Source organism: Phacochoerus africanus, chromosome 10 (genome assembly GCF_016906955.1).
Source record: "Phacochoerus africanus isolate WHEZ1 chromosome 10, ROS_Pafr_v1, whole genome shotgun sequence".
Lineage (NCBI taxonomy): Eukaryota > Metazoa > Chordata > Mammalia > Artiodactyla > Suidae > Phacochoerus > Phacochoerus africanus.
Window position 1 is genome coordinate 45691082 of NC_062553.1, and position 288358 is coordinate 45979439.

General features: G+C 38.1%; 2 protein-coding genes and 2 non-coding genes across 7 annotated transcripts in view; 2 read left to right on the top strand and 2 right to left on the bottom strand.

The window, feature by feature from the left end:
- Window positions 1–25602: 25602 nt before the first annotated feature.
- On the bottom strand, window positions 25603–25748 carry LOC125110445 (U12 minor spliceosomal RNA). The gene has a single exon (XR_007130622.1). It is a non-coding gene; the product is annotated as a U12 minor spliceosomal RNA (small nuclear RNA).
- A 61003-nt stretch (window positions 25749–86751) lies between these two features.
- On the top strand, window positions 86752–208125 carry GLRB (glycine receptor beta). Of its 2 annotated transcripts, XM_047798591.1 has the most exons (10): window positions 86752–86811; window positions 88904–89054; window positions 145635–145741; window positions 147671–147738; window positions 173130–173359; window positions 173466–173548; window positions 175409–175549; window positions 181364–181516; window positions 200467–200759; window positions 205661–208125. In XM_047798591.1, the coding sequence occupies exons 2-10, from the start codon at window positions 88933–88935 to the stop codon at window positions 205955–205957; spliced, it is 1494 nt and encodes a 497-aa protein (XP_047654547.1). In that variant the 5' UTR covers window positions 86752–86811; window positions 88904–88932; the 3' UTR covers window positions 205958–208125. The 2 variants fall into 2 exon arrangements, with proteins under 2 accessions (XP_047654547.1, XP_047654548.1); XM_047798592.1 differs by lacking the exon at window positions 86752–86811 and having other exon boundaries at window positions 88903–89054.
- A 14953-nt stretch (window positions 208126–223078) lies between these two features.
- On the bottom strand, window positions 223079–223203 carry LOC125110433 (small nucleolar RNA SNORA11). The gene has a single exon (XR_007130617.1). It is a non-coding gene; the product is annotated as a small nucleolar RNA SNORA11 (small nucleolar RNA).
- A 32316-nt stretch (window positions 223204–255519) lies between these two features.
- The window catches only part of GRIA2 (glutamate ionotropic receptor AMPA type subunit 2), a 160448-nt gene continuing 127609 nt past the window's right edge, over window positions 255520–288358 (top strand). For all 3 annotated transcript variants that reach the window (XM_047799294.1, XM_047799295.1, XM_047799293.1), the window contains exons 1-2: window positions 255520–255960; window positions 256518–256658. In XM_047799294.1, the coding sequence (XP_047655250.1) occupies window positions 255873–255960; window positions 256518–256658 (229 nt within the window). In that variant the 5' untranslated portion in view covers window positions 255520–255872. The remainder of the gene's footprint in view (window positions 255961–256517; window positions 256659–288358) is intronic.

A 288358-nucleotide genomic window follows, 5' to 3' on the forward strand; every position in this document is an offset into this window, starting at 1 on the left:
TTGAAAATCAGCCATCACATTTTAAAAATTGTTTAAAGTCATATGCTTCCTATTTTTCTTCTCAAGGCAAATATAACTAGTTTCAATAATACAGATAAGCTGAGTTTTTAAGAAGAGTAAACCACATCTTTTGTTTTCCTTTAAAATTGCTTACCCATTACTATGTGTATAGGCTCTAGGGATGATCTGATCTGGCTCAAATTGTAGCTCTGTCACTTATTTGATGTTTATTACCATTTGTAACATAAAAGGAATCATCAAGAAGAATGGGAAGACATAATGGATATGGTTAATTTGAGTATGCTAACTGAAGTTCTTTTTAGGATGAGTGGACAGAGAAGTAAATTTATCTTGTAGCATTTACCAATTTAAAGTATCTTTGCTAACGTCTTAGAAAGTTACTCTTTTCCTAATCATGAATCCTCACACTGCATTGATACAGAGGTATCCTGAGCTTTCATTTTCAGTATTATATTTCCTTCCTTTTCCAACAAATATTAACTGTGAGCATCAGGCACTGTGCTAGGTCCTGGGAGACAATGGCAAGTAGCTAAGATCTGCCCTGAGGACCTTCGACCTGCAGACCTTGGATAGAAAAGAGCAGGTGAGGAAAGGGGGAGGTAAGAAAATCGAGTCTTGTGAGATGTAATAAGCACAGGAGATGTTGTCATGAGAGCTGGGGGAAAGGTACTAGTTCACTTGTTAGAGGTAGAGTGTGGCTAAATGGGTAGTGTCTATGGGGAACTAGAGAAAGGACATGTTGGATTTGGGGCCGTGGAGGCTATTGCTGACCCTGATAAAAGCAGTTTTAGTGGTAAGGCAATGACAGTAGCTAGAATGGAATGAGTTGAAGTTTAATAGCTGTTTGTTCTTTAATGTCAAATACTCGTTGTATTATAATTTATGTGTAATTACTTTGTGCATTTTAAGCATATGATTTGGTAAGTTTTGCCCACTGTAGTTACTGACGATACGTCACTGACACGGACACCACAGGAAGGTGCGAAGAAGGCCATCTTTAAGCCAAGGAAACTGTCCTCAAAAGAAGTCTTGAATTTGGACTTCTAATCTCCAGAACTCTGAGAAAATAAATCCCCATAGTCATCCAGACTATGGTATTTTTGGCTAATTACCTGGCTTATGGCAGCCCTTGAAAACTAGTACAAGTGTCTGCTCCCCCACCACCTTGGGCTGCTTGTGAGAGTTCGCTCTATGGTCTAGATATAAGTCTGTTAATCAAGTCCATTAACTCTGTTCCATAGTTAGTTGCTTAATCGTATCTTTCAAAAAGAAAAAATTTAATTTTGATAAAGTCTGACTTCTTATGTGTTTATTTCTGGATCTGTAAATTTTTTTATGCCTTATCTAAGAAATCTTTACCTACTCAGATTTATCAGATTTTCTCCCATGTTTTATGGAATTTGTATATTTTTTGTCTATGATCCATTTCAACCTAATGTTTGGGTATGGAAGAAAGTGAAAAAAATTTATGCTTTCTTCCTTTACTATTAATATCTAATTGTTCCAAAACTATTTGTTGAAAAGATTTTACTTTTACCATTGAATTAACTTGGCACATTTGTTGATAGTTAATTGAGCTTCTGAATTCTTTGTTCAGTTGCTTGGATCTGTGTTTCTGTTTTTCTGCCAGTATCATGCCATCTGAATACTGCAGCTTTATAGTAAGCCTTGGTGTCAAGCAACGTGAGCCCTCTGGGTTTGTCCTTTTCCTTTTTTAAATTGCTTTGACTAGAGATTATTTGAATCAGTTTATTAAATTCTGCCCAAAAATCCTGCTGGAATTTTTACTAGAATGACTTTAAATCTATAGATAAATTGGGGAAAATTGATACCCTAATAATATCAAATCTCGGAAACTTTGAGCATATTCTGTCCCATGTCCTCCATTTATTTAGGTCTTTGGTTATTCAGCAGTGGTTGGTAGTTTTCAGTATATAGATTGTGTTTCTTATTCTGTGAAATTCACACTTAAATATTTCTTGTGTTTAAATTTCATCATAGGAGTTCCCTCTGTGGCACAGTATGTTAAATGATCCAGCATTGCTGCAGCTGTGGCTTGGATTTCATTCCTGGCCTAGGAACTTCCATATGCCATGGGTGTAGCCGTTAAAAAAATTACATTATAGATGGAATTGTGTCTTTTTACTTCTTTTTCCAATTGCCCATTCCTAGTGAATAGAAATAATATCTATTTTTATATATGAGCTTGTATATCTACATGAATTCGTTTAGTAATTCTAATAGATCTCTTGTAGATTGCTTATAATTTTCTATGTACACAATCATGTCCTCTTATTACAGGTTGAATGTATCTTCTCCAATGATATGTTGAAATCCTAACACCCAGTACCTCTGGATGTGACCTTATTTAAAAATAGGGTCTTTGCCGATTTAATTATTAAGAAGCAGTCATTAGGATGGACCTTAATCCAATATTATTGATGACTTTATAGGAAGAGGGCCATGTGAAGATGTAGACACACAAAACCCCCCCTGTGAAGCTTGAAGGACTTCAAGGCCAGGGATAATGGAGATGGACACCTCTACCACAAGACAGGAGGAAAGAGAGGGTGAGCATCCCTCTGAAAGTTTTAGAGGGATCAGGCTCTGCCAAAACCTTGATTTTAGACTTCTAGCCTCCAGAAGTTATTTTCTAGTGTCTAGCTACATTTTCTCTGGTACTTTGTTATGGCAGCCCTAAGAAACTGCAAAGACAGTTTTAATTATTTCTTCCCAAACTCTATGTCTTTGATTTCTTTTTCCTGCCATATTACAATAGCCAGTATGTCCAGTAAACTGTGGGTTAGAAGTGAAGAGAACAAACATCCTTGCCTCAATCCTGATCCCAGAGAATTACAGATTCAGACTTTCACTTTATGTTTGAGGTTGGCTATGGGTTTTTGTTTTGTTTTTGCTTTTTTTTTTTTTAGGGTCGCACCCATGGCATATGGATGTTCCCAGGATAGGGGTCAAATCAGAGCTGTAGCTGCCGGCCTACACCACAGCCACAGCAATGAGGGATCTGAGCTGCATCTGTGACCTACACCATAGCTCACGGCAATGCTGGATCCTTAAGCCACTGAGCGAGGCCAGGGATAGAACCCACAACCTTGTGGTTCCTAGTCAGGTTCATTAACCACTGAGCCACAATGGGAACTCCTGGCTAAGGGTTTTTATCAGGATAAGAAACTTTACTTAGTCATATTCAGTTGACTAATGCTGGATTTTTTTTTTTTAATTTTATTGGAGTACAGTTGACTTACAATGTTGTCTTAGTTTCAGGTGTACAGCAAAGTGAATCAGTTATACATATACATATATCAATTCTTTCTCAGATTCTTTCCCCATATATGTTATTACAGAGTATTGAGTAGATTACCCTGTGCTATATAGTAGGTCCTTGTTAGTTGTCTATTTTATATGTGGTAGGGTGTATATGTGAAACCCAAACCCCTAATTTATCCCTCCCCACCCAGCTTTCCCCTTTGGTAACCATAAGTTTGATTTCAAACTGTTTCTGTTTTGTAAATAAGTTATTTTGTATAATTTTTATTAGATTCCACCTATAAGTGATATCATATGATGTTTGTCTTTCTCTGACTTACTTAGTAGATTTTATCACTTAGTATGATAAAATCTTTGTCCATCCATGTTGCTTCAAATGGCATTATTTCATTCTTTCTTTATGGCTATGTTCCATTGTGTGTGTGTGTGTGTGCACGTGTGCACGCACACTATATATATATACACACACACACACCCCACATCATCTTTATCCATTCATCTGAATGGACATTTAGGTTGCTTCTGTGTTTTGGATATTGCAAATAGTGCTGCTATGAACATTGGGGTGCATGTATAGTTTTCTCCAGATATATGCCCAGGAGTGGGATTCCTGGATCATATGATAGTTCTATTTTTACTTTTTTTAAGTCACCTCCATAATGTTCTCCATAGTGGTTGTACTAATTTACATTCCCACCAGCAATGTAGGAGGGTTCTCATTTCTCTTTCCCCTCTCCAACTTCTTTTTTGTAGACTTTGATGATGGCCATTCTGACTGGTGTGAGATGATACCTCATCATAGTTTTGAGTTGCATTTCTCTAATAATTAGTGATGGTGAGCATCTTTTCATGTGCTTTTTGGCCACCTATCTAACTTTGAAGAAATCTTAACTAATACTTAATTTATTAAAGATTTTTTTTGTATATATGATCTGTAGTTTTCTTTATGTGGAATGTAATTTTATGGATTTGGTTATTAATATAACACCAACCTCATAATATGGTTTACTTGGTAAATGTTTAAATTTGAGAAGAATGTGTATTTTATAGTTATTAGTTAAAATGATTGTGCCATTGAGATTTTCCATATCTTTACTGTTTTTGTTAGTTTTTGTTTTTGTCTAGTTCTTCTAGTAAAAGCTCACTATGTCTGGTTTACTAACATCCTATGAAATATCACCTCAGTTTAAGGGACACTTTTCAAAGTAAGCCAGGTGAAATATGAACATATGGTAATAGAGTCCACTGTATATAGGATGACCTGGAGGCTCTTGGTCTGACAGAATGTCATAATAGCCTCTGGAAGTTCCTGTTGTGGCTCAATGGTTAACAAATCCAACTAGCATCCATGAGGACTCAGGTTGATCCCTGGCCTCGCTCAGTGGGTTAAGGATCTGGGTTGCCATGAGCTGTGCTGCAGATCACAGACTCAGCTCAGATCCCGAGTTGCTGTGGCTCTGGTGTAGGCCAGTGGCTCAAGCTTCAATTTGACCCCTAGCTTGGGAACCTCCATATGCTGCCAGTGTGGCCCTAAATGGCAAAAAAAAAAAAAAAAAAAAAAAAAGAATAGCCTCCTAAAGATGTAACTAAGTATTCAAAATATTTAACCATTTATACAGCACCTAAGTATTGGCCATAATTCTGGAACCAATTAGTGGAAGTTTCATGCTGGGCCAGGAGTTAAGTTTTTTTATTGGATTTTGGAGAGGCCCATAGCCTCCTGGAGGAGCAGAGAGTTGGCCTGGGTGTTTGTGGAGTGGGCTCCAAAGAGTTGGAGGGAAAGGGACAGAGAAAGTAAGCCTTGAAGACACTGTGAACTTTGTGCCTGGAGCAAGACTTTTCAGTCTTTCTTTCCTTCTTTCCTTCCTTCTTTCCTCCTTCCCTCCCTCCCTTGCTTCCTTCCTTCCTTCTTTCTCTTTTTTTGACCTCCCTATGGTACAGAGTTCTGAGGCTGGGGATCAGATCTGAGTCATAGTTGCAACCTAAGCCACACCTGTGGCAATGCCAGATCCTTAACCCACTGTGCCAGACCTGGGATGGAACCTGAGTCCCAGAGCTCCAGAGATGCCGCTGATGTTGTGCCACCACTGGAACGCCTCCTTTCTTCTTATTCCAGTTTGAAATGAGGTTTCCATCACTTTTAAAATAAATCCTTGTAGCTGGTTTATCAACCAAGCTGGAGTCTTAAGAAATCACCCTCGATTTCTGCTTTCTCTCCTTCCTAGCAAAGGTACCGCCAATTTGATGTTTTCAAATGTTCAATTCATCTTCTCCCTCACAGTCCTACTATTATTGTTCTATATAAGGCCTTCATTATCTTCGCCTGAGCTATTATAGCTGCCTGGTAATTGGCCTTGCTGTGTCTGGTCTTATCATTCTCAAATTCGCACTTCTTTTTTCCAGCTGTGACCTTGTCATTCTGCACTTAAAATTATTCAGCTGTTCTCCATCACAATGGATGATGTGGTGTGGTCTTTGAGACCGAGCTGTCATCTCTTGGCCTCTGTCTTTCAACTCTGCTGCTTTGACATTTGGTCCCTGCAAGATCCAACCATACATATTTCCCCCTGCAGCTCGCATTCTTTCCCGCCTTCATTCTTGGACTCACATGTTCTTTTCCCTTTTTCCTCCCTGGCGAATGTCTATGTACCTACGAGGTCACAGTTCTGACACAGTTTCCCTCTGGAAACTTTCTGGAAACCTCTGTGTGGAGTTATGAGACTGCTGGTAACTCCGGGGGAGGGTAGTCATCTCCATCACCCCCCTCGAAACACTGTGTTGTGCATCTAAATTCACCAGTGATCACCACTCACCCTGCTCCCCAGAATCATGAGACAGGAGTTGTGCCCCCAAATCCAGCCCATGGCATATGTTCCTAAAATGTTTGCCAAATAAATATATGCCTATGCAACTGAGCACAATACACAAATATAACATGTTTTAAAAACTATATTCTGAGGGGAGTTCCCCGGTGGTCCAGTGGTTAGGATTTGATTCTTTCACTGCTGCTGTGCCATTTCAATCCCTTGTCTGGAAACTGAGATCCCACATAAAGAGGCTTCACTTCTGAGCCAAAACAAACAAGCAAACAAACAAACAAAAAAACCCCTGTATTTGGAGCAATGTCAGCCCTATTGTTATTGCTGACTGATATCCCAAAGACTTAAGATTACAACATAATTTGGGATTCATGTTGGATAAAGACAAAATTAGCCATATTAATTATAAATATGGTTATATTAGAAGCATAAATTTAAAAGTACATTATCATTATTTTATATCATGAAAGTACTAGAAAAGCCTTTCTTGAAACTGCATGTGACAAGTGTGCAAATTGGGCACTCATGATTTATTGCCTCTTCACTCCCAGATAACTGATGCAAAACTTGCCAAGAGTGGTTTTGTTCACATTGCACTAATTTTTTAACAATGGGTAGGCTCAACTCATAGGAATGGAAGATTAAAAATATGGGTTTTATGAAAAAAAAATGTTTTTTTGGGAGCTTATGGCACCAAGTCAAATGTTAATAGGTCAAGTCTTGCAACAGTATCCAAAATTTAATAAATTCCAGATAGGAAATGTGCACCTTTGAGTCACTGTGCTCTTGTCACCAGATACATGATAATGTACAAAACCTTCCAATATTATTTAATTTTTGATAATGAAAAGATTTTATTTAAAAATATATACTAGGAATTCCCATGTGGCTCAGCTAGTTAAGGAACTGATGCCTCTGTGAGGATGCATGTTCAAACCCTGGCCTCCCTTAGTGGGTTAAGAAGCTGATGTTGCAGTGAGCTAGGTCACAGATGCAGTTCCAATTCAACACCAGGCCTGACAACTCCCATTTACCACAGGTGCAGCCATAAAAAGAGAAAAAAAAAATCAAAGAAAAAATTAAAATATATGCTAATATACCCACAAAAACTTGAAAACATTTTCTTTTTAAGTGTTAATTAAAGATTTATTAATGCTCATTAGGCAAGTATTAAGATACAGTGAATTCATATTTTTAAAAGTGTAATTAATAAGTCCTTTCTCACATCATCTGTCTCTTTTCCTCAATAAAATGTTGTATAAAAGACAAGGTATTGCTAATATCATATAATAAAATTGGTAGACCAAAAGTTAATTCTCTTGTTATATATTTGGCTGAGTGCATCACACGAGTTTAACAAAGTAAAATATGTACTAATGTTGGTTAGCCACTAGAGGGATCACCTTTCTGAAAGGATTATTTTATGTAAGAGGGTCTATCAAACATTAGAAAGCACTTTTGAATGTCTACCATATGGGTGACCCAATACTAAAATGAAGAAAATATGTTGTTTCTCATGTGTTGAAAGTCTCACGGGGGGAACCCACTCATCCCTAAATTTTTGTAATAAAATGTAGAAGTTCTGTAAAAGAGAAGTATACAAAACTTCAGGAACACAGCTGATCAAATGAATCCTGAGATCAAGCTTTAGAAGTTCAAAAATGTTTGTTCTGTTTCAGAAGACAAGAACCTCAGAGTTCCCTGGGGTACAGCAGGTTAAAGACCTGGCAGTGGTGTGGGTTCAGTCCCTGGCCCAGGAACTTCCACATGTGGGGGCATGGCCAAAAAAAAAAAAAAAAAAAAAAAAGGAAGAAAGAAAGAAAGGGAGGAAGGAAGAAAGGAAGAACTTCAATTCTTTTTTTATTTTAATTTATTTTTATTATTGTTGATTTACAGCTGTGTCAATTTCTGCTGTACAGCATAATGACCCATATATATATATACACCTTCTTTTTCTCATACTATCTTCCATCTTGTTCTATCCCAAGAGGTTGGATATAGTCTCCTGAACTGTACAGTAGGATCTCATTGCTCTTCCATTCTAAATGTAATAGTTGGTATCTACTAACCCTTAACACCCAGTCCATCCCATTCCCTCTCCCACCAGTCTGGAGAACCTCAATTCTTGATTTTAGTTTCAAACAGTCAAATGTTTTGTCTTCCAGTAAACTTTAATTTCCAACCATCCCCTCACTCCCTGACAGCTTCCTGAGCGTCTCATTGGTGCCGGGCCTGTGCTAGATACTAAGGACTAACAAGTGACAAAAGGTCCGCATTCACAGAGTCAGAGGGCAGTTGGAACTTGCACAAGCCACTTGGCACAAGGCACCAAATGCTAAGAGAAAGAGAGCAGTTATCTGCAGAGCACAGCAAGGAAACTTCACCTAGATGGTGGGGGATGGGGTGGGGCTAAGGTGGGGAGTGCAGAAATGCTCTCCCGGTGAAGGTCCTTCTATGCAGATATATTGTAGGATATAATTCAGGTAAATGTGTGATGGGAAAAAATTCTAATCAGAAAAAGAAAGGATCACACATTAGACCTCAAAGCATGGCTTCTTGTGGGAACTGGAAGGAAAGAGTCTGATGTCCTTGGCTCTTGAGGACTAAGGAAGAGGGATGGGTCAACACTGAGGGTGGGGAAGGGAACAGGGTTGTCAAGCTGAGCTGGCATTTTGTCCTGGGGCATGAAGGAGGAGGGAGAGTAATTGATTCAAATGGTGTTTTAGGAAGAAACTGCAGCTGCAATGTGCAAACTGAGCTAGAGATGGGTCAGGAAGGACAGCAGGTAGGTGTCTGAGGCTGTTTAACATCCAAAGAAAGCCAGAAGTTTGGGAGGGCTCCAGTTCCCCCCACATTGTTCCCAGGTCCATTTCCAGACGTGAAGCCTCCATTGTAGGAATGTGATTTACCCCAGGTTCTGCCATGATCCCCTCTTTCAACCTCTTTCCCCTCCCCGCATTCCTCAGGTCCTCTGAATCTCACATGAGGGAGAATCCTCTCATGGTTCTCAGCCACCCCACCACCACTCCATGCCCCACCCTCTCAGAGTGGAAGAGGAGGAGGAGGAGCAAAAAAAAGGAGTTAGAATTGAGAATCTCTTGAGATCATCTAGCCTCCAGATGAACGGTTTAAAAGAAAATCAGATCTTAGATGTAAACTTTACCCTCTGGTTAGAACACCTTCTAAAGTGTGTGGTTCCAGGATTATCCTAAATGAGCATCTGTCTCTCCCTTTACTTTCAAAATGTTTCTTTAAATACCCCTTTTATGATACTACTGTTTCCCTCTACTCCCTTGTTTTTGCCCCAGGCTGCCAGGGCATAAAAAGTGGGGTGTCCTTGGTGAAGAATGCAGTCGAGGAGGAGAAAAAAAAATCCTCCAGCTGCACATCAATATAAGAGTTAAACTAATGTCCAAGACTTGTGACATCTTTTTTTTAATTATTATTTTTTTTATAGCCACATCAGGGTTAGGGACTGTATCTCAGCTGCAGCTGAGACCTATACTGAAGCTGTGGCAACACTGGATCCTTTAACCCACTGCCACAGGCTGGTGATTGAATTCAAACTTCGGCAGTGACCGGAGCCACAGCAGGCAGATTCTTTTTTTTTTTTTTTTAGGGCTGAACCTGCAGTCTATGGAAGTTCCCAGGCTAGGGGTCCAGTTGGAGCTGCAATTGCTAGCATATGCTGGCTACAGCAGTAGAAATACCAGATCCAAACCTTGTCTGTGACTGACACCACAGATCATGGCAATGCTGGATCCTTAACCCACTAAATGAGGCCAGGGCTAGAACCTGCATCCTCATGGATACTAGTCAGGTTCCTTACCACTGAGCCACGACGGGAGTGACTGCAGTCAGATTCTTAACCCGCTGTCCCATAGCTGTGGCAACATGGAATCCTTAACCCATTGAGCCAGACCAAGGATTGAAACCACATTCTCACAGAGACAGCGTCAGATCCTTGACCCACTGAGCCAAAATGGGAACTCCATGACATGATATCTTTTAATTCAAAGACATAAAGAGGGAAAACTCAAGTTTACTAATCCATGAAAAGAAGAACTTCTGCAACAGTTTAGATCTATGAGCTCTGGGTTTGCTGGGTGCTACACAGTTCACGTCATAACACGGGCCATTTCATCACCAGATCTACACAGAATTGTGAAGGGTGACCAGGAAAGAGGAGCTTTTGTTTGGACAGGAATGTGCTTTGTGATAATTGAAAACATGTTTAGAGAATTAGCCTTAATTTACATCTTAGATCTTAGTTTACATTTAAGATCTGATGATTGCAAGCTGAGATGACAGTTGTTCTCCCATTTCTGCTGGACAATCCTGGCTTTGGAATATGCTTTCCTGCCTCTGTACAATGCACTGGACAGAAGCCCCAGTTTTCCAGTGCCTTTTGGGTATTAACACCATGTCATTTTCAGTTCTTACAGTGTTGCTTCACTCTAATGTCACAACTTCGGTCTCTCAAAGCCTCTCCCTTGTTCCAGCTCAGACCCAACCCCTGACCTCTGAGCTGTGGCCTGGGGTGGGGGTGGCAGCTTTCTTCACTCTTTACCCAGGTTGTTCCTCCACAAGCCCTCCTCTCTCCAGATTTCTGGCACTCCCAGGATAAGGAAAGAGAGGAAAGGACACAGTCTTTAGGGACTGATGCTCTTGCAATATGCTATATGGGCCTTCTGTCATGGCAAATGGCCAAGCCCTACTTCTCTCCTATTGGACTTGGGAACCATCCCTTCCCGCCTCCACCCCCTTCTCCAACACTGTACGGTTTCCTAACTCAAGTAGTGAATTTTCTGGCTTAACATTTTCCTTAGACTTGCCACTCAACACGCCCCAAGGGTGTTCACTAAGGGAGCAATGGCTGATGTCACATTCTTTCCTCATGAGTCACTCCTGGCTGCCTTCCAGGCTCTGGCTCTGGCTTTGGGAAACATTGCACTTCTCTTGCCCACCAAATTCTTTCAGACCAGCCACTCCCCTGGCAGCTGCAATCTTTGCTCTGCTTGGGATTTTCAAATAAATCTAATCCTAGACTTTTGACTGTCCCAGGGAAAGATCAATCACCACTGTTTCAGCCAACCACTCACCCCTCAGTCCCAGAGATCACAAGCCCCAGGACTTTGCCACTGTGTTTAGGAGCTTGAGTTTCTGCAGCTTTGTGAGCACCCAGCCGAGTACCGAGATACATGTCCCTGGTATTGGAAAGCTGGCAAGCCCTCCATTCTCCATTCAACTGACTGTTTCAATCATTCACATCAAGGGTTCTTATCATACCTTGTTCTCAGCTCTGGGGCCTGAGCTAAAGCTCCAAAGAGGAATCCTCATCTTAACATCCTGCTACAAAAGGATGACTGATGGGAGTTCCCTTTGGGCTCGGCGGTAATGAGCCCAACTAGTATCCATGAGGACTCAGGTTTGATCCTGGGTCTCGCTCAGTGGGTTAAGGATCTGGCATTGCCATGCGCTGTGGTGTACATTGCAGAAGCAGCTCAGATCTGATGTTGTGGTGGCTTTGGTGTGGGCTGGTAGCTATAGCTCCGATTGGACCCCTAGCCTGGGAACTTCCATATGCTGCAGGTGCAGCCCTAAAAAGACTGGGAAAAAAAAAAAAGATGACTCACGGCAACATTAGTAGAGGGTATTTAGGATGGTGCTAGGGTTCTAGGAGATTCAATCCACGTACACGACCAGGAGTGAAGTAAAGCATGGAGTTAGTAACTCTGGATAGAAATCCTCCATGAAACATCCAGTCCAGTTCTGTAATCAATCGTTGAATCAATGGTAAAAGAATCCTATAAGGTTTTGTCGAAACTCTGCTTGAACCCCCTGGAGACAAAGGCATTTCTACAGCTCAAAGCTGACCATACCATTTCTGTCCAGTTCTAAATGTTGGCAAGATTGGATTTACGTTGTGTCAAAATGGCTCTGTGTAAATTTTACCCAGTTTTTCAGATTTATCTTCTGAAAACTCCTAAAATCTGACCAGTCACTATTCTGAGCAGTAGCCCTTTAGGTGTTTTTGGAAATGAGAATCATTTCTCTTTAGATTACTCTTGCCCAACCAAAACTTCCCTCATTTTTTCCCAGGGTTCCTTCTGTGGCAGGTTTCAAAGATTCCCTACTATTTTGGCCACCCTGCTCTTATTGTTTTTCAGTTTATCCAATGTCCTACTTACAACTTGGTAGCCAGAATTTTTCACAACGCCAGAAAGAATGACATAGAAATTCATTTCTGTTAAAGTTAATTTCAAAAAAAGATAAAATCATTAAATCTCACGTGGATGTAGAATGAATACATGTTAAAGATTCATTGAGCTCATGACCAGTGAGGAAGCCAAGCAGGTATTATAAAGAGTTCAAAAGACTCCAAAGATGGACATATCTATAGATCAGAAATATTGAAATGATAATGCAATGAAGGCACAACTGTTCATTCCATAATGGCGGGGGGGTTGTCAATTACACCTCCAGGGACAGGTCAGAGTTTGCATGTATATTGACAAAAATGGTCTTGCATTACTATCCGTTATCTACAATTCACAGAGTCAGTGCAATAGTTTTCAGAGCCTCTAAAGAATCAGAATCAGATCACTCAAAATTGTCCACTGCTCTTTTTCTAGATATTATATTTTTTGAACAAAAATAGTAATGCAACGCAACACTTACATGTTATAAAACTGCCATATTTTTAAGGATTTATGGGGATGAATAAATATATATATATTTATACATAAAATCTTTATTTGTATAGGATATTTATATATATAAATCCTTATATATAGATATTGTTCATCATTTATCAATGAATTAATGGATATATTTATTCAATGATAAACATATATCAATATATATAAGGATTTATAATGATGCATCTTATAGAACCCAACACCTACATTGTTATAAAACTGCCATATTTATAAGGATTTATGAGGATGAATAGGTTATCCCAATAAACACTGAGGTTAGCCTTAACTTACTTATTTAAAAAAAAAAAAGTTGCCAAGGGGGAATGGGGAGGGAGTGGGATGAATTGGGAATTTGGGGTTAGTTGATGCAAACTATTACATTCAGAAGAGATAAGCGATGAGGTCCTACTGTACAGCTCAGAGAAATAAAACCAATATCTTGGGATAGAGCATGATGGAAGATCATATGAGAAAAAGAATATATATATGACTGGGTCACTTTGCTGTACAGCATAAATTGACATAACATTGTAAATTAACTATCCTTTAATAAAAAAAAATTCAAAAAAGTAAAAAGAGGAGGCATGGAAAGCATGCTTGCCCTTCAGTGGGTGTTTCTTAAATGAGGATGATGTCAGTAGTTTGCTAATTGTGCCCCACCCTTCAAGTTTCCCACTTTACAGAGTCTCTGGCTTTATTGTTCCAAATCAGTTAACAAATCAAGTTAGTTCAATAAGTGCCAACTGAATTTACTAACCTGCTATAGGCATGAAAAAAACAATAAGTAAAAGCATAGATTTGTTTGCAGATAAATCATGTTCCAGTTGGACAGGGTAAGGGGAAGACATGTGTAAATAAATTACAGGCAAAATAAAACTTATTTACAGGCCAAAAAATAAGGTATTGAATTTTTTTTTAATGGCCACACCTGTAGCATATGGCATTTCCTAGGGTAGGGGTTGAATTGAAGCTGCAGCTGCAGGCAATGCCAAAAAAATGCCATGCCAAAAAAAAAAATAGAGATATTGAATATGGTTCCCTGTGTTATAAGTAAATCCTTTTTACTTACAGATTTTATATATAGTTTATTCCAAATTCCCAATTAATCCCTTCCTTCCCCTTTCCCCTTGGAACCATAAGTTTGTTTTCTATGCCTGTGATTCTGTTTCTGTTTTGTAAATAAGTTCGTCTGTATCATCTTTTTTTTTTTTTTAGATTCCACATATAAGTGATATCGTATGGTAATTAAGACGTTTTTAAACAAAGATGTACTCTAAGTTAGTGAGGCAAAGAGCCAGAAGCCAGGTTAGAAATAGTTTCCAGGCTCCCCAAACATGTGGCACCCTGACGCGTTGGTAACAAAAAGCTGAGCTTTGGCTTCCTGGGTGAGGAAGAGCCATCTCCACGAAGTTTGTGGAGCAGGGGGAGCAGGAAGGGGGAAACTGATTAACAATGGGGCGGTTGATTTAAGATGGATCCTTAGGGGTACATAAGGATCACACACAACAGTCCAGGAGTGTTGGAAGCAGCAAGGTTAGGATTTTGAGGAGGGGAATTCAAAGATTCTCAGGGCTCAAGCTACGGATGCTTTCCACTGAAAAATGGATGCATCTTTCAGAGAGTTCTTGTAGGAGTTCCCCATGTGGCTCAGCAGACTAAGACCTCAACATAGTGTCCATGAGGACATGGGTTTGATCCCTGACCTCGAGCAGTAGGTTAAGGATCTGGCGTAGCAGCAAGCTGTGGTGTAGTTTGCAGATGCGGCTTGGTTCAAGTGTTGCTGTGGCTGTGGTGTAGGCTGGCAGCTGCAGCTCTGAATTGACCCCCCCGCAACCTGGGAAATTTCATATGCCATAGGTGCTGCCTTAAAAAGCAAGAAAAAAGAAAGAAAGAAAGTTAGTTCTTGTAATGAGCAAGCACATCATTTGCCTGGATAAGAATCTCTGGGAAAATACAGTAAAGGCAGTGAAGGCTAGTGGGTAGCAGCAGATTTTTGACACTGAGGCAGTAAGATGTGGCTCCTGTTCTCAGGGTCCTTTCTGGATGTGAGGGCTGATGGCATACAGCCAGCAGAGAGACCTAGTCTCAGCCAGTGGGTTCATAGCGAAGCTGAAAAGAAGAATAGAGGAATCTGGTTGGACTTCTTGAGGGACAGACCGCAGATGCAAGAGGGGCAACTTTTGTGTGTGTGTATGTGGGGGGGATATTTGCTTTTTAAAAATGATGCCTTTGACTTTGACCAAGAGTTAAAAAGGGATTCTGGGTATATCCAAATTTTGGGACAGAAATAATAAATGTGGAAGGAAATGAAAACAAAATTAATAAATATAAAGCATTAGGAATGTGTGGTTAGATTTAATAATAAACAGAGTGGTTTCCATAAATTGGTATAGTAAATATTACTAAACCCTTCCAATAGCCAAGTTTCTTCCTTCTGAATTGTTGGGAAAACTGTCCTTACCAGCCCTCTTGCAAACAGGGAAAGCCACATGTTTTGTTATGACAAATGCAATGAACAATGAGAAGTAACTTTTGTGTGTCCTTCTGGGCTGAGGCACTGAAAGTCTGTGGTATGATCCTCTAACTTGCCCCTTTCTACCCACTGTGCTCATGAGGCTGTGTACTTAGATTCTGGAGCCACTAGATAGAACATTCTAGATCCATGACTCATTTGAAGGGAGTTGCTCTGGAGAGCCATTGGACTTGCAGAAGACTTTCTGAAGGCAAGAGATACACTCTGTGTGTGTGTGTGTGTCCATTATAGCTCTGGAATTTATTCCAGCAGCAAAGCTTATCTCAAATTCTATACCAAATTGTAAGAGTCGCAGAAATGAACAAGTGATGACAAAGTGGGTAAAAAGAATATAGAATATTGTTGGAAGGATCTGATGATAAGAAAAATGAGGACAAGAGGGGACTTTTCATGGTCTTAAAAGAAATGTACTTTTGGTTATTTTAGTGAACTCTAAAATGTGGATGCTAGAGTGGTATTAAGAAATTCCAAATTAACTTTTTTAGTTTTAGATCATGAAATTAAACCTCTTTCAGCAGATAATGCCACATTTTACCTTCTAAACCTAGTGTTTGGTTGTGAACTCATATCAAAATTCACACATTTGGTGATGTGCCAAGAATCTGACCTCATTGCCAGGAATTTGATCTCGTGGAAACTAAGGGCCTACATTAAATCACCATATTCTTTCCCAAAATATTCTCTGTGACTTGTATGCTCTAGATTATTGAAATATATTTAGATTGCATTGATGTAATAAATACTTTAAATTGTTTTTGATTTATCATACCCTATTTTCTTGGGAAATTATTTTTATACTCCTTCCCCCAATTGCCAGTTCAGTACAACGTGTTCTCATAATTCCAGGAAGTAGTGTTATGGTTGTCAAGATGATGTGTTGCATAATCAGTAACAGTAAATAGGCTAATTCTTTGAAGCTATTCCTGCTGGAAGGTGTATAAGAATATCCACTAGAAGGTGCCAAAGTCTACCTGCCAACAAATGAAACCTAGGAATTGAAAGAGTCGGGGAGATAAATAAGGAAATGTGCTATAACTGTCTTGAAATATTGAAATATTAGGCTGGGAGGTATTATGAAAGTACACAGTGATCTCTTGTTTTACGTGGCAATGTGTTCTGGTAGGGAAAGAAGTGATCTGTCATAAACCCACTTTTGCTGCTGGATTCAGAGAGCATGCTTTGTAAAAATATGTCGGTATAGAAGTAAAGGAATCCTCTACTATTCAGTGTCTGGTGGATGCTGAGTATCCAATACATGTTTGGTAACAAGGGAATGAATGAATGAATGAGTGAAGGTAGTCATTGAGCAATGGTCTAAAAAAACCTATCCTTTTGTAAAATTTAGAAAAGGCTTGAGGAGTTCCTGTTGTGGCTCAGCAGGTTAAGGGCCTGACATAGTGTCTTTGAGCATGTGGGTTTGATCCCTGGCCTCACTCAGTGAGTTAAGGATCCGGCATTGCCACAACCTGAGGCATAGGTCACAGATATCGCTCAGATCTAGTGTTTCAGTGGCTGTTGAGTAAGCTGGCAGCTGTAGCTCCTATTTGACCCCTAGCCTGGGAACTTCCATATGCGGCAGGTGAAACTGTAAAAAGAAAAAGAAAATGAAAAAGGCTTGAAAAACTGGGGTGCCAGTTTGCATTGGAAAGGCTTAGACAGTGAGAGGATAATCTCTCTTCCTGGAAAAGAAGGGAGCCTGAGTGTGAGATTCAGGCTTGAGTAGGGACTAACTGACAGAGCTGGGCTTAAAGATGAGAACTCACTTGACTCAAGGCTTAACTGGCTAAGCCAAGTAGGGGCTGTGGTTTGAGAGGGAGTCATAGGAGGAAGCCAAATTATAAGGAAGGCAGATGGCCAGAAGTTCTCTCCTGACACAGAAAAAATCAGAGCAAGGCAATGGAGCAGAGATCAGGAAAAACTGGAGGGCCAGGAACTAAAAAAATTCTTGGAAATAAAGTATAATAATTGCAATAACTTAGAAAAGGAGGTAAATGTGCTGCTGCAGAGATGACTAGCAGGATCACAATATCTAGTCTTCCTTACTTTCTTAGCACTAACAACCTTGATGGTCAATGAACACATTGCAATCCAGGAAAAAGTATGGAATTCACCATATTTCCTTGCAGCTGATTATGGACAGTTTGGCCAATGAGCTATAGTAAAAATGATGTGCTACTTTTAGAACATCTACTTTAAAGGAGCTGAATAGTCCTTTCCTGGATTTTCCCTCTGTGAAATGCAAATGTGAAGGCTGGTACTTTAGCAGCCATTTTGGACCACAGGCATTGCTCTAGAGAAAGCAAAGTAGAAGCTAAGAATGAGCTTGGGTTGGTAAAGACTTCGTGAACCTGGATCATTCATCCCTGGATTTGTCTTACATGGAAAAGTCTATCTTATTCAAGTCATGATTTTTTTAAGTCTGTGTTACAGCTGATCTAGAGTACAATTGGCCTTAGAAGTTGCAAATATTCCCCTATTTACTGAAAAAGGAGTAATCTTCATATACGCAGTACTATATTTGGAATGGATGAGTAACAAAGGCCTACTGCATAACACAGGGAAATCTGCTCACTATTCTGTAGTGACCTATCTGAGAAAAGAATCTGAAAAAGAATGGATTTTTTTTTTTTTTTTCATTTTAGGGCCACACCCATGGCATATGGAGGTTCCCAGGCTAGGGGTCGAATAGGAGCTACAACTGATAGCCTATGCCATAGCAACTTGGGATCTGAGCTCGATCTATGACACTCACCCCAGCTCACTGCAATGCTGGATCCTTAACCCACAGAGTGAGGCTAGGGATTGAACACGCATTCTTATGGCTCCTAGTCAGAATCATTAACTGCTGAGCCACGAAGGGAACTCCAAGAATGGATATATGTATATGTATAACTGATTCATGTTGCTGTAAACCTGAAATTAACACAAAATTATAAATCAACTATAAGTCAATAAAATTTAATTAATTTAATTTTTACTTTTTGTTTTAAAAAAATTTTATGGCCACACCTGCCGCATATGGAAATTCCTGGGCTGGAGTCAAATCAGAGCTGCACCTGAAACCTACACCACAGCCACAGCAACACAGTATCCGAGCTGCATCTGCAACCTACATGGCAGCTTGAAGCAATACCTTGTTCATTAATCCATTAAACGAGGCCTGGGATTGAACCTTTACCCTTAAGGAGACAACATTATGTCCTTAACCACAACGGGAACTCCTAAAATTTAAGAAAAAAAGCATCATTTTGAATGAATAAAAATTTTTTCTAGCTTGTATTTATAAAAGAGCTTGATAAATACTGATACTGACAGATAATACTATCACTGTCTAAGCTGTTACAATACTTGAAATTTTATTTGGTTTTGTGTCACAGTACAAGGCAGAACATATGTGTAATGATAGTTTTTATATATTCTGGTGAATTGATGGTAATAGTTCTATAATTTTAGTATAGCAAGAAACTTTGGCTAATCTTTTAATTTTTGAGATGGAAAGCAGATTCAATGACTTAACCAAAGGAAAAAAAATGTGCTTATTGTAGAAAGGAGACTAGCAGCTAGCTATCTTGGTTTTCAGTCCAGTATCTTCCTATTCTACTGCAATGCTAGTATTTCAAAAGAGATAATATATTCTTACTTATGTCAAAATGTAATTGCTTAAGAGTTCTCAAAGCCAATAGACACTATTTGGCATATGTATACTCAAAACCTAAGAATTTCCCCTTCAAAAAATTTAAGAAATAATCTTAAAATTTTGAGTTCCATTGCAGTAAGTTTATATCTATTTACATTCCCACAAAAACTATACTCTTATATTGACATCATAAGACACAGACAACACTCTATATATTCTGTATTAATACTGTAAAATGTTTCAAGCTGGTGAATATAGCATTTAGATCATACTGCCTGATATATGCCTGTATCCAATATTTCCTATATGATTTAGATATATAGTCTAATCCACCTCTTGTATGTAATTTTATAATACCATCTTCTTAGAGAGAATAGAGAAATAGTCTATTCTTTTCTATAGCACAGTGGATCAAAATTTATTTCTTCTTCTTCTTCTTTTTTTTTTTTTTTTTTTGAGTCGCACCCACAGCATATGGTGTTTCCCAGGCTAGGGGTCAAATTGGAGCTGTAGTGGCTGGCCTACACCACAACCATAGCAATGCCAGATCTGAGCCATGTCTTTGACCTACACCACAGCTCATGGCAATACCGGATCTTTAACCCACTGAGCAAGGCTAAGGATCGAACCTCCATCCTCATGGATGCTAGTCAAATTCGTTTCCACTGAGCCACTATGGGAACTCCAAAATGTATTTCTTCTTATTATTGGTTTAAAAATGATGGTTTCAGGTTTCCAAGTTGTTGGCTTATGTTGTAAATTTTTAGGACTGTAGTCATATTTAAGAAAATCTCTCTCCAGTTTATTTAAAATATGAGCTGGATTGTTTAGGGCATTTTAAGTGTCCTTGCTTTGTGACTAATCTTAGCAAGAATGTACATTTCACTCATTGTAGGGTCAATACCCTCACTGTAGTGGCATAATATGAATTGCATAATATTATTTTTTTCTTTTTATGGCTGCACCTGTGGCATATGGAAGTTCCTGGGCAAGGGGTCAAATTGAAGCTGCTGCTGCAGGCCTACACCACACTCACTGCAACACAGGGTCTGAGCCACATCTGTGACCTACACTGCAGTTTGTGGCAGTACTGGATTCTTAACCCACTGAGTGAGGCCAGGGATCGAACCTGCATCTTCATGAAGACAATGTTGGGTTCTTAACCAGGTGAGCCGTAATGGGAACTCTTCACTATTACTTTTTGTTGATGTCAGGGTTTCACATTAAATCAGCAAAAAATTAATTAGATCTTAATAGATAAGATACAGGCAAGCACCAAGGCATGGGCTGGCAATAGTAAGGTTCCCAGTTAGAATAAGATGTTGTGTAGGGTTGGGAATCAGCAAGTGATTTACCAAAAATATGTAGAACCAGGTAGGAAGGTAGGTTATAGTATCAGATGCAAATGGCTTAGCAAGGATCAAGTATCCAATGCTAGTATGTCATAGTGGATAGAGTTTAGTACCTGCAAGTTAAGTAATTAAAAGCCCCTAAGAGATCACAAAGATGAAATAAAATAATGCACTAAGATTATGGAAAAGTGAAAAATGGCTCTGCTGGCCATCAATCCGTAATGTTCCCACCCCACGTAAACACTTTCAGGCAGGGAGTTCCCATTATGGATCAGTGAAAACAAATTTGACTAGAATCCATGAGAACGCATGTTTGATCCCTGGCCTCACTCAGTGGGTTAAGGATCTGGCATTGCTGTGAGCTGTGGGGTAGGTGGCAGATGTGGCTCAGATCTAGCTTTGCTGTGGCTGAGGTGTAGGCCAGCGGCTACAGCTCCAATTCCACCCCTAGCCTGGAAACCTCCATATGCCATGGGTGTGGCCTTAAAAAGACAAATTAATTGATTTATTTTTAAAAAAGAAAACAAATTCTCAGGAAGGAAGAGTTTACTCTGCAACATTGAAAGATACTAACCATGCCCCTCCTGACTCCTGATGGTCCATGGCTCAGACCTCCCATGGTAAGAGCAGGAAACTCATGGCCTAGCCATCTCATACTTGTATTCACAGGCAGCCACATTCTCCTTGGGAGGTCCCAGGGAGACTGAATGTGGCAGGGGTCCTAGAGATTCAGCATTCCTGCCTGACGTGGACTCTTCTAATGGAGCATCTGGCTACCTCACTGGCCAGTTCAAGATTTTTCCAGCACAGACTTGCAGTCAGAAGCTCTTCCTTCCAACCCCCTTTTACAAATATCATATCATGGTGGTCTGTAGGCTCTCCCTTCTTTTTCCTGTGTCCTCTTCCTTTTTCTCTTCCCAGGTGTTTCCCCTGATAAATTTCCTGAACTTCTAATTTCTACTGAGCATCTGCTTCCCAGAGAAAAATCTGACATGGTTGGTATGGCTGAGAAGGCAGGAGAAAGAATGAAAAGTAGGAGGAAGGATGAGAAGGCAGAAGGAAGGATGAGAAGCAGGAGGAAGGATGAGTCTGCAGATGCCATCTCTTGTCCCCTGGCTGGCACAGAGGACCAGAGGATACTTCCCCTAGTGGTGTAAGGGTCACAGACACATCTTGGGGGCAAGATGGTGGCCCAGTTGCTGACGTGTTGCCAGTAATGATTTAGGAAAATGTCCTGTTGGAGGAGAATGCCTTTTCCAGTGTGGGGATTCTGACATTCGAAAGGTATAGCGGAACAGAGAGAGCATAGATGAACAGGGATGCAGGAAAATCTTCCCAATGGACGGAGCTTAGCTTTCATGGAAAAAGCAATAGCCTGGGGGAGAAAATGTTCAAACTTCTGGGCAGGGGTCAATGTCCTGGCCATTTGGTCAGGGGCCTAGAAAGGAAAGTACTAAAAAAATAAGAGATAAATAAAACAAGAGCTCCCCATGAGCTTTGGGGGCAGATAAGACCTGAGTTTGAATTTTGGGAATGTTACTTAGAAACCATGTGAACTGAAGCTTTGAAAAACTTATGGTGGGGTTCCCATTGTGACCCAGAGGTAATGAACCTGAGTAGTATCCATGAGGATGTGGGTTTCATCCCTAGCCTCACTCAGTGGGTTAAGAATCTGGCATTGCCATGAGCTGTGGCATAGGTCATAGACTCGGCTTGGATTGCATGTTGCTGTGGCTACGGTGTAAGCCAGAAGCTGTAGCTTTGATTTGACTTCTGGCCTAGAAACTTCAATATGCCATGAGTATGGCCCTAAAAAGACCAAAAAAAGAAAACCTTATGGTTACCAAGGGGGACAGCTTGGGGGGGGGGATTGATTGGGGATTTGGGATTGGCATATGCACACCGAGGAATATGGAATAAATGGCAAATGGGACCTGCTGTATAACAGAGAACTCTACCCAATATCCTGTGATAATCTACATGGGAAAAGAATCTGAATCATTCCACCACCTTACACTTGCCAGAGTGGCCATTATAAAAATCTCTACAAGTGAAAAATGCTGGAGAGGGTGTGGAGAAAAGGGAACTGTCATACAGTGTTGGTGGGAATGTAAATTGGTGCAACCACTGTGGAAAACAGTATTGAGATTCCTCAGAAAACTAAAAATAGAATTATCATTTGATCTGGGCAATCCCACTCCTGGGCATCTATCCAGAGAAAACCATGTCTTGAAAAGATACATGTACTCCCATGTGCATGGCAGTACTATATACAATAGCCAAGACATGGAAATACCCTAAATGCCCATCAACAGAGGAGTGGATAAAGAAGATGTGGTACATATACACAATGGAATATTGCCCAGCCATTAAAATGAACGAAATACTGGCATTTTTAGCAATATGGATGGACCTAGAAATTATCATGCTAAGTGAAGTCAGTCAGGCAATGAGACACCATCATCATATGCTATCAATTACATGTGGAATCTGAAAAAAGGACACAATGAAGTTCTTTGCAGTATAGATACTGACTTACAGACTTTGAAGTAAAACTTAATGGTTTCCAAAAGAGAAAGTTTGTGGGGTGGGGGGATGCGCTGGGGGTGTGGGATGGAAATCCTATGATATTGGATTGTGAGGATCATTGTACAACTATAAATGTAATAAATTCATTGAGTAATAAAAAAATGCCTAGTGTATATGTTGCAAGGGTTTCGTATATTATATGATCATTTTCCTTCCTTCTTTACTAGGTAATTAGCTAATATCACCTTCCTATGATATAAATATTCAGGTTTACTTATATCGATATTCATATTTTGTTAAACACTCAATCTGCCTAAATATTAATAGCCTGTATACTTTTTGGTAAGTAATTTTCCATACGGAGATGATGAGGAAAGTGCTGTATAAATAAAAGGAGATTGTGCAAGAATTGGGATCATGTTAATACAGAATTTGTGTCGTGATTTCTATAGAAATATGAAGAGATTATTTATCGTTTGAGCATGAGTAATTGTATTTTATTTGCAGATTTTTTCCTATTCCTTATTTCAAAACGTATTGCTTTTATGTGCCGTTCCACCAAAACCATAAATATGCCACATTTCACTGGTTATCGTGCCAGTGGAACAATGTTATTATCAGCTCAAAAATAGCCAGGACAATGATCTTCCCTTATTAACTGTTCTTAATCCATTCCATTCTATGGATGAGATTATAAAATTTTGTATCTCTGCTTTAAATAGGCATTTTAACAAGAAAAATGTTCAAGTCTGTAATTAGAAGTTAGAAATCTATAATTTCAGGAAGCAAGAGCTATAAAAAATGTGTTTCCTTTTTGGAAAATAGTATGACATTGTAAATCATAGATAAACTACACAGGGAGCAAAAAATGTTAGTATGAATCAATGACAGTAAGTATTTACTAGCATTCTACAAAATGACATATTTTTGCATTAAAAAAACCCCCAACAAATTAGGAATGCAACCTGATTTTTATGGACTGTCTAAATCAGCATTAAGTATTAGTCTTCTTTGTTTCAGCAAATTTTTAAGAAGCCTACCAAAATCCCAGAATAAAATCAAAATATAAGCTTACATTCATATAGCACATCACCCAACAGTTATTCATCAAAAGACTGTTGTGAAATTGTCTAAATAAAGATTTCAATGTAAGTTTATATTTCAGATTAATGAACAAAACAATATTTTGATATCAAGGGAATCAGCTTAAAGTTAGAAATTACTACTGTAATTCATTACAATTTAAAAAGGATGGCATTCCCTCTGTGGTGTAACATCTTGGGTTTCTGACTCTTTCCAGCTTCATGTTACTCTCCTGCTTGTGTGAATTCTCACAGGGAAACTCAGTCTTTATGTGGCCCCAGTGGCAGCATCAACAACAAAAAGCTAAAGAGAACATCTCTCACTACTTATCCATTCTAAATGTAATAGTTTGCTTCTACCAACCCGAAACTCCCTGTGCATCCCTCCCCCCTCCCCCAGCAATCACAAGTCTCTTCTCTATGTCTGTGAGTCTGTTTCCATTTTGTAGATAGGATCATTTCTGCCATATTTTAGATTCCACACATAAGTGATATCATATGGTATTAATCTTTCTCTTTCTGACTTACTTCACTTAGTATGAGAATCTCTAGTTTCAAATGGCATTATTTTGTTCTTTTTATGGCTAAGTAGTATTCCACTGCATATATGTGCCACATCCTCTTAATCCATCCATTTGTTGATGGACATTTAGGTGGTTTCCATGTTTGGCTATTGTGAATAGTGCTGCTATGAACACAGGGGTGCACATATATTTCTGAATGAAAGTTTGGGAAACTATATACAATCTCCTGGGATAGATCATGATGGAAGATACTATGAGGAAAATAATGCATACATATATATGTGATGGGGTCACCATTCTGTACAGAAGAGATTGGAAAACACTTTAAATCAACTACACCCTAATTTAAAAAATTTAAAAAAGAGAATGGTTTAAAAGGATCACCTATATACTTAAAATTTTCACAAAACATTTTCTTCACATTTCCAGAAATTCCCATCTTTGCTCTGATGCCATTAAACAAAAATGACATAAAAATCTATAATGGAAAGTAATATAAGAAAGGGAATATGTGTGTGTCTGTATCCCATATATAGAATATATATATGGATCACTTTGTTGTACAGCAGAAATTGGCACACCACTGTAAATCAACTATACTCTAATAAAAATTTTTTAAAAATCTGTGATTGAAAGGCTTGTTTATCTATTCATTTATTCATTCATTCACTTTAACAGACTTTTCTAAGGTGACTTTACACCTGGACATGGGAAAAAGAAAAGAGGAATACTTAGAGTAAGAAGAGAGTTTTGCTTTCTGAATGTACACAATCTGGTGGGTCGATAGAGAGAAGAGGATCACAGCAGAATTATGTTTGTGGAAGATTTACAGTGGAGCTGCTGTGATGAAAAATTTCAGGCGGTACCATTCACGCAGATTCACTCAGAATCCAAGACATTCTATTTTTTTTTCCTGTGACTCATGTATCTTTATTTCCTAATCAAGCAGAGAATTAGCTAAAGATCCACATTTTTCAGTCTCTTGGGTAGCAATACTGTTGGCAGATTTTTGAGGTTAGACCACTTAGCTAGTGGAGAACTCAACTGAGGGGGATTAATGCATCTTCATCTCTTGCTAGTGCAGGTGAGACTAGTCTACTCTTTAAATATAAAGGGGGAAGGGCAGATTGTAACTCCTGGGCATCCCGCAAAGTAGGTGGGTCGTCTTAGGGGCAACCTTTTCCTGTTCAAGAATTCATCTCATATTAGCAGCATGGATTCAGGCATTACCCTCTATGATTGCTTTCCCTATAGATTCAAGGCATTATGTGTTCTTTATCTTTGATACCTTTTATGAGAATGGTATCCTGAGGAATTGAGTGATGTTGTGGTCCTAACAGCTTGGACTATCATCTCATTGAAGAAAATACAATGGCTGGATGTTAGTGTTTGGGATGGTAGCAGGCAAAGAAGAGGTGTGAAATGCAACCAGGCATCAGGCATGTTCCATGTTCTGGGTATGACTCAGCATTCTTCCCTACTTCTTTCTATTTGCATTTCTGAACCATGGTAGACAGAGAGCTGAAAACTGCTTCCCAGACCTCCTGGTAGAACAGGTCCGAAGACAAATGAAGTTATGCCAGTTGGATGCTTTGATGAGAGATTTTGGAATGGGGCTCTGTGGTAGGAATCATTTTCTTGCTGCTCTTTTCAGTATAAAAAATTCCAAGAGATGATAGAGTTTAAAGGTAGATGCCAATTGGATGTTTTGATGGGAGATTTGGAATGGGGTTCTGTGGTAGGAATCATTTCTTGCTGCTCTTTTCCATAGCAAAAAAATCCCTAAGAGATAATAGAGTTTCAAAGTAGTTGTAGCAGCAGCTAGACTTAATAGTCTAGTGTCTAGTGGGTCTAAAGTCCAGTGCATAGTGGGTTGGAGTAATTGCAGGAACTGGAATTGGCCCACCTAGGTCTAGTTGTCAGCATCCGGTGTGTCTTTGAAATAATCAATTCCATGAGCAGCCCCGTGACACTTCCTCCTCCAGCCCTTCAGTCATTTCCTAAGTGTTTAATTTCCTGTGTCAAATCCCATCTGCTGGAAATATCTGTTTACTACACTCACATCTAGCTGATACAGCATGTTCAAAGGCAAGGAGATGTGGGAAAACAAAAAAGCAAAAAACATAACAAAACAAAAAAAAACACCTTGTGGTCAGGGAATAACTAGCTGCTAGGCATGTTGGAACCCAGATGGACAGTGGCAGAAAATACAGATGGAAGAGTATGTTTGATAAAGATTATGAACTTTGTAAGTTTCTTTCTTTCTTTCTTTCTTTTTTTTTTTTGTAGGGCTGCACCCTCAGCATATGGAAGTTCCAAGGCTAGGGGTCCAACTGGAGCTACAGCTACTGGCCTACGCCATGGCCACAGCAATGCCAGATCCTCAACCCACTAAGCCAGGCCAGGGATGGAACCCTTGTCCTCATGCATACTAGTCAAGTTTGTCAACCACTGAGCCCTGACGGGAACTCTGACTATATCTTTTAACAGTGTCATCTGGAGGTCATTTGTACTGGTAGTATTACTGCATTTGCTAAAAAACTTGTCCCCAGATTTGTAATGCATGTGGGATATGAGGAAATCCCAAGGTCAAATGCTACATGCCATATCTTGCTAATTCATTCAAAATGGGAAACTTTAAAATACTGGACAAACAGAAAAAGAAGAAAAAGAAAAAATATAATAAAATAAAGTACTCGACACGGGTTGAGAAAATGAAAGTGGAGGGTCACGCAAAAAGGTGCTAAAATACTTGGAGAGCAGTTAAAATGTTCAGGAGCAATCCTCTAATTTGCATTTATTTTTAAGAAATAAGTTGAATTATAAGATTTTTAATTTAAAGTCTTTGGAAATTCCTCCTTTGAATAAAATAGGACTACTTACACACATCACTGCTATGTCACTTACCGTACTGATTATAAATGTTTTCTTATATGTCTGTACGACAGAGAAAATACTACGTTCCATTTTAATCCCTTTTATTCCTTCCTGGCCAAATAGAAAGATGATATTTTGGGGTGTTCCCGTCATGGTGCAATGGAAAACAAACTTGACTAGAAACCATGAGGTTGTGGGTTTAATCCTTGGCCTCCCTCAGTGGGTTAAGGATCTGGTGTTGATGTGAGCTGCAGTGCAGGTGGCAGACATGGCTCTGATCCTGCATTGCTGTGGCTGTGGCTGGCAGCTGTAGCTCCGATTTGACCCCTAGCCTGCGAACCTTCATATGCCCCAGGTGCAGCCCTAAAAAGCAAGAAAAAAAAAAAGATGGTATTTTGAACCCTCATTTATAATTAGATTGGGGCCACGTGATGTATGTAACAGGGAGGCTTATCTGGACAAAAGCTACACAGTCTTCCTCATCCTGGCTTCCTTTTCCCCCTTTACGGTAATTTTTAAAGCTACACCTTGAAGTTGATGAAGCCACTAAGTAAAAAGAGCCTAAATTTCTGAGTCTCTGAGTCACTGTGGTGTACCCACCCCCTCACAACCTCTGCTCCACCTCACAATGGTCCACATTAGACTGATATACACTGGAAATTTACTTGTGTTAGGCTGCTGAGATTTTGACATGTTTATTACAGAACTAAACACACTTGTCTCACTAGCTTGTGTGTGCTCCTTGAACTCAGAGGTCTTGCTTTATTTATCTGTATCTCTTGTTCTACTGAAACATCTGGGACAATGCCCAGCATATAGTAAGGACTCAATACATGTGGAACAAATAAGTGAATGAGTATTCTAGGCAAGAGATAATAGGTACCTTTAACTAAGGTGATGGCAGGAGGCAGTATGAGTAACTATTTAACATACTTTTAAAAATATGTGTTTCTTTAAAAGACACACTGTATTTTAAAAAACACACAGTTTTTTTTGGGGGGGGTCATGCTTGCGGCATGAGGAAGGGATCAGGGACTGAACCCAAGCCGCAGAAGTCACAATGCCAAGTTCTTAACCTCTAGCCACCAGGGAATTCCAAAAGACATATAGCTTTTAACACTTTCCTTAGTGAATACTATTTCAGTATCCACTCTTTATTTATCTTTTTTTCCTGACTATATCTGGGATTATTATGAAATATGAAATAAAAAGTAAAGCACGATGAAATTTATTACTATGTATAACAAGGAATCATTTTGATTATTTTTAACTTATGATGCCATATGTTGTAACTTCATTCCTTTTCCCCACAGCTCTCTTGATCTTAAAATCCTTTTTCTTAAATGAATAGAGTTTAATTTTTTTTTGTCTTTTTTGCCATTTCTTGGGCTGCTCCCACAGCATATGGAGGTTCCCAGGCTAGGGGCTGAACTGGAGCTGCAGCTGCCGGTCTACGCCAGAGCCACAGCAACGTGGGATCTGAGTCATGTCTGTGACCTACACCACAGCTCATGGCTACACCGGATCCTTAACCCACTGAGCAAGGCCAGGGATCCAACCCGCAACCTCATGGTTCCTAGTTGGATACGTTAACCACTGCACCACCACGAGAACTCCTAGAGTTTAATTTTTGAACGGTTTTAGGTTTACAGAAAAAAAGAGCAGAAAGTACAGAGTTTTCATATACTTCTCCCTTTCCCACAGTTTTCCATATTACTAACATCTTGGATTATTGTGCAAGACGTTTAGTGGGAAGAGGTATATAATTATTTGTTATAATTGTGAGCCAATATAAATGCATTATTAATGAGTGAACTCCATAGTTTAGGGTTCACTCCCTGTGTTGTTTTGTAAATGTGTATTGACACGTAAGCACTATTACAGTATCATACAGCATAGTTTCCCTGCCTCCAGTTCTACATGCTCTGTCTATTCACATCCCTCCTCAAGTGCGTCCTTCTAAAGCCCTAGCAACCACTGATTTTTTTCACCGTCTCCACAGATTTTTCTTTTTTTAGAACATCATATAGTTGGAATCCTACATTGTGTATGTAGCCTTTTAAGATTGGCCTCTTTCAGTTAGCAATATGCATTTAAAGTTCCTCCATGTCTTTTCGTGGCTTAACTCATTTCTTTGTATCACTGTAATATTCCATTGTATGGATGTACCAGTTTATTTATCCATTTACCTCTTAAAGGGCATCTTGGTGGCCACCATGTTTTGAAAATGTATAAACGAGGCTGCTTTAAATATTCATGTGCAGATTTTTGTGTGAACATAAGTTATCAACTCATTTGGGTAAATACCAAGGAGCATACTCAATATCAATTGGATCATATTTTGTGAGTATGTTTAATTTTGTAAGAAACTACCAAACTGTCTTCCAAAGTTCCTGCACCATTTTGCATTCCCACTGGCAATGAATGAGAGTTCCTGCTGCTTCACACCCTTGTCAGCATTTGGTGTTGTCAGCTCCTCAGTGCTGAGTCATTTTATTAAGTGCGTGGTGGTTTTTCTTAAACTTTTATTCAGTGGTAATTAATTCTGATGCATGTCTTCAGGCAAAAGTCCTCTTTCTATTACATATGAAAAGCGGAGAAATATAGAAGAGACTGGAGGTTACATCTGAGAATTCAGGCTTAATTTATTGAAATCTTAGATCAGTTGGTTTCTAGACTCAATGCTGATTCATGAACAAGAGGGGATTTCAGCTGAAGAACATGCCTCTAAGAATTGAAATTCTGTGCAATTTACTTTATCCTTTACTTCCCCCAATATTTTCTGGCTCATGCCCCAGAGCAGGTCAGATCACTGTGATGTGGAGATGAATTGACACAATATCCCTGAAAGATGGAGAACTCAGCAACTAATCACACTGTGCTTTGCCTTGAATGTAGTTATACACACCCCTCCTTATAAAGTTGAGCTGATTATCAAATAAACAGGTGGGAAATGGACACTGGCAGCTGGAATAAAATTCCTTTGGAAGTGTTGACTCTTTTATTCCCACGTTTATGAGATGTGATGGATGGATAACTAATGGTCACAGGATGACTGAACATTAGGGCACCTGTACAAAGCTAAGGACACTGATAGAGTGGCTTATTGCAGAGTGCCAGAGATTTGTTAACATTCTGAAAAAGACTGTCAGGTGCTGAGTGAGATAGTTAAAGGTGCTGAGAGTGGATAAGAGACATTCCTGGTCAGAGACGCACACTCTTCATGGTTCATACTTCCCTTTTGGCAGTGAGTTTTGGGATGACTGTTCTAATTCTGACCCTTGTATGTAAATATTATTTGAAGAACAGAGGATAAAAATTCACATAATTCGAAAGAATTCCAAACTTCGCACCACTGAATATTGGGGAGAGGGGAAGGAGAGTGGGTAATGGAAGAAGTTTTACTTTATGCCTGGCTCTGTTACAGGAAAACTTATTTTTCTCATTTTTCAAATGGAAACTAGGGTAAACCTAGCTGCCAGGCAGACTAACAATATTATGATGATACAAAAAGCCAACATATCTGTTGAGTATATTTCAGGGCATTACTCTGGTGATTTAATGATACTGTCATTTGTCCAGAGAGGTGATAAATTCACTTTTATAGGTTTTGATGTTACAAAGAAATTACTGTCATTTCTCACTGTTACTTTAATTATGGGTTGTGCAGTTCCAGATCTAAATGTCATTACTGCATGCTCATTTACTTCAGGATCTGTACAGTGGGAAAATTAGTACACTATTTAAATAAAGCCATTTATAGAGAGGGTAAGGAGGAAATACTATCAAGCTTGATTTCACTAATTACTAGTATATTAAAACTACTCTGCAAAAATGAAAAACATAGATGGTATTTTTGCATTTAGCCATTAGTTTCAAAGTATGAATGCTTGTACCTTGTACCTCCCTTTAATTGGTTTGCATCGGAGTAAGGCCAATAAAGGATTAGTAACTGTGCTAAATTGTATTGTTTGTAAATACTCAATCTTCTCCTCTCTTGCCACTGAGAGAACTGTACATCCCCATCCCATCAATTTTGGTTTTGGTCAAAAAGTCCATAGCTGATGAAATGATATTTCTCAGCGTGGAAGGTGGAGAATCCGGTTCTGCTCCTTAGCATCTCAGTATGGTGATGATGCAGTTCTGTGAAGCTCCTTGGGAAAATACACTCTGCCTTGCTCCAGTTGCTACCCTATAATTTTTTTTTCTAGTTTATCAAAATTTGTAGCCAGACTGCCTAGACTTCAAATGTTGTCTCTACTGCCAACTATTTGTATGACCTTGGACTTTATTATATATTTCTCCAGTGTTCTCTTTTTCCAAACAGGGAGAACTTGTGGTTGAGAAGATGGAGGGAGTTCCCATTGCGTCTCAGTGGTAACAAACCCCACTAGTATCCACGAGGATGTGGGTTCAATTCCTGGCCTCACTCAGTGGGTTAGGGATCCGGCACTGCTGTGAGCTGTGGTGTAAGTTGCAGATGTGGTTCAGAACCCAAGTTGCTGTGGCTGTGGTGTAGGCCAGCAGCTGCAGCTCTGATTCCACCCCTAGCCTGGGAACTTCCCTGTGCTACAGGTGCAGCCCTAAAAAACAAAACAAAACAAAAAAAACCAAACCAAACCAAACCAAACAAAAGATGTAGCTCTGAGATAGATGTGCTTCTATCAATATGGAAATCCGGATCCTTTTGTAACTTGGTGGAATAGAACCCCCGCCAACTTGTGTGGGATATGTGCTATAATGGAAAAATAAACACACAGTATGTTAAACCACTGAGATTTCCCAGAATAGACTTTTTCACACCATCATCTATGCTAATACAATGGGTGTGAATGACCACTAGGCCTTTACCTCCTAAGGAAAAGCTTATATCAAGGGAATGCAATTCTAAACACTTGTTCAAAAATCTGAAAGTATAGAATACTCTGTTTCTAACTTGGGTCTCTGATGCAGGTGCAGTTGATGTCAACTGAGGCTCTGTTCATCTGTTAAGTTCCTCTGGTCTGGGTGTCCAAGAGGGTTCATTCACAAGGCTGGAAACTTATATTGGCTTTAACATGGGAGTTGATTTCTGGCTTTTGATCAGAGTACCAAGATGTGGCCTCTCCATGTGGTTGCATGTGGCCTCTCCAGCTGGGTTCTCAGAGGGAATAATTTCCCCAAAGTAAGCATTTTTAAGAGAGCCGGGGATGAAGACATGGCTGTTTTATGGTCTAGACTTGGAAGTTGCATATCATTACTTCCAATGCATTCTGTCAATCAAATAAATCTCTAAGACAGCCCAGATTAAACTGGAGCGCCCTTCTCAAAGGGAAAAGGGAAACAAATTGCACATGCAGCCATCTTTATTCTCACATATACCCTCCTCTATAACACACATTTCCACTCACCCGCACTGATCGACACCCACATTAAAATTCACTCTCATGCAGTTCTTGTTGTGGCTCAGTGGAAACTCATCTGACTAGCATCCATAAGGACGAAAGTTCTATCCATGGCCTCGCTCAGTGGGTTAGGGATCCGGCATTGCTGTGAGCTGTGCTGTAGGTTGCAGATGCTGCTAGGATCCTCCATTGCTGTGGCTCTGGCGTAGGCCGGCAGCTATGGCTCCGATTTGACCCCTAGCCTGGGAACCTCCATATACTGCAGGAGCGGCCCAAGAAGTGTCAAAAAGACAAATAAATAAATAAATAAATAAATAAATAAATAAATAAATAAAAAGGAACGAAATACTGGCATTTTTTAGCAACATGGATGGACCTAGAGATTATCATGCTAAGTGAAATTAGTCAGACAGTGAGACACCAACATCAAATGCTATCAATTACATGCGGAATCTAAAAAAAGGACACAATGAACTTTGCAGAACAGATACTGACTCACAGACTTTGAAAAACTTATGGTTTCCAATTGAGACAGGTTGTGGGGTGGGGGAAGGGCTGGGGGTCTGGGATGGAAATGGTATAAAATTGTGTTGTGATGATTGTTGTACAACTATAAATGTAATAAAATTCATTGAGTACTAAAAAAAGAAAAAAAAAGAAAAAAGAAAAGGTCTCCTAAGAATTCTTAAGAAAAGAATTATGATTAATATTATTGAGAGTTTAGGAAAAATTTTACCCAAGTTTACTTGGTTTGTTAATACATTGGCTTACTTACTCTTTTGAGTTTGCATCAGTTTTAAAACTGAGGGGGTGTGAAATAGAATTGCCAATATTATGTCTGGATATTCACGCAAACCAAATGAAACGAGTCATGTAATTTGTAACAGGACCAAGGCAAACTAAACATGGTTTTTTCCCTGCTGCTCTGTCACCATGACAGAAGCAGCTGTAGAATGAACTGAAAGAGCTTAAACCTTCTAAACTAAAGTTTTGAGTCATTTTAGAAATTCCATTCCTTTGTATTAATTACATATTTTAGTTGATGCCACATCCAAAATGTAGTTTCATGCAGGAGCCCGAGGACATTATAGTCCAAAGTAGACTTTAGAAGTCTATCCAGAAAAGAAAAATCCTAAAAATGAGCATCTAGAGCAAAACAGGAAGATTCATTTTAAATTTAAAATAATGGAAAAATTTTAAATACTGTTTATAAGACTAGGAGCTTAAAGTGTATCTTTTCAACACAGACTTCAGCACCCCTTTCATTTTTATTCAATTTTATTACAAAATTCCTTGGCTTCACTGCATGAGTGTTACCAGTTGTTTTCTTTGAGGACCTATGTGAAAAATTAAGTATTTCTCTCTTATTTTAGTGGTTATTATTTTTTTATTATAGAGGTTTTCCCTCCTCCAGTGTATTTACTTGTACAATTGAATTTATATTTCAATTATATAGAACAAAATCTCCCCAATTTTCAAGAGAATTGGCTTTTGCTTAAACAATAGTTAAGAAATATATATATATATATATATATATATATATTTCTTTTTAGGGCTGTACTTGTGGCATATGGAAATTCCCAGGCTAGGGGTGGAATGGAGCTTCAGCTGTCAGCCTATAACACAGCCACAGCAATGCAGGATCCAAGGCATATCTGCGACCTACACCACAGCTCAAGACAATGCTGGATCCTTAACCCACTGAACAATGCCAAAAGTAGAATCTAAACCCTCATGGATACTAGTTGGATTCATAACTCACTGAGCCACAACAGGAACTCAGATAGTTAAGATATTTAAATTTGTTAGAACTCAAGCGACATCAACACTCCTTTTGAGCTACTTTGTGAAAACAGACTTTTAAAATTTAATTACTATCTTAGGGTTTTCTATATATAGTATCATATCATCTATACACAGTGACAGTTTTACCTCTTCTCTTCCTATTTGGATGACTCATTTCTTTTGTTTGTCTGATTGCTGTGGCTAGGACTTCCAGTACTACGTTGAATAACAGTGGTGAAAGTGGGCATCCTTGTCTTGTTCCAGATTTTAGTGGGAAGGCTTTCAGATTTTCCCCATTGAGTATTATATTTGCTGTGGGTTTGTCATAAATGGCTTTTATTATGTTAAGGTATGATCCCTCTATACCCACTTTGGTAAGAGTTTTGATTATGAATGGATGTTGTACTTTGTCAAATGCTTTTTCTGCATCTATTGAGATGATCATGTGGTTTTTGACTTTTCTTTTGTTAATGTGGTGTATGATGTTGATTGATTAGTGTATGTTGAACCATCCTTGTGCACCTGGGATGAATCCCACCTGGTCGTGGTGTATGATCTTTTTATATGTTGTTGGATTTGGTTAGCTAAAATTTTGTTGAGAATTTTTGTGTCTAAATTCATCAAAGATATTGGCTGATAGTTTTCTTTTTTTGTGGTATCTTGTCTAGTTTTGGAATTAGGGTGACTGTGGCATCATAGAATGTCTTTGGGCATGTTCCTTGTTCTTCAACCTTTTGAAGAAGTTCAAGGAGGATAGGTATAAGTTCCTCTTTGTATGTTTGGTAGAATTCACCTGTGAAGCCATCTGGTCCTGGACTTTTATTTGTAGGGAGTGTTTTTATGACATATTCAATTTCATTTCTAGTGATTGGTCTGTTCAGTTGATCTATTTCTTCTTGATTCAGTTTTGGAAGGCTGTAAGTCTCTAGAAAGTTGTCCATTTCTTCCGGGTTGTCAAATTTTTTAGCATACAATTGTTCATAGTATTCTCTCATGGTTTTTCATATTTCTGTAGTACCAGTTGTGACTTCTCCCTTTTCATTTCTTATTTTGTTTATTTGGGTTTTTTCTCTCCTCTTCTTGGTGAGTCAGGCCAGAAGTTTGTCAATTTTGTTTACCTTTTCAAAAAAACAGCTCTTGATTTGATTTATTTATTTATTGATTTCCTCTCTGATCTTTATGATTTCCTTCCTTCTGCTGACTTTAGGTTTTGTTTGTTCTTCTTTTTCTAATTCATTTAGGTGTGGGTTAAGTTGTTGATTTGAGACTTTTCTTCTTTTTTGAGGAAGGCCTGTATTGCTATGAATTTCCTTCTGAGCACTGCTTTTGTGGCATCCCATAGATTTTGAGTGTTTGGGTCTTCATTATCATTTGTCTTGAAGTAATTTTTAATTTCCTTCTTGGTTTCCTCATTGACCCATTGGTTTTTTAGTAGCACGTTGTTTAGTCTCCATGTAGTCAGTTTTTTCTCATTTCTTTTCCTGTGGCTGATTTTTAGTTTCATGCCATTGTGGTCACAGAGGATACTTGAAATAATTTCTATGTTAAGAAATACTACAAAGCCATAAAAAAGAACAAAATAATGCCATTTGCAGCAACACGGATGGAACTAGAGACTCTCATACTGAGTGAAGTAAGTCAGAAAGAGAAAGACAAATACCATATGATATCACTTATATCTGGAATCTAACATAGGGCACAAATGAACCTTTCCACAGAAAAGAAAATCATGGACTGGGAGAATAGACTCGTGGTTGCATAGGGGGAGGGGGAGGGAGTGGGATGGAGAGGGAATTTGGGATTAATAGGCACAGATTATTGCCTTTGGAATGGATTAGCAATGAGATCCTGATGTGTAGCACTGAGAACCATGTCTAGTTACTTATGATGGAGAATGATAATGTGAGAAAAAAGAATGTATACATGTATGTGTACCTGGGTCACCATACTGTATTGTAGAAAAAAATTTGTATTGGTGAAATAACAATTAAAAAAATTTAAAAAATTAAAAATAAGATTTAGTTACTATCTTAATTGATATTCCTATGTTAACAAAGAGAGAGAGAGAAATGGAGAATGTTTCTAGTGCAAATGGTCCCTGACTGACTTACTGTGGTTCGCCTTATAATTTTTTTGATTTTTAGAATAGTGAAAAAGCACTAGGCATTCAGTAGAAACCATAATTGGATTTTTTAATTCAATGAATTTTATTATATTTATAATTGTACAACCATCATCACAACCTAATTTTACAACATTTTCATCCCAAACACCTAGTCCCTCCCCCCCACAACATGTCCCATTTGGTAACCATAAGTTTTTCAAAGTCTGTGAGTTTGTTTCTGTTCTACAAATAAGTTCATTGCATCCTTTTTTTTTTTAAGATTCCACATACAATTGATAGCATATGTTTGTCTCTCACTGTTTAACGTCGTTTAGCATGATAATATCTAGGTCTATTCATGTTGTTGTAAGTGCCATTATTTTATTATTTTTTATGGCTGAGTACTATTCCATTCTATATATGTACCTCATTTTTTTTTTATCCACCTCTGTGTTAATGGACACAGTTTGCTTCCATGTCTTGGCTATTGTATATAGTGCTGCAATGAACATTGGAGTACATGTATCTTTTTGAGTCATGGTTTTCTCTGGATAGATGCCTAGGAGTGGGATTGCTAGATCAAAAGGTAATTCTATTTTTAGTTTTTTGAGGCTTCTCCATAATGTTTTCCATAATGGTTGCACCAATTTACATTCCCACCAACAGTGCCATAGGGTTCCTTTTTCTCCACACCCTGTCCAGCACTTATTGTTTGTAGACTTTTTGATGATGGCCACTCTGGCTGGTGTAAGGTAATACCTCATAGTGGTTTTGATTTGCATTTCTTTATTAGTGATGTTGAGCATCTTTTCATGTATTATTTTGGCTATCTGCATGTCTTCTTTGGAGAATTGTCTGTATAGAGCTTCTGCCCATTTTTTGATGGGGTTGTTTGTTTTTTAGATATTGAGCTGCAGGAGGTGTTTATATATTTTGGAGATTAATCCTTTGTTAGTTGCTTCATTTGCAAATATTTTCTCCCATTCTGTGGGTTGTCTTTTCATTTTGTTTAGGGTCTCCATTGCTGTGCAGAAACTTTTAAGTTTAATTAGGTCCCATTTGCTTATTTTTGTTTTTATTGTCATTACTCTAGGAGGTGAATCTGAGAAGATATTGCTGCAGTTTATGTCAGAGGGTGTTTGGCCTCTGTTTTCCTCCAAGAGTTTTATAGTATCTGGTCTTACATTTAGGTCTTTAACCCATTTTGAGTTTATTTTTGTGTATGGTGTTAGGAGGTGTTCTAATTTCATTCTTTTACATGCAGCTGTCCAATTTTCTCAGCACTGCTTGTTGAAGGGACTGTCTTTTCTCTATTGTATTTTCTTGCCTCCTTTGTCATAGATAAGTTGACCATACGTGTGTGGGTTTGTTTCTTGGACTTATATCCTATTCCACTGATCTGTTACTTCTCTCTTTGTGCCAGTACCAATGCAGTTTTAATGACTGTAGCTTTGTAGTATAGTCTGAAGTCAGGGAGCCTGATTCCTCCAGCTCCAGTTTTCTTTCTCAGGATTACTTTGGCTATTCAGGTTTTTTGCAATTCCAAACAAATTTTAAAATATTTTGTTCTTGTTGAGTGAAAAATGCTATTGGTAATTTGATAGGGATTGAATTGATCTGTAGATTGCCTTCAGTGTATAATCATTTTGAAAATATTGATTCTTCCCGTCCAAGAGCATGGTATCTTTTCATTTGATTTGTGTCATCTTTGATTTCTTTCATCAGTGTCTTATAGATTGCAGAGTACAGGTCTTTTGTCTCTTTAGGTAGGTTTATTCCTAGGTATTTTATTCTTTTTGATGTGATGGTAAATGGGATTGTTTCCTTAATTTCTCTTTCTGATCTTTCATTGCTAGTATAAAGAAATTACAGTCAATTCATAATAAGAATTTTGGATTGATCTTTTCCTGGACTAGTGTAGGTGTTAAAATCCTCTCTTGTGATGCTGAGTAGTCAAACAAATGATACAATTACCATTCTAGAATCAGGCAACCATTCTGTTTTTTCACTTTTAGTATTCAACAATTTACATGAGATATTCAAAATTTTATTACAAAATAAACTCTGGGGTTAAATGATTTGCCCAATTTAGGCTACTATTAAGTTTTCTGCGTCTGTTTAAGGCAGGCTAGTTTAAGCTATGATGCTTTATAGGTTAGAGGTATTTTGACTGATAATATTTCCTACTTATAGTGTATCTAACCCCATCATGTCAATAAAAATATGACTTTTCTTCCAGTAATTCAAATAGTGAATTAAAATGATCTCCTCTGCAAGCTACCAAATTATCAAACCACATCTAACTTTACAAAATATTGATTAATATCTAAAATGGTAAATATATCATTTAAATGTCTCCAAAGACTTGATAGTAAATCTGATAACTTTATAATCTTCAAATGCTTTAATTTGAAAAAAAGCAAATTGCATTTATCACATGTTTATTATTATTATGAAAATAATGAGACTAATTTTTATCACCAGAACTAGAAAAGGCAATGGAAGGCACAAGGAAGGGGATTATGTAGGACTTCAGGAAACATTTTTTGTGCCCTGTGTTTATGGGCACATGTGTGTGGAATAAAAGTACTTGCCTGGAGGCACCTAGGAATAATTCTTTGGCATTTTCCACAAGGCCTGCAGGCAGAGTCTTCTGGTGTTTAATGCATTTGCATTTTGTTGTTGTTGTTGTTGTTGTTGCTATTTCTTGGGCCGCTCCCACGGCACATGGAAGTTCCCAGGCTAGGGGTTGAATCGGAGCTGTAGCCACCGGCCTACGCCCAGAGCCACAGCAACGCGGGATCGGAGCCGCGTCTGCAACCTACACCACAGCTCACGGCAACGCCGGATCGTTAACCCACTGAGCAAGGGCAGGAACCGAACCCGCAACCTCATGGTTCCTAGTTGGATTCGTTAACCACTGTGCCACGACGGGAACTCCTGCATTTTTAAGTACTTACTGCAGATAGCATTCTTGTATATATGTGATATAAACTTGGTAGAGTGGTAAATGTAGTGATTTAGAAGAAACTACCATAACATCCCTTGGTTTCTAACATTCCAGAAGGAAAACAGCATAAATCCAACACCAACTAATTCCGACAATTATATCACATCTGAAATATTAAATACATGGAAGTTCACTGGTGGCACAGTTGGTAAAGTATCAAGCATGAATCTGGCCTGGTAAGATTCACATGCCATGGGTGCAGCCAAAAAAAGACAAAAAAACAAAAAACAAAATTAAATAGAGAAAATGTGGTACTATTTAAGGTATATCTTTAAAGTTTTATAAAAGTCTTATTAATTCTCAAAGGCAAAATTGAAGAATTGACCACTAATGAGGATATATATATATTTGGTCATGCCCATGGCATGCAGAAGTTCCTGGGCCAGAGATTGAACTTCTACCACAGCAGCAATTATGCCAGATCTTAACCATTAGGATACCAGGGAACCCCCTTTTTTTTTTCTTTAATTTTCAGAAAAAAATTTGGAATCTCCATACAGTTAGCTAAAGTTGAATAATAAGTAGAATGGAATAATCCCATCTAGCTAGAAGGTTAACCACATACAAAAGCCAAAAATTTTGAATAATACAGGGCTCATCTCCTTTCATATTATGCTGCTCACACCTCCTCTTTCATATCTTTGATGCCATCTTTAGGCACAGTATCTTGCAGGTTTGTGTTATAATATCCCTCATGAGAGCATTTGAAGTCCTGGACATACCAGTATTGCGGAACTGGGGGGCACCTGATTTAAATTAGCCACAAAGTAGCTTACTTAACTTGGCAAGAAAAGCGGTTTCCTGCTGAGGGCAGTTTCCTACAAAGAGCTGTTTAGAAAAATAAAGGAAAACCAGCAGCAAATGCTGGTTGCCGCAAATATTTACTACACAACAAATCTCTCAGTTCTGCATACCTTTCAAATCTCTTGACCACACAGTAGCTTGCTTAACTTGTTGGTTCCTTTCTGTAGATCAAAGAAGTAGAAATGAAGACTAAGTCATTAACAGATGACCAGATCTCTTCCACAGCTTTGCCTTTTATAAATCTCAAGAACAAATTATGTGGACAAACTCTGTAACAAGATAACATCTTGTCTTCAGGAGGATCACTGGGAGTGGCTAAGCCTGCATGCCTGGGGTAAGGTAGTGGGGTGGGGGAGGGGGCTAGTGACAACTCTGACCCCTATCTCAATGATTAAAAGGAGATGACTTCCTTTTTCCCTTAAAAAACTTCCCTGGCTGAGAAGAATCTTCAGAGTTGGTTTTGGGGTACAAGAGTCCACCATCTCCTCAGATTTCCAGTATTCTGATTAAAAGCAACTTTCCTTTCTATTAACACCTGCCTCTCTCAGGGGTTGATTTTTGAGCAGTTAGCCGTTTTGGGATGTGGTCCCATGGTAGAATGTGGATCACATTGTCTTCAGGCATGATTCTCTGTGTATTCACTTGCTGTAACCAAGAATGCTCTCTTTTTCTCCTCTCTTCCCACTCTCCCTACCCCAGTGTCTCTCTAACACACACACACACACACACACGACAATGAGAGGGAAACACCTTATTATCAGATATCAATTTATTAAAATACATAATCTTTGTATATTTTTTCTAGCATTTTCCAAAAGACATAAGAGTAAATGTCTTGAGTAGAAAACGATTGTAAATGAAAAAAAATATTTCACCATTCATCAAGCTTAACCCATTTTCTTCCCCGCCTGTACTGGGCATCAGAACTTGGTAACAAAGATAAGAATTATTTCAATGGGGAGGCCAATAAGCAAGTTTTTCTCCTAAGGCTTCCTATCCTTATCGAATGTTAAACCAGATTCATTATAGAGCCAATGTGATTCCTTCAGGCATACACTAGTTACAGAATGATTCCTGACTTCAGAGAGAGCCACAGCTGTATAGAAAATGAGTGAAACACTTTCTACAAGAGGTCCAGTCAGGTGCAGCATTTGCAAAGTGGTTTATACACGTTTACACCTGAAACACCAAGAATGCCCGTCTCACACCTACTCCTTTAGAATCTACAGAGACTGAGGCCCAGGGACTCACCTGTTTTTATCTTCACTCAGGTGATTCTCAGGCAAACTAGTGAAATTTTGTGGGTAAAAGGTACACTTCTGAAGGAAAACTTAACGGTTGAAATGAAAAGAGAGCCAGTTAATGATACTGGAAAATGCTTTGCATCCTATTTAGGACATTCAAAATTTTCAGGTTGTAATTTTTACATTTTTTAATGCATCATTTTATTTGATAAGTTTAGGATGACAGCACATTCCTCATCCAACGGAGAAGAAAATCATGGCAAATACAAATTATTTTGGAAGCTTTTAAATAGGAGGAGCCCTAGACGTTGATTAAAGTACAGTGCTTCTAAAATTCTAGTTCTTTATACCCTTTAGGTTCCATGCTATTTAAATTCCTTAAGCTTCTTTTTTCTGCAACACCAATCTGTCTCCATGATTCCACAGTGAGGAACAAAATTGGGGCAAATGTTTATCAGACCATCTTAACAAAGTGTCTCCATGCTCTACTTAATTTGACAATGACAACTAGCCCAGCTGTAAAATTTCAGCAGGATATGTAATAAGCACCCAGAACCATGGTTTGGAATGTCTCAACTCAATTGTAGGCTGAAATAAACACTCAAATGTGTACTTTCTAATACCTGGTTTGGTATCTCATTCATATATACCATTATATTGTATTATGTTGTATTGTTTTGTATTATATCATATTTAAATCATAGCTTTCTAATAGGTCTTCCTTTTGCTATACTGTTTGTTTGTTTGTTGTTTTTCTTTTTACAGCTACATCTGTAGCATATGAAAGTTCCCAGGCTAGAGGTCAAATCAGAGCTGCAGCTGCCAGCCTACACCACAGCCACAACACCACCAGATCCAAGCCACATTTGTGAACTTCCCTGCAGCTTGTGGCAATGCTGGATCCGTAACCCAGTGATCGAGGCCAAGGATTGAATGCACATCCTCATGGACTCTATGTTGGGTTCTTAACCCCTGATCCACAAATGAAACTCCAGCTGCTGTACTGCTTGTTTTGGCTGGGGATCCAAGTTTCCTGGTGATGCATCTTACTTTAATTTATTGCTAGAATTTTGCAAAATACCTATGTCTTCCACTCCTTACCTCACTGTAGAACATAATCAACATCAGAGTTATAGTCTAAGCAGGCAGACTAATGCTTACTTACACATTTTCTTCCTTCCTCCCTCCCTCCCTCCCTCTCTCTCTCTTTCTTTCTTTCCTTCTTACATTCTTTCTTTCTTCCTTTCTTTCCTTTTTTGCTGCACCCAGGCAAATCAGAGCTACAGCTGCCAGCCTCTGCCACAGCCACAGCCAACGCGGGATCCAACCTGCCTCTGCGACTTATACTACAGCTCACAGCAACACTGGATCCTTTACCCACTGAACGAGGCCAGGGATGGAAATTGCCTCCTCATGGATACTAGTTGAATTCCTTTCCACTGTGCCACAATAGAAACTCCATAATATACATTTTCAAACTTTGCCTTTCAGCTAGGGCTAGTAGGAACTATTGTGTACTTTACATGCAGAATCACGACAACTGGTATAAATGAATTAGTTAAATAGGTATTAGTAGATGCTGATATTCAACAGAAGTGTTTTGGGTTTAAAGTGTTAGAGATTAGGGAAGATCCTCTATTCTGCCTGGGTGATATAGTCACTGGGATCTTGTCCAAATCTGCCCTTGGAAGAGGCAATTGTAACGCCAACTGTTAGCTTGTTTTGTTTATTCAAAAGGTTGATAAGTGCCATCATAACAAGAGTCATGCAATGCACTGACATCTTTGAACACATTCATTCCTTTGCTTGCTTTTTCTGACTCCATCCAGTCTTTGATGTTGATCATTTTTTTTGGCTCATTAATTCAATTTTTCTTTGTTCAATAAATTCCCCGCATGCTGAGGTCGAATTGCCAAGAATGAGAATACTGATGATAGAAATGGCACCAGAGAAATCACTGCTATTCTTGGCCACAGACATTGCAAATCTGAACAATAGCTGTTTTCTTCATAGCTTTCACCAATGTCATATTTTAAGCATGGATTTTGTGGGCTCAACAAATGCATGGAAAAGTCTGCAAAATATGTAGCAGAAATCTCTCACAGGTAGGCAGGAAGTTTGGAATAGATTATCAGGACAGAAAAGTTATAAAGAGATGTCTAGGTCAAAAGACAGGGTAAAACTGCTGAAGTGTGTGGGAAAGTGTGATGTGGTCAGCAGCCCAGCCGTCCTCTTCACAGCCAAGTCCGAATCCATCACTGGATGAGGAATTAAAGGACGGAGGCCAGAGGACTGGGCTATTTGAAGATTTAGATATGATAAGAATGCAAATTTGATAGGAATAGAGTTATCTTAAGGTATTTTATTTTATAATTTGGTGTTATAAATCTTTTATCTTTTTAAATGATAATTATTTAAACCAAAATTTTCAGATTGCAAACATCCAAATAGAGTCACTTCCATAAGTCAAGGGACATGAATGATGGAGAAGGAGGTAGAATGATGGTAATATGCTCATACTGCTTCTCTTTGCCTTTCTTGGCTTTTCCATTGACGCATGAGTTGGGGGGGTAGCATATGCAAAAAAAGAAAAAAAAAACAATATCTAACTATAAAATAAAATGCAGAGGAATAAGGAGATTTACTGAAAAATACTTGAGACCTAGGGAAATTTCCCAAGTTTATTCAAATATTCTTTATATTTCCATCCCTCCAGAGACCTCAGGAATGATGGCTGCCCCTCCAACACTCCTAATCTTTTCAACAATTCTCTTGTCATTTTATACTATTTTATTTTTTTCACTCTTTCCTTTTTACTTATCTCTATTATGTGAATCAAGATAACCCTTCACAGACTTTCTCCTTTGGATGACTTTCAGCAAATGTGCTTCATTCTGAGAGTTTACCTAAAATCATCAATTTGTTCCTCTAGTTTAGATGTACCTCTTATTAGAAGAAGCTGATTATACTGAGACCTCACATGTATTTGTTGAATTAACTTCTTTCAGTTTTCAGACACTGAGCTGGATGTCTAGGGATAATGTATTAACTCATGCAATCTAGAGCAGCAGGGTTCAACAAGATAGTCACTAGACATATCTGACAATTTGTATTGGAGTTAAGTTTGCTAAAATTAAAAATTCACTCCTACTAACCACATTTTGACAGCTTATTGGCCAACTCCTCCTGGTGTCTATCATATTGGAACATTTTGCAGAAAATTTTGCAGAAAGTTCTACTGGGAACACTGTTCTACAGCCTCCCATTCAAAGTGTGTTCATGGGCCAGTAGTGTCAGCCTCCTGTGGGAGTTTATTAGAAAAGCAGATTCCTGGGCTCCACCCCAGACCTACTGAATCATAACTTGCACTTTTCACAAGGTACCTGGGGTTTCATATGAGGACACATCAGTGCCACCAGGAGGTCATTTCAAAACTTTTTAAAGTTAAAGTATAGCTGATTTACAATGTTGTACCAATTTCTGCTGTACAGCAAAGTGATTCAGTCATACACACACACACACACACACACACACATGCATACATATGTATATATATGTATGACTGGGATGTATATATGTATGATTGGAATGTGTATAAATATATAACATTCCTCTTCTTATATTATCTTCCATCATGGTCTATCCCAAGAGACTGGGTATAGTTCCCTGTGCTATACAATAGGACCTCATTGGTTATCCATTCTAAATGTCATAGTTTGCATTACTAACCTCAAATTCCCACTCCCTTCCCCTTCCTTCTTGGCAACCAAAGTCTGTTCTCTATGTCTGTGAGTCTGTTTCTGTTTTGTAGATAGGTCCACTGTGCCATATTTTAGATTCTACATATGAGTGATATTATAACTGAACTGAGCCCTGTGGAGGTCCTGGGCTCAAAAGCCTTTCTGTGTTCTCATTTCTTATTTTTAGGAAATGAGCCTCATTCAGTCTCCATGGCCTATCCTGAGTTCCAAGGGGCAGTTTCAGATAGCTGTTGATCAGGGAAGGAAGGGGTTGCAAAGACAAAGGAGGAACAGTCAAGCAACAGGAGTACAACCTTGGGGCAGGATCCTGGTTCCCTCTCAAGTGATAATGACATAGGTATTTTATACACCCAAAAGAAAAGTTATATTCCTTATGCTTCTTTTAGAAATGAATACTTTGAAACTGAACAGCTTGGAGTCCTTCCTTGTTCTTCTCCCTTGTTGGATTGTACCCTAAACACAATAACCTGTAGACTAGAGATTATGCATCCTGAGCACAATTGCCAGCGGGTTAAAAATTATTAGCACATGATGTTTTTCAAGAACTTTCCTACTTTGTTCTAATCCCTGATCAATATGCCCTTTTCACAAGTACTGTTATTCTAGGTAATAACCCAGAAGACCACCACCGGCATCATGCTGAGATCTCCTGACACCAGCTTCCATGACTAAGATTCCCCCAAAGAAAGAAGAATGCATGTTTTTCCCATTCCTGATTCTTATCTGAAATCGTGTTTTTCTCCTTTTGGACTATAAAACTTCCTGCAATTCTTCCCCAAGGGAGGGCACAGTCTTTAAGGCTTTAGCCTGCTGTGGCCTCCTCTGCCTGCCAAAGCAATAAAAGCTGTTTTTTTCCTCCTTCATCCAAAACTCTGTCCCCATTTTTCTATTCAGCACTGGAGGACAGAGGCAAAGTTTTGGCAACAATGTCATGTGGTATTTGTCTTTCCCTTTCTGATTCACTTCACTTAGTATGAGAATCTCTAGCTGCATCCATCTTGCTGCAAATGGCATTCCTCTGTTTTTAAAGGCTGAGTAGTATTCCATTCAATATATGTACCACATCTTCTTAATCCATTCATTTGTTGATGGACATTTAGGTTGTTGCCATGTCTTGGCTATTGCGAATAGTGCTACAACTAACATAGGGGTGCATATATCTTTTTGTGTTATAGTTTTGCCCAGATATATGCAAAGGAGTGGCATTGCTGGGTCATATGATAGTTCTATATTTAGTTTTCTGAGGAACCTCCATACCGTTTTCCGTAGTGGTTTTACCAATTTACATTCTCACCAACAATGTAAGAGGGTTTCCTTTTCTCCACACCTTTCCAAGCATTTTTTATTTTAGACTTATTAATAAAGAGGTCCTTTTTGAGTTGGCCTTTAAATATTAACTTCCTTGCAGAGACATCATATTAAAATATGCCTGATTCTGAGATGAAGCAGTCTGTACTCTACCTAAATCTTTCTTATTATGTAATGCCACAACAATTAAGTTCTTATACACTTCTTTTGATAATAGGGATCATTAGGATGTGTTTAAAATTTTCCAGGTTGTCTTCTTCATTAATTGCTTAATAGAAGGTAAATGATCACTATCATTGTTCAAACACACACATCCTTCTGGTCCTTCTGAAACTATGTTGGCTTTATTGGGACCCTTAAGAAAAAAGGAAATCACAGGCGCAGTGCAGCCCATCATGATGTGATATTTTTTGAATCATGAAAATATTTTGGTCAACATGAAAGAGCCAACAGCTAACCCAGGGGGTGGAACTAGTAATTCACACTTTAAGTGCAAAATGCAATAGGTTAACCCAATTTTTAAGACAAAGGTAATAATTAATCTGTATTCACCCTTATGTACAGCAACCAAAAGATATTAAATGTTAATTTAAAATCCTAAACAATTCAATTCTCAAAGTTTCCAAGCCTTTCACCATGGCCTCCACTGAAACTGAGAATATCTTGCTTCGCATACATAGTATATTCCATCACTTTTTCCATTAATGTTAAATTATTTAATGACAATGAAAATTATTAACACGTCAAATATCAGAATTATTACTGCAAGTCTTCTTAGGTAGATCCTTTGAATATAATTATGTTCCAAATATTTCTTCTTGAAAATGAATATCCATTTTTTTTTACTAAATGCCAAGATTCAAAGATAAGAGTTCTTGTAAAGATGTATAGGGCTTCGTTTATGCTCTGAAGATAATTTAAAAGTTTCACAAATGGGCTGGCCCTGAATTCCAACTCTTGAGATAAACTAGGGATCCAAATAAAATAAGCTAATCTGGCTCAAGCTTTAGAAAATCAGGCCAAAATTCCATCTTTAACTGGTTAAAAATACAATATACTTTGTGGTGGCCAAATAAAAAATAATCACATTAATTTATGATGAAGATGAAGGTCCACTTCTTCCTTTGAAGTGAGATTAAATTTGTTTTTTTTCTGGCTCAGCTTCCTCCTGTCAAAGATTACCCTTTGTATACCTGAATTATTGAAGAAATTGTTCAAAGCGAAAGAAAAAATTTCAGACTTCTAAGTTCATAGACACTCACGGAGTTATTTTCTCTCACTCCACTCATTCAGTCTTACAGAGATCTTTCTCTCTTGCTATATTTGATACAACTTTTCAGTGCTGAAAGGCAGGATCTTACCAAGGGTATATATTTATTATAAGAACTCACTTCTCCCTTGATTCTTGCTGGCCTGTTGCACTCATTAAAATTTCTCCATTAGGAATTTATTACTTTATCTCAAATCATACTTTACCTCCAAACATCAGTTGTTTCGTTGTTGTTGTTGCAAAGTCCTGGAGCAGTTTTCTTCTCATTCTAGTGTGTGAATTCTTTTATCACAGTGTTTATCTTCAGCTGTGAAGGGTGGTGTGAGTTTTAAGGAATGTGACAGGGAATAAATGGGTCAGAAGGACAGTACCAGCCAGGCTACTGAGAGGACCATCTGGGCTGCCTGGTGCCTTGGGATGCCCTTGACTGAGAACAAGGTCACAGAGAAGGAAGGGAAGGGAAGAGGCTCAAACTCTATGTCTCACTTTGCCCAGGACTATAACACTGGGAGGCTATTTTAATTAATTAAATTAATTGTTTATTATTTTTATTGACATATTTGATTTACAATGTTGTGTTAGTTTCAAATATACAGCAAAGTGGTTCAGATATATACATATTCTTTTTCAGATTCTTTTCCATTACAAGTTATTATAAAATATTGAATATAGTTCCCTGTGCTCTACAGTAGGTCCTTGTTGTTCATCTATTTTATATACAGTAGTGTATATCTGCCAATTCCGTACACCTAAATTACCCTCCCCAACCGCTTTCCTCCTTTGGTAACCATAATCTTTTTCTTTCTTTCTTCCTTTCTTCCTTCCTTCATTTCTTTTTCCCTTTTTACAGCCACATCCACAACATATGGAAGTTCCCAGGTTAGGGGTCAAATCAGAGCTGCAGCTGCCACTGCCATAGCAACACCAGACATGAGCCACATCTGCAACCTATGCTGCAGCTTGTGACAATGCCAGATCCTTATCCCACTAAGGAGGCTAGATATATTCTTCATGTATCCTCAAGGACACTATGTCGGGTTCTTAACTGGCTGAACCACAGCAGGAATTCCATATAACTTTGTTTTTTATGTCTGTGGTACTCTTTCTATTTAGTTGCATTAGGGCTTCCTTATTCAATCAAGAACCCTATATGTAAAGTCTGAAACTTAGTGAATTTTAAGGACCAAGCTTATTAAACAGATGGAATTTCAATTCAAACGCTGTGCCAAGAAAAGGACACAAAGCAACAAAGACTTTTCATATACTAGTAAAAATAATTCAAATAACCACTCCATTTTTTTTTCTATTTTGGATATTTGTAAAAAAAAAAAAAATCTTTGAAATTTTTGGAATCACCGGATTTACCTGCTCTTAATTCTTTTTTTTTTTTTAAATTCTTTCAAATATCCACTACATTGTCATGAAACTTATGACCCAGAAAAGTGGTTGGATTATAATTTAGATACTTCTGGAACATAATAGGATAGTCACTGTACCTCACTGAAGAAATTATCATACTAAGCTATTTTAATTAAAAAAAAGGATACATTTTAGTAATTAAACATTATAAATTTACATTTTTATGATATTTTTATAGTTTTCCAAGTTGTATAATTAAAGTTAACCACTTGCCATTATTTTCTGGCAAAAAAAAAAATAGTTGCTAGTTCGAGGAAATAGTTTTTCCAAAATCTTAGAGAATAGCATGCATGAATAAATACATAAGAAATAACATAATTGAATAAACATGGAAAGCAGAACTGATAGTTATATAAATTCTAAGAGAAAATAAAATTATTTATAATACAAAATTATTAATAAAACTACACTTGCATGAATCATAAGAACTTACCTAGATAAAATTAACTGCATAAGAAAGACTAACCATCATAATTAAGGCTATATAGAAAGATTCTTGTCTGTGAACTTGCTTTAAAAAATCTAATTCTGGGGAGTTTCCATGGTGGCTCAGCAGAAATGAATCTAACATCCATGAGGAAGCAGTTCAATGGCTGGCTTTGCTCAATGTGTTAAGGATCTGGCATTGCCATGAGCTGTGGTGTAGGTTGCAGATGCTGCTCAGATCCCACATTGCTGTGGCTGTGGCGTAGGCCGCAGCTGAAGCTCTGATTTAACCCCTAGCCTTAGAACTTCCATATGCTGCAGGTATGCCCTAAAAATGAAATTAAAAAAAAAATCTAATTTTTTCTGCTTCTTTATGATATAATGCATTAATATGACGAGAATCACCTTTTGCAAAACGTTAATAACAGTTTTGAAAATAGAAGAATTTTTGTTTTTCTAGAGTAATAGCTAGCATATGCTGTTTATAATTATTATAAATAATTATTTTTAAATTTTGTTGTCTTTTTGCCTTTTCTAGGGCTGCTTCCTGTGGCATATGGAGGTTCCCAGGCTAGGTGTCTAATTGGAGCTGTAGCCACTGGCCTGCACCAGAGCCACAGCAACTTGGGATCCGAGCCGCGTCTGTGACCTACACCACAGCTCACCAGCAACGCTGGATACTTAACCCATTGAGCAAGGCCAGGGATCAAACCCAGAACTTCATGGTTCCTAATCAGATTCATTAACCACTGTGCCATGACGGGAACTCCATAAATAATTTTTTAAAATTATAAGCATTTATTTTTTTCACTCAAGTTACTAAATCCTCCTAGTACTTCTTATAGAATAGATGTGCTCTAGGAAGTATAAGTACATGTATAAGTATTTTTAAGGTATCTTATATTTATAAACAACTAAAACTTGTTAGCTAATGCTAAGCCTCTTGGATTCCAAAACTACAAACTTTCCAAAACTTACCTTTTATTCATAAGGTACAAAATAACATTTTAGTTTCTACATCTTTTTACAATTCTACAAATACCCAACTTGGTTGAATTATATTTTAATTTAAACTAACTATAAAATTTCAACCATAAAGATTCAAAAACAAACAAAATATTACTTTGCAATGGTGCTATTAAATGTATACTGTGCCTTTTATACACACTTCACATAGAATTTTTTTTTTTTTGTCTTTTTGCTATTTCTTGGGCCGCTCCCACGGCATATGGAAGTTCCCAGGCTAGGGGTCCAATCGGAGCTGTAGCTCCCTGCCTGCGCCAGAGCCACAGCAACGCAGGATCCGAGCCGCGTCTGCAACCTACACCACAGCTCACGGCAACGCCGGATCGTTAACCCACTGAGCAAGGGCAGGGACCGAATCCGCAACCTCATGGTTCCTAGTCGGATTCGTTAACCACTGCACCACGATGGAAACTCCGAGAATTTTTTTATTTTTCGTGTTTATTTTTTGATTTTTAGGGCTATACCTACTGTATACAGAAGTTCCCAGGCTAGGGGTTGAATTGGAGCTACAGCTGCCTGCCTATGCCACAGCCACAGCAACCTACACCACAGCTCACAGCTCATGGCAACGCTGGATTCTTAACCCAATGAGAGAGGCCAGAAATTGAACCTGTGCGCTCATGGATACTAGTTGGGTTCGTTACCACTGAGTCGCAAAGGGAACATCTAGATATTTTAAATATTTTACACACAACGAAGTGTACCATACTACTAATTATGGAATGGATGGTCAACAGGGACCTGCTGTGTTCTGTGATAACCTCTATGGGAAAAGAGTCTGAAAAAGAATGGATGTGTGTATATGTATGACTGAATCACTTTGTTGTACAGGAGAAATAATCAAAACATTGCAAATCAACTATACGTTAATAAAACTTAAAAATGCAAAAAAGATAAATAAGGAATAGAAATTAGATATAAGGGGAAAAAAACATTGTTTTCCTCCCTTCCCTGCTACAATAATAAGAATTTTAAAATACCAAAAAAAAAAAGAAAAAGAAAAAGAAAAACGACATATGCCATACCAATGAATTATTAAGGGATTTTCAAGCGTAATTTGATTGAACCCTATTTCTTTTTCTTTTCTTTTCTTTTTTTTCCTTTTTGCTTTTTACCATAGCACCTGTGGCATATGGAAGTTCCCAGGCTAGGGGTAACATTGGAGCCACAGCTGCCAGCCACAGTATCTTGTGATCCGAGCCTAGTCTGTGGCTTAGACTACAGCTCACAGCAACACTGGATCCCTGAACCTCTGAGCGAGGCCAGAGATTGAACCCACATCCTCATGGATACTAGTCAGATTCGTTTCTGCTGCCACCATAACAGGAACTCCAGATTGAACCCTATTTCTTCTTTGCACACTGACTTTAGAATCTAACTCTGGCGTAAGATATGTTATTTCTCATTACTTACTTGTAGAGATTTATTCCAAGGAAGGTAGACATTTAGACTTTAAGTGTTCTAATTTTCTCTTTCTCTCTCATTTTTACTCTCCTTAGTCATAGAGAATTCTGAATTTAATAGAACAAAATTCTAAATAAAGAGAAATGAATGGCAAGTCTTTCTTTTGATGTAGGTAACCTTATTTGTCAGGGATCAGAAGCTTTTAAATAGAGATTTAATATGGGAAGTTTGCTCTCCAGGAGTTGGAGAGTTTAAGAGCAAAGAGAAATTTTAACACCACAAGAAGTACAAGTAGGAAGTAGCTACCCATCTAGATCTGGGGAGTGAAGAGGGAGCTTAGAACACCTGAGTGGAGGGCATGGCCTGGCTGTGGCAGACATCTCTGAGCAGGAACAGGAGGGATGACACCAGCTGACATTTCTGGGGTGATTGTGAGAGGTGCAGGCAGCAAACAATAATAAAGAAGGTCCTCTGCCCATCTCCCTAGCTCCTAATCTTCCTCTAGTTCCTGAAAGCTGCTAATAAAGAAGACTGAGGTGTAATCTGCAGTGTTCCAGGTCCCCTTTCCAGGGCACACTGTAGAAGGATAGATTCAGAATGGAGGTACAATGGGTTTAAAACCAGCAAAAACAGATGAGTGGATAAAGAAGATTTGGTACATACATAAATGGAATTTCACTCAGCCATACAAAAGAACAAAATGAGGAGTTCCCATTGTGGCTGAGTGGGTTTCTAACCCAACTAGTATCCATGAGGATATGGGTTCAATCCATGGCCTTGCTCAATAGGTTAAGGATCCAGTGTTACTGTGAGCTGTGGTGTAGGTTGCAGAAGAGCTTAGATAGGGCACTGCTGTGACTGTGGTGTAGGCTGGCAGCTGCAGTTCCAATTCAACCTATAGCTTGGGAACTTCCATAGGCTGCAGGTGTGGCAAAAAAAAAAAAAAGCAAAAAACAAAACAAAACCAAACCCAAAATGAAATGCCATTTGTAGCAACATGGTTGAAACTGGAGATTATTATACTAAGTGACATAAGTCAGACAGATAAAGATAAATATCATATTACTTAAGTGTGGAATCTAAAAAAAATGGTACAAATGAATTTATTTACTAAACAGAAACAAACTTACAGACATAAAACAAACTTATGGTTACCAAAGGGGGAAGGGAAGGAGAAATAAATTAGGAATTTTGAATTGACAGATATATACTACTATAGACAAAGTACATAAATAACAAGACCTACTGTATAGCACAGGGAATTATATCCAATATCCTGTAATAACCTATAATGCAAAAGATTCTGAAAGAGAATACACATATGTGTGTATGTGTAACTGAGTCACTTTGCTGTACACCTGAAACCAACACAACATTGTAAATCGACTGTACTTCAATAACAACAAAATATAATAATAAAAATAAAATGAAAATAAATGTAAAAAACCCCAGCACACAGGCCAGAATGGCTGTCATCGGACAAAAAATGAATGCTGAAGAGGGTGTGGAGAAAAGAGAACCCTATTAACTGTTGGCGGGAATGTAAATTGGTGCAACCACTGTGGAAAACAGTATTGAGATTCCTCAGAAAACTAAAAATAGAATTATCATTTGATCCGGGCAATCCCACTCCTGGGCATCTATCCAGAGAAAACCATGTCTTGAAAAGATACATGTACTCCCATGTGCATGGCAGCACTATATACAATAGCCAAGACATGGAAACAACCTAAATGTCCATTGATAGAGGAATGGATAAAGAAGGTAAAGAAGATGTGGTACATACACACAGTGGAAAATTACTCAGCCATTACAAGAAAATAAATAATGGCATTTGCAGCAACACTATTGGACCTAGAGATTATCATGCTAAGTGAAGTTAGTCAGACAGATACCAACATCATATGCTATCACTTACATGTGGAATCTTAAAAAAGGACACAATGAACTTTGAAGAACAGATACTGACTCACAGACTTTGAAAAACCTTACGGTTTCTAAAGGAGACAGGTTGGAGGGTAGTGGGGAAGGGCTGGGGGTCTGGGATGGAAATGCTATAAAACTGTGTTGTGATGATTGTTGTACAACTATAAATGTAGTAAAATTCATTGAATAAGTTAAAAAAAAAAAACAAAAAACCCAGCACAATGTAAAAAGACCCAAGCAGTATTTGACAACGTTTATTTATTGTATTCTTCAGAAACACCTATCAAAGTTCATTTAGCTCTAATTACAAACAAAATTTATAACAAATTAATACTAATAAAATGATTTTTCTGTTATAAAGCTACAACTCTTTTACTTAAGCTCATCAACTTAAAACTTCTTTGTATTACTCATATTTAACTCTACATTTCACTGAAAGTTACTGAAATGGCAAATTCAGAAGATGGGGTTATGTAGAGGAAAGAAACAGACTTCTGTAACAGAAAAACTGGCATCTTATACAGTTTTGATCACTAACTACTTGATTTTAGACAAATGCCTGAAATTTCCTGAACCTCACAGTCCTTTTGTGGGGTTTTCTTTGATGATTTCTAATGTCATTTCAAGATTCATGGATTGGAGGGTATTTGATTCAGTGAATTATAGAAGAATAATGCAATAAATTTTGTTGTTTGCTGAGCAGTGTAATGACATGCTGTAGAATTTATACACATGACCTTACCTAAAATAATGGTGCTATAAAGAATATGAAATTATCCTGTCTACCTATTTGCTTCCAGATACATTAGCACATAAAATTAAAATAAAAATGGTTTCTTTAGTAATAGCACTTTATTGAAAGAAACATAATAGAAATGGGTCTTTGTTCGGTATAACATTGTTGCATCATTGCTAAAGTTGGAGAAAATGCAATTATTTGCCATAATCAGAAAGACATTGTGAGTTATTGTCTAAATCATGCTTTTTTAAAAAAACTAAATGTTAAGATATTAGGGACAAAGTACGAAGTAATTATCCTAAAGGTCAATAAATTAAAACTACTGAATAATCAATCTTGTATATATAAAAGGGTTGAAATGTGAAATTACATAGCATTTAGAAATCTTGCCATTTTTCTAAAATGTTAAAATAAGAATCAAAATATTAGCAAAAATATTGATCTCTAAAGCAGGAAAAAATTTAGTAGAAATTCAAAATGGAAAGGACTGACTAGACAAAAATATAAAAGAAAAACATGGAGTCTTCATGCTGAACCCAAGCGGTGAGGATTCTGGAATTTATTAAAAGGAATAATTCATGGGGCATTTGGAAGCAATCTTCCTGCTATATTATGCATTCATGAGCTCTTTATTAGGGTACTGTGGCTACTTTGGGTCACTATACTTTCTAAAAGATGTGGATGAACTGGAAAAGATGAGGGAAAAATGAGGAAAAAGAAGAAAGGGATAGAAAACTGTCACCTGAGGAAAGGTTTAAAGAACTGTATGGCTTAGCAGGGAGGAGAACCCCCAAAAAGGCTGTTGTTGTAATTAGACACATGAGATATTTTCATAAGATTATAACTAATTATTATTTTTTCTCTACACCAGTTTTAGCTAGAACAAAAAAAAGGTGTTTAATTAAAGAGCATTTGATTGTATATATGCCCCCAAGTTAAAAGTGTGTGTCTGCATTTCCACTTCTTTGATCTAGTGAGAGAAGCATTGGAAAGTTACCTCCCTAATCCTTAAGAGGGAACATCTCTCTTGAGATATGAAAATGGATTCCTCTCCTTTTCTGAACAGAGTAACTCCCTTGGTCTAGAAAAGGGGCTACCTAGGTTTCTCTTGTGTTTTGCCTGGTGTTAGTCTCAGGACATGTCATTTAACCATCTTTTCTAAGGTAGGTGATTGAGTTGGAGAGAGGGGACATAGGGGGCCCTCTGAGTTTTGAGAGTTATGAAGGGAAGTCCTCAGAGCATGTTCAGAACCGCAAAGACAGTTTCTGGAAAAATGTGGACACAGTATTCCCTAAATCTGGGATATGGTTGAGGATGACTCAGCGATGAACACTAGTAGCTGGATTATGCACACCCAAGCAGTGAAGATCCTCCTTCCAACCTTTGGACATGCAAGGACTTAGCGGCCTATAGAGGACCAGTTGTCAACAGAGACACCTTGTGGCCGGCAGAAGCAATGACAGTGGGAGAAGAATGAGAAACCTGCCTTTCCCTAGGGAAAGGGATTGACCACAAAGGATGGTTAGGTTTTCCCCCAGTGTGGACTATGAGAGAGGTGCGACTGCATTTACTGCCTGTCTTGAAAAAGTAGCTCCGTGGAGGAACAGCTATGTTAACCGAATATTTTTAAAGATGAAAGAAATAATTAAAAGGTATAAATACAGATAAGTTGAAAACATTTAATTATGCACAAATATTATTTCTTTAAGAAAGTTGTTCCTAGGGGTTCCTGTCATGGCTCAGTGGTTAACAAATCCGACTAGGAACCATGAGGGTGAGGGTTCGATCCCTGGCCTTGCTTAGTGGGTTAAGGATCTGGTGTTGCCATGAGCTGTGCTGCAAGTCTTAGACTCAGCTCGGATCCGGTGTTGCTGTGGCTGTGGTGTAGGCCAGCAGCTACAGCTCCGATTAGACCTCTAGCCTGGGAACCTCCATATGCAACGGGAGTGGCCCTAGAAAAGAGAAATAAAAATAAAAAAATAAAAAAGAAAGTTGTTCCTAATATGCCTAGGGATCAAATCTTCTCATGGTTAACTCTCATGGCACCCTGGGCTTCTATTTAAGTTCATCAAAATTGAAAATTTATGTTTTTTGTTATGTATTTGACAAAGCTCACCTCCCCGTCTAGAGTATACATTCCGCAAAAGGAGGCCATGCATCTCACCTTTGTATTTTCAACACACACTCCATTTAGGCTCACAGGGTTACCACTGTATCATCAACCTCTGTCACAATGGTACATAACATACACTTCATGCATAACTTGGTAGGGAACATAACACTCAATAAATAGAACTTGGATATCATTCTTTAACAGCCTAGAAATTAAAGCTGAATACATCATCTAAAAAACCTTCTCATAGTTAAAAATCCCAGGCCTAGAGTTCCTGCTGTGGTGCAGTGGGTTAAGAACCTCACTACAGCTACTTGGGTTGCTGGATAGGCATGGATTCGATCCCTGGCCTATTGCAGTAGGTTAAAGTAGCCGGTGTTGCTCAGGTGACTGGTAAGTCACAGATGCAGCTCAGATTCAACCCCTGGCCAAGGAACTTCCATATTTCACAGATAAAACCGTAAAAAATAAAAAAATAAGAAAATTCCAGGCCCAGAAAGTTTCATTGGTGTATCTTTCCAAACATTTAAAGAAGAAATGTAAATAAGAAATAATACCAGTCAGACATAAATTCTTCTCAAAAATGGAAAATTGGGACTAGTTCCTAGTTATTTTTATAGTAGTATCCAACCGTTGATTCCAGACCCTGGCAAGGAAATTACAAGAAAGTAACCTTAGAGACTAATAGTGAATGTAGATGCAAATATCCTTAATAAAAGTTAACAATTCCAATTCAGTACATATGTATATGTGTGTGTGTGTGTGTGTGTGTGTGTGTGTATGCTGATATCAAGTGAGGTTTTTCCATATGCAAAGTGAGTTTAACATTGAAAAACCAATCAGTGTAACTTATCACACCAAGAAAAAAATGGGAGTATCTGTCATGGCCCAGTGGTTAACGAACCCGACTAATGTCCATGAGGATTCGGGTTTGATCCCTGGCCTTGCTCAGTGGGTTAAGGATCCAGCATTGCCATGGGCTGTGGTGTAGATTGCAGATGTGTCTTGGATCCTGCATTGTTGTGGCTGTGGCTTAGGCCAGCAGCTCCAGCTCTAGCTTAACCCCTAGCCTGGGAACCTCCATATGTTTTGGGTGCGGCTCTAAAAAGGCAAAGGACAAAAAAAAAAAAAGAAAAAGAAAAAGAAAAAAAATGGGGGAGGGGAGAGAAAAATCACATGATTGTTTTGATAGATTTAGAAAAATCATTTGATAAAATTCAACACTTACTCATGATTAAACACTCTGAGAGGAGTTCCCATTGTGGCTCAGCGGGTTGAGAATCTGACTAGTATCTATGAGGATGTGGGTTTGATCCCTGACCTCCCTCCGTGGGTTAAGGATCCAGTGTTGCCACAAGCTGTGGTGTAGGTTGCAGATGTGGCTTAGACCTGTCATTGCTGTGGCTGTGGTGTGGGCCTCAGCTGCAGCTCTGATTTGACCCCTAGTCCAGGAACTTCCATATGCCACAGATGCCACAATTAAAAGAAAAAAACAAACTCTTAGAATACTAGAAATTTAAGGGAAACACCTTACTCTATAAGTATCTATATCTATAAAAAAAATCTAGTGAAAACATCTTACACAGTGGTGAAATATTGAAAAGATTTTTCTTGAAATTAGGAATGAGAGGATGTTCACAATCAAAGTGTCACTCGACACTGAACTGGAGATTTAGCCAGTAAAATAAGGCAAGAAAAAAAGACATAACAATTGGAAATGAAGAAATAAAACAATCATTATTCAGACATTGTGTGCCTAGAAAATGTAAAGTGTTTAAAACATCACCTTTAGAAGTAATCTGTGAATTTAACAAAGTATTTGCCTGTGTGTTCGATCTACAAAAATCATTTTCATTCCATCTAGGAAATGACAAAAAATGAAATGGAAAAAACTATACCCTTACCACAGCATCAACAAACATCAAATATCTAGGAATAAATTTATCAAAAGATGTTCAAGGCCTTTACACTAGAAACTAAAATCCTTATTAAGATTAAAGGCTAAATAAATGGAGGGATAATTTGTGATGTTTGGAAATACAATGCTAGACACTTCCAAATATCAAGACCTATTATAAAAATGCAGTAATTAAAACAATGTGATATTTGTGCAAAGATAGAGAAGTTGAACAATGGAACAGAATAAAAGCCCAGAAGTGGCCCCCGTGGACTGTCATCCAATGGGGCTGAGTGCTCTGATGTGCAGCCCATGGTTCCCTTAATAAATGAAGAACTTATTCAGTCAGCAGCCGAGAATGCTGGTGGGAGGGAGATGGTTCCCAACTCTCAGCCATTTATGGGGATCACTTTGGCTTTAGGAAACTGGTGGACTAGAGGTCATAGCTACTTCTGGCCAGCAGGGGCGGGGAGGGGGCGTGGTGCTGCATCAAGTGGGCTGAATCCAGCACTCTTTCCCCAACTCCAGTCAACTCTGAAGGGCAATACCAGCACCAGACCTCTCCGTGGAATCCAGGGGGAGCTTTTGGGTAACAACATCACAGCTCAGCTTCTCCCTCTGTCCCATCCTGTTCCCTTTCTGGGGCTTCTACAGTGGTGGGTTCCCAAGAGTGCTCTGTAACAAATGTCTGGCAAAGTCATCTTCATCTCGGCTTCGTAGGAACGCCAAGTCACAGTAGCTGATGCCAGGAGAGTTCAAAAGAGCAGATGCTAAGATGCAATTTCAGAGCTGGCTCGTGTGCTGCCTGGCTGGGGGATGAAGCAGACTACTGGAAAGTCAACCAAGTTCTAAGCCAAGTTGCAGCTGCTGGGCCAGATGTGATTGTCTTTGCTAGAGTAGAATAACAGGTGCATGGGAGATTTCATGAATTTGTTCTTTTTCATTCTTATTAGAAAAGAGGATCTTAAACATTTGGCATTTACCTGGAATTAACAAGATGTTTAGACACATTTAGAGTTTTGTCCCAGGGCACACTGTGTGATGATATGGTACAAGGAGACCTATGCCCTCTGAATGTGGCACAGAGCATCGCATGATATTGATGCCACTATGCTAATTGGACTGGATGAGCCAAAAAGGCTAATAATTTGGAGGATTAGTAAGACTCATGTGTCTAAAGGATGGGAAATAAAATTCATAAAGATCCTAGCATATTGGTGGTGTCCTTTTATCTTCCAGTTTCTCGACTATTATATAGGTCAGGTTGTGTTCATGTCTGCGTGTGTGTGTGTTTCTGTGTGTATGTTCCAAGACTGTAAATCCTTACAATATTGGTAACTTAGCATTTATTGGATATGTAACCTGGAGCATCGTACTTAACTTTCTTGGACCTTATTATTCCCATCTATAAAATAATCTCTTAAATAATAGTCCATAAGAAATGTATACACCAATCGATACAGTTTTCTAGCAGAAGATATTTTGGCAATATTGAATGGTTTATTGAAAATATTACTTTGGGCTAGGTTCTTATCCTTTATGCACCTCAGTCTCCATCTATAAAATGAAAATAATAACAGTATACTGTAAGGGTTTTTGGAGGATTGAATGTGATAATATACAAACTTCCTCAAATACATATTCTTTCTTCTATTTTTTTGCTTTTTTAGGGCCGCACCTGTGACATATGGAGGGTCCCAGGCTAGGGGTCCAATCAGAGCTACAGCTGCTGGCCACAGCCACAGCCACAGCCACAGCAATGCCAGATCCGAACCACATCTGTGACCTACACCACAGCTCATGGCAGCGACAGATCCTTAACCCATGGAGCAAAGCTAGGGATCTAACCAGCAACCTCATGGTTCCTAGTCAGATTCGTTTCCGCTGTGCCATGAGGGGAACTCCTCAAGTACATTTTCAATTCTCTTCTCTCCCTCTCTCTTCTCTTAAGGGTCTCCTATGATGCAAATGTTGGTATGCTTAATGTTTTCCCAGAGCTCTCTTAAAATATTTTTATTTATTTTTTTTAATTGTTCTTTTCTTTCTTTTTCCTGATTGGATGATTTCTATTATTCTATCTTTCAAATCACTTATGTATTCTTCTGTATCACTTAGTCTGCTCTTCATTACCACTACTGCTTTTTTTTTTTTTAATTTCCGCTATTGAAGTCTTTATTTCTGATTGAGTCTTTTGTATTTTCTAGCTCCTTGTTAAAATTTTCACTTTGTACGTCTATTCTTTTTTCTAATTCAGTAAACATTTATGTTTCCAATGCTTTGAATTCTTTACGTGGTAAATAAATTATTTATTTCTCTTTCATTATTTTTTTTCATGGTTTTTCTCTTGCCCTTTCAATTAAGAGCAGATTCTCTGCCTCTTCATTTTGCTTAGCTTTCTCTGCCTCTATGAATTTAGGTGAAAACATTATGTATTGTGGTCTTGAGGTGGTGTTCTCATATGGGAACATGATCACTGTGTGGACTCTGTGTCCATTGCCTTTGGTAGGAGAGCTAGGGTTGACATGGATGCAATCTGTGTCTTTCCTCAGGGTGTGCAGGCAGGCTATGCTCACCTTGGTAGGGGGTGAGGCTGGAGGTAGAGGGGATAGAGCTGGAGTCACGTGTGAGGTAGGATTCCTTTCTGCTCAGTGGCCGTTACTGCCCTCTTGGGATTGGTGTCTGATACCCAGTTTCTAGAACAGAAGCCCTGGGAGTCTTGCCAAGCCGAACCTGTTACCTTGAAGGGCATTATTCCTTTTCCCACAAAGGGACCCTTGCCACCGAAGAGGGGCATGAAGAAGCAAGTGTGGCCCGTGTAGGGTCCTGGCTCATGTCAGCTGCAGACAGGGTTCTGAGCTGTTTCTGATGCTCTGCCTATGTTGGCACCTTCAGTTGTTTCCCTCACTCTGCTCTGATGCAGCCACAGGTACGAGTCCCCTTCATTCCTCTCAACTGATCACTGCCCCCAGCTTCCATAGCACCTGCCCTTTTGTAGAGCCAAATGGTAGGGCAGATGAAGCCTGTGTTGCCTCTTGGCATGTATTGGGGGTGATCTGTGCTGGAACAGTCACTGTCAGAGTTCCGGGATGCTTCTAATGTGATAACAAACAATGGTCACAGCTGCCTCACCTGGGCTCAGCCCCAGAACCAGGTATCCTCTTGGTCCCATGGTCAAGTCTTCTCCCTGCTCATTTCGTGCTGCCCTGTGACATGAGTGAGCAGGACTATAGTGTTCGCTGGACTTGGGCTGGGGTGCACACTGAGGCAGTTGTGGATAACTGCCTGGCAGTGCTCTGGCAGCCACTAGAGCAGATCTTCCCCCTCCCCTGCAGGATCACCAAGGGATAGCCCTGGTTGGGAGTGAGGATGGGTAGGACCTGAGACTGAAATCCCTGCAAAAGCTCCAAGCTTCCAGTACTGAAACCCAGCAGGACCCTGAGGGGCTCCTGGACACAAGCCTTTCTGTGACCCCCCCCCATTTCTTGTTTTTAGGGAAAAAGCTTCAGCCTCCATGACCTTCCCTGAGTTCCAAAGGGCAGGTTCAAACATCTGCTAATCAGGGAAGGGAGGGGATTCAGAAACAAGGGAGGAACAGTCAAGAAACAACGTGCAGCCTTGAGGTAGGGTCTTGGTTCCCCCTCAAGGAATATACATAAAAATATTTTTGAGTTCTTCTGCAGAACTAAAACCCCCAACAAATGAAAACCAGAGAGGAGGGACCACCAGAATCAGTCCTGAAGCCACTAAGCACCACATTTGAAGAAGAATGCCAGCTGCTATCTACCCTGATCCTTATCTGTGGCCCTATTTTCTACTCCCCAAACTCTAAAGCCACTTCCTAATCTCTTCCACAGGAAGGCACAGTCTCTAAGAAGTTAGCCTGTTGTGACCTCCTTTGCCTGACAATGCAATAAAGCTATTTTTTCTCCCTTGCCCAAAATTTCTCCGCATTTCTATTTGGCACTGGTGAACAAAGGCTGAGTTGGTCCACATCAAAGCCATAGCCCATGATAGCCTCACCCCAATCTCCTCAGCAGGCTCTCCTTTCAGACTGCATGGCCTCTTGTGATGGAAGCTGCTCCTTGCAGAATCCCTTGGAAAAGACAGCGTCTTTCAAGATACTGTGATCTGGGAATTCCCTGGTGGTGCAGTGGGTTAAGGACTTGGCATTGTCACTGCTGTGGCTTGGGTCACTGCTGTAGTGTGGGTTCCATCCCTAGCCCTGGAACTTCTGCATGCCTTGGGCATGGCAAAAAACAAACAAACAAAAACCCAAACCCAAAAAACAGTTTATTAAACAAAAAAATTAAGACAGTGTGATCTGCTACTTCCTAAGCTATATCCCTTGACCCCAACCCAAGTTCTCAGAACATACACGCACTCCAGTTGTTGGTGAAATTTGGCCTCTGTCCACCAAATAGAAATTCTATTCTATTTATGAATAGTAACATGGAGGCAGAGTTTTGGGTGAAGGAGAAATAGATAGCTTTATTGTTTTGCCAGGCAAAGGAGACCACAGCAGGCTAGTGCCTTAAAGACTGTGCCCACTTTGGAAGGGATTAGGAGGTGGCTTTTAATTTGGGGAGTGGAAAATAGGGCCACAGATAAGGATCCAGGGTAGAGACAAGATTGCACTGTCTTTGAAGGTGGTATTTATTAGCCCCAGGACTGGTTCTGGTGGTCAGCCTTCTTCCCAGTGTGAAGACTGCTTCATCAAGTGGTTCTTCCATTTGTTGGGGGTTTTAGTTCTGCAGAAAGGCTCAAAGATATTGTTATGTATATTCCTTAAGGAGGAACAAGGACCCTGCCCCAAGGCTGCACCATTGTCTCTATTGCTCCTCCTTAGTCTCTGCATCCCCTCCCTTCCCTGATTAGCAATTGCCCTTTGTTTTCTTTTGTTTTTTGCTTTTTAGGGCTGTGCCCAAGGCATATGGAAGTTCCCAGGCTAGGGATTGAATCGGAGCTACAGCTGCAGGCCTGTGCCACAACCACAGAAACTTGGGATCCAGACCTCTTCTGTGACCTACACCCAGCTCAGGGCAGCGCTGGATCCTTAACATATTGAGCAAGGCCGGGGATCCAAACTGCGTCCTCATGGATACTAGCTGGGTTTGTTAACATTGAGCCACAATGGGAAATCCCAGCAAATGCCCTTTGGAACTCAGGGAAGGTCATGAAGGCTGAGGCTTATTCCCTAAAAACAAGAAATGGAGGACACAGAAAGGCTTGTGTGTCTAGGAGTCTCACAGGGCACTAGCTGGGTTACAAAGTGACTGAAAGTTACTTTAAAAAAAAAGGATTTATTAGTACCATTGGAAGCCATATTTCTAGAATCTTTTGCTGGTTATTAGCTTTTTCCTATCTTCTTGAACAACAAAAATAAGACAAAGCAAACTTTTATGCTGAGTCTGTTAAAATACAGGAATATATGCCTGAAGAAGACCAAAGAATTTTTTAATATCTTGTTCCTTATTAGTAAAAAGAGAGCCTCACATTAGAATGAACTAATGTAAAGAAATAGATCTATATCTTTGTATTAGAAAAATCCTTCAATTATTATTTTGCATCTGGCCAAGCTAAAGCTCTCAAATCAAGAGTTCTCTATTTCTTCACAAAATAATATTATCCTCATAAATTGTAAAAATGAAGAAGCCTATTTCTTGAAATACATTTTGGCCTACTTTGTCAGTGTGGAGATAATGAAATACATTGCTTCAAAAACAATGAGAATAGCATCAAATTTATGGAACTTTGTTCACATTTTAACATTCCAGTGTCTTTTGACCTCCTTAAATTTTGGCATACTTTCTAATCTTGGCTCTCTATATCTTCTGGATCAATTCCCATTTGCAGCCACACATTTGTTAAAAGCAGCATTTAAGTGTTTGTAATGAAAAAAGTGAAACTGTACTAAATGCCACCTATTGTAAAATCTGAAATATATTCTTCCACTAGCCTAATAAAGACTCTTTTGCTTTTAGCAATTCATAGGTAACACTGTACCTTATTTGGCATCTGGAGGAGACATCTCTTGTCTTGGTTTTTTGAATGGAACCAATTAACTCAATCAATTGCTCATATTTTCCCTTGGAATTATACTAACCAAAATGGAATGGCAATAAATGAAGAATTACTTTTGGAATTCCTATATTTCTTTCAAAAACGCACTCAAACACAAACTAAAAAACCACATAATTTTTCCAAGGAGCATAGACTCAAGTCTCAAGTATCATCTTTATCTGTTTTTATATATTTGTCTTCCTAAAGATATATCATTATATTCTACATTAGGAAAAAAGATAATACATATTTTACCCATAAGAAATTTAAATATATGATTCATCTGGAAATTTTCCAAAATCCATGGACAAGAGATTTATATTAAACAGCTAGGAAGTCTGACCCTGCAGTTTGTAATTTCTCCAAAACTTAGGAAGATAAAATCTTTAATTCATAAATCTGGTAGAAAACATTCCCCGGGGTGCTCCAAATTCAGCCTGAGATATAAACGTCTCTCTCTTCTTCCTCTTTAAATGTTCTCAGTGTGAGCCTGTCCACTACATGCATGAACTTGCACTCTGCTTCTGCTCTGGCATAAGCTTCCAGTGCCTCAGAAATTCCAGGTTGTAGTTATGTCAGTACACATGGAAGTTCCTTGAATAATACTGATTTATGTTAGAGCAACTGTTCTTGCCGGTACCATTTTTTAAAAAATTAAGTACAGGTGATTTACAATATTATATTAGTTTCAAGTGTACAGCAAAATAATTCAATTCCACACACACATGTGTATGTATATGTATGTATATGTGTGTGTGTCTGTATGTATATGTATTTTCAGATTATTGTCAACTATGCCAGTATCATTTTTTGCTAAAACTTTTTTTTTAATACAAAATTACTTAACAAATACCATTGAGGTACAGCTAGTTATCACCTGTGGATAGAGATAGGTTGACAGTCAAGTTTTATACAGAACTTGTTAATGGAGAGATTGGAATAATAATAATAAAAAAGATACCATAAATAGCTTCCTAAATCAGTTTTACCACAATTTTAATAAAAAATATACCTAAAAGGAAATAATATCACACAAAATTGAAATGACACTGGTGTGTAATTTTGGAATCACAATTTGTTATTTTGAAAGAGATTTACTCTCAGTGCAAATTCTTTGTACTCTTTGTTTAATATATTTTAATGACATTCTTTAATATTTGGAAACAGTTAAAAATCAGTATGTTCTTGTAAGTTCCCATGTTGTGCTGTGGGTTGAGGATCTGGCACAGGCTACAACTAAGGCACGGGTTCAATCACTGGCCTGAGAACTTCCGCATGCCAGGGGTGTGGACAAAACAAACAAACAAACAAACCCCAAGAGTTCCTTTTGCTAATTATACTTCTTAAATGTAAATCTGGTCATGTTTTATCTCCTAATTAAAGGGCTCTCAGTATAAAATGAAGAGGAAATTTTTTTTCCATTTCTTCAGCATAAAATGAAGAGGAAATTTTTTTTCCATTTCTTTTTCTTTTTACAGCCATGCCTAGGGCATATAGGTTTCTAGGCTAGGGGTTGAATTGCAGGTGCAGCTGCCCTCTGCTACAGTTTGTGGCAATGCCAGATCTTTAGCCCACTGAGCAAGTCCAGGATTGAACCCACATCCTCATGGACACTATGTCAGGTTCTTGATCCACTGAGCCACAGCAGGAACTCCTGAAAATGCACTCTTAAGCATGTTGTTCAGTGTTCCTCATTACCTGGTCTTACCTCTCTGTCTTTATCTTTTTCAATTTTCCTCTGATGCTGAATATAGCCAAGCTGTAGTTCTGCATACCTCAGGTATTCACACTCAATCCGTATGTCCATATACATCCTGGTTTGTCTGTTGAGAAAAAAAAAATCTGTACCAGAGGACTTTTATCCTGCTAAATTCAAATTACTTTACAAGACTCATCCCAGTCATCTCCTTTAGGAAAACTTCATGGTTCCCCTGGGGTCTGGGTTATGTGCTCTCAGACTGCTCTGTACTTATCTATGTGACAACACATAACCATCATTTTATCAATGTCTGTTTCTCTTGCTTCAGATCACTTTAGCATAGTGGTACCATTTTTTACTAGGATGTATGTATGTATGTATTTATTATTTTGTCTTTTTAGGGCTGCACCCGCTGCATATGGAAGTTCCCAGGCTAGGGGTAGAATCAGAGCTGCAGCTGCCGGCCTACACCACAGCAACACTGGATCCTTAACCCACTGAGCAAGGCCAGGGATCAAATCCACATCCTCATGGATACTAGTTGGGTTTGTTACCACTGAGGCACATTAGGAAATCCTTTTTTCTAGGTTTTAAATTTCAGTGGCCTATACAATGTTTGATCCATATTAGATACCCAGAACATGTGTTAGAGAAAAGAAAAAAGAACAATAATGAGCAGTTATATGTTATTTCTTCGCCCTTAATGATGAATTTTATTACTGAAAATAAATAATGTCTGATCTTATTGTTTTAACCCTCTATCATTTCCACCTTCACAGACTTTCAATAACCAGATCAGAGGTTTTAACAGTTTTTAAGGAAAGTATAGGAAACTGAGTTGAATTCATTGGAATTAATAAATAAAAGAAGTTGAATACAATAATAACAGAAGAATCTTTATCAAAAGAGCATGTAATTATTTTGTCTTTGGATAAATAATTTTTACTTGGGATGATCAATTTTGACAAATGAGAATTTCATAAATGCTTATGGAAATCTCATCATTGTAAATCAACTATACTTTAATAAAAAAATTAAAAAAAGAAATCTATTGGCAATTGATGACCTACATATGAGGATGAAAAATGTCCATCTTTGCTTTCTATTAATGTTTTCGGAGTCTATCTATATATATGTGTCTATGTATCTGTGTGGGTATGTATGTATGTATCTGTCATTTATTCTTACCAATTCTATTTTCCTTTAAATACTGTGGATTGACTTCCCATACATTTATTTCAAAATTCTATATAGATGATTAACTATAAATCATTTACATGAAGCTGGGTATGAAAATTAAAAGCTCCAGGTTTCAAACCTGACTCTAGCACATGGGGGAAAAGAAAAAGAAATACGATACCTACCTCCAGTGTTAGTAAAGATGCTATTCATGAAGCTTCTGGTATCACATGATTCATGCATGTTTGGGGTTCCTTTCTTCACACCCCCTCCTCCCATTTCCTTTTGAGCTCCATCTTATTCACTGACAGACTGCAGCCTTAAGCTCTGTTATTTATTCATTTTTTTTTCAAACACTCTCCTTTCTTTGTTTCCATGAATTTTATTTCCTTATCTATTTTAACAATTTTAACTTTATTTTATTTTCTTATCTATTTTAACATCTTTCTTCCTCTAAGTCTACACCTTACCACAGACACAGCTGGACTTCTCTTTTCTGTATTTTCCCATAGTGTATCAGTTGTTATTGTGCCTCATATTACTGCTCCATCCCTGACTTCCTTGTAAGCACTGGTCTGGTCCTGCAATCTCAGGGCCCTGAAACAAAACACTTTGTCTTTCTTCCCACAGCTACACTTCTTCCCTTCTGTACTTCTATAAATACCATATTGGCTACCCACTCATTCAAGTTCAAACACTGTAAGTTGTCTTTGAGTCTTTTCAGTACCCTCCATAGTCAATCGTTTGATAAAGAGAGTGAGTTCTTCTTTTGAAATCTCTCTTGTATACATTCTCCTCTATTAGTTGTGCTTTCAAAGTGCCATCATACGTGTATCTCTCCTGTGCATTCCAGGTTCTATGGCCAGAGTCTAGGTATTCTAGTGGGTGTGAAACATTTCTCTTTACCATCAGAATAAGAGAATAGGGAGTTCCCATTGTGGCTCAGTGGTTTAAGAATCCAAAGTTGGAGTTCCTGTATCCATGAAGATGGGGTTCAATCCCTGGCCCCTCTCAGCAGGTTAAGATCTGACTTTGCTACAAGCTGCAGCATTAGTTGCAGATGCAGCTTGGATCTGATGTTGCTGTGGCTGTGGTGTAGGCCTGCAGCTGTAGCTCTGAGTCGACCCTTGGCCTGGGAACTTCCATATGCCAAATGTGTGGCCATAAGAAAAAAAAAAAAAGAATAAGAGAAAAAATCAATAAACTAATATGTAATAGTCAATAAAATTGTAAAAGTATTCGCTGTGCTCCTCTTTTATATCTGCTTATAATTCTTGTCATGAGCTGAATTATGCCCCCTGCCAAGGCATATGTTAAGGTCCAAACCCCCAGGATCTCTAAATGCAGTCGTATTTGGATGTGAGGTCTTTAAAAAGATGATTAAGTTAAAATGAATTTGTTAAGGAGAAGCCCTTGTCTCATAGGACTGGTGTTCTTGTAAGAAGAGGAGAAGGCACCAAGGACATGCCCAACAGAAAGATGGCTGTGTAAAGAGGCAGCAAGGGGGTGACTGTCTCCCAGACAGGCAGAGAGGCCTCAGAGGAAATTCCACCAGGGTGTTGATCTTGGAGTTCCAGCTCCAGAACTGTGAGAAGATTAATTTCTATTGTTTAAGTCACCTAATCTTTGGAATTTTGTTATGGCAGCCCCAGCAAACTAATACAGCAGTGACCTTGGGTCAAGGACTTTCCAAGCTACAGGCATCTTGATGCTGTTCCTGCTGTACCTAACACAGCTGATTGTGTAAAGAGAGAAAGAAAAGACTTGCAAAAGGAGCAAGTGTAAATGCAGGTGGAAAGCTTCAGAGTCAGGATGCTTTTCCCCACTGCTTTATTTTTCTTTAATATTGAAGTTTGATGTTAATGACTTAGCTTTTAGAAGAATGTTTTTATTTTTAAACATTGGAAAATGTTACATTTAATGATGGAGTCAGTAAAAAGGGTGAGGATAAAGGTAGAGAAAAGGCAGTGGAGAAGGGAGATATTATAGCTCCTGAGTACATAAGGCAGAGTGAGACTGAGAGCAAGGTGATGGAATGGACGGTGGACAGGAGGAGAAAAAGAGAAGAGACATTTTCTTTTAATTGGATGGAAGGAGAAATGTTCTTATCATGACTAGATTTGTTGAATGAAAGTGTATTGAAGAGTTCCCATTGTGGTTCAGAGAGTTAAGAATCTGACTAGTATCTATGAGGATACATATTCAATCCCTGGCCTTGCTCGGTGGGTTTAAGGATCTGGGGCTGCCGCAAGCTGAAGTGTAGGTTACAGATGTGGCTCAGATCTGGTTTTGCTGTGGCTGTGGTGTAGGCCTGCAGCTGCAGCTCTGATTCAACCCCTAGCCTGGGAACTTCCATATGCCACAGGTGCAGCCCTAAAAAGGAAAAAAATGGGGTGGGAGGCAGGAGTTTCTGTTGTGGCTCAGCAGAAATGAACCCGGCCAGTATCCATGAGGATGTGGGTTTGATCCCTGGCCTTGCTCAGTGGGTTAAGGATCTGGAGTTGCTGTGAGCTGTGGTGTAGGTTGCAGACATGGCTTGGATCCCATGCTGCTGTGGCCGGCAGCTGTAGCTCTGATTTGATCCCTAGCCGTACCTGTAGCCCTAAAAAATTAAAAAAAAAAAGGAAGTTGAGTGAATGCTGGCTTCCTTTTCTCATCTGAGAATGAGTAGTGACTAGCATGTTGGAGGTTTGAAGGCAGTGGAGAAGGTATGAACTAACAATGGAAAGCCAGAGCAAACATAGTAAGACTGCTGAGCATATAAACACCCATCCACTATAAATGCCATTCAAACTCTTCTGTTAAGTAATTAATCTGTTCACTCAGTTTTGGAGAAAGCAGGTGGCTGGCTTCATGCAGGAATGGAATTTTGTCAAGGAAACCTAGCAGAAGGACAATGGGCAGGATATTAATAAGAAAGCTCTTCTTTGAAACTGCCCTACAACAGTTCATAATTGCTCTGTCAGCCACTGAAATTAAATCAAACAAACCAAATACACAAGCCAAGAGTAACTACCCCTTTGTGTCTGTTTGAGGCCATTTGCATACTTGGTTCGGCTCCCTACATCCTGTTATGTTCCATTATGAGTCCTCAATGTCTGCTCATCACCAACCCTGGGGATTTTGTTTCATCGATACCTCTCATATTCTCTGGCCTCTTTTTATTTCCTGAGATTCTAATGACTAAAACTTCCTCAGCACTCTCCTGGTTTGGGGTTTGTCTCTCCCATCATTGTCTCCATATGGCTGTTCACATGATCATTCTACAAAACAAATTCAGTTCCATAATTCCCTTAAGACACTTCCCTGCTTGATTTTACATCACTGTAAATGAGGCTCCTACATTGTCTGCTCCATGAACCCCTCCAGCTTTATTCGCTGTCACCGACTCTTTCCCTTGAGTAATGAATTCTTTATGTTCTAGCAAAATAGAACTACAGAAATAGGTATGCACCATGCATTCTATATTGATGTATCCACAAGTGTCTTTTTCTTGGTCTTTCTAGGGCTGCACCCATGTGGAGGTTTCCAGGCTAGAGGGCAAATCAGAGCTGTAGCTGCTGGCCTACACCACAGCCACAGCAATGCCAGATCTGAGCTGTGTCTGTGACCCACACCACAGTTCACTGGCAACACTGGATCCTTAACCCACTGAGCGTGGCCAGGAATCGAACCCACATCCTCAAGGATACTAGTCAGATTTGTTACCACTGAGCTACAACAGGAACTACCACACATGTCTTTCCACTTGATAGGAATTCCTTTTTCTCTTCCGTCCCTTGGGCACAGTGATTTTGCAAAGCCCAACATCATTTCAATGAGAAATGGCCACCTTCTTTCCTGCCTTGAGGCAGGGAACAACTCCCTCCTTGGGGAGCCGTGAATGCCTTGTACGGAATGCTTTTGTTGTCATGATAGGACTTTACAGTTACCCTGCTGGGCCACTACTCTTATATTTCAGCAAATAGTCTCTTCTTAAATAATATATGAGATTATCATACTAAGTGAAATAAGCCAGATAAAGGAAGACAAATATCATATGATATCACTTATATGCGGAATCTTAAAAAAATAATACAAATGAACTTGTATACAAAATAGAAATAGACGCACAGACAGAAAACAAACTTATGGTTACCAAAGGAGAAAGGGGCGATAAATTAAGAGTGTGGGTTAACATATACTCACACTATATATAAAGTAAATGACAAGGACCTACTGCATAGCACAGAGAACTGTACTCAATATTTTGTAATAAGCTGTAAGGGAAAATACCTTATATAAACAGAATCACTTTGCTGTACACCTGAGACTAATACATTGTAAATTAACAGTACTTTAATATACACACTCATATACACGTACAATAAAAAACCCCAAACAGAGAGTTCCCATTGTGGTGCAGTGGAAATGAATTTAACTAGTAACCATGAAATTGCGAATTTGATCCCTGGCCTCGCTCAGTGGGTTAAGGATCTGATGTTGCTGTGAGCTGTGGTGTACGTCACAGATGCAGCTTGGATCCTGCATTGCTGTGGCTGTGGCATAGGCTGGCAGCTAAAGCTCTGATTTGACCCCTAGCCTGTGGCCCTCCATTACTTTCACCATCCCTTTAATCTACTAGGACCTATCCTTACACTGTTTTTGCACAGAGTAGCATTTTCTGAATTATATTTCTTAGAACACTAGGTCTATGGGATATTTAAATATATAGCATAAAAAAAATTCCCTGATCAAACATGTTTTGGGGATACTGGCTTAAATAATGTTGAGATGTTTCATTATGACATAACAAAACATTTAATCTGCCAAAATACCTTATAAATCTTACAAAGAAGATATGATAGAAAATTTCCAAGTTTGTGTAGTCATTTCTTTTTTTTCCATGAGGCATACAGGGCTGGTGTTGCAAAGAACATGCTTTAAGGAATGCTAGAGAACTGCATCCAAACATTTTATTCCAGTCCCATTTTTTCTGGCTCCACCTGATGCTTCATTGATTTTCCTCTTGGCTTCTCTCCCCAGCCACGCCAGCTTCAGAATTGGATCTTTATCTCTCAGCCCTCATTCCCTCTGCTGATGCTACTGCACTAGAAAAAATGTTCTCTTTCTGCACCAGTACTATAAGTACATTCTATGGATAAAGACTTAAAAATTAGGTTAGAGAGCTATCATCTTTAACATCCACAGTGAGCTTATATAGTGACTTAATGATAACATGATTAACTTAATTTGCTTGGTGAGCCTGATTTTAAATCTTATTTTAAAACCAGAATAATTTGATAAATACCATAGTTTTCTTTCTATAACTTACTTTTTAAAATTGAAGTATATAGGAGTTCCTGTTGTGGCTCAGTGGTAACAAACCCAACTAGCATCCATAAGGATGTGGGTTGGATCCCTAGCTCTGCCCAGTGGGTTAAGGATTCGGCATTGAAGTGGCTGTGGTACAGGGCAGCAGTCACAGCTCTGATTGGACCCCTAGCCTTGGAACTTCTATATACAGCCCTAAAAAAAGGCAAAAACAAAGCAAACAAACAAAAAGAACAAAACACACACACACACAAACGTAAAATAAATAAATAAAATTGAAATATAGTTGATTTACAATGTTACTTTCTGCTGCACAGCAAAGTGATTCAGTTATACATTTATATACATTCTTTTTTAATATTAATTTCATTTGATATGATATGACTTATCAGAGGATACTGAATATAGTTCCATGTGTTATATGGTAGGACCTTCTTGTTTAACCATTTTCTATATAATAGCTTATAACTAACTATTTTTCTATACTTACATATTTACTATCTGCTATAACTTACCGTCTTTCTATACTTACATATTTTCTATACTTATAATAACTTACATCTTCCTATAACTTACTTTTTAAGCTTATATTTTTATTATAGTTGATTTACAATGCTGTGCAAATTTTGAGGTACAACAAAGTGACACAGTTGTACATATATATCCCAAAAGACTGGATATATTTCCTAGTGCTGTACAATAGGACCTTGTTGTTTATCCACTTTAAATGTAATAGTTTGTATCTACTAACCCTATAACTTACTTTTAATATTTGTACAAGTCTTACACATTCACTTCTAATTCTAAAAAAAAATTTGCTAAAATAGGATGCCATACAGTGCTATTTTTTTAGAGTAAATATTTTATAAAAGAAGAAAAAAATTAAAAAAAAATAGGATGCCAGTTCTTAGTCATCATCCTCTCATGTCATAGACATAAATTGTAAATGGAGTTTACTGCTGTGGCAAATAGGAAACAAAGACATAGATTTAGAATCCATAATATGTGTTTTTTAAACTTTCAGTTGGTCTAATTTAGTATTAGAAAATCTAGAGGAATAAATCCTTAATATTGACCATAGGTAATGCTTCCTCCAATATTATGTTTACCCAGGTCTTAAAAGAAGGAGATATAACAAGAAAAAAAAATCAACATTGACATTGTTTATAAATTTCTAAAAAACAGGTTTAGGTAGACTTGTTCTTGCCAAGGGGGAGGGGGAGGGGGAGGGAGTAGGATGGGGGAATTTGGTTTGGTAGATGCAAACTATTACATTTAGGTTGGATAAGCAATGAGGTCCTGCTGTACAGCACAGAGGACTGTATCCAGTCTCTTGGAACAGAGCATGATGGAAGACAGCATTAGAAAAAGAATGTGTGTGTGTGTGTGTGTGTGTGTGTGTGTGTGTGTGTGTGTGTGTACATATATTTAAATGACTGGGTCACTTTGCTGTACAGCAAAAACTGGCACAACATTGTAAATCAACTATAATTAAAAGAAAAGACAAGTTTAGGGATTTTTCAGCTGACATGACATAACTGTTCTGGTTACCAGAGGAAGAGAGCCTGTTGTCATGAACACTTAAGACATGAAATCCTGGCTCCTAAAGGAGAACATGACCTTTTCCCAGATGTGCAGCAATGCTGACCTCTGGGCACATTCGAAGTTTGTTAAAGGGGCAACTATAGCTTGGCTCAGACTTGGTAAAGGTGGCAAAGACCTTTGAAGAGATTTCCTTTTATTGGAAGATTTGCATTAGAAGATTTGTGGGCCTGAGTTACTGGTCATTTGCTTCTGCCACAGTAACTGTCATTACAGCTTCAGAGGGCTGCCTGGCTTTGAGCACTCTGGAGTAAGCTGACCTCTCACATGCTAACTTTATTTTATTATTATTATTTTTGATGATAGCTTATTAGGGCCACACTTGTGGCATATGGAAGTTCCCAGGCTAGGGGTCAAATCAGAGCTGCAGCTGCTCGCCTACACCACAGCCACAGCAGTGCCACATCCGAGCTGCGCCTGAGACCTATGCCACAGCTCACGGCAACACCGAATCCCCCACCCACTGAGTGAGGCCAGGGATCAAACGCGCATCTTCATGGATACTAGTTGGGTTTGTTATCACTGATCCACGATGGGAACTCCTCATGTGCTAACTTTAGAACAAAAGAATAAATGCCTCACACAGGCTGATCTGTGGATGACATGCTTCATAATATCTACCTGAATGTGAAGAGCTTTGGCTGATATCAGTGATTTTGATATCATTGATATTGTATTAGCCTTGATCACACTAAAAATTGCTAGTTTTGTTTATTCCTAAGGCACATTCTTTTTTTTTTTTTTCTTTTCTTTTCAATGGCACCCATGGCACATGGAATTTCCAAGGCCAGGGATTGAATCTGCATCTGTGACCTATGCCGCAGCTGCAGCAACACCAGATACTTAACCCAATGTGCTGGGCTGGGATCGAACCACCAATGCCTAAGTGCAGTAATAGTGTCATGTCATTCACAAAAAATCAAGTAACTCTTTCTTTTTTTGCTAAGGACTTAAGACATACATTATAACCAATTTACTTAAAAATTTTATCATACAATGCTGGGGCCTTTACAGTGAATACTCTGACAAGACATTGAAATCTTGATATCCATATACCCCGAATCACAGATAATTCTTCTGTATGGGGGGTAAAGTGGGTGTGCAGAAGTTATAGTGGGCCTTTGATTGTTCTGAACAGTTTCCTCAATTAGATGAAATTAGAATACTATGCTTAAATTCATAAATAGGAATTTCTTACTCATATTTCAACTTTTATCTTCTCAAAATTACATCACAGTCAATGTGTTGTAAAATATGTTTTGATTGTATAATGACATTATTCTGGGTATCATGTGCTATTATTGAGTATACAATTTATAGGCACACCAAAGATATTTTTAGTACCATGTTTTCCAAATCAGACATTTAGGTACACAGCTCTCTCAATCATTTTTTTAGGAAACTTATTAACCACCTTAAGAAAGTTATAAGATGCCTCTTGATCTTTACCTATAAACTGTAATAAGAATAGTAGTGACCTCATAAAAGTATAGAAGAGATAATAAATTTGTGCATCACCTGGAAAATAGTACGCCTTTGATCATGGATGATGATTATTATCATTGCTGTTATGTGTAACAGAAAGAAAAATTAAGTGAAAAACAATTCAAATATTAGTCTTTAGGACCAAACTTAAGTTGGAAGTAAGATTCTGGATTTAGTAGTAGTACAGCCTCTTTGACTTCAATTTCCTAAACTGTAGCCAGAATTCTGTACAAGCTAAGTCTATGTATAAACAATAAGGTGCTTTTAACTCATTTATGTACAACTAAAACTGGAGTTTTAATGTTCTAATAGGACATTAAAAATGAAACAATCCTCTCTCTTCCCCTTCAACTCTATTATCCTGCAGAAGTAAATTCACTTTCTGAGCCTCTGGTTTTTCATAGAAAATAGGAATATTAAAATAACTTGCAACCAGAGTGGAAATAAATGAAATAGAGAACAAAAACAACAAATACACACAAAAAACAAAACAATAGAAAAGATCTGAGAATTCCTATTGTGGCTCAGTGGTAATGAACCTGAGGATATGGGTTTGATCCCTGGCCCCACTCAGTGGGTTAAGGATCTGGTGTTGCTGTGAGCTGTGGTGTAGGTTGCAGCTGCAGCTCAATTCTGGTGTTGCTGTGGCCATGGCATAGGCTTCAACTGCAGCTCGGATTTGATGTCAACCCTGGGAGAACATCCATATGCTGCAGGTGTGGGCCTAAAAAGAAAAGAAAAAAAAATCGGTGAAACTAAGAACTGTTTTTTTTGTTTTTGAAAAGATAAGCAAAATTAAAAAACCTTTAGCCATAGTCACTGAGAAAAAAGAAGACCTGGTAAAATAAATTAAAAATGAATGAGAAGTGACAAATGATAACACAGAAATACAAAGAATCAAATGAATTTTATGAACAGATATATGTCAATAAATTGGATGACCTAGGAGAAATGAATAAATTTCTAAAAACATAAAATCTTCTGAGGCTAAATCAGGAAGAAAAAGAAAAACCTGAACAGAACAATTAGTAATAATGAAATTAAAATAGTAATCAAGAAACTCCAAATAAACAAAAAAAGATGGCTTTACAGTAGAATTCTACCAAATATTTATTTTATTTTATTTTTTAACATTTTAGCCATGCCCATGGCATGTGGAAGTTCCCAGGCCAGAGATCAAACCTGCTGCAATAACAACACAAGATCCTTAACCTGTTGCACCACAAGGGAACTTCCTTACCAAACATTTAAAGATGAGTTAAAACTCATCTTTCTCAATCTATTGCAAAAAATGGAGGAGGAGGGAACACGTCCAAACGTATTCTTAGAGGCCAAAATTACCTTGAAACAAAAACCAGATAAAGATACTACCAAAAAAAAAAAAAAGTAAATAATAAAATTATAGACCAATGTCCCCGATGAAGATAAAGGTAAAAATTTTCAATAAAATATTATCAAATCAAATTCAATCATACATTGAAAGGATCAAATGACAAGATCAAGTGGAATATAGTCCAAGGATGCAAGTATGGTTCAATATCCAGAATTCAATTAATGTGATATACCACATTAACAAAACAAAGACTAAAAATCACATGATCATCTCAATAGATGTAGAAAAAGCTTTTGACAAAATTGAACATCTATTAATGATGAAAACTTTCAACATGATAGGAATAGAAGGAGCATACATAAACATGATAAAGACCATTTATGTCAAACCCACAGTTAGCATTATATTTGAAAAAATAAAAGCTTTCCCTCTAAGATCAGGAACAAGAGAAGAATGCCCATTCTTGCTATTTCTATTTAACAAAGTATTGGAAATCCTAGTCAGAGCTATCAGAAAAAGAAAGGAGGCCAGGGATCAAACCTTCACCTCTGCACAACCCAAACCACTGCAGTCAGATCCTTAACACTCAGCACCACAGCAATGCCGTCATCAAAAAATTAAAACATTGGTCATAGGATTAAAATGGCAGAGTAGAAGGACTGGAGCTCAACTTCTCTCATGAAAACAACAAAATTACAACCAACTGTTGAACAATCTTCAAATAGAGTGCAAACTATCAAAAAAGATATCCTACTCCAGAAGACAAAGAAGAGGCCACATCAAGACAGTAAGAGGGGCTATTACACTATGTAAGCAACCCAATGCCCACTGGTTGGGAGGCCAGTAAAGTAACTGTATCACAGAGACTCACCTATGGGAGTGAGAGTTCTGAGCCCCATGTTAGGTCCTCACTCTTGGGGATCTGGCATTGGGAGAAGGAGCCCCTTGAGCATTTGGCATTGAAGGCCAGTGGAGCTTATATGCAGGAGCTCAATGGGGCTGGGGGAAACAGAGACCCCATTCTTGAAAGGTGCACACAGGCTTTCATGTGCACTGGGTCCCAGGGCAAAGCAGAGACACCATAGGAATCTGGGTTGGACTTGACTGCAGTTCTTGGAGTACCTCCTGGGAAAACAGGGGTTGACTGTGGCTTGTTGTGAGGGAATGACATTGGAGGAAAAGGTCTTTGGAATAATCATCAGCATGTGTTCCTCCAGAGGTGGCCATTTTTGAAAAATCTGGCCCTACCCATCAGCACTGAGAAACCCTGGGCCAAAGAATAATCCAGGTGGGATCACAGCCACACCCATCAGTAAATAGGCATACAGCCACCTCTAATCTTAACCAGAGAAAAAGCCCACCTACCAGAGGGATAAGAATCAGCTCCACCTACCAGTGGGCAGGCACCAGTCACTCCTTCAGGAAGCCTACAGCAAATCCCCTTACCAACTTCAGCCACAAGTGGGGCTGAATATCAGAGGCAAGAGAGGCTACAACTCTATTATCTGCAAAAAGGAGACAACACCAAAAACCTCTATCAAATGAAAAAGCAGTGAATTATGACTCAGATAAGGGAGCAGGAAAAAAACCCAGAAAAACAACTAAGTGATGTGGACATTATCAACCTCCATGAAAAAGACTTTAAATTGATGATAGTGAAGATGATTCAAGATATTGGAAATCAACTGGAGGCAAAGATTGATAAATTACAAGAACCACTGAGCAAAGAAGTACAAGATTTAAGGATTAAGCAAGCAGAGATGCAAAATACAATAACTGAAATAAAAAAAATTCATTAGAAGCAGCCAACAGCAGAATACAGGAAGCAGAAGAACAAATAAGTGAGGTGGGGGACAGACTAGTGGAAATCACTGATGTGGAACAGAAAAGAGAAAAAAGATTGAAAAGAAATGAAGTCAGCCTAAGGAACTCTGGGACAATACTAAACTCACCAATATCCATATTATAGGGGTGCCAGAAGGAGAAGAGAGAGAGAAAGGGATAGAAAAAATATTTGAAGAGATAATAGTTGAAAACTTCCCTAACATGGGAAAGGAATCACTCACTCAAATCCCAGAAGCACAATGAGTACCATATAAAATAGACCCGAGGAGGAACACCCTGAGTCACATATTAATGAAACTGAACAAAATTAAAGACAAAGAGAAAATCTTGACAGCAGCTAGGGAAAAGAAATAACATACAAGGGAACCCTGATAATGTTATTGGCAGATTTTTCAGCAGAAACTCTGCAGGGCAGAAGGGAGTGGCACTATATACTTAAAGTGATGAAAGGAAAAACCTCCAACCAAGATTACTTTACCCAGCAAGATTCTTATTCGGATTTGAAGGAGAAATCAAAAGCTTTATAGACAAGCAAAAGCTAAGTGAATTCAGCAGCACTAAACCAGCTTTACAACAAATACTAAAAGAAATTCTCTAGTTAGAAAAGAAAAGGCCATAACCATAAACAAAAATATTGCAAATGACAAGGCTCACCAGTAAAGGCATAGGTATAGTAAAGATAGGAGATCATCCATACACAAATATTCTACCAAAACCAGAAATCATGAAGAGGAGGGTACAAATGCAGGATACTGGAGATGAACTTACAATTAAGAGACCAACAACTTAAAACAATCTTGTAGATATATAGACTCCTATATCAAAACTACAGGGTAACTCCAAACAAAAAATGTACAGTAGATACACACATGAATAAGAAAAAGCAACTCAAATACAACACAAGAGATAGTCATCAAACCACAAGAGAAGAGAACAAGAGAAGAAGGGAAGAAAAAAGACCAGTAAGAACAAATAAAAAACAGTTAATAAAATGGCAATGAGAACACACATATCAATAGTTACCTTAAATGTACATGGAGTAATTGCCCCAAACAAACGACACAGACTGGTTGAATGGATACAAAAACAAGACCCATATATATGCTGTCTTCGGAAACCCACTTCACTTCTAGGGACACATACAAATTGAAAGTGAGAGGATGGAAGAAAATATTCCATGCAAATGGGAATCAAAAGAAAGCTGGAGTAGCAATACACATATTAGACAAAATAGACCTTAAAGAATATTTTAAGAGACAAAGAAGGATATTACATAATGATCAAAGGATCAATCCAAGAATAAGATATAGCATTGTAAATATATATGCACCCAACATAAGATCACCTCAATATGTAAGACAACTGCTAAAAAAGGAGAAATTGACAATAACACAATAATAGCAGGGGACTTTAATAACCCCGCTTATAGCAATGGACAGATCATCCAGACAGGAAATCAATAAGGGAACACAGGCCCTAAGTGATGCATTAAACCAGATGGACTTAATAGATATTTATAGAACATTCCATTCTTTTCACATTCTTTTCAAGTGCACAGGGAACATCCTCTAGGATTGATTACATTCTGTGCCACAAATCAAGCCTCGGTAACATTAAGAAAATTGAAATCATCTCAAGCATCTTTTCTGACCACAACATTATATGATTAGAAATCAACAATAAGAAAAAAACTGTAAAAAACACAAACACATGGAGACTAAACAACATGCTACTAAACAAGGAATGGATCACTGAAGAAATCAAAGAGGAAATTAAAAAATACCTAGAAGCAAATGACAATGAAGACACAACAATCCAAAAAATATGGGATGTAGCAAAAGCAGTTCCAAGAGGGAAGTTTATAGCAATACAAGACTACCTCAGGAAACAAGAAAAATTTCAAATAAACAAGGTAACTTTAATATAAAGCACCTAGAGAGAGAACAGACAAGACCTAAAGTTAGCGAAGGAAAGAAGTCATAGAGATCAGAGCAGAAATCAAAGAAATAGAAACAAAGAAAACCATAGAAAAAATCGACGAACCGAAAAGCTGGTTCTTTGAAGAGATCAACAAAATTCATAAAACCTTAGCTGGACTCAAGAAAAAAAAGAGAGAGGACTCAAATCAATAAAATTAGAAATGAAAAAGGAAAAGTTACAATGGACATCACAGAAATACATAGGATCATAAGAGAATATTACAAAGAACTATATGCCAATAAAACAGACAACCTAGAAGAACTGGACAAATTATTAGCAAAGTACAATCTTCCAAGACTAAACCAAGATGAAATAGAAAAGATGAGTGGACTAATCACAACTACTGTATTTCAAAATGTGATTAAAAAACTTCCAACAAACAAAAGTCCAGGGCCAGAGAGCTTCACAAGCGAATTCTATCAGATATTTAGAGAAGAGCTAATACCTATACTTCTGAAACTATTCCAAAAAAATTGCAGAGGAAGAAACATTCCCAAACTCTTTCTACGAGGCCACCATCACCCTGATACCAAAACCAGACAAAGATACCACAAAAAAAGAAAACTACATGCCAACATCACTGATGAACATCGATGCAAAAATCCTCAACAAAATACTCGCAAACCAAATCCAACAATATATTAAAAGGATTTTACATCATGATCAAGTGAGATTTATCCCTGTGTTGCAAAGATTCTTTAATATCCACAAGTCAATCCATTTGATATACCACATTACGAACTGAAGAATAAAAACCATATGATTCTCTCAATAGACACAGAAAAGGCTTTTGACAAAATCCAACACCTATTTGTGATTAAAAACCCTTCAGAAAGTGGGCACAGAGGGAATCTACCTCAACATAATAATGGCTATATAAGACAAATCTGTAGCTAACATCATCCTCAATGGTGAAAAGCTGAAAGAATTCCCAATGAGAACAGGAACAAGACAAGGATGCCCACCCTTGACACTACTATTCAACATAGTTTTGGAAGTTCTAGCCACAGCAATCAGAGAAGTAAAAGACATAAAAGGAATCCAAATTGGAAAGGAAGAAGTAAAACTATCACTATTTGCAGATGATATGATACTATACCCAGAGAATCCTAAAGATGCTACCGTAAAACTGTTAGGGCTCATCAATGAATTTGGCAAAGTCGCAGGATACAAAATTAATACATAGAACTCAACGGCATTTCTATATACTAACATCAAAAGATCAGAAAGAGAAATTAGGGAAGCAATCCCGTTTACCATCTCATAAAAAAGAATAAAATACCTAGGAATAAATCTACCTAAAGAGACAAAAGACCTGTACTCTGAAAACTATAAGACGCTGATGAATGAAATCAAAGATTACACAAACAGATGGAAAGACATACCATGCTCTTGTATTGTAAAAATCAGTATTATCAAAATGACTATACTACCCAAGGCAATCTACAGATTCAATGCAATCCCTATCAAATTACCAAGGACATTTTTCACAGAACTGGAACAAAACATGTAAGTTTATTTAGAAGCACAAAAGACTCAGAATAGCCAAAGACATCCTGAAAAAGAAAAATGGAGCTGGAGGAGTCAGGCTCCCTGACTTCAGACTATACTACAAAGCAACAATCATCAAAACCGTATGGTACTGACACAAAGACAGAAATATAGATCAATGGAACAAGATAGAAAGCCTGGAATTTATCCTAAACACCTACAGTCAACTAGTTTATGACAAAGGAGGCAAGAATATACAATGAAGAAAAGACAGTCCCTTCAATAAGTGGTGCTGGGAAACCTGGACAGCCACATGGAAAAGAATGAAATTAGAACACTCCCTAACACCATACGCAAAAATAAACTTCAAATATATTAAAGACCTAAGTATAAGACCAAAAGTATAAAAAAAGTATAAGTATAAGACACTATAAAACTCTTAGAGGAAAACATAGGCTGAACACTCTCTGACATAAACACAGCAGTATCTTCTCAGATCCACCTCCTAGAGTAATGATAATAAAAACAAAAATAAGCAAAAGGGACCTAAATAACCTTTAAAGTTTCTGCATAAACAAAAGGAAAAGGCAACCCAAAGAATGGGAGAAATTATTTGCAAATGAAGCAACTGACAAGGGATTAATCTCCAAAATTTACAAACACCTTTTGCAGCTCAATACCGAAAAAACAAACAACCCCATCAAAAAATGGGCAGAAGATCTAAACAGACAGTTCTCCAAAGACGACATAGAGATGGCCGAGAAACACATGAAAAGATGTTCAACATCACTCATTATTAGAGAAATGCAAATGAATACTACTATGAGGTACCACCTTACACCAGCCAGAATGACCATTATAAAAAACTCTACAAGTGAAAAATGCTGGAGTGGGTGTGGAGAAAAGGGAACCCTATGACACTGTTGGTGGGATTGTAAATTGGTGCAACCACTGTGGAAAACAGTATGGAGATTCCTCAGAAAACTAAAAATAGAACTACCATTTGATCCAGCAATCCCACCCCTGGGCATCTATCCAGAGAAAACCATGACTTGAAAAGACATCTGTACTCTGATGTTCACTGCAGCACTATTTGCAATAGCCAAGACATGGAAACAACCTAAATGTCCATCAACAGAGGAGTGGATCAAGAAGAGGTGGTACATATACACAATAGAATATTGCTCAGCCATTAAAAGGAACGAAATACTGGCATTTTTAGCAACATGGATGGATCTAGAAACTATCATGCTAAGTGAAGTCAGTCATACAATGAGACACCAACATCAAATGCTTTCACTGACATGTGGAATCTGAAAACAGGACAGACTGAACTTCTTTGCAGAACAGATGCTGACTCACAGACATTGAAAAACTTATGGTCTCCTCAGGAGGCATTTTGGGGGTGGGGGTATGTGATTGGGTTATGGGATGGAAATCCTGAGAAATCAGATTGTTATGATCATTATACAGCTACAGATGTGATAAATTCATTTGAATAATAAAAGAAATTTAAAAAAAGTAAATAGTAATAAAGAAATGAAAAAAAAAAAAAGAAAAAAAGAAAAGATACATGTACTCCAGTGTGCATGGCAGCACTATATACAATAGCCAAGACATGGAAACAACCTAAATGCCCATCAACAGAGGAGTGGATAATGAAGATGTGGTACATATACACAATGGAATATTACTCAGCCATTAAAAGGAAGGAAATAATGGCATTTTTAGCAACATGGATGGACCTAGAAATTATCATGCTAAGTGTAGTTAGTCAGACAGTGAGATACCAACATGATATGCTATTGCTTACATGCGGAATCTAAAAAAGGGCTACAATGAACTTATTTGCAGAGCAGACACTGACTCAGACTTTGAAAAACTTATGGTTTCTATAGGAGACAGGTTGGGATGTGGGAGAAGGGCTGGGGGTTTGGGATGTAAATGCTATGAAATAGTGTTGTGATGATCTTTGTACAACCTTAAATGTAACAAAATTCATTGAGTTAAAATAATTCAAACATTTACAGAATTAAGTCTCCATAATCCTGGCAGAGATAATCACTTATGAGTATGCTGCACAGAGCTCCATAATTACTTATATGAATAAAAATTATATATGTAAATAAAAATATTTAAATGATCAAAACAAATCATTTCAGGTTATTTGCTACTTTTAAAAATAACATCAGATTATACATTAAAAAAAGAAAAGAAATGAAAGTCTTGGAAGTTGGAAAGGAAAAAGTAAATCTGTTACTATTTGCAGATGACATTGTATTATATGTAGAAAAACCAAAAGACCCCAACATGAAACTATTAGAACTAATAAATGAATTTAGTAAAGTTGCAGGATAAAACATTAGCATACAGAAATCTGTTGCATTTCTATATGATAATAAGGAAATATCAGAAAGAGAAATCAAGCAAACAATCCCATTTACAATCCATCAAAGAATTAAATATCTAGGAATACCTTCTTTAACCAAGAATGTGGAAGATCTATACTCTGAAAACTCTAGGACATTGCTAAAAGTAATTGAAGACTGTCTAAATAAATAGAAAGACATCCTCTGTTCATAGATTGGAGGAATTAATATTGTTAAAATATATTTTCTATGCAAAGCAATCTAAAGATTCAATGCCATCCCCATCAAAGTACCCATGACATTTTTTCTAGAACTGTAATACTGCTAAAACTTTATGAATCATAACGGATCCAAAATAGCCAAGGCAAGAAGAACAAAGCTGGAGGAGAACAAATCTTGGAGAAGAAGAACAAAGCTGGAGATGCCACACTACTATGCTTGAAAAAAATCCACATTTTTCAAAAACGAAACAAAACGAAACACAACAAAACACACTGATGGGCATCAGAAATAGGAAAAGATGCTCAACATCACTAAGCCTTGGGGAAATGCAAATCAAAACCACTATTAGGTATCATCTCACATCTGTCACAATGGCTATCACAAAAAAGACAAGAAATAACAAGTGTTGGTGAGAATGTGGAGAAAAGGGAACCCTTGTGCCCTGTTGGTGGGAACGTAAACTCCTGTAGCCGCTGTGGAAGAAAGCATGGAGCTATCTCAAAAAATTAAAAATAGTATTACTATATGACCCACAAATTCCACTTTTGGATATTTATTTGAAAAAAATTCAAAAAGATATAGGCACCCCAATGTTCATAGCAGCATTATTTACAATAGCCAAGAGGCTATTGTTTCCATAAACAACCTAAGTGTCCATGTTTTAGTGCTACTTACTGATCAATTTAAGTGCTCTTAGAAAGGCCAGGCTTTTAGAAATTGTATGTAAAACTCTGACATGAAAGTTCCATTCCAGGAGACTATGGGCCAATGATAAAGTTACAGAAAGTGCATGCTGTCTGCTTTGATCTAAAAAGGTCATTTGTTGTTGTATTTTTTTTGCTTCTAGTGGTAAAAAATACACCCTAAATGATTCCAGCTCCTTAAAAGGTTTTTCTTTTCCTTTTGAACCAATCCTGCCCCCGCTCCAAGTCCCCATTGCCTTTACGTCCTGTAGGGACCACATTCCTCAGTTCAGATGCCCCAGGGGACTGGAGATGACGTCCTCACTTGCGTGGCAGGTACACCTCTGCTCTCCCGTCCTGGTACCCTCGTCCCCGTCCCCGCTCCAGGCCCGCGGTCCCGCAGCAGCGCGGACACCACGGCGCAGGCTCCGCGGCCCGAGCAGGCGCGTCAGCTATCGGCGGGGACGCGCGGACCGGGACGCAGCCGCTACTCACCCTCCCGCCCCGCCCCGCACCCGCGTGTCCGGTGCAAGCGCGCGTCCTCCCGGGGCTGCGGGCGGGGCGCCTCGGGTAAGTCGGCTCCAAGAGGGAGGGGCGGCGCGGGGGTCCGATCAAAACATCTCTGCGGAGAGGCTGGGCCTGGGCCAGGGCCGGGGCGCGGGACACTGCGGCAGCAGGAGGAGGAGAAGGAAGCGCATCCCCGGAGGCGGCGAGCGCATCCTGGCGGGTCAGCTGTGCGGGTGCGCTCGGCTGGAGGGATGCGGCGGGCGGAGAGGCTCGGGGACACAGTTGGCGTCCTTTGGTCTGCAGGGATCCCTCATTCCCTGCAGCTGCCGCCTTTGGAAGGTGGGAGGTGGACCCAGAGAGTACAGGGTGGAATTTCCTTTCCCACCCAACAGACCTGCGGGACGGCCTCCGCTTCCCCCAGGGCCGAGGGTGAAGGTGGGAGCAGTACCTGCGGCCATGGGCAAAGGTGTCTGGTCTTGGGGGTGGGGTGGGGGACCGGGATTCCAGTGCTGCGAGTTGACTAAGGGCAGCCTTGGGCCTGATAAGCCCCTCTGTTGTCTTCAAGAGAAAGGATCCAGGGTGGAAGACCATTTGACTTGCTTAGGGGCTGTGAAGGATAAATGTGGGGAAATAAGAATTCCCGGGAGGAAGGCAGGTAAAAAGCATGACATAGGAGAAGCAAAATTATAAGGGGCATCTGGGAAATAAGTTAATGTCGAGGAATAGACCCGTCTCTTACTCCGCAGCAAACAATGAAGGAGAAATAATTTATGGTTTGGAAATGAAGGATGCAGAAGAGGAGATGGTTAGGAGATGCTTAAAGTTTTTGACTGTTTTTGTTTTTTGCTTGCTTTTTTTTAATGCATCAGACTGTTAAGAATGTAATTCTCATTGAAGCATGGAAAATGTTATTAAGATAAGGCTAAGAAGATTATTTAGAGGAATCTGACTGTTTTATTTCCTGTGATGTTTTCTAGAATTTCTGGAGTCAGAAATCATCTTTTTGATGATAAATGTTAATATCATGTGAGTAGGAAAGCCCATTGCTAACTTAAATCAATATCTACCTTTTTTTGGGGTAAAAGATTAAGATTAACTTGCAAATTTAGTGTGTATAAATAAAAACAATTTAGAGAGTGAAACTCTGATAATAAATTTTTATTTATTTTTGCCAGTTCTTTAGTACTTGTCCTTTCCTTTAGAATAGTTTTATTGTTTTTGAAAAATATGCATGCAAAATTCAAAGAACAGAGAGATTAAGAGAAAATAATTTAAGGAGTTCCCATTGTGGCTCAGTGGTAATCATTCCAACTAGTATCCATGAGGACTTGGGTTCGATCCCTGTCTTTGCTCAGTGGGTTAAGGATCCCAGGTTACCCTGAGCTGTGTTGTAGGTTGCAGATGCTGCTTGGATTCTGAGTTGCTGCGGCTGTGGTGTAGGCTAGCAACTATAGCTCCAATTAGACCCCTAGCCTGGGAACTTCCATATTTGGCCCTAAAAAAAGCAAAAAAAAAAATTTTTTTTAAATATTCTAGCATGGGGTAACTGTCTTAACAATGGATTAAACACCCTTCTAGGTGTCTTTCTAAGCATACTTTGGTATACTATGCAACTTAATATCATTTTACAATATCATAAAACTATATAATGTAAATTTTCATATTTACCTTTTGTTCCCCTTGGGGTCTTATTTTCTATGAACTATAATTTAACTAACTTTTACTATGAAACCATCATGAAGTATGTAGTGAAGTATAACCACATAGGTTTAAGCAATGAGAATTTTTTTTAAGGCCAAATAGCATTTATGCAAGTAAAAAATTTCACAAGCACTATCCGTGACTATACATGAATGTACACATATGATTTTTCAACTCTAAAAGTGGACTTCAAGGATGGAACTTGTAGGGTTTTTTCTTCTACAGAGGAGAAAGAAGAGTAGAACACTATAGAGTTTAATATATTTAATAAACTTAAACTATTACAAAATCATAATGTTTGTCCATGTATGGAGAAAAATGTTTGCCAGGAGCAATGAAAATTTGATATGCAGATGCACTTGTCCATTGGCTAGTAATGGTCATATGCCTTAAAAAGAGTCCTATGTTATCATTTGCTTCATAGATGTAATCATTTTCTTCTTCTTTTTTGTAGATCGAGCTTCTGAAATTTAATTTTTCAAGATGAAGTTTTTATTGGCGGTGGCCTTTTTTATTTTAATTTCCTTGTGGGTTGAAGAAGCCTATTCTAAAGAGAAGTCTTCAAAGAAAGGGAAGGGGAAAAAGAAGCAGTACCTGTGCCCATCGTACGTTCTTCATGTCTTATATTCTTTTATGGAGAAATGTTATTGCATTTTTTTTAAATCAGAGTAAGGTGGTCTATTGAAACACATATCAGCAGAGGTTTTCCTATGAGAACATGAGCCCATTTGTTTCATAGGTAGATAAAGGACAGAGCGAAGAGGGCTTTAGAATGTGAAAGCGAATTACCAATATGATGAAGGTAAAGCTTTAAAAAGTTTTATTCATGTCCTGGGCTTATATAATTTTTATATATTTTTTTACAAAAGTAGAAAAAAAGTTACTATTTCTTTCTTCCACTGAATGCAGCACTGTAATTGGATACTGAGGTTCTGTCTTTTGAGCAAATAGTAGTTCAAAAAGTTGACTTAAAAAAAAGCACTCCTAGGACTTCTGTTGAGGCTCAGCGGATTAAGAACCTGACATGGGGATGAGGGTTTGAACCCTGGCCTCACTTGGTGGGTTAAGGATCCAACACTGCCACAAGCTGTGGCATAGGTTGAGGATGTGGCTTGAATTTGGTATGGCTGTGGCATAGGCCCGCTGCTGCGGCTCTGATTCCGCCTTAGCCTGGGAGCTTCCATATGCCAAGGGTGTGGTCCTAAAAAGAAAAAAAAGTCCTAAAAATGAATATTTATTTAAAAAATCAGCTGAGCTATGATTTTGAATTCTATTTAATTCATATTAATGCACGGCTGAAGAAGATTCACAAGGTAGATCAATTTTCTACTTCAATTTATTTTTTTGGTAAGAGATTTATATTAGGAAATTAGGATAGTTCTCCCAAAAATGTGATTAAATTTGAAGTTACTTGTAAAAACAAAATCTAAATCCAAATCACCCAATCCCTGCTCCTTCCCCATCCTGAAAAACAACAACAAAGTTTCAAGGTCTTGGCTCCATTTTTTGAATAATGGTAAATAATGTTCAATGGTTAGAACAATTGAACAGGATATAAATAAATAATTTTCATAAAATTTGTGCTTTTAGGTAATAATGTTACAGTGTATACTGTGATCTGGAGTAAAAATTTATTTGCTGTTATAGGCTATTTGTCACCCCAGCTGTGTCATATGGAAGTTCCTGGACTAGGGGATTGAGTCTCAGCAGCAGCTGCAACCTTTGCAGTAGCTGTGGCAACACCAGATCCTTTAACCCACCGTGCAGGGCCGGGGATCAAACCTGCACCTCCACAGTGACCCCAGCCTCTGAAGTTGGATTCTTAACCTCCTGTGCCACAGAGGGAACTTCTGTTAACAGGCTATTTTTTCAGTAAGATTTAAGTGCCATATTGATTGAGTAATATTATTCAAACACTATCATCATTTAAATGTAGATTATTACAGTTTCATAAATGTTCCATGAGAATTATTAAGGTATATTTTGGGAAGTATATTTTGTAAGAAAAGGGTGTTAGAGTTGTTATTTTGGAATGGGTATTTGAATGAATATGTGAGGCTAGAGGTCTAGTAATAAATAAAGCTTCCTATTAAGAAATACCTCCTTGGATTTCCTGGTGGATCAGTGGATTAAGGATCTGGTGTCAGCACTGCAACAGCTTGGGTCACTGTTGTGGCAAGGGTTTGATCCCTGGCCCAGGAAATTTTGTATGCTGTGGCATAGTCAAAATTTTTTTTCGAAGGAAAAGAAAAAAAAAAAGGAATACTTCCTACTTTTCAGCTTTACTACTCCTCCTGCACAGTCTAATGTAAGGACCAGTCTGGGTGTGACACAATGTCCCCATCTGCCCAATAGAGTATTATGGGGAAGGTTCTGGCACAGACACCACTTGCAACTGTCACTACTCACTGATGGAGTTTTTGTGCTACAACTAGGAGATTAGTTAGCATTTTAGTGACGTGGGTATTGTTAGGCCTTACTCTTTCCAAGGAACTGCACGAATTTTCATGTTTTGGATATTCTCTCTATTAACGCTTGATTTGATAAATGTTGACATATTGACCCAAACTGCTATTTGTTCTATAGTCTTGGATCCTCTGTATAGAGCAAGCCCTCTTTGATCAGTCAGGTTTCTCTCTCTGATGAGATAGGGCTCCTGTCTCCTTCCCTATCCCCCATCGGATGTCATGAATCAGAGTTCAGAGTATGTCAACTGCAAGCCTTATAACTACTGTATATTTTACAAGAGTCTTTTAGAGAGCACCCCATCCCTTCCCAGAACAGTGCTTTTCAATTACCTTATATATAAACTGGCTCTGTACACCTAGGCTGTCTATAGTTAAGATAGATTTTTAAAGTTAATCTGATAGACAAAGAGTGAAACAATGAAAGTTCTCTTTGTGAGTTCCCGTCATGGCTCAGCGGTAACAAAGCTGACTAATATCCATGAGGATGTGATTTCAATTCCTGGCCTTCCCCAGTGGGTTAAGGATCCAGTGAGTTGCCCTAAGCTATAGGCTTGAATCCTGTGTTGTGTCTGTGGTGTAGGCTGGCAGCTGCAGCTCCAATTCGACCCCTAGTCTGGAAACTTCCATATGTCATGGGTGCAGCCCTAAAAAGCAAAAAAAAAAAAAAAAAAGATAGTTCTCTTTGGTACATATGGAAATCTTCAAGTGGAAGGCTCAACATATACCTGCTAAGCCCATATTGCAGTATTTTAGATATGTTGAGAAATTAATTAAAATTTTATCTCTGGAAATATCTACCACAGTCTTAAAATTTGATTGTATTACTTTTTGTAATCATGAGCTTTCTTAACAGTTGCCAAGGCAATGCTGCTCAAAATCCAACTTATTAAAAAATAGATGTCCTTGGGAGAATTAGTTTTGTGTATTTTTTTGTTTGAACATTTTATTAAGAATTTTGATTTATGATCACCGAACTTCTAGAGACTAGGGTTTTCTCTGGCTATTCTTGGATCCATTATATTAAATTTCTTTGAAAATTCAGATTGAGAATCTCAGTTATAATACTGTGTTATAAAAGAATATATGTCTCAGAGGATGATTCAGTTTGCCCATCACGTGTAAGTTGGTTAAGCATAAAACATCTTGATTAAGAGGAATATTTAAGATTACAAAACCCAGAAATTAGTTATAGTAAGAATTTCACCTAATGATGTTTTGATTTATTTAAACTTTTTTTTAATACAGTCGATGAAGCAATGGAGTTGGATGGGTATATGCAGTCAATGTGTTATATATGTAGCAAGCATGCACAAAAACTTCCCCTTTTACTGTTTTAGCATTTTTCCCCAGAGTGCAAATAAGAGGAAAACTGTCTTTAAATGTAGAAAAAATAAAGAACTTAAGACTCTGCATATTCTAAGTCGCTGTTGAGCTTGAATCGTATCACAAACTTTTTCTGGCTCTTTATTATTATTATTTTTAACATTCATTGTTTGCAGAAGCTCAGAAATCATAAATTTATGCTATTATTCATTATTTTCTGCCATGTAGTCAAAGCAGCAGTACCAAGTTGGCAAACTACCTGATAGGTCTGAGTTCACAAATTTTAGAAATTTGGTATATACTGATAAATGTGAAATAAAATTTAAATTAGGGAGTTCCCGTCATGGCGCAGTGGTTGACGAATCCGACTAGGAACCATGAGGTTGTGGGTTCGGTCCCTGCCCTTGCTCAGTGGGTTAAAGATCCGGCGTTGCCGTGAGCTGTGGTGTAGGTTGCAGATGCGGATCGGATCCCGCATTGCTGTGGCTCTGGCTAGGCCAGTGGCTACAGCTCCGATTAGACCCCTAGCCTGGGAACCTCCATATGCCGCGGGAGCGGCCCAAAGAAAGCAAAAAGACCAAAAAAAAAAAATTTAAATTAGAAAATATGTTTTAGATCAAGTCTTTGGAGATAGTTTAGCTTTTTATTATACTTTAATTGTTGATTTTTTAATTTTTAAAAGTTTTATTGGAGTATAGTTGATTTATTGTATATAAGTCTTAAATAAGATAATGCATATAAGGAAAGTAGCTTTTTATTTTATAGTTTGAATTTGACATTGATCTTAATCTATTGGTCTTTCTTCTGATCTTCTAGACATTCTGCCCCAGTGACTTTGTCCAAATCTCTGGCTTAATTACCATCCCCTGTTAACTCCTAAGGCTCTGTAGCCAGCTGAGACATTTTGAAAGAACACCATACTCAGACATCCATTTCTAACTGGTTATCCCATCTTGATCTTCGACTTGATTTAAAATGGGAGAACCAGAGTTCTGAAATCCTCCCCATCTCTCCTAATTCAGTGTTTCACTTAGCAGCAAATGATACCATTGCCTCCTCTGCCCTCCAAGCCTCCATCCTAGGACCTTCTCTCGCTACCTCCACTTCTCAAACCCAGTCATCATCGAGACTCCTAAATGCAGACTCAGCACCATTTTCGGAGAAAGTCCTTCACTCCTACCCCCATGGGGATACTGCTTTCACTCTTCTCATTCTTTTTGGTGAGCTCTCTAATCTTCTCCCTCTTTTTCTCTTCCTCCACCAATGCTGATCCCACACCAACCTGAGAGTGTATTTCCTTCAGTTTATCAAAGTCATTCCAATGCTTAGAGCCCTTCGAGGGATCCATCATCTTCTGGCTAAGATTCTGATTTCTTGGCTTCTAACACAAAACTCTTGCTGAATGGACCTCTGACTCCTTGGGCTGTATCTTTCCAACCTGGGCCATACTCTTACTCAAAGTCTCATACACACTTGCTGTTTCACACTTCTGAAGCATTCTTCTCTTTACCAAAATGCCAGAGGTTTCTTTCTTTTGTTAGTTATCTCCTGCCTCAGTGGTCTTTTTCCAGTCCATTTCTATAAAAACCACTTATTCACGGTTGACTTCCAAATCTGTATGCCTGGCTCAGACTTCTCTGAAGAGCACCATACCCAATACATTCAACATTTGAATCTGATGGTCTTGTGATGAACTCAAACTCAAATTCAAACCTTTGTCTCAGGAGTTCCCATTGTGGCTCCGTGGTAATGAACCCGACTAGGATCCATGAGGATGTAGGTTCAATCCCTGGCCTCTCTCAGTTGGTTAAGTATCCGGCATTGCTGTGGCTGTGGTGTAGGCCAGTAGTTGTAGCTCTGATTCACCCCCTAGCTTGGGAACTTCCATATACCATGGGTGTGGCACTAAAAAGCAAAACAAAAACAAAAACCTTTGTCTCCTTTGGGAAACCTTTCCTAATCCTGACAGTCTGGTTTAGATAACGAAGCTCTGAGCCTCCAGGGTTCCCTGATTGCCTATCCTATTTATAAAGCAGTATGGTGATATCAACTATAATTGTGTGCTTTCCCTACTAGACCCATGCTCCTTGAGGACAGTGTCTGATTGCCTTAGATCAATAAGTCATGATGGCGATCAACATCATCATGCCTGGTACAAAATACACATGGCCATAAGCATTTGTTTAAAGAGTGAATACAAACCTAAATTTCTTTGACCCTTATAAGTCACTATATCTGGATTTTGTTAAAATACTTGAAAATAATGTATGTGATCTCTATGGGCAGTATTTAGACATGTCGTTTCAACATAGGGAAAACTAAGCAGTTAACAACTAGGTAATTAGTAGAGAATCTTCAACCTGGATGATGTTTCCTGGATAAATTTTGGTTAAATACCTTGTCAATGACTAAAATAATACTTTACAGAGGAAACATCCAAATGGAGAATAATGTGATATTGGAACATACAGTGAATATGTGCGACAGAACTAAGATCTAATATGATCTTTAAAGGCTAAAGTGATGGGCTGAATCAAACAAGATTGAAGTATAAATTGCACTCTTTTTCTTTTTATGGCTGCATCTGGGGCATGTGGAAGTTCCTGGGTCAGGAGTCAAATTGGAGCTGCAGCTGAGGCCTAGGCTACAACTATAGCCACTCTGGACTGAGACTCATCTGCAACCTATGCCACAGCTTGTGGCCATGCCCAATCCTTAACCCACAGAATGAGGCCAGGGATTCAACCCTAATCTGCAGAGAGACAATGTCAGGCCCTTAAGCAGCAGAGCCACAATGGGAACTCCTATATTGCATTTTTTTTTATTGCTCAAATTAATTTATCACATCTGTGGTTGTATAATGATCATAACAATCTGATTTCACAGGATTTCCATCACACAGCCCAAGCACATCCCCCCACCCCCCAAACTGTCTCCTCCGGAGACCATAAGTTTTTCAGTGTCTGTGAGTCAGCATCTGTTCTGCAAAGAAGTTCAGTCTGTCCTGTTTTCAGATTCCACATGTCAGTGAAAGCATTTGATGTTGGTGTCTCATTGTATGACTGACTTTACTTAGCATGATAGTTTCTAGGTCCATCCATGTTGCTAAAAATGCTGGTATTTCATTCCTTTTAATGGCTGAGCAATATTCTATTGTGTATATGTACCACCTCTTCTTGATCCACTCCTCTGTCAATGGACATTTAGGTTGCTATATTGCATTTTGATTCTGGAATCACTTGTGTAAGTATAGGATGGGGAAAACAGTTTGGCAGAGCACATTTGGAAAAAAAAATTAAAAATATAATTATGATACAAATGGAATAATAATACAATATAATATGTGATGTATAAGGTGGATACATGATAGTGATGAATAATTATATACTATATCTTTCCATCCCAGCTATATAAGAAAGAAACCAGTCTTTTATTTTTTCTGTGTTGTGCATATTACTTCACTTAAAAGAGTTGTTATTTAAAGCAAGACTTACAGAGATTTCTATACTATGCTAGTCAGTACTTTCAGGGGAGAGAAATAAGAATAGTTGAGGTTGGAGTTCCCGCTGTGGCACAGAAGGTTAAGGATCTGGTGTTGTCTCTGAGGCAACTTGGATTCAATCACATCCCAATGCAGTTGGTTAAGGATCCAGTGTTGCGCCAGCTGTGGCATAGCTCATAGCTGTGGCTTGGATTCAATCCCTCCCCAGTAATTTCATATGCTGAGGGTGTGGCTGAAAAGGGGAAAAAAAAAAAGAATAAAGATAATTAAAGTAATGTCATATTAGGAAGAGCTAAGGAACTGAGATATTTGAAAGTTTTCAATTTTTTTTCTATGTCCTTTAATTTTTTATTTTAACGATTTTTATTTTTTTCCATTATAGCTGGTTTACAGTGTTCTGTCAATTTTCTACTGTACAGCAAGGTGACCCAGTCACATATACATATAAACATTCTTTTTTCTCACATTATCATGTTCCATCATAAGTGACTAGATATTCCCAGTACAATTTTTTTTTTTTTTAAAAGCTGTAATGTAGACGAGAAAAGTAGATTTTACTGCTTGGCACTAATAGATGAAATGAGGACTAATGACTGGAAGCCCCAAGGAGGGATGTTTTTGGTTCCAAATTAGAAAGGCCTTTCCAATAGAGACAAGATTAGATAAAATTACCTGGGAAGAGAGGTAGTGGAGTTTACAGTAACTCAAAGCACTGAGGCATGGGGGATAATTACTTGGCAGCATATTTTATAGAAAGTTTTGAGCTTTGTAAGGGTGATTAGACCAGAAGGTAGTATTGAAGGAGTTTTTAGTTTGTTAGATTTTGAGATTTTAAAGATTCTTTGTTTCTAATATACTGTATTTGATGACAGCCTAATGATATATCCAATAGCAGAATGAGGGAGAGAATCATCTTTTCAAAATTTTATCTCCCTCCAGATTGAAAATAGATCTGCCTTTATTTTTGTTGTGTTGTCTTGGAAAGCTCTATATGTATAAAAATACATATATCTTGGTCTAATAATAAGGATTGCTGTATCCAGCGCTGCAGGGCAATGGGAGATCCCGAAAGAGGGACAGTGTGGTATAACAAAACACACAAGACTCTTTTACATTTAGAAAGTGGGGGACTGGGAGGCACTCTGTTCTGCAGAACGAAGCCACCTAGGTTTTAGCCACATGACTTTTATTAAGGAAGGTGGCATAGTGAGCAAAATCAGGCATAGGTAATGACAAAGCTATCTCTTAGTGAATAACAAAGGAAATTACTAGCAATGAATTTACTGGTGCATACCTTTAGGACACAGCACAGCTGCTTATAGAATATCATGGTTGATGAATAACTCCCTTATCTTGTCTTTGAAAGATACCTTAGAACTCTGCAGCTATGCTTATCTGGCTTTGCCATCATAAGCATTCCTTAGCTTATTGTGCTTTTGCGTATACACCAAGTTTGCCTTCTGCAGAGTTCAGCAGTTCAGTCATCTCCAACATATCCCCCTTATTTATTTATTTATTGCATAAGAATAGTCATAGTAAATTTTGATTGCAGGGCATTCTTTTGGCTTCTATAGTTTAGTCTGATTCTGCAGACTGCACAAAAAAAGAAAAAATACAAATACAGTGATGATTAGAACAATTATAAAAGAAATATTTGGATTCTCAAACCAGGTGTGAGAATCAAAGGCCAGGAATCCTGATATAATACTTTTAATAATTTGATCTTTAGAAGTGTCCAATTACATCGAACTAAATTGCTGAATGTCCTTTTGTAGAGCTGAAATATCTAGTGTAGCATTATGTTGACCCCAGCCTCTCAAGACATGAGCCTTAATTTTTTCCCAATTGTATAGGCTGTTATTATATTTAAGAGGAGTGATACAGTAAGTAGTTATAATGACAAGGGAGGTCCATTTGTGTGTATACTCTCTAATTCTTTGCCCATCCAGAAAATTACATCTTTCAAACTGTTCAATTCATGCCAAAAGGCCAGGTCTGTGGAATGTTGCTCATGCCACAATTGTGACAAATTTTCTGTGAGATTATTAACAAAAGTATGTGTTTGAATTTCCTGAGACAGAGCTATAGCAGATGTAGCTACTGAAGTGATTATTCCAATAATAGTAAATATGGCTCCAATAATCAAACCAATCATTCTTTTTTCTCTGCAGAAGATCTTTTGAAATATACTATGTAAAATATATAATGTGGGGTTTTGTTCCCAAGGTTCAGTAAGATTCACAGGTAACCAGATTGCAGTAGGTTGATACATCATCATAATAGACTGATGTCTGTTATATTTGTTAACACAATGATGTAAATAACAATTTGCACATTGAATGTGATATATCTAAGAACTAGAATTAAAAGAGACTTGTATCTCTTTTCCTACCATAAGCACATAAGGGAAAAAACGCAAGAGCTAGAATGACTAAGGGAGGTATCCAAAGTGTAAACTTAGTTATCATAAGTATAATTTACATCCCACAGGGAAATTCTTTGTAAGGCTGCAGCTAATTTCCATTGATTATTTTGCAGTGGCCCCTTTCCAATTTTTAGTTGTGGGCCAGCTAATCCCAGAGCATGCTGATGTATTTTTGAATTAGAAATTGCTTGAAAGCCTTTATTATGCATATGTACCCTAAGAGTTTTATTATTAGCAGATCTCAGTTCTCCATACTCCCCTCGGCTCCTAGAGTCATTCTTCAGAAGTCACGTGTCAGTTGGTCTTCCTCCATGCCACTATTTTACACACCTGCCAGGAATCCAAAAAGGTGTAGTTGCAGTTTCTGGAAAAACACAAGTGTAACCTCTACCCCAAGTTATTAGAGGATCAGGGCCTTTCCTATGTTTTCCTCAGGTGTTTTCCAGTATACTAATGGGGAGGTACCAGGAATATGCTGGCCATAGTGCTGTTCCATAGGAGTTATTCCTTGATCATTACAGGTGAAAAAATTTCAAATACGCAAAGCTTGTCTTAATAATCTTGCGGGAGTATAGAAACCTTCTTGTCCCCCCCCCCTTTTATTAAGTTGTAGTTTCAATTTATGATGTGCACATTCTACTATAGCTTGTCATTGGGGATTATAAGGGATGCCAGTGACATGTGAAATACTCCAAACTTCACAAAATTCAGCAAAAGCCTTACTAGCATAAGCAGGACCATTACCTGTTTTAGTATGTTGTGGAAGGCCCAGAAGGCAAAAGCTTCTAAAGAATGTTTTTTGACATATCAAAAAGTTTCACTTGTTTGAGCTAAGGTCCAAAGAACAGAGGAATATGTGTCAACAATAACATGAAGAAATTTTATTTTTATTTTTATTTTTTGTCTTTTTAGGGCTGCACCCATGACATATGAAAGTTCCCAGGCTAGGGGTCAGATCAGAGCTACAGCTGCTGGCCTACACCACAGCCACAGCAACACCAGACCCAAGTCGCATCTGTAACCTACACCACAGCTCATGGCAACACTAGATCCTTAACCCACTGAGTGAGGCCAGGAATCAAACCTGCATCCTTATGGATGCTAGTCAGATTCATTTCTGCTGAGCCATGACAGGAACTCCTACATGAACAAATTTTAAATGTCCAAAACTATTAACATGAGTAATATCTGTTTGCAATTTTTCATTACTTTTTAATGCTCTAGGATTGACTCCATCATTGGTAGACACCTGGGCTAAGCTTTGACATGATGGAGAGGATTTAATAATATCTTGGGCAATAGTGTGAGACAGACTAAACTGTGTATGCAGCATTGCTGCAGGCTGATGCAGAAGTACATGTGAAGCACGAGCAGTTTAAAAGATAGAAGTTATAAGCAGGTCCACCTTTTGATTACCATCATGCAAAGGACCTGGTAAAGAAGTATGAGGACATACATGAGTAATGAAAAATGGTGATATTCTTTGTCTAATAATTTAGGTTAAAAAAAAGTTGAAATAACTCTTCATCACTTAATTCTTTCAATTTTGCTGTTTCTAGTTTTTGTACTAATTGTACCACATATAGAGAATCTGAAACAATATTATAAGGACACAAGATTATTTTTAAAACTTGTTGAACAGCCACTATTTCTGCTTTTTGAGCTGAAGTATAAGAAGTTTCTATAATTTTAGTAATATTTGGGCCTTGAATACTGGCTTTACCATTTGGAGTTCCATCTGTAAAATAAGTATGTACTTCAGCAATAGGCTGTGATCTGGTAACTTTTGGAAATATGAAAGGAGTCTCTTGTAGGAATTTTATACGTTTATTTTTGGGTGGATGATTATCAAGTTCCCCTGTATATCCAGCTAAAGCAGTCTGCCATAGCAATGAGTTTTGGAGTAAAGTTTCTCTCATAAATTTGTCTCTATACACAAAACTAGAATATGAATCAAAACAGTCTTTTTCTTTAAAAGTACCCACATTTTTACCAAATAGAGCCAAATTAGGACTGTAGAAAGTATACCCCAAATGGAAAACATGTTTTCTAACCATTTCTTTTTCATTATTGGGTTTGCCAGCGTGCCGGGAAGAACCAAGCAGCCACCTTGGATTTCCTATAGCCCTGACTGTTGAATTCACAGCTATTGTTTACCTACCTTAACTTCTCTGATTTAGGAGCAGACTATTACCATGCACTGCAAGAGCATTAGGATGGCAAAAGTCTGAAAATGAGGGATTAATTCTTTGTGCCATATTTTTCATTTGACAGTGTTTCCCCTGTAATTTATATTTAGGAAGTTTGTAAAAAAAAATTTACAGGGAAAAGTTTAAAAATACCTGGTCAGATAGAATCATAGATTATTGTTTTACATTACTTATTCATTTAACCAAAGTAACCAAGGATTTCAAAAGCAAATACAAATTAAAGGCAAAGAAATTAGTATAATCTGTTATTACAAGCAGCATTTTAAGAAAACCTTCTTTTAACAGACCGAATCCAAAGTCCAGTTTTGCACTAGTTTACTGAAATTTTAAACTTAGTCCTAACCATGTGTAAAATTCTTTTCTCATTGTCCACTTCCCACAAATCTTCCATCACTTTCTGTATCCATATTATTCTGTCCCCTGTCTTTCCATTCAAAATAACAAGCTATAAGGCAGACTTACTTTCTTTTCCTTTAATAAAATGCAATTCCATTCCTCATTCCTTCTTTTTACTGAAAGCACACACATTCTACTTTTCTAAAGGAACCATGGACTGTCTTGTAAAATTTCTAAAATGCCTGTTTTCCTTGTAGAGAACATCTCAGGATGGCACCAAACATACCAATTAATAGTCTTAAATGGCTTTATTTTCTTTGTTTGGTAATTGAAGTCTCAGTATCTTATTTGACTTCTATTAAACATAGGTGCAATAAGGTATTATACTTAATGTTCATAACTCTAAAGACATGCCTGTATCAGTTAGATCAACACACTTTGTTTTTTCTTCTTTTTTTTTGTCTTTTTGTCTTTTCTATGGACACACCTGTGGCACATGGAGGTTCCCAGGCTAGGGGTCTAATTGGAGCTGTAGCCGCTGGCCTATGCCAGAACCACAGCAACTCGGGATCCGAGCCGCATCGATGAGCCGCATCGATGACCTACACCACAGCTCACGGCAACACCAGATCCTTAACCCACTGAGCAAGGCAGGGGATCGAACCCGCAACCTCACGGTTCCTAGTAGGATTCGTTAACCACTGAGCCACGACGGGAATTCCAGATCAACACACTTAAATATTAACATCTGAATATCAAATACTGAATATTTTCCAGTTCACATGAACCAAAAATGAGTTTACTTTATGTATTTTGAGAATTTATGTAATTGCTTAATTTCCTTTAAGCCAATTAAGTAGAGCTCTTTTATGAATTAATTTTGGCAATTCCATACACGCACAAAACACACAAAGACACATACAAACAAGCAAAACAAAGACCTTGTATTTCCCATTTTGAAGTTTCAGCCATGAATAAGGTACATCTATAAAAAAACCTGTCCTTTAGAAGAGAGATTAGATTCAAATTGTGTTTTGGGCAGATGGAACATATCTAGGTGGTTAAACCCCTTTTTACTAATGTTTATAAAAAATACATAGGATTTCTTTTTGTCCCTGAGAATACACCTTCCACCTTATACCCCTTTTCCTGAAATTTGTATTTCAAAAAGATGGTGAGATAAGGGTTTCAGAAGGCCTTATAGAACATCTGCATCTCAAAGACACATGCAAATTCCTTCTAGGATGACTTTGTTCCTTTAAGGCCAGAAGAAATTTCCCTCAATACTTAAAAGCCTCTTCCCTGAGGCCTTAAAGGCCATGTTAAGTAAGACTGGGAATGGAGTTTGTGGGCTCTGTTCTAATTTTTGCAGTTTTTATCTGTCAGGGGAAGCCTGGCTTATGAAATGGCCTGAAAGAATGGTGTGTCCTCTACTGGCCTCAGGATCTGGATTAGTGTATAGCAAGAAGGAGGAGGGAGGGGTTTTTTGAATTTTATCTGGGGTGATGACAAGCCCCTTTTCATTAAGATACATTTTGGTATCTAGGAAGATGTTAAAAGCTTGTTCTGCTGGAGCAGAGAGAGGATATCATCCATGTAATGGATAATATATGCCTCAGGATATTTATATCTAACAGGAGCTAAGGCTCGATCCACAAATTTTTGGCGTATGGTAGGACTATGTTTCATGCTCTGTGGCAGTACCTTCCATTGATATCATTTCATAGGTGATTTGTTATTTAAAGCAAGAACAGAGAAAGCAATTCTACATTTATCCTAAGGGGCTAGTGGTATAGTGAAAAAAACAATCCTTTAAATCTATGACAATTAAGGCCCAATTTAAGGGAATTACAGTAGAAGACAAGCCAGGTTGTAAGGCACCCATGGCATACATTGTCTTATTGATTTCTCTTCGATCATGTAATGATTTCCATTTACTTTTTTTTTTTTTTGGAGTAGTGAAAAACAGGAGTATTCCAAGGGCTATTAGCTTCCTCAACATGACCTGCTTTTAATTGTTGAGCTATTAGCTCATGTATTTTAGTCAATTTCTCCTGAGTTAGGGGCCATTGATCTACCCAAATTGGAGAAAAGGGCCTGTCCCAACCACCATTTCAAAAGTAATCTGAACATTATTTCTTTGATTTAAATGAGCTTGTTCCTGACAGAAGTCTGAAAGACTAGACTTACAAATTATAGAGTCTGTACCATCTGGGGTGGCTTTAGCTATCATATGCCAATCCCATGGGGGAAGCAGAAGTGTACCTATGTTTTCTACAATACTCATAGTAAAGGGAGTTGTAACTCCATTCTCTATCACACTATCACAAAGAGACTTAAGAGCCTTAAAATCAAAAGGGGTATACATATGGATATTTTGTCCTAGAACTTGAGTATCAGGAGCAGTAACTAGAGCGCAGCTAAAAAGGTCCAATCCTCTAGACTAGCAGATTTTAAAGCTGATTGAAGGAGAGTTAGTATTGCCTCCACAGCTAAAGGCTTATTTAAACTCTCATCAAGAAAGGGATTACTCTAGGAGTTCCCATTGTGGTGCAGTGGTTAATGAATCGGACTAGGAACCATGAGGGTGCAAGTTCAATCCCTGCCCTTGCTCAGTGGGTTGGGGATCCGGCGTTGCTGTGAGCTGTGCTGTAGGTCACAGATGCGGCTCGATCCCACATTGCCGTGGCTCTGGCGTAGGCTGGTGGCTATAGTTCCGATTAGACCCCTAGCTTGGGAACCTCCATATGCCATGGGAGTGGCCCTAGGAAAAGGCAAAAGGACAAAAAAAAAAAAGAAAAAGAAAGGGATTGCTCTAATAATCAGTGATGCTGAGCATTTTTTCATGTGTGGGATGGATTGGGAGCTTGGGGTTAATAGATGCAGACTACTGCCTTGGAATGGCTTAGCAGTGAGATCCTGCTGTGTAGCACTGGGAACTATATCTAATCACTTAGGATGGAGCATGCTAATGTGAGAAAAACAATGTATGCATGTATGTGTAACTGGGTCACCATGCTGTACAGTAGAGAAAAAATAATAGAAAAAAAAAGAGTAAAGTAAGGATACATATTAAAAAAATAAATAAATAAATAAAGGGATTAGTTTGAGGGGGAGCAGAAGGCATGGGTTTTTCTTTATGCTTCTGCAAGGGTTCCAAAATATGCCTCACTAACTCCCATGTGGAAAAAACAGAAGTGGAAAGAGAGGCCCCAGACTGATGGGTGTGCTTTAAATTTTCTCTGACATGATCCCAACATTCTGGGTCCACAGTACCCTCACCTGGTTATATTTGACCATGGCTTCTAACAATTCCTCTATCTTAGACTTTGTTACCCAAGCCCCTGACTGTTTTGGCATACATTTAAGCAATTGAATATAGCATTTAGTTTCCTGAGATTTATTCTTCCCCATTGCTATCCTGGTTTAAAATTTCTACTTGCCTACTTACAATCGTGACTCCATCAAGTGCAAGGCTACCATCTCTGCCATCTGTAGTTTCACTTTCTCCACTTGTAGCAGACCTCTTTCTCCTGTTCATAACAGACCTTCTCTTCAGGCCCCACATTGGGTGCCACTCTGCTGTGTCAGTGCTGCACGTCAATGGGAGATCCTGAAAGAGGGACAGTACGGTATAACAAAACACACAAGACTCTTTTACATTTAGAAAGTGCGGGACCAGGAGGCACTCTGTTCCACAGAACAAAGGGCACCTAGGCTTTAGCCCACATGACTTTTTATTTTATTTTATTTATTATTATTTTTTTATCTTTTTGCCTTTTCCTAGGGCTGCTCCTGTGGCACATGGAGGTTTCCAGGCTAGGGGTCCAATTGGAGCTGTAGCCGCCGGCCTATACCAAAGCCACAGCCACGTGGGATCCGAGCCACATCTGCAACCTACACCACAGCTCATGGCAACACCGGATCCTTAACCCACTGAGTGAGCCAGTGATCGAACCCGCAACCTCATGGTTCCTAGTCGGATTCGTTAACCACTGTGCCATGACAGGAACTCCAGTCCACATGACTTTTATCAAGGAAGGTGACATGTAGGTTAGTGAGCAAAATCAAGCATATCTCTTAGTGAATAACAAAGGAAACTACTAGCAATGAATTTACTGGTGCATATCTCTAGGGCATGGTGCAGCTGCTTATAGAATAGCATGGTTAATGCATAACTCCTTTATCTTGTCTTTGAATGATACCTTAGAACTCTGCATCAGCAGATATGCTTATCTGGCTTTGCCATCATAAGCATTCCTTAGCTTTTTGTGCTTTTGCACATACACCAAGTTTGCCTTCCTGCTGCAGAGTTCAGTGGTTCAGTGGTTCAGTGGTCTCCAACAAGGATTTAAAAAGTTTCAGAAGTAGAATTTCTTCTTGAAATTTCAGGACTAACCAGGTTTTTGGAATATCTCTTTCAAACCCAGAAATTTTTTTCCTTTAAAAAAAATTCTTCTTGGAGTTCCCATCAGGGTGCAGTGGAAACAAATCCAACTAGGAACCATGAGGTTGTGGTTTTTGATCCCTGGCCTTGCTAAGTGGGTTAAGGATCTGGTGTTGCCATGAGCTGTGGTGTAGGTTGCAGATGTGGCTCGGATCTGGCATTGCTGTGGCTGTGGCATAGGCCAGTGGCAACAGCTCTGATTAGACCCCTAACCTGGGAACCTCCATATGCCACAGGTGCAGCCCTAAGTAAACAAAAGAGAAAAAAAAATCCTCTTAATTGCTTATTTATTTATTTAGTCTTTTGTCTTTTTAGGGCCGCATCTACAGCATATGGTGGTTATCAGGCTAGGGGTCAAGTCAGAGCTGTTGTTGCCAGCCCATGCCAGAGCCACAGCAATGCCAGATCTGAGCCACGACTGCGACCTACACCATGGTTTATAGCAACGTCAGATCCTCAACCCACTGAGCAAGGCCAGGGATGGAACCCGCAATCTCATGATTCCTAGTCAGATTTGTTTCTGCTGTGCCATGACAGGAACTCCCAAGTACTTCCTTATTTTTTTATTTGGCTGTATCCACAGCATGTGAAAGTTCTTGGGCCAGGAATTGAACCCTGGCCATAGCAGTGACAACACTGGGTCCTTAACCCCCTATGCCACAAGGGAACTAAGAAAATCTGTTTTCTTACCTAAACCAATTGAAAGAAATATGCCAAGCTACTATTAATCTCAAGAAATAATAATTGAGGTATGACAAATATAAATTACCTAATCAATGCCTTCCATAATTTATAAGAAAAAGGCATAGGCTTATGGCTTTGCTTTATATGTCTATTGCATATGAAACCAGCATGTATTAAAAATACTTTTAGATTTCTTGATTGAATAAACATAAGTAAAACAAAACAGAACTATCTCAGCTAAAACCAATGCATTATTTGTCATTTTTATGTGTGCTCACAGCAGACATAATAGCACTTTTTAAGACTGAATTTCGCCATTCTGTAACCTCTTGGCACATATTTGCCATTTTTGCCTTCCCTGAGTTAGGGCACCTTCTACTATTTGTTGAGGACTTTTTGGATTTCAAGCATCTGATTGCTTACAGTAAGTTTAACTATATGCTTACAAGTTCCATTTGAAATCACCCTTCTCCCATTTGTGGGCCCCTAACATATAAAGAAGGTCAAAAAATAACACATAACTGACGCTTGATGAAGGCTGCTAGTATTTATATTAGTGTGTGTTGTGTTTGCATATATTTATCTTCCTAATTATCTTTCCTCCAAACTGTTGGCTCTCTAGCTTTGAAATTATGAGGTAGAGAACTTTTTACTGTTGTTCTCTGAAATGATATGAGTTCTTTATGTTCCTTTGTTCATAACTTAAAACTAGTTGTGTGAGTATAGATGTGTTTCTAGCTATATAAGATTTTTTTTCTCTCTTTCAGAGAGATGCTGTACCATTTAGTGATGGCCTTTGTGTACACCAGTTCTATGTAGTAAGAAGGGTAGGGTTACTGTGAATAATCAAGGCCATCCCATGTTGTGTCTCAATATAATGTTAGCCATATTTTTCCTATTCTGACTTTCTTACCTACTGTTCATTAGTTGAGTGGATTGATTTTAGTTTAGTTCCATTTCTTACTTCCCAGTGGAAATGTTCAAGACCAATACACTGGCCAGAAAATGAAAGACTGATTGGGAAATGATACGGATGGTCAATACAATGGATATAGTAAAAAATCACCTGTATTATTATTATTATCACATATCTAGGTCACATTTTTCATTGATGGGTAGTTATGTATTTTCTTACTACCTATTAAACAATTATAATTTCAGAGTGTGTTATTATTTGCAGTTAATTGAATTAATGATCTTCTCTTTCCTAATAATTTCCCAGGTTTTGAAATCAGCATTCATTATTTTAGTTACTCAGGTATGAAACCTAAATGGAACTGTTTTCTTTTAAAATGATCTCCTATATCTGTCCTGTTCATTGCATCTCCACTTACTGTCATTTTTTATATATCTGTTACAATAGTTTCCTAATTATTTGCCCTGTTTTTCTCTGCTTATGATTATCTATCTTACATATTGTTTCAGTTTTCTTATTGATCTTAGTTCCAGACCCACAATTTCTTCTTATTCCCTCATGGATCCAGGACAGATCTTTACTCTAATTTTTTTTTGTCTTTTTTTTTTTGCCATTTCTTGAGCCACTCCCGCGGCATATGTAAGTTCCCAGGCTAGGGGTCTAATCGGAGCTGAAGCCGCTGGCCTACACCAGGGCCACAGCAACGCTGGATCCGAGCTGCATCTGCAACCTACACCACAGCTCAGGGCAACGCCGGATCGTTAACCCACTGAGTAAGGGCAGGGATTGAACCCGCAACCTCATGGTTTCTAGTCGGATTCGTTAACCATTGCGCCACAACGGGAACTCCCTCTTTACTCTAATTTTTGAAGATGTCTCTGATTTACACACGAAATTTTGCCTGAAATACTCTCTTATTTTAGAAAGTCCTAGTGCCTAACCTGCTATGCCTTATGCATAGACATGTTTACTTTTAGAATGACATCTCCCACTTAATCTGTGTAGGTCTTCCTAGTCCTATGGGGTACATCCCAGATAGTACCTTGCCTTATGGAACTTTTTAAGTGATTAGAACTTTCCATTGAGAATATGATTAATACAAATTAATAGTATGCCATGGCAGTTTAACATGTTGAGGCCTTGGACATTGATAGAAATACAGTGTTTAGACAGAAAAAAAGTGTTAATTTCATGGCAGGTCTGTCTCACCTGGACCACTGTGTTGAATTCTGGTTTGCCACCATTTATGAGGTTTGGAATTACATGGAAGTTTGTTCTGAGAATCATGATTAGAGTTTGCAGGAACATGAAAGTCTGTTGTTTGATATTGTACTATGCATTTGTTTTCTTTAAGAATAGATGTCATCACCTGTTGAGTTTTCATATAAGATGAACTAGACTTTGTATTTAGACCTCAAGTTATAGAACCAAGACTAAAGAGGAACATAGAGGAAGACATTTTGATTTTATAGGTTAGGATATAACAATCTAAAGAACAAATGGAATTCCTTCAGTGATTAACACAGTGGGTAGGGACACTATTCAAATCAAACATCACTGGGAAGTTACAAACTTTGAAAGTTCTTTTTATCCCCAAGATTTCATGAACCTATGATTAGAGCTAAAGTTAAACTCCCTCTTCTTGATTTCTTAGAATCCTTTTTGTCCATCCTGTATATTTTGACACTTGATTACATGTAATATTAGTACTATTTCTATGATATCTTTTATTTTCTAGGTGAAACATATTGCATTAACTCTTTAGCTAAATTATAAATACTTTCTCTTTCTGCTTTCATTATAGTATATGTACTTGTATTTAGTAAACATCAGTGAAGCTCTTATGCAGAGAATTTTGAAACAGGCAGAATATATATATATATATATATATACACACATATATATATACACACACACATACATTTTCATGAATATACACACTTTGATATATATTATATAGATATATCTATATTGATTGTATATATCATCTATTATGTTTATCTATCTATATATAGTTTCATATTCTGCCTACTTTGAAATTATTTGCATCTGAGTTCTATTTATGTTTGCTGGATCCAATGGAGTCAAACAGGTGACTGATTATATAGGAAAATCATAAATTAATCTTTTGATGAGTCAGTGGCTCACCAGAACCATGTTTAGAGGTCACCTATAAATGTGTATGTTTAAAATTGCCTTTGTATGTCTGCTTGGTGTTGATGGATAAAACATTGTAATATGAGAGAAAGGGCACTATAGTATCCCCTTAAGAACTGGCTTTATAACTTCAGGTAAGTCATTTGATATATTTGGGTCTCAATTTTCTCATTTATATGGTGAAAATTTCATCTCAGTAGTCTCCCAATTTCATTCATTCTCTCATTTCCAACTGTCTCTGTTATGATACAGTCCAGTTTTATTTATGATTGTTTTGGCATCTTTATATTCAGCGCTAACTATCTTTGTTTTTGTCATGATTTTTGGTTTTCTAATTTAGAACCAATCAAGCCTAACCCATGGAAAAATAACCTACAAAATTCTGTTTCTTAAGCAAATTTATCACTAAGGGATCTAATTCCAGATTTGACTTATTAAGATGTAATTGTCCTCCCTATTAGAAGAATTGCCTGTGTGGAAGGTGAATTGTCAAAATTTTTAACCCTCTAATTTTTCACAGGAGTTTTTTGTTTTGTTTTGTTTTTTTTAGGGTTGCACCTGTAGCATATAGAAGTTCTTGGGCTAGCAGTCAACTCAGAGCTGCTGCTGCAGGCCTATACCACAGCCACAGCAACACCAGATCCCAGCTACATCTATGACCTACTCTGCAGCTTGTGGCAATTCTGGATCCTTAACCGACTGAATTAGGCCAGGGATCAAAGCTGCATCCTCATGTATACTAGTTGAGTTCATTACCAGTGAGCCTCAATGGGAACTCCCACAAAAGTAGGAATTTTACTAGCAAAAATGTGTTATTTTTTGTTTTTGGGGTTGCAACTGCAGCATATAGAAGTTCCTGGGCTAGGGGTTGAATCAGAGCTGCGGATACAGGCCTACACCACAGCCACAGCAACACCAGATACCAGCTGCCTCTGTGACCTACACTGCGGCTTTTGGAAATACTGGATCCTTAACTCACTGAGCAAGGCCAGGGATGGAACCTGCATCCTCCTGGACACTATGTCAGATTTTTAACCCACTGAACCATGACGGGAACTCTGAAAACATGTGCCTGCTCTTGTTTTTTTGTTTTCTTTTGGAGATGGATCATTTGAATTAAGTGTGTTTGCAGACGTCTCTTGTATTCTTCTGGTACTACTTCCTGAAAAAGGCACATCACTGCTGTGCTCCAGAGAACAGAGAACCCTTTTTAAATGAGTTCCTTTGGCCTCAACATTTTAAGGAAATTTACAGTTAGGATTTATGAAGCAAATTATTCAAATGTATGTACATACAAATAGGTCCTCTGAGACATGCTGTAAATATGAAATTATTTTTTGAAGAGCTCTGATTGGAATAACAGCAAAACACTGATTAAATCACTAATGGGCTGTGTTAAAAAACGTGACCTTTATTAATCCTCCTGTGAGAAAACAGTGGTAGGAATTCATGATTTTTCGAGGGCATTTACGATTCTGATCCCAAGAGTAACCTAAGAGAAAAGGTCCACCTTTAATGAGTAGATCTGTAGTGTTCTTTGCATAATGGTCAGCTCTTAGTTATACCATGGACTTGGCTGATGAGGTAATCCAAAGGTCATGTTGTAACACTCTTTACTATCATCCAATAGGTCTCTATTTATTTGATTGGAACACCTATGTTTTTGGTTTAATTCTACAAATGCTACTTGGAATCTTTTTTTTTTTTTGTCTTTTTGTCTTTTTAGGGCTGCACCCATGGCATATGGAGATTTCCAGGCTAGGGGTCTAATCAGAGTGGTAGCCACCGGCCTTCACTGCAGCCACAGCAATGCCAGATTCGAGCCGCATCTGCAACCTACACCACAGCTCATGGCAATGCTGGATCCTTGACCCACTGAGTGAGGCCCGGGATCAAACCCCCAACCTCATGGTTCCTAGTCGGATCTATTTCCCCTGTGCCACAATGGTAACTCCTTTATTGGCTTTTTTGTGATCTAGCCTTGTCTGGGTCTTCACTGTGGTTCCTCAAACTTTTCCTTGGCCCTTAGTGGCTCCATTTTTCTCTTTCCCTCATAAGGGTTTCAGTCCTTGATCAATACCTCTTTCAGTCTCAGCATACAATACGAACATTTACTTTAAAGAAAAAAGATGGAAGAAGCTCCCCCATCTCCCTCCCTCTTCCCTCCACAGCTTCTATGGCATCATCCTTTCTGTTCTTCCAGGCTCCTGGCTGAGAGGAAGAGGGACACCATCTGCTCAGGCCTGGATCTTGTCTTCCACCCCTTCTGAGACTTCCACCATCACCACACTCTGCTTTTCCATCCTTCAGTCCTCATCTCTTCGTTGGGTCTTTTTTTTTAGAGGCTTAAAAATACACTGAAGTGTTGCCTACCTGAAAAAAAGAGCACACTTTTTTATGTTCCTATTTTATCAAGTTTGATTTTTCCACCTGTGTTCATTGTCATGTTTCTTTTCTTTCTTTTTTTTTTTTTTTGGCTTTTTTGGGCCACACCCATGGCATATGGAGATTCCCAGGCTAGGGGTCCATTCGGAGCTGTTGCTGCCAGCCTACGCCAGAGCTACAGCAATGCCAGATTCGAGCCTTGTCTGTGACCTACACCACAGCTCACAGCAATGCCAAATCTTTAACCCACTGAGGGAGGCCAGAGATCAAACCTGCATCCTCATGGATATTAGTCAGATTCATTTCCACTGAGCCATGATGAGAACTCCTCATTGTCACGTTTCTTTAAAAGACAGCCTACAATGGCCTGTACTTTCCCAGGTATAGTTCACTGCTTTTTTTTTCCTTTTCTTTACTGGGATTCCTTTAAAATTATAAAGAAATAAAATAGGAGTTCCTGTCATGGCCCAGCCGAAACAAATCCGAATAGGAATCATGAAGTTGCAGGTTCAATCCCTGGCCTCGCTCAGTGGATTAAGGATCTGGCATTGCTGTGAGCTGTGGTGTAGGCCGGCAGCAACAGCTCCAAATGGACCCCTAGCCTGGGAACCTACATATAAAGTGCTTCCCTTGTGGTCCAACATACTTGGCACTAAGATAACCCTCACAGTCATATAATAAAGTTAAGTACGTGTGTAATTGAAGAAACTCTTTAAGAGTGGAGACGTGTTCCAGAGCCAGACAGACTCTGAGATTCCCATAGGACACTGGAAGATCCCTTGCCCTTCTCTAGGCCTCCATGTACTCACCTTTAAATTGAAGGTTTAAATGAGGTGACCTCTAAGATCCTCTTCAGCTCACAATCTAGATCTGCCAGATCACCCTGCAGAGCCAAGGCTGCCAGGAAGGCTGGCCACTTAAGCCTCCTCTGGGCTGGGTCCCTTGGGGAACAGCAATCAGCAGAAAGGAGGTGTCTTGCCCTGGAGGCAGCCCACCTCTGAAGTCCCTGAGGTAGGGACACCAAGGCATACAAGTCCCTTTCGAGGAACCAAGGCAGCTCTGAGAGGGCATCCCAGCATCAAAGCTTCCTGGAGCATCAACTAAAGCCTTAGTTGCAACTGCTTCATTCCCGTGCTTGTGCCTGCCTTGCTCAACCCCAAAAACAATCTCTTTCTGCAAGAAAATCTTCATCTCAGATTCTGTCTCTTAGAAAACTCAACCTACAACATTAAATAATAAGATCAAGAACAACAAAAGCTTAACCAGTCATGTAACCACCAATCTGCCGTATTTCTCTTCTGCTTTAGTCATGCCTGACTTCATTTAAGAAAGCTCTTGGGGAGTTCCTGTCGTGGCTCAGTGGTTAAGGAATCCGACTAGGAACCATGAGGTTGTGGGTTTGATCCCTGGCCTTGCACATTGGGTTAAGGATCCGGTGTTGCCCTGAGCTGTGGTGTAGGTTGCAGACATGGCTCAGATCTGACGTTGCTGTGGCTCTGGCGTAGGCCGGCAGCAACTGCTCTGAATGGACCCCTAGCCAGGGAACCTCCATATGCCACAGGAGCGGCCCTAGGATAAGGCAAAAAGACAAAAAAAATAAAATAAATTAAAAATAAATAAATAAATGCATAAAGAACAATCAATAAAATATACATTATTGTAACAAAGGCAACAATACAACCACTTAATTGTCTCCTATTAATACTGACTCCTATCACATTCTTTTTTTGATAAAGACATTTGTTTTATTTATTTTTTACTGCTTTTACTTATTTTATTTTGTTTTTTTGGCTACCCCATGGCATATGGAGTTCCCAGGCCAGAGATCAGATCCAAGCCACAAAAGTGATCTAAGCCATAACTATAGCAACACTGGATCCTTAACCCACTGTGCCAGGCCTGAGATGGAACCTGCATCCCAGTGCTCCCATTGTGCCACAGTAGAAACTCCTATTTTATTTCTTTTATGCAAATTTATTAAATTTTTTTGAGTCCTTAATTATTTGACAAAGGCTAATGATTGTTTTCTATGTCCTGAAACAATCTTCTACTGCGCTGGCTTTATTTGTGCCTTCCAGCTTTTTGCCTATCTCTCTCTGACTACCCCTGATTAGCCACCATTCCTGATGACACCCAAGGCATATGGAAGTTCCTGGGCCAGGGATCAACTCTGAGCTGCACCTGCATCCTACACCACATCTTGTGGTAATGCCAGATCCTTGACCTGCTGTGTCACAGTAGGAATGCCTGAAAATTCCTTTTTTGTCTGTCCTGAAATAGTGGGTTTTACTGATGTTCATATCCTGAGTGTTGCTGGATGTTTGTCCTTGGCCCGTTGAGCTCTTGTCATTTTTCCCCTGAGTAATTTTTCTACTTGTATCTGTGGTTACTTGCATATCCTGTCTCCAGGTGTAGTTACTCTTTGTGAGTTCCAGGTAATTATTTTTAACTTCCTACTGGACCTCAGAGTTAAAATATCGAACCAGCTCTGCCATCTGCCTTCCCCAGCTCTGTACCTAGTCTTCCATGAGAAACTGCTGAAACATCTGTCATCCTTTCATGGAGGTTCACCTTGGTCATCTTATCAGCTACTCATTCTTTTGATGCTATTTCTTGCATCGGCTATGTCACCCCATCTCAACTGGTGTGGTCCTTGTTGGGTTCTAACTATTTCACCTTGAATCTGTTGTCGCTGTGACTTACCTAGACTCCTGAGCTCCATCCTGTCCTCTCTACTTTAGTTCATACTCACAGCAGTGGCTCTCAAACTTCGGACTCAGGACTCTTTTACCATCTGAAACATCTTTGAGGACACGATGAGCTTCAGTTTATAGGGTTGTTATCCATTGATAGTATCTTATTATAAGTTGAAGTAGAAATTTTAAAAATATTTATTAAATTTATTGAAATATACTCATTGCATATTAAATGTCAATAACATTTTAATGAAAATTAACTGTAGTTTCAAATATAAAATTGAGAACAGTGGCATTGTTTTACAGTGTTCCTATCTGTTCTGTTGCTGGCATAATGAAAGGCAGTTGAATTCTCATATCTGCTTCTGCATTCAGTTGTTGTGATATATTGTTTTGGTTGAAGTATGTAAAGAAAATAATTTCATCATTTTTAAGCAACATATTAGGTTTACTGCTAGGCTTTTACTGCAACTTAAGCCTCGTTGAAGTCTTTTCTAAATAACAGAATGTGAATTTCTGAGCCCACAGCTTTAGAATCTTCCTGTTCATAGGTGTGCATTCTACCACATAGGAACTAGCTATGAGTTTGATTAGTAGTATTCAGTTAAGATATTAGTTGCCAGCAGAGTTTTGTAAATAACTCATTTTGTGTTGCTTTTGTCAGTAAATAGTATGTGACTTATTACCTCTCCCTCATGAATGTACTTACATAATAAGATCTACAAAGGGATTTCTATGAAGGAAATGAAATATAAACACATGGTTCTCTGGGTCTGCTTTCAAGAGATAGAAAGCCATAGATTGATTCTTCAGAGATAGAAAATCGAATTATCTTTTAATGACAATAACCCATGCATTTACTATTTCTTATAGAATACTAAAGAGAGATTTTCAGTTTTTAACTAATCCATACTTCTAATAGCATCTTTGGTTGCTTTATATAGTCTCTCTCTTCCTGTATACATGTATGCAAGTATTCGTACCTGTCTGTAAGAATATATACTTACATAATTAAACACAAAAGTTGTTTTTAAATATTTTTGAAGTAAAATTTGCATACAGAAAAGTGCGCTAATCTTAAATATACAATTTAAGTGTTCATCGTTAACCATGTAACCAGCACACAGATCTAGAAATAGAACATTGCTGAAACCTAAGAAGTTACTTCATGTCCTCCTTGAATTACACATTGCCTTCTTGAAGAATACTGTGTGGTATATTGTTTGACTGTTTTTGAACTGAATATAAATGGAATAATCCAGTACATATCTTTGATTGGCCTCTTTTGCTCATTATATCTATACGATTCACCTACAATGTTAAATTTACCAATAGTTCAGCCATTGTCTTTGCTGTCTTTGCTGTATAATATTCCATTATAGAGATCACTTTGCTTTACTTTTCTATTCTACTCTTTGTAGACATCTGTGTTGTTTCCAAACACACACACTTACGCAATACCCCAATAAAGACTTCTATCAAGAACATATAAAGATCTTTTAGAAATTAAGAGGCAGACAGCCTAACTGAATGTGACCAGATGATTGATGGAAGATAAAAGCCAAAATCATATGTAAAGATGATCAACTTCACTACTCATCAAGGAAATGCAGAAATAAAATTGCAATTGGATTGGAGTTCCCCGATGGCTTAGTGGGTTAGGGATCCAGCTTTGCCACTGCTCTCTCTGGCTTGGATCACAGCTGTTGTGCAGGTTGGATAACTGGTTCAGGAATTTCCACATGTCATAAGTGTGACCAAAAAAAAAATTACAGTGGGATACTATTACCCAGCCACCAGAGTGGCTAAAATGGAAATGAAAGGGAAATACTGGGTGTGAATGAACATGTGAACAAGTACTATTCTGATAGATACCCTGCTGGTGAGAATTCAGAGTGGCACCAATATATGGTAAGCTATTTGGCAGTAGCTCCTGAAACTGAGAGTTGATATACCCTATGACCCAGTTCTTCTATTCCTAGGATATATTCAGCAGAAACATGCACGCATGTTTAACAAAATACATAACAGAAATGTTTATAGGAGCACTGTTTGAAATGGCTAAAAATTAATTCATCTTTTTAATCTTGGCTGTGCTTTTTTGATTCAGAATATACAAAGTTTTTCAGACTAATATTTAGCATCACTTAGGTTGGGCAAGTGGAACTTTGGAAGTACTAAGATAGATTGAGTTGGGGAATAAGAGTTGTATGAAAAAGGCAAAAAAATAACATTGAAAGCTGTAATTAAAATATCCGTAAGAACCAACTGCTTTAAGTTATTCCTGGAAATATTGTGCATCTTCTTGCTTATCAAAATTAAGTAGGTCTAGTTAGTTCTTTTTTCTTTTTTTTTTTTCCTTTTTAGGGCCCCACCCATGGCATATGGAAGTTCCCAGGCTAGGAGTTGAATTGGAGAATTGCTGCTGGCCTTTGTCACAGCAACATGGGATCCAAGCCATGTCTGTGACCTATACCACAGCTCACAGCAACGCCAGATTCCCATGGATACTAGTCGGATTTGTTTCTGCTGCGCCACAATGGGTATTCCCTCTAGTCGGTTCTGAATTATCAGTGGCATGGGAGTAGACCCACAGTTAGCTCTAAATAAAGAGATATAAGCATTAGTATTTTGAGTGCATCTATAATAGATCTGGGACTTCACAAACCTTAGGCAAGTTTCCAACTTAGAGAAAATGGAAAATTATCTTTGGATGATTCTTAACTGGGTTACCGTTTCTTATTTCATTAAAAAAAAAGAATCATTTAATTCATTCAGTTACTCTTTATTGAGCATTTGCTATGGGCACCTACTAACCTTGACATTTATTCTATACTAGGAGACAGATTCAAAGCAAAATACTTAAGAGAGGTAAAAATCAAAATCTTCTTGTGACAGAACATTGGCTATGTTTTTCCTAAGCCTTTCTTACAGAGGCATGCAGGAGCTATAAACCCTTCTAGGTTGTAAATGATTGGTATCCTATGCCGTGCAATAGGTAATGGGTATGGTTCCTTGTGTTCTAGAAGATTTGTTTACAGAAATTCAGATTGTTTCTTTTCCATTTATTTATCTGTCATTAGAGTTCTCTTTCTAAGCAATATTGCACAAGTCACATTTCAAAAGTGTGTGACATTTCACCGAAAAGTCTACTTGAGCAGGAATATTAAAATTAAGACTTCCTCATAGATAGCAGATAAAATGTTTATAGTGATCTTCATGGGTAGCAATAGAATTTATAAGATATGAACTATTACTGTCTTTCACATGTTATTCTAAACATGTCACATAAGAAATGAAAATAGTTTTTGAAAGAGTGTGTATTAGCTTTTTATGTAGAAATGATTAATGCCTGAACAGTTACTAATTAGGACAAAGAACTTGTACTTAATTAAAAATCCAAGTTATTAAAATTCTTTCTTTTTTTTTTTTTTTGTCTTTTTAGGGCTGCACCCTTGGCATATGGAGGTTCCCAGGCTAGGGGTTGAATAGGAGCTGAAACTGCCAGCCTACACCACAGCCACAGCAACACAAGATCCAAGCCACGTCTGCAACCTATACCACACCTCATGGCAACAGTGGATCCTTAACCCACTGAGCAAGGCCAGGGATCGAACCTGCGTCCTCATGGATTTGTTTCCACTGAGCCGTAATGGGAACTCCAGGTTATTAAAATTCTAATTGATAATGCTCAGAGTTCTTAAATCCTAGCCCATGTGAAAATTCTAAACTTCTACTTTAAAAAAACTGTTTATGAATATGTTAATTTTATCTGCCTATATTAAATCACAGTCAATTTCTGTGTTTGAAAATCTTTTGTCTTTAGGTTATGTCCTGCCTGAATTCAAAATATGGAAATGATAATTGAGTATTTGATATTATGGACCCTTTAATTACTTATATTTAATTTTAAGTAAATATTAGCATTTACTTACACAACTTATATAAGTAATCTATGATTACGTAAATTTTCTCTTTAAAATGTCCACTGAGGGCAGTTAAAAATTAGTGTATCAGAAGTTTGTCTTAGTATATCTGTTGCAGTTTTGGTTGAGGTCACAAAGACCAAGAGCAAACATGCCCACATAACCCAAGTCAGGAAATAGACCCCTTACAAGTCATGGTCTTGGGCCCTCCAGCTCATCCTCTGCCTCTGTAGCCCAACAGGGTTAAGATGGAAAAGACCTTGTGGGAGAGACTCTTCAGAGGAGGCGGTGGAAGTGTTTTATAGCATTTTTTCATGGTTCGGAGCAGATGGGAGGAAAATGCTTTTCCTTCTTCACCAGCCCAGTGAGAAGCAGAATCATGTGTGTCCCCTGCAGGTTGGGCTCATGCTGGCCGAGGGCCTGGATCCCACAGAGAAGGGAAGTAGGCATGGGCTGCAGGCAGTGGAACAGACCCAAGAAGCTGCAAGTGGAAAATGAGGTAGAAGTTCATTTCTATTTGTCAGAGGAAAGAACGATTGAGTCTTTACTGTGACTCAGATGTGGGTCCCAGGAGAGCAATCAAGAGAAGAGGGGGTGACAGAGTGAGAACAAAAGTGCTGCCATGAAGTTGAGAACAGAGGGAACTGTGCCTGAAGGCCTAGGAGGTGGCGGGAACCTCAGTAGTGGGGGTATAAAATGCAGAGGCTGGGGAGCCCTGTCTACTCCATGGTGATTGAAATAAGAGTTTCTGGAAGAGGGGATTTCAATCCCCCTCTCTTCCCCAAAGATGTTATGAAGAAACAAGGGGAGTGTCTGTCATGGTGCAGTGGAAACGAATCCGACCAGGAACCATGAGGTTGCAGACGCGGCTAGGATCCCGTATTGCTGTGACTGTGGCTGTGGTGTAGGCCAGCAGCTGTGGTTCCGATTGGACCCTTAACCTGGGCACCTCCATGTGCCATGGGTGCGGCCCTAAAAAAACAAACAAACAAAAAGAAACAAGGGGAGGAGAATGGAGCCTGAGCTTTCTCTGTCTGAGGAAGGCCTAGCTGGGGAGAGAGGGGAAAGCTTCACGTTTGAATCAAGGTCAGAGTTTTGCTTATTTCTCAGTGTTACTGTCCAGGGTTCTTGGTCTCCTTAATTAACAGAAATTTATAAGAGGCTGGGCAAAAATTAAGGCAAAGCTTTATAGGGGCCCTTGATGCAGCAGAGGGGAGCAAATACAACAGGTTTCCAGATTTCCTGTCGTGGCTCAGGGGTAATGAACCAGATGAGTACTCGTGAGAATGTGGATTCAATCCCTGGCCTCACTCAGTAGGTTAAGGATCCAGGGTTGCCGTGAGCTGTGGTGTAGGTTGCAGATGAGACTTGGATCCTGTGTTGCTGTTGGCTGTGGTGTAGGCTGGCCCCTACTGCTCCAGTTGAGCCCGTAGCCTGGGAATTCCCATATGCTGCTGGTGTAGCCCTGAGAAGACAAAACGAAACAACCCAACAACAAACAAACAGGTTTCCTTGCTTGCTCACTTGCTGCAGGGGGTGGGTGGGGGTGGCAGGTTGGTTCCTTATATGACGTGAGGGTTGGGGTGGGTCCAGGGGTGAGGCTAGAGGGGTGGCTTAGATGGTCTTCCCACTCCTCTGGTAGTGGTGGTGGTGTGGGAGACCATACATAGTACTCTGCTTTTGCTTCCAACACCCTGCTGTTGCTCTTGGCTCTTCAGAAGTGACAGTTTTTTTGTTGTGTTTTGTTTTTAAGTTTTTTGGATCTTCTTGTCCATAATTTGCCCCAACTGTGTATGCACTCGGTTATTTTTAGTCCCTTCTGGCTTATTTGAATTTTTTTTTTTTTTTTTTTTTTTTGCTCTAGGAGATGACTGTCCAGGTGCAAGCACTGCGGCCACTGCAGCAAAGGGTCTAGGTCCCAGGTCATAACCTGTCTCCTGAGGACTGGGCATCTTTGAAAGTGCCTATTTCAATGGGACTGAAAGTATGGAGGACTTTTTATTGCTGGGAGTGCCTGAACCCTGAACATGTTGTAAGATTTCAGGGGCTTTCATTCTAGGGCAGTGACACACTTCTTGGCTCCCAGGGCAGGTCTGGGTGGGTGTCAGAGGCAACTGAGTTTTTTCTATCACTGAATCTTCCAGATTCTAGCTCATTCAAGAAAAATTACATTGGTTTCCAGTGAATGATTGATGGGAACCCAAAGGCTGATCTTTTCCTGTGCAAAGGCCTCCTGATCATGGTGGAGGGAAGCACTGTATCCCCAGAATGACCTTCCTGCTTGTTGCCTCTTATCTTGCAGCAGGATACTTGTCCAGGACACTCATGATTATGCAGAAATGTGTGCCAGTGGGTATTTTTTAAAAGACTTTCATTTTTTCTATTATAGTTGATTTCTGTCAATTTCTTATGTACAGGAAAGTGACTCAGTTATACCTATACATACTTTCTTTTTCTCACATTATCCTCCATAATGTTCCATCACAAGTGACTAGATATAGTTCCCTGTGCTATACAGCAGGATCTCATTGCTTATTCACTCCACATGCAATAGTTTGCATCTACAAAGCCAAAACTCCAAGTCCATCACATTCTTTCCCTCTTCCCCCCGGCAACCTCAAGTCTATTCTTTATGTCCATGAGTTTGTTTCTTTTCTATAGATAGGTTTGTTTGTGCCATATATTAGATTCCATATAGAAGTGATATCACATGGTATTTGTCTTTCTCTTTCTTCTTGACTTACTTCACTTAGTATGAGAGTCTCTGGTTCCATCCATGTTGCTGCAAATGGCATTATTTTGTTCTTTTTTATGGCTGAGTATTATTCCATTGTATATACCACATCTTCTTAATCCATTCATCTGTTGATGGACATTTAGGTTGTTTCCATGTCTTGGCTATTGCGAATAGTGCCGCAATGAACATAGGGATGCAAGTATCTTTTTCAATGAAAGTTTTGTCTGGATATATGCCTAGGAGTGGGATTTCTGGGTCATATGGTAGCTCTGTGTTTAGTTTTCTGATGTACCTCCACGCTGTTTTCCATAGTGGTTGTACTGCCAGTGGATATTTTAATGAAGATGTAATGCAAAAGAGATGACTCTCTTGTGTCTGTATTACGAACAGTTTTACATGTAAAAAATATTATAGAGAGACTGTGTAGAGAGTGGTGGAAGCGAAACAGGCTCAGTAGTGGTAGTGGTCTTGTAGGAGTTCTACTCAGTTCATTAGCAAGGATAGTAGCACAAGCCCCTTTATAATACACTCTGTCACCTTCTTTGGAGGGACTTACTCTATAAGGCTTTGAAGCTTAAATTATTTGTTTCAGTTCTCAATTTCTGCTCTGGCTCCTCTCTACTTAATATCTTTTTTTTTTTTTTTTAAATACCCCCTTTTGTTGGCTCAGTGCTATATTTTTCAAGGATGTAGTAGCATTAGAATGTTGGAAAATAAGATGCGTGAATTTACAGTCTGTGTATACTATAAGGAGTCAGGATTGTCTACCTATTTGTGTCCCAGACAAAATATTGGTAACTTTCAACTGGTTTATAAACAGTTTACTAGCTGCCTCTTTGCTTTTGTAACCAATTTCTCTGCCTATGACACAAGATAGGCAGAGACTGTGCCTTGTGCTTGTGCCTGTGCATTGATTGATATATAGCATGAAGTATTGTTGCCAAAATTCAGCCTCTGTCCAACAGTGCTGAATAGAAATGAGGAGACAAAGCACTGAGTAAAGGAGATAAAAATAGCTTTTATTGCTTTGCCAGGCAAAGGTGGCCACAGCAGGCTAATGCCCTAAAGACCGTGCCCTCCCTTGGGAGAGATTAGGAGATGGTCTTTTAGTTTTAGGAGTAGACAACTGGGCCACAGATAAGGATCAGGGTAGGTACTAGCTTGCATTCCTCAAAAGTGGTGTTTAGTGGCCCTGGGACTGGTTCTTATGGTCCACCTCCTTTCTGGAATGAAGAATGTCTCAACAAGTAGTTAACATCTTTCATTTGTTGGGGGTTTGAGATTCGCAGAAGAGTTCAAAGATATTGTTATGTATATCCCTTGAGGGAGAACCAAGACCCTTCCCTCAGGCTGCACTGTTTTTTCTGAACTCTTCCTCCTTGGTCTCTGCATCCCCTCCCTTCCCCGATTAGCAACTGTCTGAACCTACCTTTTGTAACTCAGCAAACATCATGGAGGCTGAAGCTCATCCCCTAAAAAACAATGGGGGACACAAAGTCTTTTGTGCCCAGACACCCCCCCAGGCCCTGCCCAGTTTCAGTATTAGGTGCTATTCTCAGCTCTTAAGTTACCTCATTCAATTCTGAAAAAAGGTCTCTTATGAAAGAGTGATTTTCCAGGATTATTAGCCCAGTTTACAAAAGAGCTAGTGGAGGTTAATTGAGGCACAGAGATTAGGTGTCCAGGGCCACACTGCTAGTCAATGGTAAATCAGGGTTCAGACCCAGGTGGCCTGATTCCAGAGGCAGGGTGCTGAGTCATGAATGGTGCCCCTCAGGTCAGGGGTTACATTTTTTTTTTTTCCTGTTAGATGAGAAGGATATCTTGCTTTTTTAATATGTAGTTTCAGAGGGCTCAAAATGATGTAGTGGCTATCTCAAAATCGTTATAAACTATATAGAAAAATATACAACAATGATGTGCAATGAAAAGAGGGATCTCTTGGTTACTAATAATACCTAATCCAGTGTAAATGCTGTGTGAACAGTTGCCAGCACACTGCAGTTTCAAGTTTTGTGTTTCGGAACTTTCTGGGATTTTTTTTTCTTTTTTTTGGATTTTTGCCATTTCTTGGGCTGCTCCCGTGGCATATGGAGGTTCCCAGGCTAGGGGTCTAATCAGAGCTGTAGCTGCCAGCCTACATGCCAGAGCCACAGCAACGCGGGATCCGAGCCGCGTCTGCGACCTATACTACAGCTCACGGCAACGCCAGATCGTTAACCCACTGAGCAAGGGCAGGGATCGAACCTGCAACCTCCTGGTTCCTAGTCGGATTTGTTAACCACTGCGCCACAACGGGAACTCCCTGGGATTTTTTTTTTTTTATCAAATATTTTCCACCCGAGGTTGGTTGAATCATGAATGCAGATATGGCCAGTGACAGCCACAGTCTCTTCTCTCATCTTTGTTATGCATTTTCACTATCTTAAGAGTGTCTGTTGAAGAACTAAAGTACTTAAAAGAAAAAAAATTTGAGGTATCATTGAGTTACAGCGTTGTGTTAGCTCCAAGTGTATAGCAAAGTGATTTAATTATGCACATACATATTCTTTTTCAGATTCTTTTCCTTTATAGTTTAGGACAAGATATTGCATATCATTCCCTATGCTTCACAGTAAAGCCTTGTTGTTTATCTACTTTATATATAATAGTGTGTATTTGTTAATCCCAAACTCCTAATTTAAAGTGCTTATTTTTAATGAAGTCTGATTTATTAATTTCTAGTAATACTTTTGTGTTTTACTTAAGAAATCTTTCTCCACTGCAAGGTCATGAAGTCGTATATTGGTTTTTTCCCTAGAAGCTTTCGTTGTTTCATGTTTGACATTTAGTTCTATAATACACTTCCATTTATTTTGTATGTGTGATATGGTTAGGGCCAAGGTGTGTTTTTATTTTTTTATTTTTTACTTTTTAGGGCCGCATCTGCAGTATATGGAAGTTCCTGGGTTAGGGGTCGAAACAGATCTACAGCTGCAGCTGCAGCCTACACCACAGCCACAGCAACACTGGATCCAAGCTGCATCTGTGGACCCAGGCTGCAGCTTTCAACAAAGCCAGATCTTGAACCCACTGAGTGAGGCCAGGGATTGAACTCATATCCTCAGGAATACTAGTCAGGTTCTTAGCCCACTGAGCCACAATGAGAAGTCCCAAAGCCTGTTTTTTTGTCTTTTTGCTATTTCTTTGGGCCGCTCCTGCGGCATATGGAGGTTCCCAGGCTAGGGGTCTAATCGGAGCTGTAGCTGCCAGCCTATGCCAGAACCACAGCAACGCGGGATCCGAGCCGCGTCTGCAACCTACACCACAGCTCACGGCAACGCCGGATCGTTAACCCACTGAGCAAGGGCAGGGACCGAACCCACAACCTCATGGTTCCTAGTCGGATTAGTTAACCACTGAGCCACGACGGGAACTCCCCAAAGCCTGTTTTTAAAAGAAGCAATCCAGTTAGCATAATGCATTTATGGAAGAGGCTATCCTTGCTCTGCTAACTAGCACTTGCAGATTTACACTACATCATTATTTCATCTCTTTTCCCTCCCACTGGCCTAGGCTGTGACACACCCTCCCATCACAATAGGGGAAAGCCTGCTTGTCCTAGGGTTTATTCTTCTTCTGTATCATCCTAGCCTTTGTTCTGGGCTCTTTTCATTTCCATGTGAATTTTAGAATTAACACATCCATTTTCATACCTATAGATGCAAAAGGCTGGGGTGTTCACTGACTCAATTTGTTTCTCATTTTTAGTCAAACATTAAATTAAAAAGTAAACAAAAAAATGTGGAAAAATAGGCAAAGCAAATTGGGAATGAAGATATGGATTGATATTATTGAGAGATCAGACATGGGAAAGCCACCCTTTCATAAATGTGATTGGACCTGGTCTAGTGGGTATTTGAAAATGATATCATCATCGAACACAAACCTTAGCCCTGAACAGTATTCTTTCTGGACTGGGAATTGGGGACTTTTGGATTCCGCATCTGGTGGCAGTTGCTCCAAATTAGGGCTTGAGCTCCATGTGGGCAGTGTTTCCAAGGCTTAAGGAAATGCCTGGCTATAGTTGGCTCAGTCAAGATGTGTTGACTACTACCTGTGCAGTATATTCAGAATTTTACTTCTATTTAAGTGTGGGTTCTGTGAGGTTGAAATAGTTGCAGTGTTTCCAAATTTTCATTAGAAGAATATCCCTGCCCCCAAAAGAAGTATTCACAAATATAGAAAATTACAGGCCATAGTTTATATTAATCATAATCAGTGAATCATTTGTCGATAGTACTGAATACCATATCATAAGACTTTTAAAACAAATTTCAAGGAGTTCCCATCGCGGCTCAGAGGTAATGAAACTTACCAGTATCCATGAGGACATGGGTTTGATCCCTGGCCTTGCTCAGTGGGTTGGGGATTCAGTGTTTGGGGAGCTGTGGTGTAGGTTGCAGACACAGCTCAGATCCTATGTTGCTGTGGCTGTGGTGTAGGCCTGTATCTACAGCTTCGATGTGACCCCTTGCCTGGGAACTTCCATATGCTGCAGGTATGGCCCTAAAAAAAGACCAGGAAGTTACCATTGTGGCTCAGTGGTTAACGAACCTGACTAACATACATGAGGATGTGGGTTTGATCCCTGGTCTCACTCAGTGGGTTAAGGATCCGGCATTGCTGTGAGCTGTGGTGTAGGTCACAGATGTGGCTCAGATCCTGTGTTGCTGTGGCATAGGCTGGCAGCTGCAACTCTGATTTGACCCCTAGCCTGGGAACCTCCATATGCCATGGGTGCAGCCCTAAAAAGACAAAACAAACAAACAAACAAAAAATTAAAATAAAAATAAAACATAAATTTCAAAATCAGTCCCATTGATATATTTTTCGTTACCTTTGAGGTTTGGAATTGTTTTAAAATACAATTCAGTATATTTCATTTTTTATCTTCTAGGTGCTCATATAATAACTTAATTCTTGGCAGGTAAAGGAGAAATTTGTTCTGGATTGTTAGTGTGAAACTTTTAAGCCTGCTTAAAGGACATGAAATGTATCTGATGCAGTTTTCTCCCACCAGGCATATGACCCTGTTCTCGGGTGGCTGTTGGGTGAGAATGATGAACCCTAACCACTTGATGTAGGTCTCCAGAACTTTTTTTTTTGTCCCCCCTTTTTTTGTTTGCTTGTTTTTTGTCTTTTTCTCTTTTTAGGGCCGCACCCGAGGCATGTCGAGGTTCCCAGGCTAGGGGTCTAATCAGATCTGTAGCTTCCAGCCTACGCCAGGGCCACAGCAATGCCAGATCCGAGCCACATCTGCGACCTGCACCACAGCTCAGGGCAACGCTGGATCCTTAACCCACTGAGCAAGGCCAGGGATCGAACCCACAACCTCATGGTTCCTAGTCGGATTTGTTCCTGCTGCGGCATGATGGGAACTCCAGAACTTTGTCCCTTTGGAGAAAGAATTTGGCAAAGAGACTGGGTGTAGTGAGGCAATTGTATATTTAACGAGAGAAGACAGAGAGAAGACAGGTGCAGAGAAAATAACAAGCACAGGCAGGCTGCTTGTGGGCGGGCAGTGTGGAAAGAGAGAGAGACAGACACAGAGAGAAAAAGCAGGAGAGAAAGAGAGAAACATGTGCTTTGTTCCCCTGTGGGGGAAGTCCTTCGAGGGGCTTCCTCTGGCTAATCATCTTGCTTCGTCCTGTGTTGGCCTCACTTGGGGCCATGCCCTCAGGATGGATTCTAGTACCAAGGTTTCTGGGAAGTTGACAGGATGTACTGTGGTCTGATGTCCCTCCTTTCTTTGGCCCCCAGGAACCTTTCTGCCAGTGTGTAGTTCTGGAGGTCTCCTTGACCTCAAGAATGAGAAATAGATGATATCTCTTTTATCCAGGTAGGAAGCAGCTTTTATCTTGAAGTTATCTGTCCACATGGAACATACTGCAATTGCTCATCCTGGGAGCGGTCTGTCTCCTGCTTCAACCCCACCTGTGTTGTCAACTCCCTTTATTTCTTTCCCTCACAGAGAAGGAACTCCCTTTCTCCCATCCAGTGAATTCTCTCACCATGATTTAGATTCCATTGACCCCTGTTTTGAAATTGGGACTAATTTTTTCAAGTTTTTCCACGCCACTGGATCTTTAATCACATACTCAGATTTTGCATCACAGATGAATGTAAAAAAAAATGACAACTTTAATGAAACCCACACCTGTTTCTCATTATTCTTTCTCCTTTTCTGGAGTCAGTATAGTCAAAAGCTTCTTTGGGGGGTGGTAATAAAAAAAAGTAAGAGTTATTTTATTTTCAGAGTTGAAGTATTTAGAAACTATATCCAATGATGTTTTGTCCTGCTGGTGTTTACGTTTTATCGCTTCATGGGCCAGACTTTCCTTAGAAGAGAGCCAGGAAATTAAATTTGGTTTTCAGATATTAGCTATGGAAATGAGTCAGATAATAAGTCTCTTGGTTTTTTTTTTTTTTAAAGCATACTGATAATTCTGACTTTTTTTAAATTGAATAATAACTCAGTTAAAACATATTGTCTGTATATATACAGTGCGAATTTTCTTTTTTTTGGAGGGAGATGTTGCTGGAAATTGCTTTTTTATTTCAACTTTTTTATTGTAACGAGACACATAATTTGAGATCTACTGGTTTTCACAGATTTTTGTGTGCAATATAGCATGGTTGACTGTAGATACCATGTTGTGCCACAGATTTCTAGAACTTATCTTGCATAACTGAAATTTCATACCTGTTGATTAGCAACTCCAATTTCCCACTTATTCCAACCAATCCCCATTTTTTTTCCCCTTTGCTTCTATGAGGTATTTGAAATACCTCATATAAGTGGAACCATTCAGTATTTGTACTTCTGTTACTGGCTTATCTCAGCATTAATATCCTCCAGGTCCGTCTATGTTGTTGCATATGGGAGGATGTCCTTTTTCAGGGCTGAGTAGTTTTCCATTGCATGTGTACCCCACCTTTTAAAAGATTCATTCATCTGTCAATAGACCTCTGAGTTGTTTCCACATGGCTATTGTACAGAGTGTTACAGGGACCCTAGGGTGCAGATTTAGGGAGGAGCTGCGCCTTATAGCCCAAGTTGTGCACTAAGGGGATGGTGGAACCTTGTTCCAGCCACTGCCTTATTTGCGGTGGTCTCCAGAAGACTGAAGTCTGCTAGCCCCGTCATTGTCCAGAGGCAGATGAGCCAGAAGCCAGTCCCTAATGGGATCCTGGTCTGTCTCTTTCCCTCTTCACTCTGGCTTGTGTAGTATGGTGTTGTATCTGGGAGATGGGGTTTGTAGAGAGATTGTGTCTCCCCCTTTCCCACTGGTTTCATTGTAGCTGGTTTCATAGAAGTCTCTCAGCTAGTTTTTGGATTTTCACAAAGAGCATGGATGTCTGTGCATTGCTATTGAGTTGGTATGTACATGGTGTGGGGAGGCGGGGCAGGAGGGAGAGTCCAGGATTTCCTGTTCCATCTCCAAATTCACTCCCTATCAAACTTTTTCATTCCATTTTTCTCCCTTGTGCCATTCCGTCCACTCCAGTCTGGCTTCTGTCTCTTTCTCAGTGGGAAAACAACTCTCCTATTTGCTAAATCTTGCAAAGAGTTTTGAGTTCTCATGCTACCAACCTCTCAGGGCATTTGGTCCTGTGAACCAGCCCTTCCATCAAATATCCTTTTTTCCTGGAGTTCTGTTGATACTGCATACTCCTGGATTTCCTTCTTCTTGAGCGGCTTATTCTTTAACTGTTGGCTTATCTTCCTCCATCTGCTCATGAAATGTTGGGGCTCCTCCTGTTTCAGTCCCATGTCCTTTTGTCATTGTTAACTTTCTTTTCTAACAAGGGATTTGTCTAACCCTTAAAATCATCCAAGGAGATTTAAAATACCGAGGCCTAGTATTTAATTCCACATTAACTTAGTCCAGAGGTGGGATGAGCGGCCCAGCATCTGTGGTTTGCAGAGCTCCTCAGGTGGATTCAGTGCACAGCCAAAGCTGAGAATCACTGGAGAAATTTATCTGAACCCATATCTTCAAATACCAGTTTTCTATCAGATTAATACACCTGTATGTTTGATTCTTAAATGCATACCCAGCCCATGGCATTGTGAATGCTGAGAGCTTTCTTTCTCTTTTTCAAAATTTTTTTTCTTTTCAGGGATGCACATGAGGCAATTGGAAGTTCCCAGGCCAGGGGTCAAATCAGAGCTGCACACCTACACCATAGCCACAGCCATGGCAACAATGGATCCAAGCTACATCTGTGACGTATGCTGCTGCTTCTGGCAAGGTTGGATCCTTAACTTGCTGAGTGAGGCCAGCGGTTGAACTAGCATCCTCATGGACACTGTGTCAGCTTCTTAACCTGAGGAACCACAATGGGAACTCTCCAAGAGCTTTTTTTTGTCTTTTGTCTTTTCTAGGGCTGCACCTGCAGCATATGGAAGTTCCCTGGCTAGGGGTCTAATCAGAGCAGTTGCTGCCGGCCTACGCCAGAGCCACAGCAACGTCAGATCTGAGCCATGTCTGCAACCTACACCACAGCTCAGGGCAACACCGGATCCTTAACCCAATGTGCAAGGCCAGGGATCGAACCCACAACCTCATGGTTCCTAGTCGGATTCCTTAACCACTGAGCCACGACAGGAACTCCCCAAGAGCTTTCTTAAATGAAGTCAGGCATGACTAAAGCAGAAGAGAAATACGGCAGATTGGTGGTTACATGACTGGTTAAGCTTTTGTTGTTCTTGATCTTATTATTTAATGTTGTAGGTTGAGTTTTCTAAGAGACAGAATCTGAGATGAAGATTTTCTTGCAGAAAGAGATTGTTTTTGGGGTTGAGCAAGGCAGGCACAAGCACGGGAATGAAGCAGTTGCAACTAAGGCTTTAGTTGATGCTCCAGGAAGCTTTGATGCTGGGATGCCCTCTCAGAGCTGCCTTGGTTCCTCGAAAGGGACTTGTATGCCTTGGTGTCCCTACCTCAGGGACTTCAGAGGTGGGCTGCCTCCAGGGCAAGACACCTCCTTTCTGCTGATTGCTGTTCCCCAAGGGACCCAGCCCAGAGGAGGCTTAAGTGGCCAGCCTTCCTGGCAGCCTTGGCTCTGCAGGGTGATCTGGCAGATCTAGATTGTGAGCTGAAGAGGATCTTAGAGGTCACCTCATTTAAACCTTCAATTTAAAGGTGAGTACATGGAGGCCTAGAGAAGGGCAAGGGATCTTCCAGTGTCCTATGGGAATCTCAGAGTCTGTCTGGCTCTGGAACACGTCTCCACTCTTAAAGAGTTTCTTCAATTACACACGTACTTAACTTTATTATATGACTATGAGGGTTATCTTAGTGCCAAGTATGTTGGGCCAAAAGGGAAGCATTTTATATTTATGCTACATATGGAAAAGTTGAAAAGAGATAAGTCCTGTTTCAGTTGCCAGTAATTGGTCTCAGTGTTACAGGTATTACCATGGATTCTAATTTGCTGGGCCAGGATGTAATGCAACTTTTGCATAGTATGGAAAATAATTTTACAGTAAAGATTTTGTTTGGATTGAGGCTGAATTTTAATTCCTTGTGTCATGAGGTTTGTATCAAAAGGACCATAGCCTTTGATAAGTTTTGGAAATCACTAGTATTCAGTATGCAGCCTCTCTCCAAACAGATGTTTCTACTTTGGGAAGAATATTTTTCTAGGGGCCGTGTATGATGTAATTGCAAAATTGAAGATAGATAAGATTTTAAAACTTTTTCATGGGATTCACCAGTTCCTTAAGCCCAAGTGCAGTGATAACTAAAATGATTGTTGTGGAACACTGTTCTTAATTATGGTTCTTGGCCAATTATAACATGGCAGACTTTGCCACACACATACATATATACTCATAAACACCTTCTTTTCAAATAATATAAACCAATTAAAGTCAACTAATAATGTAAAAGATATTCATAATCCTTCTGTTTACAGTTTAATCTGGGAAAATAGAATGGAAAATAAATACAGAAGCTGTCAAGAGAAGTGATACGAAATTATACTATGGTTACACAAATACAAAACAAATAAAAATGCTCTATAATAATCCCACGACTCTCTGGATCCATAAATAACTACTGACCTAATTTGCTAACAGAAAATAGAGAATGTCTTTGTATATCTATCTTACTAAAAGTTCTTCCATATTGATAAAAATGGAGCACTAACTTTTTAGTAAGTTGATAGGTACAAACTTCTAGCACTGGCTTTTCATTAGCCCCTCCCTTAGCATGTGATCAAAATATCAGTTCTGTATGAGTTTGCCTTAAGGCTGTGTATTTTCCAATAAGAAAGTGTGATTGTCTCTCTTAAAGCTTTTAGCTTCTTTCATGTTTTATCTACCTTTACTTTTTGAGAGCCTTTTTATTAAAAAAAAAAAAATATATGTATTTATTTATTTTTGGTGGCACCCATAGCATGCAGAAGTTCCCAGGCCAGGGATCAAAGCTAAGCCACAGCAATGATGATGCTGAATATTTAACCACTAAGCCACCAAGGAAATCATTTTTATTTTTATTTTATTTTATTTTATTTTATTTTATTTTATTTTATTTTATTTTTTTTGTCTTTTTGCCTTTTCTAGGGCTGCTCCTGTGGCATATGGAGGTTCCCAGGCTAGGGGTCTAATCGGAGCTGTAGCCACTGGCCTACACCAGAGCCACAGCAACGCCAGATCCGGGCCACATCTATGACCTATACCACAGCTCATGGCAACGCTGGATCCTCAACCCACTGAGCAAGGCCAGGGATCGAACCCGCAACCTCATGGTTCCTAGTCAGATTTGTTAACAACTGAGCCACGATGGGAACTCCGTCTTTTTAAAAAAACATCTTTAGATTCATAGCAGAATTGAGAGGATGATACAGAGATTTCACCTGTACCCTTTGCCCCTACAGTGGCATAGCCTCCCTCATTATCAACATCCCCACCAGAATGGTACCGTTGTTACAATCAATGAACTTACGTGGTACTCACTGGAAGTTCCTAGGTTTCATGAGGTTCACTTTTGGTGTTGAGCATTCTGTGCATTTGGACAAATCTGTGATGATGTGTATTCATTTTTATTGAATAACGTTGAGAATTTTCACTGCTCTAAAAATCCTCTGTGCCCCTCCTACCCCACCCCATTCATCTCTCCTTCCAACTTCCACCCCCCACCCCGGGGCAACTTTTAGTCTTTTTACTGTCTGTAGTTTTGCCTTTTCCAGAATGTTACATAGTTGTAACTAGAAAACTTCTCGGATTGTCCTCTTTCACTAGGAAATATTCATTTCCATTTCCTCCTTGTATTTTCTTTTCGTTTTTTTTTTTTTTTCCTTTTACAGCTATACCTGTGGATATGGAAGTTCCCGGGATAGGAGCTGAATGATAGCTGCAGATGCCGGTGTGTACCACAGCCATGGCAACACAGGATCTGAGCCACATATACAATCTATGCCTCAGCTTGGGGCAACGCCGGATCCTTAACCCACTGAATGAGGCCAGGGATTGAACCTACATCCTCGTGGACAGTATGTCGGGTTCTTAAGCCACTGAGCCACAATGGGAACTCCCCTCCCTACATTTTCATGGCTTGATAGTTTATTTCTTTTTCGTGTTGAATAATGCTCTACTGTCTGGATGGACCACAGTTTACTCATCTGTACTGAAGGATGTCTTGGTTGCTTCCAGTTTTGGCAAATATGAATAAATCTGCTGAAACATCCATGTGTAGGTTTTTGTGTGGATATGAGTTTCCATCCCCTTTGCATAAATTCCAAGGAGTGCTATTACTGAATTGTATATACTATGAGTAAGTTTCATTTTGTAAAAAAAACTCACCAACCTGTCTCCCAAAATGGCTGCACCATTTTGCTTTTTCACCAGCAATGAATATGAGCTCCTGTTGCTTCATATCCTGGACAGCATTTGGTGTTGTCAGTGTTCTGAGTTTTGGTCATTCTAATAAATGTGCAGTGGTACCTCATTATTGTTTTAATTTGCTCTTCCTTAGTGACATATGATGTGGAACATTCTTTCATAGGCTAATTTGCCATCTTACGTCTTTGGTGAGGTGCTTATTATGGTCTTTTGCCCTCGCCTCACTTTTATTTTTCTTGTCCAAATAAACTTTTTTAAAATTTTAGAACAGTTTTAGATTTATGGAAAATTGTCAAAATGGAATTCTCAATACCGCCGTTATTAAGATCTTATATTAGTTTAGTACATTTATTACAATTAAAGAACCAATATTGATATATTGTTATTAACTAAAATCTATATTTACATCCCTTAGTTGTTTTTTTGTTTGTTTTTTGCTTTTTTTATTTTTTAATTTTTATTTATTTATTTTTTTACGGCCGCATGTGTGGCATATGGAACTTCCCAGACTAGGGGTCAAATCAGAGCTGCAGCTGCCAGCCTACACCACAGCCATAGCAACGTGGGATTTGAGCCTTGAATGCGACCTACCCACAGCTCATGGCAAAGCGGGGTTCTTAACCCACTGAAGGAGCCCAGGGATCAAATCCACATCCTCTTGGATACTAGTCAGGTTTGTTACCACTGAGCTGCAGTTGGAACTCCCTAAATCCCTTAGTTTTACCTAAAGTCCTTTTTCTGTTCCAAGATCCCATTCAGAATACAGACTGCATCTAGTCCTCACATCTTCTTAGGCTCCTCTTACCTGTGACAGTTTCTCAGACTTTGTTTATCGTGACTGTGGCAGTTTTGAGGAGGACTGGTCAGGTAGTTTGTAGAATGTTCCTCCATTGTGATTTGTCTGATATCTATCAGGATTAGATGGAAGTTATGTGCTTTGGGGAGGAAGAACACAGGTTTAGAAATGATACACTCATCGTGGAAGTTAGCGGTAATGAGCCCAACTAGAATCAATGAGGATGCCGGTTTGATCCCTGGCCCTGCTAAGTGGGTTAAGGGTCTGCCTTTGCCATGAGTTATGGTGTAGTTCGCAGATGAGGCTCGGATCCTGCATTGCTGTGGCTGGGGCATTGGCTGGCAGCTGTAGCTCTGTAGTTCCCCTAGCCTGGGAACTTCCATCTGCCATAGGTGCAGCCCTAAAAAGTAAAAATAAATAAATACATACATAAATATAAATAAATAAAAATGACACTCTCATGGCATTGTATAAAGGCACACACAATCAACATGACTCATAACCTGATCAAGAGGTTAAAGTTAAGAGGTGACCCTTAGGCACCTGGCTCAGGTAGGGTTTGTCAGGTTTCTCCACTGTAGAAGTTACTGTTTCTCCCTCTTTCCATGCTGTGCTCTTTGGAAGAATGTCACTGTGTACAGCTAAGCTGAAGAGGGGCAGTTACAGTCCACCAATTTGATAGTAGAGGATCTATGCCAATTTGGAATTCTGCATGGGAGATTTTCCTGTTCTCTACCACTTATTTATTCAACCAGGTGTTTTATTTACAGCTTTATGAATTCATGGATTTTTAGTTCATACTTTGGATTATAATCCAATACAACTTTACTGAATTGTTCACATCATTCTAGTTTTGGCTAGAGAGAACTCTTTTAATTGGCTCTGGTGTCCCTTGGACAAAATCCCATCAGCTTTTAAAAAAATCTCTTATCTCCCTTTAAGTGCGGATAAGAGCATTTGTTTTCTTGAAGAAGGATTTCTTAATCTGTGGGCCACAGTCCAGGAACCCTTAGCATTGCCAACATTGCGAGCATTTTTTAAGGGAAGAACATAGCTTTTATCAGATTCTCAGTGGTGTCTGTAGAGCTAAAAAAAGAGGTAGAGTCACTGCACTAGACCCAGCTGTACTCTGGGATTTATTTTGCTAACCATCATCGAGCAACTGTAAGTGACTGCCATATTAATGATTTAAAGCACTGAGATAGTCTAATTCTAACATAATTAATTATGTTTGTCAGTTATCTTTTTTTTAAATTTTTTAATTTTTTTAGTGCCACACCCATAGCATATGGAGGTTCCTAGGCTAGGGTTGAATCGGCCCTGTAGCTGCTGGCCTGTGCCACGGCCATAGTCATGCAGGATCTGAGCTGCATCTGTGACCTACGCCACAGCTCATGGCAATGCCAGATCCCTAACCCACTGTTCAGGGCCAGGGATGGAACCCACATCCTCAAGGATCCTAGTTGGGTTCGTTAACCACTGAACCATGATGAAAACTCCCTGTCAGTTATCTGTTTGAAATAAATTTGTGTCTGAACAACTTTGAAACTGTTAAAAAAGAAAAAAAAATAAAAAACAAAAAAAGAATCACTGCCCCTAGACTAGAGAGGAGAAATACTATATCCTACACCTTTTCCACACCCATCTTGCTCTTCCCTTGATGCTTGGTGCTTGCTTTAGGCCTTGTTCAGCTGAGAGCTTTGCAGCTCCCACACCGAGATGGCCCCATGCCACCATCAGTTAGTTCTGAGAAGACCTGTAACTGTTGTTGTTGCCTTTATAAATCTTTGGAAAAACAAAACAGTCCTTGAACTCAGATGCCTGGTTTTAGGGAGGAGATTAAGGCCATGTGCTCACACACACCAGTTTGGAAATGGGGCTATGCTGTGTGGTCACTAAAGGGTCCTGTAAAAACAAGAACGTTTGCAGTTAATGGAAAAACGGAGCTTCCCTCTTTGGAAAGAAAATTCTGGATTTTTCCTTTAGTGCTGGAAAACATTACATCATTCAACTCTGCCGCCCGCCCGATGCATTTTCTGCATAACTTTACATATTAGTCAGGACGTCAGTTCAAGTTCAGGCAAGTGAACAAAGGAGGACAGTTGTAAAAAGGCTTTTGATATGACATTATTTTTCTCTAGTCATTGGATCACTTTGTCTGAGTAGACCAAGTTATTTTCTTAAATTAATATCATATTTCCAGAGTAAATCCTGTTTGTAATAATACCAGAATTGTTGATAGATTTCTTGAAATAAAATAAAATGGCCTAGTCAGATGGATCAAACATTGGCCTGAGATTCAGAATGTGAAATCCCTAATAATGAAATTGGGATTAAGTATGTGGCCTAATTAAGATCACTTAACTCTTCTTATTCCTCCTTATTTTGCATAAATAATACTAGCCACTTTACAGATATATAAGGTTATATATGGTAAAATGCAGACACAGGCAAATATGCCAGATGCAAATTGTTTCACTTTTTTGAAGAAAGTAACATAGCTATCTAGACTTTTAAAATATACTTTAATGTGTAGAGACAACTTTAATGCTATTGTAGGATGGACCAAGCTAAAAGAAAATGATTTCTGTTTTTTTTTTTTCTTTTAGGTAGGAAAGAAATCCCCGAATTCATGCATGCGAATATAAACTACATGAGATTTCACTTAAATTTTTTTATTTTTTTATTTTATTTTTATTATTTTGTCTTTTTAGGGCCGCACCCATGGCATATGGAGGTTCTCAGGCTAGGGGTCAAATTGGAGCTGTAGCTGCCGGCCTTTGTCACAGCCACAGCAAGGTGGAATCTGAGCTGTGTCTGCAATCTACCCCATAGCAAGGCAATGCTGGATCCTTAACCCCCTGAGCAAGGCCAGGGATAGAACCCTCGTCCTCATGGATGCTAGTTGGGTTCATTAATTGCTGAGCCACTCCTCACTTAAATTTTTAAATGTTTTTGAATTACTTATATAAGGAAACGTGGGTGAAGTTTATATTAAATATTGATATAAGGTTACTTGCAGCAAAGACATGAAAATATGTGTTGACACAAATATGAATAAAGAAAAAGGGCTATAACATATTTTATATATTCCTCTTTTTAATTTCAAGAGATTTTTGTCAACCAATACTGCACTTGTGCTGTTACTAACAAATAAAATATTTTTAAAAGTTAAACAAATTTGGAGAGAGATCCAAGCATTTGGAGATGGCTTCAATCCTGGCACATTATTGAAAGGCTGGCTTTAGATTTTCTAGGACTAATGATTTTAAAAATTGGTAAGACTAACGTCCTATCTATCCATCCCTCCATCTATAACCTAAAGCAATATATGGATGGATGGTAATAAAGAGAGATAATATTTGCTTTCAATGTGGCAGGCTTGTTGTGAAATGATGGCTAGGAATGGGGGTTAACAGGTTTCATTCTTGACTCTGTCACCTTAGAAAATCTTAACCTTGCTGTGTCCTAGTTTCCATATACTGTCACTCCTACTGCTCACTCTCTACCAGTCTGGTTTTTCTCTTTCTCTTCATTAAAAAACTGTTCTCTGCATGGTTCCTATCTCTCCTCTCCAATCAAGTGCATGTTTGTGATGATCAAGGGAAATAATGTAATGGACATGGCGATTGTTCTCCAGTATCTGTTGCATATAAGATTATTGATCTGAGCCAGTCATGATTGCCTCTCCCTTTTTGCTGGTGGTTTGTTCGACAGTGTCCAGTGCTGAAAAGCTTCTGAGGGGAAAAAAATGTCCTTTCTCCTAAGTGAACATCTCAGGAAGAAATGCTCTTCTCCACCTGGAAATGTTGAGTGGAGCTGCCACCACTCTAGTGCCCGCAGCCATCTTGAGGCAGAAACCAGTCTAGAAGAGCTGGCACATGGAGAGTGCTAGAGGAATGTGTTTTTAATGCTGTACCAGTATAGGGAACTACAAAGCTGTGGAAGCCACGAACCCTTAAGAATCACACTGGATGTGTATTCAGTCTAATGTGTATGGTAATCTACACATAGATATGAAAAAAACCCCTGCAAAATCATAGCTAAACAGTGTATTTATCAGTTTGTATTTATTAGAGTAAGCCAGGATGATCAAGGCAGGATTTTAGAAGGGCAGTATTAAAGATTAGGTTGGTTTTGAATTAGTACAATGACGAGTAGGAGTTATAGTATTCCAAGATGGGGGGCTGATTCTGGAGGAAGGATAAAATTGGGTGGTGATTTAGAAGGGCTAGAAAATGAGTTTGGTTTGAAATCAAAACACTTCTGACTTGAACCCAGCTTAAACTCAGATTGGGACTTGAACTCACTTTTTTTTTTTTTTAAGTTAGAATCACTCATGTAATCTCTTACTGAGGCTCAGTTTCTTTGTGTCTCAGCACAGATGGAATTCAGTGAGAGACAAAGTGATAGGCAAGATGTAGATTTATTAATATGGGATACTCATGAGGGATACAAGCAGGCAGGTGAGGAGGCTATGCCCCAAGGATTAGGTGGGCTACATTTTTATTATCCAAGGAAAATGGAAGGGTGAGGAAAAGACCACCTCTTCCTCATTCTTCAGGTAGGTGTCAGGCTTAAGTCATTAGATCTTCCTTCATATCAGGTAAGAGAGTATTTGACCCTATGAAGTCAAACTAGGGCTTTGTTTTTTTTTTTTTGTCTTTTTTTCTTTTCTAGGGCCACTCCTGTGGCATATGGAGGTTCCCAGGCTAGGGGTCTAATTGGAGCCATAGCTGCTGGCCTACACCAGAGCCACAGCAACGCCAGAACTGAGCCTGCAACCTATACCACAGCTCAGGGCAACGCCAGATCCTTAACCCACTGAGCAAGGCCAGGGATCGAACCTGCAACTCATGGTTCCTAGTCGGATTCATTAACCACTGAGCCATGACGGGCACTCCAGACTAGGGCTGTTATGGTGCATATTCAAATCAGTAGAAGGGGGCAACATATGCTAAAATATGTTGAATCATCTCGGTTTCCATATAATGAGGGTCTCCCACTCTGTAATGTCATCTTTCCCTTAAATTCCTGTCCTTGGTCCTAAGAATTATCTTGCTGAACTTGAATGCAGGCCTCATTTTATTTTTCACTTAATGACCTCAGGCATATCTTGTGCTTTTACTTATAATTTTAGAGTTAAGCAAACCTGCTTCATTCCATGACATTCCAATAGCTTTATTCAATGATTATTAACTTACATTTACCTCCAAAATTCCCTAGGTTCCCCTCTCTATCTATGGTCCCCTACTGGGACTTCTACAACTACTTGTGTGACTGACCATTCCTATCAAGTTGACACAGCTTACAGCTGTAGAGGAGGAAAGTGTTTTGTTTCTCTATCCTCAATAGCTGGGTCTATGAAATAATCTGACAACAGTCATGCTAACAGGATGAAAGGCATGCACATTGATTAACTTGTTAATAATACATGCATCATAGCAAAAAAAAAAAAAAGTAAATTCCAGAAAGAGAGGTGAGATTTGAGAGCTTATTTATATCTTAACAGGGGGAGCAGAAGAGGGATGTGGGCCTCCTGAGGGATAATGAGGTTTTTAGAAAAGAGAATGTTCTTAGAAGAACAGCTGAGGGAGTTCCCATTGTTGCTCAGCAGTAACAACCTTCACTAGTATCTGCGAGGTTTCCTATTTGATCCCTGGCCTCACCCAGTGGGTTAAGAATCTGATGTTGCCATGAACTGTGGCGTAGGTGGCAGATGTGGCTCAGATCCTGTGTTGCTGTGGCTTTGGTGTAGGCTGGCAGTGGAGCTCCAACTCAATTCCTAGCCTGGGAACTTCCCATATGCTGTAGTGCAGTCCTAAAATGAAATAAAGAAAGAAAAAGAAGGACAGCTGAAAGAGCTGTGATAGTTTGCTACCACTTTGGGTGTGGTGTCAAGTTTTGGTCCTCTACTGTGATCAGTGATCTGCCTTAGTTGAAAGAAACTCTTGGGGAGGGGATTTAGGATAAGTGAGTTCCTATTGGAGGGCCTGTCTATAGATAGATAAAGAGAGTTTAGGGAAAGCCTCTCCCTGTATTTGCTGCTTTTAAAGTGCCTCAGAATAATCTTCATGCCCAAGAGGTGTATTTTGTGTCATCTGTCTCCTTTCACATTTGAAGGAAAAAAACAGGCTGGAGGGTTCTCTACTGCAGAAATTGTCAATTGTCTTTCTGTTATCTTGGTCATTCCATTGCTTAGGAGAAATGTACTCATGAAGGATTTTATATCAGGATGTCATAATAGCAGTCCTTAATTGATCTGGTACAAGTGTATTTTGTAATCTACCAATTCCATTTTCCTCTTTTTTTTTTGTGGTCTTTTTGCCTTTTCTGGGGCCGCTCTCACAGCATATGAAGGTTCCCAAGCTAGGGGTCCAATCGGAACTGTGGCCACTAGCCTATGCCAGAGCCACAGCAACTCGGGATCTGAGCTGAGTCTGCGACCTACACCACAGCTCACGGCAACGCTGGATCCTTAACCCACTGAGCAAGGCCAGGGATTGAACCCAAAACCTCTTGGTTCCTAGTTGGATTTGTTAACCACTGAGCCATGACAGGAACTCCCCCCCCCCCACTTTTTTTTCTTTGTTCCCATTTTCCTCTCTTGAATGAGAAAACTTGTGGCTGGATTTGGACACTAATTTGCATCCTAATATCCAATTTTCTCACATAGTCTCGTTCTCTTTGGGGTTTGCTATCTTTCAATTAGGGATGACAGCCGACTCTAAGGAGGTTACCATTTCACCTACAATGAAGTGGAAAAATCTCATTACCTGACCCCATGTCGTGCACCTGGGATTTGACAACTGATAATGCCATGAGAAACAACTTAAATCTATTTAATCTTCTGCACCTTTGGGAGGTTTAACTAGTTGGTTTTCATTTTTTTTCTCCAATGTTTTGGATTCTGTCTGGTACCTCCTTGAAAAGATTGTGCCAACTGGTATTTTTAGGTTTTTCTTATACTTACTAATAACACCTGTTATATTTCACCTGTAGTGGTCATATCTTATCAACACAGTATATAGTAATTAACACAGAACAGGATTTCCTGATAGGTAAGAGCTGGGATTTCAAAACAAAGCCAAGCACATTACATTGTTGGTTTCATATAAATTAATATCATTTAGGAAAGTGACATTTTTACTGTATTGATAGAGAACAAACAGTGCTGGGTGTTCTTAGTTTTAATCTTCCTTGTGATTGTCAGGGACTTTTTTTGTATTGAGAAATGATTATATAAGATTTTATGGGTTATCAATGAACCCAAACAGTAAACAATGGAACATTTTCCACTGGCTTCTAAATAGGGTTTTTAATTTTTTTTTTTTTTTTAAAGTTGCATCCACTGCATATGGAAGTTCCTGGGTCAGGGATTGAATCCCTAGCCTCAGCTGAAACCTATGCCACAGTTGTAGCAATGTAGGATCCCTTAACCCACAGGGCTGGGGATGGAACTTGTGCCTCCACAGCAACCAGAGCTGCTGCAGTTGGGTTCTTAACCCACGGTGCCACAGTGGGAACTCCAGAAAGTGTTTCTTTTTAAGTGCTCCCAAGCAACTACCAATTTATTGAGATTCATTGTTCAAAGGTAATTAAAATAGGAAAATATGGCAGCTTTTGTTTTTTTTCTGTTGATAGCAAATATGTATGTATGAAAGAAAAAGTTGTATCTTAGAACTCTGTATTCCACTTTTTTAACTGGTTTGATAACACTGCAGCCAGTGCTGCAGGTCAACAGGGAGATCCCGGAAGAGGACAGTGTGGCATAATAAAACACACAAGACTCTTTCACATTTAGAAAGCAGTCGACCAGGAGGCACTCTGCTCCACAGAACAAAGGTACCTAGGTTTCAACCCACATGCTTTTTATTAGAGAAAGTGATGTAGGTTGATGAACAAAGTCAGGTGCAGTTAATAAGGCTACCTTAGTGGCTGTGCTTTTGCACATGCACTAAGTTTACCGCATCATTCAGCAGTTTCAGTGGTCTCCGACATGTCCCCCTTTTTTATTTATTTGTTGCATAAGAACAGTCTTAGTAAATTTTGGATTGCAGAGCATTCATCTGATTCTACAGCAGGTCTCCAAGTTGAACGGTCACATTCAGGGGAAGGGGGTCTGTCTCCATCCTCCTGGGAACCCATTTTTCTAGTTTTTTTTTTTTAATGGGATAGGGTGATGATCCTCTCTTCTGTAGCTACTTCCTGCTGGATAGGGGCGATGAGTACTCAGTGGCTGGATATGGTAGATTCCTACTATAGAGATTGGGAAGAAAAGAAAAATTAAGATTAAACAGAGGTTTGGAATTTAGGTTGATACTATTACTGTTGAAAGAATAGTTTTATATAAATAGGTTTTAAAGTTTTTAATGTTTGATGTGGTATTAAGTCATAAAGAATAGGAGCTATTGTTCCTTATACATGTTGTCCTTAGAACAACAGAAAGGAGACACCTTGAAAATGTATTCCTTGAGAATGTAAGGGTGCAGCTGCCAGCTGATGCTGCTTTGACAAGGCACATAAACCCTAAAGTTCTTAGCAATACAAAGACTTGTCTAAAGTTACTTCCATAATATTTCCTAGTATTGGATGTCTGAACCACAGCGACTCTATTCTGCCCTTTTTCTCTACTGGCCAATGCAGATGCCACGGTTAATGATTTCTCTTTTTGTAGATATGAGAAGATGCAAGAATTTGGGTGTATAAAAATCCTTACCTGAAATCTAACTTTCTAAAGGCCTGTTCTGTCAGTTTTCCCAGAGCACAGAGTGTCTCACTTCTGCTCAGGGGGTGCTGAGGGTCAGCAGGCTGCAGTGGTTCACGTTTTACTCCATGTAGAGGCTGACGCCAAGTGCCAAACTTCAGTTCACTGTGTTTCCCCCATGGTCATAACTTCATAAACTTTTGAGAGGCATATCATCATCATTTCATCCCATGGTGCTAGGAATGAACATTCCTAGATCTGGCAAAGATTTCACTAATAAGCAACTCAATATGCTATTACTGAACTAGGCCTTATTAATAGTAACCAAAAAAATCTCTGGACCACCTATCTTTCTAGTCTGTTATGGTCCAGGAAAATATTCCCTCTTGTTCATTTTCCCATATCTAGAAATCACTGACCTCATATGGAGCTGTATATCATTTTATCAGCCTCAGTCACAAATTTGGCAATGGAAGAAATAGCAATCTTGTGAAAACAGTTAATAAAAATATAGCAGTAGTAATAAAAATATGGCAGTATAAGTAAAGTCATAAACAAAAATTTAAGTGAAGCACTTTCACCCTGTTCAGCTGGCTTAGTTGTTTCTTATCTTTAAAGGAAATTATATACTGGCTTTGTCCATTCAGCTTAATTTCCTAGTGTTATTAAGCTGGTTATCCCTAGATGGTTTAATTGTTCCCAACATAAAGGAGTCTTTAGATTTATATTAACATAGCCTGACAAAGTTATAGCCCTTGGCTGAAGTCTCACTTGTTGCTGATTGAGCTTGAATAACATCAGAAGAAAACATTTATGGCCTGGGTCAGAGCAGGTTATTAACTGGCTAGGTGTGGGGGAGTCCCACCTAGTAACATCAATAATGAAAGCCTTGGAGGGGAGAAACCCATCAGGGTAAATCAAAAGTAAAACAAATAACCATATGAATCAGGTTTGACAGTCTTGAGATAGTGGTCTACTTCTGGTGTTGTCTTCTTTTTGTCCAGGCAGTGGTGTTTTTCTTATTAGAACCTTGTTTTAGGGCGAGTTTGAAGTCGCTAATTCTCTCTATAGACCAGTCCAATGTAGAGGCCCTTCTTAAGTGAGAAGTATAAATTTAGGAGTTAACTTTCTTCACTATCTTTGTAAATATGGCACTTAATTCCTGATAAATATCTTAGGCTGAAGATAACCCTTTTTGAAGACAACTCTTTAGATGATACTTTTCCAGAATGTATATTTGTTTCCCCGGTTATCAAGGGATATCTGATATTCGCCCAGAGACAGATTACAGCAATCAGCTTCAGAAAAGGCTTATTTCTCTTAATAACTCAGTTATAAGTTTATAATAATGTAACATAGCAGCAAAGAACTATTTGGGAGGTGAATCCCAGACAGTAAACACTGATCTCAATATACAAAACTAGAATTCAGTCAAAGCGCTCTTTAAAATTACCCTCATTTTTACCAAACATAGCCAAATTAGGACTATAGAAAGTCTTCCCCAAATGGAAAACATGTTTTCTAACCATTTCTTTTTCATTATTGGAATTGCCAGGGAGCTGGGAAGAACCAAGAGGCGTCTTGGATTTCCCATAGTCCTGACTTGAGAAAATCTTTTTTCAATAGAGACCGAATCCAGATTCAAGTTTTGCATTTGCTTACTTTTAAAATTGGTTTACTGAAATTTTAAACTCAGCCTCAGCCATGAACAAAATTCTTATTGTTCATTTTCCAAAAACCTTTCATCACTTTTTGTATCTGTATTATTTTCCCCCTTTTCTATTGAAAGTAACAAGCTATAAGGCAGACTCTATTAATAAAATGCAGTTACATTCCTCCATTAAACCTAGGTACAATAAGGTGTTATACTTACTGTTGATGACTCTATAAAGACATGTCTATATTAGATCAATGAACTTTGATATTAACATCTAATAATATTGAATACTGAATTTTTTGTAGTTCACGTGAACCAAAAATTAATTTACTTTAGGTATTTTGAAAACTTATGTAAGCACTTAATTTCCTTTAAGCCAATTAAGTAGAGCTCTTTTATGAATTTTGGCAATACCATATATGCACAACACACAAAGACACAAAACAAGCAAAACAGAGACCTCATATTTCTCATTTTGAAATTTTAGCGATGAATAATGTACATCTGTGTAAAACCTGTCAGTTACAAGAGCGATTGGATTCAAATTTATGCTCCCCCAAGGGTTCCGAAACGTGTCTTACTAGTTCTTATGTAGAGAAAATAGAAACAGAAAGAGAGGTCCTAGGCTAATGGGCACACTTTAAATTTTCTTCTACAAGATGCCAACACTCCGGGTCCACAGTACCCTCACCTGGAAACCAAGGGTTACAGTTGACGGAGGCTTCTAACAACTCCTCTCTCTTACGAGTCTGTTACCCGAGACCCTGACTGTTTTATCATACATTTAAGTAACTGAATATAATGTTTTAGCATCTTGATTCTTCTCTATTGTTATTCTGGTTTAAAGTTTCTACTTGCCTACTCACAGTCGCGACTCCATTCAGTCCAAGGCTATTGTTTCCGCAGCCGTCTGTAGTTTGTTTCACTTTTTCCTGCTCTGGGCAGACCTTCCTTTTTTTCTCCGCTCATGGTAGACCTTAATTTGTCTTTTCTCCACTCATGGCAGACCTTCTCTTCCAGCCCCATGTTGGGCACCACTGTGGGTGGGCACCACTGTGGGTGGCCAGCACTGCAGGTCAATGGGAGATCCTGGAAGAGGGACAGCATGGTATAACAGAACACACAAAACACTTATATTTAGAAAAGCAGAGGACCAGGAGGCACTCTGTTCCACAGAACAAAGGTGCCTAGGTTTCAGCCCACATGCCTTTTATTAGAGAAAGTGACATAGGTTGATGAGCAAAATCAGGTGCAATTAATGATAAGGCTATCTCTTAGTAGTTGTGCTTTTGCATGTGCGCTAAATTTGTTTACTGCATCATTCAGCAGTTTCAATGGTCTACATCATGATAATAAACTTTTAACAATCCCTTCCCACCCCTAATATGTTGAACTCTAGGAGGAGAACTTCATTGCGTGTTCCGTGGACACTATCGTATTTTATGTGTCATCAGGATTATCTTATGAATTCTAGTGTTGTCTCTCTGGCTGTATCATCCCATAGCATTCACATACTCCTTTTTTTTTTTTTTTTTTTTTCCCATTTTTTCCTTTTATCTCATCAGTCCTCCCTTTGTGCTTATCTAGATTTTTATTCTGTTGCTTCAGGACACGTTAAATGTCTGCTTAATTTTATTTAAAAGAAAGTAGCATGGAATACTTAGGGCACTGTTTCACATATTTGGTAAAATTAACTGCTGAAATACTGTTTTTGTTTGTTTTCATTTCTTATGACAAATATCTTTGTGGCTTCCGGCAATATCTACTACTATTCACCTCTCTTTGGAAAAGCCATGCTGTAGTTATAGATTTGTTTCAAAAAGCAAAATCTTTTCTCTAATGCAAATTACCCATTCCTGTTGATTGCTATCTCCAAATATTGACCAGGGTTTTGTTTTGCTTTTGTTTTTTCTATTTTAGCCAGCAGTCAGCAGAGGACCTTGCCCGAGTACCTGCCAACTCTACCAGCAATATCTTGAATAGGCTATTGGTCAGTTATGATCCCAGGATAAGACCAAATTTCAAAGGTTTGTTTTCTCCCCAAATATCCTCATTCTCTGCAATTTAAAAACTAGTTTTATCTGTATAAATTCATTTATGTATGGTATTAAAACAGGATTATTTTAAATTGACATATAACTATCATGTAATGTGCTCAGGTAAGAGCAATTCAATGCCAAAAATGTTTAAGAATTAGCAAAATATTAGTTCTAATGGTTTTGTATATTCCCCAGGTTAAAAAAAAAGGTATATTGTGAATTAATAGGCTACCTATGTAATGCGTTTTCTAAGTATTTTGCATTCTTAGCTTTAATCATTTACAACTTGGGCTCTGGCTTTCATTCTCAGACACCAAAGTCCTACTTTGAAGGAGAATGGCCATATACTCATTCAGGGAGAGAGAAAGCTCTGATATGCATTTTGATTCTTTTGTAATGTTTTGTTAGCATTTCTTATTGATTAAAAAATTGCCTCTACTCTTTAGTTGAAAAAAGATGGCCATATGGTTTTTAAAAACATGTTAACTTTGTTAATAAAAGTGACTATGTTTTCTACACCTTACTGTTTCTAATCCAACAAAATATGACCACCTATCACATCTTTCAGGAACCAGAACTGTACGTGTGTAAAAGTCATGTGGAAGATTGTATAGTTTGTCTCTTTCTTTCTTTTGTTCTTTCGTTCTTTCTTTCTCCTTCCTTTCTGAGTTAGGAAAAACTATATGAAAATATCTCTGGAAAACTATAAACTATAATCTTTGTTGCTGATTAAGGACAGGTATTAATATAGATCAGATTAATATTATAAAGCTTGATTTTTTCCCCCTTTACAGAAAAAAAGAAAAAAAAAAAGAAAAGCTGCAGCTGCTTCTAGTCAACTGAAGTTATACAACTATGTTGTAAAAACAGGGTTTTTGCTCATTACAGAACCTACTCAGTTACTTTCAACAGCACCATGTCTGGGTTTTCACATGTCTACCATGTATTGATTCAACACCTGTTTTTCATCAGTCAGAGGTTATGTAGCTAAATTCACATTTTCCCTTTGTTAGCCAAAGCAGCAGCCCACAATGAGTGAAAAAAAATATAAAGAAAAGAAAGCAAGAAAGAAATTTGCAACATTATACTTTGGTTCTCCCTCCCTGAACTTTAAAATTATTTTCCAACAGGTCAGGCAAAAACCTTTATAATGATTCTATTATGTGTCTGATTAATTTTGCATTTTCAAGAGTTAAAAATCAAAATATAGTAATTATAAGTAAAACCTATTGAGTTCTGCTTTACCCTTTAAGATGAAAATTTGAAACAATTATAAAAATGCAAAAAAAATTATATTTTTAAAGTGATATTTTTTAAAGAATAAGTCACAGTTTCATAAACTCATCAGCTCAAACATTTTTAAAGGTAAGTGTATTTTTGCAGTTTCTACAATTTAAGGGACAAATATTTCTGTATAAATAACACTATTAAATATGACACAAACATAATTCATTTTTTATTTGTGTGTTGACCCCTATTTAGAAAAATAAGTAAATGGCAATTATCAGCAATTATCAACACAGTAGGTTTTTTTTTTTCTTTTGCTTTTTAGGGCTGTACCCACGGCACATGGAGATTCCCAGGCAAGGGGTTGAATCAGAGCTACAGCTTCCAGCCTCTGCCACAGCCACAGCAATGCTGGATCCAAGCCTTGTCTGCAACCTACACCACAACTCATGGCAACACCGAATCCTTAACCCACTGAGGGAGGCCAGGGATCGAACTTGCAACATCATGGTTACTAGTCAGATTTGTTTCCACTGCACCATAATGGGAACTCCAACATGGTAGGTTTATAACTTACATCCATGTAGATTAAAAAAAATATAAAAATCAACTGTATAAACTATAAAAATATGATGATTCTGACCAAGTTTTTTTATAGCTACTAAATATATCCTTAACTTTTATCGATAGGCATTCCTGTTGATGTGGTAGTCAACATATTTATCAACAGTTTTGGATCTATTCAAGAGACAACCATGGTAAGATTACAGTCAATTTAATATTTTTAATTGTCGGAATTTTAACTTGAGGATAGTGGAAGAAATTAAAACTGAAAAATATGGAGTAACCCTCAGGAAAAAAAAATGCATGCTCTCTCCTAGTGTAAAATATCCAAATTTCAGGGTTTTGTTGAATCAGTGATTTTGATGCCTTTATAATTTTTCAGTTATATTTTAATCCTAATACTGAATGAATACTTACAGAATTGGGAAAATTAACATATTCACTCTGCGCAATTAGTTGGATACCACCTGGGAAAAGGGTTTATGCAATGAATATTCTGGAGCAATATTTTTTTCCTAATATGGGTATATGTATGAGGATTCAAAAATACTTAAGCATTTAGTGTGTTTTATTTATTTATTTATTCATTTGTTTTGTATTTTTAAGGGCCACACCCATGGCATATGGAAGTTCCCAGGCTAGGGCTCAAGTTCGAGCTGTAGCCACTCCCCTACACCACGTCCACAGCAACACTGGATCCTTTAAGTTACTGAGTGAGGCCAGGTATTGAACTCGTGTCCTCACGGATACCAGTCTGGTATGTTACTGCTAAGCCAGGACAGGCACTCTTTTTCTTCTTCCAGTTTCCTGTGGAGAATCTTTGTTTTCTCTTTTGTGCTAATTTTGTGATAGGTGGAGCAGAGAACTGTAAAAAGCAAATTTGATTTTCTTGTATAGAGTAACCGAGTTCCCTGAAATGATTACCTAACACTAAAAAAGGGCTTTGAGAGGCCAAGGAAGAGAAAGAAGGAGGGACAGGCAGGATCCTGCCTTGAAAAAGACAGAAAAGAGAGACTTGGGGAGGGGCTGCAGTCCTGGGTGAGTTGGGCATTAAAGACAAGATGTTTGTGAAGGGTAATTAGTAGATTTCCTGAGTGATATGTGATGTAATTACTCTCAGCTTCTCAAAAGACATCGAGTACAAAGCTTGTTAATGTTTTAGAATATGAGATTTGTACCCTTTTTGAAAAGCCACATGCTGAAATAATACTTCAGGTGGGGGAAAGAAGGCTTAAGGTTTTTTTTTTTTAGTATTTTTTTTTGAGATACTTACATTTTTCTTAATAATATAACGTTTGGATTGAAAGCCTAATAGTAATGGCTGGAGCACAGTTTTTCTCAGGGAATATCTCAGATGAGGGAAAGAATGACTTTTTTTAAAAGACTTAGAAATTTTTAAATTTATTTTTTTGTATTGAAATATAGTAGTTTTACATTGCTATTAGTTTCAAGTGTATAGCAAAGTGATTAAGTATATAGCAAAACAATTCAGTATATATTCTTTTTCAGATTCTTTTCCATTATAGGTTATTACAAAATATTAAATATAGTTTCCCATGCTATATAGTAGATCCTTGTTGTCCTTATTTGTTTTCTATTTTATATATGGTAGTATGTATATGTTAGGGTGAGGGGGTTAGGGTTAGATTTCCTTTTCAAGGAAAGAATGGTTTTAAATATTTATTCCTTTATTCCTAGTAGCAGCATAGCATGTAATAAAGGTGATTGCCTATTGCACTTAAATTATGACACTTATTTTTATACATAACTGTGCCAAGAACTTTATTTATTTATTTATTTATTTGCTTTTTAGGGCCTCACCCATGGCATATGGAGGCTCCCAGGCTAGGGGTCCAATCGGAGCTACAGCTGCTGTCCTACACCACAGTTCACGGCAACTCGGAATCCTTAACCCACTGATCAAGGCCAGGGATCAAATTCGCAACCTCATGATTCCTAGTAGGATTCATTTCCACTGAGCCACAACGGGAGCTCCAAGAATGTTATTTTTAATAGAAGCATGTGTTTAGGCCTGAACAGCTTTTTTTTTTTTTTTTTTTTTTTAAACAGTGCGGAGATATTTTTGGATAATTATTTGAAAGATTTTTAAGTAACGTCCAAACTTCACTTCCAGTGACTTTTTTAAGTTTTCCTGAGATAGACATACAGCATAGCTCACTAGAGGACAGCTATGAAAAAAAATACATTTGACCATATGTCACTCAGGATGGAGACAAGGGTATAGTCATCATTTGAAAATACGACGAGTTTTTCTAAGCACTTCTCTTAACAAGAGTGAGAGATGTCATTTTTCAAGGAGAAACTTCAAGAGGATCTATTTGGTCTCTACACCCTTCTCTGTATCCTGTTTTATCTTTCATGCCACCACTACACTAATCGTAAAACATCACTATTGGGGTGTTACTGCCTATTGGAAACATCTCCACTTTATCTTGCATTTGAGGACAACTGGTGAGAGGATTTTCTTTCTCATTTACATAAAGGCTACACATGCATTCTTGCTCAATATAATTAATGTATCTATTCTGTTTTTGCTTTTTTTTGCCTTTTTTTTTTTTTTTGTCTTTTTGCTATTTCTTTGGGCCGCTCCCTCGGCATATGGAGGTTCCCAGGCTAGGGATCTTATCAGAGCTGTAGCCACCAGCCTACGCCAGAGCCACAGCAACGAGGGATCCGAGCCGCGTCTGCGACCTACACCACAGCTCACGGCAACGCCGGATCGTTAACCCACTGAGCAAGGGCAGGGACCGAATCCGCAACCTCATGGTTCCTAGTCGGATTCTCTCACCACGACGGGAACTCCTTTTTTTTTTTTTTGCCTTTTTTAAGGGCTGCACCCATGGCATATGAGTTCCCAGGCTAAGGGTGGAATCTGAGCTGTAGCTGCCAGCCTACACCACAGCCACATCAACTTGGGATCTGAGCCATGTCTGTGACCTACACCACAGCTCATGGCAATGCTGGATCCCCAACCCACTGAGTGAGGCCAGGGATCAAACCCACATCCTCATGGATGCTAGTTGGATTCCTTTCTGCTGCACCGCAACGGGAACTCCGGTATCTATTCTATTCTTTAATAAATATTTTTTCATTTATATATTTATTTATTTAATATTATTTTTTAATTTCCCCAATACATTTTTTTACCTACTGTACAGCATGGTGACCCAATTACACACACATGTTCTTTAATAAATATTGAAGACTTTCCAAATAGCAGACACTATACTTTTCTCCTGTCAGTAATTACTTGATTGTGTCAAGTTGAAAATACCTGAGGAAAAGGGACATTAGAAAAGGAATAACTTTCTTACCAATTATTTGAGGATTATAGTAAAATATTTAATAATTAATCTCATGATCTTCTCCTGTTCTCCTATATATACACTCTTCACAGTGGTGGACAAAATTCAGCCAATTTTCAACAGAGTTTTTGTCTCCTCTGCCTGTCTTTGACCTCCAGTTTCTGATTCACTTTGTGGTCCCCATTTTTAACCCAGGGTTTTCATTTCTATCATTTGTTTGTTAGTTAAATCTGATGGATTTTTAAACTATAATTCAACTATTTTTGTGTGTTTTCCTTTTAGTCTCAGACTATAAACCTCTCAAAGCCAGGAATAATATATTCTACTTCATTTTCCACAAAATACAGAAGATAATGGGCACTCAATTAGTGAACACATAAATAATGTCATGTTATTAACTAATATTGATTAAATGAAAGGACAAATAAATTCTGCTATTTATCTAGCAAAAAGTGAATCAAGGTAGTCATAAGAGAATTGGCAGAGCAAATTTAAACAATAAACTTATGTTGAACACTTATTTGGTTAAATAACAGTAAATAATGTAACTATTGTAGAATATTAATCTTGTCAATTTGAGAGACCTTTATGCAGAGGAGTCAAATTATTTATATTCACTCTTTCTTTTGATGAAATAACCTACCTGCCTATGTTGTGTAGATACAGCCTAAAGATTCAGGATTGGAATCGTACTCATCAAGTAGATTTATCATCATTTTTGCAATGTTTATTTCATGAAAACTTATAAAACAGTTTAGAGATGGCTGTCATATTTTATAGATTTGCTCAGTCTTTTTTAAAAAAAAAAAAAAAGCCCTAATATCTAGTTTCCTAATAATTAGGAAAAGGACAAGTTCTTATAGAGATGACATTGAGATGTCTTCTAAGAAAAAAAATGTATCCAAAACAAAGCTTGTTCCTCATTACTTGTTACAAACACAAGTCAAAAATAATAGTAACTCAAGAGGGTAACCAAGAAGTATGCATGTGTGTGGAGAGGAGTTATATTATGAGGGGTATTTGTTTCTTTTTCCTTCCAATCAGCCAAGATGGGCTTATTTACTTTCTTCAGCTTTACTGAGGTATCATTAACAGATAAAATTGTGAGATATTTAAAGTATACTGATGATTTGATAGCCCTCTATATTGTGAAAAGTTTTCCCCCATCAAAGTAATTATCACATTCATCACCTCACATGTTCATCTTTTTTTTTTTTTTTCATGAGGGCATTTACGTTCTACTCTTTAAGCAAATTTCAATTATACAGTACAGTGTTATCAACTCTAGTCACCATGTTATACATTACATCCTCAGGCCTTATTCATCTTCTAACTGAATATTTGTATCTTTCACCAACCTTTACCAATTTCCCTCACCCCCAAGTTCCTGGAAATCACTTCCCTACTCTCTGTTTCTATGAATTCTTTTTTTCTTTTGAAGATTCAACACATAAGTGATACCATGGAGTATTTATCTTTGGCTTATTTTACATAGCATAATGCCTTCCAAGTTCATCTATAGTTGCAAATTATGGTATTTCCTTCTTTTTAAAGGCTGAATTATATATATAGTACATACTGCATTTTCCTCATCCATTCATCCATTGATGGGCACTTAAGTTATTTCCATAACTTTGGCTATTATGAGTAATGCTGCCATGAGCATGGGAAGACAACCGTTCCTTCTAGTTATCATGTTTCCTTTGTGTATATACCCACAGGTGGGATTGCTGGATCATGTGGTAGTTCTGTTTTTGCTATTTCTTGACGAATCTTCATACTGATTTCCATACTAACTGTACCAGTTTGCATTTCTACTACTAGTGAACAATATTTCCCTTTTCTCCATATTTTCATCAGAATTTGTTATCTCTTATTTTTAAAAAAAAATTTCTTGAGCTATAGTTCATTCACAGTGTTGTGGTAGATATCATCTTTTTGCTACTAGCCAGAGAGCATGTTTCTTTTTTTGTCTGTTTGTCTTTTTAGGGCTGTACCCTTGGCACATGGAGGTTCCTAGGCTAGGGTCAAATTGGAGCTGTAGCCTCTGGCCTACACCACAGCCACAGCAACTTGGGATCTGAGTTGCATCTTCCACCTACACCAGAGCTCACGGCAATGCCGGATCCTTAACCCACTGAGCGAGGCCAGGAATTGAACCTGCATCCTCATGGATGCTAGCCAGATTCATTTCCGCTGAGCCACAATGGGAACTCCCAGGAGCATATTTCTTAAAAACAAAAGAAAATAAGCAAAAATTCCCCCCCCCCAACCCCAAGAGGTTAGGAAAGTGGAGAGCATTAGATTTGTCTAAATACAAGATATATGTTCATGGAAACAGTAGGATGGACAGTGTGGTGAGTTGTGGTATCAGACAGACTTATGCTAGAATCTCTTTTACACTTGATGTGTTACACCCTTACAAGAGTGAAAAAACTACAGAAATAAAGCAACAGTATTTTCCTGGTATAGTAACTCTCAGGGGTGGTGACCATTTTGGTTGTCTTAGGGATAGTGACCATTTGCATTTGCAAATTAATATATTTCACAATAGAAACTTATCCTGAAGAAAATAAACCACTTAAATGTTAATTAGTAGCCCCACTGTATAGTTGTGTTTGTGTTTATTAATAGCCCCCTAGAAATTTCCCCTACAGAGATCTACTAAAATAAAATCCTAAAATCTGTAAGCTTCAATATTGCCCAGTGCCTTCCTCTCTAGTTCACATCTGACCTCCACTGCAGTTGCTTGTTCTGGAAAGCATAACATAGAACACAGAGCTTGGGGGTGGATATAACACGAAGAGCTGCTAGTCAGATGGCAGCCAGATGTAGGATAGCTCTGAAGGAGGAAGGCAGCCCTTTCCTCCAGTGTATAAAGTCAATTATCAAGCAAAGACTAAATCAAGGTGATAGGCATTACCGTTTTAAGGAAACTTTAGCCAATTCTGTTTGGAAAACATTCCTTCCTGCGTATTTTTCATTGTTGTTGTTTTGTTTTTTAATTCAGATGCTAACTATTGATGGCTAAACTAAAAACAATCCCACATTTACTCACAAACTGTAATTGTGTAGTGGAGGGAAAGCAGTGCCTTATGAATCTTCCCTATGGTCTTCCAACCCGCATGGTTAAATGTTCCTTCAACCTGTTTTATAATATTTTTTTAGCTTTATAGTTCCTATTTCTCATATCTGTGTGTTCATTTGCATTCTACTGCCTTACATTCTTGTAAGGTATCATTATTAATACCAGAAGTGGAATTCACCAATATTATTAGCAGCGTTACCCCCAAATCATCAAATAAATGTAATCATCCTCATTTAAAGTTGATATAAGAATCGCTCTTTTTGTATCTGTCTATTGGCTGATGACAACTGAAATAGGACATTCAAAATAGTGAGAAGAAATGTTTGTTAGAGGCGAGGTGGCAGATGCTCTAAGGTTATGCTTAAAGTATTTCCTGTTTTTTTTTTTGGCTTAAATCAGCAGAATTTTTTAATTGAAAAATGTAAACTATTGCACTCCTGGGGAAAAATTAGGTATTATGGTTTATTATAACAATCTGTACACAGACATTTTACCTCCTCAGAAATACCTTAGAACCCTTTCATGGAAATAAAAGCCTGTTCATACAATCAATTTTCTTTCTTTGGTGTTGGCATGCTTTGTAATTACATTGAGTTATTGTTGCACTGGTATTCATGTTCCTGTCAAACTTTCTCTGCCTTTCTGCTTCATGGCTTTTTGTTTGTTTTAATAATAGACTTCAACTCTTTTTTGAGCAACACAATTGTGACTGTCCAAAAAAATCATATTTGGATCAGCTAAAAGAGCTTAATTCTAGTTCTTGGTAATTACTCATCTTTGTTGTTTTAAAACAATTTTACTTTATATATGTTTTTCTCTATAGACACAAATTTCTTTCCTTACAACTTTATTAATTTACTCTTCTTTATATTTTGTTGCTTTTGTTATTAAGTTTCCAGCATTTTTTAATTGATTATAGACTAACATTAGACATGCTTGCCCCATTTTTCTTTTCTATTTTACGTCATAGATACACAAATCTTAAAATGATATTATATTTATTTTTTCTCATATTATTCATCTTCAGGGTTTTTTACCCTGTGGTAGACTAAACAGTTGTCTCCCCAAAGATGTCCATATCCTAGTCTTTGGAACCTTTGACTGTGTTGTTTTACATAGTAAAAGAGACTTTGCACATGTGATTAAATTAAGAGCTGCAAGAGATTATCCTTATCATCCAAATGGGCCCTTAAGAGAGGGAGGCAGGAGGCTAGGTCAGTAGCTGTAGATGTGATGGAAACAGCATGAAGTGGGGTTGACGTGAGGAAGAGACCATGGCCCATGAGGGTAGGTGGTCTTGAGAAGCTGGCGGAAGCAAGGGATTGGGGCTTCCAAAAGGAACCAGCCCTGGGGAGAGCTGGACCTTAGCTCAGTGAGGCTGAATTTGATGTTCTGAACTCCAGATCTGTAAGGTGATGATTTGTAGGGTTTTAAGCCACTACGTTTTTGGTAAGTTTGTTCCAGCAGCAAGAGAGAACTGATACACATGCTGATGAACACTAGTTTATAATTGTTTTCTCCCAAATCCTGCCGGAGGATTATCTGATTACATTTAACTTTCTCCCTGGAGGGCTACTGGATTATGTATATTACTGTTTCCATATATGGGAATGCCAAAATGACCAGTAGTTTTTTGTTTGGTGATTGCTAAAAATCCTCATTTGTTAAAGTTAATCATAATAAGGACATTGTTTGAAATATTTGAAAGAGAAGCTTCTATTTGAAAGAGAAGCTTTGTTTTTAGTGGTAAACTATGCTGTATTTCTGTCTCTTTTCTTTGTCAAATTACTTTGTAATGTATCTACCTGAAAATGAAGAATAATATCATTTATCAGGGGTACTTTCCTCTTTACCTTATTTCTCCTAGCTAATTTATTCAGAAGTATTGGTGATTAGACATTGTGACTAAGAGTATCATACAGTTGACTCTTGAACAACACGGGCTTGAACCGCACGGGTCCACTTTTATGCAGAACTTTTCCACTGTGGGACTGTGTAAGTACTCCATAAGCTATGGTTGGTTGGTTGAATCCAAGGAGACGGAGGGCTGACGTGGATTTTTTTTCTGCATGGTGGGTCAGTGCTGCTGATAGCATGCCTTGTTCAAGGGTCAATTGTATTAGCATATTAAGGAAGGATGCAAAATGTTCAGGTTTTTTTTTTTTTGTCTTTTTAGGGCCTCACTCATGGCGTATGGAGGTTCCCAGGCTAGGGGTCTAATCGGAGCTATAGCCACCAGCCTATGCCACAGGCATAGCAATGCCAGATCTGAGCCATGTCTGCCACCTACACCACAGCTCACGGCAATGACAGATCCTTAACCCACTGAGTGAGGCCAGGGATCGAACCTGTAACCTCATGGTTCTTAGATTCGTTTCTGCTGCACCATGATGGGAACTCCAAAATGTTCAGTTTTATATCTCTTTCAGTAATTTGTCATTATCAACTGATATAGAAAAATTAAATTAATGGTGGAAAGAATTCTAAGTATATATCCTAATCTGTCAAAATGTCATAAAAATCATTTATTCACTTCTGTATTTAACAGGAATATGGGCACTTTTAATATATCCAGTCCAGCAGACCACTACTCCTATGTAATTTATAGTTTAATGTGGCACCATTGGACTACCTAGTTGACCCTCCATATAAAAATAGTACATTGTCGTAAGTCCAGAGAAGTTTAAATATTCATAAGGTGTTATTAAACAATATTTAAGTGAAAACCTTAGGTTCAAAAATTTTTATTTATTTATTTTTGGCCATGCCTGTGACACACAGAAGTTCTGGAGCCAGGAATTCAGCCTGCACCACAGTAGTGACATTGCCAGATCCTAAACCCCCTGAGCCACTAGGGAACGCCACTAAAAACCTTAAAAATGACATATTGAAAATAATAGATAGAACATAACCTAAGAATTTTTACTGACCTTTTGTTAATTTTCAGTTTTTACATGAAACGTCAACCTCACTAATGACTAAATTTAAATCATTTTTAAACCAGGTTTTACAATAGCTCTGTTGACAGAACTTGCTGGCAGATACTGTGAAAGCAGACTTTTTAAAATTTCTTTGAATGTCATTTTTAAAATCATGATGTAGAGAAAACAGATGAGCAAAGATTGCGTATGTGAGAGTTAGGTAAAAATTACAACTAGGCAGAAGAGCTATCCTAACAACAATACAAAATATAGATACTCAGCTCTTAATAGTAAACTATCATTAATGAAACTAACCACTTTTAATATCTGCTTGTGGAGTGTTTCATTGCCTTGAAGATGTAGTTTAATTTGGGTGTTAATTGGTACTGAAAATTTTGGAGAACATCCATTTTCCAGATAATGACTATTAGTGTGCTCTTTGGAATGAACAATGAGAGTATTTGTCCCCAAGTTCTTTAACAATAATTAAGTAATTTCCCAGTGATAAAAGAAGTCTGTTTCTGTTGGGAATTTGTTCACTGCAAAGTAAATGATAGAGCTCTAATTATAGTGATTGGATAAATGAAAATGAAAATAAATAGGTTTCAAAGTTAATACAGAGAATTTGAAATGCCAGTAACTAGCAATTATTTAGAAATGCTCATAAAACATTAACCAAAGCATAATAACTAATAAGCTTTTATATTTTAATGAATGTTGAGGCAAAGAATTAATTTAAAATGTAACATTTTAAAACAATCTTAAAAGATATATAAGCTTGTTGCAACTTGTATTGAGTATAATACTATGTAGCTACTTAGCTAATAGAAAAGCATCTTGGAAGCACTTTCCTGGTGAGATATTAAGATATGATGACCAAGGATGATACAATGAAGTAAGTGATTTTGAATTTTCCAGTGATACTCCTTCTAATGCAGCTCTGGAGTTCTACTGAGAAATAAAAATTTTATAAAGGATTACAGTAGAGACTTGAAGATTGTGGTATACTGAGTTTACAACCATTGCAGCAGAAAGCAGGAAGAGTTCATTTCAGGAGATATTCAAAGCACTGTTTGAACATTTGTAACCTAGAAATGGACTACTGTCAAGAATAATTACAGGTCAGTTAGTACAGTACAGAGCAAACCAAATGAATTACACTATAGGCAGAATTTTTGTTGAAGCAAAAATCCTATTAACCACTATTACCAATAGGATAAGAAAATAACAAAATGACAAAATAAGAAAATAAAAAAATAAAAAGACAAAATAGTTGTTCAGCACTTAATAGAGCCAGATGAGTTCATGTACTTTACATGTGTTTTCTCATTTATTGCTTACAAAAACCCTGTTTTGTGGGTGTGTTATTATCATCTCCATCTGTGTCCTCTCTTCTCATCTTAGTCCTCTGTCTTCTTGTTTTGACTGGCCACTCTGCTACAAGTGTTTTTGCTGAAATCATCAATGGCTTCCTCATTTGCTGAAAGTATTCAGTTTGATTGTACTTGAACTTCAATGCCACTTGCTGCTGTTGAACTTTTTTTTTTTTTTTTTGCCATTTCTTTGGGCCGCTCCCGCGGCATATGGAGGTTCCCAGGCTAGGGGTCGAATCGAGGCTGTAGCCACTGGCCTACGCCAGAGCCACAGCAACGCGGGATCCAAGCCGCGTCTGCAACCTACACCACAGCTCACAGCAATGCCGGATCGTTAACCCACTGAGCAAGGTCAGGGACCGAACCCGCAACCTCATGGTTCCTAGTCGGATTCGTTAACCACTGCGCCATGACAGGAACTCCATGTTGAACATTTTTAAAGCCTTTGACTATACTTTGGTGAAATCAGGCTTCTCATGGCTTTCTTTTTTTTTTTTCTCAGACCTTTAGCCAGCCCTTTATTTCTTTCTCTTTCTATTTTTGGATGCACCTGCAGCATATTGAAGTTCACAGGCCAGGGATTGAATTCAAGCCACAGCTGCAGCAATACTGGATCCTTAACCCACTGCTCCAGGCTGGGGATTGAACCCATGCTGCAGCCTCAGAGACAATGCTGGATCCTTAACCTGCTGCCTCATGGTGGAAACTCCCTAGCCAGCCCTTTAAATGCTTCTCCTCCTCAGGCTTATTTTTCCCCCCTGCATTTCTACTCTAAGTAATAATATTGGACAAACTCTTCCTTCGTCTTGATTTTTGGGGGTAAAGTTTTCAAAGTTCCTTCATGTTATAACATGTCTCAGAATTTCATTCTTTTTATGGCTGAATACTATTCCATGTGGTACATGTATATATCACACTTTATTTATCCGTTCACCTATTGATGGACACTTTTTTTTTTAACCTTTTGACTATCATGAATAATGCTGCAATTAAAATGGGTGTACAAACATCAGCTGCAGTCTCTGCTTTCAGTTCTTTTGGGCATTTACTTAGTGAAATTGCTGGATCATATGGCATTTCCATGTTTAACTTTTTGAGAATAAAGCATACTTTTTAAAAAAGTTAAAACCATACATATTGTGAAGACATGTCAGTGATTTATTTAACGCATGAATGAGGGAATCAGCAAGATAGTAAAGCTGATTCAGTGGCAAATTCAGGAGACTGGAGTGGCAGTATGCTGCAGTTGGGTTACTAAATTTGATAAACTTGTAAATGTTCATCAGGTCAAGAAAGGCATATCTTTGAGAATATCTTTTCTACCTGTTAGAAATCATTTGCAATTTATCAGTCTTCTTGAAGTTACATAATTGTACAGACTCTGGACCCTAATCCAGAGAAAGTATCAGGTCAAAAAGTTACATTTACCTAGAAAATCATGAAACCTTAGTTGGGCTTGTTGGACAGTGTTTGGTATGATATTGAAAGGCAATCTTTTTACTTGCCTGCAAATTTTGGATAAATTTTTCTTAACTTTTTATTTACTCACTTTCACCTTGTTAATAGTACTTTTTGCATTCCACCCTTTTTTTTTTTTTTAAAGTAGACTTTATATTTTAGATTAGTGTTAGGTTCACAGTAACATAGAATGGAGAGCACAGAGATTTCCCATAAATACCCTGACCCCACATACGCAGAGCATTTCATTGGCCACATTCTCCACCAAAGTGGTACATTTGTTACAACTGATGGATCTGCATTGACACTTAATTACCTAAAATCCGTAATTGACATTAGGGGTTTCTCTTGGTGTAATACATTTGATGCGTCTTGAAGGATTATGTGATGACATGTATCCACCATTATAGTATCGAAGAGAAGAATTTCACTGCCCTAAGAACCCACTGTCTTCTGCCTGTTCTTGCATCTCTCCTCTAATCCCTGGCAACCACTGGCATTTTTACTGTCTCCATAGTTTTGCCTTTTTTGTCATATAGATGAAATTATATTGTATGTGGCCTTTTTAGATTGGTTTCTTTTAATTAGTAATATTCATATCTTTCCCCCCATTATCTTTTCATGGCTTGATGGCTCTTTTATTTAGGGCCACACCCACAGTGTCTGGAAGTTCATAGTCTAGGGGTCAAATCACAGCCACAGCAATGCCAGATCTGGGCCTCATCTGCAACCTACACCACAGCTCACAGCAATGCCAGATCATTTAACCCACTGGGCGAGGCCAGGGATCAAACCCATGTCCTTGTGGATTCTAGTCAGATTTGTTACTGCTGAGCCACGAGGAGAACTCCTTGATGGCTCATTTCTTTTCACCACTGAATAGTATTCCACTGTCTGATGTACTACAGTTTATTAAGCCATCACCCACTGAAGGACATCCTGATTGCTTCTAAGTTCTGTCAGTTGTAATTAAGGCTACAGTAAGTATGCAAGTATAGGTCTTTGTGCGGACATAGTTTTCAGCTTTGGAGGGTAAATACCAAGGAGGGCAATATGGAAAGAGTATGTATAGTGTTATAAGAAATTGACAAATTGTCTCCCAAAGTAGCTGTAGTATTTTGGTTCCCAGCAGCAATGAGTGAGTGTTCCCGTTGTATCACATCCTCACTTCCATATGATGCTGTTAGTTTCTGGATTTTGGCTATTCTAATAAGTGGGTAGCTGTATCTCACTGTTGTTTTAATTTGTAGTTTCTTGACAAGTTAAGATGTGGAACATCTTTTCAAATTATTATTTGACATCTGTATATCTTCTGTGGTAAGATGTCAGTTAAGGTCTTTATCCACTTTTAAAAATTAGGTTGTGTTTTCTTATTTTTGTGTTTTAAGCATCTTAGTATATTTTGTTGTCTTGATTTTAACTCTTACATTTCCATTGATAACTCCAAAACCTCTATCTCTTGCTGTGACCTCTTTTAGTGATGATCTTGATTATTTTAGCCATTTTATGTAGCTGATCTTTAGTGTTTCCTTTGTGTTGTTGATAAAATACCTAGGAAACAGCAACTTTTCGCCTGTGTTTCATCTTGTCCTTTTCTGACATCACCACCTGTGATGACGCCACACTTTGCCCAGTCCTCAAGAACTTCCTCAAATTCACATTCGATATGTCTGTAGTATTTGTTTATTCTCTCAACAGGTATCATCACCCTTAGAGTCCTTAGCAATTATTTCCTTACTTGTTTAAACATCATGTCCTGTGGGTCTGGACCTCAAGGCTTTATCCCCTTCAGACCTTTGAACATCAGAAGCCCGTAATGCATAACTCTTGGATGACTACATATGAAGGACATAGCAAAGAAAAATTGATTGTTAACTGAGTCTCATTTGTAACTGTAAAATTTAGTCCACCACATAATTACAGGTGGATGTTTTGTTAGTCCATCGAACAAGTTGCTATTTATAGTCAATATATCTGAAGTCATTGAAATTTGACAAATAGTCCAGAAATCTCAGCTTTGTGTTCCACACCACAGCTCATGACAATACCAGATCCTTAACCCACTGAGCAAGGCCAGAGATTGAACCTGTGTCCTCATGGATTCTAGTTGGGTTCATTACCACTGAGCCACCATAGGAACACTATCAGCTTTGTGTTCTAATACTGTATTGCATTGATCTCCACATGGCTAACAACTAACATAGTTCTTGACATCTAATACTCAAAAAAAAAAAAAAAAGCTTTTGAAGAATTAATAAAATTAACATTAATTTTACTAGTTAGTTATCAATTAAAACTTCTAGGAGCATCTTCACAGAAATAGGAAAGGAATGCTGTCAATAGTAATTGTTGGCCTTTCCAATGTGATGATTACATATATAATAATAATTATTATTATTATTTTAGTCTTTTCTAGGGCTGCACCTGAGGCATATGGAGGTTCCCAGGCTAGGGGTCTAATTGGAGCTGTAGCTGCTGCCCTACGCCACAGCAACATGGGATCCTAGCCGCATCTGCAACTTATACCACAGCTCATCACAACTCTGGATCCTTAACCCACTGAGTGAGGCCAGGGATTGAACCCACAACCTCATGGTTCCTAGTCAGATTCGTTAACCACTGAGCCAAGATGGGAACTCCAACATATACGATTATAATGTTAATATTACATATAATAAAATTAGCTAACTCTTTTGAATACTCTATTTGTGCCAGGTTTCATGTTTACTTTAGGTACAGCATCTCACTGAATTCTTACAGATAACTGCTTTCATTGAAAAGGAATTTGAGACTCAGAGAGGTTAAATAATTTGCCTCAGGCCACAGAGCAGAGCAGGACATAATTCATATCAGATATATCGAATTTCCATGACTCCCATAGGTGTCATTTCACTCACTTACTTTTAGCTAATCCTCAGAGTCTAGATTAGATGCCCAGTTGCAAATTGTTTCTTTTTACAGACTTTTCCAAATTGTTTTGTACTTAACTGATTGTCAGCATCCCTTACAGTTATTTCTGTGAAGTAAGCAGGTACTCATAGGTATATCCTTAGTACTCAAAGGATGAAAAGGAATAGATGGTTAATAAACAATGTTAGAATTGAATTGAATTTAGAGTTCAATTTGGAATTGAATTGAGCCAAACTTCCGATCACCTAGGGATTGAGGAAGAACTTAAATAAATGTTTTCTGAAAGTGTATCTTATACTCTGTAGCTGGATTCCCATGTATGTAAATTAGAAAGAAAACCAAGTTATTTATATAGCAGGGACAATATTAATCTTTTGCACTGAGTATTATCACATTATGATACTAGTATTCCTTTTTTTAAAAAATAATATTCAGAAACTGAGCTCAGAGAGGTTAAGAAACTTTCTCAGAGTCAAAGCTTTTAAGATTCAGAGATTTGAGTCAGGACCTTTATATTTCCAAAACCAAGCTGACTCCATTATACTAACTAGGCTTTATAATTTGATTAACATAATTAAAAAAATGTTATTTATGATGATATGTTACTGACCCTGGTCCTTGGACCCTTTAATCAGTAGAATTGATAAGAGACCAGATGAGAAATTCAGGCAAGACTTTATTGGGGCTCCTGCTGCAGCAGGAGGGAGTAAAAGCAAGTAACAGGTTCCCTTCCTTGATCCTTAAGGAGGGAAGGCTGATTCCATAAATGAGGTGAGGGTAGGCTCAGATCCAGGGATCAGGCTGGAGGGATGGCATAGGTGGTCTGCCCACCCCCTTGGTGTGCTATGTGCAGGGATCATGTGCAGGACCCTGCTTTGGCTCTGGCACCTCAGAAGTGGCAGTTGCTTTGTGGTCTTTTTGTATCTTATTGTTCATAATCCAAATTCTTTGTAGCCTGTTGCTTTGTGGTCTTTTTGTGTCTTATTGTTCATAATCCAAATTCTTTGTAGCCTGTTGCTTTGTGGTCTTTTTGTATCTTATTGTTCATAATCCAAATTCTTTGTAGCCTGTTGCTCAAGGAGACATTTCTCCAGGTCCCAGCCTATCTCAGATATATAGAATAAAAAGGGGTTTGGCTATAAATTAAAACTTTTTTTTCTTTTGAGGGCCACATCTGGGGCATATGGAAGTTCACAGGCTAGGGTTCAAATTGGAACTGCAGCTGCAGGCCTATACCACAGTCACAGCAGAGTGGGGTATGAGCCATGTTTGTGACCTACACTGTAGCTCACTACAATGCTGGATCCTTAACCCGCCAAGTGAGATCAGGGATCAAAACCCGCATCCTTGTGAATACTAGTCTGGTTCTTAACCCACTGAGCCACAGTGGGGAATCCACAGCAGGGAATTCCATCAAAACGTTCTTATCTCATTCATAATTTTGTAATTTTCCCACAGACAGGCTTTGTTTTGTCAAAGTTTCTGATACTACGTAGGGCTTTCATCAGCTTTTGGCTGATTAAAATGCTTTGAATTTAATAACTGATAAATGACATGAATATACTCTTGGATTGTGTGGAAACATTGATGAGACTTCAAGAATTTAAAAAAAATGAACTTCACGTGGGAAAACACTATTACAATTACCATAAAATTTTTAAAGTAAAATGAATTTTGTTTTATAATTTTAGATGTGTTAACCATACCATTTGGGAAATAAGTGGAACCTTGAATAGTGCTTCCAAAAGAAAGTATGCACATGAGATTTTAAGGGGAATTTGGTATAATCCAGGCTTCATTCCCAAAGTTCCACCCTGAACATTGTAAGATGGCTTCTGTTTTGGTTATGCAAAATATGCTAAAGTTAAAGATTACAGTTGCTTTAATTTCTGTGAAATGCCTTGACTTATAAAATATTGGCATAATGTCTTTAGAAGTAATTATGAAGAAGCAAAATGTAGTTGTTTGGGTCTAGATAAAGAATATCAATGAGATCTACCATGCTATTAATGTAAGAAAAGCTAATATTAAGCTAAAATAAAGCATCCTAATTTTAGAAGCCACACTGGCAGAGTTGCTTGAAAGGTGCACCCAAATAATGCTGAAAAATTATTGTCAAGTATATGGTGATGTCTTGACTGTTATTTTACTTATTTTTCATCCATTCCTATTTCTGGAGAGGATTTGGGGTATGTATTAATAACAGAAATATGGGGAGTTCCTGTTGTGGCACAACATAAACAAATCCGACAAGTATCCATGAGGATTTGGGTTTGATCCCTAGCCTTGCTCAGTATGTCCGGGATCCAGTGCTGCCATGAGCTGCGGTATAGGTCGCAGACATGGCTCAGATCCTGTGTTGCTATGGCTGTGATGTAGGCCAACAGCTGCAGCTCCGATTTGACCCTTAGCCTGGGAATTTCCATATGCTGGAAAGCATAATAAGCAAAATAATAATAATAGTAACAAAAATAAATGAAGCAACTGAAATAGAACTAAATCTGCCATAGTCATGATAGTTATGCCAGGAAAAGAGCTATACATAAATTTGTTTGCTTATAGAGCTTTGCTTTCGGTTCCTTTTAGCTGCTGGACAAAAAGAAAAACATGATGATAAGCTTATATTGTACTTCTCAGTAATAGGAAGCATATATGAGCATTAGGAGAGCATTTTCATAGTATAAACTCTCAAAAGTAAATGTGTTTTGTAAGGCATTTAGACCAAGTATGCCTAGCATGTCATGAATACCTATATAATGATATTATAGTAATATATGTATAAACAAATGAAAAATTAAATAAAGGCAAATTGATTTTTATTATTTTCATGTAATGGTCTTTGATCAAAATAAGGGACCATACTTTTTTTTTTTCTCTTTAGGGCCGCAGGTGCAGCATATGGAAGTTCATAGTCTAGGGGGCAAATTGAAGCTGCAGCCACCAGCCTATGTCACAGCCACAGCAATGTGGGATCTGAGCAACGTCCTCAAACTATACCACAGCTCACGGCAACGCCAGATCCTTAACCTGCTGAGCAGGGCCAGGAATCAAACCCACGTCCTCATGGTTACTGATGGGTTTGTAACCCACTGAGCTAAAATGGGAACTCCTGGGGCCATGCTTTAATAACAAGGTTATAAAAGATACATGGCAACCTCATTTTTTATATGGATCCTTAATTACAAGTTAAGGACATAGTGTTTTATCAGAATACTGTGAATCTGTATTTTATTTTATTATTTTATTATTTATTTATTTATTTAGTCTCTTTAGGGCTGCACCTGTGGCATATGGAGGTTCCCAGGCTAGGAGTCAAATAGGAGCGGTAGCCACCCTCCTACACCACAGCCACAGCAAGTCGGGATCCGAGCTGCATCTGCGACCTACACAACAGCTCATGGCAACGCTGGATCCTTAACCTGCTGAGTGAGGCCAGGAATTGAACCTGCATCCTCATGGATACTAGTTGGGTTTGTTAACCACTGAGTCATGACGGGAACTGCATGAATGTATACTTTAAATACTATGGTGAAAGGGTAAACAAAACTGACAAACCTCTGACCAGAATTACCAAGAAAAAAAACACCTAAATAAACAAAAAAATGAAAAAGGAAACAGAACAAAAAATACACTGAAATGAAAAAAAAATAAACACATAAGGGAATACTATGAACAATTACATGCCAACAAATTTGACAACCTAGAAGAAATGGAAAGTTTGTAGAACTTTGCAAAACTGAATCATATATTTTGAATAGAATGAATTAGAAGTGAAATAGAATCAGTAATTTTAAAACTCCCTACAAAAAAAAAAAAAAAAATCTAGGTCCAGATGGCTTCATAGTTGAATTCTACCAAACATACAAAGAACTTTTACTAATCCTCAAACTCTTTCAAAAAGTTAAAGATGAGGGGAAACTTCCAATGATATTTTATGAAGCTAGCATCACCCTGATACCAAAACCAAAGATACCACCAAAAAGAAAATTCCCCCTCCCCCCCTCCCTGCCTTTGGCTATACCTGAGGCATTTGAAATTTCCTGAGCCAGGGATTGAACTTGAGCCACAAAAGTGATAATGCTGAATCCTCAACTATTAGGACACCAGGGAATTCTCTATCTTTTTTTTTTTTTTTTAAATCCTGTTTTATTTATTTCCTCTCTGATCTTTATTATTTCCTTCCTTCTGCTGACTTTTGTCCAGTTTTGCTTGTTCTTTTTCTAGTTCTTATTTATTTATTTATTTAGTCTCTTTAGGGTTGCACCCTTGGCACATGGAAATTCCTAAGCTAGGAGTTGAATCAGAGCTATAGCTGCCGGCTTACACTACAGCCACAGCAACTTGAGATCCAGGCTGCATCTGTGACTTACACCACAGCTCACAGCAATGTCAGAGCCTCAACCCACTGAGCAAGACCAGGGATTGAACCTGTATCCTCATCGATGCTGGTCAGATTCATTTCCACTGAGCCATGATGGGAATTCCTCTTTCCAGTTCTTTTAAGTTGTAGATTAGGTTGTTTGAGATATTTCTTGTTTTTTGAGGAAGGCCTGTGTAGCTATTAATGTCCCTCTGAGAACTGTTTTTGCTGCATCCCATGTATCTTGTACAGGACAAGGATACTTACTCTCACCTCTTCTATTCACTATAGTATTGAAAGTCCTAGCCACAGCAATCAGCAAAGAAAAAGAAATAAAAGGTGTCCATATTGAATGTGAAGAAGTAAAATTTTTATTATATGCAGATGATATGATACTTAATATAGAAAACCCTAAAGACTCCATACAAAAACTACCAGCTGATAAACAAATTCAGCAGGGTAGTAGGATACAAGATTAGCATACAGAAATCCATTGCATTTTTTTACACTAACAATGAAATATCAGAAGGGGAATGTAGAAACACAATACCTTTTAAAATCACACCCACCAAGATTAAAATACTTAGGAATAAACCTGACCAAGGAGGTTAAAGACTTATATGCTTAGAATAAAACATTAATAAAGAAATGAAAGATGATTTAAGTAATCAGAAATATATCCCATGATCTTCGATTGGAAGTGTGTGTGTGTGTGTGTGTGTATTTTTTTTTTTTTTGGCTTTTTGAGGGCTGCACTTGTGGCACATGGAAGTTCTCAGACTAGGAGTTGTATTGGAGCTGCTGCTGCTGGCCTACACCACAGCCACGGTACTGTAGGATTCAAGCTGTGTCTGCAACCTACACCACAGCTCATGGCAATGTCTGACCACTGAGCAAGGCCAGGGATTGAACCTACATCTTCATGGATACTAGTTGGATTTGTTTCCCCTGAGCCACGACAGGAACTCCCTGAAAGAATTAATATTGTTAAAATGGCATACTACCCAAGGCAATCTACAGATTTAATGCAATCCCTATCAAACTACCTATGATATTTTTCGCAGAACCAGGAAAACTAATTAAAATTTATATGAAAGTATAAAAGACCCAGAATTGTCAAAGCAATCCTGAAGAAAAAAGGAGAAAACAATAGGCATAACCCTTCTAGACTTCAGACAATATTACAAAACAGTGTGGTATTGGTGTAAAAATAGATATATGGATCAATGGGACAGAATAGATAACCCAGAAAAAGCTACATACCTACGGTCAATTAATCTTTGATAAAGGAGGCATGAATATACAATGGGAAAAAGAGATTCTTTTAGCAACTGGTGTTGGGAAAGTTGGACAGCTGCAGGTAATCAGTGAAGTTAGAATATAACTTTTCACTTTATGCAAAAATAAATTCAAAATGGCTCAAAGATTTAAACATAAGACATGAAACCATAAAACTCTTCGAAGGGAACACAGGCAAAACATTCTCTGACATAAACTGTACCAATATTTCCTTAGGTCAGTTTCCCAAGGTAATAGAAATAAAGACAAAAGTAAATGAATGGGACCTAATCAAACTTACAAGCTTTTGTACAGCAAAAGAAACCGTAAACAAAACAAAAAGACAACCTACAGACTGGGGGAAAATTTTTGCAAATGAGAAAACTGACTAGGGCTTAATTTCCAAAATATACAAATAGCTCATACAACTCAACAACAACAACAGAACCACCTAATTGAAAAATGGGAGAAGACATAAATCATAATTTCTCCAAAGAAGACATATAGATGTCCAGTAATGCAATCAAAATGCTCAACACTGCTAATTTTTAGAGAAATGCATGTCAAAACTATAATGAGGTACCACCTCACACTGGTCAGAATGGCCATCATTGAAAAGTCTACAAATAACAAAAGCTGGAAAGTGTGTGGAGAAAAGGGAACCCTCTTATATTGTTTGTGAGAGTGTAATTTGGAAAACAGTATGGAGGTTCCTCAGAAAACTAAGCATAGGGTTACCATATGATCCAGCAATCTCACTCTCGGGCATATCCAGATAAATCTGTAATTCAAAAATAAACATGTACTCCTGTGTTCACAATAGCACTATTCAGAATAGCCAAGACATAGAAGCAGCCTAAATGTCTAGATGAATGGATACAGAAAATGGGGTACATATATACAATGGAATACTACTCAGCCATAAAAAGGAATGAAATAACGCCATTTACATCAACATGGATGGAAATAGAGATTATCATACTAAGTGGAGTAAGTCAGAAAGAGAAAGATATCACCGACAAGTGATATCACCTATATGTGGAATCTAAACTGTGGTACAAATGAAATCATTTACAAGACAGAAATGGACCCATGAACAAGGAGAACAGACATGGTTGCAAGGGCTTCCCTTGAACCTGGGAGTTTGGGGTTAATTGATGTAAATTCTTACACTTAAAATGGATAAGCAATGAGGTCCTACTGTATAGCACAAGAACTATATTCAATGTCCTATGACAAACCATAATGGAAAAGAATATACACATATATAAAGAATGTATATATATGTATAACTGAATCACTTTTCTGTACAGCAGAAATTATGACTCAACTATATTTCAATTTAAAAAGAAGATATAGTACTTTTTTGCTTTTTTAGGGCTGCACCTGTGACGTATGGTAATTCCCAGGCTAGGTGTTGAATTGGAGCTGTAGCTGTTGGCCTATGCCACAGCCACAGCAATGTGGGATCCAAGCCACATCTGCAAACTACACCACAGCTCATGGCAATGCCAGATCCTTAACCCACTGAACAAGGCTAGGAGTTAAACCCTCATTCTCCTGGGTACTAGGTGGGTTCATAACCTGCTGAGCCACAGTGGTAGCTTCCAAAAAAATGTAGTTTTTGATGATTTATCTTGATAAGACATAGTAGTTGTAGGATATAGTAAATTACCTTTTAGCATATATAATTTTTTAATACCAGTCATTTTGGCTGATAATTACAAGGAAGCAAATAATTTGAAATTGAATACTGTTGAGTGCTAGAAGTAATGTCAAGTGGATATCAACCACGTGCTTTGGCTAAGCCAGCATAATTGGAATTTTATTGGAAAATGATTGAACCTACTGTGTATTTCTACTTAAGTGGAGTGCCAAGCATATTTTTGTGGAATGAAAAAACTTTGATCAGCAAGCTTCTCACCTGAGATAGTTCGGCCTTTGTCTTGGACATATTTTGAGCTAATTTCTATAGCTGTCATAATCACTATCATATGTGAAATAACCACTTAAGTCCCACTATAAATTGTAAGATATGTGTGTATTTCAACAAAAAATGCATAGAGCTGTGAATGTCAGTCTTCATCCTTCAGGGTTTCCTTCACTTTCTCCTTGAGTCCATGTTCCTTTGATTAGGAAAACGTTATCTCCCCCTCCTCCTGCTCCCGCCAGTGATACAGATATGTTCAGTGTCAGTTTATATAATCCTTCATTTATCTGACTTTCGCATTTCAAAACCATCTGGATATGATTTTTTTTTCTTTTTTAGGGCTGTACTCATGACATATGGAAGTTCCCAGGCTATGGGTAGCATTGGAGCTACAGCTGCCAGCCTATACCACAGCCACAGCAATTCAGGATCTGAGCTGCCTCTGCAGCCTACCTCACAGCTCAGGGCAACGCCAGACCCTTAACCCTCTGAGCGAGGCCAGGGATTGAACCCGCATTCTCATGAACACTAGTTGGATTAGTTTCTGCTGTGCCACAATGGGAACTCCTGATTTTTAAAAATCAATTTATATTTTGTGTTGAAGTTTTTATGAATTTCAAGGTTAGCTGTAAGATGTAGGTAGATCAAATCTTTCTTCCCTGGGTAGTTCAGTGTAATTGTGTATTATTATTATGTGCCTTCTCCTCCTCTGAGAGATCTAAAGATCTCTAAAGCTCATAGGTTAAAGTAAATTCCTTGGATTTTTCTAGAGTCACTGCCCAAAGCTTATGCATTATTTAATGTTTTGTACATACATAAAGTGTGTGCACTTATGTTTCATAAAGATGTATTAGGTCTTATTTAATAAAACATAATCTATCATTTCTTCCTACTTAAATATTTGGATTTTGATTTGAAGTTTTTGATCTGATTCATTTTGATTGGTCAAAAGGTATGGATAGATAGTATTTTGTGTGTTTTGAATGGTTGAAAGTAAGGATACTAAAGCTCAATGTCATTTATGCCTTGAACACTTTTGTACATACTCTGAGTTCAGAAGATATAATTAAAATCCAAAGACCTGAACATAATGCTGTAATGCTGTGTTTGTGTATATCAACAACCCAGTGTGTACCAGGATCCCATTTCAGTGGCAGATATAAAATGTATTAATGTACTAAACAGGTTTCTATGTTCATATATTCTATATAATCTATATATTTTGGTACAATTCAACTTGTACAGTTTTAAAATGAAAACTTTGGAGACAGACAAAAAACTGAAATAAAATGATTAGTTGAGGAGTGAATTTCAAAACTCTTTTCTCCTATAGTTGAATATAACAATATTTACAACTTTGGCATGTACTCTCATCTGTTTTGCATAATCCAATTCTTATTTGACTGTCAATAATCATTTACATATATGAGTAGTCAAGAATAATTTTCATTTTCTCAAGTATATATATATGTGTGTGTGTGTTTTTGTTTGTTGTTTTGGTTTTTTTGCCTTTTCTAGGGCTGCTTCCTGCGACATATGGAGGTTCCCAAGCTAGGTGTCTAATTGGAGCTGTAGCCGCCGGCCTACGCCAGAGCCACAGCAACTCGGGGATCCAAGCTGCGTCTGCAACCTACACCACAGATCATGGCAATACTGGATCCTTAACCCACTGAGCAAGGCCAGGAATCAAACCTTCAACCACATTGTTCCTAGTCGGATTTGTTAACCATTGAATGCCACAATGGGAACTCCTATATGTGTTTTGTATACATGGTTTTATACAAATTATTTTGTAGTTTACCATTTAGTAAAGACAAATGAGATAATTTTTCCTGGCTTCTTATTTATTTTTAACCAAAATTTATTCCACTTTTTGGGGAATAATAGTGATAATACTTAGCAGTTCCTGTATTTTGATGACAATATCAGCTAACCCACTGGTATAATTTACCATATTAATGTGTAAAGCAGTTAGTGGTAAAATTCTTTTATGACGTTTGAACTCTCAGCTGCTAAAGGAATGACTGTAGAGGGTAATTAGACAGACATAAGGGTCTTATACTTCGTGATCAAGCTGTTTTAACTATTATCCATAAAAAAGAATGAAAGAATGCCATTTCAGCAACATAAATAGACCTAGAGATCATCATACTAAGTGAAGTTGATCAGACAAAAACAAATATCATATGATATCACTTACATGTAGAATCTAACAAAAATGATACAAAAGAACTTATAAATTAGATAGAAACAAACTCACATATTTCAAAACCAATCTTATGGTTACCATGGGGGAAATTGTGGTGGAGTGGAGGAGGAATTGGGGGGGTAGGAATAACATATATGCACGACTGTTTAAAATAGATGATTAACAAGAACCTACTTTATAGCACAGGAAAAATATTTTTGGTAAGATTTTAATTTTTTCTATTATAGTTGATTTACAATGTTCTGTCAATTTCTGCTGTGCAGCAAAGTGATCCAGTCACACACTCACACACACACATATATATACATTGTTTTTCTTACATTATCCTTCCATCATGTTCTTCACAAATGACTAGATATAGTTCCCTGAGCTATACAGCAGATCTCATTGCTTATCTAATCCAAATGCAATAGTAGCACAGGAAAATTTACTCAATAGTTTGTAATAACCTATATGGAAAAAAAGAACGGATATATATACACAACTGAGATTATACACACACACACACACACACACACACACACACATATGTATATAAAATAACTGATTCATTCTGCTGTACACTTGAAACTAATACAACATTGTAAGGAAACTATGCTCCAATAATTTTTTTTTTTAGGAAAAGAAGAGCAATCATATCTGTTTTGCCAAGCATTGAATCCTTTGTCTGGTGATGAATACCTTCTTAAAAATAGCAATAAACACACACATGCACACATCTTTTTTTTCCAGGATTATCGAGTTAACATCTTCCTGAGACAAAAATGGAATGATCCCAGGCTGAAGCTCCCTAGTGATTTTCGGGGCTCAGATGCACTGACGGTGGATCCCACAATGTACAAGTGTCTGTGGAAACCTGACTTATTTTTTGCAAATGAAAAAAGTGCCAATTTCCATGATGTAACCCAGGAGAACATCCTCCTCTTTATTTTTCGGGACGGAGATGTCCTTGTCAGCATGAGGTACTCTTTTATCTTTAATCTCTGTAGAAACATATTTTCCTTTAAAAATCAGCATATCACAGAGACGGGTATTAAGTGACTTCTAAGACTCTGTTTTTACTTGCAGGTTATCTATTACTCTTTCATGCCCTTTGGATTTGACCTTGTTTCCCATGGATACACAACGTTGCAAGATGCAACTTGAGAGCTGTATGTAGATAAGATCCCAAGTGACTATAGGAATAAAAATGCTTAAAATTTCTAGGCAATACAAGCTGCTAATATCTTAGACAATAGCAGTAAAATGAATGCTTTTGATTACAAATAGGCATTAGAATAATTTATGTAGGGAAATTATAGAATTTCTTTCACTGTATTAATTTGTGCTAAGGTAGACAAATCCTTTTGGTACTAGCTTTTTATTTCAGTTTAATTGTTGTGGGTGTAGGTGTACACTTCTAACTTCTTACCAATTACAAATCTAACTTTTAAATTAGTAATATAGGCAAGGTAAAAGAGAAAAATTATGTCCTAATAATTTTTCTATTGTTATAACCACATTTTCAGAGCATGAATTTTGGAAAATATTGAAAAATATTCTAAATACTATCAAGCATTTATTTTCTATGGATCTTTAATTTTTTTTTTTACAAAATTGGATTTTAGATCTTCTGAGTTTCTATGATTATGTGTTTTTCATTTTCTAAAAGATATACTAGGTGTATTCATTGAAACTATTATATCTAAAATATATTAATTTGCTATGAAGTTTATCATATGAAAATTGAAGTAGGAAATAAAACTTGAAAAATTAATACTACTGTAAGGAATCTTCAGCCTGAATTCTCTATTCCATGACCTATTTATACCAGCAATAACTTTGTAAAACATCTTGTATATGCCTACTAGATGATTTTCTTTACTTAGTGGTTGTTATTTTTTTTTAATTTTACTGAAGCTGGATCCAAATTTGAGCAATATTTATTGCTTTTTACTGTAATGTGAGATTTTGCAGATGTAAGTGTATATATGTACATGTTTGTGTATGTGTGCATATATGTGTGTCTACATGTCAGTACATGTTTTACAAATAACTCCAACTGTGTATATATATTCAGTTCTATTACTAGACACACTAAAGTATTGCTTTAAAAAGTGCAGACATATTAGAGTAGAAAGGTAGCATACACTATGCTGTAAACCTGTGGGGTCCTTGAGTTGTAGCCAGATGACCTAAGCCTGCAGTGTGTACTTCAGGAGGCTATAGTGATGGAATGATGTCCTTTTGAGTAGCTGTTTTATTGCTCTTCTGTGGCAATGCAACTCTTTTATGGAAGTTGGTAGTTGATTGTTCCAAAAAAAAAAAGTGTTTTGATCCTTTAGTTTCTTTAAAAATGACCAGGTAGCATATTGCATGGTTGTAAATGTATATGTTAAAAAAACCTAGTATCTGGGAGTTTCCATTGTGGCTCATTGGGTTAGGAACCCGACAAAGTCTCTGTAAGGGTATGGGTTCGATCCCTGGCCTTACTCAGTGGGTTAAGGATCCGGCTTTGTTGTGAGCTGTGGCATAGATTGCGGACGCAGCTTGGATCTGGCATTGCTGTGGCTGTGGCATAGGCCAGCCACTGCAGCTCTGATTTGACCCCTAGCCTGGGTACTTCCATATGCCTTAGGTGTGGCCATAAAAAAAAAAAATGAAAGAAAGAAAGAAAAAAAAGGCTAATATCAATTATTTATTACTTTTTCAGTGATGACAGTTCAGAATTCTGACACAGAAAAATGTACCACTTTTTATGACACCCTAGGATTTTAACTATTATTTTAACTAGGATTTTTGTAAGATGCTGATTAGTTCAACTTCTTTAAGCCAATTATCTGTAACTTTTGTGCTAATATTTTCATTAATCACCTTAGATTTTATCTCTTTACATCTCTAACAAAAGTTTCATAGAGGAAGTGCCTGTTGTTTTACCTTTTCTATGTTTATTATTTGTATGTTAAAATATTAAAGAAATGTTAATAATTATATTTCAAACTAATATTTTATTTATTTATTTTTGTTTATAGTTGGTTATACAACTGATGACTTACGATTTATCTGGCAGTCAGGGGATCCTGTTCAGTTAGAAAAAATTGCCTTGCCTCAATTTGATATTAAAAAGGAGGATATTGAATATGGTAACTGCACAAAATATTATAAAGGCACTGGTAAGTAATATTCTTTAAATTAAATAAAACTAAGTCGTGCTTCAAAGATTTGTTTCAATATTAAGATGTACTAAAGACAGAAGAGAGAAAATTAGTCAAAAAGTAAACTAGTCAATAGTATATATTCATATTCTTAAATCTGTTGTAAAATTACATTCACTAAGTTTTAAAAAATTTTATGTTATTATGTAGTTTTGCTTTTCTTTAGGCAATCCTGGATAATAAGAGGCTTTCAATTTTTTATTTTAGTAATATGAACTCTCCAGGCAGTGGTTTTCTTAGATGTTTCCAAGAAATTCTGCTCTGGCAATACTTATGTTAGGACGAAACAGTATGGACATAAACAGTGTAAGCCTTACATATTCGTCTGTTGTCTTTTGGGCAATTTTTTGATGTTGGTTGATCTATGTTCTTAATATTTAAAAACTAATATTTAGGTTGTGCAGGAAATAATAAGCATGTGAAATAACTGGACATTAGCAAATATTCACAGTGTAATCTTCTTGGCCTAGGTTATGGAATAGCCAATTATGAAAGCTCAACAAGGTAACCTCTCATTAAATGATGTCGAGCTTTGAAGACATAAAAATACAGTACTCACTAGTCAGTACTTCCATAATATGATTAGTTTTCAACTTTTGAGTCTCCTCTGGTAATTATAGGTTAGAGGCTTTAGATATTAAATATAATTCTATTTGCCCTAGCAATATATAAAACAATTACTTAATTTTTATCATTACAGTCATGCTAATAATCAGTCTTACTTGTAAGTTACCACACAGTTCTAATTCTGTATCAGTAAGTAAATCATGACAAGGATATTCAGGAATAGATATAATTGATATTTAAGCTTATTGAAACATTTATGTTGACTTTATAATAATAAACATACATGGTATAATTGTGGAAAATTTAGAAAGATCAGGTGTTTGAGCTAAAATGCTGCCATTGTGACATCATAAAGTACAAAATATGATTTAAAACATTCTGCTGACCTTAGAATTAAAGGTAGAGGGCATAGTTGTATATTTAAATTGTTGAAATAAATGTAACTCAGGCCAACTTGGGGATGAAATTAGTTTAACTATTTGTTGTCACTGAACTTCAAATAAATTAACATTATATAATATTTATACAGTCCCTGCTCTTGTAGAGCTTATAGTATTTTAGGACAGGAGAGAAAGTAAACAAATAACACGACTAAAAGAATTATCAAGTTTTTACATAGAAAAACTGAGAGCTCTTAAAAATTTGATCATCAAAGTTCTCAATGAAGAAATCATAGATCTCTTGATGGTCAGATATGGACGTGATCTTTTTTTTTTTTTTTTTGTCTTTTGTCTTTTGTTGTTGTTGTTGTTGTTGTTGTTGTTGTTGCTATTTCTTGGGCCGCTCCCGCGGCATATGGAGGTTCCCAGGCTAGGGGTTGAATCGGAGCTGTAGCCACCAGCCTACGCCAGAGCCACAGCAACGTGGGATCCCAGCCGCGTCTGCAACCTACACCACAGCTCACGGCAACGCCGGATCGTTAACCCACTGAGCAAGGGCAGGGACCGAACCCGCAACCTCATGGTTCCTAGTCGGATTCGTTAACCACTGCGCCACGACGGGAACTCCCTGGACGTGATCTTTTTGATAATTCTGAGCTGGCTCCTTTGTTGAACAAATAAAATCACTGAGTTGCAAGGTGAATGACTTACTGAGTGTCACAGGCAAATCCGTGTCTGCCAGGACCCAGGTCCAGTATTGCTTCCTCTCTCTGTATTCTTCAGTCAAATTAAGGAGACTGACTACAATTTTTAGGGATTTTTATAATTCACCTATTAATAAAAAACAAACATTTGAACACCAAGGGAAGTTTTTTGGGAGGGACTTGGTATATAGAAAGATATTTAGTAGGTGGCTTTTTGAGTTCTTGCTACCTGTCAGGCATTATTTTACATGCTTTGCAGGAATTCTATAATTTAATCTTCACAAAATCCTATGAATTTAGTGAGTGCTATTGTACTTGGAAAATAGTTACCCACATCCAGGTGATATGCCTGCCTAACATTTCAAAATGAATAGTCTCCAAATTGTTTTGAGAAACTTGAAATAACCTTTATTGAAGTTTTAAACTACATCTAGAGAAACACAAAACTAGTAATTTTATTTCTAATTTTATGTAGTATAAATTTATGTAACAGCATTGAAAATCCTGGGGGTATTCATTTTTTCATCTTTATGCCCTACTTGGGGACTCTTCAATGAACAAAGGGCAGATCCTTGCTCTTTTATAGATCCATACTCTTACATGGAAAGCAAATAAAATAAATATGATTCCTTTTAGTTCTGAGGAGGAAATAAGAAGGTTTGCTGAGGTAGAGAGTATTTGGGGAATTATTCAAGATTTATGATAAGTCTGGAGTTCTCATCATGGCTCAGTGGGAATGAATCGGACTAGCTTCCATAAGGACACGGGTTCAATCTCTGGCCTCACTAAGTGGGTTAAGGATCTGGCATTCCTGTGAGCTGTGGTGCAGGTCGCAGAGATGGTTTGGATCTGGCATTGCTATGGCTTATTGTAGGCCGGCAGCTACAGCTCCAATTTGACCCCTAGCCTGGGAACCTCCATATGCCGTGGGTGCACCCCTAAAAAAAAATGACAAAACAAAACAAAAAAAAAAGATTTATGATAAGCAAATCTTTCATAGAATTTTTTTGTAGTTTTTTTTTGGTTATTGGAAATAAGTCACTAATACCTCCTTAGCTACAACAATATAACCAAAAAAACCCCTCGTGGCTAATATCATAATAATTGGCATTATATTTCAGTAAATATGCTTTATCAGAACTTATATGAATCATTATATGGATATAAGTCAATTAATGTTTGGAATATACCTAGAAATATGTTCAGAAAAATAGAACATTCAATCTATATGGAATGTTTAGCAATGTAGAATAGCGGAAAAGATACAGAGAGCAATACCTTTAAAATGATGGCCAATATTTTCTTTAATTTGTACACAATTATCTGAAATAATGATTTTGCTTTAGCTTTATTAAAAATATGTTTTTTTAAAAATAAATGTAGACATTACACAAGTGGAGATATATATGGGTACCGAAGTATAGAAAAATACTTAAATTGGAAACCTGAGAGAATAATAATATAATCAAACCTCACAGGAAATAGAAAGTAAATTGAATTTGCCAGTGAACATTTGTATCAGTTAGCTGCCCACCTGCCTCTCATAAATGTACCTGGAAAAGATTAAAGAAGATCAAGAAATATTTCTCATAAAAGAAATGATAATGTGAGAAAAAGGAATATATATATGTGTATGTGTAACTGGGTCACCTTGCTGTACAGTAGAAAATTGACAGAACACTGTAAACCAGCTATAGTGGAAAAAAACAAAAATCATTAAATAAAATAGACTACGAGAAAAAAAAAGTTTATGGAGCAAATCACGGTAATATCCAAGCTTGTATTTTACTGTTGAATGCATCCAAATATGGAGATACTCTCCTAGTGGGTGCCTTTGGATGAAGGACTCAGGTTACTTAGACTATCATTTACATGTGCAGGATGAGCCTACTTGTGACAAGGTAGGGTCCCAAAGATGCATAATAAGCACATGTGTCCTTCTCCATTTCCTAGGCATTTGGTGAATATAAAATTCATTTGAGTAGGGGAGTTTCCGTCATGGCGCAGTGGTTAACGAATCCACCTAGGAACAATGTGGTTGCGGGTTCGGTCCCTGCCCTTGCTCAGTGGGTTAATGATCCAGCGTTGCCATGAGCTGTGGTGTAGGTTGCAGACGCGGCTCGGATCCCGCGTTGCTGCTGTGGCTCTGGCGTAGGCTGGTGGCTACAGCTCCGATTCAACCCCTAGCCTGGGAACCTCCATATGCCGCGGGAGCGGCCCAAGAAATAGCAAAAATAAAATAAAATAAAATAAAATTCACTTGAGTAAATAATGCTCTTATAAAGCAAGGTACTTCTGAACCACTTGTAGGACATACTGCGAGCCTACTTTATTGCAGCGAAAGGGCTTATGAAAGATTATATTTTGGAGATTTTGCACTTGATTGTTAGAATTCTGTCTCTTGTTTGTCCAGGCAGGAAGTTGAAAGGAGGGATGGACACTGAAAAGGGAGAGCGGTCTTTCATCCTTTTGCCTTTCCTGTCTTTAGATCTTGTGCACAATTTAAATAAATTGTTGGCAGTTTCTTTTGTGGCACAGCAGAACCAAATCCAGCTAGAATCCATGAAGATGCGGTTTCGATCCCTGGCCTTGTTAGGTGTTAGTGTTTCTGTGGTGTAGGCTGGCAGCTGTAGCTCTGATTCGACCCCTAGCCTGAGAACTCCCATATGCCATATGCCTCCATATGCCTCAGGTGTGGTCCTAAAAAGCCAAGGGAAAAAAAAAAAAAAAGAATTGTCTAGTTTTAACAAAATTAAAATGCAAAAAGAAAGACGAACACTGCATTTTTTGATATAATATCAAATCAACTATTTATATTTGTTACATATTAGCCCTAATATCTTTCTGTTCTCTCTGAGATAGATGGTTATAATTCACATTGGAAAAAAAGATAGATTTCTAATTTAAGCTATTTGATAGAAGGATAGGAATAGCGATTCTTTCATTTAAAAAATGTTTATTAAGACCTCATTGTGTAATTACTGCTCTAAATTCTATTAATGAATAAATATAGAGATTATTTTAACATCAGTAGTATATACCTTTTTTCCCCAACTAGAAAAATAGATAAATACTACTTTTAAACTAAAAATAGTAAAAAGTAATATTGTCCTTTTCCCTATAATTTATTTATTCACTGTTAATTCATCTATTTTTTTGATATTTTAAAATAATTATGTACAGTTTCAGCTGAACACAATTGAAGACATTTCAACTTTTTGGTATTCTTGCATAACTTTCCTTTTGTTGAATGGGAAATGACATTTTTGTCTAAATTAAGCATTTAAAAAAAATCTCAAACATCTGGAAATGTCTGTTCCATTTCAGTGCTGGGAGAACATTTATGTGACTTATTTTCTTTCTCCCATTAGTGAAGGGTATTCTGAGGCTGCTCCTAATTTGTGATTAACTTGGGGCTGGTTGATAATCATGGGAGCTCTAGAATGAGCTTGTAAGGCCGTATCTGCTTTCATCTCAGCTTGAAAATGAAGTCCTTTCCCTCGGTTAGAGAACATTCGACATCCTGCAGCAAGGGAAAACTTGGGAGGGATAGCAAATGTTTGCCCTTTAGAACATTTTATCTGCATAACCTGGGAACACTCACTTAGTATCCTAGCTAATGTGTTTGCCCAATACTGTTTTCATGCATATATATGCCACTGTAGGTGGCCACCCATTCCTGAGAAGTGGTCCATGTGGCTGAGAGCGGGTGATCCAGCAGTGTTTCTTCCTAGACTCACTCTGCTTTGATTTGATGCTCTCAGTGCCCCCTTTAGACTCTTTGCTCTAAGAATATCCATGGTTAAGGAAAAGTTTCAGTCATTGCAAAAATCTCTGAACAAAGGCTTAAAAAGCCGAGTCCAGGCATTGTGTGCCAGCATGTAGCATCTATTTCTCAATGTCATAGTAAAGTTGTGAAGGGCCAGGTGAAACAGGTTCCATAAAGCCATTCTCTTTGATCACAGAAATTATATATATTTACAGAAAAAAACATTTTTTTTTGTGGAGTTTGCTTTGTGAAAATGCCTCAAACAGAAGCAATTTGTAAATAGACCAGCAGAATCTGATTTTGCAGTTAGCATGTGGTATGAGCCTCACTCTCTCCTCTCTATCTCTGGAAGGGTACTACACGTGTGTGGAGGTCATCTTCACCCTGAGGAGGCAGGTGGGCTTCTACATGATGGGCGTCTATGCACCGACCCTGCTGATCGTGGTCCTGTCCTGGCTTTCTTTCTGGATCAATCCGGATGCCAGCGCTGCCAGAGTGCCCCTGGGTAAAGTGGTCCAGTCTCTCTCTTGGTCAGGAGGGTGCTGTATCTTTATATAAATGGCTATATAATTTTGAAATTATACTAAATCGTTTCACGACAATGAGCTTTAGAATTGATGGCAAGCTTCTGCTGCTGCTTCTTCTCCTCCTCTTCCTCTTCCTCCTTCTCCTTCTTCTTCTGCTCCTTCTCCTTCTCCCTCTTCTCTTTCTCCTCCTTCTTCTGACTTCCTTGAGTCCTTGACATTGAATTGGATTTTCTGTTTATGCATTCTAAAATGAAACTAAGTTTTTTTGTGTGTGCTTGAGGTATTTTATTCTTTTATTTTTTACTTTTTAGAGCTGCACCTGTGGCATGCAGAAGTTTCCAGGCTAGGTGTCAGATCAGAGCTATTGCTGCCAGGCTACACCATAGCCACAGCAACGCAGGATCCAAGCTGCAACTGTGATCTACACCACAGCTCAGGGCAACGCCAGATCCTTAACCCACTGAGTGAGGCCATCAGTTGAACCCGCAACCTTATGAATACTAGTCGGATTCGTTACTGCTGAGCCACAACAGGAACTTCCTCCTTGGGGTATTTTAAACAGTTAATCCATCTTACTTTGACTCTCATGAAATAATTATTAATAAACAATTTTCACAGATAACCAAAGTCTAAAATCCTCAGAAGTGCCAAGCTTAAAGACAAATGACTATTTTGATAGAAATCTTTCTAATTAATATCACATACTGTCTCCTACTCTTCATCAGGGAATCTTTAATAGAGTTTATCTCTTGAAAAATGACCTAGCATTGTTTTCCTAAACACCAGTTACTGTGTGCTATGCCATTAGGAGAGGCTAGAAAGAGTAAAGGCTGGTTATCCATGCTCTTCAGTTTGTTATTTTTTAATGCTCTGTGACATAAAAACACCACTAGTTTGATTTGAAAATTGTGTCTGTATAGAGGTTAAATAGTCTTTGATTGGGGAAATAATTGAGAGCCTTTCTTATTGGTAAAGTGAATAAACTTCAAAATAAGGACATTAAGGACATTATAACAACAAATTCTGGTTGTTTAGAGTGTTGTTTGTTTATTTATTTATCTTGCTTTTTAGGGCCACACCTATGGCATATAGGGCTTCCCAGGCTATGGGTCGAATCCAAGCTGTAGCTGCCAGCCTACACTACAGCCATAGCAATGCAGGATCTGAGCCGCTTCTGCGACCTACACCACAGCTCATGGCAATGCCAGATACTTAACCTACTGAGAGAGGCCAGGGATCAAACCAGCAGCCTCATGGATACTAGTAGAGTTCATTAACCGCTGAGCCATGACGGGAACTAGTGTGTGTGTGTGTGTGTGTGTGTGTGTGTGTGTGTTTTCTATTACCTGGAACTTGTATAGGTAAGGCTGTGAAATATCTGACCTCTTGGTGACTGGTTAGTTGTAGCATTTTATTGTTTTTCTATCATCAAAAAGGCCCTGTGCAGGGAGTTCCTGTTGTGGCTCAGCTGGTTAAGGACCAGATGTTGTCTCTGTGAGGAAGCAGGTTTCATCTATGGCCTCATTCACTGAGCTAAGGATATGGCATTGCTGCAATCTGTGGCATAGGGCATAGATAAAACTGGATCCAATGTTGCTGTGGCTGTGGTGTAGGTCTCAGTTGCAACTCTGATTCTACCCCTGGCCCTGAAACTTCCATATGCTGCAGGTTTGGTGGGGGAAAAAAAAAAAAAAGAAAGAAAGAAAGAAAAAGGCAAATCTCCCTCTTGACTTAGGAGAAGTTCAATGAGATACAGATTTTAAAGACTAGAAAACAAAGAAAGAGCCAATGAAAATGACAATTTTTATCTGAATAAGAAATTTGATGGTTTTCTCCAATAAAATCACAAAGACCAAATCTATACCTTAATAAGCAAAAAATGTGGGAAATTTCATCCTGAGGGTTGTATATCTGTAATGAAAGCAATGATAATTGGTAGATTAATCCTTTAAGGAATGAGAATTAACTATGTAGTCTATTGTAGTGGGAATAAAACACCCCCCAAACTAGATTTAAATTCTAACACTTGTCAAAATATCATGTATTTCCCTCAAATTGCTCATTTATTGTTGTTGTTGTTTATTAGAAGTATCTTACTCTCCTGCAGGGATAGAAGCTGAAGTGTCAGCCTTCCAAGAGTGCTTTGATAACATCCCAACCCCTGACATATTCTTAAAGGATTTTCTCTGTCAATCCCCATCTGTTGCAGGACTTCTGAGATGAAATCCCTGAGCTGTCACTTAGTATCCAGGCCACCTACTATAAGCGAGTTAATGGTTAAGAGTCAGTCTCTAGGGTTAAGCCGGGTTTGAATTCCAGCTCTGTGTCTCCCTAAAGTGACAGTGGTGATGACGGTGATCCAGCCTTTGCGACCCTACTCTGTTGACTTGTCAATGGGAATGGAAAAGTACTTGAGGGGTTTTTTGGAGGATTGAGAATTGAGTGAAGAGCCCATTCAGGAGTTAAATTAATATACCTAATTTACAGATTCCTTTACAGTGTACAGAGCTCTTTGGCACATCTGACTCACTCAACAAATATCTACTGTGTGCTGACTGTGCCTGAGGTACCATGCCTAAAGGTGGGGATAGAGTTGAAAAGTAAATAGCTAATAAATAGTTAATGAAATAGATTTTTTTTTTTTAAAAAGCATTAACTCAGCCTCAGTGAGTTTATACTGTTTGGGAAAGAAAGAGACACCAAATAAGGGCAGCAGCCTGCTTGTCAGGAATTGCCTTAGTGAGAAAGGGATGTTGGAGACAGACCTGAAAGAGGGGAAGAAAGGGATTGCTGTGGGTACCAGAAAAGGGGGGCTGGATGGTGATCATCAGGGCCACCTCTGCTGAGGCAGACACATTCCTGAAGTATTTGGGGAACACCAAGGAGGCCAATGAGAGAAAGGTGCATTAATAGATGATGTCAGAAAAATAACAGTGGTGAGGAGTGGGCTAGGTAGCAATTGTTTTTTTTTATTTTTTTGCTTTTTAGGGCCACAACCCAGGTATGTGGAAGTTCCTAGGCTAGGGGTCGAATTGGAGCTGCAACTGTCGGCCGATACCACAGCCACAGCAACACAGGATCTGAGCCACATCTGCGATCTACACCACAGCCAACTGGCAACGCCAAATTCTTAACCCACTGAATGAGGCCAGGGATCGAACCCGCAACCTAGTCAGATTCGTTTCCCCCACGCCACTATGGGAATTCCATGAATCACTTTGTTGCACCACAGAAATGATCACAACAGTGTAAGTTGACTCTACTTCAATAAAACTTTAAGAAATGAAAAATAATAAATTTTAACTGCTTATCTTTACTATGTTTAGAATAGACTGAATAGGTTGAAGTAGGGAACGCAGTGTGGAGGCCTGAAATAATCCTGTGTGGGGCAGGATATAGTGGTGGAGGTGCTTGAAACAGACTCCCAGACATGGAGAACAGACTTGTGGTTGCCAAGGGGGAGGGAGTGGGATAAATGAGGAATTTGTGGTTGGCAGCTGCAAACTATTACATTTAGAATGGATGAGCAATGAGGTCCTACCGTGTAGCACAGGGAGCTCTATCCAATCCCTGAGATAAACCATGACGGAAGATAATGTGTGTGTATATATATATATATGGCTGGATCACTTTGCTGTACAGCAGAAATTGGCACAACATTGTAAATCAACTATACTTTAATAGAAAATAAATAAATATAAAAAAGTTTGATTCTGGATGTGGTAGAGATAAAGAGATTCGTGGATGTGTTGCATGGGGCATTTAAGAAAGTAGAGTGGAGCCTACTTCAAGGTGTTTTTGGCTGAGAAACTAGAAAGATGAAATTGCCATTAATAGAGGTGAAAAAAGCTGTGTGTCAAATAGGTTTGGGAAGGTGGGAAAAGATCTGTGAAATGGAGAGACTGGCCTTTGCTAGAACAAAGTGGATTTGTCCCAGGGTCCAGCAAACTCCTGTAACAGACTGGATAGTAAATATCTTAGGTTTCTATTGAAACCCCTAACTCTGCTATTGTAGCAATGAAGCAACTGTAGGCAATCCATAACTGAATGGGTGTGGGTGAGTTCTGATAAAACCTGATTTATAAAAATAGGTGGTGGGTCATGTTTGCCCTGTTCCCTTGACCCCTGATTTATTGACCCCTGGTCTGTAGTGTCTGGGCATATACAGAAATATGTGGATAGAAGTGGTGGTGGAGGCTACTAATTTATTTTGCTTGCTTAATGAAATGGGAAGCAAGGTCATGAGTTGCAAGCATGGTGGGGCAGAGTGTTGTGTGTTTGGGGAGATATAAAGAAAGTGGTAAATGGTAGGATTATGGACTTCTTGAGGTCAGTGATCATAAACTTAACGGGAGATCAGGCAACATGTTGGGATGTTCATCTCTAGCCACACTCATTAAAAGAAAACTAGAGGAGGAGTTCCCTTGTGGCCTAGGGGTTAAGGACCTAGAATTGTCACTGCTGTAGTATGGATTTTATCCCCAGCCCAGGAACTTCTGCATGCTGTGTGTTTGAGTTTTTTACAAGTCGTTGCTTGCATTAATATTGGTTCTATTTTATTACCCAGTAGTCTTTCATAGCATGGCTATACCAGTGTGTTTTCCCATTAAACAGTTGTTGGAGATTTGGGTTGTTTCCAGTTTGGGGTATTATAAATGTTGCAGTGTGTGATTGTGTATAAGGCACTGGATGGACATTACTCTTTGGTAGATACCTAGGACTAAGATTTCTGCATTTTATTTTATTTTTAATTTTTTGTCTTTTTAGGGCTGCACCTGTGGCATATGGAGGTTCCCAGGCTAGGGGTCTAATCAGAGCTGTAGTCGCTGGCCTATGCCACAGCCACAGCAATGCCAGATCCAAGCCGAGTCTGCGACCTGCACCACAGCTCATGGCAATGCTAGATCCTTAACCCACTGAGCAAGGCCAGGGATCAAACCTGCAACCTCATGGTTCCTAGTCTGATTTGTTTTCACTGCACCATGATGGGAACTCCCAGATTTCTGCATTTTATGCTAAAAGCATTCCTTACACCTGTTTCACTTACTCCTTAACAGTTATTTTGACTTATTGTGGTGGCCGGGACCTCTAGAACAATGTTGAATAGAATTGCGTGATACTTATTCCTGATTTAGGGTACAAATAATCAAAACACTCACTATTGTATATAACAGCAGCTCTAGACATTTCTAGATCTCTTAACCAGATTGAAGAGGTTCCCTTGTCTTCCTAGCTGGCAGAAGGTTTTTGTCATGACTGACTGTTGAATTTTGTCAAATGCCTTCTCTGCATATATTTAAATATTTACATTTTTCCCTTGATTTTGGTGAATTTTACCAATTGATTTCTAGGTATTAGATGAGTTGGGAAAATTAATAACACAAAAATGTTCATACAATTGGCTTTCCCTTTTAATGTCTAACTATAATGATGTGTTCATTCCTACATATCCCTGATATTGTTAAAATATGAATTTTTTTTGAACACTAGCTAAAGACATCCATTTTCTTGGCATTTTCAAAACAATAGCTTTGAATTTGTTCATTTTTCTCTATTTGGTTATTTTCTTATTTCCCTGAATTTAGCCCTTTATTATTTCTTTCTTTTTACTCAGTTTGGATTTTCTTTGATCTCTTTTTGGTGCTTAAAGTAGAACTCAGATAATTTATTTTATTTTACCTTATTATTTATTGCTTTATTATTTTTTTATTACTCAATGAATTTATTACATTTATAGTTGTACAGTGATCATCACAATCCAATTTTATAGGATTTCGATCCCACAACCCCAGTGCATCCTCCCACCCCACAAACTGTTTCCTTTGGAAACCAAAAGTTTTTCAAAGTCTGTGAGTCAGTATCTGTTCTGCTTTTTCAGACTCCACATGTCAGTGATAGGATTTGATGTTGGTGTCTCATTGTCTGACTGACTTCACTTAGCATGATAATTTCTAGGTCCATCCATGTTGCTAAAAATGCTGGCATTTTGTTCATTTTAATGGCTGAGTAATATTACATTGTGTATATGTGCCACATCTTCATGATTGACCCCTCTGTTGATGGACATTTAGGTTGTTTCCATGTCTTGGCTATTGCAAATAGTGCTGCAATGAACACTGGAGTACAGGTGTCTTTTCAAGTCATGGTTTTCTCTGGATAGATGCTCAGGAGAGGGATTGCTGAGTCAAATGGTAGTTTTATTTTTAGTTTTCTGAGGAAGCTCCATACTGTTATCTACAGTGGTTGCAACAATTTACATTCCCACCAACAGTGTAATAGGGTTCCTTTTTCCCCACACTCTCTAGCACTTTTATTTGTAGACTTTTTGATGATGGCCATTCTGTCTGGTGTAAGGGGGTACCACAGAGTGGTTTTGATTTGAGTTTCTCTAATGATAAGTGATGTTGAACATCTTATCATGTGTTTTTTTGGCCATCCATATGTCTTCCTTGGAGAACTGTCTGTTTAGATCTTCTGCCCATTTTTTGATGGAGTTGTTTGTTTTTTTGGTATGAGTGGTAGGAGGTGTTTATAAATTTTGGCAATTAATCCCTTCTCAGTCAATTCATTTGCCAATATTTTCTCCCATTCTGTGGGTTGTCTATTTGTTTTGTTTAGGGTTTCCTTTGCTCTGCAGGAACTTTTAAGTTTAATTAAGTCCCATTTGTTTATTTTTGTTCTTACTGTCATTACTCTAAGGGGTGGATCTGAGAAGATGTTGCTCTCGTTTATGTTGGAGAGTGTTTGGCCTAAGTTTTCCTCTAAGAGTTTTATAGTGTCTGGGCTTATATCTAGGTCTTTAATCCATTTTGAGTTTATTTTTGTGTATGGTGATAGGGAGTGTTCTAATCTCATTCTTTTCCATGTGGCTGTCCAGTTTTCCCAGCACAACTTATTGAACAGGCTGTCTTTTCTCCATTGTATATTCTTGCCTCCTTTGTCATAGATGAGTTGGCTGTAGGTGTGTGGGTTGAATTCTGGGCTTTCTATCCTGTTCCACTGATCTATATGTCTGTCTTTGTGCCAGTACCATATGGTTTTGATGATTGTTGCTTTGTAGTATAATCTGAAGTCCGGGAGCCTGATTCTTCCATCACCATTTTTCTTTTTCAGGATGTCTTTGGCTCTTCTGGGTCTTTTGTGCTTCCAAACAAACTTTAAAGTATATTGTTCAAGTTCTGTGAAAAATGTCCTTGGGAATTCGATAGGGATTGCATTGTATCTGTAGATTTCCTTGGTAGTATAGTCATTTTGATGATATTGACTCTTCCAATCCAAGAGCATGGTATGTCTTTCCATCTATCTGTGTCATCTTTGATTTCTGTCATCAGTGTCTTATAGTTTTCAGAGTACAGGTCTTTTGTCTCTTTAGGTAGGTTTACTCCTAGGTATTTTACTCTTTTGGATGTGATGGTAAATGGGATTGCTTCCCTAATTTCTCCTTCTGATCTTTCATTGTTAGTATATAGAAATGCCGTCGATTGCTGTGTGTTAATTTTGTATCCTGTGACTTTGCCAAACTCATGGATGAGCTCTAACAGTTTTCTGGTAGAGTCTTTAGCACTCTCTAGGTATAGTATCATGTCATCTGCAAATAGTGGTAGTTTGACTTCTTCCTTTCCAATTTGAAATCCCTTTATTTCTTTTACTTTTCCGATTGCTGTGGCTAGGACTTCCAAAACTATGTTAAATAGTAGTGGCGAAAGCGGGCATCCTTGTCTTGTTCCTGATCTCAGTGGGAATTCTTTCAGCTTTTCACTATTGAGAATGAGGTTAGCTGAGGGTTTGTCATATATGGCCTTTATTATGTTGTGGTAGCTTCCTTCTATGCCCACTTTCTGAAGGGTTCTTATCAGAAATGGGTGTTGGATTTTGTCAAAGGCTTTTTCCACATCTATTGAGAGGATCATATGGTTTTTATTCTTCATTTTGTTAATGTGGTGTATCACACTGATGGATTTGTGGATATTGAAGAACCCTTGCATCCCTGGGACAAATCCCACTTGATCATGGTGTACAATCCTTTTAATGTATTGTTAGATTTGGTTTGCTAGTATTTTGTTGAGGATTTTTGCATCTATGTTTATCAGTGAAATTGGCCTCTAGGTTTCTTTTTTGTGGTATCTTTGTCTGGTTTTGGTATCAGGATGATGGTGGCCTCATAGAATGAGTTTGGGGGTATCCCTTCCTCGGCAACTTTTTGAAACAGTTTCAGAAGGATAGGTGTTATCTCTTCTCTAAATATTTGATAGAAATCACCTGTGAAGCCATCTAGTCCTGGACTTTTGTTTGTCAGAAGTTTTTTAATCACAGTTTCAATTTCCGTTCTTGTGATTTGTCCATTGATCTTTTCTATTTCGTCTTGGTTTAGTGTTGGAAGATTGTACTTTTCTAAAAATTTGTCCATTCCTTCTAGGTTTTCTGTTTTATTGGCATATAGTTGCATATAGTAGTCTCTTATGATCCTTTGTATTTCTGTGATGTCCATTGTTACTTCTCCTTTTTCATTTCTAATTTGATTGATTTGAGTCCTCTTTTTTTCTTGATAAGTCTGGCTAAGGGTTTATCAATGTTGTTGATCTTTTCAAAGAACCAGCTTTTCTTTTCATTTATCTTTTCTATGGTTTTCTTTGTTTCTATTTCATTGATTTCTGCTCTGATCTTTATGATTTCTTTCCTTCTACTAACTTTAAGTCTTGTCTGTTCTTCTCTCTCTAGCTGCTTTAAATGTAAAGATAGCTTGTTTATTTGAGCTTTTTCTTGTTTCCTGAGGTGGGTGTGTATTGCTGTAAACTTTCCTCTTAGAATGATTTTTGCTGCATCCCATAGGTTTTGGAGTATTGTATCTTTGTTGTCATTTGCTTCTAGGTATTTTTTAATTTCCTCTTGATTTTTTTCAGAGATCCATTGGTTGTTTAGTCTCCACATGTTTGTGTTTTTTGCAGTTTTTTTCTAGTTTATTTCCAGTTGTATAGCATTTTGGTCAGTAAAGATGCTTGGTATGATTTCAATTTTCTTTTTTTTCTTTTCTTTTTTTTTTTTTGCCATTTGTTGGGCTGCTCCTGCAGCATGTGGAGGTTCCCAGGCTAGGGGTCGAATTGGAGCTGTAGCTGCCAGCCTACACCAGAGCCACAGCAACGTGGGATCTGGGCTGCATTGCAACCTACACCACAGCTCAGGCAACGCTGGATCCTTAACCCACTGAGCAAGGCCAGGGATTGAACCCACAACCTCATGGTTCCTAGTCGGAATCATTAACCACTGAACCACGACAGGAACTCCATAATTTCAATTTTCTTAAAGTTACCAAGGCTTGATTTGTGGCCCAGGATGTGATCAATCTTAGAGAATGTTCCATGTGCACTTCCAAGAATGCATATTCTGGTGCTTTCGGATGGAATGTCCTATAAATATCTGTTAAGTTCATCTGGTCTAATGCTTCATTCAGGGCTCGTGTTTCCTCTTTATTTTCTGTCTGAATGATCTGTCCATGGCTGTAAGTGGGGTGTTCAAATCTCCAACTATGATTGTGTTATTGTCGATTTGTCCTTTTAAGGTTGTTAGCAGTTGCCTTATATACTGTGGTGATCCTATTTTGGGTGTGTAGATATTTAAAATTGTTATATTCTTATTGGATTGATCCTTTGATCATTATGTAGTGCCCTTCATTGTCCCTTAAAATATTCTTCATTTTAAAGTTTATTTTATCTGTTATGAGTATTGCTACTCCAGCCTTCTTTTGATTCATGTTTGCATGGAATATTTTCTTCTATCCTCTCACTTTCAATTTGTATGTGTCTCTAGAGGCTAAGTGGGTCTCTCAAAGACAGCATATGTATGGATCTTGTTTTTGTCTCCATTCAGCCAGTCTATATCTTTTGATTAGGGCGTTTAGTCCATTAATATTTAAGGTAATTATTGATATGTATGCTCTTATTGCCATTTTATTAATTGCTTTGATTTTGTTTTTGTTGCTCTTTTTTTCCCTCTTCTTCTCTTGTTCTCTCTTGTGGTGTGATGACTATCTTTAGTGTTGTATTTGAGTTGATTTTTCTTATTTGTTTATGTATCAATTGTAGATTTTTGGTTTGCAGTTATTCTGAAATTTTGCCGTAAGAGTGTATATATATACATGAGATTGTTTTACGTTGTTGTTCTCTTAATTGCAAGTGCATCTCCAGTGTCCTGCATTTGTACTCACCTCTTCCCACGATTTCCGATTTTGGTGGTGTAATTGTGCATGGATGATTTCGTATTTTTACTGTATATACACACCTTTACTGGTGAGCCTTGTCATTTGTGGTATTTTTGTTTCTGGTTGCACCCTTTTCTTTTCTGCCTAGAGAAGTTCCTTTAGTATTTGTTGTAAAGATGGTTTAGTGGTGTTGAATTCTCTTAGCTTTTGCTTATCTGTGAAGGTTTTGATTTCTCCTTCAAGTCTGAATGAGAGCCTTGATGGGTAAAGTAACCTTGGTTGGAGGTTTTTTCCTTTCATCTTGTTAAGTATATCACACCACTCCCTTCTGGCCTGCAGAGTTTCTGCTGAAAAATCTGCCGATAACCTTATCAGGGTTCCCTTGTATGTTATTTGTTTCTTTTCCCTAGTTGCTTTCAGTATTTTCTCTGTCTTTAATTTTGGTCACTTTGATTAATATGTGTCTCGGTGTATTCCTCCTTGGGTGTATTTTATATGGTACTCATGCTTCCTGGATTTGAGTTACTGGTTCCTTTCCCATGTTAGGGAAGTTTTCAGCTATTATCTCTTGGAATATCCTTCTCTCTTTCTTCTCCTTGTGGCACCCCTGTAATACCAATGTTGGTTCATTAAATGTTGTCCCAGAGTTCTCTAAGACTCTCTTCATTTTTTTTCAATCTTTTTTCTCTTTTCTGTTCTGCATCCATAATTTCTACTAATCTGTCATCCACCTCATTTATTCATTCTTCTGCCTCCTGTGTTCTGCTGTTGGCTGCCTCTCGTGAATTTTTTATTTTAGTTATTGTATTTTGAATCTCTTCTTGTTTAAGTTTTATATCTTGTATCTCTTTGCTCAGTGTTTCCTGTAAGTTATCCATCTTTGCCTCCAGTTTATTTCCAATGCCTTGCATCATCTTCAGCATCCACAGTCTAAAGTCTTTTTCCTGGAGGCTGAGAATCTCCTGATCACATAGCTATTTTTCTGGGTTTTTTCTTTCTCCCTCATCTGAATTATAGTTCTCTGTCTTTTTGTTTTATAGGTTTTTGGTGTGGTTACCTTTTTACAGATAATAAAGTTGTAGCCTCTCTTACTTCTGGTGCCTGCCCGCCTTGTGGCTGAAGTCAGTACAGGGGCTTGCTGTAGGCTTCCTGATGGGAGGGACTGATGCCTGCCTACTGGTAGGTGGAGCTGATTCTTATCTCTCTGGTGGGTGGGGCTTTATCTCTGGATGAGATTAGAGGTGGCTGTGTGCCTGTTTACTGATGGGCATGGCTCTGATCCCACCCGGATTGTTGTTTGCTCTGGGGGTTCTTGGTGCTGATGGGTGGGGCCAGATTTTCCCACAATGGCCACCTCCAGAGAAAGGTACAATTCCCTAGAGCTTTGCTTCCAATATCCTCTCCCCACAAGCCACACTCACCCCTGTTTTCCTAGGATGTCCTCCAAGAACTGCAGTCAGGTTTGACCCAGATTCCTGTGGAGACTTTGCTTTGCCCTCAGACCCAGTGCACATGAAAGTCTGTGTGCACCTTTTAAGAATGGGGTCTCTGTTTCCCCCAGTCCCATGGAGCTCCTGTGCACAAGCCCCACTGGCCTTCAATGCCAGATGCTCCAGGGGCTCTTTCTCCCAGTGCCAGATCCCCACACGTGGGAGTTTGATATGGGGCTCAGAACTCTCACTCGTGTAGGTGATTCTCTGTGAACCAGTTACTTTCCCGTCTGTGGGGCTTCCCACCCGGGAGTTATGGGGTTTCTTATATTGTGTAATCACCCCTCCTACCTCTTAATGTGGCCTCTGCTTTGTCTTCTGGAGCAGGATATCTTTTTGACAGTTTCCAGTCCATTTGGTTGAAGATTCCTCAGTATTTAGTTGTAAATTTTGTTGTTTTTAGGAGAGAAGTTGCACTCCAGTCCTTCTATTCTGCCATCTTAATCTGCCTCAGATAATTGATTTTAGAACTTTCTTCTTTTCCAATATGAGTATTAAGTCACAAACTTGCCTTGTCAGCCCTGCTTTAGCTGCAGTGCACCAATTTTGATATATTGTGTTTTCATCTTGTTTCATTACAAAATATTTTCAAATTGCCCTCATGATTTCTTCTTTGGCCCATGGATGCTTTAGATATGTAGTTTGGTTTCCTAATATTTAGGGTTTACATAGGTACTTGAATATGATTTCTTTTTAATTTTGGGACATTCTCTATGATTTCAATCCTTTTATGTTTATTGAGACTTTTTTTAAATGGCCCAGTCCAGCATATGCCTCCTTGCAACCATAACACAGATACTTGCAGTGTATATTTGTAATTGTTGGGTGCAGTATTTTATAAATATTAGTGGAATCAAGTTGACTGCCACTACTATTAAAATCTTTCATGTCTTTTGTCTAGTTATTATAGTTAATAATGATAGATTTGTTAAAATCTCTATGGATTTATGCTTCAGGTATTTTTAACTCTATTATTAGACACATACTCATTCATTCATTCCTTTTATGTCCACGCTTATTGCATATGGAAGTTCTCAGGCTAGGGGTCAAATCAGAGCTGCAGCAGAGTCCTACCCCACAACCAGAGCAACACCTGATTTGAGCTGCTTCTGTGACCTACATCACAGCTTGTGGCAATGCTGCATCCTTAACCCACTGAACGAGGCCAGGAATCAAGCATGCATCCTCATGGAGACTATGTCAGATCATTAGCCTGCTGAGCCACAGTGGGAACTCCCTACATGTCTATAATTTTATCTGAAAAGAGAAACCAATCATATTACTTAGATTACATTTCAGGAATATTCAATCGATACAGCTATTTTGACCTAGCATATCTTTTCTTTTTATGCCTACCCCCCCACATCACTCCAAAAGAGTACAAAAATCAATTTGCCATTCTCTTCCTATTATGGTCTATAATTTTTATTTTCTAAAATTTAGGAGGAAAACCATATATAATTTACCCTAAACTCATTTAGCTTTTTAAAAATTCAGTTTTGTATTCTAGTTTTATTTTTCTCCCCATCTCTTTTTGATTTACTTTTTTCATTGTTAATAAAGATCAAAGCTTCATTTTGAATTTTAGACTATGTCTTCAGCTATTTCTTTAACTATAGAACTAACTGGAAGAAACTTCTTAAACTTTCTACTCTAAGTAGCTTTAACACTCCTGGTAAATAAATTCTTCAGTTGCTGCTAAAAGGGATGTTTTTAAAACAAATACTTTTCAATACTAAATGTAAGAAGATTAATAATTCAGGTCACAATTCAGACCCCTAGAAGGCCACATATAGTACCTTTCTTTCTTATTATAGTCTTTTTCTTATCATCTGGGGCAGTGCTTCAAAATCTTTTTGAGTATAAAGATCTGTTTCAAAAATGTCCAGAACTATTTTTGGATTCTCCCATTATAGTGATCATAGTTTTTCTTTTAGTATCCTTTGATTAGAATGTTATGAAATGATAACATGCTGACATGATTTAGCAGTATTTCTAAAAGACTTTTCATGTGCTTAATCACAGTTCCATATATATGAATTTGCTGAATACTGTAGTTCATCTCAGTTTGGGATAAAAAATGATTTGGGCTTTAGACAGTAGCTCTTGTGCACAATTCCTCCATGACTTGTTCTGTTGCTTCTATTTGTTTTTAATAACAAATACTATGTCTACTTCCCCTTTCTTTTCCTTTCTTTTTACACCTTTTTCTTTCTTTCCTTTTTTAGCTTTCCAGTTTTGGATATTCCTCTTTTAGTCAGTATATTGCCTGTGCATATGCTATTAAGGAATTATTTTTCAGATGTTTCCTCTGAGATTGGCTGAACAAGAAATCTCTGGACTTCCCATAGTCAATTAGAGTTCATTTTAAATAGTGGTATATTAAATAAAGATGTTATCACTGTAAAGTTCTTTCTGCATATTGATGAGCTATATAACATTCTTTTTCACCCTGAATTATTTTTAGGGTTGTTTCTTGTTGTTGTTCAGGTCAAATTCTTAATATAGATACTTTATTAATACTCTATATTCTTCATTAGCTGTAGCTTTTAATAGATGTAAACCTCATATCTATTTATGAGTCGATAACAATTTTATGCTATATTCCCTGATTTGAAATCTAGGCTTGATTTACTTTTGCACAGGAAGGGAAAATTCTGACAAATAAGGAATATGTATTTTAAACATGTAGAAATATCATACCAAGGAGTCTTAGAATTTATTGGAGAGGAGCTCCATTAGATGGAGATAATTTATTAACACAATATTAAAATTATTAAGGAGTTCCCGTCGTGGCGCAGTGGTTAACGAATCCGACTAGGAACCATGAGGTTGCAGGTTCAGTCCCTGCCCTTGCTCAGTGGGTTAAGGATCCGGCGTTGCCGTGAGCTATGGTGTAGGTTGCAGACGCGGCTCGGATCCCGTGTTGCTGTGGCTCTGGTGTAGGCTGGTGGCTACAGCTCCGATTAGACCCCTAGCCTGGGAACCTCCATATGCCATGGGAGCAGCCCAAGAAATAGCAAAAAGACAAAGACAAAATAAAAATAAAAATAAAATAAAATTATTTAAAAAAAAATTTTTTTTTGTCTTTTTAGGGCTACACCCACAGCATGTGTAAGTTCCCAGGCTACAGGGCAAATTGGAGCTGCAGCTGCAGGCCTACATTACAGCCACAGCAATGCTAGATCTGAACCACAGCTGTGACCTACTCCACAGCTCATGGCAATGCTGGATCCTCTACCCACAGAGTGAGGCCAGGGATCAAATCCATGTCCTGATGAATACTAGTCAGGTTCGTTACTACTGAGTCACAATGAGAACTCCAAAAATCCATTTTTTTTTAATGAATGGTGGGCTTTACATTTTTTTTATTGCTTATAATTTAGTAAAATTCAAGCCAGATTTCACTGTGCATTATTTAACAATGAAGTAATCCCATTTGAAGAATTTCATAAGGTAATGCTAAAATATTTGGCCAAAGAAATATAATTTGCTCATATTTCTTGTTTTAGGATAAAAGAAACAAACAAATGTTTCCTATTTTAATATTCTCTCTTGACAACAAGGCAAGGTCTTGTGATGTCCACATTCTCCTCCCTTAACTCACCTCCATTTCTATTCTTACCTCTTGGAAATGATACAAATCATAATGGAATTAGCCACCAAGTTTTCAAATTAATGCCTGGAGTTATAAATACCCCCCAAGTACAATTAATGTCCAATTCTTCTAGTCCTGCTCTGCTCCTTGGATCCCCTTTTCTGATATCCAAGTGCTTCTGCCTCACAGGGTCCCCTCCCTTTTTATGAGGATCTCCACTGATGGATCCTGGCTTATCTTTCCTTTAAGAAGTTTCCGGGAGCATCATGCTGGGTCTTGGTCTTTGTTTCTCCCTTTAGCTGACCTAACCCAGTGTTTTCTTCCAAACCCACATCTTTTCTGTAGTCTCCTCTGCCTGTAGTTCATAGTTCATGGATATTTTCCCAGTCTGTCTGTTTAGAACTTTGTTCAATCTTTTCCTTTTTCCTTTAACCAGTAACCAGTGTTTTTATTTTTATTGTTTTTATTATTATTTTTCTTTTTAGGGCAGCACCTGCAGCATATGGGAGTTCCAGTCTCGGGGGTGAATTGGAGCTGCAGTTGCCGACCTATGCCACAGCAACAGCAACACAAGATCTGAGCCACATCTGTGACCTACACCACAGCTCACAGCAACACCGGATCCTTAACCCACTGAGCGAGCCCAGGGATTGAACCCATATCCTCATGGACACTAGTTGTGTTTTTAACCCACTGAGCCACAAGGGGAACTCGAGTAACCACTGGAGTTAACCATTTAAAAAAGTGTTTTCTTCAAAATCCTTTCACTTCAATACTCTCCTCTATTTTTTTATTGTTTGTTTTGGCATTTACTCTTTCCTTTCTCAGTCTGTTTTTTTGTATCCCTACCAGAGTGACATTACTGAAACATTCTTTTGATAATATTATTTCTCTATCAAATACAATAAAATATCCACTGTAAGATTTTCAAGGCCTTCTGTAATCAATACTCTTCTTGATTTTGTTCATAAAGTTTCTAACATAGCAGGATAAAGACCCAAGTGTACTACCAAGTTCACTACAATTTGATACATTCTGTGTTATTGCTGAGCATTAAATGGTATGGAAACACAGAAAGCGGTGTCAACACATTCTATCTCCAGGCTTGTTTTGATTGATAAGTTAATATAACATTCGATTAGGAATGAAAAAATGGCTTGGAATGAGGATTTACCAAATTAAAGCCTGTAGGTGTAATTAACTGTGGTTTAGGGCAATGATTGAGAAGATTTTGGATTTTTAGGTTAATTTTCACTTCTAAGTTAGAAAACTCTAAAATCTATATTAACTTTTTTTAATCTTTTTTTTTTTTTTTTTTTGCTTTTTAGGGCCGTACCTGTGGCATATGGAAGTTCCCAGGCTAGGGGTCTAATTGGAGCTACAGCTGCTGACCTAAACCACATCCACAGCAACAAGGGATCAGTCGCGTCTGCAACCTAACCACAGCTCACAGCAATACGGCATCCCCAACCCACTGAATGAGGCCAGAGATCAAACCACATCCTCATGGATACTAGTTGGATTTGTTTCTGCTGTGCCACAATGAGAATTTCCTATATTAACTTTTAAAATATAGGCCTGTTAATTAGTGTTCTTCAGGGTGGAGGATAATTACCATAATAGTAAATGAGATGATTATTAAGTTTTTATGTAAATATACGTATATATAAAATATTGTTTCCATCTGCAGATGCTGTATTTTACTAAAATCCTTTCTTTTTAGGAGAGTCTCTTAGTTCTCGAATATCAAAAAATCTTCTTACCTTTCAGAAGCCTCTGAAATGACACAATAGATGTAATATATATTTTGCAGTGTTTTAACTGATTATTGATACTAATATAGTGCTTACTGTATTTCCAATGCAAGGGGAAGTAATCCAAATACCTCTTTCTTATTAGGATAATGTTTTCATTAATTCTCAGAAGTGGTCACATCTAAAAGGAAAAAAGTACACTTGGCCCCATAAGTGAAATGGACCCTCAGAGCCAAGGCAAGCCTGTACCTGCTTGACTTAGAGTGAGGCTCCCTTGACCTTGCATGAGGTCTGACCCAGTGTGTTAGTGGTTGTCCATGCCAAGGGGTCATGTTTCCCCAGCCCCTGTTCTGAAAATACAAAGGAAGGTGGGAGGGAGGATGAGACCTAGGGGAAAGCATGGAAACATGGCAGGAGGGGATAGAAATTGGGAGATGAGGAGTTCCTGGTGTGGCTCAGTGGTAACGAACCTAACTAGTGTCCATGAGGATGCAGATTCGATCGCTGGCCTTGCTCGGTGGGTTAAGGATCTGGCGTTGTCGTGAGCCATGGTGTAGGTCACAGATGTGGCTGGTATCCTGCATGGCTGTGGCTGTGGTGTAGGCTGGCAGCTGTAGATCTATTAGACCCCTAGCCTGGGAACCTCTATGTGCCATGGGTGTAGCCCTAAAAAGACAAAAAAAAAAAAAGATGGTACATGAATTATTGCAATTCTTTTTTGAGATTTTATACTTATTTGACTTATGTTGATATATACTTAGTTAGCTTGCCATATATGGTTAATATTACATATATATGGTTAATATTCAGAATTTCATTCTTTCCTTGAAAACCCACAATCATTTCTTTCCCCTGAAATTATCAGGGATGTTCTCTGCTTTGTCTTTACTAGATTTTTAAAAATTTTGAAATATCAGAAAATTACTTTACATGTCCTAGTCTTGTTCTGATTCTTTTGTTCATATAGTAAAATTCAGCTCTATCTACTGTCTACAATAAAGCTGAAAAATGAACTAACTCTCATTAGAGAGCTTTGTGGCTTCTCAGAAATACTTTGGAAAAGTTTGGAACATCTCCTTTTTTTTTTTTTGCTTTTTGGGGCCGCACTTGTGGCACATGGAGGTTCCCAGGCTAGGAGTCCAATCAGAGCTATAGCCGTTGGCCTACACCACAGCCACAGCCACAGCAACACAGGATCCAAGCCATGTCTGTGATCTATACCACAGTTCTTGGCAATGCCAGATCCTTAACCCACTGAGCAAGGCCAGGGGTCAAACCTGCAACCTCATGGTTCCTAGTCGGATTCATTTCCACTGCACCATGATGGGAACTCCAAAACACCTTTAATATTTAAGCAAGATCCACATGGCCTTTTTATACCTTGGTGCAAATTTATATTTATTTTTTTAACGTACAGTGTTTATACACGTCCCCACCAACATTCAATCACTCTGACATTAAAATGTATGTACATGTACATGGTATTGCTTCTACTTCCTGAGCTTTTTTTTTTTTTTTGGTCTTTTTAGGGCTGCACCTGCAGCATATAGAAGTTCCCAGGGTAGGGGTCAGATTGGATCTACAGCTGTAGGCCTAAATCACAGCCACAGCCACACCAGATCTGAGCTGTGTCTGCAACCTACACCACGGCTTGTGGCAATGCCAGGTCCTTAACCCACTGAGCGAGGCCAGGGATCAAAACCTGCATCCTCATGGAGGCTAGTGAGATTTGTTTCTTCTGAGCCATGACAGGAACTCCTTACTCCCTGAGCTTTAAAGGGACCTGAGGATCATTGGAAGTTACTGGAGAGAGATTTCATCAAAGAGCAATAATTGCTGAACATTTCATGGGAGTGAAAAGCAACCTGAATCACCCTTTCTGTACATACAGGAATCTTCTCAGTGCTCAGCTTGGCTTCTGAGTGCACAACCCTGGCTGCTGAGCTTCCCAAGGTGTCCTACGTGAAGGCTCTTGATGTGTGGCTCATCGCCTGTCTGCTCTTTGGGTTTGCATCCCTGGTGGAGTATGCTGTCGTCCAGGTGATGCTGAATAACCCCAAGCGAGTGGAAGCAGAAAAAGCCAGAATCGCCAAGGCTGAGCAAGCAGATGGGAAGGGGGCTAATGCAGTGAAAAAGAACACCGTGAATGGTACAGGCACTCCTGTTCACATCAGCACCTTGCAGGTAAGGATGACATCCATCAGCAAAGTGCATTCTGTGGGTATAAAGTTTGGATAGAATTGGTTTTCACTGCTTTTGCTTTCACAGATGAAAAGGGACTAAGCATAACATGCTTTTTGGAAAAGGATAGAAAACACTGAGGCCCAAAACTTGTTAAGAGGGGTTTCCCATTGTGGTTTAGTGGGTTAAGAATCTGACATGATCTTTATGAGGCTGCAGGTCCTATCTCTGGCCTCACTCAGTGGGTTAAGGATTCAGCATTCTGCACTTGGCTCTGTAGCTCGCAGATGCAGCTTGGATCCCATTGCAGTAGGCTGGACCCTTAGCCAGGGAACTTACATATGTCACAGGGGTGGTCATAAAAAAAGAAAAAAAAAAGGAAAGAAAACTACTGAAGAGGAAAAAAAAATCAACACCTTATCAAATTTCTGGAGGATTTTCCTAGGACCTTTCTTTGGAAATTGTTTTGCTTTGATGACCAACATTGAGTGTGGAGGTCCTGCCCAAATTACAGATCTTCCTCCTGTTTCCCACTGCCAAGCCTTAGTGAAAGGCCAGGGGACTGTTGGGGAAGCACTGAAGGTTTAGGGGGCCCCATGTTCTTTATTCAGTCTCCCACCTCTTCTCCATCAAGTTGGAGAACTTTACATGTCAGGCTGGCTACTTATTTATTAGATGCCTGGCCCACAGGGCAACTGTGCCTATGGTTTGGGATTTGTCCAGCCTAGGTTGAGTAGCTAGAGAAGAACTGGACAGTTAAGACCCTTAACCTTGCCATGTCATTTGGTAATGGGTTTAAGAAGTGTGGGCCCTGCCTCTACATTCAGGTACTGATAAATCCTAGAGCCACAGACTGTCACGTATTAGGGATGGCTGGCCATTACCCCAACATGCCCCTGCTTGATGACCTCTAGTTGAGAAGATGATAAACCAGGAGATCTCCATTGAGCTTAGCAGGTACGTTTCATGAGAGACTAATGGGTCCAGACCATGCTACAGCCTTGGAAACTTGCCTACTCTGCCTACATGTGGCCCTAGACTGTATCCATTTGCTGGCCACTACTACTACTGACACTAGAGTTAGACACATTTTTAGATACAGAGGCAAGCAATCTGTTCTTTTTTTGCCAATTATTTTTATATTTTTATTTATTTTACTTTTTTGGATCTTTTATTTATCCTTTTATTAAAATATAGTGGATTTACAGTGTTGTGCCAATTTATGCTGTATAGCATAGTGACTCAATCATATATGTACATTTCTTTTTCTCATACTGTTTTCCATTGTGTTTTATCCCAAGAGATTTGGATATAGTTTCCTGTATTGTGCAGTAGAACCTCATTGCTTATCCATTCTAAATCTAATAGTTTGTATCTACCAACCCCAAACTCTGTGTCCATCCTACTCTCTCCCTGCTCCTGCTTCGCAACCACAAGTCTGTTCTCTATGTCTGTGAGTCTGTTTCTTTTTTGTAGATTGGTTCATTTGTGCATATTTAAGATTCCACATATAAGTGATATCATATGGGATTTGTCTTTTTCTTTCTGACTTACTTCACTTAATATGAGAATTTCCAATTGCATCTATGTTGCCCCAAATGGCATTATTTTGTCCTTTTTTATTACTGAGTATTATTCCATTGTGTATATGTATCACATCTTAATCCATTCATCTGTTGATGGACATTTAGGCTGTTTCTATGTCTTGGCTATCATGAATAGTGCTGCTATGAACATTGTGGTGCAATATGTTATTTTTTTTTCTTTAAATTTTTTATTATAATTGATTTAATGTTCTGTCAATTTCTGCTGTATAGCAAAGTGACCCAGTTATATATACATATATATTCTTTTTCTCACATTATCCTACATCATGTTCCATTGCAAGTTATTAGATATATTTCCCTGTGCTATAAAGCAGGATCTCCCGGCTTCTCCACTCCAGATCCACTCCAAATGTTAATGGTTTGCTTCTACCAACCCCTAAATCCCAGTCCATCCCACTCCCTCCCCCTCCCTGTTGGCAACTGCAAGTCTGTTCTCCAAGTCCATGAATTTCTTTTGTGGAAAGTTCATTTGTGCCATATATTAGATTCCAGATATGTGATATCATACAGTATTTGTCTTTCTCTTTCTGACTTCACTTAGTATGAGAGTCTCTAGTTCCCTCAATGTTGCTGCAAATGGTGTTATTTTGTTCTTTTTTATGGCTGAGTAGTATTCCATTGTGTATATATGTACCACATCTTCTTAATACATTCCTGTGTTGATGGACATTTAGGTTGTTTCCATGTCTTGGCTATTGTGAATAGTGCTGAAATGAACATAGGGGTGCAAATATCTTTTTCAATGAAAGTTTTTTCTGGATATATGCCAAAGAGTGGAATTGCTGGGTCATATGGTAGTTCTATATTTAGTTTTCTGAGGTCCCTCCATACCTTTTTTCATAGTGGTTATATGAATTTACATTACCAGCAGTGGAGGAGGGTACCCTTTTCTCCACACCCTCACCAACATTTGTTATTTGTTGATTGTTAATAATGGCCATTCTGACTGGTGTGAGGTGGTACCTCAATGTAGTTTTGATTTGCATTTCTCTAATAATCAATGATATTGTGCATTTTTTCATGTGCCTGTTGGCCACCTGTATGTCTTCTTTGGAGAAAAGTCTATTTAGGTCTTGTGCCCATTTTCCAATTGGGTTGCATATGTTCTTAATTGATGCTGCCCACAGCTCTCTTTTTCTGTTAAGTCTTTAAACTCATTTTCTTAGCTTACAGCCAAAACTCTCTGCAAATTCTTAGTTGTTACCTTGTAAGGAGATTATACCTTAGGGTTCTTTCTGTCCTAATCCTCTTCATGGGGAATAAACATAAAATATTCATTAAGCAGGAGTTCCAGTTATGGTGCAGTGGAAATGGATGCGACTAGGAACCTTGAGGTTGTGGGTTCAATCCCTGACCTCGCTCAGTGGGTTAAGGATCCAGCATTGTCGTGAACTGTGGTGTATGTCACAGATGCGGCTCAGATCCTACATTGCTGTGGCTGTGGTGTAGGCCAGAAGCTTTAGCTCTGATTCTACCCCTAGCCTGGGAACTTCCATATGCCATGGGTGCCGCCCTAAAAAACAAAAACAAAAAAAACAACAAAAAAACTCATTAATGCAGACCTATCATGGGCCTTAAAGAAATCATGTCTTTGACATATCTTTTATTCACCCCTTTATATCCAACATGTCCATATAATTATACATGAAGTGAATTTCTTGTAGACAGTATGTAGGTGGTTTTTGCCTTTTAATCTGCCCTCCCTTCTCATTTTTAATTTATACATTTAGGTCATTTTTTTTTTTTTTGCTCCTTTAAGGGCCACACTGGTGGCATATAGAAGTTCACAGGCTAGGGGTCGAATTGGAGCTGTAGCTGCTGGCCTATGCCACCATCACAGCAACACCAGATCCAAGCCATGTCTGTGGCCTACACCACAGCTCCTGGCAATGCCGGATCCTTAACCCACTGAGTGAGGCCAGGGATGGAACCTGAGTCTTCATGAATACTAGTCGTGTTAGATACTGCTGAGCCACAATGGGAACTCCTAAATCATTTAAATTTAATATATTTATTGATATGTTAGGGCTTCAGTCTATTGTTTTATGTTTTATTTCCTGTGTGTTCTGCTTTTTAAAAATCTCTCTTGTTTTTCCTTCTTTCCTGTGGATTGTTTGAACATTTTCTATAATGGCATTTTGAGTGTCCTATGTTATTTTAAAGTACATCACTATCTTACTTAGAAGTTATTCTAGGTACTACATTATATACACATAAGTTATCACAGTCTTCTGGTATCATTATTTTACCAGTTTGCATGATGTGTGCAAACATTACCTCCCGTAATATCTTTTTCCTTTCCTCTCTAGATGATGTAATTATTGTAAATATTTCTTAGAACCAGTTAGAAAGTGTAATAATTATTGATTCGCCATCCAACATAATTTGGAAAGCTCAAAGGTAGAAGGAAAGTTCATTATATTTGTGCATATTTTTGCTTACACTTGATCTTTCATTTTGATATGCCAAGATTCTGTCTTTTATTATTTTCTTTCCTTGTAGAGAATTTCCTTTATGTACTATTTTGGGTAGCTCTGCTGGTGACAGGTCTTCTAGTTTTTCTTCATCTGAGAATGCCTTGGTTTGGTTTCCCTCCATTCCCAAAGGATATTTTTCACTGGGAATAGGATTCTCGGTTGACAATTCTTGTCCTTTAGAACCTAAAAAATATTGCTCCCCTTCCTTTTGGCCTCTTTGGCTTCTGGAGAGAACTCTCCTTCATTCACATTGTTATTCTCCTTTAGATAGAGTAATTTTTCTCTGGCTGCTTTCAAGATTTTGGTTTGTTTGTTTTGGTTTGGTTTTGGCTTTTATTGTTCAGAAGTTTAATTATATGCTTCGGTGTGGTTTTTCTAGGATTCATCCTGTTTGAGGTTTGTTCAGCTTGTTAAAACATGCAGTCTTATGCTTCTTGCCATTTGTCAAAAAGAGCTACGAATCAACTGATGAAACCATCATATTTTAAAGCTATCTCTCTTTTTTTGCTTTTTAGGGCCCCACCTGCAGCATATGGAAGTTCCCAGGCTAGGGGTCTAATTGGAGCTACAGCTGCTGGCCTACACCATAGCCACAGTAATGTGGATAAGAGCCGCGTCTGTTACCTACACCACAGTTCACAGCAATGACTGATCCCTGACCCACTGAGTGAGGCCAGGTATCAAACCCTCATCCTTAGGGATACTAGTTGGATTCATTTTTTGCTGCACCACAATGGGAACTCCCTAAACTATCTTTTTGAAGACATGTTATCAATGGCAAAATTCTGAATATACCCCTGCCTTTCATTTTTATTATCAGGTTGGAGAGACCAGATGCAAAAAGGTTTGTACCTCCAAGTCTGATCTGAGATCTAATGACTTCAGCATCGTGGGCAGCTTACCAAGAGATTTTGAATTGTCCAATTATGACTGCTATGGAAAACCAATTGAAGTCAACAATGGACTTGGAAAATCTCAGGCCAAGAACAACAAGAAGCCACCTCCCGCCAAACCTGTTATCCCCACAGCAGCGAAGCGGATTGATCTTTACGCTAGAGCCTTGTTTCCATTCTGCTTCCTGTTCTTCAATGTTATCTACTGGTCTATATATTTATGATAAACTTTTTTCATTCATATAAAATAAAATCCCATTGCATTGTGACCAACCTCGTTCATAAATGCCAATCTGTGAACATTTTTTTCGCATTTTCATAGCAATATCTTGCATTTTGGATGCCATTGGATTGTTATAAAAACTTGGCACCTTCATGTTGAATGGCAGCATGATCTTGTTATGTCTGTGCTCTAATAATGATGTATTTATGTAAAGCAAACATATTGCTTTAGGAATAAATGAAGGACAAGCATACTACATGAAATAAAATGCAAACATTTCTCTTCAGTTAGTGTAAATTGCAAATACTTCTGATAATTTGATAATAAAATGGTGTGCACGCTGAACCTTGTTATGATCAGCATTCTAATATATGTAGTATTTCAAATCTCCTTCCTTGTAACTTTCAGAGAAAGCTATATTATTCTTGTATAATTTTAGATGGTATTATCACAGATAAATCAAAATTATATTACATATTGTATAACTTTATAAGTAGAAATATATCAGCTATAATTATGTGGCTCTGTGGAGAAATAAAGTTCAAAAAATTCCTAATTTGTAAAATCAGCTCATTTTAAAGTGTGCCTGTGTTGTCAAAATGCCAGATAATAAAACCCAGTAAGCATTTTTGAAACAAAGGGAAAGCTAGATTTACCTAAATTAGTGCTGAATTCTGGTTTCTGATAAAATAAATATAAAGGATAGATATATTGATTAAATATTTCTGATAAAAGAAATTCTATTTAATCCACTTTAAAACCTAAATATATTTTCATGGATTTTATTTTGTTGATACAGAGTATACAAAATCATTGTGCCTTAAAAGAGTCATAAGTATTTTAAATTGGAATATAGTAATGAATATGTGATTTCATACCATTTTTAAGAAACCAAGAGGAAAATATCTTATTACTATAAGTAACTTGATTTGGGAAAAAAAAATTCCATGATCATTAAAGGATTTTAACTTCTTTATTTTATAAAAATGCTTACATATTTTAAAGCAAAATTAACATATTTTTCTGAATTTCTTTTTTTCTTGTTTGAATGGCTTTTGATTTTGTTACAAAACATTTAAAGTTTAAGTGAATAATAGCTTTGTTAGGCTTCATTTCTAATTGTATTTTCCTTCTTGCTAAAAGACTAGACTACTTAGATTTACTTCCTTTGATCTCATTCCAAGTTGAAAACAGATACTTTCTGGTCTATAAGTCTCCTATTTCCTGGTAATAATGCAGCCAATGTACCTTTTTATTTCTCCATAGCTGATATTAATACTATCAGGAATCCACATAACATAAACATAAGTCCAAATAGGTATATTTACATGATTGGAGAGTTTTGTTGCAGCTGAGAGTTTGGATGGTCAATTCAATAATAAAATCCGTTTAAATATTGTTTATGGAAATTGTCATATATAATCCAATACTATTTTATGGAATACTTTAATTTTTAAGAGTCACTGATGACTAAATCTTTAGAAAAATAAGATGTGTCTCATCCTCTGTGGTCCTTCAGCCCCCCTCTAGTTGCAAAAGCCTAGTCATGTGAATAGTTTTAAAATGCCGCAAGTAACTTTATTAATGGACTTCAACATCCTGCTAGAACCCAGGGCAATAGCATCTTAATGGAACTGTGGTAGGAAAAATTGACTTGAATAAGACTCAGAGCATTTAAATTTTATTTATAATAATTATATTTGCTTATCATCTCTTTTCTTTGTTCTTGCAAATTTCATTCCTATTAGGGAGATTGACTGACATACAGAGTTTTAAGTAGGAAGTGTACTAAATGGGAGACAGGTCTCATCCTATAAGAATTTATTTCTTGAAAATAATGTGAACGAATTCCTTTCTGTCATATAATATTGTAGCCTAAGATCAATTTTAACACCTAAATATATATGAGTAGTTATCCCAGGATTAAGTCTGTGTGTATAATTACAAATGGAACATTATGCAATGATCATAACAAAGTACAATCAGTGTCCACTGACGATTGCTTTATATTGTTATCTTGAGAATTTAGTCTCTTAATGCCAGAGTAGTTCTGATCTGTGTACTTTAAATATTATGTCTTTATAGGAAACTTGCAGTCTATTTACCTGAATATTAATTTATCAGATTCAGTGTTTCCAAAATAAACAAATCAGTATTTCTCCTTACAAATCAGTTGTGTCTTTTGCTTTCTCTTTCTGATAAAGCCATCACTATTCCAGTCATCCATGTTAAATCCGACTTCCTTTCTCACATGGTACATTTTTTCATGTTCCATGTCCTAAACACTCTCCCACAGACACCTACCACAGGCCTCCTCATTTCTGCAGACACCATCATAATTCAGTTTCCCTTTCCTATTCATCAGAATATTATAGCAGTCTATAATCTCACTCCATTATTTTTTTATTTTTTTATTTTTATTTTATAGTTGATGTACAAGGTTATGTCATTTTCTCCATACAGCAAAGTGACCCAGTTATGTATATACATATACATATACATATATATATACATATATTATTTTTCTCAGATTATCCTCCATCATGTTCCATCACAAGTGACTAGATATGGTTCCCTATGCTATATAGACTCTCACTCCTTTACATTTCCTTTGTGGTATTATTTTTTAATTATGTAAGCAGTACATGAATACCTTGACATTAGAAAACACAGATAAGTTTAGAGTAAGCAAGCACTTAATGTTGCTCTCATCACCTTCTTTCTTCAAATTTTTTTGTCTTCCAGATGTGTGAACATCCAGACCTTACTCCAGGCATTTACAATCTCTATCTACTTTTTAAATATAAAAGATAACCTTACAGAGTGGAATTTAATATAATTTGGATTTTACCATATGTATAGTTTTGCAATTTTTTTTGGTTTAATATGCCTTGGATATTTTTGTATGTGAAGACCTTCTGGGTGTTCATAAATCTATCTTTTTGCCTCCTATTATTCTATGGCATGGATGTGCCTAAGTTTAGCTTCTTTTTAAACAGAATATTTTATTATTTTTCTTTTCCAATACAAAATGATATTGCAATAAATATTTTTGTGCACATTTGTGTATATTTCCATGAGGCAGATGTCAGAAGTGGAGTTGCTGAGTTGAAAGACATGTATTTTAAATTATGGAAAGTTCCCTCAAATGTCCTTCCAAAATACCTCTCAGGTAGATTTCACAATGCTGTGTGCAAACTCTCACAGCTTAGTCATCTCTAAATCTACTGTATGTTGTGGACATATCACTTTTCTTTTTAAAAAAACTTTTCTTTTTTTTCTTTTTAGGGCCACATATACAGCATATGGAAGTTCCCAGGCTAGGGGTCGAATCAGATCTGCAGCTGCTGGCATATACCACAGCCACAGCAACTCTGGATGCTTAACCCACTTAGCAAGGCCTGAGTCCTTGTGGATACAAGTTGGGTTTGTTACCGCTGAGCCACAAATGGGAATTCCTAAAAAAACATTTTTGACATTGTTTCAGACTTCCAAAAAAAAGTGCAAAAATATTACAAAAAATTCCTGTGCACCATTCATCCAGATTCCCTAATTTTTAATATTTCATCACACTTACTTGATTTTCCCTCCCATATTGTGTGTGTGCTCAAATGAGACATATTTTTTTCTGAAACATTTGAAGGTGCAGATATGACTATGTCCCTTTATGTTTACACACTTCAATGTATGTTTCTAAACAAGGACATTTTTTTCATAACTACCATTATGATCAAGAAATTGACATGATAAAATAATCTAGAGACCTTATTCACATTTGCCAGGGAGTTCCCGTCGTGGCTCTGGTTAATGAATCCAACTAGGAACCATGAGGTTGTGGGTCAATCCCTGGCCTTGCTCAGTGGGATGAGGATCCGGCCTTGCCATGAGCCTTGGTGTAGGTCGCAGATGTGGCTCGGATCCTGCATTGCTGTGGCTCTGGCGTAGGCTGGCAGCTACAGCTCTGATTGGACTCCTAGCCTGGGAACCTCCATATGCCCAGGAGCGGCCCTAGAAAAGGCAAAAAGACAAAAAGCCAAAAAAAAAAAAAAGAAAAAAATTTGCCGGAGTTCCTGTAGTGGTGCAGCAGAAACAAATCCATCTAGGAACCATGAGGTTGCGGGTTCAATCCCTGGCCTCATTCAGTGGATTAAGAATCCCACATTGCTGTGAGCTGTGGTGTATGTAGGTCGCAGACGGGGCTGGGATCTGGTGTTGCTGTGGCTGTGGCATAGGCCAGCAGCTGTGGCTCTGATTTGACCCCCTAGCCTGGGAACCTCCATGTGCCATGGGTGTGGCCCTAAAAAAGCAAAAAAACAAAAACAAAAACAAAAACAAACCCAAATTTGCCAATTGTCCCCCACCCGCTTTTATTTTTCTTTTCTGGAAGCAATTCACTATCACATTCTTTATTTCCTTTTCATGGCATTAATTTCTTTAATAAAGCTGAGATCATGGCATTCTGCTCAAGCATCTTTAGAACTTTGTGTTGCCCCATGAACTAACTTAAAAAACCCTCTCTCTGACATAGGAAATTCTCCTTGCTAAAAGTTTAACTCATTTTGTAGCTGCTGCTCACCTCTTAAACCCCAACTATAGTGAAATTGACCTTTGTGTATCAGGTTTAGTGGTGATGGGAGTAATAAGTTCAGTCAGGTACCTTTCTTTTTAGGTAAGTGGTTAATTTTATGTCTCATTATTTCTCTTAAGTGGGCCAGTCTTGGATGGTATATCTTCAAATACTCATTTTAACTAATGTATTTTTCAACATTAAGTAGTTTTCAGTTAGGCGGTTTCATCTCTATTGAATAATGAAATACAATTATTTCCCATTACGTATGCATGGTTCAAATTAAGGTGCTCTAAAAACCACTCAATTCATCATCAACCATATTATGGAAATTTTCAGTTTATATAAACAGTTGGATATAAAATTTTAATGTACAAAAACTAAGATGAGAAATAGTTTTAAATCTATTTTATAACCTTTGTTAAGGATTTCTTATTAGAATTTCATTACCTTGCTTTAGAAAAGCAGATTTATTCCAAGTATATCTTTAAATTAAATGCATATGTTGGTTATATCCTTAGTGTGTATATATACATATATGCATAAACTTGATATTTTGTATTTTACTACATTTTGCATTTTTCTACATGCACACACCTATCCACATCAATAAATACATAAAATTAAATTTTGTCCTTAACCAGCAGGAATAGTGAGAAAATTCATGAATTCTATTCCAGTTGGAATTTCTATATTCCAAACAATAAGTGCATTTGCACTCCCATAAGTTTTGTGTGTTTTTTGATTTTTCTTTTTTTTCTTAGGGCTGTACCTGCGGTATATGGAAGTTCCCAAACTAGGGGTCGAATCAGGTCTATAGCTTGTGGCAATGCCGGATTCTTAACTCACTGAGTGAGTTCAGGATTCAAACCCTCATCTTCACTGACACTATGTTGTGTTCTTAATCCCTCTGAGCCACAATGGGAACTCTGAGTATCTTTAAATTTCCTAAATCTAATGTATCACACTCAAAATTGGTCTTTCTAATACTGAACAAAAAACTGTAAATCAATACATGCCTATTAGGTACTTAATACGTTAAAAGTCTTGTGTTAACCAAAATTTGTTAAGATGAATAAAACATTTAAGTGTGGAAGCATTCTTAGATGATAGTCAACAGTATGAGAAGGAAAAAGGATGCTAATTATACAGGTCACCATAATGCAAATCAGAGTAATAATGCATATCACTAAAAATCGTAAGAGAAGGAAAAAAATCATTTGAAAGGAAGTGTCTTAAAGAAAAAGTAATGAGGACTTTAATATAGTACTTATTTAATATAGTTAAATAAAGGCCATTTTACTATAGATCATAGAATTTTGAAGCTAGACATTAACTAAAAGAAAAATTATGTATTGTAAAGTGCAGAGACATTGCAATAAAGAATGTTAAAAAGGTATTTGGATTTTATTTCCCAGTTAACATAGCTGAGGAACTAATGAACAGGAAAGCCCATTTTCTTGAGCTGGTGATGTTATGTGCTTTACCTAGTGCTTTTTTCTTAACTAAAACTCCCTTCTGATCTTAATCCTATAACTTGGAACAGTTTTCAGTAAATCCCCATTTGCAGCCCGAGGCAATTGCAGTTCAATTAATATTATTCACAGAACAGAAGGAGTTATAACTCTGTGATTTAGGGAGAATGCAGTCAAACCGCACATCCTTCTCCAATTACTTCATCAAATAGGGATTTTATTAGTCAATTAGCATTGCCTCGCCCTATGCCATTGCTGACGGTATTAGAAACTCCATTTTGTGAAATGGTAAACATGAGGAAGAGACAGGTGATTTTAGATCTTGCAGGGCTCAGCTGAATTGATTGTATGTTCTCAAGGGATATTCTTTTAAGTGTTTATTTGAGCTGGCAATGTAGCAGGAGGTACAGGGCATTTAACAATAGTAAACACTCTGGCCACTTCTCTTCCAAGACTAGATAGACCTTGTGCCACAAAGCTTTTAGAAACCTTCTGAGGATGTGAATTTGGCACATGATGGCAGCATCCTATCTGCTTACTTTACTAACACTCTTAAGCATTTTTAATAAGTCTAAGTCAGAATCTGCAAGCTTGTCAGCCACAAAGATGATCTTTAACTTATTAACTGAGAAAATATTATATGGAACTCATTAGAGGGAATACCTAATAAATTCTGCCTTAGGCTATTATAAAGCCTCTTTCTAAACACAGCTGCACTCCTCTGGTTTATTCATTTGTATACTCAAAAGCCCTTTCATTCAAAAATCACTAGAGTCTCCAATCAATCCACTGGCCTCTTGGAAGCTTTCAAATTTCCAGCGAGTTAACTATGTCCAAATAAAAATGTGAAATTTCTTAGGAATACCCACGTGACATGCACCCTATAGAAATAACCCAAGTGTCTACACTGAGTCAAATGCCAAACCAATATGTAAACACAGTGGGAGGCAGGAGAGGGTAGAATGATTCTAGGGCTGGAAGGAATCATATTTGTTTATAGTTCTGGGTTTGCCATTTACAACCCTGCAAACCTTGTCAAAGAATCTTTTTCTCGATTACCTTGTTTTTAAAAAGAGAGTGAACATAGTATAAGAATTACTGATTACAACATGTAAGTCTGACTTTTATAGTGGTTAAGAGCAAGGATTTTGAAACAGTCTAGGCTGCAGTTGCATTTACTAGTGTAAATCTTGGCAAATTTTTTAACATCCTGAGTCTCAGTTTCTCCATTTATAAAACAGGGTACTAATGAAAAACTCATAACACTATTTTGAAGATTTAATGTATTGTTATATATGTAAAGTACTCAGCAGAGTTCCCAGCATATAGGACATGTGCAATAAACCATGGTTATTATTATCTCCTTTTGTCTATTGGAACTACACTATTTCTAGTGCTAAAATTACTTATAAATGAAATTTCCACTTTTCAAAGTTTTTTTTTTTTTTTTTGGTCTTTATAGGGTTACACTCGCGGCAGGTAGAAGTTCCCAACCTAAGGGTCAAATTGGAGCTGTATCTGCCAGCCTACACCACAGCCACAGCAACCCCAGAGACGAGTCAAACCTATGACCTACATCACAGCTCACGGCAAGCCAGATCCTTAACCCACTGAGCGAGGCCAGGGATCGAACCTGTGTCCTCATGGATACTGGTTGGGTTTGTTACCACTGAGCCACAAAAGGAACTCCTCAAAGTTTCTTTCTTAGCATAATGGATGTTTGGCTAAAAAATACACCGACATTCATAATTATTGAAATCAATTTTGAATATAAAATAATTTAAGGAGAGGAACAATAGCAGGAACAATAAATTGCATGTTAAAGTATTCTTGGAATGTCTTAAAGAGTCCTTGGAATATTTACCTTGAGGTCCATAATTTAAAAGTTAGGTAGTGGGCAATGAAATGCCCAATTGAGAATCCACATGGTTAAGGGTCACATTTTACATATATTCTATTAAAAGAAAAATAACTAAATGAGAATATTTCAGACTTTAAAAAAAAGAATAAGGAAAGGAATTTCCTAGCTGTATTAAACACACTGTGCAAATTCAGCTCTTTTTAACTAAGTCATGTATGTATGGTACTGAAAAAGATAATGCTCATAATGTTCGTCCTGGAAAACTGCCTAATTCTGAAATTCTTTCTGAAACAGAGAGAGAGAACACTAAATTATGTTCGATGGAATTGTCTTGTTAATATATTTTATTGTATTTCAATTCTTTGAAGATGGGTAACCCAACTACTGAGCATAATGGTTATTCTCAATTAATCGAAATATGCAATTAATCCAATCCTGTATAAGTGGCAATTTGTACATTCTGAATTCGTATTAAAAATATATGAGTAAGTAATAAAGCCATATTTAACTCTCCTTAAGATAATGTTTTATTTCATAGCTGCAATATTTATCCACTTATTGAAGAAACATTTGTTAAACACTTAAATCATAAACATAATGTTGGGATGATACTAGATTACATGCACACACATACATACGAATGTGTTTATGTGTGTGTGTGTGAATAGGTTTAGGTAAATATAGGTATATATTTGTATTTATACATATAGTATATAACATAAATTTGTGTTTTATTCACAACTAGGACATACTACATTTTTGTCCTTTTGGAATTCCTATGGAGTACCTATTTTATGTATATCTGGAACAGTTTTACATGAAGGTTATAGTAGGAGCTCTTTCAGGGAATGCCTATTTAAGAATCAAATAAAATAAGTGTGTGCTAATTGATATGAACCAGATGGCCCACAGGAAAAGAATATAGCCTCAACAGATTGTTCCACTTATTTATTTACATGCAATTCATTGAAAAACACTCTCATGCTTGTATATACCCCAAGTTCATTCTGCCCCACCTCATAAAATGAATTGTCCTCTCCCCTGCCCCCATCATTCTAGACATGGAGAACAACTCCTCTTTTCCACCAGCCAAATGGTTCTGGAAGGAAACACACCCAGTCGCCTTGATGCTGACTTAGTCTAGTTCTTTGGGATTTAGGTGAAATTTAGGATGAATCAAACTCCTTCCACATAACACATGATACTCCTATCCTCCTGGAGGGGTTTGGCACTTGAGGTTCAATATTCCATCTTGTTGAGATGTACAATCTTGGTCTCTGTGAGCCATCATTCAGATCGCAGCCTAAATCCCAGCTCTTCTGGTCTTTTCATTCTCCGTTTGTCATCAACAGCCTCCTCTTCTTTCCTCCATGCTCTTGAAATGTCCATACCATTATAGATGAAACCTCAACATCCTTAAGTTTTATGTGTTTTGCTCCTTTCCCTGACTCACCTGAACTTAATCAGAACTCTCTACAGAATGGTTTAAGTCAGATATCAAATTGCAAATTAGATCTCCAACTGTGTTTCAAGCTGTCCCTGTTTATTTTCCCTCACCATCTAAGGATATGGGACATGAATTAGCATTTTTCTTGCTCTGTAGTAATGCTCCCAGATTATTTATCTACCTATGTGTCTTAGCTGGCTTGAGCTGCTTTAACAAATTACAGACACCAGTGGCTCAAATCACAAATATTTATTTCTCAGGGTTCTGGAGTTTGGTGGTCCAAGATCAGGGTGCCAGCATGGTCCATTTCTTGGTGAGGGTAGAGGGGCATCTATTTGTGGTGTCCTAACATGGCAGAAGGAAACTGGCTAGCTCTCTGGTCCATCCTCTTGTATAAAAGCAATAATCCCCTTCATGAAAGCTCTACACTCATGACCTAATGGCTGCCCCAAACCTCCCCCTCCAGATACTGTCACTTTGGGATTAGGGTGTTAACATTTCAACATATGAACTGGGGGATAGAGGAACATCCATAGCACAGAACTATGTAAAACTCCTTTCTTCGAATCTTGAACTGTCTTCCTATATTACGCTTTTAAATGTGTGCGTGTGTGTGTGTGTGTGTGTGTGTGTGTGTGTGTGTGTGTGTATCTATGAGAGAGAAATTAAAGAGAGATTGAGGGGAAGGGAGGGAGGGAGAGAGAAAAAGAGAGAGAGAGACAGAGAGAGAGAGATGTGTTTGAGTTGATAAAAGCCGGAGAAAAGGTGAAGGAAATACAATAATTACCTACATTCCAATACTGAGAATTAAATCATTCTAGCTTTCTGGGATATTTGATTTGTTTTATTCGATTCTTTTTTTGATAAGGAGTATATGAATATTTTGTCTTTTTAGAAGAAATTAAAACCTTAACGTTTAACTTGAACTCATCATCACTTTTGAGGCTTTATCTTGATATAATGTGCTTATAAACAGAGGCAACCATGATTGTCAGCTTATATTATTATTATTATTTTTTTGACTTTTTTCTTTTTAGGGCTTCACCGGCAGCATATGGAGGTTCCCAGACTAGGGGTTGAATCAGAGCTGTAGCTGCCAGCCTATGCCACGGGTGCAGCAATGCTGGATCCAAGCCATGTCTCTGACCTACACCACAACTCATGGCAATGCCAGATCTTTAACCCACTGAGCAAGGCCAGGGATCGAACCTGTGTCTTCGTGGATACTAGTTGGGTTTATTAACAACTGAGCCATCACAGGAACTCTGATGCATTTTTCTGAATGTAATAATATTCTAAAGAAAAATGTACAAATATTAGTGTTTTAAAATTTACATTAATGCTAACTCTATCATCACTCACATTTGGTTTTTTAAGAGCAATCCACATAGATATCCAAATTATTTTATCGTATGCATGCTTTATATTTCATTTAATGACCACTATTTATATTATTTCAAAACTTTATTTCAAACAATGCTGAAATAAGCATTCTTGTTTATATATTCTAGTATTTATGGGAGAATGGCTCTGGGTAGTAGATAACTACATGTAGGACCCCTTTGCAGTTAAAAATATTAATTGATAACACGAAATTTTTCTACAGTGACTACATCAAATTTGCTCTCCTGCCAAGATTGTAAGGAAAAATTTATTTCCCATCCTCCATTAAACAAGTGGTGCAGAATTGAATATATATACATTTTGCCAAGCTAAAATGCTGAATAAACTCATTGTCTCAATTTTCAACTATTGACATGATTATATTGTTTTTCTCCTATAAACTAAAACATAGTTACTACGTTAAAATTTTTTTGTAATGACACAATACCTAGGATAAACTGTTTTCGTCTGTGATGTATTATTCTTAGCACATTCCTTTTATATTTGGTATAGTCGTTAAAGAATTATGTAAATTGGGAGTTCCCTTCCTGGCGCAGCGGAAGCGAATCCGACTAGGAACCATGAGGTTGTGGGTTCCATACCTGGCCTCACTCAGTGGATTGAGGATCTGGTGTTGCTGTGAGCTGTGGTGTAGGTCAAAGACGAGTCTCAGATCTAGCATTGCTGTGGCTCTGGTGTAGGCCAGCAGCAACAGCTCCAATTAGAGCCCTAGCCTGGGAACCTCCATATGCTGTGGGTGCAGCCCTAATAAAAGGACAAAAAGACAAAAAATAAAGAAAGAAAGAATTACATAAATTGTTATAACCTATGTTTATAAGCAAGATTGGCCAATAGTATCATTTTTTTTTCTGTCATCCATATTGCTTATGCATCGAGGTTATACTAGTCTCATAAAATGAGTTCAGTATCCTCCTATTTATTTCTAGACTCTGGAAGAAATTAAATAAGCCTAGTTAATAGTTATTTGAGTTTTCTAAAACCCCAAAAAACAGATGCAGCCTTGCGTGATTGAGGACATGTTTAGGGTCATTTATGATTCTGAGAATATTTTTTAAAAAGTACATATTGATCTGTTCAGACTTTTTCCTTCTTAGATGAGTTTTGATAACATATTTTCTCTAGAAATTTATCCATTGCATTTGATTTTTAAATTATTGGCAATTACCCATGAAATAATGTCATGGGACATCTAAAATCTCTTATAATTTGTATATTTTTTATTTTAATGATATTTACTCATGTTTTCTCTTTTCTTAATCACACTTGCAGAGGTTTTCAATTTTGATAGCCTCATCCAAGAATCAGTTTTTTTTAATTGATCAACTCTAATGTTCTACTTTATTCATTTCTCCCTTTTTCCTTCAGTATTTCCTTTCTTCTGTTTTCTTTGGATTTATTTTGTTGTTCTTTCCTAAACTTTTTCATTCAAGTACTTAGTCCATGTTTTCCAACCACATTTTCCAAATGCATATAAAGCTATAAATTCTTCAAGAACTGCTGCATGCCATGCCGCAACATTTTATATGTATTTTTGTTGAAATTCAGTTATAAATGATTTTAATATCTTAAGTATTTTAAGTGTAACTTCTAGAATCCAAATTCATAGGATGCTTGGCTATCATTATGTGTTAGGACTATCTATTTGGGGGCTACTATTTTATTACTGATTTCTTATTTTACTATTTGTGATTGTTGAACATAAACTGTGAGAAAAATGCTTAAAAATAGGATTTTATTATTATTATTGTTTCTTAAAGCCACATCCATGGCATATGGAAGTTCCTGGGCTAGCAAATGAATACAAGCCATAGCTGTGACCTAGGCCACAGCTGTAGTGATGCTGGATCCTTTAACCTACTGCACCAGGCCTGGGATTGAACCCACACCTCTGCAGTGATCTGAGCCACTGCAGTCACACTCTTAACCCACTGCACCACGGTGGAAACTCCAAAATTTGTCATTTTCTTCTCATAATTCTATTGTTTGAGTCTCTATTATATACATATAATTATATATATTTGAGTTCCAGGCTGACAGTTTCTTATGGGTTATTGCAATTATTTGTATGAATTATGCTGTTCAGTCCCATTTTACACCTTTCTACTTTATTTCTAATTTTTTTCTTTTTTAGGGCCTCACCTGCACCTTACGAAAGTCCCTAGGCTAGGATTCGAATAAGAGCTTCAGCTGCAGGCCTACAACACACCCTGCAGCAATGCCAGATCCTTAACCCACTGAGCAAGACCAGGGATCGAACCGGATTCCTCATGGACACTAGTCAGTTTCTTAACCTCCTGAGCCAAGACAGGAATTCCTCACCTCTCTACATTAATTTTACATTTTATTTTGCTTATGTTAATTTTGCTGTGTATCTTTCTCTTCATTGCTCTTTCCATCCTTTTGGTGTTATTTTGCCTTAGGTGTTCCTCTTATGAACTGCATATAACTATGTCATATAGATTATTTTAATATCTAACCTGAACATTATAATACTATTTATATAATTATATATGCATAATTATATGTATTAACTCGTAATTAATATTTAACCATAATAAAAGTTAGACAAAGTCAAATCGAGGGACATTCTACAAAAGACTTGATCAGTCTGCTTCGAAAGTGTCAAAGGCATGAAAAACAAGGAAACCGTCATGGTTTGAAGGAAACTAGAAAGACATGGTAACTCAAACTAGCATGATTTCCCGGGCCAGATCATTCAATGGCAAAAGGATATTAAGGAAAACTCCAGGGAAACAGAATGGAGTCTATAATTCAGTAACAATGCTGTGCTAATGTTAATATTTTAGCTTCGATACATACATCATGTTTTTATAAGATATTAACCTCAGAGAAAACTGGGGGAAAGGTGCAGGGAAATAATTTTCTTTGTTATTCTTCTGGGAAAAAATTACGAATAAAATTTAAAAGTAATCTGAAGCAATCCACTCCCATGTGGTGTATCCCACTCTACATTCCCCTCCACTCCCCGCCCCACCACCCCGCCCCACTCCACTCCTAAAAGCACCTCCTCCTTTTTATGAGTGAACTTGGCTGTGTGGTTCTCTCCCTATTAGGTTTCTTCTACAAGGTCCTCTCTGTCCTCATTGGAATTTCTGCTCCGAGGTTTATTTAACACTTTATGTGGTAGGTGAAGTTTTTTTTTTTTTTTCTTTATTTTTGCTATTTTCTTGGGCCACTCCCGTGGCATATGAAAGTTCCCAGGCTAGGGGTTGAATCGGAGCTAGAGCCGCCGGCCTACACCACAGCCACAGCAACACCAGATCCTAGCTGCATCTGCAACCTACACCACAGCTGACAGCAACTCCAGAATTCAGAGAAGGGGAGATCACCGTTATCTGCTGTAGTCAGTTTTTTTTTTTTTCCTTGTCTTTTTGCCATTTCTTGGGCCGCTCCCATGGCATATGGAGGTTCCCAGGCTAGGGGTCCAATTGGAGCTGTAGCCACTGGCCTATGCCACAGCCACAGCAACGTGGGATCTGAGCCGCGTCTGCAAACTACACCACAGCTCACGGCAACACCAGATCCTTAACCCACCGAGCAAGGCCAGGGATCGAACCCGCAACCTCATGGTTCTTAGTCGGTTTCGTTAACCACTGAGCCACAGCGGGAACTCCTGGTGGGTGAAGTTTTGATCAACATCCACAAAACAGTCAACAATCAAGTTGGCTAGGATGAACAGCAGTCTTAGGAAGTTCTCAGATCCAGAATGCTTCAGGCCACATCTGGGGAGCCTTATTCACATTTTGCCTAAAGGTCTAGTCTGTGTCCCTTTGGGTTGCATGTAACTCTAAGGTAATATGAGCAGTTAGGTCCTAAGGGCTCAGCAGGGCTGCAAGTAACACAACTCTCTGTTACTCTATGATGCCTGCTTCCTTCTGCTCAGAGCACAATTCTAATTCAGATTTCTTTCTGGTGACTGTGATTAAGAGCCAATGGGATTCTTGGATGAGGAAGATGCTTTTGCCTGTACATCAAGTAAATGGAATGAATCAGAGGATTCACTGCATTTAATCCTTAATAATCTATGGTTCACCTTTAGCTTCTGCCTGAGAGACTGGCTGGGCAGGATTGTGACAGAAGAAGTAAGAGTTTAACCAGATCCTTAATCAGAGCCTTGATCACTTATTTGTCTTCCTGTTTTACTACTGGGGAGAGTCAGGTGATTCCCAAGTTCCTGCTTACTGTCACCAATTTAAACTCGGCCAAAGGCAGACTTAACTGATGCCCCTTGTGAAAACCTTTCCTGTGTCTCACTCACCCATGACCTTCTAACCGCATTATGCATGTTGTTAAAGGCAATGAAGCCTCCAGCCACCATTCCTAGTCTGCGGCTCTGTCCCTTCCTTGGTTTTGCTCCCTCAGCATTTTTGCCCTCCTAGCTTCAACCTTGGACCTTTGAGAGTACCATCCCAGCCCCATGAGGATGACTGGGCTTAGAGCTCTGGGTGTGGAGGCATATGCTTGACATCTTAGTCCAGAAGCTTAGTTCATTGTCCACCTCTTTTCCTCACAGCCCTGCACTGATCTCCTGCTCACTAGTACTTAGTGAAGAATTGGACCAGTGGCATTGCAGAACCTACTTATATGTTTCCCACATCCCCTCAGATCGGTTTAAGTCCCATCCTCCAGGTTTTGTGTGACATTTTGTGGAAAGATCCTGTCTGAGACCCCTTCTGAGATTGCTCTAGACACAGATGTGTTAGAAATGGCCCCTGAGTCATGTCCCCTGTCAGGGCAGCCCGAACCCAGGACTGACTGCCCGTGACAGCAGTTCAGACCCCTTCCCTCTGAGGTGGCATTTGCATTCCTGAGCTCCCCAAGGATCCCCGAGGGATTAGATGGAACCTGGGACTCCAGGGAAGTTGCTCCCTCCCTGGCTTGATCCCTTCCCCCTGGCTTCTCTCTCCCACCTCCTGGTTTCTCCTGAGGGCACTTCATACATCACTTGCAATTGAATCCATGGTTCAGGTTCTGGTTCTAGGAAATCTGACTGGAGATACTAATTCCCAATTTTTGCCATCCTTCTGGGTCAGGTTTATGCCTTAGAGGAGGGATGGGGAACCAGCTGCGTTTTTGTTTTGTTTTGTTTTATTTTGCTTTTTAGGAATGCATGTGCAGCATGTGGAATTTACCAGGCCAAGGATCGAATCGGAGCTGCAGCTGCCAGCCACAGCCAAAGCAACACAAGATCCGAGTCGCGTCTGCAAACTACACTTCAGCTCAAGGCAATAATGGATCCTTAACCCACTGAGTGAGGCCAGGGTTTGAACATGCATCCTCATGTATACTAGTCTGGTTTGTTACTGCTGAGCCACAACAGGAACTCCCCCAGCTGTGTTTTGACCCCAGGCTCTCTTCTGACATTGTAGCTGTCACTTTGCTGCCATTGCCCACATCCTGGCACCTCCCTGCTGAACTTGGATGTGGCCTTGGAATTCTCTACAATGGGTTTCAGAAAACCACAGAAAATCCCTAACAGCTTTAATTTTTTAAAAATTCTTTTTTCTTTTTCTTTTTTCGGGCCACACCTGTGGCATATGGAAATCCCCAGGCTAGTGGTTAAATCAGAGCTGAAGCCGCCAGCCTACACCACAGCCATGGCAACACTGGATTGGAGCCACATCTGAGAACTATGTTGCACCTTGTGGCAATGCTGGATTCTTAACCCACTGAGTGAGACCAGGAAATGAACTTGCATCTTCACAGACACTATGTTAGGTTCTTAACCCACTGAACCACAACAGGAACTCCCATTTTTTTTAAAAGACTTTTTAAAAATCACTTTTAGGTTTATAAAAAAATTGACAGGAAGGTATGGAAATTCCCCATATGCCCCTCCCTGCACAAGCATTGCCATTTTATCAACATCATTCACCAGAGCGGTACTGTCTTTTTAAAAATTTTTAACAGCAGATGAGCTATACTGACATATAATGACCAAAGTCTTCAGTTCTCCTTAGAGTTTACTTTAACAAAGTGAATAGTGTTGCACTTCAGTGGCTTTGGACAGAAATACATTGACATATATCCATCATTATAATGTCTTACAGAGTATTTTCGCTGCTCTTAAAAACTTCTGTACACTGTTAATTCATCTCTCTGCCCCCCGCCCAGCACCTGGTAACCACTGATTTTTCATTGTCTCCAAACTTTCACTTCTTCCATAGTTGGAATCTATTTTTGTTCTGTCTTTTCCTTGAAAAGAGAAGTTCAAAGCCTTTATGTCTATAAGACTACACTTGGCCCATGTCCCCCTAGACAGCAAACTTCTCCACTGAAAGCTGCCTTTTTCTTCCAGTATTGAGCCCTGTCCCCCTGGTCCTGCTCACGTGGGGGTACAGAGGAACAGGTGTTGGGTATTTGTTCATAGGACGACCATGGGTTTTTTGTCCCCTTGTCACAATGAACCTGTTGGCTGTGCTTTAAACCAAGGAGCCATTTCTTCAGGATCTTCCTACTCTAAGCATACCCCATTAGCTGTTTTTAACTTTTTAACCCAATATAAAGCAATGGCAATAAAAAATAGCAAAACTGTCCTTTTAACCACTCAATACCCCACCCCCAATATCTAGAGAATTTTCCATGTAAGTAAGATGAGATCCATGATCTTCTGCCGAGTCTACTTATACGTGACTGTACATTGATGTTTTCTTCTCTATTTTCATGAAGGAGCTTTAAAGGGATTCTGCAGCTATCTGGTCAGAGACAGACCTTGATATTTTGTTGTGCCATTATTGGGGTGTCTTGGAACAATCATGGGTTAACTTGGAGTGTGCCTCTTTCTCTTTTGAATGAAAGACATGAACACTCAAATCAGATTTGGAAGTAAGTGTGTTGAAAGGTGTGGTTCTCCCTTCCACCCCTTCAGGTAAAGGTTTCAAATTGGTATTCTTTTTTAAAATTTAATGATTTTTATTTTTTTTCATTATAGCTGGTTTACAGTATTTTGTCCATTTTCTACTGTACATCAAGGTCACGCAGTCACACATACACATATACATTCCTTTTACTCACATTGTCAAGCTCCATCATAAGTGACTAGATACAGTTCCCAGTGCTATACAGCAGGATCTTGTTGCTTATCCATTACAAAGGCAATAGTTTGAATCTATTAACCCGAAACTCCGAGTTCATCCCACTCCCTTGCTCTCCCCCCAGGCAACCACAAATTTATTCTCCATGTCCATGATTTTCTTTTCTGTGGAAAGATTCATTTGTGCTGTATATTAGATTCCAGATATAAGTGATATCATATGGTATTTGTTTTTCTATTTCGAACTTACTTTACTTAGTATGAGAGTCTCTAGTTCCATCCATGTTGCTGCAAATAGCATTATTTTGTTCTTTTTTAGGGCTGAGTAGTATTCCGTTGTGTATATGTGTACCATGTCTTCTTAATCCATTCATCTGTTGATGGACATTTAGGTTGTTTCTATGTCTCACCTATTGTGAATAGTGCTGCAATGAACACAGGGGTGCATGTATATTTTTTTTTCAAGGAAAGTTTTGTCTGCATATATGCCCAAGGATGGAATTGCTGGGTCATATGGTAGTTCTATCTTTAGTTTTCCGAGGTACCTCCATACTGTTTTCCATAGTAGTTGTAACAATTTACATTCTTACCAATAGTGCAGGAGGGGACCCTTTTCTCCATGCTCTCTCCAGCATTTGTTATTTGTGGAATTATTAATGATGGCCATTCTGACTGGTGTGAAGTGGTACCTCATAGTAGCTTTGATTTGCTTTTCTCTAATAATCAGTGATGTTGAGCATTTTTTCATGTGCTTTTTGGCCATCTGTATGTCTTCTTTGGAGAAATGTCTCTTTAGGTCTTTTGCCCATTTTTTCAGTTGGGTTGTTGGCTTTTTTGCTGTTGAGTTGTATAAGTTTGTATATTTTAAAGATTAAGCCCTTATCAGTTGCATCATTTGAAACTATTTTCTCCCATTCTGTCTTTTTTTTTATGGTTTTCTTTGCTGTGCAAAAGCTTGTTGGTTTCATTAGGTCTCATTGGTTTGTTTTTGCTCTTATTTCTTTGCTTTGGGAGACTGACCTGAGAAAACATTTGTAAGGCTGATGTCAGCGAATGTTTTGCCTATGTTCTCTTCTAGGAGTTTGATGGTGTCTTGTCTTACATTTAAGTGTTTAAGCCATTTGAATTTATTTTTGCGCATGGTGTGAGGGTGTTTTCCAGTTTCATTAATTTACGTGTGGCTAATTTTCCCAGCAATACTTGCTGAAAAGACTGTCTTTTTCCTATTTTATGTTCTTGCCTCTTTTGTCGAAGATTAATTGACCTTAGGTGTCTGGATTCATTTCTGGGTTCTCTGTTCTGTTCCATTGATCTATATGTATGTTTTGGTACCAATACCACACTGGCTTGATTACTGTGGCCTTGTAATATTGCCTTAAGTCTGGGAGAGTTATGCCTCATGGTTGATTTTTGTTCCTCAGGATTGCTTTGACAATTCTGGGTCTTTTATGTTTCCATATAAATTTTTGGATTGTTTGTTCTAGTGCTGTGAAAAATGTCATGGGTAATTTGATAGAGATCACATTGAATTTATAAATTGCTTTGGGTAGTATGGCCATTTTTATGATATAAATTTTTCCAACCCAGGGGCATGGAATATCTTTCCATTTCTTTGAATCCTCTTTAATTTCCTTGATTAATGTTTTATAGTTCTCAGCCTAAAAGTCTTTCACCTCCTTGATCAGGTTTATTCCCAGGTATTTGATTTTTTTAGGGTGCAATTTTAAAAGGTATTGTACTTTTATATTCCTTTTCCAATGTTTCATTTTTAGTATACAGAAATGTGACATTTCTGAATGTTAATCTGATATCCTGCTGCTTTGCTGAATTTGTTGATCAGTTCAAGTAGTTTTGGAGTTGAGTCATTAGGGTTTTCTATATATAGTATCATGTCATGGGCATACAGTGACAATTTTACCTCTTCTCTTCCAATTTGGATACCTTTTATTTGTTCTGTTTGTCTGATTACTGTGCCTAGCACTAGAGATTTATAGCCTTCCAAAACTGAATCAAGAAGAAATAGATAAACTGAACAGACCAATTGCTAGAAATGAAATTTAATATGTCATAAAGCACTCCCTACAAATAAAAGACCAGGACCAGATGACTTCACAGGCAAATTCTATCAAACATACAAAGAGGAACTTATACCCATCCTCCTTAAACTTTTACAAAAATGTAAAGAAGAAGGAACACTCCCAGAGACATTCTATGATGCCACCCTCACCCTACCAAAACCAGTCAAAGATACTACCAACAAAGAAAACTATAGGCCAATATCTTTGATGAATATAGATGAAAAAATTCTCAACAAAATTTTAGCCAACTGAATCCAACAACATAAAAAAGGTCATACAACATGAACAAGTGGGATTCACCCCAGGTTCACAAAGATGGTTCAACATATGGAAATCAATCAACATCATACACCACATTAAAAGAAAAGTCAAAAACCACATGATCATCTCAGTAGATGCCATTTGACTTTTCTGATGATGGTTCTTTAAAAGTCAGCACTCTTCTCTTTAACACAGTGCTTCTGTTTAGTCCCACCTGTTAATTGTTTGGCCTCCTGTGTTACCTTGTTAATGCTGTATTCTCTATTAGAAATATTAGGTGTTCCTGTTGTTGTGGCCAGCTGTAATGAACATGACTAGGATCCATGAGAACTGGGTTCAATCCCTGGCCTCCCTCAAGTTAAGGATCCGATGTTGCCATGAGCTGTGTGTGGTGTGGATCACAGATGTGGCTCAGATCTGGTGTTGCTGTGGCTGTTGCATAGGCCAGCAGCTGCAGCTCTGATTGGACCCTTATCCAGGGAACTTCCATATGCTGCGGGTGCCCTGAAAAGACAAAGAAAAAAAAGAAACGTTAAAGAAAATTTTCATAAGAACAGGGACCATATTTGACTTGTTTATCACTGTGTTTCCAATAGTCCATTGCCTAGCACAGAGGAAGAATTCAACAAATAAGGTGTGAATAAATTAATAACGATAGAAAGAGCATGAAGACCAGCTGTGTGAGGGCTGGTCTAGGTACGGGATTACATACATAACTCAGAAATTGAAGATCACATCTTTTTTTTTTCTCACTACTATGATTTTACTTTGCATTGAATCTATAGAACAGTGGGTCCCATGAGGTTTTGGTTTTAGGAGCCAGACACAATCTATGTTTATGCCCTTGGTCTGCCAATTACTAGCTCAGGGTTACTTAAATTTCAGGGCCTGATTTATTTTATTTTATTTTATTTTATTTTATTTTATTTTATTTTATTTTATTTTAATTTTTTTGCCATGCCCATAGACTGTGGAAGTTCCTGGGCCAGGGATCAAACCCTCACCACAGGAGCAACGCAGTGACAAGTGACATGTGACAAGTGACAGTGACAAGTGACATGCCTGGTTTCTGGGCATGATTTAATTTGCAGGAAATCTTCTTTAAGAAATTCTCTGGGGAGTTCCCATTGTAGTTCAGTGGTAAGGAAACTGACTAGTATCCATGAGGATGTGATTTCGATTCCTGGCCTCACTCAGTCTGGCATTGCTGCAGCTGTGGTATAGGCTGGCAGCTGCAGCTCACATTCTACCCCTAGCCTGGGAAATTCCATATGCTGTGGGTGTGGCCATAAAAAGCAAAAAGAACAAAAAAAGTGCTCTGGCTACTCTTCCCTATTTACTCCCCCATTAACTCTGAAAGCTGCTTGGAAACCAAGTATTCTAAAGGTAGCTTTTACCTGAGTCTGGGATTGTTATCATCCTAATACAATCAATTCTGTCTTCATCCTATGTTTTCTGCTTTAATGAGGGCTTTAACGATTGCAGAAACATTTTAGCTAAGTAGTTCCTTCTTCTTCTGTTCCCTGTTTAGAATTTGTTTTCTTTTTTGGCCACCACAAGGCATATGGAGAGCCTAGGACAGGGATTATATCTGAGCTGCAGTTGCAACCTACACTGCTGCTGCAATAGTGCTGGATGCTTAACCTGTTATGTTGGGGTAGGGATCAAACCTCTGTCCCAGGGCTCCAGAGACACCACTGATGCTATTGCACCACAGCAGGAACTCCAGAAATTATTGCTATTATTATTATTTTGTCTTTTTTATTTTTAGGGATACACCCACAGCATATGGAATTTCCCAGGCTAGGGGTTGAATTGAAGTTACAGCCATGGAACTATGCCACAGCCAGAGCAACTTGGGATCTGAGCCACATCTTTTACCTACACCACAATTCATGGCAACGCCAGATCCCTGACTTGCTGAGGGAGGCCAGGGATCAAACTCACATCCTTGTGGATGCTAGTTGGATTTGTGTCCCCAGCACCACAATGGGAACTTCCTGGAAATTATTCTATTTAAAAATTTTTTTCAATCTTTCTTCATTTATTTAATTTATTTTTCATTACTTAATGAATTTATTGCATTTATTGTTGTACAATAATCATCACAATCCAATTTTATAGGATTTCCATCCCACCACCCCAGCACATCCCCCCACCCCACAAACTGTCTCCTTAGGAAACTATAAGTTTTTCAAAGTCTGTGAGTCAGTATCTGTTCCGCAAAGAAGTAATTGTGTGCTTTTTTTCAGACTTCACATATCAGTGATAGCATTCGATGTTGGTGTCTCATTGTCACTTACCATCATAATTTCTAGGTCCATCCATGTTGCTAAAAATGATGGTATTTTGTTCCTTTTAATGGCTGAGTAATATTCCATTCCACATTGTCTCGATCCATGCCTCTGTTGATGGACATTTAGGTTGTTTCCATGTCTTGGCTATTGCAAATAGTGCTGCAATGAACACTGGAGTACAGGTGTCTTTTCAAGTCATGGTTTTCTCTGGATAGATGCTCAGGAGAGGGATTGCTGAGTCAAATGGTAGTTTTATTTTTAGTTTTCTGAGGAAGCTCCATACTGTTATCTACAGTGGTTGCAACAATTTACATTCCCACCAACAGTGTAATAGGGTTCCTTTTTCCCCACACTCTCTAGCACTTTTATTTGTAGACTTTTTGATGATGGCCATTCTGTCTGGTGTAAGGGGGTACCACAGAGTGGTTTTGATTTGAGTTTCTCTAATGATAAGTGATGTTGAACATCTTATCATGTGTTTTTTTGGCCATCCATATGTCTTCCTTGGAGAACTGTCTGTTTAGATCTTCTGCCCATTTTTTGATGGAGTTGTTTGTTTTTTTGGTATGAGTGGTAGGAGGTGTTTATAAATTTTGGCAATTAATCCCTTCTCAGTCAATTCATTTGCCAATATTTTCTCCCATTCTGTGGGTTGTCTATTTGTTTTGTTTAGGGTTTCCTTTGCTCTGCAGGAACTTTTAAGTTTAATTAAGTCCCATTTGTTTATTTTTGTTCTTACTGTCATTACTCTAAGGGGTGGATCTGAGAAGATGTTGCTCTCGTTTATGTTGGAGAGTGTTTGGCCTAAGTTTTCCTCTAAGAGTTTTATAGTGTCTGGGCTTATATCTAGGTCTTTAATCCATTTTGAGTTTATTTTTGTGTATGGTGATAGGGAGTGTTCTAATCTCATTCTTTTCCATGTGGCTGTCCAGTTTTCCCAGCACAACTTATTGAACAGGCTGTCTTTTCTCCATTGTATATTCTTGCCTCCTTTGTCATAGATGAGTTGGCTGTAGGTGTGTGGGTTGAATTCTGGGCTTTCTATCCTGTTCCACTGATCTATATGTCTGTCTTTGTGCCAGTACCATATGGTTTTGATGATTGTTGCTTTGTAGTATAATCTGAAGTCCGGGAGCCTGATTCTTCCATCACCATTTTTCTTTTTCAGGATGTCTTTGGCTCTTCTGGGTCTTTTGTGCTTCCAAACAAACTTTAAAGTATATTGTTCAAGTTCTGTGAAAAATGTCCTTGGGAATTCGATAGGGATTGCATTGTATCTGTAGATTTCCTTGGTAGTATAGTCATTTTGATGATATTGACTCTTCCAATCCAAGAGCATGGTATGTCTTTCCATCTATCTGTGTCATCTTTGATTTCTGTCATCAGTGTCTTATAGTTTTCAGAGTACAGGTCTTTTGTCTCTTTAGGTAGGTTTACTCCTAGGTATTTTACTCTTTTGGATGTGATGGTAAATGGGATTGCTTCCCTAATTTCTCCTTCTGATCTTTCATTGTTAGTATATAGAAATGCTGTCGATTGCTGTGTGTTAATTTTGTATCCTGTGACTTTGCCAAACTCATGGATGAGCTCTAACAGTTTTCTGGTAGAGTCTTTAGCACTCTCTAGGTTATAGTATCATGTCATCTGCAAATAGTGGTAGTTTGACTTCTTCCTTTCCAATTTGAAATCCCTTTATTTCTTTTACTTTTCTGATTGCTGTGGCTAGGACTTCCAAAACTATGTTAAATAGTAGTGGCGAAAGCGGGCATCCTTGTCTTGTTCCTGATCTCAGTGGGAATTCTTTCAGCTTTTCACTATTGAGAATGAGGTTAGCTGAGGGTTTGTCATATATGGCCTTTATTATGTTGTGGTAGCTTCCTTCTATGCCCACTTTCTGAAGGGTTCTTATCAGAAATGGGTGTTGGATTTTGTCAAAGGCTTTTTCCACATCTATTGAGAGGATCATATGGTTTTTATTCTTCATTTTGTTAATGTGGTGTATCACACTGATGGATTTGTGGATATTGAAGAACCCTTGCATCCCTGGGACAAATCCCACTTGATCATGGTGTACAATCCTTTTAATGTATTGTTAGATTTGGTTTGCTAGTATTTTGTTGAGGATTTTTGCATCTATGTTTATCAGTGAAATTGGCCTGTAATTTTTTTTTGTGTGTGTGGAATCTTTGCCTGGTTTTGGTATGAGGGTGATGGAGGCCTCTTAGAATGAGTTTGTAAATTATTTTAATATTTGGAAATATGACAACAGAAATAGAATTTTGTTGATTGGTGTCAGCAGTGACTCAGTATATATTAATAAATAGAGGGTATGATTTCCACTCACAGTTGTAAGGAAGGTATAAGGAAGGCCCATAACATCCTTATTTTGCTAAATGGAATTGAATGTTTTGCCTCACTTCACCAGGCTGATGAGAAATTCAATTGCATTTTATTTTGGGGGACTCCTTCCCTTTCACTCAACAAACGAGGGAATGTATTAAGGCCTGGAAAATGGGAAAATGAACTATAGTCTACAGGGCATTTTCTGAGTCATGTGATCTTTCAGATGTGAGCACCTCCATCCTTCTATGCAGGCCTGAGCATAGCACCTTAGTCTAGACCCCGAGGCCACCACACTTGGGGTTTTCCATCTCTCCAAGCCCCGCATGCTATGCTGTTTGAGCTTCTATCTGTTCTCAAGTCTTTCCATATTTATCCACGTCTTGTGAAGAGCCTGTTCCTCACAACTTTTCATGAAAGAGAATCACATCTGAAGTAAAAAAACAAACAAACAAACAAGCAAAAAAAAACCCATCTCTATCCTTCACCTCAGAGAAATTGTTTAGAGGCTTAGTCCCCTTTGGCCTTAATATTCCAGTAACTTCCCAATCACACCCTCCAATGTATGGCACTTTAAGCCCAAACCAATTACATATCTGACCGTAGGGCAATGGCATCCTTCTGCATCTAAGCCTCAACATCCAGAAAGATATTTCAAAGGGGGATAGTGGGGAGAGAATGAAAGTAGTTCTGATTCTCTAGGGTTCTTCTGTAAGAGAGAAGAAAAAGAACTTCCTGTCATTAACTTCTGCTCTGCAATGCATTCCAGTGGGAAGAAGGTTCATGGCACTTGTGAATGACAGTTTTATGTCTAATTTGACAAACATGCTTTTCTAAAATTAATAATGGATTATATGGATCATGAAAATTTACAATTAACTTTCAAGACTTGTGGTGGTTGGTTTCCTTATTTCAGGAAGTGGCTTTGATCCTTGGTGAAATACAATTTACTTGATTAGGAATGTTTGTTTTAATGTCACCACTGGAAAAATACTTTTTGGTCACAACGTTAATGCATTTGTCCATATATGACATAAAGCAACAAAAATCTGTCATTGGTGCTAAACTAGTCAGATGTGGCTATTTTAATGCACTGTGAGGGGCAGCAAGCAAACAAACAAAAAACAACTGAAAACAAAAACAAAAGTCTTATCTTTATATTTTGATATAAAATTTTGTTTATTTTCACTTTTAAAAATAGCTTCAACCACACTATGTTTTAGCATAGGTACATAAAAAACCCAATTACTGTTGCCAAAAGGAGAGGGCTGAACTAGGATGTTTGTGGGTTAGAAATTCTTTTATGGAACTCATTAGCGGTATCAGACACAGAAATATGTATGATGTTGTAAAACTGCTGAAAACAGAGGGAGAATTCAGTGCAGCTGAGGGTTAATTTGGGCCTCCAAGAACTTTCATGGTCTTGAACTTTTCTCAAGCTGTACATGTAGTAGCCATATGATGCTATTTCAACTGAGTTTACAGTGTTACCAGAATTCATACAATGTTCAAGGAATGGCCTTTGAAGTGACCAGAAGGCTATAGTCATAGCACCTTATATTTAAGGGATCAAATCAATGGAAGTGTCTCTAAGATGAGAGAAAGCATGATTTGTATAAAGTCCTAGGACATCTCCTTTACTAAAATTACCCTTATTTATTTATTTTTACCATATTTAACCCGTCTGGTAGAGAGTCTGGTGTCTCTACTTAGCTTTCCTTTTTCTTTCTTTCCCACTGTTAACAGAAACCACACATCCAATAACTCCTGGCTTTAACAGTGGGTCCCAAATCCAATGACTGTATTTCCTCTTTTCTGGACACAGCATTGCTTGAAAGTCGGTCATGTGACCTAGCGAGCCAATTATAATAAAACTTAGGATGGCTTGTTGGAAAGCTGCTGCAAAGAAAGTTCTTTTTTTCCAGCTGGAGGAAACACCAGTTGCTACCTCCATGACAAGGCGTCATCTTTTTTTTTTTTTAATTTGAAGTATAGATGATTTATAATGTTGTTAGCTATTGGTGTATAGCAGCGTAATTCAGTTATTTATATATTCTTTTTCAGATTCTTTTCCATAATAGGTTATTAAAAGATGTTGAATTTTTTCCCCAGTGCTATAGGATAGGACCTTATTATCTATTTTATATGCAGTAGTGTGTATATGTTAACCCCAATTTCCTAATTTATCCCTCCTTCACCCCTTTCCTCTTTGGTAACCATCAAGTTTGTTTTCTATGCCTGTGGATATCTATTTCTGTTTTGTAAGTAATTCACACTATGGCCACCATCAAAAAGTCTACAAATAATAATTGCTGGAGAGTGTATGGAGAAAAGGGAACACTCCAACACTGCTGGTGGGAATGTAAATTGATGCACAGACTATGGAGGTTACCTATAAAACTAAAAATAGAGTTACTGTAGAATCTTGCATCCCATTCGTGGGCATATATCTGGAGAAAATTATAATTGGAAAAGACACATGCATTCCAATGTTCATTGCTGCCCTATTCACATTAGCCAAGACTAATGGAAGCAGCACAAATGTGCATCAACAGAGGAATGAATAAAGAAGGTGTGGTATAAATACACAATGGAATAGGAGTTCCCGTCGTGGCGCAGTGATTAACGAATCTGACTAGGAACCACTGGGTTGCAGGTTCGGTCCCTGGCCTTGCTCATGGGTTAAAGATCCGGCGTTGCTGTGAGCTCTGGTGTAGGTTGTGGACGCGGCTAGGATCCTGCATTGCTGTGGCTCTGGCGTAGGCTGGTAGCTACAGCTCCAATTAGACCCCTAGCCTGGGAACCTCCATATGCTGTGGGAGCAGCCCTAGAAAATGCAAAAGACACACACACACACACAAAATACACAATGGAATATTACTCAGCCATAAAAAGAATGAAATAGTGTCATTTGCAGCAACATGGATGGACCTATAGATGATCATACTAAGTGAAAGATTATTGTACTAAGTGATCTATGTCAGAAAATGACAAATAACATATGACATCCCTTACACATGGAATCTAAAAAAAAAGATAAGACAATCTTAGAATAAAATTCATCAAAAGAACAACAGAGTGATTATGTCAGTCAAATCTGACTGTAACTCTGGAATTATAGAACCATTAATCAATGCGTTTTTCTTATTTTTAAGGCAGTTAGAGCCCAATTTTTGCTTTTGCCTCATGCATAAAACTTCATTGACTTAGCAACCAAATTACTCTTTTTAGAAAATGAAGCTTCTAAGAAAACATTTGTGCAGTTGGTGTCAGAGAATATTTTGCCTGTGTTCTCTTCTAGGAGTTTTATGGTATCTTGTCTTAGGTTTAAGTCTTTAAGCCATTTTAAATTTATTTTTGTGCATGGTGTGAGGGTGTGTTCCACTTTTGTTGACTTGCATGTGGCTGTCCAGTTTTCCCAGCAACACTTGCTGAAAAGACTTTATCCTATTTTATATTCTTGCCTCCTTTGTTGAAGATTAATTGATTGTAGGTGTCTGGGTTTATGTTTGGGTTCTCTACTCTGTTCCACTGGTCTGTACATCTGTTTTGGTGCCTGCACCATACTGTCTTGATTATTGTAGCTTTTTAATATTGCCTGAAGTCTGGGAGCATTATGCCTCCTGCTTGGTTTTTGTTCCTCAGGATTGTTTTGGAAATTCTGGGTCTCCTGTTGTTCTATATAAGTTTTTGGATTGTTTGTTCTAGTTCTGTGAAAAATGTTGTGGGGAAAAATCGGCAAAAGACCTGAATAGACTGTTCTCCAAGGAAGATATACAGATGGCCAGCAAACATTAAAAAAATGCTCAGCATTGCTGATGATAATAGAAATGCAAATCAAAACTACCATGAGATACCACCTCACACCAATCAGAATGGCCATCATTAATAAGTCCACAAATAACAACTGCTGGAGGGGTTGTGGAGAAGAGGGAACCCTTCTGCACGTTGATGGGAATGTAAACTGGTACAGCCACTATGGAGAACAGTTTGGAGATACCTTAGAAATCTATACATAGAACTTCCATATGACTCCACAATCCCACTTGTGGGCATATATCCAGACAAAACTCTCCTTAAAAGAGACACATGCACCCGCATGTTCACTGCAGCGCTATTCACAATAGCCAGGACATGGAAACAACCCAAATGTCCATCAACAGATGATTGGATTCAGAAGAAGTGGTATATATGCACAATGGAATACTACTCATCCATAAAAAATAATGACATAATGCCATTTGCAGCAACATGGATGGAGCTAGAGAATCTCATACTGAGTGAAATGAGCCAGAAAGACAGAGACAAATACCATATGATATCACTTATAACTGGAATCTAATATCCAGCACAAATGAAACTTTCCACAGAAAAGAAAATCATGGACTTGGAAAATAAACTTGTGGCTGCCTGATGGGAGAGGGAGGGAGTGGGAGGGATCAGGAGCTTGTGCTTATCAGATACAATTTAGAATAGATTTACAAAGAGATCCTGCTGAGTAGCATTGAGAACTATGTCTAGATCTTATGTTGTAACAAAACAAAGGGTGGGGGGAAAATGTATGTATGTATGGATAACTTGATCCCCTTGCTTTACAGTGGGAAAATAAAATAAAAAAAAGAAAAATGTTGTGGGTAATCTGATAGGGATTGCATTACATTCGTAGATTGTTTTGGGAAGTAATCCTCTTTAATTTCCTTGATTAATATTTTATAGTTCTCAGCATATTAGTCTTTTACCTCCTTATTCAGGTTTATTCCTAGGTATTTAGTTTTTTGGGAGCAATTTTAAAAGGTATTGTATTTTTATATATCTTTTCTAATATTTTATTGTTAGTGTATAGAAATGCAACCCATTTATGAATGTTAATCTTGTGCCCTGCTGGTTTTCTGAATTTGTTGAGTTTTTGTAGGGAGTCCTTATGGTTTTCTATATATAGTATCATGTCATCTGTATAGAGTGACAATTTTACCTCTTCTTTTCCAATTTGGATACTTTTTATTTATTTATTTTTGTTTGTATGATTTCTGTGCCTAGGAATACTATGTTGAATAAAAGTGGCAAGAGTAGGCATTCTTGTCTTGTTCCAGATTTTAGCAGGTAGGCTTTCAGCTCTTCTCCTTTTAGCATTATATTTGCTGCATGTTTGTCATAAATGGCTTTTATTATGTTAAGGTATATTCACTCTATACCCAGTTTGGTAAGTTTTTATCATGAATGGATGTTGGACTTTGTCAAATGCTTTTTTCTGCATCTATTGAGATGATCATGTGGTTTTTGACTTTTATTTTGTTAATATGTGTATGATGTTGATTGATTGGTGTATGTTGAACCATCCTTGTGAACCTGGGATGAATCCCATTTGGTTGTGGTGTATGATCTCTTTTATATGTTGTCGGATTTGGTTGGCTAAAATTTTGCTCAGAATTTTTGCATCTATATTCATCAAAGATATTGGTCTATATTTTTTTGATAGTATCTTTGGTTTTGGTATTAGGGTGGTGGTGGCTTCATAGAATGTCTTTAGGTGTGTTCCTTCTTCAACATTTTGGAAAAGTTTAAGAAGAATGGGTATAAATTCTTCTTTGTATGTTTGATATAATTTGCCTGTGAAGCCATTTGGTCCTGGACTTTTGTTTGTAGGGAGTGTTTTTATGACATATTCAATTTCATTTCTAGTGATAAGTCTGTTCAGTTAATCTAGTTCTTCTTGATTCAGTTTTGCTGGGATGTAAGTCACTAGAAGTTCTCCCATTTCTTCTGAGCTGTCAAATTTGTTGGGTTATAATTGTTCATAGTATTTTCTATGAGGTTTTTTTTTTTGGTATTTCTGCATTATTCATTGAGATTTCTCCTTTTTCATTTCTTATTTTGTTTATTTGAGACTGGTGAGAGGTTTGTCAATTTTGTTTACCTTTTCAAAGAACCAGCTCAGTCTCCCAAGGCAACAGAAATAAAAGCAAAAATAAACCAAGGGGACCTAATCAAACTAACACGATTTTGCACTGCAAAGAAAACCATTAAAAAAAAAACCCAAAAAGACAAACTATAAAATGGGAGAAAATAGTTTCAAATGATGCAACTGAAAAGGGCTTAATCTCTAAAATATACAAACAACATATACAACTCAACAGCAAAAAACACAACAACCCAATTGAAAAATGGGCAAATGACCTGAATAGACATTTCTCCAAAGAAGATATATACAGATGGCCTACAAGCACATGAAAAAATGCTCAACATCGCTAATTATTAGAGAAATACAGATCAAAACTATTATGAGATATCACCTCACACCAGTCAGTATGGCCATCATTAACAAGTCAACAAATAAATGCTGGAGAGGGTGTGGAGAAAAGGGAACCCTCCTACACTGATGGTGGGAATGTAAATTGGTACAACCACTATGGAAAACAGTATGGAAGTACCTCAGAAAACTAAATATAGAACTACCATATGACCCAGCAATTCCACTCTTTGGCATATATCCAGAAAAAACTTCCCTTGAAAAAAAACACATGCACTCCAATGTTCATAGCAGCACTATTCACAATAGCTAAGATATGGAAGCAACCTAAATGTCCATTGACAGATGAATTGATTAAGAAGATGTGATACATAAGCACACAATGGAATACTACTCAGCCATAAAAAAGAACAAAATAATGCCATTTGCAGCAACATGGATGGAACTAGAGACTCTCATACTAAGTGAAATAAGTCAGAAAGAGAAAGACAAATACCATATGATATCATTTATGTCTGGAATCTAACATATGGCACAAATGAAGCTTTCCACAGAAAAGAAACTCATGGACCTGGAGAACGGATTTGCAGTTGCTAAGGGTGAGGGGAAGGAATTGGGATGGACTTGTAGCTTGGGTTAATAGCTGTTAACTATGGCATTTAGAGTGGATAAGCAATGATATCCTGCTGTATAGCACAAGGAACAATATCTAGTCACTTGTGATGGAACATGATCTAGGATAATGTGAGAAGAATAAAATATGGAGTTCCTGTCGTGGTGCAGTGGTTAACGAATCCGACTAGGAACCATGGGGTAGCGGGTTCGGTCCCTGCCCTTGCTCAGTGGGTTAACGATCCGGCGTTGCCGTGAGCTGTGGTGTGGGTTGCAGATACGGCTCAGATCCCGCGTTACTGTGGCTCTGGCGCAGGCCTGTGGCTACAGCTCCGATTGGACCCCTAGCCTGGGAACCTGCATATGCCGCGGGAGCGGCCCAAGAAATAGCAAAAAGACAAAAAAAAAAAAAGAATAAAATATATATGTATGACTGGTCTAGTAGAATTTGACAGAACCCTGTAAATTAACTATAATGGAAAAAATTAAAGTCACAATAAAAAAAGGAAGTTTCTATTCCTTCCCGCCTCATTCAGATATACTGAGAACTTAAGCATTTCTCAGTATATCTGAATTTATTAAAACTGATTAAAATTGATTAATTTTTTTCTGTAGCTTTCAGTCTCTGATACTTACATATTTTTTCCCCTTACAAAAAATAGTTTCCCTACAATGTGTGACAGGGTTGCAGATGTTCCTCTGAATATCTAAAATCCTTGCAGTAATCTCTGCTGATGCAGAAGTGGAACTTTAACCCCCAAAGGAAGGTTTCACAGAAGGTCAGGGTGAGGGAGAGAGTTACATACTAGCAAGACATGCTAACTTAAAAAATTAGACCTACATTTTTTAGTAGGAACTTTATGTCTTCATTCCCAGGAATCTCTGACTGTCTTCTCTGTAGGATCCTGGTTCCTGCCATACTATGTTTCTTTGCTTCTCTCTTTTCTGGCTACTTCTACTAGGTGTTTTCTGGAAATTCAACTCTCCTCCCCAGCCCCCAAAAAAAGAAAGAAAGAAAGAAGGAAGGAAGGAAGGAAGGAAAGAAAGAAAGAAAGAAAGAAAGAAAGAGAGAGAGAGAGAAAGAAAGAAGGAAAGAAAAAGTGTAACTAGCCTCTCTGACTCTTTTTAGCTGTAGATCCACTTTGCACATCCAAGGACTTGTTAAAATACTCTATTAAATAAAACATGAACCAGCTCAGTCTCACTCTTTTCCTGTTCAATATTGGCAGAGGCTTTGAGATTGAAGTCTTTCTTCTTTTGCATTTCCAGAGGTCTCTGTGGAAAAACACATTTATCTTCCCTGTCGTTAGAATCATGCCTCTCCTCTTTTGAGGAGAAGTAACTTTCCACAACACTTTGTGCCTTCAAGTGCAATTGTTTGTTTCTCTCATTAGACCGTGTGCCATAGAAAGGAAAAGATGATCATGTTAACCTTGATTTCTCTAGTACCTAGCATACCCATGGGATTAATAAAAATAAAAATTTAAGTATATAAAGAATTGAAATGAACCTGATTTTCAGTTACAGGCATTTACACAGCACCACTCAAGTTCTATATTCACTTATAATTCCCATGTGACATTTCTTTTTAAATTTACACACTTCATTAATATTATCTGAATGAGCACTCCTTAGGATAATTGCCTAAAATTAATAAAAATCTTTGTATAGATTATGTTTCCGAATTCCAGAAAAAATGACAACAGAGGGTGATTTTTTATACTTCTTATTAGCCTATGTTGAAAACAATGGCAAATTCCTGTCTTTCTGTGTATTAAGCTGGAGTTGTAAAGCCATCTCAAAGAAAATAATTTAAGAAGGTCACACTAAGTTCTAGTTTGATCATACAGGAAAGGTAAAGGTTTCATTCCCTGAAAACTGACCTCAGCAGTGTAAACTGTGTTTTGCCAAGTCTCCTCAAGCTGTGAATTAAAAATGGGTACTTAAAAAAATTAACAAATGAAAATAAGGAGTTCCCTTCGTGGCACAGTGGAAATGAATCTGACTGGTAACCATGTGATTGCAGGTTCGATCCCTGGCCTTGCTCAGTGGGTTAAGGATCTGGCATTGTTGTGAGCTGTGGTGTAGATTGCCAACGTGGCTCGGATCTGGTGTTGCAGTGGCCGTGGCGTAAGCTGACAGCTGTAGCTCCCGTTGGATCCCTAACCTGGGAACCTTCATACGCCGTGGGTGCAGCCCTAAAAAAGCCAAAAAAAATTAAAAATGTACAATGGAATACTCCTCAGCCATAAAAAAGAACAAAATAATGCCATTTGCAGCAACATGTTTGGAAATAGAGACTCCATACTGAGTGAAGTAAGTCAGAAAGACAAAGACAAATACCATATGATATCACTTATTTCTGGAATCTAATATATGGCACAAATGAACCTTTCTACAGAAAAGAAAGTCATGGACTTGGAGAATAGACTTGTGGTTGCCAAAGGGGAGGGGGAGGGGGGAGTGGGTGTTAATAGATGCAGACTATTGCCTTGGGGTTAACAGATGCAGACTATTGCCTTTGCTATGGATTAGCAATGAGATCCTGCTGTGCAGCACTGGGGACTATGTCTAGTCACTTATGATGGACCATGATAATGTGAGAAAAAAGAATGTATACATGTATATGTAATTGGGTCACCATACTGTGCAGTAGAAAATCGACAGAACACTGTAAGCCAGGTATAATGGAAAAAAAATAAAAATCATTATATAAAATTTTTAAAAATAAATTAAAAATAAAAATAATAAACAAAATGTGTACTTTTAAACAATAATGTTCAAATTTTCATTGGCTTTTATCTCCTGCAAAATACTGTACTTGTCTTAGGTGTGCTCACCAAGACCTTCCAGGCTCTCCAGCCCTGACCCTGCACCCCCATTCATCCTTCATAAGTAAAAGGCCATTTTATGATGTACCTTCCTCACCTCTGATGTGAGAACATCTACAGACTTCATGAAGTGTTCCTCTTGTGACAAAACCTCAAGCTGCCAAGGTTGCGTAGAATTCCTCGACTCTTCATTCTAACATTGTCATAGCATGATCCAAGTGGATTTGGGGGCAGGCTAATCCAAAATTGTGCTCCATATGCAGTGCTAGCTCAGATAGACTCTTGGTAAATCACCTCCTTGCCTTGTTCTCCCTCTGAAGGTGTAATATAAGTGTATCTGAACCCAACTCAGACCTTATGCTTTCTGTCCCTTCCTGCCTTTCCTCTAGGTTCTCTTGCAAAATCAATCAGCTGAGCAATCTCCTTACCAACTATTGATAATGGAAAACAACATCTTCCCCTTCAACAGCTGTTGTGAAGCTCAACTCTTGGCATCCCTGTCTAGGAGTTTATCTCATATCCTCTCATTTATTTGAATCTTGATTAGTTTTAAGAAATAATGTCTCATGGGTACTAGGTATATTTCCGTTTCTTCTTCAAATTCCCTCTTTTTCCTTCTCTATCCTGCTTTCTGCCCCAGGCAGCTGACCTCTATGAGCAATACTAAAGGATTTGTTCTGACTTTCTGTTGACTTTAGCCCATAGGGACCCTGATCAGGTGACTGGAGGAAGAGAAGAGAGTGAGGTTAGAATAATTCTTCTTCTGGCTTCCTTCTGATAGGTCACCTCAGGTCCTTTGTGGTCTTCAACTAAGGATCACTGCATCTTTCAACATGACCTTCTCCTCATGACTCTCTTCATTGTTTGTTCAGATACCTGATTCCTCCTTCATCCCCTTTTGTCTAAAGATGTCACCAGCTCTGAAGCTACTACCCTGGGTTATTCACTGAATTTTGTGGTTTTCTTCACCTGCACACATTTTGTAAGTAAAATACCCTTGGAACATTCTGTTTGCACAGGTCATCTGTTTTATGCTGAGACCCGGTAATAGAGTAATTGGTGTTGAAAATGACCCTAGGAAACAGAACCTCATGAAGGAATTCAAAGATTAGGTTGCTCATATATTTGAGGATCAAGGGAGATGCATTTTACAAAGTGGGGGATGGGACTTAGGTAATTTATGGCAGATGATGACATCATGATTACTAGCATTGTCAATGATGGTAGCATAGGATGAAAGGGAGCTAGAGGGAAACTGGGCAGCTGTGGCATTTTGTAGCTATGACAACAGTAGGGGGTTGAAATATTGTAGCTTTCCAGCCTCTTTTTTTTTCTGGCCTCAGAGGACAAACAGAAGGGATATGAGAAGTCGAAGACTGAGTATGTAATTAAGAATATGCTCATACTAAGTGATATAAGTTAGATGGATAAATACCAACACCATATGATATCACTTACATGTGGAATCTAAAATATGCACAAATGAACCTATCTACAAAAGAAAAACAGACTCACAGACATAGAGAACAGACTTGTGGTTGCCAAGCGGGAACAGGGGAAGGAGGGGAGTGGGATGGATGGAGAGTTTGGGGTTGGTAGATGCAAACTAATACATTTAGATTGGATAAGCAATGAGGCCCTACTATATAGTGCAGGGAACTATATCCAGTCTTTTGGAATTGAAAATGATGAAAGAATTATGAGAAAAAGAATGTATGTATATGTATGACTTGGTCACAGTAGTACACAGCAGAAATTTGCTCAACACTGTAAATCAACTATATTTAATAAAAAATAATTTAAAAAAGAATATGCATGGAGAACCAGTAAGCTTCCTTAAAGTTTGAATGAGTCCCTCCTCTCATGGAGTTGTAGCAAATTTATGGCTTCAGGAAACCTAAGTAACATTTAACTGCCAATTAAATGCTCTATCACAGGTTCCTAAGAAAATGGAACTCTGACCGTGATGTGTTGAATAAAGATATTTGTATAGATTTGGATGAGGCTAGAAGCCTAGAAATTCTAACTTTCTCAGAATTACTGTGCAAGCAGAGGCAAAACTTCAATTTTGCAAGGGAGCCATCTTCCAAGCTTTCCAAGATTAAGCCAATTGTTCCACATGCCACATCCCTCATTATCTTTAGGCCAATAATGAGAGCTATATCCCAACGTATCCTCAAAAGAGATACAGGAGCTACTCTGGATGTGATAACCTCTCCAGCAGAACACTAAACTGGGTATGGCATATTGATGACACCATGGAAATTAGACCTGATGAGCAAGAAGTAGTAAAGCTACTTAGATGCCTTATAAAAATATATGTGACAGAGGGTAGGAGATAAATCTCTCAGAAGTTAGAGGGTCTGCCTCAAGCTTTACAGGTAACAGTTTTTGAAGCATCACTGATCTGAGGCTGGTTGTATCTTTCAACACCTATCACAAATAAAGGAGCAAAGCCTGCTGGACTTGTCTGGGTTTTGTAGGCAGTGTGTACCACCTTTGGGTATGCTGATCTGTCACATTTATTAGCATTCACCAATAAGGGTGCCACTTGGGCCCAAATAAACTACAACAGGATCTTTAAGCTACAGGGCAGGCTCTATGGCTCTATAACCCTAAAATTCTGTGATTTCAAGTCATGTTCTCTCCCCGTTTTTCATTTTGCTATGTATTCCTAGGAAATAAAACTACTCATAATATATTACTAAGTTTTTGTACTACAGGTAAAAATACCTCCTAATTTTATCACCAAGAATTTACTTCAGTTTGTAATAAACACTTTTTTGTATATAAAACAGGTCCTGTGAGTCAAAATGCATTTAGTTTTTGAAAAATTAAAAAGAAAAAAAATTAAAAAAAATAAAAAGGAAGACATATCCAAATTTACAATATAAAGAACAATTAAATAAATCTTATCTATTGAATCACTAGTTGTGAAGTAAGCCTCAAAAATGATTTGAATTATTCTTACTTGAAACACTTGTCACATTTATGAGGGACAAGGCACCTATAAGGGTGCCAGTAGTGCCCTACAACAGCAGATTCAAGCTAGTGGGCAGCCTGACAATTGAGTCCTGAAACCCAGTAGCCCCAAGTGTATTTGAAACGTCTGAAGAAAGTAGAGATACTTAATATGGAGACCATGGAGAAATCTAATAAGGGAATCACAGCACAGATGCCCAGGGTTTGAAATAAGACCTTGCTCCTCACTTCTGGCAACTCTTTTCCATTTTAAAATTAGCTTCTGGAGTTCTCTTCATGGCTCAGTTGGCCACAATCCTGACTAGGATCCATGAGGATGTCTTTGATCCTCGGTCTTGCTCAGTGTGTTAAGAACCAGGCATTGCTGTGAGCTGTGGTGTAGATCGCAGACACGGCTTGGATCTGGTGTTGCTATAGGCCAGTGGCTACAGCTCTGATTTGACCCCTAGCCTTGGAACATCCATATGCTGAGGCTGCAGCCCTAAAAAGCAAAAATAAATAAATAAATAATAAAATAAAATAAGCTTCTGATTTCCCACTGGGTATTGGCATACAATCAGCTTCTGTCCAGAGGGCACCAAAGGATTCTACAACCTAATATATTCCCATCCTAAAGGAAAGGAATTATCTGATCCACTGAACCATGAGATTGTACATGCACAGCAGCATACCGTTATGAAATAGAACTGATGCCTACTGAACCGGGAAAGGACATGTGACATGCAGGGGAGGTGAAGGGAGCTTTACTCACTGTACAGTGCCTCTCAGCATTCTCATGTCCAGTAATCCTTCAAAAGAAAACTATAGAAATCCCCCAAAGGAGAAGGCCATCAAGGGCTCAGATCCTGAAGGAGTGAAGCTTTGAGTCCCCTACACTGAGGAAAGACTTGTCTGTCTGAAGGGCTGACAACAGTAATGTGCATATGGGAGAAGTGTGTTGTGGTTACACATTTAATCTTGAAACGTCTGCAGATTTGGAAAAGAGTGGTTGTAGTTACACATTTAAATCTTAAAACATGTGCAGATTTGGAAACATTGTAGCTATGTTTTATGCTATTTATTTGTTTCTTTCCTTCTCCTTTTTGTCCTCTTATATTATATGAAAAATATCAGGGAAGGCTTGCGGAATACTTCTGGCCAGGAACTTGCCCTTCTAATTTCTGCTGTCATCCATTGAGTGAGAGTAAAATATATTTAAAAAAAAAAGAAAACACATTATGACAGTTGAATTTGAAGTTGTGATTATGTGCTTTAGTTAGAATACTTTGTAAATTGATAACACATGAAAAGAGAATTGTTGAAAACTATGTTGAACTTTCTGGAAAGGATCAGTCAGGCACAAAATTTTATTCTGGTTAATAGTAATATTGTCATAAAAATCATAAAAATGGAAAAGGATTTAGTGTTAAGATTTCTTCGCAAATATCCTTAAATTCTTACTCCACTTTAAAGAGACTGATGGAGTTCCCTCGTGGCCTTGTCATTAAGGACTCAGTGTTATTACTGCTGTGGCTCAGGTTTGATCCCTAGCTTGGGACCTTCCACATGCTGTGGGGGTGGGTCAAAAAGAAAAAAAAAGAAAAAAAAAAGAAAAAGACACTGAAACAGGAAGGTATTCAGTAAAGCCATGCTTAAGATAATGGCCTGGTCCCACTTCAAGTGAGTGCAAATGACTGAACATTTATTAGTATTAAATGAAAACAAATTAAAAAAAATTATGGCTGCACCCACAACATATGGAAGTTCCCTGGCCAGGGACTGAATCGAGCCACAGCTTCGACCTACATTGCAGCTGTGGCAATGCCGGATCCTTAACCAACTGCACAGGGCAGGGAGTGAACCTGCACCTTCTCAGCAACATGAGCTGCTGCACCATGGCAGGAACTCTGAAAGCAGGAGTTTTAAGATACGCATATGTCTTCTCTTTTTTGGATTTTTTGCTTTAACTGCCTTTTTAAAGATGAATGGATTAAGAAGATGGGGTACATGTATACAATGGAATACTACTCAGCCATAAAGAAGAATGAATTAATGCCTTTTGTAGCAACATGGATACAACTAGAGATTCTCATACTAAGTGAGGTGAATCAGAAAAAGAAAAAGACAAACACCATATGATATCATTTATATGTGAAATGGAAAATATGGCACAAATGAAGCCACAAAACAGAAATAGACTCACAGACGTAGAGAATAGACTTGTGGTTGCCAAGAGGGAAGCGGAGGGAGTTGGATGGATTGGGAGTTTGGGGTTAGTAAATGCAAACTACTACATTTAGTATGGATAAGCAATGAGGTCCTGCTGTATAGCACAGGAACTATATCCAGTTTCTTGGGTTAGATCATGGAAAATAATATGAGAAAAAAGAATGTATATATGTGTATGCCTGGGTCAATTTACTGCAAGGTAGACATTGCAAAACATTGTAAATCAATTCTACCTCAATAAAAAAATAGTAACTATCATGCGAAACACAAAGATCAATGATTCTCAAAATTAACCTCTAGATGAAGCCTATTCCCTGAGTATGAGTATCAAGTGCTAACACAACAGCTTGCATGGATGTATCCTACAGACCCTGAAACTCAACAGGTCCAAGAGTGAACATATCACCTTGTCTGCCTATCCACCTTCCAGTGTTTTCTATAGCCCATCCTGAGATGATACAACATTCTCCTGGGCACTCAGTATCATATCCTGGGAGTTATCGTTATTTCTTCATAGCCTTTATCTCCAGCACATACAAGGTCACTGATGAGTTTTGTTAGGTTTTCATCCTAAATACTTCCTGGAACCAACCTTTATTTCCTATCTGTTAATTCAGAGTCTCATCATCCTCATCAGGAATATAACCTCTCATTTGGTCTCTCTATATTCAATATGTTTTCCCCTAAGTTCATTCTACATAAACCCTCCAGAACATTCTATCTAAAACTCAAATCTTAAGGACTCAGTGCTTTTCTTAAAACTCTTTAATGGTTCCCCTTTCCTATAGAATAAGCTACATAAACCATACCATGGTCTGGCTTATTCCTGTTGCTCCTTGCCTCACAATTCTCCTTCTACAAATACAGCATGCATGTAATTCCTGGATCATACCCATGACTTTCCTGATGGGATTGCCTTAAATGACATGTTCTTGGGGTCAAACAATATGGTGACATAGGAGACTCACTATGGTTCTTCCCCTCAAGGCTCAGCATAGAGGAAGCAGGCAGAAATGAAAGGGATACATCTGGGTCCTCAAGGATATACTGTACAGCATAGGGAATATAGCCAACATTTTATAATAACTCTAAATGGAGTATAATCTATAAAATATATTGAATTGCTATGTTGTACACTTGAAACTAATATAATACTATAAATCAACCATACTTCAATTCAAAAATACTACTAGAGTTCCCTGGTGGCTCAGGAGGTTAAGAATCTGGTTTAGTCACAGCTGGCTCAGGTTGCTGCTTTGGGTGGATTCAATCTCTGGCCTAGGAAATTTTGCATGCCTTTGTGCATGACCAAAAAAAAAAAAAAAAAAAAAAAAAAGCTGGGTCTGAAGGTGTAGCTTCTGATTTAGCAAAATCTAGGGGCTGGCTAAGATCCTTTCTGGAGACTGGAGAAGCCAGCAGGCACCCTCCTCCCCTGCTTTCTTCTTCTGGCCCTCCCTGAGTTGTCCAGAAGTATCTTGTACACATGTCTGGAACCCCAGGTTTTGTATCTACAGCTTGAGGGATAGACCCTCTGGATCATCTTCTCTGATAGCCAACAGGGCTTGCATTCATAAGTCCCACTGAACAAAGTGAACAAAGAATCATTTTGGCTTCAGGAGGACTCTCCCCATTTCCCCTGTGGCTATACACCAGGGTCCAGCACAGAAGCGGCAGGTAAAACACCGACCTCAAAGTTTACCCCTGGAAGGGGCTTAACTACTTACTGTCCCAGCTGCTTCCTGAGGTCTCACTTTCCACTTAGCCTGTATCTTTTGGTGTAGAAAACGATTCTCCCCTTTGGGTTGTTGACAGGGTTTGGCACATTCTCAACTAGTGGAACAAATAAGAATGAAGATGGTGGCTTAGACAATCACAAAGATTTCAGACACAACAAAGAACTTGGATCAGGCTGACTGAAGAGGTTTATCTTCTACACCAGACCCCTCTGTCAAGATTGAGAGAGGTGACTCTTTTATGTAATGTACAGAGACCAAAGTACAAAATCAACGAAAGTGAAGAAACAGAAGAATACATTCCAAACAAAAGAAAATCTCCAGAAGCAGATCTTAGTGAAATGGAGATATATGGTTTACCTGATAAAGTGTACAAAATAGTGGTCATAATGATTGAATCATGAATAAATAGATGATTTGAACAAATCAATTACAAGATTGAATCATTTATCAACAAAGAAAAGCACAAGATCAGATGGCTTTCTCTGGTGAATTCTACCAGACATTTAAGGGAAGAATTAATGCCAATCTTTATCAAAGTCTTCTGAATATCAGAAAAGGAGGGACCACTTCAAAACTCATTTTACAATGCCAGATATAAAATATAGACAATGGCACTGCAAGAAAAGAAAATTTCAGGCTAATATTCCAGAATTTTAAAAAATTCTCAACAAAATATTAGCAAAACTAATTACGCAGAACATTAAAAGGATCATATACCAGAATCGAGTAGGATTTTTTTCCAGAGAAATAAGAATGCTTCATTATCTACAAATTAATCAATATGAAACATTACATTAATAAAAGGAAGGCTAAAAATTACATGGTCATCTCAATAGGTGTAGAAAAAGCATTTGTCAAAATTCAACTCTTTTCATAAGAACAAAACTTCTTATCAAACTGGGTATATAGGGAACATTCTTCAACAAAATAAATGACAAGCCTACAGCTAACAACATACTCAATCAGGAACAAGACAAGGATGCCCACTCTCACCCATTTTTATTCAACATAGTACTGGAAATCTTAGCCTGAGCAATTAGGCAAGAAAAAGAAATAAATGCATCCAAACTGGAATGGAAGAAGTAAAATTATCTCTTTTCAGATGACAAGTTATTGTATACAGCAAACCCTAAAAACTTAACCAAAAAATAAACTGCTAGAACTAATACACTCAAAAAGTTTCACAGGTGTTCCCATGGTGGAGAAGTGGAAATGAATCTGACTAGTTTCCATGAGGATGTGGGTTCGATTCCTGATCTCACTTAAGTGGTCAGGGATCTGGCATTGCTATGAGCTGTAGTGTAGGTCACAGATGGCTCTGATCCTGCACAGGCCAGCAGCTGTAGCTCCAATTTAACCCCTAGCCTGGGAACTTCTATATGCCATGGGTGAGGCCCTAAAAAGAAAAAAAAAGTTTCAGGATATGAAATCAATATACAAAATCAATTGTGTTTCTATGCATTGATGATGAATTATCCCCCCAAAATTGAGAACATAATACCATTTACAGTAGCATCAAAAGGGATGAAATACTCTACACTGAATGTTATAATATATTGATGAAAGAAACTGAAAAAGATGAAAATAAATGAAAAGTTATTTTTTACTCATAGATAGGAAGAATTACTATTATTATAGTGTCCATACTACTCAAAGCCGTCTACAGATTCAACCCAATTCCTATAAAAATTCCGATAGCATTTTTTCACAGAAATATAAAAAAATCCTAAAATTTGTAGGAAACAAAAAAGACCTCAAATAACCAAAACGATTTTGAGAAAGGAGAACTAAGCTAGAAGCAGCATATTCTGATTTCAAACTATATTACAAAGCTTTAGTAATCAAAACAGCATAGTATTGAAATTAAAAATAGACACATAGATCCATGGTACAGAACAGAGAAATAAACCCATGTATATATGATTAATTAATTTTTGATAAAGGAGCCACAACTATACAATTTAGGAAAGGAAAGTCTCTTCAATAAATTGTGTTGGGAAAACAAGATTGTCACATCCGAAATAATGAGAATGGACCTCAATTTTGTACTGTACATGAACATCAACTCAAAATGAGTTAGACTTGAACATAAGACCTGAACTCATAAAACTCCTAGAAGAAAACATAGGGGGTAACTCCTAAACATGGGTCTTGGCAATGACTTTTTTTGGATTTGACACCAAAGCAAAAATAAACCAGTAGTACTACATCAAACTAAAAAGATCTGTGCAGCAAAGGAAAACATCAACAGAATGAAAAGACAACTTATGGAATGGGAGAAAATACTTACAAATCTTATATTTGGTAAGGGGTTCACATCTGAAATATATAAGGAACTTATTTCTCACAATAGCATAAAGACAAATAACTTGAATTAAAAATGTGAGAAGGGCATGAATAGACATTTTTTCAAAGGAGACATACAAATCACCAACTGTTACATGCAAAGGTGATTAATATCATTAATCATCAAAAGGAGGCAAATCAAAATCACAATGAGATATTACTTCTTACCTTTTAGGAGAGATATTATTAAAATAATAAGAGATGGAGTTCCCGTCGTGGCGCAGTGGTTAATGAATCTGACTAGGAACCATGAGGTTTCGGGTTTGGTCCCTGCCCTTGCTCAGTGGGTTAAAGGATCCAGCGTTGCGGTGAGCTGTGGTGTAGTTTGCAGACTCGGCTTGGATCCCGCGTTGCTGTCGCTCTGGCGTAGGCTGGCAGCTACAGCTCCGATTAGACCCCTAGCCTGGGAACCTCCATATGCCACGGGAGCGGCCCAAGAAACGGCAAAAAGACAAAATAATAATAATAATAATAATGAGATAACAAATGCTGATGGGATGTGGAGAAAAGGGAAATATTGTATATTGTTTGTGGGAATGTAAGCTTGTACAGCCACTATGCCAAAACAATATGGATATTCCGCTAGAAATTAAAATTAGAGCTACCATCTGATCTAGCAATCCAACACCTGGGTTATACCCAAAGGAAGTGAAACCATTATATCAAAGAGGTGTCTGTACTTCTGTGTTCACTGTAGCATTATTTATAATAGTCAAGGTATGGAAACAACCCAGGTGTATGTAAATGCATGAATTGATCAAGGAAATACCATATGTATGTATATATAATGTATATAGCATATATATGTATAATATATAATGGAATATTATTCAAACTCATTATCTCAATATGGATGGATCTGGAGGGCATTATGCTAAGTAAAATAAGCCAAGCAGAAAAGGACAAATACTGCAGAGTGTCACTTAAAAGGGAAATTTTTAAAAAATGTCATACAGAAACAGAGAATAGAAGAGTGGTTGCTTGAAGGGCAGGGGAAATAGGGTTCAAACTTTCAGTTATAAGATAAATAAGGTCTGAGGATCTAATGTAACAAGGGTGACCCCAGTTGATAACATAGTATTGTATAATTGAAATTTGCTAAGAGGGGAGAACTTAAATGTCCCTACAAACAAACAAAAAAGGGTAAATATACGAGGTGATAAATATGTTACTTAACTCAATGGGGGTATCTTTTCACAACATATATGTATATCAAATAATCATATTGCACACTTTAAATATCTTTATGGTTTGTCAATTATATTTCTATAAAGCTAAAAATAAAAAAAAGTGTTCTCAACATCTCAATCTTTCACCTAGTTAATCTCTACTTCATTCAATTTAGGTGACTTCTTTGGTGACTTTACTCTTCCCTGGTCTCCAACATATAATGTGCATAAACATTTTTGATTTTGTCTTATTATATTTCTTATCATATGCCTATTTATTTCATTTCTTACTGCCTTTTCCACATAGTCCTAATAATTTACTTATTTGAATGAAGTCTGGAAACTTCTTGAGGAAGGCTTCTGTTGGCTCTGTTTTTAATCCATTGCACCAAGCTCATTATTTGGACCATCATTGTCCCATAGAGATTGCTGAAATAATTAACTAAAATAATTTCCCAATAAATACTTCTGCTATAGGATTGCTATACACTTGGGTAAAATTAATTGAAATCCATATAATCAGAACCCCCAAACCAACAAAAATAAAAACTTCACTTATTCTCTCCATTTTTGGACATTATTCTAAGTTCATTAAAAAATATATACAGCAAGTTTCTGTTGTGGCTCAGTGGTAATGAACATGACTAGTATCCATGAAGACATGGGTTCGATCCCTGGACTTCTTCAGTGGGTTAAGGATCTGGCGTTGTCATGAGCTGTGGGTGCATGTCGCAGATGTGGCATGGATCTGGTGTTGGAATCGTGGATTTGACCCCTAACCTGGGAACTTCCATACATTGTCAGTGCAACCCTAAAAAGACTCTCTCTCTCTCTCTATGCAAAAGCTTATCTTTAGATATATACTTTTAGTCACATAACTGATAGCTTATCTTTAGATATATACATTTAGTCACTTAACTGATCTTATTCTAGCCGTGATTTAAAATTGTGTCACAAAGGAAAAGAATCATCAGTGTTTTCTCAATCTGAATTACTATTTATATTATTATTCATTATCTTAAAGAACTGAAGCGTCCCAGGATGATTATCCCTTTCTATTTATAATCTTCAGTGATTAAAATCTCATATTTTCTCTATCTCAGCCAATGTCTCATGTTTGGAACCTGGGTTCCTTCTGTAGGAAAGGCTATCTTCACTTTCTTCTGTTGAATGCTGAGTTAGTTGCATCCAAGTCTTTCAGAAGGCCCACATTTTCACAGTTCCAGAGGATCAACAGGAAGACAGGTGAGGATCTTCACCTTGTTGAGACTTCATTACTAGAACCTGTGGCACTGACATTTATAATCCAATTTTGACATTGAATTCAGCTAAAATTTGCTCTGCCAGTCATTTCAAAATTATCTCCCTGACCCCTCACCTCTGTATCACAGACTGAAAATGACTTTCCTTAAGGATTTTTCATTACAGAACACAAAAGTGCACAGGATATGTAAGCATATATAAACTCCTAGGCATTTCAAAGCATATTTTAAAGGAAAATTATTGTTTCCTGTATGAAACAAACATTGAATAAAATAGAAATTGAAATTTTATGTATAATATTTATTTCTAGCCTTAACGAAGAAATTATATTTAAACACACACACACACACAAAACAACAACAGTAAAAGTAGTCAAGAAAACAAATGATAGGCTGGATAATATTTTTATCCCATTTTTACTGTAATTTATCCTTGTTTCAGAAACAATGCTTACATTTTACATAATTACCAAATTTGAACAGCAGAGGGCAGAAAATAGCAAACTGCTTTTGGAGCACACTAGTCTATTCAACTGCTGTCCTGGTAGTTATGAAATTTTCACATTTGATTTTTATTACTGATCAATTTGAGATATGTTCTTGAAACCAGAAATTTCTAGATATTAAAAATGAATTCAGGTATTTTTCATTTATTTGCATAACCACTTCCTTTAGCCCATTTAAATTTATTACATTTATACTGACAGTATTCTTGCTTAAAAAATGTTATATGATAAGTGTTATAATGGATTTTAAAAAGTTCTGCAAATGATAATATAATACAATGATGCTGATACTGCAGATGTACCCAGATATGATGTGAAAGGTACATGCCTTGCGAAAGATATTAATAGAATAACAGTTGAATTGCAAGTAATGCCTATGAAAATTATTTCCACTTTATACATGAATTATAATTTTATATTATACAGTAATATTTGCCTTGAGTTCTTCCTTATTATTTAGTAGGGAAAATGCTGCTATGATTCAGCAAATTCTTATTTTTTATTGCTTGTTTTTATGGAATGTAATTCAGTCAATTTTTAGTTCATCTTTGTCCCTGACTTTGAAATAGATTAAGATAAAAATAGTTTTTGAAATATATTCTTAAAAAAAAATTGATCTATATATACCCATACTTCAAACATGACCATCTTTCCACATTTAACCTCCTCTCTCTCTTCTTTCATTCCCATTTAGTTGGTGTGAAGTTGAGCTTTTCAATGTGATACTGCTGTATAGCACAGGGAACTATATCTAGTCACTTATGATGTAACATCATGGAAGATAATGTGAGAAAAAGAATGTGTATATACATATTATGACTGGGTCACTTTGCTGTACAGCAGAAATTGACAGAACATTGTAAATTGACTACAATAGAAAAAATAAAAATCTTAAATTAAAAAAAGGTGAAGTCTTTGTTGTGGGAAAAATTGAATAAAGAAAAAAAATGGCTAAGAAGTATTTTTTATTTTGCCCTGAGCTGTTATTCATTATTTTATATATTAAAAATTTCAAATAAGAATAATTCAAATCAGTTTTTGAGCCTTACCTCACACCTAGTGATTGAATAGATGATTAATTTAATTGTTCTTTATATCATAAATTTGGATATATACTTATGTCTTCCTTACTAATTTAATTCTTTTTAATTTTTAAAAGACTAAATGCATTTTGACTAATAGAACCTGTTTTATATACAAAGACATGTTTATTAATAAACAGAAATATATCTTTGATGATAAAATTAGGAGGTATTTTTATCTGCAGTACAAAAACTTAGTAATATATTATGTATAGTTTTACTTCTTGGCTTAGGAATACATAGCAAAAACGAAAAACTGGATGAGAACGACTTGAAATAACAGAGTTTTAGGATTAGAGTCATAGAGACCACTGCTTTTCTTTCTCATTTTAAAAGTTGAGGCCCAAAATGATTAAGGGGCAAGTATGATATGACACAGTCAACAAGAAGGCTGCAAAAGTGATATTAATGTGACAATTGCCCAGGAATTGGCTTTCTTGGCTTTCCGAAACACTAGCAGAGTGTTCCTTCGGAATAGTGGGCTCCAATTGCCTGCCTCCTGGAAACAATTCCTTGTACTCAGTCACTGTTTACTGTATTTGTTTAAACCATAAAAGCCATAAACTTAGTGAGGAAATTTTGAAGAAGCAGAGGGAATTGCCAAAGCAGATTCCCAGGCATAGGCTTGGCAGGCAGTGTGCGGCGCATAAATTTCCAAGGGGAAGTCCAGGCTTCCATCCTCCCTACCAAATCCCTTTCACGAACTTTTAATCACTAACCCATCTTTCTTCCCCAGTGGTCCCCAGCTCGCGGGTTCAAAGGGATGAGAGCTCAGTTTACTTTCTTTGGGAAGTGGTTTTTCAAAACTTAGCCAAATCGCGGTGGAGCATCCGATTTCTAGCTATAAGTTTCTGAGAAAGATTGTGCAGCTCTGCGACCTTTCAGGACTTGGTTCATCTTCTAATTTCTTTCTTTTACCAGACTTTCCTTGAAACGGAGTCTTCTACTTGCAACCTGTATAAAGACGCGTTTCTAAGGAGCCAGGACTACATGTCTCTACTAAGGGGGTGGGGAACATGCAGTGAAAGCTGCGAGAGGGACCAGCATGCAGCAGGCTGGTCAAGTTGGCATCACAGCCCAGTGGAGCAGTCTAAAGACAGTACTTCAGAGATTCAACCCTGATCTATCTCTTTGCGGCTTTGGCCGTTAAAGGTAGAATTTTTGGGTTTTCCCTGGATCCTGGCTACATCACATTTATTTAGCTAAAGTTCACAATTTTGGAACACCTCGTCACGGGTGGTTTTTTGATCCTTTGCTTTTCGGGCTGGGTCAAGTGAGATGAGTGGCAGCGTTTCTATTTTGCCAGGTGGGTTTTATAGACTATAGAAGATAAAAATCAAAATTACTTTCAACGTAAAACAGCAGCGCCTGATGAGAGAAAGCTTCACTCCCAACAGCAATTAGCAATTCGGCTTCTGCAAGGCAGCCGGAAATCGGCTTTGCTGCATTTGGTCCAGACTGGAGCATCTTTCTCCCTGGCAGCTGCAGCGGCTGCACAAAGGTAGCTCCGGCAGGAGTGGGGCGCTGTCCGCGGTGCTGAAAGTCAAAGCTCCGGTGGGCTCGACAGCTCGCGAGACCCGAGGTCTCGCCCAGGGGCCGAAGCAGCCCAGCTCTGAGCAGCGCTGGAAGCCCCGCGCGCTCGACGCATGGGTGATGAGGGGCGCGCGGTGCGGTGGGGGAAGCGGGGAGCGCCAGCCGCCTGCCGCGACTCGCGCACGCGCGCCGAGGACCGCCTACCCCTCTCTGTGTGTCGCGCGCGCTCGTGTGTGTGGTATGTGTGTGTGTGCGCGCGCGTGTGAGAAAGGGGAGAGGGAGAAGCGCGCGAGGGTGAGTGTGTGAGTGCATGGGAGGGTGCTGAGTGTTCTGAGGCACTGGGACCACAGCGGCAGCCTCCTGGAAACTGCATCTAGCCAGTCCTCCGGACTTCGGGAGCAGGGGCCGGGCGCAGGGCGGCAGCCACCAGCCAGACCTGGGAAACAGGGATTCTTCTGCCTCCACTTCAGGTTTTTAGCAGCTTGGTGCTAAATTGCTGTCTCAAAATGCAGAGGATCTAATTTGCCGAGGAGAACGGCCAAAGAAGGAAGAGGAGGAAAAGGAGAAAAAAAAAAAAAAAGAGAAGGGTATTTTGTGGATGATCTACTTTTCTTGGAAATGCAAAAGATTATGCATATATCTGTCCTCCTTTCTCCTGTTTTATGGGGACTGATTTTTGGTGTCTCTTCTAACAGCATACAGATAGGTAGGTACCCTTTGTATTCTCCTTTTGAATTGTGCATAATTTTGTGGTAATCTTTGTTCAGAGTGGACAAATTAATTCGTGTCATGTAGACTTATGTCATACCTTGACTGCCTTCCAGATTTAAACTGCCTCGAATATACACGTTTCTCTTAGGATGAAGCGAAGGCAGAAGACTGTGCCTCTGATACAATAGTGGGAAAGGTCTTCTCATTTCTGACTCCCCGATTTTATTCATTCTGCCTTTGCAATATTTTCCTGTTTGTTCAGATTCTCTAGGGGTCCGAAAGCGAAGCTGGAGATTATTAGGAAGCGAGAATATTTCAGGCCAACCACCTTGCCCTAGGGCTCATCTGTGTCTTGACCTCTGGTCTACCCTTTGGATGTTCTCCCCCAGCCCCCATCCCCCCTCGCATCTCGGGCAGCCAGGGTCCGTGGATATGTTTATTCGGCCTATTAGCTTGAATGAGGGACTCCTGGCAGTTAGGCGCTAGCGGGCTCCGCTCATTTCTCCCTCGGGCACTAACACTGTCCTCCTGCTTGGTGTTTGTTCTTCGCAGGGGGTCTGTTTCCCAGGGGCGCCGATCAGGAATACAGTGCATTTCGTGTAGGGATGGTTCAGTTTTCCACTTCAGAGTTCAGACTCACACCCCACATCGACAATTTGGAGGTAGCCAACAGCTTCGCAGTCACCAATGCTTGTAAGTAATGAATATTCATGCCCTTTGGGGTGCCACACGCGGAAAGCGGACTGGTGTGTGTGTGTGTCAGTGTGCGGGCGTAGTGACTGCATATGCGCGTGCATGTGACGGCTTCGCAGAAAGGGGCTGAGATCTCCGGAACCCCTGCTGTCTGGGGGTGGGGGGGGGGGGTGAAGAGGAAGCGAAAAGCAAAGGAGAGTGTGCGCATTAGGGAGGGGACGGGGTATCAGAGCTGGGGTGGTTTCCTTAGCCAGAGCGTTCTGGGTGTTCTGGCTTAGCCAGAGTCCTCAAGAGAAGCCCCCATCCCCTGCGTGCCTGGTGGCACCCTGCCCAAGGGGAACACGCGGTGCCCCGGAGCGCGCCTACAGGCTGCTGGGTAAATCTCACGGCCACGGGTTTAAATCCTCAGGCCCGGCTCCAGGTCACTGTGCAGACCCCCGAGAGTTCAGTATTCTCCGCCGAAACTGGACAAGTTGTCACATTGGTCCTGGAGTTGGCTAGAGGCCGTTACATAAGGCCCACCGAGGGGCGCGGCGTGTCTGACGCAGCCCGGGGGATGGAGAGCGCGCGGTCCTTCCTTGCCGCTCCGGGAGCTTCAGCTTCACTTGAGGGGCATAGCGCCCTGGGCACCGTGCGCCAGAGCGCTTTGTTCTCAGGTCGCTGGGCTCCCGCAGAGGCAGCCGGAGGAAAAGGACCTGAGAGCGGTGGGATGCGCAGAGTTTGGAATCTGTAGAAGTCGCCGATCAGCCATTTTACTCTTCTCTGCTATCCTGTTAGTTCCAGCGCTCGCGCAGAGCTCGCAGACACGCCACCAAGCTCCATCCAGGCTTCAAAGTGATAGGATCCAAGAAATTAAGTCTCCAAGTATTTCAATGGAAAGGCTGGCTGGTCCTGGTCCAGGCACTGCCACCCGCGAGGGCGTGGGCGGTGCAGCCACTGCTGGACCCTCCTGCCCTCTGCCAACAGCTGCCATCATTTCCTGCTGACTGGGTTGGGGTGACTCTTTTCTGACTTGATGTTCTCAGTGTTTCTTTCATAGCTGACAATTTCGTGGGGGTGGGGAGGATTTGCAGATGGCTCACCTCCCACTCTGGCTACAGTGTAAGAAGCTAGCGGAAAATTACCACAGAAAAAACCCCAACTGCAGTGTCCCCACATTAGACAAACAACTGGTTGCTATCCCACTTCCCCATGTTAAGCCTTAATCATTTATTCGATGGGTTAGCTTGATTGTAGTATCAGGAATGTTGTCAGCTCATTTTGAAATTCCTTTCAACCAAATGAAGAAATGAAACAGTATCTTTGACTTATAGACCAGGAGTCCTTATTATGTTCATAGTAGATGCTTAGAATTCAACTGTTTATAGATCTCAGTGCTGTATGTTTTCTTCACATGTTGATACCAAGTGAGAAAAGAAACTGTGGATGGTGGAGTGGGGTGGGGGGTAGAGGGAGAGAGAGAGGACTGAGAAGTGGATTTACAGCTTTAAAAAATCTCCATAAAATAATATAGGAATATCTTGGAAAAATTTAGTATATATGTATACATACAAATAAGCTAATTGTAGTTTAATTTTTGAATGCTCTTATACTTGACCTGTTTACCTACCAGATTCAGATTATTCATTTGATTTGGTATCAGGCTTCCAGTTTTTTTTTTTTTTTTTTCTCCCTGAATTATGAGCTCGACATCCAGTTGTGCTGAGTAGCTGACTGTAAGTAATTGTATACTTGGGTGAAAATGTTGTGGAAAGTAAGCAACCTAAAACAAGACTATGATTATTGCAAGAATGTAGATTTTAAAAACAAGGTGAAAGTAATTGATAGCTATACTTTTTGAAAATTGTCAATGACAGAGAAGACCACTTACTGTTGAAGATCATTCCAGGGCCTGGCTGAGAGCAGAGCAGACATGTACATTGTATGAAATAAGTATTTCTTCATTCCAAATGCTGAATGATTGTGCTGGAGCTTTGTCAAGACTAAATATTATGGTTAGTTTAGGTTAGGTGACTAGTTTGGATCTTCAGTGTTAATATTTTTGAACAGATTGATTTCTTAATATAAATTTTATTGAAATAAGATAGGCTGACAGAAAATGTTCATATATTAAACACATATATAATTTTATGAATTTCCACAGAATCAATATGTCCACGTAACAAGAGATAAAAACCCACACAGAATTTAATATGTTTGACCATGATTCTGAGAAAAAACAAACCTTCATTTTGCACAGCATTTTTTGTTTTTCTCAGAAAATGAAACTGGAATTAAAAGTTGCATGTCTCCAAATCCCTAAATTACTCCTCCAGGGATTACTCCAGCACAGCACTAAAGCAAAGGAGCTGAATGCATTTTCAAGTTTCTGGTATGGGAATTCAGAACCAGGGCCCATGCAAGTTTGAGTTATAAGTAATCTTACTGATTGCTGAAGAGAACTAGTGAGACCCTGTTACAGAAGAGAGACTTAGTGAATAGAATTTTCTAGAATTGACATTAACTCATTCACTAGACAAATCATTTAACATTTTTGTGGCTCAATTTCTTTATTCCTTTGAGAATTTCACAATCTAGAGCTTGCAAAATGAAATGGAATATTTGTATCCCTCTTCTTTTTTTTTATTCAGTTGTGTTTTTTTTTCCCCCACCGAGAGCAATAGAAAATGTAAAATTAGTTTAACTTTTCAGCGGGAGAGAGAGAGGGAGAGAGAGGGAGATATGCTTGTATAAACTATAATTATAAAGTGAACAATCAAGAAATGAATGAAAATCTCTAGTATCAAATTTGTTAAGATAAGTCTCGATCACTTAAATCCTGCGCAAGATTTTTCTCCTGTGTTTAGTCTTTGTTTCTTTGCCTTTTCAGTCAGGGAAATCCATGGCTTTCCTACATGAAATGGAAGCAGCAGTGTTAAATATGTTGGTAGCAGAAAGCAAACCGACTTTCTTCTTAACTCACTGTGAAAGGGTTCCTAAAGGAACTTGTCTGTCCTTCTAGTTAAACCAGAAAAATCCCATAGCGTTAAATTCATATATTAAGAAAGCTGAGTTGTAAACCTTAATAATATAATTTCAAAGTAGAAAAGATACTTGTTTACTAATTTAATTGTATTCCTGACATGGAGGGAGGGACTAATTTGGAAATGCTGAGGGCTACATTGCTTGAAGGATCCAGCAGGATCCACTGAATGGCTTAAGGTTATGCAAACGAAATGAAACGAAGTCACTCTATTCTGAACTGGGCAAGCACTTGAACTCCCTCCCACATCCTCTCTCACAGTCACAGTAGGATAATGGAAGTACTTACTTGTTCCCGTTTGTTTCCATGGGTACCTGAAGAAATAACAACAGATTTCCAATTTCTTTTTACTTTCTCCCCCTGTCCCTGACTTCTTTTCTTCCTTCTTTCTTCTTACCTAGAAATCTTACTAAGGTTCTTTCTCCCCCCCCACTCCCCCACCCCCCGCCAAGGGGGGACTTGGATATGAGAAAAATCCATAAAACCATAAAAATAAATACATAAAACTAGTAAACCAGTATCTGATACTCAACAGTTGAATCAGTGATGGCCCCAAGAATTCCTTCCTCCCTCCCAACTTCAGTATTTACTGAGTGTCTTCTAGTTGTCAGAGAATAAAGGAATGCTGTTCCCACAGTAATTCATTTTTTCCTAGCCTTTCCCCTAAATGCTCTTTCAAATAGGTTTCAAATCCTCGGAGGCATGGACGATTTCCCTGTACACTGGCCTCTGGGATCTTGTCTAAGAAGTTTAGTCTAAGGATGTGAAGACATTCTAGTAATTCTTCTACAAAAGCAATTAATGACAGTAACTCAACATTTTTGTGAAAATAATTAATTTGATATTAGCATATGTATATACACCACATATTCTATACAGTTGAACAAAATCAACAGCAAGTTTTAGGAACCTACTAAATATTTTTGCATTTTAAAAATTTTAATAAACTTTAATGTTCTGCTTAGTACTAAAACGTTTGAAATAAAATTTAAAAGGGCTGTGAACATGAGTATTTGATCACATAGGGCTTTGAATGAAAAAAATATTAAATATTAAATGTTCTCCTCAAAATATTTCCCATTTATTTTTATTAATGATTTTGTCAAATAGCTATTAATCTATTTAAAAATAATTTCATTATTTTATATTTCAATTTCATAAAAAATAGATTATAAAAATATTAAATTTAAGAAACAGCAGTTAAGAGTCTACTTTTTTCCTAAGCCAGCAGATGGAGATGTTGGAGAAAATATTGTTCTTTCATAATGCTGTTGCGCACACTGAATACCTTTTGAAATTGGAAAAAACAAATAAATAGCATTTTTTTGGAAGATATTCACTTAAAATGCTGTGTTTGAAAAATAATTCTCAGTGCCTTTTAAAAAGAGTGCTTTCAATTTTATTTTTAAAATAGATTATTTAAATATCCTTGTGAATTTGATTCATAAAGAAATTTAGGAACAGCATTGATTATAAATGTTTTTGCAAGAAAGAGAATTCTAAGAGTATTTTTTTTCAGCTTTTTAACCTTGATTTTTAGGTATTATTTTTAAGGTGTATTTCTTATCATTGAATTTTAGTTATGAATTATTGAGATTGTGTATCTGTGATCATCAAATTAATTGATGCTTGCTAAACCTTTATGACACTTTGTACGAATTTGACCCTGTATATATGTATAGTATTGTAAATATAGATTATGCCTAGGTATAGATTGGCTGGGCTATAATGTTTTGCCATTTTGTGAGGTAATTATGAAAGCCTTTAATGTATGCAGAATTTTCATAAACCCAGAATCAACTTACATGCTGTTGAACAATCAAAAGGATTTGTGCTGTGGATAAAACCGTGAACAATGTACCAGAACACTATACCTTATAACCTGGGGTGTAAATCTTTAACTATCATCAATTGAAGGTTACAAAGAATGAAATAGCTTTTTATGTGTGAGAATAATTAATTTTCATTGCATTTTTTTTGTATTTAAGTTTTCATACTTCACGTATCATAAGAGAATTTCAAGAAAATAAGACATTATGCTAAATGAAAATCAGAAAATAGCGTTGGTTGAAATAGTCTAGGGTATGAGAAAATGAGTATTTAAATAAAATGACTATTAACCAACTATAAAGGAAAAAATAAAAATCCCTACAAAAAATAAAGTTACTGTACAAAATGATAGTAGCTTAAGAGTTACAAGAGTTTATTCCTATGCACTTCCTTTTTGAGGTCTTAACAGGCCTCAAACTGCTGACTCAAGAGGTATGGGCTGTTTCCGTTTCATATCAGACTGTTCAAGTGGTAGCATCATTGCACTGTGACGTTAGGACAATAGCATTTTGATTCATGACAGAGCCCAGGTCCTCCTGGAATCTTGTCCAACAACACATAAACTTTCAGACTTCCCAGAGCCCAGTTTTAAGGGAGGCGGTAGAAAACCAGTTGTTTTCCAGTTATTCCAGCATGCCGTGCTGTATGATTGACTTTTCAAAGAGCGTGGTGTTTTTCCCCTGCTCTTCCACTATCCTCCTCCTTTTCTTCTCTTTTAAAAAAGTCAGCGGAAGTGCTAAAGCTTCAGGGCAAATGCTATTACAGGAAATAAACCTAAATTGAAATAGATCTTTCTGGAGTACTCGTCATGGCTCAGCGGTTAACGAATCCGACTAGGAACCATGTGGTTGCAGGTTCCATCCCTGGCCTTGTTCAGTGGGTTAAGGATCCGGCGTTGCTGCAGCACTGCTCGAATCTGGTGTTGCTGTGGCTATGGCTTAGGCCACAGCTCCAGCTCCAGTTAGACCCCCATAGTCTGGGCACCTCCATGTGCTGCAGGTGCGGCCCTAGAAAAGAGGAAAAAAAAAGAAATCTTTCTTTTCTTTTCTTTTTCTTTTTTTTTAAGTGAGTAGAGGATATGATACACAGAGCTAAAAATCTTGTTTTAAATTTTAAGTGTTTTATTGAGATGTTAGTGGCTCCTGGATAAATTATATTTCCTTTCTTCGACTGAATTGTACTGAGGATTCACCAGACTTCATTAAAATATTAACTCTTTCATTATGGCAATTGTCATTCAAAATTTCTGAGGTTTTCTCTTAATGAATGGAATAACTAATTTCCAAATATCTTAAAGGACTATGCCCCATGAATAAGATAGGAAAATTAGTTGTTAAAAATCAAAGTTTAAAATCTCAAAACCACTCATGATTTAAACATTTTCAAACACTACATTTTTTTTTCAAAGCTGACTTCACTAATTGGGAAATAAACGTGGTGGTTCTTAACAGTGGTGTCATATGATACTCTAACATCTATTTTTTTGGGGTACTATTCAATTTAAAATATTTTGTCATTTTTTGATAATTTTAATTGATAGAATGTAAACATGCCTTTCTCAAAGGTAGGATCTTTCCCCTATTGACTTTGTATCTTTCATGATTATTTCTCTATTAAACAGACTTAATAGAGCAGAATTTCTTATTATAGAATTATACATTTTAAAGTCAGAAATTTGCTCTTACTCTGCATTTGGATTTCAGAAGAAACAGTTTCCGTGGTATCTGCCTCTGATTTTATTTAGATAGCGGTGCGATACGTTTTTCATTTTCGTCTACAAGTTTGATATGCTCAAAGTTACTGTCTTTATCCCTGAAGCAACATTGCTCTACATTAAAATGCTTTGCCGAAGTAAATGCTGTCGGCAAGATGCAAAGCCGTGATGCAAGTGGTTAGAAAACAGGACTTTGTTCTCAGGGCCCTGAAGGTTATGGGAGTGCCCAGCTTCCCTTTTTGTTCTGGACTTTCCACAAAACATGACTGACTGCACATATTCCTTGAAGAGCCACAAAATCGCCTTAGTCTCTCCCAACCCTGCTTTCCCAGAATATCATATACCACAGTTTTCTCTTTCTTTTAAAGCAAAATTTTTAAAAAGCACTAAATTACAGAAATATTTCCTTTCTCTTAGACATATTTGGGAATGAGAAATTTACAGACACAACTTCTTATGGACCAGTTGTTCTAATATTTGCACTAGTGGGTTTGATATTCTTTAATTGGCATGCCTTTTTCACCTTTTTTTGTGTCAACGGTTTCTTTAGGATTGTTTTTCAATAATTAAGCTTTGTCCTGTTTTTATTTTATTAATAATTTGCTTCAGGAAAAATAAAACCTAACTTGTAATTAGGAGTGAGGTTTTTTTTTTTTTTTGCGTTTTAGGGCTGCACCGTGGCATATGGAGGCCCCCAAACTAGGGGTCTAATTAGAGCTACAGCTGCTGGCCTATGCTACAGCCACAGCAATGCCAGATCTGAGCCTTGTCTGGGATCTAAACCACAGCTCACATGGCAACGCCAGGTCCTTAACCCAGAGTGAAGCCAGGGATTGAACCCACAACCTCATGGTTCCTAGTCGGATTCATTTCTGCTGCGCCATGACGGGAACTCCAGGAGTAAGCATTTTGGATGATTTTTTTCAAAAATACGTTAACCAACATGAAAAATAAAATTCTGTAATTACAAGTTGTAATTCTATAATTACAATTACAAATCAAAAATTACTGTAGCTTAAGGTTAAAGACAATTTAAAATACAAAGTCTTGACATTTATAAGAGTTTTCAAATGAATAGCATAAATAGGTTTGGGAGATGGGGGTTCATTATAGGAAGGTAATTTATAAGAAGATATTTTCTTAGATAGTTTTAATTTTCATCTCTCTTAACATTTCTCAAAGGCACCACATATGCCTCTCATAGTTTTACTACTTAGATTATTATTCAGAATTTTATTTTATAGTTTTCTCTAGCTTATTTATGGATGTGTTATGTTAATAGCTACCCTTTTTCTATTATTTTAGCATTTAAAATATGAGCACAAACTGGATTAAATCGAGAAATGCCTAAATTCTAATTTGTCTATGATATTTTGAATAGGACATCATATTTCTAAAAAGCTTTTGACAATCTAAATTAATATCAAATATAAATACTACAGTATTCACTTACTTTATGCTGCTCTGATACTTGCACTGATCAAATTTCAGAAAACCTCAGAAGATGCCCCTTTAATGCAAATATTTTTAGTCTCAACTTTATAAATATCCAGTGATACATATGGAAATTACAGAAACATGTTTATAAAAACTGAGAATGCTCTATGTTTGTTATTAAAACATAGTAAATTATTACCTAGTTCTTCATCCCTTTGTGGCTTAGTCAATCATTTCTAACTTCAGCATAAAATTAATTGAAACTCATGCATATAATTTGATATAAGAAAAGGTATTCTCAGCCTATAAACCGTTGGCAGCTGATACTAAGGCATTGATTTAGAATACCATTCTCTTTCAGATTTAGGATTTATTTTACAATTTCCCTTGCATTAATGTTTGATCCGTTGCAGTAAGAATATGTTAGCAATGTGATTATATATTTTTTCTTACTTATGCAAGAATAAAAGGATAGAATGAGCATTTTGAAATAATTATTTTCAGGCCAAAAGGAAAAAAATAGTTATTTTTCTTTGCTGAAGATTGCAAAATTTCTTAAAGTGTGGGAGGGGAACTGTGGACCTAGAGGAAAAACTCAGGCTGTGTAACTTGGTGTGCTAAGCAGGGGAGTAGGAATTTGGAACTGAGAATTATTTTTCTTTCTTCTTTCTGTTTAAGCTTTTCATTGACTTGTGTTTGCTTAGTTTGTACATCTATGGTTAGTTTTCTATACTAGAATTGAGCTACTATAAAACAGTGAATTCTTATCATAATATTACTTTTGATAAATAGATACTATTAACTTCTTCCAGAGGGAGGTAAGGAGGAAAAGAAACAGTGTATATCCCTCATTGGCAAAACCACCAATTTCTGAGCTGGTTAAAAAAAAAAAAGTCATTCTTGAAAATTATGAGGTAAAAGTTTATTGAAAAGTTTTGGAAAACATAGCTAAAAATATGTAATTTTTTAGCATGCTACTAGAAAATAAGAAACTTTATTTCCTGCTTGGGGTTCCTGAGATGTAGCAACTTAAGGACTGTTTGATAAATGCTGATAGGACTTATCAGCAGAACACAAAAATTTGTCTTTTAGTTTATGTTATCTGGCGGTGACTTATTCTCCTTCTTCAACATCTAGATAATAGTTTTAACAAAATTAGATATATTTTAAAATATATTAGCATGTCTTAGGATATTTAACAAAATTGATGATTGTCAAACAACATGTACTTTTTTGACTTTAAAGTACATTGTGCAAAAGATTATTATAGGACAATTTGGGACTGAAATGTGGAACACACCTTGAGTAGTTGCAATCCGAATAAGGATTTATAAGGTGTAGGGGGATCAGTTTAGTCAACGAATTGGGGAATATTGTCATCTGCATTTAAACATATTCTTCAAAAGGTTTATGCAAGCTATTTATTTGAATTGCATATATTAAAAAGAACTATCTGCTTTCAATGACTCAGCTACCACAAAAGTAATTTCTGCAGTTCTAGAGTGAGAGGAGGGCTACCCTTTATAAAAAAAAAGTGTCTCCTCCTCTTAGATTGGCAAAGAAAGTTCTGGAAGTGCTGATCTCCAGGGATGGTAGGAAAAATGTGTGCTTTGCTAGATTTTCTTGAAAGATCCATTTCAAATTAGGGTGTGATTTTTTTTTTCTTTATTCGTGTCTTCTCTTGCGTTTTTTTTTTTTTATTACTCAGTGAATTTATCACATCTGTGGTTATATAATGATCATTGCAATCCAATTTCACAGGATTTCCATCCCACAACCCAAGCACATTCCCCCACCCCCCAAACTGTCTCCTCCGGAGACCATAAGTTTTTCAATGTCTGTGAGTCAGCATCTGTTCTGCAAAGAAGTTCAGTCTGTCCTTTTTTCAGATTCCACATGTCAGTGAAAGCATTTGATGTTGGTGTCTCATTGTCTTGCATTTTTGAAGAATTAAAAATTTCAATCTTATTTTTTAGTTTATGTATGAAATGGAGATATTGAGCTTTATAATTCCCAAGCACTTTCACAATTTATAGCTTTATTTGTTTTACCAGTTTTGTTGTTGTTGCTGTTCTTGTTTTTACTAGTTTCCAGTGTTATTACTGATTTCCATCTGGAGGAGAAATTTTAGGAACAGAGGCAACAATTCAGAGGGAATATCAAGGGGCAGTAAAGTTTTAGTCTTTTGATGGGAAGCACTGTAAATTCTCAAATTTATATGTCAGAGCACATTGAGTCAAGAATTGTCATCTTAATGATAAACATGCAAGTCTATGAAAATAAAAATCTTTGATTCTTTGTAGTTTGGAGCCATGGTGACATGGGACATAGAATAGCATTAGTTTCAGTCTGAACTTGGAATGCAGTTCTGGTCTCACTATCAGATGGGTGCCATTGAACAAGTTGTTTAGTGTAGTTCCATTTCCACCTTTGTAAAAGGGACTCATACATTATAGGATTATTTGGAAGATACACGATAGGCATAAACCATTCTGTGTTTGGCACATCTAAGTGCATGAATGTCAGTGGACTTTTATCACTTTCTGTGTTGGGATCTTTGGTAGGAGGAGGGGGTGTGATAAGCTCTTGCTGTGAGAGGTAGAGAACAGAGAAAAACACATTTCTAGTTTCTTGTCAATTTTTTTTTCTGCTGTTGTGTACCAGGGAAGGACTGTTTGGTGACAAAGAAGAGACTAACAAAATAAGCCACATAAGCCACTTGAAGATAAATTTAGTGCACTAAAATATGAGCATGGTTTTGAAAAGCTGAGATACTGAAACTTGAGCAGTATTACATTTTTCCCTTTGTCCAATATAATTCACATCAGGATGTTGAACAATTTGGAATTCTTTCATCCCTAGTGGATCTTTCAAGCCCATAATTAAGATATCTCCACACATCATCTAACTGTGCACATGATAGATTCCTCATGGTTTATTTCACCTAATTAATTGATTGCATTTATTTAAACGAAAAGCAGACAAGAGAAACACAAGCTTTAGAATCAGGCAAATATAGCTTGGACTATGATTAGTAGCTTTATGACACACAGCATGATTTTTTTCCTCTTTGTAGGATGAGGCCATTTCCTCATCATGCCTGACCTTATTAATGGGGATTTAAATGAGAAAATAAATGCCTTGATTAGTTTGTCAAAAGTGATCCAAATATCCTTTTCCTGTACCTCAGCTTTTTACTCTGAACTGAACAGTATGCTCAGAGCAATGGAGGAAAAAATAAAGGAGATTCTTGCCTTCAAAGAGCTTATCTATATGATAGCTTTATATTTATGTAGAACTTTTATCTTTTTAAAACACTTTCCTAGCTGATTGCTCTTCAGTGTGACTCTGTAAAGTTTACAGGCTAAATGGAATTATTATTATTATACCTATACCAGTTTCCAGGTGAGAAAACAGAAATTTGAGTGACTTGTTCGAAGCTACTGTAAATTTGTGGAGGAACTCCTAGAAAACACACCTTCTGCTTCCTGGAACAGAATTTTTCCCTAGAGTCAGAGGGCAGTGCAGCCAGTATATTAAAATGACCAGATGTGGTTTGAAATTATGGCTCCAACATTGACTAGTTATGTGACTTTGTATATGTCAGTTAAACTTTCTAATCCTGTTTCCTCCTCTATAAAATGGGGGTCATTATAATATATGCTTCATGATGTCAGATTCAAATGATAATTGTTGCTCTATCTAATACAGTGATTGATGATGCAAATTTCAGTGATTTCCCATCTACCTGAGTAATTAATTATGTACTTAGCTCTGAGCTTTTAGATGAATGGAAGATCAGTAGCTAAGGAAACTAACCTAGCTCTCTACGTAATTTTCAAATGAATAAACTTATTTAATTCAACCATTCAAGCTAACACTAAAGACTAGGGTTTTATTCTGTTATCATTTTCAGAATACTGGTGAATTTTACAAGAGTTTTAATATGTTCTTGATCCAGAACCCCTCTAGTAAATAGATAAACATTATGAACTGAAAAAGCAGGAGTTCTTGTTGTGGCTCAGTGGGTTAAGAACATGAAAGGGTGTCCATGAGGATGCCGGTTCAATCCCTGGCTGTTTTCAGTGGGTTAAGTCTGGCATTGCCATGAAGATCTGTAAGTCACAGACCTGGCTCAGATCCTGCATTGCTATGGCTGTGGTGTAGGCTGGCAGTTGCAGCTCTGATTTGATCTCTAGCCCCAGAACTTCCATATGCTGTAGATATAGCCTTAAAGAAAGAGAAAAAAAAAACAACAAAACAAAAACACCAAAAATCATGCTTGAGTTAAAAAAAAAATCTATAGATTCTGGTTAGCATTATGTGTGAATATCTGATACTGTTCAGTTACCACTTCTACCATCAGTACATGGTAGAAGTACATGAACAAGTAAAAATGAGAGTAGGGTGACATTAAACATGGCACGGCTCCTTGTGACTTTTCCCTGTGGATCAATTGTCTGTATCTCATTGCTGGTCAAGAGGCCCATTGTCGCCTCCCTCATTAGTTCCTTCCATAGCAGGAACATGGGAGGCTCTCTGTCCCTATTCTCTTGGAAAGGTTTTGAAATGGACAATTTTTCAAATGACTTCTTGTCCAAAGATAATTTCCCTCGAAAGATGGAGAGATGCTTTTTGAGGAGATGTAATCACTGATAATGAGTAAAAATAAGGAAATCCCATGGAGGAGCTAAATCTTTTCTTAGTTTATAAACTATTCACTAGCTCGTTCTGTGTTGACTTTCCTTATTCTGATGCTACATCATGTTTCAGTGAATAGCAGCATGGGAACTCTTTAATGTAGTGTGGTAAGAACTTGGGTTGAAATTACTCTTAAAGCAGATCCATTTATGTACAAGATAAACTTATAATGGTGACTTTGTATTTGGGCCTGAAGTAGAAAAATAGGGAGAAAGTCAAATGTTTTTCTTCAGAACACTTCTGTCTATGGTGCTTGTATGCATTAAAAACTGTCACATGATTCACTTCTTTCTTTTATCAAACTTTTTGTAGATACCTGTTTAATGCCAAACTCCTAAGTAATGTCTCAGGCAACAAAGAACAAGGTGAGGTTTCTGCATTGGAAATTATTCATGAATACAGAATTTTTTTTAAATGGCAAAAGTGGAAATAGTTAATCCAGGTCAGCTACATGATCTTATTATTATTTTAGATTGTGTAATATAGCCATTATTTCTAGATTGTTTATAAGTGTTATCCTATTACCTTGGAACAAGCAAGATTTGAATCAAGAGAGTTCCCATTGTGGCTCAGCAGATTAAGAACCCAACTATTAGCCATGAGGACGTGGGTTTGATCCCTGGCCTTGCTCAGTGGATTAAGGATCCAGCATTGCCATGAGCTTTGTTGTAGGTTGCAGACTCAGATCTCACATAGCTGTGGCTGTGGCATAGGCTGGCAGCTGCAGCTCTGATTTGACCCCTATCCTGGGAACTTCCGTATGCTGCAGGTATGTCCATAAAAAGCAAAAAAAAAAAAAAAAAAAAAAAAAGCCAAAATAAAAAAGCAAAAAGGAAAAGATTTGAATAGGAATGTCTTAAGAGCAGAAATGATAATTCCGAAAACTATGAAGAAATCATAAAAGAGATAGAAGCTGAAAAAGCATTGTCTTGTATAGTGAATTAGAATATATTTTTGAAAGATGGGGAATGCTGAGACCAGCTCAGCAGGTTAGGGCGAAGAATGGGTGCTGTGAAACTTAAGGAAAAAGTTAACATAAAACAAGACACAGAGACATTTATCTTAATTAAAGGTGGGAACTGGGGGGCTCAAGGTCTCAGGGACCAAGATCCCCACCTCAAAAAACCACACTGCTTTTATTGTGCACTTTAGGATTACGTGAAGTGAGGAGGGGGTTGTAGGTGCAGGATATAGGTTTTTTAAAAATTATTTTAAAAGTCACATAGCCGGTAGCGGATTAAGCTTTTATTCTGACCTTTAGGCATTTAACAATCATTAGCATTTGAGGAAGCTTGGCCTCAGCTATCAATACATATCACCATTGTGCTTCTGCAGACCTTGTGCCTATCTGCAGCAACCCAGCATGCCTAGGTTTGCACCTCGGTTCTCCTTGCTAATGCATATTCTGCTAATGACCCCTCCTAAACCCCTTGGAGCCATGAGGCTCATCTTCCTCTTATTCTTTAGAGGACATGCCATGCTTGTGCAAAAGGCGTGCCAATCTGCATAGGTCCGGCATTCCTAGCCAACACATTATGTCCTCATTCAGCTGAGCCCATGAATAACTTATACCTTTAGGTCTTTGTTCTTAAGCTTAAGTCATTTACCAGCACTGTGACTGTTTTTCAAGCAGGAAGATGGGGTAAAGTAAAGCAGGGCAAGATGGAGTTTTCAGCATAGAAAATAGAAGCAAAGAGGCTAAAAAAATATTGTAGAAACATAACTCAGGACTGGGGCAGCTAAAGAGGAACTAGTGGTAATAACAGTGATATTAATTGCAGAACTTTCAAAAATAATTTTAATTTTTGAATCACATTTGGAGATGATTTATATTTTATTTTGGAAGATTTTCCCTTACTTTGGCTTCTCTGTCAAAAGTTCTTCAATTAAGTCTGTGTGTTCTTTAAATAAATTCATTTGATGAGATGATATTGTTTAATTATTATAAATACTTTATTAGTTTATCACTGAAGAAACAAGTTGCAAATTTTACAATAATGTTTTATAAAGTATTTAAAATATTAATGCCTGTAGCTTTTTTGAGTGATCTACAAAGTACTCACACCTTTCTAGTCGTCTTGTAATGTTAAAACAGATTTTATATAATCTAAACCTTTATTATAACAGTTTAAACATTTTAGGTGGCAAAATATTGTTTTTCAAAATATTGATGCAGTTTTAACATGTAAAAATACATAAAAGAATTGAAATGTTTGTTAACAATAGCATTAGGATTGTGTATGATTTAAAAGTTAAAATCTGCAAAAATTAGGATTTGGTTTCTTAGGGTTTATATTTTAGGGTTTAAACATCAGGATGTAAATAGTTAACATAAATACCATATGGTATCACTTACATGTGGAATCTAAAACAGGGCACAAGAGGACTTATCTATAAAAGAGGAAGAGACTCAGGGACATAGAGAACAGACTTGTGGTTGCCAAAGGAGGAGGCTAGGGTTAGTAGATGCAAACTATTACATGTAGAATGGATAAGCAATGAGGTCCTGCTGTATAGCATAGGGAACTATATCTAATATCTTGGGATTAGAACATGATGGAAGATAGTATGAGAAAAAAATGTATATATATATACATGTATGACTGGGTCATTATGCTATCTATACAGCAGGAATTTGCGCAACACTGTAAATCAACTATAATACAAAAATGAATGCATATGGTTATTTTTAAAACAATACAAACAGGTATGCAATAAATATTGTGCCTTTTCTCCCTCATTTCCACTTTTCTCAGATAATCACCATCAGTGGTTTCCAGAAATGCAAGTGTCACAGACACACTCTTCTTTCTGTATTTCCTTAATTTCCTGCTTAACATAAATCCAAGACTTGTTTTATCTGCAATTTTCTCTTTCTTTGTAGTTACTGCCAGTATTCTGTTGTTATTTAGAGTGTCTTTTGTTGATGAATGTATCAATTTTTTCCTGTCTGTTTTCACAATGAGTGCAAATGGATTTGCAGAATAGATATCTATGAGTGGAATAATTGGGTCAAAGGATTTTTGCATTAAAATTTGTGCTAAATGTTCAGAAAATGTATATCAACTTACATACCTACCTAGAGTGTAGGGGTACGTCTGTTTTCACCTGCTCTCATGTGCAATATTAAACATTTTAAAGCTTTGCTATTCCTATTTCACTGCTTAATTTTACAGTAAGTTTTGACTGAAGTTAAATATTTCTCACCAGATTATTTGCATGTCTGTGTGTGTGTGTTTGTGATGTATGCATGCTCAAATGTCTGTTCATAGCTTTGCCCAGTTTTCTCTTGGGTTGTGGGTTTATTTATTACTTATTGATACAACATACATGAAAGTAACATGTACTTGTCATGCATTGCTGCCATTTTACCCACGTTGTGTTTTTCTTTGAACCTGTTCATGACTTTTTAGAATCATGGTTTCTGTTCATAATTTTTAAGAGTACATAGTCAATTTTTCTTTGGTCAAATTTAGAAATTGTTTGTTTTATTACTTCAGGATTTTTTGTGCCTTGCTCAGAAAGACCTTTCCCATTCAAGTTAGTTTAAAGAAAAAAACCTGCTCGTGCTTGTATTTAATACCCATACAGTTTTGGTTTCATGATTCAGAATGAATCTTTGATCTGTTTTATTTAGGATAAATACTAAAGTAGGGATACAGTTCCTTTTTTTTTATGAGGTTAGCCAAATTTCACAGCATATTAAAAAAATCCATTTTTTCCTCCTTGAATTGAAATGCCATCAGATATTCTTCTTGTGTAAATCATTCGTCAGGGATTTAAAAACAAACAGGGAACTTACACAGAAAATGAAATAAACAAGATTAAAACTCTATTACAGGCAAAGGAATGTAAGTTCTGCAAGACACTTATTTCCTGAGCAGTGCTGTTCCTATAAATTGTGCTTCTGAGTCACTGTGGTCTCAGATCAATAAAGAAGATGTCAGACTCTTAACATTCACTGAGCCTGGAGGGATAAATAAAGGATTTTGTTATGTTTTTGGCTTGCATCACAGCACTAATATCACTTAAATGGACTGCTAGTTTTGTGTATATCTTTACCTATATAAAGGTTTAAGTAATGGGTTATGATTATTACTTGGTTTTTGAATGCCACTTTGAAGATAACTCAGTGTAACTATCCATATGCGTTCACAAATAGGATAGTAAAATGAGAGGCTGCAGTAATCCATTTGCAATAAAAAACGGTAAAGGGATTCAGATGCTCATGGTTTTATTAACTAATATATAGTTTCATCCTCAATTTTTCTTAAAAACTAGTTATGTGGTCTCTCGAAAGCCAGACATCAAGCTATTTATGGTATAAATCTGATTTAAACTGGAATACTAAATAAAATACTAAAATGTTATTTTCATCAATAAATGCTTTCAATTTACCTTATGATGTATGACAGGCACTGTGTAGTTTTGGCCAAACATCAGGGAATTCATAAATCTTTAACAAGTATATCTCGTGGAACTCTGAACTTAGTATGACCCTGAAGTGCCTTTCCATGATCATTAAAATGGAAAGATTTTAACTTTCAAGAAAACAGTTTTGGAAAAGGGGTTGCATTAAGTTTCTTTAACCTCTAGTCATCTGTTTATGGCTTAATATCTTTTAGTGAACAGAAAAATTTTACCTTGGTGAAAATGAAAAAAAAGATCATATCAGCGGAACTGCAATGTTCATTTTTATTCTAATAATTTAAACAAATTAAATATTTTGCAAATATTGGCTTAATCTCATTTCTTACTCCACTCCTAAAGGTAGAGGGGAGTAAGAAAAAGCCATTTGATGGGACTGTACTAAAGATGCTGATGTACCACTAACGGGTATACATGATGTAGTTCTGGCCTTGTAGTGGACGGTGGAGCAGGGCAAAAGTCGGCTGAGCGGATAGATTTTTTGAAAAGACTCCATGGAACACAGACCCTATTCTCTTTCAAGGGATGTCTTCTATATTTTTGTTTTTTGGTTTTTTTTTTGCCATACTTACACTTGTTTCTAAATGGATATTAATATATGCCATAATAAATTTTGATTTGATTTAAAACCTCAAAGTTTAAGTTAGCTTTCCATCTACTTGTTTTTGCTTTTGATTTCTTTTTTGCTAATTGACCTATAGTTGATTTACAGTCTTGTGTTAGCTTCTTGTGTACATCACAGTGAAGTTTCAGGTGTACAGCACAGCAATTCAGTTACACAGACACACAGACACACACACACACATATAAGTGTACACATTGTTTTTCAGATTATTCTCCCTTATAGATTATTACAAAATATTGAATATAGTTCTCTGTGCCTATACAGTAGGTCCTTGTTAGCTATCTGTTTTATGTATAATAGTGTGTTAATTCCAACTTCCTAATTTATCCTTCCCTCCTTTACTATTTATTTTTAATTTTCTTTAACAAATTCAGATTTCAAAACACACTTTAATCATATTTGTCTCTGTTTCCATTTATTTTTATTTGTTTCTAAGTTTTTTCCAAGGCACTTATATATCATAATGTTTCTCAGGTGAGTCTAATTCAGGACATGTTTATTTAAATATTCCTCCAAAACTAATATAAAAACTTTCTGAAGTTCTGATTAGAATATTTTGCTAATTATAAAAGTATTATTAAGGTGGAAAACACACAATAAAGTAAAAATCATCATTAATTTTGCCCAAGAAATAATCACTTGCTGGTATTTACCAGAGTTCTTTTTTACTTTATGTCAAACCTGAAACATTTTTGGATGGCAGTAAAGCCTTTTGTAAACTTAATTTTCATGGTTTTGTGATATTTATCCCCTAGCTTAACTAACCATTTTTTGCATATTTTTAAAATCCTTCTTTTGTAAAATATCTCTCCAAATGAAAATCTTCTGCATATGTAATTTTCCCATTTCTGACGACCAAAGTATTATTACTGGATAAAAAGCCGTTAAGCATTTAGTTAAGTATTTCTATGTACACTAAGGAAATCCATACCAAATTCTACAATCCTATCAAACGTCTGTGAAAAGTCTAATCTCACAGAACCTCAGCATCTTTGTTCTTTTTAAACTTCCTTATGTATTTGGTCACTAACAAATTCTTTTTGTTACATGAAAAACATTTTCTTGTTTATTATACGTTTATGTTTCTTTTTTCATAAATCATTTATGGCAGTCTTTTTTACCCAGTTTTCATTTACCATCTTGGTATGTTTCACCATTGATTTGTATGAGTTATTTATTCGAGATCAACATGGTGGGTGAAGACGAGTCCAGGGAGTTAGTTGCCCCTCCAGCAGTCAAGTGCTCCAGCCATGATGAGGATCAGCCCACTTCAGCATCCACTTTAGTGGTTAGAGCTATTCCCATGGCCACTTCCAGCTCCAGGAAGTGGAGACTAATTGTCATTGTGTTCAGAGGAGGAGAACTGTATGTTGACGAAGACTAGTACAACATACTGACCACAACAGATACGACATTTTGCCAACCAGAACCTACATAATTTTTGCCTTAGTTTATTATTTTTCCTTTCAAATTTGTATAGGATAATTTTTTTAAAGTAGTCTTTCAAAGTTTTTTTGGAATTTTTTTCTCATCCAATATATCCACACACATTTAAAACTTCTAAAAACATAGAAAGATAGAATAGAAAAATTTACCTTTGGCTCTCCTTACTTATCTGTAGTCTCTCTCCCTAGAGATGACCACTTTTTTTTTTTTTTTTGTCTTTTGTCTGTTGTTGTTGTTGCTATTTCTTGGGCCGCTCTCGCGGCATATGGAGGTTCCCAGGCTAGGGGTCGAATCGGAGCTGTAGCCGCCGGCCTACGCCAGAGCCACAGCAAGCGGGATCCGAGCCGCGTCTGCAACCTACACCACAGCTCACAGCAACGCCAGATCCTTAACCCACTGAGCGAGGGCAGGGACCGAACCCGCAACCTCATGGTTCCTAGTCGGATTCGTTAACCACTGCGCCACGACGGGAACTCTGAGATGACCACTTGTAACCATGTCTGTCATTCTTCTTGTGGTTAACTCTATGTTGATAACATAATTGTATCATTAAGTTTATATTTCTCTGTTTTTCATTATAGTTTGGGTTAATATACTTGAAATCATCTTTCTTAGTTCAACAGTTATAGATGCTCTTTCAACTAACTATAAGTTGATAACATTATTATGTCAAGACTGAGAACATTTAGGAGTTCTCATTGTGGCGCAGCAGAAATGAATCCAACTAGTATCCATGAGGATGTGGGTTTGATCCTTGGTCTTGCTTTGTGGGTCAGGGATCTGGCATTGCTGTGAGCTATGGTGTAGGTTGCAGATGCAGCTCAGATCCTGTGTTGCTGTGGCTATGGCGTGGGCCGGCAGCTGTAGCTCTGACTCGACTCCTAGTCTGGGAACCTTCATATGCCACAACTGCAGCTACTTAAAAAGCAAAAAAACAAAAAACAAAACAAAAAAACATCTAAACAACAACAACAACAAAAAACTGAGGACATTTACCATTTACATTCTACTCCCTGGGTATAACTGGTTTAACATACATACACTTTATATGCACCTCTGTAGAGACCACTAAATTTGGACATTCAAACTGAAATGGAGCCCAATATCCTATGACTTGTCCAAAAATAGTTGTAGGATAATTAATTGGAAACCATATGCAAGCAAAAGAATGTAAACACAAAGTTTTCAACTTACACCAAAATTCACTCAAAATTGTCCATACAAAAATTTAAAATGCAAAATTATAAAAATTGTATATGAAAATATAGAAGAGGAGTTCCCATTGTGGCTCAGTGGTTAATGAATCCGACTAGGAACCATGAGGTTGTGGGTTCCATCCCTGGCCTTGCTCAGTGGGTTAAGGATCCTGGGTTGCTGTGAGCTGTGGTGTAGGTTGCAGACGCAGCTCGGATCCTGCATTGCTGTGGCTCTGGTGTAGGCCGGCAGCTACAGGTCTGATTCAACCCCTAGCCTGGGAATCTCCATATGCCATGGGAGCTGCCCAGGAAATGGCAAAAAGACAAAAAAAAAAAAGAAAGAAAATATAGAAGAATGTCTACATTACTTGGGTTTTAAATACAACAAACTTGGTGAATTTTCTTTTTCTTTTTTTTCCCAAAGCTGAAAATTAAATAAGATTATTTCCATAGATGTCTATAGCTATTTTACTGTTTTTCATTGTAGAGCCTTTTGTGTTTCCTGGATATGTGAAATTCCCACTATTCCTCTTGCCTGATGTGGCCTTCATATATCTGTAGGCCCTTACTATTGTGCATCTAGTTCATGAATTCTAGTTTCTGAAGACTTCCTTGCATCTTCCTTATGCAAAGAAGTCTGACTGGTCTGGAGCCTCCTGTGCAACTGACGTCTTAGGATTGGCACTATCCTTCTGTGGTGGATTGATGTGTTTCTAATTCTGGGCTTATTTCTTCCTATGCTAAATTCATTTTTCTTTATCATTATTTTATAAATTGATTGAAAACAGTTTTCTTAAAGTGATGAAACTCCATAACGTCATTTTCTATCTCTCTCTCCACACACACAAACACACAAACACAAACACACATAGATACATATAGATATATAAAGCCTTGCTGGGTATTGCTTTCTAGGATAAAAATCACATTTTCTTAGAACTCAGAAGCAAATCTATATATCTCTTGACATATGTTGATGAGAAGTCTAATTCTTGTCCTTTTGTGCATTTCTTATTTATTTATTCACCCATGGTCCCAGGCCAGGGACTGTATCTAAGCCACAGTTGCAACCTACACCACAGGTGTGGCAACACCAGATCCTTTAACCCACTGTGCTGGGCCAGTGATCATGGTGCCTTTGCAGAGACCAGAGTAACTGCCGTCAGATTCTTAATCCACTGCAATGCAGTGGGGACTCCTATTTCTTTCTTTTTGGAAGCTTTTAGGATCTTCTTATCTTTAGTCTCCTAAAAAATTTCACAGTCATGGGCCTAGATGGGCATTTATCTCTTCATCCTACTTAGCATGCAATTTGAAAACAGCCCCCTCTTTTCAGATCTGGGTAATTCTTCGCCATTATTAGCTTAGAAGATTTTCCCTTCTCCATTTTCTTTATTATTTCTTTCTAGATAGCTGTTTAGTTGACTTCTGCTCTTATTTAGAATTTATTTCATGTAACATAAACATTTAAAAGTAGGCTATCCATCAAATTTCTTCCTGAAATTATGCTTTTACCCATTACTTTTTACTAACACAATGCAATTAAAATAAATTACATAGCATTTGTGTGGCTAAAGAGAACACTCACAAAGTCCAAGATTGTCTTGAACGGTTATACCTAATAATGCTTAACCAAACATCTGCCTTTTCCCTTCCTGCTCATTGTGTAGCTATTTGGAAGTATAGCTTTTATGGGATTTTGAAAACCATAGACAATCCCTGGTATAAAAGAAACATATTTATAACGGATGAGAGAAACAGTACAGAAAGCCAAGACTGAACATTAGAATGAGGAAAACAGATGAGCAGGAGAATGTGAGCAGTCTAAACAGTTTAGATATTAGGTTTGTGCATTCCACATTACTGATTCTTGTTTCATTTTGTATTTAATTATGTCATTTTTCTTTCCTCTTTGCAGTAGTTCTGTAAAACCTATACACAGTCAACCCTTCATATCTGTAGGTTCCACATACATAGATTCAACCAACCACAGGTCAAAAACATTTGGAAAAAAAATTCCAGAAAGTTCCAAAAAGCAGAACCTAAATTTGCTCATGTGGGCAACGTAGTCTTGTCACTGTATTTATAAACATTTACGGAGTTCCCATCGTGGCTCAATGGTTAATGAACCCAACTAATATCCCTGAGAACTCAGGTTTGATCCCTGAACTTGCTCAGTGGGTTAAAGATCCTGCATTGCCTCAAGCTTTGGTGTAGGTTGAAGAAGTGGCTCAGATTTGTCATTGCTGTGGCTGTGGTGTAGGCTGACAACTGTAGCTCTGATGTGACCCCTAGCCTGGGAACCTCCATATGCTGTGGGTGTGGCCCTAGAAAGACAAAATACAAAAAAAAAAATATATATATATGTATCATTTACATTGTGTTAAATATAAGTAATTTAGAGGTGATTTAAATTATACCAGATGTGCATGGGTTACATGTAAGTGCTATATCTTTTATATAAGCAGTTTGAGCATCTTCAGACTTTGGTACCCATGGAGGTCCAAGGACCAATTCCCTTTGGATTCCAAGGGGCCACTGTTTTCACAGTCTTCATCTTTGCCATCTTGTTCTATTGGGAGAGGCTCTACATCGATCACATACTTGTATCTTTCATATCTCTTTGATATTCCACCCTAGGCATGTGACTTTTGAATTTTGAATGTGATAACAATAATCTTCATTTCTAGGATCTTAACTAAAAACCAGTTACGTCAAGGCCTCATCTGTGTTTACCAGATGCATCACTAATGATCAAAGAAGGCAAAAATAGTAAAAAAAAAAATCATAGAGGAAAGCAAGTCCTGAAGATTTAGGGGTCTTATTTTTACTGTTAACATTTCCTTTTCTTGGTGATAATGGAGATCCCTAGATTCAGAAGATGAAAGCACTGAGGAGGTAACTGCATAAATGATGGATTTCTGGCTGGGGGAAAGTGCCGTTCACTAAGTCATTTATTTTCCTGATGAAATGCAGGAAGATTGATTTGAATGCTTTTTGATGATAGAGGCACTGGTGAGATTAACACTACTTCCACAAAAGTACAATTGATTCTCATTATTCGCAGCAGTTGTGTTCTACAGAATTGTTGTGAACACTGAATTAGTGAATACTGAATGAACCATTTGCTCTGGGGAATATAGCACCTCTGGTCATAACATTTTCATCAACGGATCAATGCATGACTTTGATGTGTGTTTCTGTTTCGGATGCCTTATTTAATATATATTGTTTAATAGATATTTAATTAATATTAATTAATATTATTTAATATAAATTGATGCACTAACATTGAACTCATGGCCAATAGTGCTATAACTCATGCCTGAACAAAGATCACCCAACACATGTATTTTCTCTGTAAACACATTGCAACCCTCTTACCCTTAAGAACACAAGACTTTAGCACTTAAGATTGGGGACCGTTTTTAAACAGCAAAAGCACTCACAAAAAGCAAAAAATGCAAAACAATTGGCATTATGTAAACCAGGAAAGGGACACTTATTTACAGTATGAGGGCTGGTGCAAAAGGGCAGTGTTACCTTGTTTGGCCTCAGCTGGGTCAACATGCATATTGGGTGACCACTCTGCACATCCGTGAATGGCTGCAAAAGTGCTACAAGTATTAAGGGGTTACAAATAAATTTTAGCGAGAGGCTGAAGTTGCAAGGAAAAATTCTTAAATAATGAATATTGACTGTATTTGATTTGAGCCAGTTTTGGCAATTCAAATATATGTATTCACTTTAGAAGTCTGTTAGGGTTTAAAGGATTTCACCTAGCTTTGAAATGTTTATAATTACCTATGCTGATAAAGCACTTTAGATGTGAAAGGATAAGAAACTGATATTTCTTTAAACTCCAGTGAAGGACTTGAAAGGAAAAGAAAATGCTTATTCCTGCAAATTCAAACTGTTTTATTTTATTATCATTTTCTTTAATTGATGTCCCCTAAATGAAAGAAGTCTAAATCACTGGAAGGACATTTAAACTCCTTGGAAGTAAAGAAGCGACCACTCTTGTGAGTTGTGAGTTTTTCTTCCACCTGTGGTTTTCCAGGCTTCTCACCGGGAAGGTCAAAGTGATTAAGGAGATAAGGAAAAGGGAGGTGTGATGGATGTTGTGTGTATCTATTCATAATATCCACATTGTTTGGCTATGTGTGGGGTTGGGTGCAGGCTTCACCTGGGCTTAGCAGAATCTGGCATCATCCCTCTCCTGTGAAGGAGGGTTATTTACCAAGGGTTGTGGGAAGGAATCCTGGGCAGGTGTATGTCTTCCTGGAACCAGTGTTAGAATGTGGAAATAACAAATAAATGGAAAAGAGACACTTATAGGTTGGGGTATGTGTTTTAAAGGAAATCCCCTTAGGATGGAAGAACTAGATGGAGAAGCTGTTAGATGAGCTCTTGGAGGAGGTGAGATTTGAGCTGAGACCCAGGCAGACAATGAGAGCCGAAGGGTGAGAGGAAGAGCATCCTTGATAGGGAAGCTGGTTCACAAACTGGCCCCTGTACCAGGAGGGCAATGACAGATGGAAGAAAGAGGCAGACCCTTAGGATCGGTGAGTTCAGGTTTAACAAGCAAGGGAATCACATATGGGGCTTATGGGCAGCTTAGAGGTGAGTAGATCTCTGAACCGCCCTGCAGCAGCTGGAAAGTTTACGTACAGCCCTTCCTGGGTTCTGGCACTGTACTGTTCAGATGGTCTCAGAACTGCATCATTCTCTTAAGGCTGCATCTTTGAAGGGCTTCTGCGCAAGTGGAGGAAAGTGGGCAGAAGGTACCATCCAAGGACAGGGGGGAGATTAAGGGCCCGCTAATTCCACAGGTCGAGCTAAAGGCTTATTCAGTGGTCATGTCCTCTTGATGATCTTTTCCAGCACTGGAAGAGGGTGCGCTGAATGAGGAAGATGTGTGATCACTCTCAGGGAGGAGGGCAGGGTGGGTGTAAAATGGCCTGTGGAGCAGAGAGCAGCAAAGAGGCCAGAGTTCAGCATCCTTGTAAGCCTGGTTTTAATGTTCACAATTTGCCTCTACCTCATTCTGGATGGTAGACCAAAAGGCAACGAAAGGCTCTGAATGCTGTAACTCCTTAGATTCATCAGAGAGAATGCCAGCTAAAATATTCCCCGGAAAGGCAAATACGGCATGCACTTTGTTTGTTTGTTTGCTTTTTAGGGACACACCTGCGGCATTTGGAAGTTCCCAGGCTAGGAGTCTAATTGGAGCCAAAGCTATCTGCCTACTCTCAACAAAGGGATCTGAGCCTCATCTGCACCTGTGCCACACACAGCTCACATTGCCAGGGCCTTAACCCACTGAGTGAAGCCAGGGATCCAACCGGCATTCCTCATGGATACTAGTGGGGTTCATAATCTGCTGAGCCACAGTGGAAACTCCCAGAATAGCTTCTTTTAATTGGATTTGGATTTTTCTTTTTTCTTTTGGCAGGTCATCTGTTCACTATGAATAGAAATGTTCCAAGATGTGTTGTGGGCTTGGTTTATATGCTTTTAGGGACTGGTGCTTTATTGGTTTATGAATTGATCTCTATAAATGAGATGACTGATGCTATTATATCATGAAGTTATGAATCAGGACCTTCAAACCATGTCTCTTACGTGATACAGAAACTTTCCTGAAGGATGTATCTGCTGTCTTTGACTTACACAAGTCTTCATTTTGAGGCCCAGGAGATCACAGGCTGTGTGGCCTGGCCTATGGGTCTCCATGTCCTTCTCCAACTCCAAGGCTGAAGCAGGGTCAGGTGCTGGCTGTAACGATGAAGCTTCTCCCTAAAGCCAGGTCATCGGCTGAGTGAATTGCCTCTACTTTGAAGGCCAGGATGGAGAGAAATCTGGAAGTAATTTTCTCATCTTTTGATCTGTCCTCTTTGCCTTGGCTGAAATGTGGTGTTCTTTGGTAGAAAAAAAATAGCTAATTAAAAACACACGGGAATTCACTGGTGGCCTAGTGGTTAAGGGTCTGGCATTGTCGTTGTTGTCACTTGAGTCACCACTGTGGGGAAGGTTTGATCTCTGGCCTAAGAACTTCCACATGCCTCAGGCATGGCCAAAACAAAAACAAAAACAGAACGCCACATAATATCAAGGGTGTCAGTTTTTTAAAAGTTTATATTATGCCTGGTTTATTTCTTTGATGGACAAAACCAGGCATTCACACAATAAGTGGGGGTATTTTACCACATAAACAGTAGTAGTGAGCACACAGATCCTTTAGAAAGATTGTGATGTTCAGTGTAATCCCCAAACTGAGCTGTTGCTTTTATTTCCAGGTAATAATTAAGGTGACATTATATACTCAGCGTTCATTTGTGCTGCCAGGTTCAGTCTGTATCCAGGGAATGAGCATTGCCCTCCTTGTGAAAAAACCCACTCTGCTCCCCCTTTCTCCTTACGTGAGTGATCACAGACTTCGAGTTACATGTCCTTCAAAGACAGAGCAACCTAAGAACCTAAGGCCTCCTGACTCACATCCTATAGACCTCATTAGGATTTTTATGTTTCATTGGAAGCCTTTGTTGCAGTATTAGAAATATGGTAAGTGAAATTAACTCCAGCCGTAAGATATAAGGCCCTCTGGACCCCAAGATGATGTCATACTAAATAGCAAAGGCAGCAATTTTGGCAAGTCTTTGAGGATGCTTTCTAGGGAGAAAGATTTCAAGCCCTCTCTTGATAGTCTGTTTAATCACCAAATAACTCTTCTTGTCAAGAAGTTCTGCCTTATGTCTAGCTGAATTTTGTCCAGCTTGTAATTTGCACATCCTTTCTTTCTTTTCTTCCTTTTTTGCTTTTTAGGGCCACACCCATAGTGTATGGAAGTTCCCAAGCTAGGGATCGAATTGCAGCTACAGCTGCCAGACTACGCTACCGTGACAGCAACTCGGGATCCCCGCTGCGTCTTCGACCTACACCATAGCTTACGGCAACATCAGATCCCCATCCCACTGAGCCAGGCCAGGCATTGAACCCTCATCCTCATGGATGCTAGTTAGATTCGCTTCTGTTATGCCACAATGGGAACTCCTGCACATCCTTTCTTTTAATCAGACTTCTGAGATGAAGAAGTGCCTGCTGTTCTGTGATCCCTTTGCAGAAAGCTGAGATCAAAGCTCTTCAACCAAAATGGAGACCCAAGCACAGTTCTGCTGTAAAGAAAAGTGCAAGCTTTTAGCCAGAACAGGGGCAGAAGCAGTGGGAGGTAGGTGGATTTCAGAGAGCAGCCCTGGTAAAGCAGGCACAGGCAAAGTGGAGTCGTCAGGAAGATAGCATTTACTTTTATCTGGACGAAGCTGTGAAAGTTTGACTCTGGTTTACAAGACAGAGATGCCCAGTCTTTGATTTTATCTTTATCCTTGGGAAATCTTTGATGTTGTTTGTTTTGTTTTCTTTTCTTCTTCCTCTTTTTTTTAAAATTTATTTTGGCTTTCCTGCAGCATATGGAGTTCCCAGGCCAAGGACCTTATCTGAGCCGCAGTTGCAACCTACACTGCAGCTGTGGCAATGCAGGATCTTTAACTCACTGTGTGGGGCCAGAGATCTAACCTGTGTCCTCATGGATACTGGTATGTTACCACTGAGGCATGATGGGAACTGCCACCAGTTTTGTTTTTGTTTTTGTCTTTTTTTTTTTTTTTTTTTTTTAAGGGCTGTACCTACTGCATAGGAGGTTTCCTGGCTAGGGGTCAAATTGGAGCTGTACCTACTGGCCTACACCACAGCCACAACAACATGTATTTGGGCCACCTCTATGACCTACACCATAGCTCTTGGCAACTCTGGATCCTTAACCCACTGAGGGAGGACAGGGATCAAACCTATGTCCTCATGGGTGCTAGTCAGATTCGTTTCTGCTGAGCTACAGTGGGAACTCCCAGTTTTGTTTCTAAAGCTAATAAAGTTAGTTTTTTTTTTTTTTATCCAAAAAATGTGTGTCTTCTTTTTAATATTATTTTCCACCTTGGTCTATACCAGGAGGTTGAATAGTTGCCTGTGGACCTTGTTGAACCTTATAGGCCCCTGTAGGACTTTTTTATCCTTTCTAAATGTAATAGTTGCGTCTACTAACCCTAAACTCCCCATCCATCCTATTTCCTCCCCTTCCCCTTTGGAAACCCAAGTCTGTTCCTTATGTCTGTGGGTTTGTTTCTGCTCTGTAGACAGGTTCATTTGTGCCATATTTTAGATTCCATATATAAGTAATATCATATGTCCTTATCTTTCTGACTACTTCACTTAGTATGAGAATTTTTAGTTGTATTCATGTGAGTGCAAATGGCATTATTTTATTCTTTTTATGGCTGAGTAATATTCCATTGTATATATGTATGACATTGTCTTAATCCATTCATCTCTCAGTGGACGTTTAGGTTCTTTACATGTCTTGGCTTTTGTGAACAGTGCTACGTGAACACAGGGGTGTATGTATCTTCTTGAATTATACTTTTGTCTGGGTATATCCCTAGGAGTAGGATTGCTGGATCATATGGTAGTTCATTATCTAGTTTTCAAGGAAACTCCATACAGTTCTACATGGTGATTGTACCAATTTACATTCTGCCAACAGTGTAGGAGGGTTCCTTTTTCTTCATACCCTCTCCACCCTAAATATGGACAATTTTGATTTGTCAACATACTGTAATAAAGCCAGGGAAAAACCTCTCTCTTTTCTATACATATATTAAAATAGCATAGATAAATCCTTGAACACAAAAACGGAGTTCTTATCCACTGTGTGTCCTTTCTGAAGTACTTTCCTCACTATCCCAGTGTCTTCCAAACTATTTTAGTGACAGGGTGCCTTTATAGACACATTAGAGCTGGAATAGATTTACTATCACTTATTTAACAATTTTTAACACGTGGAGACATTGACCCCAGAAAAATGAAGTGGTTTAGTTAAGGGTAACAGAGCTATTTGCAGAAAGAGACAGGATTTGTATAGAATGTCCGATTCTGAAATAAGTCAGGTGCCTGGCTAGGTGCCCGGTTATAGAAGATACTCAATGAATGATGGCTGTTATTCACTAGACTGCAATTTCTTTAAGAACAGAAGATGCTTTACATTTGCACTGTGTCCTGGAGCCCCAGTGCAGAGCTGAAATGATTGTAGATGTTAAGTACACATTTGCTGATTAATTGTAAATACAAACCTCTTTCTCATTATCTTCATAAGGAGGAAGTAGAAATCTTGAAAGAGAATCACCATGTTAGAGTTAAGATCTACTGTCACTGTGTCTTTATTGTAAAGAAGAATAGTTATGGTTCCTGAGCCTGGCAATCAACAGTGGGGGGGCATGGTGCTGATAAAAATAATTATTGATTGTTTATTTGCAAAGAACTGGCTGTTAGGATCTGCATATATTTTCCAATTTACCATTATGCAGCTGCTCCTTAAATTGGAATTCGTGCTTATGAATTTAATGGGACTGCGAAGAATCATTGCATCCTACAAATCAAAGGAAAATGGCTCCCTTTCCACTGAGAGAGATTTGAAGGTCCAATCTTTAAGGTTTTTTTTTTTTTTCTTTTTGTCTTTTTAGGGCTGCACTGGAGGCATGTGGAAGTTCCCCAGCTAGGGGTTGAATTGGAGCTGTAGTTGCTGGCCTACACTACAGCCACAGCAGCTTGGGATCCAAGCCATGTCTGTGATCTACACCACAGCTCATGGCAATGCCAGATCCTTAACCCACTGAGCAAGGCCAAGGACAGAACCTGTGTCCTCAGTGATACTAGTTGTGTTCATTACCACTGAGCCATGATGGGAATTCCTCCAAGCTTTAAGTTTAAGGCACAAGTTTAACTGCTTTAACACTGAATTCATTGAGGAAAGATATTGTGCCATGGAAAGTAAAATTAGAAGCATGAAACCACAAGTGATTAATTTTTACTTGCTGAAGATTCTTAGTGAATTAATATACATCTGAATTTAAATCGAGAGTTCCCTCTGTTGCTCAGTGGGTTAAGAACCTGACGTAGTCTCTGAGGATGCAGGTTTGATCCCTAGCCTCACTAAGTGGATTAAGGATCTGGTGTTGTTGCAAGCTGCAGCATAAATCACAGATTTGGCTCAGATCCAGTGTAACTGTAGCTGTGGTGTAGGCCTCAGCTGCAGCTCCAATTCAACCCCTTGACCACGAATTTCAATATGCAGCAGGTGCGGGCTTCAGTAGAAAAAAAAAAAAATCTAAATGACTATTTTAGGAGACTAGTTACTTAGGAAAGAGACTGTCAGTTTGTAATCTCTGATCGCTGAGACATGGGGAGGTTTTATTACATCCTGAGGGGTAGCTGGAGCAAGGTCACTTTTCATAGGTGCAGAAATGAGGTTATACTGGCAGATATTTTTTTCTTTCCTGGGTGAGACATTGGGTTAAATAAGCACAGAGGAGACCCTTCCTTCTTATTTATTCTAAAATAGGACCAGATCCAGTTTTAAAGATTTCAGTGGGTGCAGTCCCTTCTGATGATTGTGAGATACAAATCTACACAGAAGCCAAAGATGACAGAGTGTAAAATCCACCAGCACGTCCACCCTCAAGTTAAAACCTGCCATGAATTCAAGCACGCCATCTTGGTCCCCAGCAAAAATAACAGATAATGAAGAAGCTGTGATAACTGTGATATATATTTCAAAAATACATTCCCCACATCCTTTTACAAAAAAACCCCAGAATCTTCTTGACTTATTCCCCAAGTAAAACTCCTCATCATCCCACATATTTCATGATCCTGGGGACACCCTAGGACATCAACCCAGTACCCAGAAAGTGGTGTTTCTTCTTCTTTTCCATTGTTTCTGTCCCATATCTTAAGTTTTCTTCCTTTCATCTTTTTTTTAAGGGGGTGAGGTGTATGAAAAATAAAATCTTGGATATAGAAACAGAAATCTAACTTCCTCAATTCCCTGAGCTTGAGGTTTTATGGCACCAACCAAATCCCTTATCTATCTTTACTTAGGAGTTCCTGTTGTGGCTCAGTGGGTTAAGAACCTGACATAGTGTCCCTGAGGATGTGGGTACTATCCCTGGCCTCACTCAGTGGGTTAAGGATCTGGTGTTGCCACAAGTTGTGAGGTAGGATGAAGATATGGCTCTGATTTGGTATTGCCATTGCTGTGACTTAGGCCTGAAGCTGCAGCTTTAATTGATTTGATCCCTATCCTGGGAACTTATATGTGCCACAGTTGTAGCCATAAAAAGAAAAGAAAAAATTTTGAATACCTAATCATTTTAAATGAAGGCTTGTAATAGAAACCAGGAGAGGGTCAAAATC

Bases quoted from the DNA above. Each gene is read 5' to 3' on its own strand.
- GLRB (XM_047798591.1), top strand. From the start codon at position 88,933: ATGAAGTTTTTATTGGCGGTGGCCTTTTTTATTTTAATTTCCTTGTGG. The intron at 175,550-181,363 runs GTAAGTAATATT...TATCTCTGGAAG, and splicing joins AAAATATTATAAAGGCACTG to GGTACTACACGTGTGTGGAG. The intron at 200,760-205,660 runs GTAAGGATGACA...TTTTATTATCAG, and splicing joins TTCACATCAGCACCTTGCAG to GTTGGAGAGACCAGATGCAA.